Below are 274,584 nucleotides of genomic sequence, written 5' to 3' on the forward strand. Positions count from 1 at the left end.
GCCCCTCGTTTCCTGTCCGGTATTGTTCATCTTATGCAGTGCTACGTGTGCTTTCCTGGTGTTCTGTTCAATAGAGTTTTGTAATTATTGGAATCTCCGCGTCTCCTCGCTCCAGCACAGTAGGCATGCATGACAAACTACTTGTGAGTGTTTAAAAGGATAGTTCACCCAAAAATTAAAGGTTAGTTGGGTCCTAAACAATAACCAACTGACTTTCATTGAAAGGAAAAACACATGAAGAAGAAGGAAATATGAAGAAGAAGAAAAGACAGAGCATTTTTCAAATGATCTTTGTTTGTTTTCCTACGGATATAATATTTATGTTTCTATATTTACAGATAGAAAATTATGAAATATTGGATAAACTTTCCCTTTAAAAATGAATAAAAACTTCTGACTGGATGTAGATTCATTCAGTCAAACACATTATTAATAGCCATAACATCAACAGGAAGGAACCACTTATACAATACAGCAAAGCGGTCACATCCACCCAATTTGCACAAATATATTAAAAGGGGACCTATTATGCAAAAATCACTTTTGCATGGTGTTTGGACATAAATGTGTGTTGACACTGTGTGTACACAACCACCCTGTAATGCTAAAAATCCACCCATATTTTAACACAGAACCGCCCTGAGCGAGTTCACAGCGAGTGGTACACAGTCCGGCGTTGCTGCACTGATGAAAATGTCTCCCAAGCACTTTTGGTGTTCTGTAGGTGGATGTATAAATCCACATAGCTCTCTCATTACTCCAGAATTCTGAGCTGCTGAAGACAAGGTGGATTCATTTTGTTTTCAAAGAAAATGCTCCCTCAACTCTACCGAAATTAATTTATGTCTGTGCGAATCATTTTACACCGGACTGCTTTGTGAATGAGGGTCAGTATAACGCAGGTTTTTCACAAATGCTGCTCCTGGAGGATGGAGCAGTGTCAACTGTTCATGATCCAGCTACACCTCCAGAAGTATCACACGTTAGTTTTCCAAGCTGCCTTTCTGAAAGAGCTTCTTGGTACTATGTAAAGCTAATGTTGTTAAAGCTACCACTGTCTGTATGTTTTCACTGATGCTGCTTTCACGTGCTACCAGAATGATCATAAATAGGAATGTGGGAGTTAAAATTGCATCTGTGTAATTCATAAAGTGATTTTTTTTTTTTTTTATTCAAAATTTTTTATAAAATCAGATGACTGACTTTAAAAACCAAGTGCATTTTCTGTAAAGACAACAGGCTTGTACTAATAGTGGAGCATTTCTTTGCAAAGGCATTGCCGGTGCTTGAGCTCTTGAAGCTCCACCCTCTCCTCTGGGAGCAGCAGCTCATTTGCATTTAAAGGGAAAGATGAAAACGGCACGTTTTGGCTCATACATCTGTAAGGAATTTTGAGCTAAATCTTCATACACACACTCTGGGGACATCAGAGACTTCTTTTACATCTTGTAAAAAGGGGCATAATAGGTCATCTTTAAATGGTGTCTAATGTAAACAATGTGGTTTATATCTGAAGGTAGAGACAGTCTTCAACAAATAAAGGAGTTTTTAGAACATCGAATGTGATAGCACATGATTTCCAGCTATTTATTTGGAAAGGGTCTCATTATTAATCTTTCAAAACCCGAAAAGGTAACTTAGTTTAAGAAAGAATATGTCCAAAGGTGGGAATGTGGTGTCCTTTTTCAGATTTACTGCATTATTGGATCAAATACGTCTATCTTGCCTTCACAGGAACAATAGAGTCCTCTATTCTCCGCTATCGAGGACGGACGGAGTGCGGCACCAGGGAAATGAGATTCCAGAGCGGCTAAACTGAGAGGTGGGTATTTTCTCCCTGATCAGGTTCCTTCTGAAGTGCGGACCCTTGTTTGCTGCTAACCGGGCGAGAGGTAATTAGGCCCGGTTTTACAAAAGGCCCCACACTATGAGAGCAGACTGGATGACTCATTAGGAGATGAGAGATTAGATTAAGTTTAGGTATCCTCAGACCTCTTCTATACACCTGCCCGCTGGAGCACACAGCAAGGCAGGTGATCCTTTCCTCTATCTCTGTGGCCCTCTGGTTACCTGACCCACAAGAGAAGGTCAGACTCCCTTGGGGCGACTAATGGATGTTAAAGGAAGAGGAGGGCAGGCGTAGTTGAATTTCAATGCAGGCAGTCATATCCAGGGTGGATATTTCCAATTGTGTGAGCATGTAATAGTTTTTTTTGCATCAAAAAAGAAATAAAATAAATAAAAAAAATAAATACAAAAATCCAGCTTTTGTCATCAAAACTGGCATTGGGTTGCTTGGTTTATTTTGTGGAAGACTAGGGTTAAACAATGCGACCTCAATAAAAAGTTGCATCTACAGATTTTGTTTCAAGAGAATTTGACAGACAGACCAACACAGACAAGCACCGAGTGTCAACGTTTATCATCGACAGTATTGTTAGAGTGTGAAAACACTTTTTGTCTCTTAGAGAACAAAGCAATTCTTTGTCAGTGACAGAAAAGTGTTCACATCTAGACAATTAGCCACATTGTGTAAAGGCGTCTTGTACGACCACACGCATACAACACCTGAATGAGCAGAAAATAGTTTTTTTTTTTTTTTTTTTTTTTTTTTTTTTTTTTAGTTTTGAAAAGACCTTGACAGTTTGGTTCATTCTTGAAAGATAATACTTTTTCTACTTTTTCTAGATAATACTACAACATACACAGTTTCTGTTTAAAGGCATAATGATATACTTCACAGTGGGGACTGAATGTGAAAGACCACTAGTGGAAATCATTTTTTAAAATAAATAAATTAAGGGCAACACTTCAAAAAAGCTGAAAATAATTTAAAAATCTTATTACTATATATATATATATATATATATATATATATATATTTTTTTTTTTTTTATTTCTCTATGTTAATAGTTATTGTTATTAATGTTCTATTCTACAAACCAAACCATTCAACAGTTTAGGTCAGTACAATTTTTTAAACAAATTATTGTTATTATATTGTTTGTGAAAAAAGTCTCTTAAGCTCACCATGCCTGCATTTAGAAAATAATAAAAAATACAGTAAACAAAGTAATATTGCAAAGTATTATTACAATTTAAAACAATGGTTATCTATTTTAATACATTTTAAAATATAACTTTCAGTCTTCAGTGTCACATGATCCTTCAAAAAATCATTTTAATATGCTGATTTAGTGCTGAAGAAACATTTATTATCATCATTAATGTGGAAAACAGCGGATTAATATTTCTTGAGAAACCATGATACATTTTTTTTTTCCTGGATTATTTGAACTAATAGAAAAGGTCAAAAGAACAGCATTTATTTGAAAGACAAATATTGTGTAACATCTTAATAATTTTACTGTCACTTTTGATCAGTTTATTTCCTTAAAACTTGATCTCAAACTATTGAACAGTAGTGTTAAGATACATTTTTTACACAAGCTGTAGAACATTGAATGTATTATAAACAAACACAATTTAACAATATAATGTTAACCTATTTAAAAAATAAACTAGAAAATTAATTATACCTAATGCATTAGTTTAATACAAAAAAATTGTAAAGTGTCACCAAAAATAATTTAAAATTTAAAAATTACGTAACCAAAAACAAATGTGAGTTAAATAAATAAACAAACAAACAAATGGTTTATTTATTTATTTTATTAAAAATAGGTAAAAAAAAGGGAAAGAAAGGTTAGAAAGGTTCTTTGAACCTATTCTCCTTTATTATACATTCACTGATCTTGTGAATGAAACTAAGCCCTGAACTGACATCTAATTTGCACAGTGTTTGCTCAGCCCTAACCCTTTTGCACACAAAGCAAGCTTTGACATGTTAAAAGTCCTCTAAAAACCTGAGAACTCTTATCTTACGACACAACAGGCAATTGGTCACCACAATTACAGAGCATGATTTGCTTAGAGGATGAAATGAGATCTGTAGTTTTCTTTCATTCTCCCCCGAAACCCCCTTTCCCTTCCTCTCTCCCTCTCTCTCTGTGGCCTGCAGTCGGCACACTGCCCAGGTTTGACTCATTTAAACTGTCTTCACATTGGCAGATTTGACAAGCAAGCAAAATGGCCAGTTTCCTCTGTCTCACCCACTGTTTAGAGGAGATTAAATGAACCGGCGGCCGTCAAAAGCCAGTCAAACCAAACTGTCAGACCAGGCACAGAGCTTTAGCTTGCCACGTACGCTTGGGGTCCAGTGTATATCCGGTACCAAGTGGAAATAATGAGGGGAGAGGACTAATGAACACGCTGAATGAAAAGTACAAGGGGGGTTACGTTCAAATGCCGAAATGTCCTTTAGTTTTAAGGGTCTGCAGAAGATGGAAAATTGGTAGCAGTCTTTCACCATGCGCTGTGTGGAGAGCTCGAAAGGGAATGATGACACGTTGTTGCATTTCTTTCATTGTGGTATTTAACACATTAGTTTTGCAAGACATTGGTTAGTCTCTTCTGCTAACCAAGGGTGCATTTCTTTGATCAAAAATACAGTATAAACAGTGATGTATTTGATAAATATTATTAAAAGAACCATTTTCCATTTGTATATTTTTTGTAAATTTATTTTAAAATGTTTATTCCTGTGATGGCAAAGTTTAATTTTCAGCAGCCATTACCCCAGTCTTCAGTGACACGCGATCCCTCAGAAATCATTATAACATGCAGATTTGCTGCTCATGAAACATCTTGTATGTCAATGTTGAAAACAGTTTTTTTGCTGCTACTTATTTTGCTGCTATGTATATTCATGTAGACTGCCGCTGTTCTCCGGTACGTTGTTGTTGTCTGCTGTGTCTTCCGTAGGACTTCCTCTACATGACTACTTAGATGTTGTTGGATTATATTGGTGTCTTGGCTGTTGTCTGCTATCTGTCTGCTGTGTTTTCTGGGCCTTCCGTGGGTCTAATGCTGCACGATTACTTGGATGCCGTTTGGACTATGTGCTCACCTCGACTTGGACAAGTCCGCTGCATTGCTAAGTTTTGCGCTTGTCACAGACGTGTTGCTTTATTTTGAAACTACCCTCAGCCTTGTGGATGAGCCAGCTGAAACCTCACTACAACTCCAACCTGCGAGCCTCACTGCCTGGGCTTTCTGCTGATCAGAGCCGCTGGATTTACCATGAATTAGCTTACACTTCCTCTCCGGTTAAGTCCTTCAGCGATCAGTAGGTGGAGAGGGCTTGGTAGTCTTGAATCAAAGGTTGCCCAGTCCCGTTCCCACTATCTTCTGCTTCTCTGTGGTGATCCAGCTCCGCGGTGTGAGCCAGGTTGTGTAGATGGGTTGGTGCTGGCTATTTTTCCTTTTTATTGTTTTAACGAACTGGCCTTTTATCAGGAAAATCCCACATGTCTTGTTCACTCGTTTGTGCATCGGCACTAACAGGATGTATATTTATATTGCCTCTGAACTGTTAGGCCTGAATTCAGCCTCTTGTCTGTCTGCAGAAATGTACAAAGTCTGTACCTCTCTAGGAATTGCACGTCGTTCCTGATATATCCATCGGGGGTCTCGCTGTATTTACGAGAAGTCTCACACCATCTCTATGGTCATCTGCTCATCACCAGGCAAATAAGCCAGGGTCTGCAAGGGGCGGTATTAACCTTGACCACATTCGCTCTCTGGAATATTCATCTATAAAAACTATGTCAACTTAACCAAAAACTTTGGCCTCCTCTCCTGTTAAGTTTGCACTACTCAATGCCAGATCTCTTTCAAATATTTTTTTTTTTTTTTTTTTTCTGAATGACTTTGTTCTAGGGACTTGGACTTTTTATTTTTGACAGAGACCTGGCAAAATGCTGGGGATGTCATCCCTCTAGGACAGTGGTCTCAAACTCAATTCCTGGAGGGCCACAGCTCTGCAGAGTTTAGCTCCAACCAGGTTCAAATCACACCTGCTTGGAAGCTTCTAGTAATTGTGAAGACTTTGATTAGCTGGATCAGGTGTGTTTGATTAGGGTTGGAGCTAAACTGTGCAGAGCTGTGGCCCTCCAGGAATTGAGTTTGAGACCAATGCTCTAGGAGAACTAACTCTAGCAGACTGTACCTTTCATAATACTCCTGTTGGCCATGGTGGTGGTTTAGCTACTGGGTTTAGGAACCATTATCATTGCAAACTTTTGCCTGTTGATGCCTTTACAACCTTTGAAATGCAGCTCATGAAGATCAATCAAACTTGTCCCATACTTTGTGCACTCATCTATAGACCACCTAAATATAATAAGGACTTCATTGGTGAATGCTCAAGAGTTTTTGTTAACACTGGTACCTCGTTGTGACAAATTGTTAATATGTCAATATTCATATTTACTGTTAAACAACCTTTAGTCAAGGATTTTTTGTGTATGGTGGATTCCTTTAATTTGACATAGCTAGTTAGAGGTCCTACTCATATAAAAGGTCATATGCTTGATCTGGTGTTAACTTCTGGTTTTCATGTGAGCAATCTTGAGGTGTTAGAAGCTGGATGTTCTGATCATAGTTTTGTTTTATTTGAATCTCTACTGCCACATCCTATCTCTCCTCCCCCTGAGAGTCCGCATTTTACTCGTGTTATTACTTCTCCTACAGTTATAGCAATTTAAAGAGGGTTAAGCTTCCACATATCTCTCTCAAACTACAGACGTGTTAACTAGTACTATGGATTCATCACAGCTGATGGAAGTATTTAATACAACTTGTGCTGATATTCTGGACCAGGTAGCTTCACTCAAATCTCTGAGATTTAGAAAAAAAAAAAGACAGATATCCAGCCCTGGCTTAATGATCATACCCGCTATATTAGGCGGCAATGCAGGAATGCAGAGCGTGAGTGGAAGAAACATAAGCATAGGGTCTCATATGAAATTTTCTGTGAATCCTTAAAATCCTTTAAACATTTTTAAACTGCTATTAACGATGCTAAATCAAATTATTTCTCTAAAATAATTGCTAAGAATGCCCATAGGCCTAAGGTCATTTTTAGAACAATCAATTCTGTCCTGAACCCTACCACAGTAGGCTTCTCTGCTGCAACACCTGAGATTTGCGAACAGTTCCTTGAATTTTTTTTTGTGAACATAATTCAAGATATTAGAACACAAATATCACCACCATTCTTGGTTTGTTCTGAATCCCTGTTGCCTCCTAGTTCTTTTAGGCATTTTGACTCCATCTCGCTCATTCAGCTGCAAGATATAGTTTCTTTATTGAAACCTACATATGGAGACCATTCCATCATGTCTTCTTAAATATATTTTTAATTCGGTTGCTCCTGTCATATTGGCCATTATTCTCTGACCAGCGGAGTGGTTCCCACAAATTTCAAATGTGCTGTGGTACAGCGTCTCCTGAAAAAAAAAACTAATTTAGACCCTGATATCCTAAATAATTACAGGCCCATTTCAAAGTTGCCATTTCTATCAAAAAATCTGGAAAAGGTCATTTATTTACAGCTTTCTTCTTATCTGACTGACTGTAACATTTTTGATAAATTTAAATCAGGATTTAGGGCCTTTCATAGTACCGAGACTGCCTTGCTAAAAGTGATTTTATTTTATTAAATCATCTAGAAAGAGTGGTCGGCATTCAGGGGGTTGCATTAAGTCAGTTCTCCTCATATCTTAAAGGTCATACATTCGCAGTTAATATGGGTAAGCATAATTCCCCCTCAACATTGATCACATGGTGTCCCACACGGTACCATTTTGTGTCCTCTGCTTTTTTCTTTATACATGCTTCCTCTTGGCTCTGTCTAGCAATGGAAACTCTATCATAAATCTTATCTCCTTTCTTGGAAGGAAGTTAAAATATGGTTGTCAGAAAACTTCCTAAAATTAAATGAAGACAAAACTGAGGCCATTGCTTTTGGATCGTCATTGTGTGTCCCAAATATTGGAAACCAGCTAGGTTCTCTGTCTTTAACACTACACAACAGAGTCAAAAACCATGGCATGGTCTTTGATTCCGATTTATTATCTGAGAAGCAGATGATGAGTTTTTTATTTGTTGAGTTTTTTATTTGTTGTTGCTTTTGATATTATTTAATTATGTTTATAATTTGTGCAGCACTTTGGTACAACATTGTTTTTAAATGTGCTTTATAAATAAACGTGAACTTGAACTTAAAATTTACTGATTTACTGTATTTTTGATCAAATAAATCCAGAATTGATGAAAATAAGAGACTTTTGACTTTTATCTTTGACTGGTAGTGTAATTAAAGCAGAACATACCAGAAAAACAATATTTTGTAAAACAGATTTGTATAATAGATGCTAGTAGATGGCTGCATGCTTCCATTTAAAGCAAACAGAAATAGGCCTTTTACTATGACAACCCGCTTCAGTAAGGTCAGTGACTTTGTTTAAACCTCTTAAATAAGATTGTGATGACTTGAAATCTAATTAGAAATTTGAAAGGCACTTTGCTAAATGATCACACAGATGTTGACTATAGATATAGGTTCTACGTTAAGTGCTGTATGTTTGCTACATTGTGATAAGCAAATTTCTTCTTAAGGATCAATAGTTCTGTCAAAACATATTCTATTCTATTAATTTCTATTCTATTCTTAATGGCAACTTGTGGATATGCCATATGAAAATGGTTAGTGCCTTGGCAATATTAATATGTTCTGTCTACAAAAGCAGGGTTTTAGATAGAAATAGAACTATCAAATGAGACAGAATAATGAGGGTATAAAAATAATCACATCACTGCAAAAGAAAGTCATTGTACTGATAGTAACAGAGCATTTTCATTGCTTTGTGCGCTAAAATGGTGACATACATGATCAGAAGATGAGCTCCAAATCACCTTCTTATGATTTAGCTTGATGAACATATCTAGATCAGCCCTTGATGAACAAAAACCGTACGTTTTCAGATAATGCCCAATTGCCTTTGTTCAAAGGCTCCACCCATCCCTCTCCCTTCTGTCATCAACAGTCTCTAAATCGAGCAGAGCATTTGCAGAACTCTTATGCTTGTAGGCAATAAAACACATCGTTAAAGTGACATGTAATTACCCAGGCTCTTATAAATAATTAAGTCACTGCCTCTTATTATGTGCAAATGCATGAGGATGTCAGGTGATCAATAATGAGAGAGGATAGACATTACATACCAAGCACTTAACATGAGTCCTGTCCGGATCTCTGTGTGTGTGTGTGTCAGGGGCGGCGTTTCCGTATGGCAGTTGCCATACCCTAGTCCAGTCAGCTGTGCCATGAAAAATTTTCCAAACTTCATATTTCTATTATAATTTGTTATTATTATTTTAAATCAGAGGGTTTTACAAATATTTAACCAATGATAAGTACAAAGTGCTTGACACTAAAGCTCGTAACGTGATTAGTTTTTGAAGGTGTTTGTGGGAATTTGTAGTTTTACGCCTTTGTTCAGACTGACGCGCCGCACACAGCCTGGAGACAGATCTCCGCTTTTTCGAAATGCAAGGGTTAATAAATAACTAATGTTTGAAGCGTTTTCTTTACTCAAACACTATGTCTGTAAAGGCTAATGCTTTTGTGTGTTTGAAGAGCGGAGTAGGTTATTTGCCGTCCAGCCAACCTACTTTTGTAGCCTACGTTTTAAATATCCTGTGCATAAGCGCTTAATCGTTTATATCATGAGATTTTGGCCAAGTCTATTAAACAACAAGAAAAACTAAGCACTCATATAGCAACAATAAACGCTATATAACCTGTAATAGTTGATGAAAGCGTATAATGCTATGCTCTTGCCTCAGATGCGGCCATTCTGTTGTCAGACAAAACACAGATCTCCTCATTCGCCGGCCAAAAACCTTGTTAACTCCATTTGAGCTTGTTTTTCATTTAACGTTAGCATAATGTTAAGTGCAAGTGTCTGATACAATACCAACACTGATTACACAGTGTTGTTTAATTATTGACTTTCCCTATTCGTACGGGATTTAATATTACCTGGTGACCTCCAGTCATTTGTAATAATTGTGGAGGTTGTCTTTGATCTTAATCTTGTGCGAATGTCTGTAATTTTTAAACTAAAAATTCCCCCTCAAATGACCTACCATATTTTGCCGAAAACCGAGGTCCTGTGATAATATTAGTCCCGTGCGAATCGGCATCTCTGTGATTTGGCCAGCATTTGGCAGGTCGCATTTCATTTTTTGTTTCCTGTGCGCCTTTTTATCTTTGCGAAGAATGGCTGCGTTGGAGTGTTTTGATAGTATTTCGGGTGTTGTCATATCGCTATAGGCTACTACCCCATACAACTATACAATTTGCAGAAACAGCTGAAAAGGTTTAGAGATTAATGTGTTACAAATAAATCAAGCAAAAAGCTTGAGATATTATTTTAACCTGGTGAAATGTAAATGACACAGGCCACAAAACTACAGTTACATGTGTAGTTACACGAGTAAGTATGGTGACACAAAATAAAACGTGGCAATTTTATAAGCGATTTTCTAAAATGATAACTATAATGTATGGCGGAAGAGCACTTCAGAGCAACTTCGACCTAATTGGAGTTATGTGCAGTAATTTCATCACTCTTGAAAACTCTCAGGAGTGATGATATTACTGCGCCGAGGTCGAAGTGCTGTGAAGTGCTCTTCCGCCATACATCATAGTCATCATTTTTATCCGCTTAGGAAATCGCCAGTTTATTTTGTGTCACCATACTTACTCGTGTAACTACTCATGCAACCGTCTTTAAATGGGGAAAACATGGAAATGTTTGGTAGCTTCTAAATTCATCCCTGTTTGGATCCTAAGGAATGAATGGTGCTAAGCTAAACACTAGCATAGTGGGCGCTACAGCGATTGAGTGCACGCACTGAGACGGGAGAGGTACTGTACGTATCAACTCGTCTAAGCTGAGGGAAGAACATAGTGGAATATGGAAAAATGGTGGCGTTTTCCTTCAACGCGTATATGTTTATGTTCACACACGTTTAGTAAATGAACGGTGTGTATCTTGGAGCTACAACAGCTAAAAATGAATGATTTAAAGCACCTTTAGCAAAACTGAAAACCAAGTTTATGATGTTTTGCATGTGAAACATAAAAAAAAGATAAGATTTTAGGGACATGCTGTTTACGGTACAATCATATGGGTCTTGTATCCCAGAGGGCCTTTAGCTTTGTTGTATCCTACCCTCCAGTCAAAGTGAACAACACATTTTAAATGGCAGGTATCATATTTCTTTTCAGCCTGTTCAGTGTTTGTTTTCATGCCACTTCTGACTTGTTGAATGGACTGAATGGACTCATGAAATAAAGAGAGGAGCACCAGACATGGAAAGATGTAAGCAAAGGACAAAATGAGGCATGCTTAGAGAATGAGCACGAGAGACAGAATAAAAGAAGTGAGGAAACGTGTGTGATAGATGGAGACGGTGGCATAAACACAATGCGCTTGGCTCTTTTAAATGAAAATCCAATTTCGAAAAGGCTCACAGAGTTTATGGGGAAAAAAGCAAACAAAAAAGAGAGGCCAAAATTGGCCAGCGAGCTGAGAATACTCACACAGATGAGCTATGGTGAAAAAGCATTGCAAATCCTGAGGGCCCTGAGAGAGACAATGATCTTCAATTACCAGCTGCTCTGTTCCCAATTTCAGACAAGAGAAAAAACGGGATGGGAGTAAAGAGAACGAGGTTGAGCTGAGGAAGGCATCAGGAAAAAAAAAAATGGCAGGAGATTGTTAAATAGGAAATGAGACAGATGGAGAGATTGGATGATGGTGAAAAAAAGAAGAAAAAAAACGATGTGCAGAAAAAATTGTTGAAACGAGATAGAATTGTGGATGTGCAAATCAGAGTGGGAGAAAAGGGATGGATGGTATAATTTCTAATTCATTCTATTAGATGGTGAGGGACAAAGTACCGTCTCACTCTCTTTCGCATCCCCATCGGTTTTGAGTTGATTTGCAGCCGACACTTCATTTGCAGATCATATCATCTGTAAACACACTGTTACACTTGTCTACGTGTCCCTCATCTCTCCTCCATTTTAAAGAATGCAAATAAGTAAACAATCCATACAAGCAAGGGTAAGCAAGGCCTCTACAACAATAAAGATGCATGCCTACATCCTACACTCACTGGAGGGAGTGTCTGCAATCCCTTTAACTTAATGGAACCTCTAGAAAGAATGTCCTTTACTGGGTAAACTCTCTGAAGGAATGATTGCACAAGTTCGAAATACCTGAGTGACCACCTTTGTGAATGCTGCATGCATTTCTGGCATTGCTACACACATTTGTCATGTTGCAAAATGCTCGAAGGGGATTCAGTAAGAATGAATAACGCCCAATGAAAGCGATGTTTATTTTCATGCACTGCCTGCATTGTTTAAGCACCTGATTTTAAAACAGGATTGTGGGTGGTTAGTAAATGAAACAAAGGCTTTTGTGCTGAAACACTGTGTTAAAAATGTTATATGCCTCTATACTATATATATATATATATATATATATATATATATATATATATATATATATATATATATATATATATATTAGGGGTGTCACAATATACCGTGATATTCAAATCAACAATTATTGATATTGTGTTAATTTAGTGTATGCCAATATACCTGTATAAGCGATAACCTCAATATTTAAAATGAACAGTTCTCTTATGATAACACCACATGTAAATACTCCATTGCCAGTACCTGTTTGAGCTCCCAGGTGGCAGTATTGTACCTTAATGCTGACACCTGCCACTCAAGAAGACGCAGCGCTCGTAGCTACTCTGAGGAGAGCCGTGTTCATCAGAATAAGTTGCCATTATTTTAGTAGTCATAGAATGGGAAACGCTATATTAACCTGTTAACAGTGGTTTTCTGTGTTCATATATATATCAGTAAAGGGTGATTATTTTAAGAAGTACCACATTTTCTTTACTTGTCTTATTTTTGTATTTGCAATCAATACGGCCTGTGCGTAGTAACACTTTATTTATTTGTTCAAATCTATTATCAGTTACACGATTAAAACTGATCTTGAAAAACTGAGCGACCACATTGCAACATTAAACTCTGTAAAATATTAAGTTGGTCGCAGTGCCATGCACTTAATGCCTCATCCGCGGTTATTCTTCAATAAGGTTCATTAGTTAACATTAGTTTATTACATTAGTTAAGATATATAAATAACATGAATAATAATGAACAATATTTCCACAGCATTTATTAATCTTAGTTCATGTTAATTTCAGCATTTAATTATGCATTATTAAAATCACAAGTTGTGTTTGTAAACATTAATGCACTGTGAACTAACATGAACAATGAACGACTCTATTTTTATTAAAATTAACAAAGATGAATAAATTGTAGGGCTGAACGATGTGTCGTTTAACCATCGATATCGCGATGTACGAATCCACGATAGTCACATCGCAGGATGTGCGATGTAGGCTGTCGTAGTTGATCCGTTATTCATTAACCGTACGGGCCAGCTGCTCCCCGGCCCTTGACAAATGTGATTCGCGGAATAATTGCACAGCTTAACCATCATAGAGTGAAAGTTTATCATTTGCATGTGTTTTAAGTTCTGTCAGTGCGCATATAAGAACGAGCAGAGAGAGAGAGAGAGCGAGAGAGCCCCGGCCGCACGCGCGCGCGCGCTGAGATTGACCGTCTTCAAACAACACGAGCGCTGTCTTGCTCTCTCTCCCTCGCGCATATTAATCAAAATCAATTGACATGATGGTGTCGGAAAAAAAAACTATCCAGTGATGAAGTGTTTTCTGTGTTGTCAAATCTTGTCCGATATCCTAAACTGCCGAGATAATTACACAACGCGTGCCGTACACGTCTGATTCGCGAACTAATGATTCCTTTGAACCGATTCAATTTAATGAATGGTTTTAAACAACTGACCTGTCCAACACTGAACTCACGAGACGTCTGAATTGGTGTATAAAAAAAAATCTGCAACACTTTACTATAATGTTCTATTTATTAAATTATTTAACTACATTATTTAACATTTTACTATTACTAAACTGCACTTCTACAACATTGTTAATTTCAACATTTAGGCTATAGCCTTCATTGTTGAAATCAAAAGTCGTACAGTATTTGTTAACGTTAATGCACTGTGAAGTAACATTACCAAACAATGAACAGCTGTGTTTTTATAAACTAAGATAAACAAAGATTAATAAATATAGTAACAAAAGTATTGCTCGTGGTAAGTTCATGTTAGTTAATATGTTAACAATTCAAACCATATCCTAAAGTTACAAACAAATAATTTACTTTAATTTAAATAATACTCTGATGTTTAAATCATTTAAAATCAGAATGTAAGTGTGCTCACCCCATTTTTGTTTGGAAGAAAAAATTAGATTAGATTTCATATCGCAATATATATCGCAGAAAAATAAAATATCGCAATGTCATTTTTTCCCAATATCGTGCAGCCCTAATAAATTGTGTAATAAATGTATTGTTCAATGTTCATTCATGTTAGTTAATACATTAAAGTTAACAAATGACATCTTATTGTAAAGTGTTACCATTAATATTTATTAATCATACTGTTGAACTTGATAGTATTTTCTCTCTTGTTATTTTGTAGGAGTTTCAAAGAAGACAGAGAAAGCCTGAGTCTTGTGCCTTGCGTTTATCAGTATCATTATGTTTGTTGGATGAAAAAGAAAAACTCAATAAACAAAATAAAAATGTAATTTGACTGATACCCCCCCCCCCACCACCAAGGTTTCTATAGATATCACGATATATCAATATCATGAATTCTTATGGCCACAGTGACTGTGATATGAAAAATGTAATATCGTGACAGCCCTAATATATATATATATATATATATATATATATATATATATATATATATATATATATATATATATATATATATATATATATATATATATATATATATGTTTTCACAATTTTGCCTGCCTATCCAGTCTTGATGGTTAATGGTTAATGACCTTGGCTTGCTGTCCTCAATGGAAGCTCAAACCCGAGGCTTGGCTTGAGCTCTGAGCCCCTCCCAATTGCAGTACTACATACACAGAGGGAGAATAACAGAAATAAATAAAGGAGATGGGGAGGTGGAGGGATGCCGGAATAATTGTCACTGGGGCTGTGCAATGACTGCTTCTTATTAGACTTGTAATGATGATTGACAGGACTAAATAATTAGAACCTCCAGAACCTTTGTCTGGAACTTCATGAAATATATTAAAATAGAAAGCTTATGTTGAATTGTAATACTATTTCACAATATTAATGTTGTACTGTATTTTTTATCAAACAAACAAAAACTAAATAAATAAATGAAAAAAATGCATGCAGCTATAGTGAGCATAAGAGACTTTTTTCAAAAACGTCAACTTTTGAAGTTAAAAGTAAATATATTGAGTAAATATAATTTAAATACATTTTTAAGGAAATCTTTATATTTAAATTTACATAAATGTATTTATTTAGAAGGAAGAAAAAAAACAGTAATATAGTGAAAAATTAAGGCAAAATTTGTAACCAAAAGCAAAATATCTTTTTATATCAAAGCTCATACAAAATAACCACTTTAGCCAATGTTCCATTAATTAAACTTGAGTGCATATGTGACTAGCTAATCACAGTTTCATTAAATGTTTAGAGCAGCAGGCAGATGATTACTGAATCTTATTTTTTCTTTATATGGACTATAACTTATTTGTCAAGCATCCATGAAGTTTTTAGTAATTTAGTGTGTTGTATTATCGGAGCAAAGGTGGTTCTTTCCCCAGCATTGCAGCTGCCACAACACTAATTGCAGTTTCCTCACAGTTCACAAGGAATCGAACAGAGATATTTCCTTTCTTTTACATAGTAGCTCTATTTCCAAGCTTTTTTTATACCTGTGAGTATTATTGCCAGTGGATGGTCGGTTTTGCGTCAGAAGTCTAGCGAACAAAGGCATCAAATCTGAAGCCGAATTAAACCCTTTTCTAAGTGCCTTGGGTCATTATTGCCCTAATTAAATCCAAAAAAAAAAAAAAAAATTGAGAATCTGCATTTGATTACATGTCAGATGAAGTGCAGCATTTATTTATTTCTTTGTCTCGCCCACAAGGGAACAAACATTGCTTAAGATTCATCAGCAACTGTCATGTTCCAGGCGTTCTCACCGTGCCGGCTTGAAAGAGGTGCCGGAGGGCTTCCTTAACACAAGAGCCCCACTAGTAAAGCACTTTAATTACATGCACACTCACCACTCGTGTCTCTTTTCTCTCCTATTTTCATTCCCTCCCTCATGTTTCTCCTCTTTGTCCATAATGCACAGCATCCTCATGTTTACTAGAGGAAGAATGCTTATTTTCACTGCTTTTCACTTTCTCTTTCCTGTTAATTCTACTCTTGGCAGAGCTCCCAACATCTTACTCATCTCTCTCTCTCTCTCTCTCTCTCTCTCTCTCTCTCTCTCTCCCTCTCACTGTATGGAACAGGTGGGAACAGAGAATCATAGAAATCGATTCTTCTTCATTTGGGTAAATGAAATAGGAAACAATACCCTCTGTTTAGGCTTCAGAACCACTTCCCTTCTCCTACGCATACATCTGGAGACTGGCAGGCTGCTCTGCTTGTTGGCAGTGCCTCACAGCTGATGCCATTCTCTGGCCAGGCACATCCTCAGAGGAGCCCACCAATCAGAGCTCGGCTCACTCCACTCTGACATCAGACAACCCTCGACAGTAATGACAATGAGATTCTGCTCACTACGCTGACTAATAGGCTGCTTATTCTAATGTTCATTATTATTAGGGTGTTTTTGAGTTCCATTTCCCAGCAGTACCTGGGACATCAACATGTCAGAACCTCTGACATGATCAACAAGGGCTGTAGAAAACACATGAGAACTGTACAAAATTTTGCCAATGTCACCTCTCTGACTTCTTGTAAGGGAGAGGATTTAGATAACCATATGGCATGATATAATCAATAAAACCGTACATTTGCAAGCAGGTCGTGAATCATCACAGCACTCTATGTTCCCGTCTGTGTACAAAATGATACAAGTTACCGGGCTTCATAACTTACCTGAGTCATTTTGAGAGCGCCGTTCGACTGTAATGAAAAATAGAGACTACAAATAATCCATCTTGCAAATAAAATACACTCCGCTCGTTGTTCTAACATCAGGTCATACCTTACGCTGTTCAACAATATTGATTCACACCACTTCTAAAATGTATGTGCAGTGAAGCATTTAAGATGTAAGTTTAAAGTAATACTTACAAAATGTCTAGATCACTTCCATTATTTCCATGGCTGTAGACTGATCAATTGAAACTGTCAAAAGGCCAATTCTGTCTCTCTTTCCTTCTACAGCTGCTATCACAGTGATGGCATTTAGACTACATCTCCATGGTGATGCCTGAACAGGCACCCTAGACTGGCTGGCAGGGAAAGGGCGGCATGATGCTGTCTCTTTTATTACTGCTAAATGTCATTTTCTTAATCACTACTGGTTTTGTTTTTCCAGTAAAACAAAATATTTAAAAATATGTTTTTTTTTTAATAACTACTACTACTGTTATTACTATTGCTACTACAGAAACGATAAAGCAATTTTCCACTAGGTTAAAAACATTTAATAATAATAGTAATAAAAAAAAGAAGAAATAATAATAATAATAATAATAATAATAATCTATATTGTTTATATTTGTTGAATATTTTATTATTATTTGGAAAAAGACATAAAATGCTTATTGATTTATTTACTTATATATATATTTGCCTTGTGGTCATGGAATTGCAGAGATAGTAATAATGTTGGAGTAAAATATACCTATTCCTAATCCATTAATAAACTATCAATAGTAAGTCTTTCTATCGATGGCTAAAAGAAGAATTGTAAATGGATGCAGAGCCTTTAAAGAAACTGAGAATGTAAATAAATATCATTCTCTCTGCCTTTTTCACCATTACAGAGCTCCAAGAAATAGAGGCCTTGGGAGACTGACTCTAATGAAACAAGCAATAAGAGATGATGATATAATTGCAGACATTTATTATCCATGTCTATGATCCACAAAGATCTTATTTGCACAGCTCCTACTGAAAACATATAATTTCCAGTTCACAAGAGGCCGAGAACTAACCACCTCTTCATCTGATACCCAGAGATCAGTGCAACACTGAAGAAAAGCTTCACCCATATGTGACTCAGAAGTACTAAGCAGTGAATAACTGAGAGCAAGTTCCTAGCTCTCCATCTGTTTGCTCTGTCTTTGCTTAAAGTAATTGGTATGAATTTTTCTTTAAGTTGCAGTAACTAGAACTGCTGTAGAACTATCATGAACCATGTCGTCGCAAAGCAGGTTTAATTTAAATTGGCCAATATAGTCTGCAGTGGAAATATAGCACTGTTAGGTACAAATTGAATTTTGCCATGTTAAAATTGGATTTTGATATCCTAATTCACTTTTCGCAAATTATCATTTAAATCATTTTTGTACAAGCTTTCATTTAGGATATGGCAAATTTACTTTATACTATCGCACAATCAAATTTATGTGACCAGAAAAAAAAGCAATAAATGGCTTAAGAGCTTCCTACACTCTCTTCTTCTCTCTTCACGCCTCTCTTGCAGCTAGCAGACTGTGATACTGTGAAATTCCCGCATGAAACACATCTACCTCTCTCTAAAAACATGAAGGCCCACATAGCAGTGGGACCAACAGGCTTACCAACACCACAAAGATGCCAACAGCTCACCGCTAGTGTAAGGATGGCAGCGTGCAATTGTTATGTTTTCACTGCCTTTTCGGTTAATGCAGTTATGCAGCTGAAACATGCTCACCTTCCACCACACACACACACACACACACACACTCCCAACTGAGAGATGAGTCCCCGTTGATAGAGACAGCCCTTGTGATAACTGTGTGCTTCGACATCCAGCTTAATGAAACTCCTGAGATTTCCATCAATCTTCTTTCCTCCACTTTCTACTCCCCCTATTTCTCTATTTCCCTTTTCTATGCTAACTCTACCCGCCCATCTCCCTGACTCCATCTTTTTCTCTTTCTTGCCACAAATCTCTCTCTCTTCAAATAAGTCCTTGTCTTCCACTCCCACCTCTCTCGCTTACTTTTCTGCTTTTATTCTCCCTCTTTCCTTCTGTATAATGTCTTTGGCTCATGGTATGTTGGCAGTCTTGAGTTCCAGCGTTGATCAGCTTCATTCTGTTCTCGTGAAATGGTAGCGTGCTGTACCCTTGACCCTAGCCACAGTATTTGGATGCTTGCAAAATGAAAGAAGTCAGCTCACATGGCGTGAAATGAAAGAAAAGAATAAGCTGATGCATGCGAAAGAAAGAAAAGAGAAAGGCTGAACTGTTCTGCATGACGGAGAGGGATCGAGTGAGGAGGGGGAACAGGGCATTCTGCTAGAACCACAAAAATGGAAGATGATGCAATGATGCTAAAACGCATAAATAAATAAATACATTTTATTTTTGTGCTGTTTAAAAATAAAACAATTTCCCATAAAATCAAAATGATAAAAAAGTTAAGTTATAAAAAAGTTAAACTTTAAATTAAAAAAGTAAAAAATAACCTATCTATCTATCTATCTATCTATCTATCTATCTATCTATCTATCTATCTATCTATCTATCTATCTATCTATCTATATTATATATATATATATATATATATATATATATATATATTATTTTGTAAGTCAAATATGCAAGTCTGTAAGTCTATATATATATATATATATATATATATATATATATTATATATATATATATATATATATATATATATATATAGACAGCATCAGGTGCTGGGAACCCTATGTATCGAGCATAAAACATGGCTTTTCCTGTATATTAAATTTAGTACTAAAAATGATGTGTTGTTGAATTGTATTCATTCAGTACAACGGAATTTCATTATTTCTGCACATGACAACAGACTGGAGTTAGTTCATCTAAATGTAGCTATTGCACTCTTTCTCCCAGCAGGCTCTAAATGGCACGTTCGGCTTCCTGCTGCTAACTGCCAGATGTGTTTAGCCATGTGCTCGCTGTTGCTTATTTTCTCTTCCAACACTTATATTGGAAACAGACACGTGTCCATACATGAGGGATTGACATGTTACATCACACTTCGATAAATAAGTTACAAAAGAAATTACAAAAGCACATTATGAAAACTAAAACTAACTAAATAAATAATAATCATAAGTAAATAAATAAAATAAAATAAAAATTCAAAATATTCATAAATACCATGAATATATAAATACAACTGAAATAACACTGTACTGAAGGCTTTTTTTAGCAGAATGTAAACAGTAAAAATGTTATGTTTTTATGTACAAGGTCCGTGAAAACAATACTACAAAAAAAAAAAAAAAAAAAAAAAACTATAGAGAAAACAAGACTCAAAGCAATACAGCCTTTGTGACAACAAACCCCCAGCCTCCCTTCTATGTCACAGTAAATAAGGGATATGCCTGAGACCATGGACAACTAATATCCATTCAGATGACAGTTTTACTATGTTTAAACTCACTAAGCACTACATTTCCCTTCACTGATAACACCATTCATCATTCTATCATATTTTTCATTTCTTTCTTATGCTTTTTGTTTTATTTTATTTTATTTTTTTCAGAGTTAGGAGACGTCAACATTAAATTTAGTGCTTTATTTCCTTAATATCACAGCATAGTTGTGGTGATTTACAGCGTTAAGCCCATGATTGAGTTAAGAAGTTGGGAGCGCATGGGGCTTAGAACCGCTCTGCATTACTTTGCACAGGCTCATATATATCAATGCAGACTGGCTTTTAATGCAAATGGCCCAATGGTCGATATTGCTGTGCTTGCTTTCCTTGACATCTTCCAGTTTCCGCCCTCAGTAACAAAGTGAGTAGCATTTGAAATACAAATCACACAATACAGACACAGGTGAAGGTGTTCTCTAAGTGCACAAGCTGCCTGCAGGAATTCTCCTTCTTTTTTGCCCATTTATACTATTGATTTTCTAAATCAAAGCACTCTGCCTTGAGCAATGTTAAGACAGTGGAAATCAGTGAAACTGGGTATATTTTTGTGAGCAAGAAAGAAGTGTCTATACTGTATGTGAAACTAGAGGTCACAATTAGGACATTTCTAAGCACTTATGGCTAACTCCTTCATTTAGTGGTCAGGGGTCATATAAAGTGTATACAGTAAATACAGGTTTACTGAACCTTAAAATACTATACTGTATGCTGGAGAGCACTATGTAGTATGTAATGAAATGGATAAAGGCTTTGCCTCCAAAGCCAACAGATGAAATTATATTAATCTATAAAGTGTGGGTGTAATTTCCCAAGGGTAATACGATATTATTACATTCATCTTGAGTGCACAGATACACAATACATGATGATTTACCATGACCACAACCAAGGTAAGACACAGCTGTATATTTCAAAAGCTTCTCGTATCCTCGTTTTTCAATCTTATTTCCTATCTCTCATACTTTATTCATAACTTTTTTCGCTTTTGATTATCACATTACAAGTAAAGTGGGTTAAGTTATCAGATTACTTTTTTTTCCCTAAGTAATGAGTTAACTAGTGCATCATATTATTCTAATCATACAATTTGTTTTCTGTTGGCTGCACAAGAAATTATATAAAGGGAGGATCTGGGGTGGAATAAACGAAACAAACACTAACACACACACACACAAAAGGAAAATACCACAAAACAAAGCACACAAATACAAAACAAAGCATGCCAAGCATGCATGACATTGTGGAGATTAATCAACTAATGGCGAGGAGAAAAAATAATTAAAGATCTTTTAAATTATTTAATAAACCATTACAAATTAACATACTTATTGTAACAGGTTACGTTCAAAATCAACATTCCTGAACACTAATGCACACACAGTGTAGTCTGTATACACCTGTTGTATGGAAGCTTCACAGTCTAAGGGTGTCTCAAGCAGGAATACATCATGCCACTCCTGACCATAATGAATCACTGCTTAATGGATCGAAGTGCCAGAAATTGCTGACATTATGAAGCATGGCATGCTCCTGGCGAGTAAATCTCACAGAGCTTCAAAATAAATGACCAACCACAAATGACCAACCTACAAGAACAAACTCACTCCCTCACTCATCCTCATTCTCAATCAAACAGTCAGTCAATCATATGCACATTTAGAAACACATCTGTTTCTGGATGAAACCACCCAGATGTTTTGCATCTCGCCGTTTATTTCACAAGTTTTAGATGTTGCGCTGTGACTGTGAGGGTTTCTGTTTACAAGCTTTGAGGAAGATTTTCATCATAACACAAACATGAATTATGGCGCTCCCTCCTGAGAAGAAATTCATATAATAACAGAGAGATGTACACTGATTTATAATATATTATATATATATATATATATATATATATATATATATATATAATATAATATATATATATATATATATATATATATAGATATATATATATTTATTAGGGCTGTCAAATGATTAATCACGGATTAATCACATCCAAAATAAAAGTTTTGTTTACATAATATATGTATGTGTACAGGGTATATTTATTATGTATATATAAATACACACACATAAATTATATATTTAGAAAATATTTACATGTATATACATTTATATATTTATATTCTTATATTTTATATTATATATAAATATATTTAATATATAAACATAACATATTCTTCTTAAATATATACATGCATGCGTGTGTATTTATATATACATAATAAATATACACAGTATACACACATATATTATGTAAACAAAACTTTTATTTTGGATGTGATTAATCGTGATTAATCATTTGACAGCCCTAATATATATATATATATATATTATTTAATTTATGTTTTTTTGAACATGTGACTCTCCCTTGCTAAACTATATGACCAAGCAGGGGATTCAGACAAGATATAAACCTATGCAGAATAATAAGGCTTGTTTTCTTGAGAGGGAAAGGCACCATGGGATATTATACACTAGAATTCCTTAAAAGTTCTTTAATTAAACTAAAAATTATTAGAAAATGGATGCAGCTCCCATTAATGGTAACAGTGTAATAAATGACACTTTATTTGATCTTTTTAACAGCATTTTTGTCGTAAAATACACAAACCTTTCTGTGGGTGCCTGAATTCCTCTCTAGGTTTCTAACTCACTGTAACAGTATGGTAATGAGCCTTTATTTTAAGCATGATATGAGGTTATGAGACAGCAACTTGTATCTAGCATGATGGGCTTGAAAGTCAATGCCAAATCAAGTTATAAAATGTTATATTACAGCAATTAAAGAAGCCTGTTTTTACCTTGGATTCCATCATCATCATCATTTGAGCTCCAAACTGACTGGAGGCAAAATCTTAAATAACTGCCGACCTTAAAAATCAGAGTAATAGCTTTGTAACTGATAATGTCAAATGATCACGATTCACACTTTTTCCCTCCCTCCATTTGGGAGGACAACCATTTTGTGCATTCATTAGTGTGGAATGCTTTCCAGACTTTCAGAAGAATATCAAAGGTCACACTACATAATGTCAGCCAGAGTACAAGAGCTGTACAGAGAAAAAGCTTGAGAGAGGGAGCGTTTTAGAAGTGCTGTGTGAAAATCATTGGAGTGGAGTGAACTCAGGCAGGGCCGGGCTGGAACAGAATGTGGCTGATTGACTGTGATCTGCAGGTGATCTTTCATGTGCTTTAAAGGCAGGTGGAGGGGTCTTGCTACCTAGGCCGGCTGAAATTGATATGATGGGTTCCCCTTTCTAGACAAGCAGCTTTCTCTCTCCTTTTCTGTTTCTTTTCATGCTCTACCTTCGGCACATATCCCCATTTATCTCTCATCACAGTCAGACCCTTTTTTAATCTGCAGGCACTTGTGTTTATCTACTTTATTTAATATGTGCACATACAGAGGCTTTCAATTGAAAGGTCTGCCTCACTGCATGGGCTACTTCATACTCCACATAAAAAAAAAACAAAAAAAAAAAAAAACCTTTAACTCTGCTGTGGATCACATACTAATATAATATTTATTCTATACATAAAGGTCTCTTTTGCTCACCAATGTTGCATTTATTTGATAAAAAAAGAAAGAAAAAAGTAAAAATAAATATCTTTCTATCTGAATACTTTTTAAAATGTAACTTATTCCAGTGATGGCAAGCTGAATTTTTTGACAGCCATTACTTCAGTCTTCAGTGTCACATGATCTTTCAGAAATAATTCTAATATGCTGATTTGGAAGAAATATTTCTAATTATTATGAATGTTGAAAACAGCTGAAACATGTCCAATCTTTTCACGTCTCCCTTCATTATATCTAATGCGACCACACCCACGCACCGAGCGCGCTATTGATATTACAATCGTCTATGTGAAGCTCGCAGTGGGTAAACATCCACTTCACATCGAACAAAGCAGCAAGACTGTACTTCACGTTTTTTAAATAAGAGGTAAGAATGGGGGAACAGGGCCCTGTGGAGAGCCAGGTGCACAATTATTAACCTCTCTGTCGGATAGATGTCTATTTCACCACAGGCCTGCTGTGAAGAGCCAGCCAAGGTGGACATCCAGACGAAGAATGGGCCAGAAGGAGAGAGAGGAACATTATCCTTGTGGCTGTCTCGCCCTCTTTAGACACACACGTGCACACCTACACACACAGCATAAACACATGAGCAGCACCTGATAAAACGTCCTTCATACTTTTACTGCCGTTCTTCCCAAGAGTCTGTCAGGGTTTGTCAAAGTAAGTAGAGAAGCTGGCATCAGATAGCATTCAATATGTGTCAAGTTTAATTTAAATAAAGGCATATAACAACTAGCTAGTATGGATTTGCTTAATTATGTCGCGGATTATATAAAATATGAATTCGGAGAGGACTTTCACGTTTTGTCTTCCTGAGCTGAGGAGTCAAAAGGTTCTATTTGCCCTCTTCTTTACACTTCTTATCAACTTCCTAAACCAACTCTTCAGACATCGCTATAATTACTCTTGTGGGCTACACATTGGAAAACCATGTCCCTTCACAAAAGTCACTCAAACTATACTTCTTGTCTCCTTTTAATTAGGCTATTAATATGCAGTTAGCTCATAAAGGCCACGCCAAAAAGTATAAATGACATAATTGAGCGAGCCACATCCGTGAGTTCACTGGCAAGCTGGTAGCTGACAAGAAAATAAAATAAAAATCGAATGCCACCCTGAAAATAAAATGGGAGAGAACCTTAAGAAACACTGATTGTGATTGGCACAGAAGGTGATTTAAACTGAGTTCGTATAGACATGTTAAAAAAAAAGAATTGTGTTATTGTGAAACTGCTGAGCCACATTTAATGAGAAGCTTCAGTTTTCATACTGTGACTCCTTCTGGATCTTCAGTGTTGTGAGAAATAAATTTTACCAGAGATGTTTGCTGTTGAATCCTGCTCAGACGCAGAGCTTTAGTATGTTCTCAGAGATAATATATCAATAAAATATGACTCTGTGACCTTAAACTTAGAGATGGTTTTTAACCTTTATATTCAGTTTGGTTCTTAGAGACCCTAAGGCATTTTAACAGTTTAAAAACATACTAAACATTTCAGCATCACATTGATTCTTCATGACTTTTGCTGATCTTATGCTAATTGATTATACAAAAAATTTCCACTTGATCAAACATTCTCCATGGAAATGCTGCATTATGCTTTAAAACATGAATAAATGCAATTAATTTTCACATGCAAACAGATGAATTTTTGTTTTATATATTGTCTTTCTTTTCAGAGTAAAACATTACTAAAATGAATACAGTCCTATTTTTGAAAAGTGCATGCATAGTTAATAATATTTCCTTAATAGGTTTTATATAACACTTAAAATTAAGACTTTATAAATTAACCTTTAAAGTCATGAATGGAAGCATCAACAGATCTTTTCTTGTGTATTGTGTCGTATATCTGAGTGTGACCTATTATCAAAAAAATATGTCATATGTAACCAGTGAGAAGTTTGTTGTTTTCACTGGAAAATTGAGACTTTTGGAATAAAAAAAATAAAAAAATGATAATAATAATAATAATAATAATAATAATAATAATAATAATAATAATAATAAAAATAAATAAATAAGTAGGAAGTACGTAAATTAATTAATTAAATTAAACATGGATGATTTTTCATTTCACTTTGATGTAAAAGCAATAAGGCGGACATGAAATTACAGGCAACAATACTTTTACTGCATTTATTATTCTTGGGTTTTCTTTTTAATTTCAAGTTGTATAAATGAATGGAGATTAGTTTATTATCAACTAATGCAAATTAGCAACGAAAAATGAACAAAAATATGTTTAGAAAGATGCACTTATCTAGATTAACAAATGCTATAGAAAAAAAAAGTTAGAGAGAAGAAAAAAACTCAAGTCATTCTCACCAGAACATTAGGGTTAAATCAGAGAAAACTAAAGTTCCAGATTTGGAATGAACGTTTTTAGCAGCTACCAGCTTTTGACCAATCTGCGTGTTGCTGACTTTGCCTGTCGCTGTTCGCAGGTGTGTGTGATGTTGGGGTGTGGGCTGATGTATGGGCAGAGGCCTTGCTCAGGTGTGAGCTAATCGAGTGTCAAATAAGCCAGAGAGGAAGCTTGCGCTGAATGGTTCAGCGATGCAGCTGTGGCCTCCTCCAAACTTGCGCACACACACACACACACACACACACACACACACACACACATTTACTTTTCTGCAAACATGCACAATGGACAGCAAAAGAGTGGAGCTGAAAACATTCACCTGGATGCACACAGCAGTACCAGGCTGTTACCACACAAGTGTAAGTAGGACGGTCCATAAGCATGAGCCCTAGGGAATTGTGGTGAAGCGAGGCAATTTCGACTTTTTTAATTCATTTGAGTGGCTTGGTACTTACACTTGAAGGAAACTGCATTGTTTAAGATCTCTTTTGCCATCTTGTGCTCTGTCTGTTTGGACTGCTTGTGTTCGAGAGGTCAGGGCAGGTGAAGGTTTCTTCACCGGTGTGGAAGGACCATCTGTGTGAGGCTGGTGATCCAACTGGCGACCGTCTCCTTGGATGGTCGAGAAGGGACTTAGCAGAAACTTCCCCCCACCTTCCGCCTTCAATTTCCACCTCTCCCTCTATTGTCAGTCTACTTCTTTCGGCTCTTTCTTCTTCATTTCGCTCCCAGGAGACCGAGAGACGTGCAGCAGCTGTGCCCCAGCGAAAAGGGAAAGATTTTAAAAAAAGGACTGAAAAAAATAAAAAATAAAAATGAAAAGAGAAGGCAGGGTGGGAGATCGACCGTGACCCAATAAGTGCCGCAGCATTGAACCGTGCACAGCAATTCTTATTCCACACCTGTTTGTGTGGTCATTCGAGCGTCAGTGTAGATTTAAATGAGAGGCGTACGTTTGATACCTCTGTCACCCCCAGTTAATTGTGCCTCTTTCCTTCTTTAACTGTCTGCTCTCCACAGATTCACTTTTAATTAGCTGCCACACTGGTGTCTCAGTGCAACGGGGGAGTTGTGCCTGACACACTCTCAGTCAGAAGAGGACGATCTGCATCCTGTCACGAGAGGCAAATACAGGAAGTCTGAAATTACATGCATCCTGCTTCTCAAAAATGATTCCAGTTATGTCGTGTGGATTACATGCATGTGGAAGACAAAACTATAACCAAGGAATCAAAAAAAATATATATAAATAAATACATCCACAAGTGCAAATATGCATGTCAACATGGTTGTTTTCTTAGTGAGAACTGTCCTCTAGTCTAAGCATACACTTAAACAGCATTATGGAGAAATTAGTCATGTACCACAACCTAGCAAGCTGCCTCAACGCCTACATAAGAAGCAGCCTTCTAAGGTCATGGCACACAGGAACTCATACAAATAATGCTCATGTTAAACACACAATTTCAATACAAACAACATGAGGGGAACAATGAATAATCTGATAAGAATAAATGTAATTTCTGTATTAAACATTTTATAAAAATGCTTTGACAGATGAATGAAATGTTAACCCAATAAATAAGTAATTTTTCACATTTGTTGTTATAGTAATTTTTAGCAGTAGGAATAGATTTACTTGTGTAAATTGACATTTAACATTTGCCTTATCCTAAGCTAAACAGCTATTTATAGCCTGCTAAAGAGACAGGATTTAATTTTTATATATTTTATCAAGAAGATCAACATCAGATCGTTTAGTTTTTATTTTATTTTAAATACAGACTGCAAAAGGTAAATATACATACACATACAGTATTATTTATCTATCATATTAATGCATTCCACAATAGATAACAATTATACATTGTACAGTATATTCTGCTTCTAAACAACATTTCTACCACTCTGTACACATTCATGGTCTCTGAGCTTGAATACAATGAATTCTGGGATTGCCTTCTCAAAGAAAACATGCAAAGATTGCAAAATGCTAAAAAAAAAAAAAAAAAAAAAAAAATGTATTCTTTTTAGCATTTTGCTAACTTTGCATGTACTGTACTCTAAAGGATGGCAATCAAAGAATGCATTGCATTGAGCTTATGGCAAAACAAGGTGTCTTAAGAGGGAGCATAATTAAAGTCTCCCACCATTTGGAATGGCATTTATGATGTCTTAACATCCTGCCACCGCAGGCAGCTCACTAGGTTTTGGAACAAAGCAAAATAGGCTGTAAGACAGCAGGCTCAAGCACATACAGGCCTTCACACCTGACCTTCAAATCTCTTTGGTGTCTTAAAACCTTGTTGCCATTGTGATTATGTACCCTTAGCATTATGATGAGCTGTAGAAACAAGTCATGCATGGCTGCACCACAGGTGTCCCTGCACTGAAGGATGTTTTCCCCACACATTCTCTGAAGAGGGTCCTCTCCATTCCCCGCAATCACTTCACACACAAACACTCTGAATACTAATGAATGATGTTCCGCTCCTGTTGATCCAAATCTGCATGTAGTTTATGAAAATCAATGCGTGCAACTGACCCCTGTCTGGCATAGATGGTTTGTAATAGGTCTATTGGAATTGTTATTGATGGCACCTTAGTAATTAAGCCGTTAGATGCATACCCAGGATTTTATTTAGATGTCCTCACTCACCATCGTCTCAGAGGGGTTGGTTTTAGAGCTCTGACATTAATACATCCACAGTTCAATCAATGTGTAACAAATTATAGTTTATATACTGTAATTAGAAGTTTTCTCCGAGCTGCATCCTATTGAGTCTGTCTTGCTTCTTTTTTTTTTTTTCTTCTCTCCCACAATGCATACTATACAGCTTCAATTAAGAGTTTCTCTACTGGCAATTAGACAAGAGAGCCCGAAGTGCAGGACAGAACACGTTTTAATAGAGTTTCCAATTAAGCGGTGTCAAACAACCATGTCACTGGCTCCAGTGATGGTGGTGGTGTGGGTATGAAAGTGAGAGAAAGAGTGAAGATAGAGGGATGACGAGAGAGGGAGAGGGAATATTAAAGAGCGTAGACTAGGTAATTGCATTAGTGGCCCATACACGTTTCATCTGCAGAGGGATTTAGGTTGTATTTTCGGCGGTGACAGTTTGCTAATGCTTTGACAGTTGCTCAGCCTTGTGCCACTATGCCACACCGCAACTAAGCGCTAAGGGGTAATCAAACAAAATAAATTATGATCTAACTGCCCAAAGACTTTCATGTCTCCGTTGTTTCCGTGTGTTATACCAAACGAGCAGGGCAGATATATTAAGACAACATGACCTCAAAAATGACCCTATATGGTTTTTTTAATGTCTTTCTTACTGGGCATAAATCAAAAGTTCTCACTATTCTAAATAAGACTGTTAGATTTCATAATATTTTATCATTCTTTACTACTGACATAATCAATAAAACATCCTAACTACAGTAACTCCCATCTTTCACAACACAATCAAATCCTGCTATATTTTTTTTGCACTGAACATTTTACTCTTTACTTTGAAATGTTTCATATGCACATTTTGTGCAGATGAAATAATGTAGTTAATAAGTTGAAACTTGGAAGTTGTCAAAAAACATTAAGGCTAGCATTTATTCTAAACTAAAATGCTGATTTGTATTCCCTACAAGCAACCTTTTTTTTTTTTTAATGATTTTCAATATTTTATGATGCATTTACTAAGAAAACCCATGCAGATCAAGGGTTTTTTTTTTTTAAATTTTTTTTTTTTACCCCCTGTAGTAAAACATTTGCTACAAAAGAAAACACTGTAAGATACTCAATTCTTCTCTCATTTTTACACTCTCGAAAAATGTAAATGTTCAAAAAGGGTTTTGAGTTCTACAAAGAACCTTTCAGTGAGCGGCTCTGAAAATAACCCCCTTTTTTTGTCCCATAGTGGATAACCTTTTAATAATCTAAACTATAAAGAACCTTTTGTGCATTGAAATGTTCCATGGATGTTAAAGGTTCTTTATGGAACCACTGATGCCAATAAAGATACTTTACTTTTTAAAATAGTACTGGAAAACATGTGGATAAAAGACAAAAGGTACTCAGAAATTTAGACAATTTAGTAAAATGCTTTGCAAATGTCATATTTTAAACAGCTACATACAGGTATGTCCATTAGAAGCCATAAATGAACAACTAAATGAAGTGGAAAGTCTTAAGTGTCTTGACTGATAAAGGACTCAAACATCTCAAATGTTGTGTGCTAAATGTTGAGAAAATGGTGTACATTATAATAAAAATACTAATGCATATCAACAAGAGCTGCAGCTCAAAATCTTCATGGAAAATGAACATGTTTAACACTGACAGTAATCCATTTGTGCCATGCCAGATTTGAGGCCCACCTCCAACAGACATTACCTGGGTGGGCTCAGTAACACCACACCCTTTCTTGAGAGGAAGTGTTTTTCAACTTGAGCCCCCAATTGCAGTGGAAAACAGCACTTTTATTCTGCAGCCTAGTGGATCTGTTTAATACACTTGGCTGACTTTGATAAAGCATTGCACAGAAAGCCTGGCTCGCTACCCAGCTTTCTTCCCCCAGTTAAATTCATGATATGCCTATTCAGCGGAATTACAGCCAAAGAGAGACAGGAACACGGGCAGCAAAAGAGAGAGAGACCGAGGGAGAAGATACAGCAAGAGAGCCTTCGGCATAGTTCTCTGAACGTGACTTTAATGGTGTTGCAGCATGGCAAAATAAACCCAGGCCTCTTTTCCCCATGTTTTCCCATCATGCATTGCTCTGTAGCTACGAATGGCAAATTACAACACAGAACAGTGTAACAACACGCATAAATATAAATATAAATTCATATTTCTGCTGATTTTTAGATCTCATACTAGGTCTTGTAAGCAGGGATTCTCAATAAAGAGTTAATAAATACTGGTGCAACATTAACATTTCTTTTGTTAATTTATGTGTGTGTGACAAAGGTGCAGTACTGTAAGTGCAGTAGGTACTGTAAATGTAATGGCATTAAACATGATATACCTCAAACTTTTGAACAGTAGCGTATGAAAATATGCATAGGTATTATTCACTTTAAATTTAAAAAGCTTTAAAAATATAATACATGTAATAATAATTTATTATAAAAAAAAATTAAAAAATTAAAAACACCACTGCAAAATACTTATGAATACTGAATACTAATGAAGTATCAGTTTCAGTTGGTTTTATCATCTCATGGACATCTGCTACAACTATAAAACAATAACATAACTATTGTGAAAAGTGCTTTAGGAGGCCAGTCTACAAAGAAACAACATACTGAAAAAGCATGGTAGAGTAAATTGCCCAGTCTGTCTTTGCACAACTTGTAAAGCATATTTAGAAATTATTAATGATTCCTTAATGGTTGTGTGATCTGTAAAATACGAGCTTCTGGTACATATATGGGGCTGGACAATTATGCCAGAAATCAAAATGGATCAAGTTCCATTAAATCTATGAGATGTTATAATTTCCTATTTCAAAAACATAAGCTGCATTAAAACAGGTGAACACACACAAAAAAAGGTACATAAAAAATTAAGATATACAGCAGATAAAAACGATCAAACAATGGAATAAACATCATTCAATGTAAATTGTGATAATTGTAATTAATATTCGCAATTACAATTTCAAGGGAATAATCGACAATTATGATTTTTGTCATAATCGTGCAGCCCTAGCGCATCTGTAATAAAACATCCCTCAGATGGCTCCGGGGGTGAATAAAGGCCTCCTGTAACGAATTCATACGTTTTTATAAGATAAACTTCCAGATTTCAAATGTAATTATGGTCACGAATTAGAAGCACAAAACTAGGATTTGTAAAGAAAAACGGACGATTTCAATTTAAGCCAAGAGGAGACTGGTTTCCCTTGGCTGAGGAAACTTTGTTTCCTTTGCTCCTACATTTCCCAGAGGCGCGCAACACATACGTCTTCCACATCCCACAGTCAGCAGATGTGAGAAAAAAAGTGTTTATTACATTTGAAATCTGGATATTTATCTTACAAAAACACATGTATTTGCTAAAGGAGACCTTTATTCACCCCCTGGAGCCGTGTGAGGGACGTTTTATTACAGATGCGCTAACTTTATTTCATGTCTTCTGAACTGTTGACAACAAACACCCGCTTACCCCATTGAAAGGCTTGGAATTTTTTATATAACTCCGATTGGATTTGTCTGAAAGAAGAAAGTCACATACACCTAGGATGCTTCGAGTGTGAGTAAAACATGGACGAATTTTCATTTTTGGGTGAACTAAGAACAAGTTCATATATTCATATGTGCACAATAATACGTAACTCCACATTAATACATTAACGTCCATTTATTAGTATAATCATGCGCTGATTTGTGATATATATGTGATATATTGGTTTCTGGATCATGTCTGCTTTTACATAAGGAATAAGACTTGTACTTCTTGTACAAGATCTTTTATTCATCCCAAAGCTTTTCTAAAGCAACCTATAAATCCCATAAACTATGTACAGCAGTGAAAGTAAATAATAAATAATAATAATAATAAAAAATAATAATCAACATCAGTAAGTAAATGGCACAGAGTTAATTGTATAGTGTCAGGAATAATATTTTATTGTTATTTTAAAAAGTAATGTATGTTATTTAAAAAAAACTCTCTATTTTTTTTTTTTTTTTACTCAATATTCAGCCTTGATGTTTTACTAATAGTTGGTGATTACTAAAAGGAATTTATTTATAGATGTAGTTGGTCGGTCATGTAGTTTTGTCAGAGTAGGTCATTGAAACAAACTAACAAAATTTGAGAAAAATCTAATTTTTTCTATAAGACTGACAGCACTAAAGTCAAAGACTATCATAGCACTGGCCTTTTGCTTTGCACAATGCATTCATTTTAACTAATTTATTCGCCACACAGCAAGATCTTTATTTGCGTCACTCTGAAACCCCTTGACATTTGTAATGATTTCTCTCACTTTCTCCACTAACCTACATTTGAAAATTAAAAACCTATAATTATCTTCAATTAACGAGTCGAGAGTAATCAGTGATTAAGGGAATAAAGTAAAGGGGTGGGGGGACTATTTTCATTATAATTTCCCTCTCCTTTTCTTAACTTTCACCTTTTATCTTAGCTGGTGTCGGTATGGTACAGCATTTTTAATTAACCTTGTAAGTGCGTGTTTGAGTGTTTCCCCTCTCTGGTGGCCAGAGCTGTCTGTAAACCTCATTACAAAACGGGTCCTCTTCTGTGGTATGATGGGACTGGTGACAGTTGTGTCCACTGAGCATTCATTACATAGCCGCTGGGTGACCAGGAATCGACTATGCCAGCTCCAAGTAGAACAAGCTGAGCAGCAGTGTAGGAAGCAGTCCTTTGGTTTTTGAAAGAGGGTGTGCTGAGACACATGCAGGTTAAAAACTTGTCAAAAAAAAGTACTGGAAGTACTACTAAAAATATGTATATTTTTAATAATATTAAATACAATTTTTTGTGTTACTTAACCTGAATGTATCGTTAATGGAAATCTCTACTGAGATGCATTATTTGTGTTCCTAAAGCTACAAGAACAGCTGATTAGTAATTATAATAATCAAGTAAATATATTGTTATTTTATTTAAGTTACATATTCAATTATTATTATTGTACCGTACAAATAAACTACACATTTAAACATAGTCTCTTTTTTCAGTCCAGAGCACAGCATGTGATACAGAAGCCATTCTTCTGCAGGTGCTTCATGTGTGCTGAGGATTAGTGGAGGCTGAAAAGGTCATGCACCCCTCCTTGCATTTTTTGAATCAGCCCAGATCCAAGCTTAGATGCAATAACCTCCAGTGTTAAATGATCGTCCCCAAAGTCTTCTAAGAAAGAAGACCCCCCCCCCCCACATCACACACCACACACACACACACACACACACACACACACACACACACACACACACACACACACACACACACAAAGTGCCCACTGGAGTGCAATATTGTGACAATATCAGAATTTCTTCTCAGATCCCGACCAACACTGCAACAAAATAACTGACTTCCATTTGAGAGCACAAACTTCTTACAGACTCCCTCCTTAGCAATCTACCAGAGCCTTGTCAGATTTTGTTAGCGTTATTGACAAACAACATTTATATGGAGCAATGCCTTTCAGTGCAGGAGAAAAAGATCCATTTATTATTAAGCATGCGACTGTTTAACTCATGATCATAAATTATCTTGAATGAATGTTATATTGACCATAGGGCTTTAAAAATTGTATTTGGCTTGTGACAAAAAGACTTTAATCCATGTATTTTTATTGATATTAATTTGCAAGCTCAGAGCAAAGAACTGAATTTATGTGGTTCTGACATGAAAGCACAAACAAGAGACTAAGCAAGGGTGTTTTCGCTGAAGACTCAAAAAAAAAAAGAAAAAGATTGAATTCTAATTAATTAGGAAGACAGTGTCTGTAAAACCTAAAAAAAGTACTGTGTTATGTTAAAAATGCAGAAATTACTTAAAAAAAAATAAAAAATAAGAGGGTTTGCCTCATTCCACCACACACCAGTACAAAGATAAGTTTGAAATTCTAGCTGTGTGATCGCTGCATGTTCAAAAACATTGTGGTGTGTTGTGAATGCTGCTCCGCATAACGGTTGTTGGAAAGAACAACTGATTGAGTGAATCCTAGTCTATATGTCTTTACTAATATTTGTGTAGCATAATCAGAATCAGAATAATCAGAATTCTGGGTCACATAAACAGCTTATTTAGAATATAACTTAACGGAATAATCATTTATGTATGTGTGTTTGTGTGTATTCAAAGGAAAGAAAAAAATATATATATTTTGAAGTATATATTTAGACATTTGTAATACCTCAAGCATTAGACTAAAAACATTCCCAGTATACTTCTATAAGTGTATATAATCAAAAGAAGGTGCATGTTTTAGTTTATTGCACATTTGCTCTCTATTACACTATTATAACATTCTAATAGGTTCTGAAAACAGAAAATGTGCATTAGAACATGGTTCCTGAGTAGGCTCTTTAGAAAGATTAAAAAAAAAAATTGCCTGAATATGGCTGAACACCCATTGGAAAGTTTTACAAATCACGTGACAACTGATACATCACAGGCCTATGCTACTTAAGATGATATAATGTATAAAAGATTGTGCTTCCCTTAGTTCCGTAGCTCACTTTTAGGTCTGAAGGGAAAGTTTATCCCACGTGTGGCTGGCACAATGTCCCTAGTTATGCAAGTAAATAAGAATCATTCAAGGTTTAAGCCAAAGAGCCACAGCTCTGAAAACAGGAGCTGTGACATCAGTAATGAACCCAGCCACAACGATACACTCACTGTCACAGTTTTGATCGGTCTGGGTTTAGTTTTCTGTGTTTCCGCTATCCTGCCTTGTTTGTTTTCATGGTTTTTGATTGATTAGCCCCACACCTGTTTCTGTTTCTCCCTGATTAAGTTCCCAGTATTTAAAGCCTGTGTTCTCCATTGTTCCTTTGTCTGCTATTGATGTCTATTCATTTGGATTTGTGTTTGGTTGTGCCCATTCTCTCCTGTGGATTATTAAAATAACACTTTGATTATACTCCTTCGTCGTGTGGTTTGTTTTGCACACCACACGCGTAACACTCACAGAGACACAGCCATTGCTATCTTAAAATTAACACCATTTTATGCATTTACATGTTTGTTTGGGACTCTTGAAATGTATGTTCAATTGTGATATTTAGCAAAATGACAATGCGGATGATTCAGGTGGATATATGTGTAAATGTGTTTGCACTAGAAAACTAAATATTAAGCCTAGTGGCGATTGAAAAAAAAAATAGGACAAGAGCACACTAACTAAATAAATAAATATTCTTCTACATTTGAAATGGTATTATTATAAAAATAATAGCAAAAACAACGCATCAAAATTGTTTTTTTTTTAACGAAACACTTAAACCAAAATTGAAGTTTTAGTAATTACATTTGGGTAACTGAACTTGGTATGATGTTCAGGGTGTTGTGCACTCAGGTGATAAATTAAACCACTCCTAGTAAAGTTATTTGGCAACGAGCCTCTCACCTCTCAATATTGCAGACAAACATATTTTACAAATTACTATTCTAGCATCATTTTTGGTTACAGTGAAGTGTCCACACAGCTGACATGTTTACCTGTTGTAGCTTGTTCAGCTGTGTACACAAAATAGTTGCTGACACAGTCAAAACACGTCATCAGAATCAGGATTTTTGTGTGTGTGGTTTTTTTTTTTTTTTGGCCAAATATTTATGGTTGCCAAAATGATTGTACATCACAAAAAAATTATTTATTTTTAGTATTATTAGTTGTAATATTTTTATAATATATTTTTTTATTTTTTTTTTTTTTTTTTTTTTTTTTTTTTTTTTAATAATAAAATTTTAATTCTGTTAAGAGGTGCAGTGTTATTCATAAGAGTTTAGATGCACTGCCTGAAAACTGTACGTTAATCTTGATAGTCCTTACAGTTTTAAAAGTGTTGAAAAGATATTTATCACTAAAACATTTGGAGCAGAATGGCTTTCAGTCTCATCATTTAAGCTTGACAGAACCAGATTTGGCTCTATTTCTAGTCTATGAGCTTGAAACTACTTATGAGCCTAGAAAAAAGAAATTGAAATAAATTAAAAATACCATGCCAAAAATTCCAAAAGACATTGACTGATTCACTGCTGGTATAGGTTGATGTAATTCACTGCTGGTAAGATGGTAAAAGCTGTCTGTCTATGCATTTTAGACAAAACAAATAAGTGAGGAGGATATCTTGGTGTATGTAACAAGGAAAAATAACTAATTACTAATACTAATACTGTAATAATACAAAGCTGATTGCAAACTTATCCTTTAATAATCATAACTATGGCTGTTTTGGACGGATCCAGAGACTTCCACACATAAAGAAATTCCCACTATCAGAACTGTGAAACAGAGAGATAGTAGGAAAAAAGACATGGAGCTTCTGGGAGCTAACGCTGCAGGCAATGCCTGGAGGGCAAAAGGTTTGAAGACTGCAAGTTAGTCTCCTAGAAACAAATGCATACAAACACATGCACACACACAATTACACAACACACATACACAAAGGCACAGTGTACCCACATTAACTGAATGTATCTAACAGAAATAATGCATACACACTTACACTCCAACTTTTTAAAGTCTCAAAACTCCATTTTGCTACAATGAATAATGAAGCGCATATCCAAAATGCAGCAATTAGCTCGGTCTATTTGCACCACACATCTGCGACAGACATGCTCTCCTCGGATATAAAACACAGCTTTTAGAGACTTTTACACTTCATGAAAATCCAATGCTTCACCGTGAGCACACTTAGGGGCAGAGACTCACAGTCAGCACAGCATAGTGAGCACTTCCTCTTTGGAGAGAGAAACTGCATACGAGTGTGCATTTAATCTTTATAGCGATTGGCCAAAGCTCCACCTCTGCCTGTTTTCTGATGAACACTCACTTATTGTTTGAAATTTGTCTATGAGCTGAAAAAAAGATGCCATCTTGCATATTTTCATATATTTATTTCTTTATTTATGTTTGCTGTTGGAAATAGCTTCAGTGTTTAACAATGGCTCAGCATAATTGTGCTGATAATCAACTTGTTTAGTGGACTGTTATACTGAGTATTTGCAAAATACTGCATATGGAAAACAATAACATTAAAAGCAGCTCCGGACTCTGAGCATGTGCCATGAATCACATTGCGCTGAGTTGATGGGCACAGCAGCTTGTGTGCATATAAAGATGTTTTTTAAACAACAACAAGAAGAATAACTTTATATGTTCTCTGTACTTTTCATTTAAACTGGAAACAATGATTGTTGAGAGTTTGTAGCTATTATCAACATAGAATGTGCAGTATAAAGTATGTATGCACACAAAATGTCTTTAAAATGTTATGACTTGGGCATCAAAATGGAACTTCCATAATAATAATAATAATAATGATGATGATGGTGCAGAAATCGCTTAATTTTAAATTGTTTAAATGTTTAAACTTTGTCAGTATGATCAATTCACACCATATCTGCGTAAAGAACTACTTCCTAAATAAATATTTTCTTCATTTTATTTTCCCTATGGAACCAAGCAGGCCAAGACTGCCACTGGTGACCACTCAAAAAAAAAGAAAAAAAAAAAAAGAAAGAAACCGACACCGATGTTCCAACACATTGTGCTGTGGCAGTTATCTGGTCAATGTGAATTTGAGTCCAACTTTTTCTGTCCAAAACTAAAATAAGCTCAAAACACTACAGCAGTCTCTGCACTCAGTATCAGCAACTCAACAGCAAGTCTACAATATGTAAATATTACTGACACTTTGCATTATCTATAGCGATAAAAAAAAAAAAAAAAAAAAAAAAAATCTCTCAAATTTTTGTTTAAAAAAATCATTTAAAAACAATAAAGCAACTAATCATGACAGCAAGCAAAAAGAAACTGTGCCCAAAAAAAAAAAAAAAAAAAAAAAAAAATAAAATATATATATATATATATATATATATATATATATATTATATATATTATATATATATATATATAGATATATATATATATATATATATACATATAATTAAAAATATATAAATTTTATATTTTTATTATTATTATTATTATTATTTAATAATTTTACCAATGACAAAGAGCCCAAAAAAGACCCCTGATACTCAAGTACAAAAATAAGCCTAAAATATTACCAATAATATTTACCTAAACATAAAGTGACAAAAGTGAAAATGACATGACATGTGACCAAGTATGGTCTCGCATACTCGGAATTTGTGCTCTCCATTTAACCCATCCAAATGCACACACACAGCAGTGAGTAGTGAACACATTTTTGCTGTGGCACCCAGGGAGCAGTCGGGGCTCACCTCAGTTGTGGTATTGAGGGTGGAAGAGAGCGCTGTACATTCACTTGCTGGAGCAGCATAAAGGTGAAACCAAAGCACCACTTAACCTTTTGCCTAAAGGTAGCCAGACATGCAACAATCACTCCTTTAAAAAGCCTTGTGTGTTTATTTGAAACACATGCTATTATTAGAATTATTTATTATTTATCCATTCCTTTCATCAAAGTTTTTATTGTGTGTGTGAGACAAAGAGACTGAGACAGATTGAAAGGAGGAGCCATGTTAAAAGAAGTGTTTATTTGTTTTAGCAAGGACTCAGATCCGCCTCTAATCTTCTGCTATCCCACTGAATCTGCAGCTCTGAACTCTGGACAGAGTACAATCATCATATTCCCTACTGTCCACATAGTGACATTTTTATCAGACAGACAAACAAATGCATAAATACAGTTCCCTTTTCTCTGACAGCATCTTTAATTCCTATGGAAGGTATTTTAACCATGTGTATTTAGGTCAATGATGTGACACTCATGCAAGAACACACTAAAAATGCTATTTATACAGATATTGAATCTCATTTGTGATGAACATGTTTTCAATTTCTGAAAAAAAAAAAAAATAGTGAATGTTTGTTAGTCTTGCTTTAGACTGGTTATTCATTATTTGGCTATTCATTCATACAGTGATAACTCAAAAAAGGACATGTCAGTGTGGTGTAACCAACATACAGGATGCATTTGTTCAGTGTGACATGGAAATATATGGAAAAAGGTATTCATGTCAAATGGACTAAGACAATGTGATGATATTCATGATATATAAGAATTCATAAATCATTGGTGTCATATAAAAAAATAAAAACCTTTGGAAAATGTTTGAAAAGGCATTTGAATGTGCACACTCAACTGTTTTCAAAGTAAAATGTTATGTTTTCTTGATGGTTACACCAATTGACATTTTAGGAGTCATTAAATCAGAGCTTTTGATAAATGTTATAAAAGTTTTTGAAAGATATATGAAACCAACATAAATACAAATGACATTTCTAAGAGGCTGGCACTTTTATTTGGCATCCTAAGGCATCCTTATTTGTCATTTATCTATCCATCATCTGCTAGTAAATGCAAATAAACATAATCAGTTTATCTCAGGGCTGCTCACATGTTCTTGAGAATCAAAATTCTGTTGACTATAACGTTCACTCATCAGGGCACTATCGTAGTCAGTGATAGTAACACTGATGGCCAACCTACAGTATGGTGAATTATAACCTTGGACTCAGTATAACCACCAAAAACACCTATATTTCAAAACACATAAATTACAGCATATTATTATATTTAGTAAGCTGTCAAGTGTATGCTATATTTCATGAAGTATCTCTTGATATTGATTTTACACCGCCTGATCATGGTTTAAGGATGTCAGACACAGGCATTTTTCACCCGCTGGGTATGTCAGTGATCCATCAAATGTGTATGAATAATTTTCGCAATCTCAATCTGGAAATATGGTCCCACTGTATCACAAACATCTCCGCTCTGTGTTGGTTGCCATGACTGCATTGGTTACCTGAAATGGTCTATATATACATATATATATATATATATATAAAAAACTAAGAAACAGTCAATAGGTCAATTTCTTCGCTGAAATACAATTTACTTTCCCTCTGTTCTTCAGTCAACAATTGTTCCTGTTGTCAATTTGAGACTCTCTCTCCCTTTCTTGTACAACAAAAAGCAAAGTGAAAGCAATACTCACAAACTACACTTTGACTGGCTGCCCTCTTCACATATATTCAGATTAGAAGACATGAGCTGGTGTTACCACATTGGAAATTGCTACACTGTCTGGAAATATGACAAGAGTAAGCCGTTCAAGAAGCGTATCATACTTTTACATAAAAGTGAAAAATCACAGTTTGGCGTTGACATATTATAATATTCAAAACCTAAGATGCACTTTTGCGTGAAGGTGATACAACAAATGTTAAGTCGCATTTGTAAACGTTTTTCACCAGAAACAGATGCTGATAGATTGAGAAGTTCTATTTTATTCACTTTTTATGTCTAAGGTTTTTATTCCAACAGTGTCTGTCTGCTGAGACTCATTTACTCACTTAATGTGTCTCATTTGATCATTTAACTGGTTATTACAGACTGGTATTGAGCATATAAATGTAATGGAGATAATATCAATTACTTGCATTCTGACATATTATTAATGCTAATTATATTAAAAATAAAATCTGAAATATGTGAGACTTCCCACTGCTCCATCTGAGCTTGAACGGATTAAAATGCACATCCGAACACTAATTTTCATCAGTTGTTAATTAAATATAATATACATTCCACTACGTTAACAGGCCTCTGTGGCTTTCACTAGGTTCATAATAAAGCCCACATACACAAATGTGGCATAAACACACACACACTTCGCTTCCAGGTTCAGTGAGATTAAACAGGAGAGAGGCACACTTCAGCAGAATCCTGGGAGGAAGCGATATATTACTTCTCTCTGCTTCCTCAATATGAGACAATAAAAGCCTGGTGTGCTCTGCAGTTTCCAGAGCTTATTTCAACCCCGAGGAACTCTGGTTCCAGCCCCAGACTTTGGCTAAGATGAAGTACAGAACTTGCAGTGCACTCAAAGACATATTGTTATACAAAGGAAAGTATGAAACTCTTGAAGCAGCTTATATTATGTAGATGCTCAGACAGGGAGAAATATATAACATTTATTACTATCATTATCTACTCTATATCATAAAAAGTGCCTTAGCGTGTTGCTGTTACTTTCCAGACTAGGGAAGGCTGACCTTGTATTTTCCTCTTTGCATTCATGTACTAAGACTTAACTATACTGATCTTCTCATGCACTTAGTTGTACTATTTAAAGACACAAAATCCTACAGGAATCTGAGACATAATATATTTCCTTGGGATTAAGAAAAGGCTGCATTGCATAGTCTCCAATTAAATGGAATAATGCTGCAGTACACTCACTGACCAAAAGGGGTCAACACAAGACCCACAGCACAGAACAAGTTTTATAAACTGCCAAAACTGCTTCTGCTCCTCAGCAAGCCCTCATTACACAATAATAAATATTTCAAACAGCAGTATGCTTCATTGTCACGTGACCCTGCATGTGAAGGGCATCCGGTTATCTTAGAAAATAAAAAAGTTTTTTCTGTTTGAAATTCAAAAATTACTTTTGGCAGTACAATTGTAGTCAAACACACACACACACACACACACACACACACACACACACACACAATATATATATATGTATATATATATATATATATATATATATATGTATATACAGTTCATTCATCATACAAGATTAAGATTGACTATTCAAACTTTAGTCTAACGGTGATTAACAAGGTTTATTTCATTTAAATGTATGATTTTGAAAATAACAAGACTGTTACAATTGTTCTCATTTCATAATCCTGAAATTTCATGCTACTTAAGATATCTGTGAGGTGATATGAATTTAAAAAAAGTTCTGATCCATATCTTAAACTTCTAAATAGTTCACTTTGAAGACTATGCTAAATACATGACTGCATTAAAGGGGAAACATTTTAATTCATCTTTAGCAAAATTCACAAGTGATGAGGCTCAAATAGTCTCCTCCACCCTTTCTTTCTTTCTCTCCCGAAACTCATTTTCGGCCCATACATGAAAACCACAGTCTGGTTTCATTGCCCCCAGAGCTCCAAACCTGAGATGCTTTGGACCCTGCAAAGCACATTAAGTCTGTCACCATGCCAGCTTTAGTCAAACCGCAAAATTAAAGAGAGAGTCATATCTCCCGATACTCTTACATCCGAGACAAGATGGAACTCTAAGAGACATCTTTGTGCCAGTTTGTAAGGGTGGACCAAATGCAAGAACAGTGCCAACTGAAAGCAATACAGTGAAAGTGATTTGGTCCATGCTACTGGCAGTGTGGCTAATATGACACTCATTTAGCTAATAGCAAGGCCATATCACAAATGGCGTTTGTTTCTCTGTCCCAATTACCACACGGAGCCGCAAACTGATATACGTGGTGATCTCCAGGCAATATGCTGCCGCATGTTGGCCGTCAAATCCCCCTCTGCGTATGATTATTCACCAGCCTCGAACAGGTGCAGCCACGCTCTGGCAAATATCAACTGAGAAAGAGAGACTCGCGTTCCGCTGCCCTACCCCACGGCCCCTGCCTCGCTTTGCAGGCAGCCTGTCCAATGTAATAGAATCTGCTGACAGCAAATTGCTCACCTGCACATTTGAGGGGAAAAAGCACAGTTTCAAAATGTCCCCCATATGGCACAGACAGGTGTCGGTAAGTGGTGGACACTTGCACGAATGTTGGTGCAGATGCCACGGAGAAAAGTTTCTCTGGTTGAAGTTAAGGAGGGAAAAAGTTCAGAACAATCTGATGTTTTTATGACTATGCGCATTTAAAATGAATAGAAATTAAATATTCTGCTACACACTTTCTGTATAGAAATAAAAACCACACAGGCCTAACATTTCTGCCATTACTAGCAAGGGAAAAAAGATGATAGATCAGTTCATTGATGCCCCAATAGTGGAACAACTTAACCAGCCTTAAAATCTTTTCAGCCAAATTTAAATCAATTATAATATGCAAAACGCGAAATGTAAAGCTAGCTTTGTCCTTTAAATTTTTGTAAAAAATTAAAACCATTGTTTTTTGGTTAAGAAATGCTCTAATATTACATGTTATTTGACAATCCCGAACCTGGCATTTCTGTAATACCGGAGGACACAACAACCAGGGGCGTCGCACCCGTGGGGGATGTGGGTGTTTTAACACCCACACTTTTCCCGGTGAGAGGGTTCAACACCCACACTTTTTCTGCAGTTTTTGCGTAGTTTTGCACAAATGCCTAACTACAGTCGCTCCTCTGTTTCTCTGGGCGCTCTGTGTCTGCGCTCGCTGCGGCTGCCTCCTCTCCCCCTCCCTCTCAAACATGACACCGGCTTTGAGTGTGACCGGCTGATGATTGGCTGTTCTGCCTTAAGTCCCGCCTCTCTTGGTGTGTTAGATTTATGTGTCATCTCGTGCTGAGGAGGCGGGAACTTATGGTTATTTACGTCTCCCTTTTCCAGGTACTTTGAATGAGTGTTTATGCTTTCAAAGTTTTTAAATAAGTTTGATATGTGTTTGGGCAGATGTTCTGTTATTGTTTTGTTGACATGTTGAGTGTTTTCGGTATTATATTTTGATTTTTAGACTAATGCTAATTGCTATTATTGGGATATTGTTCAGCAGCTAGCTAAATTCGGTTATGTAACGTTATGTGGCATGCAATGTATAACATAACTGTGATGAAGAAGGCAGGGAATTGACGAGGGGGGCGGGGGGGCAAATTGCCATTGTTAAGCAGTGTATTTATGGGTTTATTGCCAGTGCAATTGATTTTGATATTTTTTAAGCATTGTTTGTTGATTAGCTGAATACTTTTGTGGATACTTACCTGTTGTGTTTGATTGTAACGTTACCTGTTGAGGAGAAAAAAGTGAGAAAGGATGACATTGTTTGCATACCTGTTGAAGAACTATGAAAGAAAAGTGTATATTAATTTTAATGTTTAAAAACAGTAAATTGTTACATTTTTTATTCGAAATTGGAAAATTGTTTGAATGGTCGTTATAGGTTTTTTTTTTGTCCATATCGCGTAGGCAAAATTTAGCAGTCTCAGTCACAGTCCTCTCAGACCCATGTCACTATCAAGCTTACACAGGGTAAACAGAAAAAAGATTGCTGAACAGTTTGTCTCCTGTAAGGAGGGCAGAAAGAGCACTTTTGGTTCTTTTAAATGAGAGGTAGATGGTCATTTGTTCATGGTTAGTTGGTTGTTGTTGTTGGTTGCATATATATATAGTTTGCATATATTTGTAACAAAAATAATTGCCCCCTGGGATTATTAAAGTATTTCTGATTCTGATTCTTTAGCAAGTCTACTGTTATGTATTTTCACAACAGAGTTTTGACTTTTCCATGTGTTTCGTGTGTGTTTTTATACTTATCTAGTATCACTCATTTAAATGGGAAGCTTTTTATATCTTGTATGTTATACATTTTGTACCCCTCTGTCACTGTATTCATCACTTTTATTGTTAATAAACAAACCACATCCATCCCCCGCACTTTTGAAAAGCTTGCTACGCCCCTGACTGCTATAACTTTTTAATAGTTTTATTAGTAATTGTATTAATAATAATAATAATAATAATAATAATAATACGTTCATAAACAGATGTCTAAAACCAAAAATAGTAGCTTTTTGTGCATTTGGACATCTGGCTCAAAAGTTAACAGTATTAGTTACGACTACAACTTGCCCCAGTCTTAACCGTTTAAAAGAAAGCAATCTAAAAAAAAAAAAAAAAAAAAAAAAAAAAAAAAAAATGACAACAAACCACTGATCTATATATGTCTCTATTAGGCTATAGATCAGTGCAGCAAACACAAAACAACGCCAATCCATCTGTTCTCTTTGTTTGCGTTCTCGCAATCCACTGCAGATCGTAAATGTATGAACACATAGGCTACCTGTCTGTGACGCTTAATTTGAAGAATTTGTTTGTAATCCGATTCTAAATTTACATAATCAGTGTCTGCTCGTCCGTATTTGATAATTAATATACATGAGAATGGCTACTTCAGTCCAATGAGTTTCCGATGTGGGCGGGGCCACCTTGCAAGACCTGCTACGTAAAACGCCGCAGGTGGAAGAGAAAGCATCCTTTGTCGCTTCGTCGCGTTTTCAATTAGCACTTTCCTACACCATTTTGAATTAAATTACTTTTGGGATTTCATAAAATCACTTTTTTTAAATGGATGAAATCAATGATGCCATAAACATAATGCTGCATATTTTTATTTTTTTTATTTATTTTTATTTATTTTTTTTACATTGTGATATTGAGGTTTGATATTGTAATTAATACAGCATACATTAGAGGCACTGTTGCCAAAAAACTTTCGATGGAACCTAAATCCTGCTCGCTTAATGTTGCTGACGTCAAACGTGCAAGTCTTGAAAGTCGCAAACTATTTAATTGATTGATTTATTTATTTATTTATTATATAATGATAGAAATTCACAAAAAGTTGCCGTCCAATTTTACTTCACCGATTAAAAGTTAGACACTTTCTGTAGATTCTAAAACCATGACGTTCAGTCCTGCTTCTGAGGATTTACAATTTCTGTCGACTTTAGTTTCAACTCTAATCAAACACACCTGAACCGACTAATCAAGGTCTTATAGTTCACTTGAAAAGTACAGGCAGGTGCCAGAGCAGAGAAGAAACTGAACTCTGCAGAATGCTAGATTTCCAGGAGCATGATTGAGCAGTCCTGTTCCAGAGCATATCATAAGAGTTGGCCCACAACTTTTTTTTTTTTTTTTTTTTTTAATGATCAGTCCATTCTCTGCAATCTTAAACTGAAACACTCCACTTGATTGACTCTAGTGGCGTTTTACATTAATTTCCATAGCAATTAAGATAGCGAGCGCAAACAGTGCTTAGCCGTAAGCTTTTTATTCTAAATAAATAAAAACATCAGTCACTTGATGGTAGGATGGACTGACTTGGAGATAACTCTCTCAGGAAGCACATCAAGGGAATGTATACATCTTCAGCATCTTCACTGGAGGATGCACTGCTACACTTCTAATTACACACTCCTCCATCCAACCTTAATTAGCTGTGCTTTGCACTGAACCCCAATCAATCAGCCACGTTTTATTAAAGTTTGGCAGGGTTTGGAACAGGCCTCATCATGGAAATGATAATTAAACTGCACAGAGACAACCAAACTTCCAATAAAAGTGTTTGATGGACACTGATGTGAGTCAAACCCTCATTTTTTGGTAAATAAATACTAATGAATAAAAACTGCTAATGTGCCTATAGGCTTCATGAATTTGCACTCTGCAGTCTGACCATTCATATATTTTAACACTGGTGACATGGTGGAAAATGACTATTTTGATTGCTTTTAATTGCATTTAATTGGTTCATATAAACAGAATCAAATTACTCATGTGGAATTGCGATGACTCATAATGTAGATTTCCCTTCAAAAACCTTATTGCAAACACCTAGCACTCCCGAATAACTAATGGAACAGACCAAAATAGAAAACACACACACACACACACACACACACACACGCACACGCACATATATATATATATTGCCCATTATGATGGCCTGATGAGAGGGCTTTTCCCAGGGTCCCTCTCACAATTCTGTAATAAATCCCAGATTTCAGCTGCTGCCAAAAATGTCCTGGCAATCTGCATATTGTTACTGTCACACTACTGCACAGCCATATCCCTGCTTCATTATTTCACTTAGCCAAATCTCCCCCCACCATTCAGCGCCAAAGTTACACGGACATTTTAATAAATTGTCAGCAGCTAATATTCATAAGATATTGAGCTTGCAGATTGCTCGTACAATAGGACTTAATTAACAACAGGTCCAATCTCTCGTGTAAATCCGTTGTCATCTCTGCAGCTTTCATTGAGTGCTTATGTGTGAGTAATGATTGATGGGCCGTCAAGTGGTGGACTTGGGGATTATTTGACTTCTAAATGGAATAGCCAGTGTACTTACCACTGCAAGGCTTGACCTCAGCCTTAACAACACTAATGAGATCACATTATAATAATACATGATAATGGAACATAAATTCTTACAGTATGTGAACTAATTTAATTTATATGTACAGTTACCATTACAGCTTCTAATCCACCTTATTGTTAATGAAAGACTGTGCAGCCATTTGGAACTTGACTTGTGCAAGGCTTCTAGCATCATCTGCTTCCATTTATTTTAGCTGTACAAGAACAGAAAATAGTTGTAAAAATATATTTAAAATATATATATATATATATATATATATATATATATATATATATATATATATATATATATATATATATATATATTTAAATATATATTTTTAAAACTATTTTCTGTTCTTGTACAGCTAAAATAAATATATATATATATATATATATATATATATATATATATATATATACGTGTGAGTATATAACACATTTGAATAAAAATCACCAACATACTTAACTTTAGTTTAAAATGTTCCAAAAAATAAAGATAAGGTGAATAACACACTGTAGATAAAACTAATTATCAAAAGAATGTACTATTTTTCTTAAAAAAAAGTCTCATTATTCTTTCCTTACATTTGCAAGGGCAAGATAGAATCATTGAAGATGACACTGAATGTTTTCATCTTCTGTTTTGTTAACATTTGTCCTATGTGGCTGCTAGAATTTTAGCTAAATATCACAAATTATGTCAGAAACAGATCGTTTAAAAAAGAATCCTTTTGTCATTCAGTGACATATTGAAGGATGTTAGTTACAGAGGTGATGGACTTGTTCGAGTCCATTATGTCAGATGATGTCTGAATAGTTAGATGGGTATGAAAGCTAGGCCAGGGTTGTAGGGGAAGGTCAGCCCATAAAAGGAGGAGTGCAGGCTTTAAATCACATCCCTCATTGTTGGCTGTCTTTTATCCAACATCCTTGGAGGTCATCATGAGAATGTGGACAGCTATCTCATAACTAATGAATATCCATTCCACTGTCCTCTTCTCTGACGAAGCACCTCCTCAAAGCTGGCTATGAATGGAAGGTCAAGCAGCATATCACTGAAGATAAGACTGTGTGACCACAAGTGGAAAACAGATAAAGAGAGAGTGGAGGATGGAACGGAATAAGAGAGAAAGATACCCAGGTTTGTACTGCTAATAAGTCTAGGTAACGCTTTTATTTGATATGGGTCAGGGTCACATTGCACTCCTTTTAAGATGAAATAAAGATGGCAGAACTATTCATTTAAAAGGAAAAGAGAGAAAATTAAATGTACTCTGACTTTTGCACTAATAGTCACCTGTGGATTCTTGGCCCAAATGAGAAATGCTGTGATTGTGGTTGCCTCTGAATTGGCTTCATGGTAAAATCCTCACATTACTGAATTAACTCCGGGATGTGCGACATTGTGTCTCCAGAAGGCAATTTAGCCCAATCCTGACCGCAATCAACTATAGAATTTTTATTCTTTTTACAAGAAGTCATTCAGCAAGTCATTCTTCAAAAAGGATACAATGTAATAATGGCTGGGGACATTCCAGTTTTCAGAGAGGTGAAAGGAATATATCCATTTAAGCATAAAATATGCTGAAGCATGCTGTAATTTTACCAACCTCCCTTATGTTGTACTGAGTGCAAGCTTGGTTGCTAATTGTTTTCTGTTAATGAACCTGCGGTTTAGAGTGGCAAGTCTGAACATGTCGGCAAACAACTGGTAGTGTGACTAATTTTTCCAATCAGCAAACTATAAACCCTTGAGAGAAGGACAAGAAAATACAAGTGACTGTGGAGAGATAAAACAAACAATGCGTTGTGTGGTGGAACAATAAATGCTCTTTTTATCTATGTTGCCCGTCTCCCTCTCTTCTTGACGCATTCATGTTTTTTCTCATATCGTTCTATCCTTTCCCGGCCGTTCTAAAATGCGTTTTATGGCTCTGGACCATGCCTAAAATGTAAAAAAAAAATTCAAATACTATATGTTTCCATATGAAGTTTTTCGTCACATGCTTTTTCATTACAGAGCAACCACACTTTTGTGATGTTATGCCGCTTTGACTGTCGGGTAGAAGTCTGCTGTATATCAAGGGGACATTGCGGCCTCAAAGGGGGCACTCACGAGCATGCTTCTGAAAGCTAAAATGATGAATGGGACACCCATCTATCTATCTATCACACTATTCAAGACAGTGTGATATTCACGTCACAAATACAATCAGCATCACTGACATCAACAAAACTGAAAGTAATTTATTAAATTGTTATTTATTAGTTTTAAACTGAATGCAACTACTGTAGCAAAATTCAGCCGGATAATAATTATAAATGTTAACTAGATGAAATCAGTACCTGTCTAGCGATTTGTGTTTATGTTGAAATATTATATATATAAAAAAAAATAATAATAAAATAAATAAAAAAAAGCTTTTTTTCTTTTCAAATCTTCTATCGCATTATATCCAGTTGGCTCGTGTGGTTTATGTTTCGCGCTTCAGAAATGTGACGTAATTTCCAGTAAGTGAGCACCAATGCTCCCTAGGTTTGCAGTGCATTGTGGGATTTTCCAGGGTGCGAATGTTCCAGTGCACTGGCAGGATTTTGTGATTGAGACAGCCCTTAAAATGTCTGACTCCCTGATCAGTGCCCTGACTACTGAACTAGGGAGCTGATTGAGACGCACCATGGTTTCTGAGTTGATTGTGTCATTCTGTTCAGATGTTTGTCATTAACCATGTTGGATCTGTGTATTTAAGTTTTCCTTGTTTCAGTTCAGTTTTTCCAGTCTCATCAGTGTTTTGGTTCAGTTTAGTTACATTCCTTGTTTGAATTCTCTTCTGAAACTTCATCTTCTTCGTGTGCATTGTGGCGAGCCAGCTAACGAGGGATTAGCGTCGCCCAGGAAACAGCGCTCACACTGCAATCACTGGGGAGAGCATGGTGATCAAAGACACCTGAACCTCATCAGCAGAACAGCTTTTTAAGCAGAGGAAAAGGAGAGGTAGTGGAGCTTCGACTCCAGAACTAGACTAACACTGTGTTCTGGCTCTCTTTCAGATTCAGGTGTCTGAGGAACAGCACGTCACGCCGCACCTACTGATACTTTGGGCTGCACAGCCAAGACTCCTACACCAGAGCACGCCAGCACTGCACAGTCTACTTTCACCCACTGCTCAATAAATCGCCCCTCTGGGGACTTCACTGCAGTACTGTCGTCCGTGTGATCACTCTCCCCGCCACAGCATTTAAAAACCAAGTTGTGACAAAGTGATTCTGACATCTATGAAATGTTTCATTTTAGGAGCCATTTTTTTTTGTTTGTAACCCTGACCTTAATTAAAGTCCCTTCTGAAGCCCACCACTCAAAACACTCTGTCTTTCATCCTCATGTCTGTAAACACCTTCACAGTCTATTTCCCAATGCACAACAATGGAGAGACAAATCGCATTACTCACACTGTGCTTTGCCAGAGACTCCCACTGTCAGGTTGAGGCTAATGGAACTCGATTTGCAGGGGTCTGGCAAAAGCCACAGAATGACAGCCAACAGAGGGTCAAGATTGAGATGGAATGAGCATGTTTGTAAGAAAGAGATCAGAGGGGGATGTTGTTTGGGGAGGTGGATGGTAGGAGTTTTTTTAATGCTCCAATCCTGAGTGGATGATGGCAGGCAGCAAGTCTGTCTTTAGCTCTCTGCCTGTGGAGTGATTGATATGAAAAGAACTACAGAAGCGCCATGGGGGTGACTCCCTCTGCCCTCGCTCACACGACATGCAACGTTTCCCCTCTGCAGTCATCCGAGCTGCCCCCTCTGGCCGACAGTGATGGAGAGGAAGGACTGGTGTGGGGAGCGGGGGATGATGGCGGGGCATTACAGCATTGCCCCACAGGACAGACCTCCCTCCAGCCTTCATCAAAGCAAGCTTTCTCTTCACCTCATCATTCTGTCTATACTCATCCGTCCATCTCTCTTTTCACCCAAGGCTTTACGGAGTGATGTGTTTGTTATTATGAGGTGGAAGTGAGAGGTGGACGCTCTCTCTGTCAAATCACAATCATTATTTTCATCATTAAGATGATTTACCATCTTTATAGTGTTTTTAAACAGTTACAGTCTTCTAATTTGACTGGACAAGAGTAGTTCCAAAATTGATGATATTTAGTAGGCTTATAACACAACTTTTTAGAATTTTTATATCATTAAGATTTATACTATTTAAACTGAGCTAAGTAGGACGATGACAACACCTTCAACTGAAAATTGAATGTTTTCTATTGTCCTTTTGCATTGACACACTATAACGTTCTTTGGCAGAGCAATACTTAACAATATGCAATAACATATAAAATATTTCTTATTTATTTTAAAATAATTGGTATTACCAAAAAAAAAAAAAAAAAAAAATCCACAATGAATGTTTGTCATAACTATGATGTATCTCAACTTCAAGTTTTTGTCATGGTTTCAATTTTTTTCTTCTTTTTGTGTCATAAGTTTGACTTATCTTGTAATTATGACTTTGGCAGAAATTATAGCAGAAATTGTTTTCCATCCATTAAAGTCAAACGATTATTTCACAGCTATGATTTTTTCTTTTTAATCTCTCTTTAATCTCTCAAAAAGTGCATAACTTATAGTGCATAACTTTCTACTTTTTATATCATAGAAATTCTATGACTGTATATGTACAGTGGGCATAGAAAAAATATATATATTGCAAAGTCTAGATGTGCAAAGTTAGTAGAGACAAATCCCAACAGACTAAAGGCTGTAATTAAAGCAAAAGGTGGTTCAAACAAAATACTGACATACGGGGGTGATCCTTTTTCCAACTCAGTGATTGTTTTTTTTTTATTATATATATATATATATATATATATATATATATATATATATATATATATATATATATATATATATATATATATATACATATATTAGTGTTATTTATTTCACTTGTAAATGCAGCTGGATAAGACAAAACCATCTTCATTTCAGGCTGCAAAGCAAAAAAAAAAAAAAAAGATTATTTTAAAGGGGGGTGATTCTTTTCTATACCCACTGTAAATATACACAATTGGCAAATGTGTGGCAATAACTGAAAAGTGTGCAACCGGATTTAGAGAATAAATGTTTTTCATACATATCACCTACACAAAGAATGCCCAAACACATCTTCAAATGCTCATGTTCTCCCACCATGTGTGGGATTCCTTCCATCAGCAAAAGGAACCTTGGAATAGCTGGAGACTGTAAGCACTGTTCCTAATCATCATACAGAGATGTGCACCAGTAAGCTAATCTCATTTTAACATTACATACAGTGCCTGGAGTCATGTGCCTTCCTTGTGCTGCAAAGTGAGAGAGGTGGAGTAAGCCTTGATGGAGAGATAGGAAAAGCAAGAGAGGGGGCAAATAAAAAGATGGTTTAGTCCTATAATATACACAAGCTTTGAGTGATTAGCATTAACATTTATGCACATGCCTCTCAAGTCAGCAAGTGACCTTCTGTCAGAGTCATTTTAACCACACATTGAGAAATGCAATAAGGCGCAAACAGATTGTCCTTTCAAAGAATATTCATGGCTTGGCATTTTCTTAGGAGGAAAATAAGGTGTATCTGGAAATTCCACACAGAAGTTCCCCAATGTCTAGGTCATGAATTAATATTTTTACTTATTCCAATGTGCCAGCAGATGTATAAATAGATCTTCATATTTATCCTCCCTGTGACACTCTTCCTTATTCAGGAACTGTGCTGTTTTTAATGTTTTTTCTCTCCTTTATATTTTCTCAGTATTTCAGTTTTTCTCTCTATCATCACATTTTCTGATACCTTCAGACTGTCTGGCTGGCAGCAGGTCAGAGCTTATTTCAAAACCCCGTCATTAGACACTTCATTTGCCTGCACGGAAGAGCCAATATTTACTGTTGGCGAGGGTGGCTCCTGAGCTGTGGAGTAAAACCTCTGCTCTATCGGCCTAGAGGCTGATAACACTGACCCTCAGTCAAGCACTGCCCTAAGGGAGCCACTCAGGGGCTCGGTAAATCCTCCTCATGCACACAGCAGCAGCTGAAGGAAATAAAGAACTCTTCAGAAGATAACCCTTGACAAAAAGTGCAGCAGATTTTGAACTGCTGTGATTTTTTTACTGAATGTTAGTACTGAAGTAGTTGTGCATAGCTTGTCATATATATATATATATACAGGGCCTTGCACAGGGGGGTGGCTAGAGCATCATTGTATATATATATATATATATATATATATATATATATATATATATATATATATATATATATATATATATATATATATATACAGGGCCTTGCATGGGGGGTGGCTAGAGCTCCTGCCCGCTCCGCAGCATCACTCACAATCTGTGTGCCGCTCTCTGGAGAGTGGAGACCACAGTCCCCGAAGGTCATTGCATTAACAGGTAGATGAATTATGATCCACATTAGTCAGTGGTTGATCCGCTGAATTAGTAATTAGTTGGTAGTTTGTTTGTTTTTGTCGCTAATGACGCGGCTTCTAAAAGAGTTGTACAAAATATCCATGTTCTTAGAATTAGAATGTCTATTGTCTTTGAAATATATCTCAAAAAATTAGCATATTTCAACCGACCAATAAAAGAAAAGTGTTTTTAATACAAAAAAAATCAACCTTCAAATAATTATGTTCAGTTATGCACTCAATACTTGGTCGGGAATCCTTTTGCAGAAATGACTGCTTCAATGCGGCGTGGCATGGAGGCAATCAGCCTGTGGCACTGCTGAGGTGTTATGGAGGCCCAGGATGCTTCGATAGCGGCCTTAAGCTTATCCAGAGTGTTGGGTCTTGCGTCTCTCAACTTTCTCTTCACAATATCCCACAGATTCTCTATGGGGTTCAGGTCAGGAGAGTTGGCAGGCCAATTGAGCACAGTAATACCATGGTCAGTAAACCATTTACCATTGATTTTGGCACTGTGAGCAGGTGCCAGGTCGTGCTGAAAAACGAAATCTTCATCTCCATAAAGCTTTTCAGCAGATGGAAGCATGAAGTGCTCCAAAATCTCCTGATAGCTAGCTGCATTGACCCTGCACTTGATAAAACACAGTGGACCAACACCAGCAGCTGACATGGCACCCCAGACCACCACTGACTGTGGGTACTTGACACTGGACTTCAGGCATTTTGGCATTTCATTCTCCCCAGTCTTCCTCCAGACTCTGGCACCTTGATTTCCGAATGACATGCAAAATTTGCTTTCATCCGAAAAAAGTACTTTGGACCACTGAGCAACAGTCCTGTGCTGCTTCTCTGTAGCAAAGGTCAGGCGCTTCTGCCGCTGTTTCTGGTTCAAAAGCACACGCCTGTGCACGGTGGCTCTGGATGTTTCTACTCCAGACTCAGTCCACTGCTTCCGCAGGTCCCCCAAGGTCTGGAATCGGTCCTTCTCCACAATCTTCCTCAGGGTCCGGTCACCTCTTCTCGTTGTGCAGCGTTTTTTTGCCACACTTTTTTCCTTCCCACAGACTTCCCACTGAGATGCCTTGATACAGCACTCTGGGAACAGCCTATTCGTTCAGAAATTTCTTTCTGTGTCTTACCCTCTCGCTTGAGGGTGTCAATGATGGCCTTCTGGACAGCAGTCAGGTCGGCAGTCTTACCCATGATTGCGGTTTTGAGTAATGAACCAGGGAGTTTTTAAAAGCCTCAGGAATCTTTTGCAGGTGTTTAGAGTTAATTAGTTGATTCAGATGATTAGGTTAATAGCTCGTTTAGTGAACCTTTTCATGATATGCTAATTTTTTGAGATAGGAATTTTGGGTTTTCATGAGCTGTATGCCAAAATCATCAGTATTAAAACAATAAAACACCTGAAATATTTCAGTTGGTGTGCAATGAATCTAAAATATATGAAAGTTTAATTTTTATCATTATTTTGTGGAAAGTTTAAGACGATTTCACAATATGCTAATTTTTTGAGAAGGACCTGTATGGTTGTAGCCTTCCTAAAGTTGTAGGCTTCCTAAAAAGAGACTAAACAGAGAGCTTGTTGGCCATTAGTGACTACAGGTGGAAAGATATTTTTATTTATTTATTTTTATATGTTTTCATAGCAATATCTGGCAACACTGCCAGAACTTAAACTGATAGTAATCAAAAGAGCCCACAGACATTGCTGACAGGATACCACATTCGTTAAAGGGGTCATATGATGCTGCTAAAAGGAACATTATTTTGTGTATTTGGTGTAATGAAATGTGTTTATGCGGTTTAAGGCTAAAAAAACACACTGTTTCTCCTCTATGCCCTGCCTTCTGAAACGCGTCGATTTTCACAAGGCTCATCTCTGTGAAAAGCGAGGTGTGCTCTGATTGGCCAACTATCCAGCGTGTTGTGATTGGCCGAATGCCTCACGCGTGAGACGGAAATGTTATGCCTCTTAACATATTGTGAAGCCTTGTCCGGCCAGTGTGACGAGATAAAAACAAAAAACATTATAAACATGATACATGATTTCTAGTTGTGTTTTCTTTTGGAAGGCAAAAACAAAGTAGTTTCGCTTTCTTAACGAAACAACGTCACACAGCGCGGCCTTGAGTGAGCAGAGGCCGGAAGCCTAGAGTGAGCTGCAGCTGGCTTGAGTGAGCAGAGGCGGGTGGCTTGAGAACGGTGCGGCAGGCGGATTCTAGAAAGGAGCGTACCTTGGTCTTGCAGCAACCACATGTGACGGCTCCGGCTGGATGCCGCTTCGTCCACGGTGAAAGCCGCTTCGGCGATCCATAGTGCAAAGTTGATGTATTTCCTCAGCGACCAGCACGGATCAGCTCCAGGCATGACGAAGCAGATATTGTCCTCTTTTGGAGGGCCAAACAAAGTAGTTTCGCTTTCACAGTAAAACACACAGTGTCTATACGACATGGCAGCAGCGGCAACAACAATACTACAATAAGAATAAAAGATACGCCTTCTTTCTTTGCGTGAACATCTGGGCGGCGTTATGCAAATCTCCCCACATACTTACGTAGATATGTGGGGGCATGTTAAAACAATCCGTTTCTTTGTAACTTCACAAATCTTCTTTATTCACCAAGAGCTTCTAACACTCCTAAGAGAAAGGAACATTTGAAATCATCATATGACCCCTTTAGGGCAAACGCAAACGCAAAAAAAAAAAAAACACATTATATTATTTGTCAGAAATTATCAACGCTATCAAAACAGTAGCATATAACACTACAGAGACATCTGTAGAACAAGTATGTTACATCTATTCTATTTCATATTGTAGTTATATTTTCAGTCGTGCCAACAACATTCCTAAGGGCACTAGGTAAAGTCATCATCTATATAGCAATGGTTATTAATGAAAACTATAACAGCAATAGGCCTATGTACTGCTAAATGAATAATAAACAACTGATAAAATTAAATACTCCTAACATAAAGATATAATTTAACAATGCGGATTCCTCCAAAACAGAGAAAACATATTTCACAAACATCTACGTCTCTTTTAAAGCGTTTAGTGTATATAATGAGTGGGTTATTATAGCACAATTCCCACCCAGACCACACTAATCTTCAAACCCTGGCTACGGCCGTGGTGCCTTCCATTCCCCCAATGTGTTTCTCCTTTTCACAGTCTGGCAGAAATTACGGGTGGTACCAAAACACATGGTCACATGACAGTAAAAGTATACAGTTGCCAAGATGCAGGGGGTGGGTCAATTTACACACTGGCTCAACTTACCCCACTCTCCCCTACTTCCATTGAAGATGAGACAGAAGCAGGTTCAGAGAGAGAGGGAGAGGCCACTCTTATCAAAACATCTACAATAAAGTGAACTATTACAGAGTGTGCTATCTTCTCTTTTAATTGTATGTTTGTAACAACTGGTTACAAATATAGGTCTCTATATTAGAGTTTGCCACTGTAGATTGGTTACACATTACAAAGTGAAAATAATTCTCTCAAAAATGAAATCCTGTCATAATTTTTGACATTCTCGCATCCATAGACCACAAAAGTGTTTCCATCATGGATATCAAACCTGTGGCAATGTGTTAATGTATTTAACCATATTCGAATATACACCATTGATCAAAGGTTTTGGGTCAGTAAGATTTATTTATTTATTTATTTTTCTTCTTCTTTTTCTTCTTCTTTTATTTATTTATTATTATTATTTTTTAAGTAATTATTATTTTGATGATAATGAACATTGGAGTAATGGCTAAAAATTCAGCTTTGCAACCGCAGGAAACTGCATATTACTATACAATTGTATATAATCAAATTAACATTTCACTATTTCACATATTACAATTTCGACTGTATTGATCAAATGAATATACAGTAGCCTTGGTGAGCATAAGACACTTCTTTCGAAAAACAAATTGTATGATCCCCAAACTTTTGAACTGTAGCATCCACAAATGTAGATCTATAAAACTTATATCTATGAAACAAATGTAGAGCTATAAAACATTAAGTACAAAGGTACTGAGTTCAGAAAAATATAGTGCAATGAGTCATATGAAACTTTTTGTGTGTGTATGTGTGTGTCTTTTCTGAAATACCCTGGTCATAACACACATTTAAAAAGAGCAGCAACACTCTTCCTCATTTCTTTCATTCGATTTGCAACAACATGGGGTAATGATGACAATTAGGAGTGAACAATCACTTGAAAATGCCGATATCTCTTTCAGTGTATAAACACAGGAAGATTTGTCACTTTGAGGCCCAAGGATAAATCGGGTTTAATATTGAGGAGTTTCCACAAATCTCTGGGGTCTAAAAGTATTTTGTGTGGTGTCACTGCACAGCAGGGCTGTGGCATATGAGAGACAGTTTGTTAGGGTGAGTGCCTGTGTGTGTGTTTGGACTCCAGGCCCCATTGTGTTTATGTCGATCGATGACACCCATGCTTGGCAGTGCCACTGGCACGTTAAGAAATCCAGTTGAGTTAACAGGGCTTTATTCTCCCAAGGAACAAATGCCACACATTACGAACAAGTTGAAGAACCTTAAGAGAATTTGAACTCTGCCAGGTTTCCTAAGACTGATGAAAGCAAAGCTTTTCAGTGCATGAGATGTGCTGAATCAGGAAGTTCACTTCTAGTTGTTTGCAAGATGGTACAATGTGGTACATGTGTTCCCCAAAGAATGGACTTGAAAGAGGGAACACATTTTTTTAAAGCACTTTTCCTGATGAAATAAAAAGAAACTGTGCTAACCAAAGCTATATATACAATTCACGAAGGACACAGTGTTTTACAGAACGTATTTTATTGTAAAGCTATAAGGAAGGAGTACTTACAAGATAATATTTCTTTGATTTGCTCAGCAAAAATAAAAGACAACATTTTTTCTTTTCTTTTTTCCCTCATTGTGTTTAACATGCGGATATTGATAAAAACATAATGGAACGAATAAGGGCTAAAACTCTTCAAAGCCACTGTTCCCACTGGTCACTGGAAATAACACAATACTGAGGAAAAAAATAAGACTTATAAGAAGAGACAGTAAAACTTTAAAATAGACTAGAAGCCAGTGAATGGTTACTGATGATATTTTAGACACAGGCACACCAACTGAGTGCCCCCAACCACTATCATCCTAACATATTCTACTTTTAAAAATATTTTACAATTTCACTTTATCTTTCAACATGTTCTTTTTTGTTATCTTTTTTAAAAAGCCACGTTATTATCATGTACATAAAACTGTACAAAGAAAACAAGGCATCACAAGCGTTTCGATATAAATATAACCAACACTTAGGCTACAAACTTGTATTTCCTGTAATTATCTATTTAAACGGTGGCTGTTCTTCAGTTACATAGTGTAGAGTTTTTAATATCGAAATCATGTGTAAGCAGATGCCCACAAACCGCTAAAGAGTTATCGGTTCATTTCAGAGCCAAAGTTATAGTAATGAAGCCGCTCAGCGACCGCATCACAAAATAAATTACTGATTTTGTTTTTAATCTTTTTCGAGGGGTAGAATGATGCTGTTTACTCTCTACTTCTATTATGCGCAAATATGCATGGTGAGCCTCATTATGCACGGTGACATTACAGCACGATGACATGTTCGTTCATAACTCCTAATACCTGGACAAATGCAGCGGGTGGCTTGGCTCCAAAATGAGTCCATGTGTCAGACAAAGAACTGATTCTTAAGTCACATTGGATTTGATTGATTTCCATGTAATCAAATACACGATTCAGCACAAATGAAATAGAGCTTACAGTAGGATAAAATTAAACATCAGTCATGAACAGGCCCACATGGAATCTGTGCCGGAGAAAGCTCCATAGATTTCCACAGAACTGGAATGGCCATTATTTAAAACGCCATACACATCCTCCACCCTTGCATGTTGGTTTATTAAATATTTGGCTAATTTGATAGTGCTTTCAGCAACTGATTAAGCTCTATTTAACCCATTTTACAATGTTCAAATCATTACACAGAATTTTTTATTTTTTTTTCTCAAATATAAATGCAAAAAAATGCAGATTCCATTTGGGCCTGCTCACAAAGTGAACAAAATCCTAAAGAAAACGAAGATCATGTGCCTTTATGTAGAAAAAAAGTCATTGTTTACATTATTTGCTCATCACTGTTCTGCAAAACAAACAGACAAAAAAACATATGTATAAGACATGAACAAAATAAGACATGGACTGTCTTTCCCCTTATATAATGTTTCTCTTGCTTGTTTTTCGCCCTACAACCAGTGTATAAGATGTTATTAATCCCTATTATTATTATTTTTATCAGATTCTTTGCACCACTGTTTCACACAGCAAGAGCCATTTTATTCAATGAGATGCCACAACACAATTTGGCAATTGAAAATCCAAGCAAAAAGAAAAAAAAAAAAAAAAGACGTGTAGAGCTTTAAAATTTCTTGCTTTAAAGGCAATGAGTAGATCCCCTTACTTGTATCTACACAGTTACACAGGTGTACGAAGATGCACACATTCACACACACACACACACACACACACACACACACCACACACACACACACACTCCGAGTGATTTGACCTATCAGTATCTGTGACAGTTGCTCTCCGGGGATAAACTCCAGGTTTTCCCAATGGGAGTGAGAGACTGTCTACCTGTCATGCAGCTTTTGGGTTCATGCAGCCTGGGCAGCTTCTGTTTGTTACTGCAGAAAACACATTTAAGGTCAGTAGTCACTGGGATGATTAAAAGAACAGGAAGTTAAATGTGTACAATGAAGCAAACAAACGAGTAAGAGTGTCAATGTTCTCAAATCAACACTTCGACCGAGTGAAGTATTTTGGTATCTCCTCCGGTCTGCCCCAAGGCTGCAACAAGCTCAGCAATGCTTGTCCAAAGTGGGCATCACAGGTCATGCAGAGACCAAAGACCCTGTCAAATTGGAAATACAACTTATTTACTTAGTCAAGTCCTTAGTCAAGTGTTCGGTTTGCCAGTGTTCAAATAAAGGGTCAGTCGTGAACTAAACATCCGTGACCTGACACACCAGCGTTTAGCATTGGATCACTTTGTCTGTTCTTTTAAAAAAGGAGACTTTATCAACTATTACACCCAAAGCACAGAGCTCTGTGAACATTTAATCAACACCTATAGAGTAAATGGCAAAATCATCCGAGGTGAAGAGTTGGATTTAAGTAGCTACTTAGCTATGTGACATGGTGTAAATTATAGTGCACTTATTCTGTGTAGCTCGGGCCTTGAATACACATAGCTTTTGCTGACCTGCATCCCATCTGATGCAATCCCTGTTACTGTCAGTAACCGTCAATGAACTTCCTGTAAACTCTTTCTGAAAGACCTCACTTTCATTTGGGGAAATTAGCATTTCCATCAAAAGTGCCCTGGTTAGGCGAGCAACAGTATGACTTTGTGGTAATAGGTTAGCAAGATTTAGGTGTTTCTAAGGTCGCTGCAGAAGTCTTATGTCATACATTCAAAGCACACTTCAAACAGAATCTCAGATGTTTTAAAATATACTGGATTTGTTGAATACAACTTTAATGTGGTCAAACACGAGAAAATGCCTGCTGGATGATTTTTGAACCTGTCTGCTTCTTGTGAGCATTAATTTTGACCGGGTCAGACCCAGTACAGAGCAGAGCCAAAATCTCTGACAATACCACACATCTACACAACAGAGTTTGACATGTCCGGAAACGAGTAGGCTATTGCACAGCACATGGACAGTTAATTTTTTGTCTGTTTGTTTTTTTGTACTGTGAAAGTTGTTTCTCCTCCTTACGGATGGGATGGATTGAACAAAGCTCTTCCAAATGGCAACTCACCTCAAGCCTCAGCTACATTTGGATAGTCTTTTGAAGAAGTAAGAGAGTATTACAGAGGAAAAGTCACTGGGAAAACTTCCTCTGGGAACTGATGAAGCCCATCAAATTTGTCCAAAATGACAAATGGCATCATGCAAACCTACTTCAATTCATTTGTTTCCCTTGGATTTTGCCCCAAATTCCGTGTTCGCTCAAGTCCTAAGTACTTAGACGGCAGAGGCTCATACTGTGGATTATCTTTAGCATTCCATGGTCCAAAACTGTTGTCCTTCTTTTACTGACAGGGAGGCAAATCCTTTGAGCAATGTCCCTTCTACTATCAACAGAAGGAAGCCGTGGCTTCGAGGGTCTGTACAGCTAAATCATAAATCAAAACTGTTCCATCAGACGTGTAATATTTACATCACTGTACATTTAGAAAAAAGTTTCCTATGAAAAAAAAGACAAATGTAAGAAACAGTTACCCTTCAGTGCTTAAAGAAAGGTGAATGTTTTCTCTTCAGTAAAGTATAAAGGTTGAGAATTTATGTCCCTCTTGGATTGCCAGAATTTGGTTCGCCAGTTATTCTGGCTCGAGTTCTTAGTAGTTACACACAGAATAATAATAATAATAAAAAAGTATTATTTGGATGTATATATGTTTTAGGTAAGCATAACTACTGTCTGATCATAAGTAATACTTATTATATATATAATAAAAAACAAACAAAAATCAGTGAACAAATCAGATTCAAATAGGAATATAACCTTGACATTAAATTATCACAAAGTTCACTTAAAAATTGTCCTTACATTCTTTCATTAGAAGTTTACATGGGGATTGTGTACTTCATTTCATATTCACAAAATGATTTTCTCTTTTTTTTCTTCTGATTATTCTCTTCATATCTATTTGGCTTCCAGAGCCTCTAACAATGTGCAGTGTTGTATAAAACCCAGAGGGTTTTAAAGAAGGTCTCTAGCTGTTTTGTGTCAACCATTAAGCTTATGGCTGAGGGGATTGGAGATGTCTGAGTAAATCGGGTCTGGTGGTGTGGTAGAATTAGCAGGTGTTTTGACAACGAGGCCTTTTATCCTCTCACAGGCATTGCTGATCACAAGTAAATTGGATCAAATGTGGAATCAAACATAGGCGGATGACAGGTGAATCACAGGTAGATTTCTCTTTTGGAGCCTTGGCTGGAGGGTGTAGTAGCAGGGGCGTAATCGGCTGTCTGACTCAGGGGGATCTCCTCCTTGGAGTCGCTGCCAGTAGAATAGGCACTAGTGTAGGGAGGCAAAAAGCGAATGCTGGCCACTTTGTTGCTCCCACCTCCACTCCGCTCCTCTCCGTGAGGCTTAGAGCTGCTGTCAGCCATCAGGCGCTCCTGACCCTCCCTCTCCTGGTAAGGCACGAAGGTGGAGAGTTTGGGCCCACTCTTGGTGCGGTTGGGTGAGGGCTGTCCAGGCATCCAGCAGGAATCTGAGTGGCCATATTCTGTACACTCGTGTGTGCATTTTCCCGTCATGGCCACGTCAGGTAGAGGCCTCAGATCTGGAAGAAAAGATAATATAATGGTGAGGTCATTTTAATAATAAATACATTTAAAGCAATTCGTGCAAAAGGCGTGTTTAGGTAAATGTTTTGTTTTCACACACACACACACACACACACACACACACACATATATATTATAATTATGTTAAGGGACAATTAAATTGACCTAAATAATACATAATTGACCTAAATAATACAATAAAAAAAAAAAAAAAAAAAATAAATAAAATAAAATACAGTCATTAATATTTATGAAATATGCTGACAAAATGTGTAATATGCATAATACCTATGATAATCTTTACACATTTTCAAATGAGCAACCAGTCTCTAACTATTTTAGTCTTAAAGTTAGCTCTAAGTTGTATGTGTTAGATTCACTAAAAAGAACCAAATATTTATAGTTTTTTTTTTTTATTTAATGTTTATTTATTTATTTATTTATTTTCGGTAATTGGGATACACTGACTGCACTATGTGATTTTAATTTGCAAAAAGAATCAAGTCAAAAGAGTCATTTATTCAAGAACTGGAATACACTGATCATGCACTGTTTTCGATTCATTAAAATAGAACCGACTCATAAGAGTAATTTGTTCAGGAATTGGGATACACTAGTTGCACTTTTAATTCACAAAAGAAACCTAGGCACAGAAGTCATTCGGGAACCGGAATACATTGGTTGTGCTATATACTTTAGACTCACTGAAATGAACTGGCTCATAGTACATTGGTCATGCTGTGTCTCTGTGTTGTGACACCACTGAATAAGTATTGAATAAGTAACTCTGTCACAGTATTTTTTTACAGTGGTGCTGCTTTTCCATCATAAAATAAGAACATTTAGGCCAGTATTACTATTATAATCCATTTTTATTTTATTTTTATTTTTTTCTCGGTTTCATCTGGTCAACGTTAAAGGAAATTCATTGACTAAACCTATTAAAATGATAAATTAAACAAATTACAGAGCACATTAAATGTAGCCCTACTACTGAAAAGCATAAATGAGTATTGATATCAAAATTTAATTGTGAAGCTTTACTTCTGCAGTCAGTCAAAGCTGCACAAACAACTCTACAGACTATTCTCACCCTTGTTCACTGTAACCAATCAATGGATGCTAATGTTCACTATAAAAGGTTGGTGAAGCTGGAGCATCACAAGAAGCGAACATTACGGTCTGATCTGCAAAGGTCAAACTCTCTGTCTGGAAAATATAAATGCAAAAGCGGAGCCTAACCTTTCCTCTGAAAGTAACATTAGATTAGCTTGATAGTGTGCATGTGGAAGGGGGGAGGGCAGAATGGCAAGTTCTTGAGGGTGAAACATTTATTTCCCTAAATATATAAAAGGCTCTTTAAAAGGCAGAGGAAAACATTAATTTGTCCCTGGTATTTGACCATCATAGAACACACTTTAAGTTTCATTATTATTATTATTATTATTATTATTTATTTATTTATTTATTTATTTATTTTTTTTTTTACTTTTTAGATAGATAGATAGATACTGTAGATAGATAGATAGATAGATAGACAGACAGACGGAGACAGAAAGACACACAGATGAACTAAGAAACAAAAATTGACACTGAGAGCCAAACTATTTGCTGCCTTTTAGCACTTATATTTCTCTTTCACTATCAATCAGGAAAGAATATTCAAAATTAAGGCTCTGACAGACCAACAGAGACCTTCCTCTCTCTGGCACACGGCACCTGAATCCCTCTCTCTCCTTTCCTTATCTCCTTCCTTCGAGTTGGAGTTAACCTCAGGAGTGTTCCCGCTGAGCCTTAAGGCTGGAGAGACGGTCCTGCACCACTGCCCCTATCACCAATCACTTCCAATCCGGCTCTCTAGCACTTTTTTTTTCAGCTAATTAGATTCTGCTGACCCCTTGTCACCATAATAGAATGGAAATTATTTCCAGATGAGTATCTGACATTTGGTGCTGTCTAAAGTAAAGAGGAAAGATATGTTAAGACTGGGGTCCTTGCATTTTTTTCTGCTCTTCTTTTCTGTGATGTAGGGCTGGTACAAGAGCTTTGCTTTGTGTCATTTTCATTCAACTGTCATGCCCCTGGGGTGATATGGAATGAAATATACATACAAGGTTCAAGCTGTTTTCTCATGAATTCTATGTCCAATTGTACAGCTGTCAAAATGTCAATTTGGCCATTTCATTGTAGGTAAGAATGCTTATTTGACATGCAGGCGGAGGATTTTCATATGAAAGAGTCATAATGATTTGATCAAAATGACAGTAATGAATAAGATTAAGCTTTTCGTGTGATGAAAAAAAAGAAGCCAACTATTATTCAGTATCCACCTCACTAAGCCCCTGCTATCAATCAGAATCAATTATTTCCGAATTATCTTCTGTTTTATGCAGTTTATGTATATTCAGAGTAGACACAGGGTTACACATTGAATAAAGATGAAGGAAAAGCAAAGGCAACAATAAACATTTACACATAATTAGATATTATAAAAATGCTTAAATGATTATATATATATATATATATATATATGTGTGTGTGTGTGTGTGTGTGTGTGTGTGTGTGTGTGTGTGTGTGTGTGTGTGTGTGTTGCATAAATTGGATTTCCAAAATAGACTTGACACCAGTTATATATAACATGAGAATTAATTATACACGTTTAAATGTATATGTATTGGTATAATAATGGTCTCCAGTCCATGTAAGTGCAGTCATTGTAAGATAGTAGTGTTGTAGTCAATAGCTCATTGTTCATTTACCACAGGGCCCTCTAAGCCAATCCCTAATATATGCAGGCTCTTCACTTCGTTCTATAACAGTTTTAGCCAACTGATTTTCAGCTTTGGCTATGCCTTAAAGCCACCCAAGGGAGCCTAACCGCTCAGGGCACAACACACAGGTTGCCCTGGGTGACAGGTGTGGAGGATAGCAGTGGCAAAACCAGCCTTTATTTGACAGTTAACACCAACACTCCAACTATTCCACAATCCCTTGTGTGTGAGAGCAGGCTGATCTTGAGCACGGATGGAAGCAGACAGGCAGAGTTGATGGAAACCCCCACCACCTCGCCTCTGCTCTACCCTTCCCAACCCTTCGTTCCATTGTCATTTGATGGGATGTCCCCCACCACCTCGCTTCTGCTCTACCCTTCATTCCATTTTCATTTGCTGGGATGTCCTGGGATGTCTCCCCGTCTGCTTGTATGCAAACCTCGCTGAGACCACTTAAACTTTGGCAGATTAGGACTTTGCCATGTCACTCTTTATTCGTGCTTAAACAAGTTATTACTTTTAGGAAAATTATATTAGCCAGCTATTAATCAATCGACACGCTGCTTTTGAGAGGATATAATAAGTGGGAAAAATTAAGTAAAACGTGAAGTAAGGGCTTGAAATTGAACAAAAAGTTAAAAGGTATGGGGAATGTATATATAATCCAAAAGGAAAAAGGTTTAATGTGTTATGTTGAAATGTGCAATGCTTTTGTTCTATAGTAACATTTATTTAAATGTATTTAAATTATATATTGCTAATATATTGTCATATTATATTATTAGGAATTATATTTCATAAGTATTGTGTAGTATTGATGTGTCGTCAAGTGCAATAGCAGCAACGTAACATGCAATCAAAGTGCCTAAACGCAGAGTGCAGTTACATTAGACAGATGGAGTGCAACAAAACAACAAGTCCATAAGCAGTGCTGTTTCTCCTGGCTGGGCTAACAGCAGCTCAGAATAACATGTGGTTGAACACAGCAGGAGGACAAAGAAGGAGCAGAGAAGATAGCCAGTAGCCACAGCACTAAAGAGTTACATAAGTGAGTAACCACAAGAGCAAGACACAAGTCAGATGTGCAGAAACACCTCTTTCACTGTTGCATACAGCATATACATTTTTGCTTTGATAATCTTCTCCTCATATGAAGTTCTTGTGTAAATTTGGTATTATGCAAATTAAGGGTTTAGTTGTGTACCACAAATACATCATGGGTATCAAGACAAGTCAAATTTATCAATTTGTCAATTTTATTTCAAATGATCTTAAATCAAACAAATAATCAAACAGTCTTACAACTTAACCCTGTTAAACTAGAATTTAACATTGAACACAGAGCAAGACTGATCCAATAGATATTCATTTGGGAATCTAATGATTGGGTCAGGCGTGCAAGTCCTGCTCCACATTCAAACATTCCCACTTAACTGGTGGTTTGCTTGTGGCGTCAATGTATTGATGAAGGTTTAAATTTAGACTTGTTCCATTGCCAGTTTCAATACAGGCTGTACTACACAACTAAAAAGACACTGGGTGAATTAATGCAGGCCACTCAACAGAAAATCTATTTCCAGAATACTTTTTGAAAAAAAAAAATTACATTTTACAACTTATATTACAAAGAGACTTACTGTATGCAATGCAATTAACGTCAAGCATGCAAAATGTGCAAAGAAGGTAGTTGTAGTTTCGCTTCATATAAATTCAGTTTAGAATTAATGCCACTATTATTTAAGTTTGTTTTATATATATATATATACATACAGTATATAATTTCACTCATATTATTTGACTGCAAGTGGATTTCAAACCTTAAATTCAACTCTATTTCATAGACACGGTCCCTTTTACATGACGCTGCGTACATTTCCACCATTCTCACTGGCACAGAGGAGCTGTTTTAACCTCTGCAACATTTTTCTGTGCTTACGTTCTGCATCTCTTTGCCAAAGCTTCACTTACGGCCTAAATGAGTTCTGAGCAGTGTCAGAGAGTGCCATCGTTTGGACCGTGTCCCATTGGCCTACATCTGTTAAACATGGAACTTATCTGATCCACAAAAATCAATGTCCTCGTCTGCTGACCAAATTTGCTTTCCTGACTCTGCCAGCCGAGGGAAGGGGGGAGCAGCGTGTGTCATTTTGCAAACCTCCACATGTTGGCACGCTGTGTTTCAGTATGCATCAGCTGCATAGAATCTCCTCCTGGCTTAGGAAGATAAGCACATGGAGAAAGGCTATAGCCTGCAGCTAAATCAACTAGGGTAAGCTGCATAACATCTTCGACTCATGAATGTTTTAAAGTTGAGTTTGTCTGTGCACAAGCTGAATCGTTGAAGATGAAGCAAGGGTGTAGAGTTTGATTGTGCTGAAGGCCTAAACAACTGCCTGTGAAGAAGAAAAGGGTGCACAAAAGCCTTCTGTAGTCTAGATACAGACAAATGGATAGATGAAAAAGGAGCAAATTCAACTGATCAGTGTCCATAGGCCACAAGTCTTCATTAAAATTGCACTTACATCAGTGTTGATTCAAGAATGCTTTGAAATTGTTTTGGTACATAGTCCATTCTTGGACTTGGTTCCACAACGAGAAGTGGTTCGCCATTCAAAATCTTGTTTTCAGCTAGAATAAGACTTAATCACTGTACAGGAATCCAGCTTGATTGGACAAACCTAATGAAATTAGCCAGTCCACTGACAAGTGCACCCAGACTTCAGTTTAATTTTGGAGATGTGATAGGGATTGGACTGAACAGTTGATTTGTATAACAAGAGCATTTCAATGAACAATGCTCTATTCCAAGTTTCATTGTGCCAAAGAAAATGAATAACTGTAATTATGGCTTAGGTAAATGACTTTTGACAGAGGGGGAGAGGAGCACAGCTATAAATATAAAAGTCTGCCATTAGCACAGCCTCCCACACTTTTCATTGTCTTTTCCTGCCCTCTTTCTTACCACTGTTTCCTTCTTGCTCATGTATGTACAAATACACAAAGTTAAACTGTATGCCAAACACTATTTACACTAGCACTCAGCTGTTTGGGGTAGGATCTTTTTTGGAATTAAATAAATACTTTTATTCAGCAATGCATTAAATTGATCAAAAGACATCCACAATGTTACAAAATATTTCAGTTTCAAATCGATGATGTTCTGAACTTTCAATTTATTAAAGAATCCTGAAAAAAAAATATATATATATATATATGTATCACTGATCCAAATAGAAATTTTAAACAGCACAACTGTTTTCCAAATTAATAATATAAGGAATGTTTCTTGAGCACGCAATCAGCATTGTTATCGTTGGATCATGAGATGTTACAAAAACTACATCCACTTGTTTCTTTGTTTATTATATAATTCTGAAGGGATTTAAAGTAAACATTCTTGCCAGGATCATGAGACCCTAGGGCCTTTTCCACCGCTTTAGTTCCAGAACTAAACTAAAAAGTAAGCACCGGATTAGTTCCAGAACTACAGTACTAAAGTACTGGGACAATTTTGTGCAAACTATTTCCAAGTACCATTTAAAGGGTTGCATTCGCACCAACAGTGTGTACTAGGAAGTGATGTAAGTTCCAGTGCGAAAACGCCCAAAAGAGTAGTTCCACAATTAGTTCTGGTACTGTGAAAAGGTTCCCATGGTGTGAAAGGCCCTCCTTAAGACTAGAAAAACAGTTCTTCAAAATCTTCAAAATATTTCACTGTATTGTTGTTACTGTATTTTTTATCAAATAAATACAGCCCCAGTAAGCATAAGAGACCTTTCAAAAACCTTAAAAACAATATTACTGACCTCACACTTTTGACCAATAGTGTAATTGGACATACAATGTATGATGAGCTGAAATAATACTTAAAAATGTGGCTGTAGAACTGTTAATCATGCAGAATTGAATTAGTCAGATATGCAGATAAATTAATCAATCACTGAATTGCTCCAATAGTGGGGAAATTCCATACTATGGAATTAACATGGGGTCATAGCATTAAATGTTTTAATCGTGGTATAATTAATCGGCCTAATTTATTACACTAAACTGACAGGCCTACTAAAAGGAAGAAAAATCTTTCAGCGAGATCCCTGTAAAATTAGATCAAAACATACTTTCAGGCAAATGTCATGCTGCACAAAATCATTTTCATTATTAATGAAGAAGAACTGAGGGACACAGAAGAAAGAAGGGAAAAATGAGAGAGAAAATATTTTTTTAAGAAGAGAATCCGTCTTCTCCCTCCAGAAATCAGTGGAGGGAAACTTCAATCATACTACAAAAGTGAATAAATGTATGGCTGGAGCGAGCTGCCCTCAGGCCTGTGCTCTCTCCCGTCTCAATAAGCTTTTAGGACCACAGTCGAGAGAGAACCGAATAACTGAGATGAGCTGAATTTTTGAGGACAGCAGCTGACTTTAATTTAGGAGAAACAAATGTGCACATGCACACGCTCACAAACTTGGGGGAGAGATATTCTTCCTGATCTGCCATCATTAGAGACCTTTGATTTCTCTTTGAAAAGAACAGCAATATTTATGGTTTGGGGTGATTCATATTATAACATGGAGAAAAGGCAGGATGATGGAGAATGTGGGATGAATATGGATATCCTCTTTCCAGCATTTTCCTTCCAACCAAACAAAACGATTGAGCTTATTCCTAGTAAATATCCTTGTTTGATACTAAACGAAAGTGGGCGAGAGAAAATCATTCCAAATTTTATAATATTACACCAAAAAAGGTCAAGAATAGCCAACAAAAATGGGGGGAAAACAAAACAACACAACAACAAAAGAGCAACTGAATAACACAATATTTTAAAAGGTGTCTCAACTGAATGATAATGGATCTCGTTATGTATTCAAAGCAGGATTTTAAAGACAATTAAGTCATATTTCGTGGTGAGCTGAACTCACAAATTACAGTGAAAACTTATTTATCAACACAATCTTTTACAATAAAGGTTTTTACTGAGCAAATAAATAAAATACTAGACAACTACCTACCTAATGTTTGAAAAAAAAAAATAAATAAATAATAATAATAATAATAATAATAAAATGTCGGGCTTGATGCCAGTATAAACACAGTGGCAGAAAAAAAATAAAAATGTAAATGTAAATGTAATTTTATAGTTTATGAAACAGGAGTTATAACACCAGCCATAAATTTTGGGTCAAAAATAAATTGCTCCTATTATGATAAAAGGGAGTCTACACTAGAAGTCTTCACTGAGGAGAGTTATAATGCTACTTCAGTTAAATAACACCTTGTTGTTGTTGTTATTGTTGCCTTTTTATTTATTTTTCAGAATATATATATATGTAGTTTATAGTGTAAAGTATAGTCATTCACTCATTTTATCATGTCTAGCATCACACTAGCAGCAGTGATGAATCTGTGTTAATGAAAATTCTGAGATTATGTGCAACTTTGACACTTCCAGTGCAAACAGACTAATGGCGTTGCGGTACGATGCATTGCAACACATTACCGATAGCTTCTAGTGTAGACACGGTGTTACACACCATGACAGATGAGAGAGGAAAAGAGAGGGGTTAGGAGGCGAGAGCTGACGAACGCATATTAAAAGTTGCTCATTTTCACATACCAGCAAACACCCATAGGGACTGAATCGAGTAGCTACTGTTGAGTGTCATATTGCTGAGTGTATTTTTGCAATGCTGTCTTTCTTTCTGTCGGCCAAGAGCCTCGAAGGATAAAGGGTCATGTATGAGGTCAGAGGAGGGGTCATTCAGAATGACAAAATGTCACGGCACTGCCTTCTCTGAGCCCTGGTGCCCTTGCTACCAAAAAATAAAAATAAATAAATAAAAGCATCTATGCGCGTCTGTGTGTTAAAAGTGTGTGCAAAAGAGTCCTGAAACCACAGGCAGCTTTGGGCGCACTTACAAAGAGTGTTGGTGTGTGAATATGAGATTAGATCACCAGAAGGGTGACGTGTTTGTGATGGTGTGTGTGTGTGTAACCTGCATGCAAACATATGGCTGTTGGACATCTTGTTTTGAGAGAGACCATATGCTGGTTTTGGACATGATGAGCCTTTTTCCTCTCTTTTTCTGCAGCACAGAACACATTATACACTCTTTCATACACACGTTCACAGAATTACTATTCTACATTATCAAGGGAGCCAACATCTATCCCTCCTCCAGAAAGAGTAAGCTACTCTTATCTTAGCAGGTCAGGGATGCACGGACTGCGATATATCCCTAACATTCACCTTATATTGATCTGCCAACCCAGCATCCTCCTCTTTCTTCACCTTTCCCAATGGAACACTCAAAAGCTCCAGAACACAAATGAGGAATCCATACAGTGGTAACCGTAGTTTCCACTGAAATACAGTAGCTGCTACAGCAAATGAAACTATGCAATATAAAACAAAGAGCAATGTAAAATAATAATAATAATAAATGGCTTCTTACAAGATCACATATAGATGGTACAGTAGTATCCGATATTTTGGAAAATATTAGCCTATAGATACCATAGTCAATTTTTTGAATATTATTAAGATGTTTTTTTTTTTTTTTTTTCTCAGGCTGCACATACAAACTATGTTCTTTAGGACTGACTATCCGTACTGTCATTCTGTGAAACCGGATCCGTTTGCTTAGCATAGTCAACATGTAGTATATCTACATTGGTTGCTATGGTAATGATTTACGCGTAAGCACAATGCCAAGAGACTTTCTCATAAAACAATTGAGAGTAGCTGTCACTGCTGTCAGTATGGAAAGAGGTCAGACAACTGGGAGTTTTTCCTGTGCTCACATATATGTTGACAACTTGCTGTGGTGGTGAACTCACAATGTGGATGAGAGAATCTCAGCAACAAAAGCATTTCACATCATTCATACATATTCTGTGTCCCAAACTGCTGACTTGCTTGTTCTTTCCTACACAGTGAATATCACATAGTTCACCATATGGGGAAGGAATGAGGGATAATGAGTGTATTTGAGCATATCTCCAAACAATAATTTACACGTTTACATAGGCAGCATGTTCTGAATGGCAAGAATGTTTACTTTAAATCCCTTCAGAATTATATAATAAACAAAGAAACAAGTGGATGTAGTTTTTGTAACATCAAACCACCCCCCCCTCCCACACACACACACACACACACACAAAAACGTATTAAACTTTTTAACTCACTTATTTCAATCCTGAATGAATCAGTTGTTTCAAATGATTCAGTTGAAAGAATGATTCAGTGAATCAGAATGAATCAGACAGTCACTTGTTTTATTCTTAAATGAATCAGAGGTTTTGAATGAATCGTTTAAAGTGTTAAAGTGCAATGAACAGAGGTTGTTTTATTCTTAAATGAATCAGATTTTTTTTTTTTTTTTTTTTTATTAAACAAAAAAACAATAACTAAAATAATGTTCTCACTAAATCTACATCCAGTGCTGAGAGAAAAAGAGTAACAAGCTATTCTCTCATTAATTTAATTGCCAGGAAGCTGGGCTGGAATGCTTATTGTTGTTGTTATTAAGGGGAACATATTAAAATAGTTGGCTTCCCATCCTGCCTATAAGAGTGCAGTCATGTGGATAAGTTTTGACCTTTTTGAACAATTCTTCCACTCAATGGGACACGTTCAGCTTTCAGAAATGCAATATGATTGTTTTGTTTGCTAGACTGTTGTGTGATGTCTCTGTTGTTGTCCTTCTCTTGTTGTTCATCTTATTCTCTCTCTCTCCCTCTCTCTGTCACTGTAGCATCATTTCATGCTCCAAATTCCAAATTTACCATCATTATCTGAGAAAATGGAAAGACAAAAAAGCAGCGTTGCTTTCATTTAGCATTTTCTCTCTCCACAGTGAACATGAAAAAGTTCTGCATTTGATCTGCGTGGTGATTAGCTCCTGAAGACACCAACTTCAGGAGATAAGTCAGATCTACCATAATTTCACATACTGTTCACGTAGTAAAATGGCTTGCTGTATTAAACAGAGTTAATACAAGCTAAATCTAATAACTCCTCGGGCAAGTATCTCTCAAGTTAGACTGCCTGTGTTTCTTTTTCTGTCTTGTCAGAGGCTGAAACGAGATAAGATAACTGAAAAAATACACTAAAATACTTTCAAAAGAAATCATAACACATTTTTTTTAGTGAATAAGATTAGAGTAAAAACTGAGCTGAATCAAAACTGAACTCAAAAGAATCACAGATTATCTTAAATGCCTGATTTATTGTTTTTCAATAAATAATGTGCTCTCTCTCGCTTACTCTTCTCATAGGGGCACATTAGTTATAAATCGATGTGCAGCATTGCTTACAATTCAACTTATCTTCCTTATTCTCATGCCTCTTGGGATGGTATGGAGGTACTGGATGGTAGGAGAGAGAGGAAATAGATTTGTGTCAGTATGTTATTGTTGTGAGTCAAACCCCACATTGGTCTAAATCGCTGGTTGCTGCTTCAAGACCCAGATTTCACACCGGGAATCAAGTGCTGACCCAACACAGTTACAAAGTATCTTATTGTACAAAACAGCATAAACATTGTAAATGTTTGAAATATAATGAAGAACTTAATTGGGCCAAAAATATGAACGATTACTAAAACAAAACAGTTTAAATAAGAAAATAAAATTTTAAAAGTTTTACTAAAAAAAAAAAAAAAAAAAAAAAAAAGATTTTGTTCTTATTTTTAGGTTTATAAGCCTAATTATTACTTTTTATAATAGCAGTGCATGATTGTATTTATTTTATTAGCATTTAGTATTTTCCTTCCTGTTTGTGACCCAGCTGGAACAGATCTGCAACATATTCTTTCAATTGGTTAAGAGACAAATCACTTATTTAAAAATAAAAATAATAATAATAAAATAAAATAATTGCAGGCTAGATTAAAACTTAATTTACAGCTATTGTATCAATCAGCACTACCTTTTAGAGTTTGGACGCCCACCTGAACTCACAGAATATGGAAACCAGTGTCTCTTCAAACGAAAACAACGTGAAGCAGTCAATGTGCTCTCAATCTCTTCCTTTTTTTGTTTTCTTTTTCTTCTCCTCCAGCAAGAAAAGGTGCACACAGAATCAAGGGCTTTCAATATTTAAGGTGAAATATAGCAAGTGTGTATTGCTTGTGTGTGTGCTGCCGAACTTGTTTGATTCATTATTAAACACAATCCATTTTTCTCTCTGCTACTGATAGTGGGCAAAGCTCCCAGCTTTAATTCCCTTGCATTGCAGATTAGAAGCTGAATAACAATAGAAACTAGTGAGAAAGGGGACAAGAAAGTGAGAGCACAATGTCATTATTACTTTTCTCTTTTTCTCTATACTTCACTTCCACTCTTTATCTCACCTGATAGGAAGTACGGTGCTAATGTTTGCTGCTGAAAGATGGGGAACATCCTCATCTTCTCTCAGCTAGACACAACCTGTGATGCTTTTTGGCTCTCCCTAGCAGACTGCCGAGGACGAGTCATTGGATGATTCCCTCAATTTGGCTTTGGGGTCTTATGAGGTAACACAGTAGAGTAGGAATGAACTAGGTATAGGAATGGTAGGAAGAGAAGAACAATAGCAGTGGATGTTATGAAACTTCCTCTCTGGACTTGCTGATTACAAAGTGATTCGGGGGAGAAAATAACTGAGATGGGCTCACAAAGCCACAGAAGCTCTAACAAGAAAATGCGTACAACATTGCACCTGGCCAAGTGACAGTTTGTCTGCAAGTTGCACAATAAGAAACAAACATAAATACAAGCTTTGTGTCTGACTGCTATCCCCCACTCTATAAAACTTAAGAAAAGAGCTTTGATTTTAAATGGAAATTAATGGCATTTTCCTCAGTAGCTCACATCCCTGCTAATAAATGCCAAGATGAGCATAAATATGCATTTCATAAGACCTTAAAGGGGACATATCATAAAAATCCTTGAGAATGTGAACAACACTGGTAGTTTTATATATAAGAGGTTAAATTATTATTATTATTACTAATATTGTTTTATTTATTTTTAACTGTATTTTTGATCAAATAAATGCAACTGTGGTCTTTCATAAATTCCAATGAAATATGAGACATGTGATGTGTGAAAATTATAATAGAATGATACCACTTGTAAACAGAATATTTGTATTGTGCAGCATTTTTTTTCATATTTAATTGTGTGTAATTATGATACATAATCAAGACAAACCTGATTTATTTCTACAATGTTTAACAAGTCATTTCACTCAAAGAATGTTATCAAACACAATGCATGATTTAAAATGTGATGGAAATGGGGCATTGCCTTCAATGCATGTGTCTACTGATGAACATTGTTACAGTTAGAAAAGTGAGCTTTGAAAAGTGTTTTAAGATAATCTACAGGGCTAAAAGTTGTAAATGGTTAAAAGAACAATCGAAAGCTGATGCCTTTAGAAAGAGTAGTTTCAGGGCGTGAAAGATGACAGAGAAGATGCACAGACAATACATGAGAGTAGTCTGAAGGACATGTCAGTATGACCGTGGTGTAAGTGTGTGAAACATCAACACAATGTACTCATGAGTGTGTGTTTTGTGTGTCAGAGCTCTGAAGGCCGATGTGTGCATCTGACCGCTGTGCTGCTAATTAACCAGGACAATACTTCTACTGGCTGCACACTGTGATCTCTCCACAGTACACATCTTTACACACGTAACACACACACACACACTGCGGGAAATCGCCCACAGAGAGATCCACCACAGAGGAGCAAAGTGTCCCCTGATAGCACTGCTAGCACTCTCTCCCCGCCACACACACACACACACTTAAAAACCTTGACTTCAAAGGGTAACAATCACACCTGTGAAGCCACTGGATATTCATTTTAGCCTCTGAAATAGCTGATAACTTAATATAAGTGCATATCTGAAATACATGTCAAGATTTTAATGTTTTTTGGGGGTGTTTGAATAGTTTGGTCTATCTGTTTAACTAACCAATGGCAACTGAAGGAGTGTTCATCTAGTTTCTTCTGACTGAAAAAATGTAATTTGTCAAACCATTTCATGGGTTCTTTAAGATACATCCAGGTGGATGCTGCACACTGGTGGTAGTTGAGGAGAGACCCCCTCATGATTGTAAAGCGGTTTGGGTGTAGCCTACAGCAATACTCAAAAAAGCGCTATATAAATGCTTTATCCATTCAGTCATACAGTTTGACAGTAGAGAAAAGAATAAAGGCCTTTGTTTCAACACTCTTCAGCTGAAAGCAATACTATTTTCAACTCAAATTGAATTTGTTCTTTTGACATTTAGGAATGAGCAAGACTTTGACACACAAACGCTGACCCGAGATCGGAACATAGAGGTGTCCGATGACTGGTGTTTGCAGGGCTTTCTTTAAAAGCATGCGCCCACGTCCTCTGTGCTCTAGAATAACAAGTGCCCACGGGTATCAGTGGCACACTCACGCCAGTTCAGGCCATGCCAGGCCAGGGTGGCCTAACTAGGGCAGAAACACATTCGCCCTGTGGCTCACCAAAAACCCCATCCAAAGAAAACACGCCCACACACAAAATGCTATACCCTGATCCAAAAGCACTAGGGGTGTGAAAAATAAACTAGTTGTGAGTACATGCGTGTGTGTTTGTGTCCCGGACTTCATTGTAAATTCAGCTGTACACCAATGCGTGCCTGTGTTAACCGCTGCACTGTTATTACAGGGCAGCTCAGTAATAGTCTCCCCTCTGACCCACATGAGGCTAGAACAACATAACACAGGAGGAGAGACAAACAACAGCTAATCCTCTGCACACAACAGCACTGCAATGGAGCCCATTAATAAGAGAGGATTAGCCACCGCTAACGCTAACGAGTGTCCTCGCCACAGGAGCACATTTCCTCTTTCCTCTTCAGATATCTGCTTATCTCTGCCTGTCCCTTACTCCCTCCTCTACTTGTCTGTCTATCACGTGTAGCCCTGTAAATCACAGGCACTGTGGAAAAAGGTTTGCCGAGACTGAAAACAATTAAGGGTATACGGAGCGGTGGGAGACAACAGAACAGAAGTGAAAGAAAAAAACAAATAGAGATGAACTATGACAAAAGACTGGCATCCTATACAAAAACACTGACTTCTTTTCTCCTAAATGTGACTTTATAACTGCACATTATGACTTTGTAGCTTACATTTGTTATTTTGTTTCTTACAATTTTTACAACTTAATATCTTACAAAGTGACTATTTTTTTTGCTTTAATTTGTTATTTTGTTTTTGTTTAAAATAATCTCCAACAATTTTTTTTGACTTTCCTCGTAATTTTGAATTTATATCTCACAAAGTGACTTTTTCTTGTAACTGCAACTTTACACCAGACACTGTGCCTTTATACTGTTTCTCATAATTGGACCTTTTTTTGTGACTTTCTTTATTGTAATTGTGACTTTGTACTGCACATTGTACCTTTATATCTCACTATTGTGATTTTATATCTCACAACAGGTTTTTTTTTTTTTTTTTTTTTTTTTGGTAAGTGCACGTTTAAACAGCACATTATGCCTGTATTTCTTAAGAGTATTTTATTTTATTTATTTATTTATTTATTTATTTTTGCATAACTGGGACTTTATCATACACGTTGTGTTAAATCTTGCAACTTTATATCTTACAATAGCATAATTACATCTCAAAATGTGACTTCTTATTTTAAACTAATGATCTAATAGTAAATTAATTAATTAATATGAATAAATAAGATCAATAAGATGCATTTAGAAAATAAATTTCCGTAAAAAGGTTTCCAAAAAAAAAAAAAACCAGAATATGTGAAGTGAAAAGCTGAACTGGAATATACACATTCCAAATGAAACGGATTGACTAGGAAACATCCAATTCCAATCGTTTCTTTCTTTGAAGATGGTTGAATGCCATTTTGGATCATTCAATTTAATCTTTGCTTAAAGTACAATATAAGGTCCATGGTATATGAATATACTAATCGAACAGTAGCATATTATTATCACCTGACACAATGCTATTACAAAAACATGACAAATTTGCATATGTAAAATAATGGTACAGGGCAAAAGAGGGATGGATGACAGTGTGTGGAGTGTGAGAGATGGAAGGTAATTTGGAAAACAGTGAGGATGGAGGTGGAGAGAGTGGATTATGCTGTGAGCTGGCACTGTCAGGCTTGGCTAGGCTGGCACAGAAGCGCAGCACTATAATAAGCACCCTCTGTTTGCCCAGCGTTAGGCCAGCATTTTGCCAGTTCGAGTGGATGGGCCAAAACTGACCCACAAAACACTAAAGACCTCGCTAATGGGATTCTCTTTACAGTCAGGCATGTCCTCAGCCAGCTCGAGCAGGGCACTGGGATATAGTTGTGTGAGGACCCCGGGGGTTACAGAGATCTGAGAATAGTGTGGCCATGTCCGTACAGCTGAAACTAGAACACATCTGCGCTTAGAGGTGTTGGAAATGCGCTGAGCGTGTGAGTTTGCCTGTACTGATTGATTGTGTGGTAACAGGTAAATGCCCTGTTTAGCCAAACACTGCCTCACACCATCTGTCTGAGCGCATACACAGCCTGTTCACGTAGGTAGTGCCCTTAAGACAAACATACAAATGCAGACACACATATACACACATGCCTCAAAGACTTAATGTTCACAGTGATGTGTGTACTGTATGTCTGCAGGTCTTTCATCAAAGGGCAGCACCTGGCATGCCAAACAGCATTTTAGAGGCACAAAGTCAAATTCTGCTGCTGTTTTGCTGCTTACAGTGCAGGTTGATATAAATATGAATTAACTTTACTCATGCTGAAGGGAATCAGAAAACAGGGATTTTTTATGGGGCTAGAAAAATGGCACAGGGATGTCATTTTATATTTGTAAATGTAACATTTAGTAATTATTAATTTTGAATTAGAATTTTAAAAATATGAAATATGACATTTAACAAAACTGCTAAATTTAACTGTTTTGTGGCATATTTTAGATTTGAATTTTAAACAGTATTATTTTAGTATTAGCATTATAATTTTCTAAAACACCATTATATTGAATCTGAATATTTACATAATTTCACCTCTTAAAAAACAAAACAAACAAACAAAAAAAAAAAACTATTTTAGCTTATCTGGAGGAGCTATACCTCTGGTGGACAATGGTATTTATCATGGTGTTAATTAGGCCTGCAAGTTATGTTTTAATTAAATTCAGTGGCGTCTTCCATTTAAAATGTATTCAGCTGCTTGCTGACATCACCGCTATCTCTCACAGCCCACTCGTACACACACATGCACATATATCCATGATGTGTTTGTGCAAGGTGTGAGTGGAAAAACAAAAAAGCAAGTCTTTCATCTTGTCATCTATCTCTGCCTGAATTAGAATGTGAAAATAGAGTTACAGTTTCCCTGGGATGTGTTTTGTGATTACTGCTACTACGCCCACTCAAGCAAAACACACACACACACACACACACACACACACACACACACACACACACACACACACACCACCACACTTGCACCTTCACCCTCCACTCCACCCTGATCCACTCAGTATTATTTTGGACCTTAAATATTTCTCAGATAGAGGCCTAGCTGTAACAATAACTGATTTTTCATACTGAATAAAAATGTCACATTCTGCTGTCTCTCTCCTTGACCACCTTGGGTACTAATATGTAAATGCTGAAGTGTTGTTCTTTTCTCTCTGAGAAATGAAATAAGACTGTTGATTGCTGCAGACTGTGAAGGGAAAAAGAAAACATAAGAGCTACCTACTTCAAAAACAAATTTACAGTGCACCTTAACAACAATTCACATGTGTTTTTGCATTATGCAGTTTGTCTTTTATCAGCTCTTGGCTTCCTTTGCAGTTGTCATTTTTGACATCCTCAGTTTTGTGAATGACAAAACAATGAAAACTAACCTTACTTTGTTTATGAGTGTGTGAAAGATATATACTTTATTTATTGAGTATATTATTACAATTTAAAATAACACAATTATGTTTTTTGAATTTAAAATAATATAATATTATTCTTAATATGTGATTTTTTATATCACTTTAATATAAAGATAATTTTGATACATTGATAATTGTTTTCGAAAAAAAATAAATAAATAAAAAAAAAAAAATATATATATATATATATATATATATATATATATATATATATATATATATATATATATATATATATATATATATATATATATTTATATATATATATATATATATATATATATATATATATATATATATATATATATATATATGCATTTCTATTTATATATATATATATATATATTATAAATACTCACACACACACACACACACCATGGTATCAATATCTAATTTCATCACATTTCTTGTTATGTAAGAGAAGTACTTAAATGTAATTAAATGGCAATATAAAATCAAAAAAAAAAAAAAAAACTACAACACTACAGACACAGCAAGCAGATGTTGATAAGTCCATTTATTGTACTAAAAATGGCTGAATACAAAGTACATTCACAAGAACAGCACTTTCTGCTAGACTGTCTGCAGAGCCGACAGAATCTCTATTACTGGCTTAATGTAAGTAAATGACTCATGACATTAATCTAGCTTCACCATCTACTGCTTTTGTAATCATTGTCTCAGACGCACAGAGAAGTAAAATCCCATACTGTATGTGATCATAAAAGAAGTTTTCACATTACGGACGTACTGTCAGGTGTACCATATTTTTATATATTTGATAAATATCATTCAGAGCTAGTTACATATTTACACACGTTCCCCAAGTAGACACTCTGGAATGTCAATTTCTCCAATATTCACATCAATAAGTGTTCTCAGTTCAAAGGCAAATGTGTATTTGGTGTCTGTGTTTTGTTACATTGTGGCACAGTCATTGGTGTGAGGCGAAGACGTCACTGCCTTCAGATCAAGAGAGAGAGAGAGAAAGAGAGAGACTGGAATGGAGTTTATGTTACAGTCACCCAATCTAATTAACAAACACAACTGGCTGACACTTTATGGCACTAAGCTCCATTTTGGTTTGCAAGTGCACATGTCTAAAGAAGCCAAAATGGAGATAATGTTCTCATCTAAGCATAATTTTTCATCTCACTTCTTTTAACTTTGGGCCTTTTGGAGGGGAGACAAGAATAAGAAGGAGGGGGGAAAATGAAACAAGGTGCAAAGTCTTTTTTTGATTCGGCTGCAAAGCAGTCTTTTCCCTTTCTTATAAAACATTCCCTCGTTTGGAGCAAAGTGAGAAAGACTGAGTTGTGGGAGAAAAATACTGTTGCTGTATTTGATAAGAGGTCAGAGTGCATTATAGAGGAGCTATTAAGTCCTCTTAGGTGAATTTTCAATGAATGTGAGTGGGTCTGGCTGTGGCAGAGAAAAGGAGACAGAGAGGAGAAAATAGATGAGAGCATATTAAAAATGAGAGAGAAGGACAGAGGTAAGACATACCTACCAAACCCCATGCGATTGCAATGATAGTAAGACTCCAAAGGGGTTCAAAGGGAACAGAAGAAGAAAGGAGGGGGGCAAGTCCATACAAAAGAGTTCATAGCAAAGGGAAGAAATGCACAGCGGAGGATAGGCAAAAATGGAGATATCACAAATCCATTAGTCCATATTTCCCGAAGTGTCCTTAGATGAGAAATATCCGCTCCCAAAAAGCTACGGAGAAAAAAAAAAAACATCAGGGTGGGGGTGACAAACATCAGCAGACAGACGCCCATTTTCAGTCTGCTTTTCATTTCCGAGTTTGTCCATTTGGTTTTTCTCATTGTTTATGTGCGGGAAAAAAAGGTAGTTATATGTATTTCAGAGATGAAGAGACATGTGTTATGGCAATCTGTGACAAGAGGCAAGCTCTGTCCTACTCCCGCAGACCAAAAAGAAAAACATTTTGGAAAAAGAAGAACGTTTAAGGCAGTCTTTTTTGGCCGGCCCCCTTCTCTTGGTCAACGCCCGTTACAGCACCTACAAGAGGATAGATACGACTTACTACTCACGTACTGGAACGCAATACATTCCATGCAAAATATTTATAGAAAAATGAATATATAAATATTAATAGTGCAATTGAAACATATCTTTGGACGAATATGTGTAAACAACATAAGGTGGTGAGAAGAGCAAGGGGGCAAGACCAAAAACCTGCTCTGTCCATTTAAAATGTGGAATTAGAGCTCCTTTACAGTTATTTTTCTGGCATTTTAACTGTTAATTATTACAATTATTTTGTGTTATAAACAGTTTTACATTGCAACTGTAAATTCAAGCCATTCATGTCACACTGAGAATGTACAAAACTTTTTAGAGGGTAAGTTGTCTTTGCAAAGTTAATTTGGAGACTGATTTGAACAAACCTGCCCCCCTTAGTCCAGGCTTGTACGACAGGGCTGCACAGATGGCCGTTCTCTCAGTTGTTTTTTTTTTTTCTCTCTCTCTTCGATATGTTGTCCATTACAATATATAGAATTCTAACAAGAGTATGTCCAGGAAAAGTACAAACTGTAAAAGTAAAAAGTCCCCCAAAAGTTTGCACACAACCGGCATTACTCATCACTAATATACAATGTTGAAATAGACTCGTTTGTTGCATGAAATATAGCAAGAGCAACTACGATATTTCCCATCTACAGTTCCTGCTGGCCCACGCTGCTTTTACAGCCAATGACTGATCCAGAGGTCTCGCAAAATGTTAGGACACAGACTCCTCACGCAGTAGGCACAGCTTGCCTACCGGGTGCAGATCAGCAGGAGAAATGCAACTGACATTTCATCGCATCAGTAGGCAATGAGGCACTGTAGAGTAACAGTTTCAGCCACTGCTTCACTGTACCCTGCTGACACAAACACCAGCTGCTGCAATCTGTCCAGAGACCAGTGTGCGCCTTACGAATCCCGCATGTCACTAATACAGACACAGAGTTTTTATCACTGCATTAAAGGCGACGCACTGGTTTGGTATGTAGGGCTGCCTGCTGCTGACCCATCGTTTTTGATGCACAGGTGTAAGGTGTGGACGTTACGTAAAGCAAAGTCTTTTCATTGATTTTGCGAGATTTATTTAGGATCATTTAAACTTCTCTTAAAGTGATAGTTCACCCCAAAATTTACTTACCCTTACTGTATGTTGTTCCAAACCTGTATGCATTTCTTTCCTCTCTTGAAAGATATTTTGAAGAATGTTGGTAATCAGTTGACGGTAGCCATACTTTTCCATAACAGGGAAATCAATGGCTGCCATCATCTGTTTGGTTACACACATTCTTCAATGTTTTCATTTTCATATATTTTCTTTTTTTTTCTCTCTCTAAATAGAACAATGAAACTTAGACAAGTTCTGAACAACTTGAGGTTGAGTAAATTATGACATAATTTTCATTTTTGTCTGAACTATCCCTTTAATGCAGGGCTCAACAATAAGGATGACACACAAACACACACACAGTTTAAAAGTTTTTGTGTGAAGAAAAAAAAATTGGAAAAAAACTAATGGAGTCAATTTGTTTTTTTTTTTTTTTCGTTTTTTTTACGGGTGCACATGCACAAATATACACACTGTCAGTGGCTTATGGCTTCAGGTGCACCCAACAGGGCTTTTAGTGGCCTTGTTCAAGCTGTTTTCTTGGATCTAATCACTGAGACAAGAGCCCTTCCCTAATCCTGGTCCTCACCTTTGCCACCTCGACATCTGTCGAAGTGTGTGTATGCAGGCCCGTGAGTGTGTCGGGCAGCATCTGGGCCTAATGAGGCTCACAGCCTGCCACTGCACCCGTTTAGCACCTTCTCATGAGCACCTGCATCAGAGGTAACCTCCTGACGAGATGTACCATTGTTGTTCTTGCCATCCAAACTCTTTCGTGTTTTTTAGTTGTTGTTGTTTTTATCCAAACTCTTTCCAGAGTTTACACTCCAGTCTTCAGAGATGTTTATATTTCATAATATAATTTATTTTTGTGACAGTAAAGCTGAATTTTCAGCAGCAATTACTCCAGTCTGGTGTCACATGATCCTTCAGAAATCACTCTAATTTGAAATCACCAGTGTGATTTGGTGCTGAAACATTTCCTATTATCAATGTTGAAAACAGTAGTGCTGCTTCATATTTTTTTTTTTTTTTTTTGGTGGAAACTGTGATAAATATTGGCAATATATTTATAGTACAGTTTAAAACAAAGTATGTTTTAATACTTTAATGAAAATCTTACTGACCTTTATTTACTTTTGGTGTTAGTTAATCTTAGAGTCATAAATCTAGAGTACAACATCCACAGCATAAGAAGACACCAGTGAAACTGCACACCTGAAATGCACCTTTAAATTCCCATTTGAAATAGGCACCACCCAGGGTGCAGAATTTACTTTTGGCCACAGTAGCCATTACTCTCTTTTGCCATCTTTATTGACAGAAGAGGAAATAGTGGAGAAATCCAATCCCCACAACATCCATCACCTTGATTTCCTGTCTCACTGTACTACTGCAATCAACATCAATTAAATTGAATTGTGACAGACGGTTTCTTTTGTAGATGGTCCTAAAATAAATCTAAAACATACAAACTGCTAACTGTTAACATCAGTTTCATCAATGACGTTCAGATCTTTCTTTCCATTCAATGCTAACCACGCTAAATTGCAGTTCTTGATGTTACCAGCCAACTGCATGGTAAGTTTTATTGACTTGGCAAGGCCATTTATTTTTATTTTTTTTTAACTTGCACTTGGCAGATGTTAAATTTAGACCCTGGCAACATTGCACACCTTGGTATAAATCAATTGGACAACATTATCACCTATTTTTCTATTATTGAAAGTATTGCAGTGATATAATCAACAGATAACCATCTGCTTACAGTGATCCCTGCACATCCCAGCCAGCTGGTTCAATAAATTATACATCCTAACAAATTTTAAAATAAATAAAATAAAATAAAATAAAATAAAATAAAATAAAATAAAATAAAATAAAATAAAATAAAATAAAATTAAATTAAATTAAATTAAATTAAATTAAATTAAATTAACAACTCTTCAAAAGCCCCAAATCAAGGAAAATTAGAGGCCTCCAACCTCATTCTGATTATTAACCATGATGACTCATGGGGATAATCAACACAGCCCCTCTTCAAAAAATATACTGAGCAACCTTTAACAGCAAAAGAGAGCAAAAAGTGTGTTCCACCACGGGCAGATGGCCACAGTAAGTGGGAGTGTGACTGCTGTCAGCCTGAGCGAGATGCATTTCTCTGTTGTTAGCACTTTAAATAATTGTGCTGAGGCTAGTGATTATTTGCATAAACACCATTTAAACACAGCTCAAGAGCTCTAATCCCACACCAAACAGCGTGAAAAGAGAGATAGGGAATACATCGAGACTCAGAGGGAGTGAAGAGAGATTGCAGTGTGATTTGCTTATTTTCAGGCATTCAAATAAGCATGCTGCAAAATAAAGAAAGGCAAATAAAAGGGATACATTCTCCCCTATATTTTAGTTTATTTAATTTTTTGCCCGAATACCATCGGGTAAAACAGCTAAGCCGCCTGTCAAAAATTGTAATAAAGACAATTTTGAATACGTGTCACCTTGCATTCTCCCTCCTGCTATCTGTCTTTCAGGAGAATAAATGTTGTACTGGCGTCTGCCCGGCAAATGTGATCATACTCGCAATGACGCCTCATTGTTTGTTGATGTCTTTATTTATTTCTTCCTCCATTTGTCTACTTTCTTAAAGCCATTATTCATGTCGTCTAACAATCACAACTGAGCCACTCATCAGACAGCTGTTAATAAAACCATCTCTGTATAACTGGTGCGAACAAAGTGCGGGTGCCTCACAACATCTCCATATCCTGCATTTCGTATCAAAAGCTGAATGATTAACTGTGATTTATGGCTGCGGAAGTGTCATAGCAGCAGATTTTATGAGGCGACTGTGAACTGATTCGAGTCTACAGACAATCTACTGTTCGAGAAATGTGCATTTTAACAGCAGCACAAGTCTATTCATTAGCTTTATGACTGGAGTCAGCACCAGGTATCGCTTTAGTGGCCTTCAGACAGTCAGCGGCCACTTGATTCGGCAAAGACTTCAGAAACTCTGAACTTCATAAAGAAGCTTAGAGACATTCAAGGTCCTTTTTTTGTCCAGGTATACGGCACATTTTTTTTTCTTTTTCTTTCCCATACTGTGAAACATACGGCTTTGTGAGAGACATGTTACGGGTAGTGTGGGGGAGGTTTGAGGGTCAACCGCATGAGCACCATTTGTTATTATCTGCACACAGTGAGAAGACGCAGCATGGATGCACGTAACACACGTGTGCATGCCACAGACCCAGCGTGGTACATTTAAGCGTAGTGAGGCTACCTTGTACCAGTGGGACACAGTATGTGTGTCAAAGCTAATATGTGTGTGTCTGGACTTGCCTGCCAGAACCCAGTGAGGGTGCCAAGGAAAGGGGATGCACCCTCAGCATCTCACAGGACAAGATTTATATAATTTGTGTTACAGTTATAAAAGGACATCTGTGATTTCATGTATTGCTTTGGATTAAATCTATGCAGTTACTAATATTACACCACGACTTTGTATGAAAGCCTGTTTTCACAGTATAAAAAGCAAAAAAAAAAAAAGGTAATTGCAACTTCTTATCTCAAAATTCTGAACTTATTTCATGCAATTCAGTTTTAAGTTAATATCTCACTTTTTTTTCAGAACTGCATGTATTTTTGTATTCTGTACACTTGGGATCTGCAGTTGCTAGTTCGAAAGATGTGTCGTTGGCTCAGTTCTTATTTCAAAATTGTCACAATAGTAATAATGCATGGGCTGTTTCTGAAATGTTATTGGAGTGATAAGAGGCAGCATAATTATGTAATATGACTTTTATACAACAGTTCAATAAAAAAAAATAAAAATAAAAATTATGTAATGTTATTGGAGTGATTGAGTAACATTGTTAGTTTTTCTTTTTCTGTTTCGGTGTACAAAATATTTTGAAATAATGGAAATATTTCCAAAAAGCTGCAGCATAATGTTGCAACTCACAGCATTGGTGTTTGGCTGGAATGAATCAGTGTGTTTGAACAAACTGGTTAAATGAACGAGTCAGTGACTCCTCATAGAGACAGTCCCTTGTTGCCACCTACTTGTGTAATGATGTAGAATGAATGAATGAATGAATGAATGAATGAATGAATGTGAGGAGAGGAACTCACTAAGGAAATGATCATACACTCAGAAAATAGGTACGAAGATGTCACTGGGGCAGTACCCTCTTAAAAGGTACTAATATGTACATACATTAGCACTTTTAAAGTTGGTATGTACTTTTTAAATTCTAATATGTACCATTTAGTGGTAAATAATGTACAAATATATACCTTTTGGCTTTCATACAAGGTACCATCCAAAGAAACATTTTTAAATTGGATGACAGCAATATTGGAACCCACAGCTAAAACTTTGCTTAGAAAATGGCTTAGTGCATTCAAGTGTTCTCAAAATAAATCAGGATAAAAAAAAAAAAATAAATAAATAAAAAAAAAAAACACAATGACACTCATACCTGATACTATAGTAAGGCTTTTTCTCTTCGACAAAAATAATAACACGCGTAGAAATGTAATTATTGAACTTGTCCTGCATTAATATGACTATAAACTTCAAGATAAAATAAAATCACTCTGATTCTCAATAGCATCATAAAATTGTGTGTGTACTGTATGTGTGGGCCTGGTTGAGATGGCGCACAGATAGTTCATCCATGAGCGCTCAGCTGTAACCGCAATGATGTCAAAGGATCTATCCAGCCCAGAGACAAAAAATAGTTTTGTGAGTGACTGTTTAGAGATCCAGGCGGCACTGACAATGACTCGGTGAAGGGAGGGGGAAAGATTCTGTAACTGTCGAAGCACCGGATCTGAAAGAGACGTGTCTGACTTCTTAGACTTCTCAGACCGCTGAAGTGTTTCATGCGTTCCTCTTTTATTCCTTCTGCACTTCCTGCCTTGGATTTTCTCAGATGACAGCTCACTCATCAGACTCTGTAAAGAAGTGGCTGATATAATAAAGGCAAGGTTGTCTAATCGTGTGGCCAACTTCGTCTCCATGCCAACGTATGACTATTAATCCTCTTAGCACTGGGCCTCTTCATCTCTCATGTTTTTATGTCTACCTCCCTCTCATCCTTTCGCCATCCTCCATTTTTATTTCCTATGGATTAAGCATTTACAATATGACACAGGGGTTGTTTAAGCTTTATGTTGAGCCTAATGTCAAAACTTTTTTACACTTCTTTCCAGAAAAGATGATTTTAAATGGCCAATTGTAGTGTTCTGCAGTACAATATTTTGCTGAACGTTGTCTGAGGAAACTGATTCCTACATAATATAATGTCGTACATATACCTCCACAGTCTCACCAATAAAAAATACACTGAAACATATTTATATTTAGTGTGGAACTCAATGTGTACTTGCTGTTTCTTTGTAATTATTAGTGAAATTTGCTAGCAATTTGTTTTACCACAAAATATTTCCAGTGTAATGTTTTAAGGTTGCCGAGAGATGCAGCAACTTATTGCATTAATATAAAATGTGTGATTTATCAGTATTTAAACTGACTCTGAACAGTGTCATTGAATAAGAATTTAGAACTATATTTTACAGTTTACAGTAATTATGACTGGCTGACTGTACATCCAGAATTCTTTGCAGTAGCTCTCTGGGGCTCTGTCAACTGTCATTTCTATCTTCTGTAGAAATACTTAACATACTTTTAAAATAGTTAAAAGCACACCAGCCCAGAAAAAAAACAAAAAAACAAAACAAAAAAACAAAAGAACAATCAATATAAATCTCACAAGGCCGAGGTTTTGGTGATCACACAAATCTGTGGAGTGGATGCTAAGTGACTGTTTACTTCTACCCATCAGATCACAGTCTTTAAAAACATTCTTTGATCACCAGAGACAAGAAAAAAATAAGAGAGAGGCAGCTAATTGCTTGTTGACGGAGATAAAATCCATGTTTTTCACATGAACTGGCATTGGTCATTAAACTGACATGCTTCGTTAACAACTCAGCCTTCTGTTGCTTCACGATGCTACAAATGTTTACGGTGAAGACCGCTGTCAGATACAGACTAAACACCTGGTTAGACCTCAGTTAGATCTTGAGAGCTCTGATCTATTTATTTATTTTGTTTCCTACGATTTTAGCTAGTTACTTGGTTTGTTGTGTGCTGAGATTGTTACTGTATAGGATGAGTCAATATATTCAGGTATTTTTTGTACAAAGGAATGCCAGAAACATACTAATAAGGTTTTACCCAGTGCCAAAAATTAACACTCATCAAGAAAAAAAATAAAAAATAAAAATCTAAATAAATATATATTTTTTTTAATTACAGGCAATTGGCAGGCATGCCAAAATGTTAGTTTAAGAACCTTGTTTTACTCTTTCTACAACACACCAACATGTATTCAGTGGTGGGTATCTCTCTCCCATCTCAGATTTGTTCTATTCCTCCAGATGAGTGGATGTGCTCTGATGACAGCAGCTGACCCGTGATGTGTATTTCCTCCCTCTAAGGAGTGTTAGTGTGGCAATATACACATGCGCGCATGCACTGTGCAGCCTCTGAGCACTATGGGACCTCTCTACAATCACTGGCTCCTTTCCACAGAGTGAGCACGACTCCCTGTGCCCTGGGCAAGATCAGACCCCACTGTTCCTCCAAGTGTATGAGTGTGTGTGTGTATAAAGAGGGGAAAAGAGGGAGACAGATGATAGAGACACCCCTCTGTTTTTAAATCTGCTGTATGCTTGCGTATAAATGTTACTCACTCATCCTTTGTGTGTGGTAACCACTTTGTTTCTCTGAAGCTTTATGCTTGTTTTGCAAAAAAAAGCCTATTATAACTACAGATTTGTATTGTGTCAGCGGCATGTAATCATTCTCTGGGAAAACAACTGGAGATGAAAATAAATAATTGATCTTTTTTTCTGACCTCTAAAAGAGAGGAGGTCTCTGGCTATTTAGCAAGTCAGTGTCCAATACTTTATGACAGATTCAACTGTGAAGTTCAAACTGAATGCAAGAGAGAGAGAGAGATAGAGGGAAATATAGAAGCAGAGGGAGAGAAAGAGAATAGTGTGAGACGGGCACGGCATGCCAGTGGGAAATACTGTAGGTAGCCAGACGCCACCCAGCATGACCCCTACTGACCACTAAGAAGCAGCCAACACAATGCCTCATAGACGGATGAGAGTTCAGTCCTGGATCAGGTTAAAAAGTAGTTATGGGGGAGTTTTATATCATGTGCCTCCCTGTGGACTGTACACCACAAAGTAATTATTATTATTTTTTTATCTCTCTCTCTTTCTTAATGCAACTAAGGTTTATATAACCCATTCTTGTACACATTTGGTATTAATGGTGCTCTCAGTTAGCTCTCATTTGTCTCAGTAATCTTGGTATATACTGACACCTACTGGCATGGATGAATGAAGTTTGGTGGTTCAACATCAAAATAAAAGGCTTTTGTTAGGTTTTTTTTTGTTTCTGTGTTCTTCGTGTGAACGAGAGGCTGCGTCGAGCGCTTTGGGGAACGCGTCTAGCGTGAGCGACTCTGAATATCGTGTGAAATCAGTCCAATGGAAGAGCGTGACGTCACGGGCGGGGTGACGTAAGCGACCAGGAAGCTATAAAAGCACATGCCGCGCAGCTGGCATCAGCTTCGAGTACCAGCAAGCGCCGGCAGGGGTGCCGGGGGGTATGGCTCCGAGACGCAGCGTCTCGTTCCCTCGAGGAACTAGGGTTACATACGTAACCTAGAGACGTTCCTCTTCAGGAACTCGAGCTGCGTCGAGCGCTTTGGGGAACGAGTACCAACGCTGCCAGACTCCCAAACCCCTGCCTAGTGTGTATCCGAAGAGCACAGCTTAGGACGAGAGGACGGATGCGCCTGGAGTGACCGGCATGTCTAGGCCGTAAAATTTTGCAAATGTAGAGGGCGTGGACCACCCCGCAGCGTTGCAGATGTCCAGCATGGATACACCTGCCAAAAAGGCCTTGGAGGCCGCCATACCCCCGTGTGGAGTGAGCCTTGGCTCCCAACAGCGGGGGACGACCAGAGGACTCATAGGTGGCGTTGATAGCCTCGACTATCCAACGACTAATAGACTGCTTAGAAGCAGGAGAACCCCTCTTGGGGGGACCATAGCATACAAGCAATTGGTCTGTTTTTCTCCACAGGGCAGCTCTGTGGACGTATGCGTCCAGTGCTCGAACTGGACACATACAGTTTAGCTTCTCTTGGTCGGGCTCCCGAAAGGGAGGAGGACAGAAAGCCTGCAGCACTACAGGTTGTGGTGTGACAGAGGGGACCTTAGGAACATATCCCGCTCGAGGGTATATGAACGCTTTGGTCATGCCAGGTGCAAAGTCCAGATATGTAGGGGCCACTGAGAGGGCCTGCAAATCTCCTACTCTCCTCAGAGAGGTAATGGCCAACAGAAAGGCGGTTTTAAGTGTCAGATGTCTGTCTGAGATATCTTGAATAGGCTCAAATGGAGGTCTGCACAAGGCCTCTAGCACCACAACCAAGTCCCACGGGGGAATACGGGACCGTACTGGAGGTCTCAGCCTCAGCGCACCGCGGAGGAAACGTGTAACTAATGGGTGTCTTCCCAAAGACTGACCATCGAGAAGGGCGTGGTAGGCCGCAATGGCCGCCACGTAGACCTTCAACGTGGAGTGGGTCAACCCTGCAGAGAACCTGGCCTGTAGGAACTCCAGAACTGTACCGACTGGGCAGTTTACTGGGTCTAGCTGGCGGTTTCTGCACCATGAGGTGAAGAGTTTCCACCTCAGGGCGTACAGTTTCCTCGTTGAGGGAGCTCTGGATTGGAGGAGGGTCTCAACAACCTCGGTTGAGAGACCGGATGCTATGAACTGCGCCCCCTCAGGGGCCACACCCACAGCTTCCACAGCTCCGGGCGAGGGTGAATTATCGTGCCCTGCGCCTGTGAGAGTAGGTCTGTCCTGATCGGTATCTCCCAAGGAGAGCCGTCGAGGAGCGAGACCAGATCTGCGAACCATACTCGGCCCGGCCAGAACGGGGCTACTAACAATAGACGGACCCCGTCCCGGCGTACTCTCGCCAGAACTCCCGGGAGCAGAGCAATAGGGGGAAATGCGTACAGATGAAGCCTCGGCCAGGTCTGTACCATAGCGTCCAGTCCCAGGGGAGCTGGATGAACTAGAGAGAACCAAAGGGGACATTGTGCTGTCTCCTGAGTTGCAAAGAGGTCTACTTGAGCTCTGCCAAAAATTCTCCATATCTGCTCCACCACCTCTGGGTGAAGCTTCCATTCCCCGGGCCTCGGCCCCTGCCTCGACAGTATGTCTGCTCCCACATTCAGTTTCCCAGGAATATATACTGCTCTGAGTGAGAGGAGTTTGCCCTGGGACCACACAAGGATCTGGTGCGCCAGCTTGTACAAGGGGCGCGAACGCAGACCTCCCTGGTGGTTGATGTAAGAGACCACCGATGTGTTGTCGGTGCGCACCAACACATGGTGATCCCTTAGGTCTGGGAGGAAGTGCTTCAGTGCACGATAAACTGCTAGCATTTCTAGACAATTGATATGCCATGTCAGATGGCGACCGCTCCACAGACCGCGGGCAGGGTGGCCACTCATGACCGCACCCCAACCAGTGAGGGAAGCATCCGTCGCTAGTGTTACACGGCGACCAGGAGCTCCCAGCACTGGGCCCTGATTCAAGAACCAAGGTTTCTTCCACATGTCTAAGGCACGGAGGCAGCGCCGCGTGACCTTGATAGTTCGAAGTGGATTGCCCCTTGGGGAAAATCCCTTGGTCTTGAGCCACCACTGTAGGGGTCTCATGTACAGCAGGCCAAAAGGTATCACGTTGGACGCAGCTGCCATCAGACCCAACAATCTCTGAAATTGTTTGACAGTGAGTGACTGGCCTTCTTTGACTCTCTCGACTGAGATGAGGATCGACTCGATACGAGCAGGGGACAATCGTGCCTGCATCGTGGTCGAATCCCATACTACGCCTAGATAGGTGGTTCTCTGAACTGGAGAAAGTACACTCTTCTTGGCGTTCAGTCTCAAACCCAGCTCCCCCATATGTGCGAGAACGACATCTCGATGCCGAGCCGCAGCCTGCTCTGACTGAGCTAAAATCAACCAATCGTCGATGTAGTTGAGAATGCGGATGCCCTGCATGCGCAGGGGGACCAGAGCCGCATCTACACATTTCGTGAACGTGCGGGGTGAGAGTGCGAGGCCAAAGGGAGGTACTCGATATTGGTAAGCTTCGCCCCCGAAAGCAAACCTCAGAAACTTCCTGTGTTGTGGAAGGATGGATATGTGGAAGTATGCATCTTTGAGATCTATTGTGACAAACCAGTCCTCGGACCTGATCTGCGCTACAACATGCTTGATCGTGAGCATCTTGAACTTCAGTCTCATAACTGATCGATTTAAGACCCGCAGGTCTATGATCGGACGCAACCCCCCATCCTTCTTTGGAACTATGAAAATACCGGCTGTAAAATCCGGATTCCCTGTCTTGAGGAGGGACCACCTCGATGGCCTCCTTCTCTAATAGGGCTTTCACTTCTTGTTCCATAACCAGACCCTGCTCGGGGCCGACTATCGTCGGAGTAACCCCGTTGAACATCGGCGGTGCAGAGCCGAACTGAATACGGTAACCTTTCTCTACCGTGTGCAGGACCCATTGAGATACATTTGGCAGTAGTTTCCACGCTGGCAAATAATCTACTAAGGGAATCAGTCTCTCGAGACTGACCTCTGGTGTAAGAGGCCCCCGCAGGGGGGGTCTCAGCCCCGCTACGCGCACGGGCGGAAGATACTGAGAATGATGCTCGCTGGGGACCGCTGCACCCTGGAACACTGGCAGGGTTGGCAGACCGGCCCCCAGAGGGCGCTGAGGCGAGACGGGCACCGTGTAATGCGGTGTGCACCGCTCTACCCCAGCAGAGGCTGCCCTCTGACGCCCTGGCTCTCTGGCGTCAGGGCTTCTTGGCCGAGGCCTTCTTAGCATCAATGACTGCCCTCAGATCTTGTTTGGGCCTCGAAGACCTCGGCCGAGAGCGTCGCTGAGGCTCCCGTTCCCTTTGCGGGGGAGCACGAGAGGCGACGCTCTGCTTTTGAGCCTCTCGGTATGAGGAGCTAGGGTGCGGCTGGGGCATCTCCCGCCCAGATGCCCCGAGGGAGCGACGAGGGAGGAATTTATGGAACGCCGCCGCCTGTTTGCGAGCCTCCTGAAACCTGTCGACGACAGTGTTGACTGCGTCGCCGAACAGGCCAGAAGGCTGGATCGGGGCGTCCATAAGGCAGACCCTGTCCCGCTCTTTCATTTCAGACAGGGTCAGCCACAAATGCCTCTCCGCAGCCACCATAGCTGCCATGGACCGCCCAATCGCTCGGGCGGTCTCCTTGGTGGCGCGGAGGGAGAGATCAGCGGTCCTTCTGAGCTCAGAGATGTCATCGGACTTGATCTCCTCTCCCTCGTCAAGCTCCTTCAGCAGGTCAGCCTGGTATGCCTGTAACACCGCCATGGTGTGCAGACACGCACCAGCCTGACCTGCTGCCGCATACCCTTTGCCCACCAAAGCCGATGTTGTTCTGAGCGGCTTGGAGGGCAATGCCGGGGCCTTCAGAGACGATGCCGTACCGGGGGACAGATAGCTCGCGAGCGTCTGTTCCACCCGGGGCATCGCTCTGTAGCCTCGCTCTGTAATCCCCACTACATTGCCGTAGTAATCTGAAGAAGGGATATACAGGCGGGCTGAGAATGGCCCTCTTCCACGATCTAGCGATCTCTTCATGTAGATCGGGAAAAAAAGGAAGGCCCCGGCAAGGAGGTGGCTGACTCGCCCGCAGAAAGCGTTCGTCGAGCTTGCTTTTCTGCGGTTCGGTTGTTTTTTCTCGGCGGGCCAGTCAAGACTCAACTTGGCCACCGCACGAGTCACCACCTCCAAGAGCTCCTCATACCTAGGCGAGTGGGGGGGGCGAATCCCTGTCGACAGACTCCACATCGACCTCCTCGGAGGAAGAGAGGCGGAGTGTCGATCCCTCTCCCTGGGTGGAAGGAACCGCAGAGCGTGCTTCCGACTCCAGAGATTGGGCGCCGGATCTGGCAGAAGTGGAAGGAGATAGGGACTCGCCCGTCTCCATTCCCTCTGTCAGATCCACTTGCGAACCCCACGAGTGCAGCTGCCGTTCTGCCTCGGCAGAAGCGGGGCCAGCACCGCGGGGAACGCTGGCGAAGGCTCCCTCCTCAAAGAGAGCCCTCCGGGAACGAAGCAGCCGCACCGACATCCTCTCACAATGCGGACAGTCGGCCCCCTCGAGAGCCGACTCGGCGTGCTTCGAACCCAGGCAGACCACGCACAGACTGTGTGTATCCCCGCTCGTAATGTAGCGCGGGCAGGGAGGGACACACAGTCTGAAACGCGATCCGGATTCGCCTTTAGAGTGTTTGGATTTCGCCTTGCACTTGGACATTGCTTGGAGCTCTACTGGACAGACAACAGTAAATAAGACTCACAAGACAAAATGACATGCACACACAGAGCGCTTGCTGAAGACGCGAAGCTGATGCCAGCTGCGCGGCATGTGCTTTTATAGCTTCCTGGTCGCTTACGTCCCCCCCGCCCGTGACGTCACGCTCTTCCATTGGACTGATTTCACACGATATTCAGAGTCGCTCACGCTAGACGCGTTCCCCAAAGCGCTCGACGCAGCTCGAGTTCCTGAAGAGGTCTTGGTATATACTGACACCTACTGGCATGGATGAATGAAGTTTGGTGGTTCAACATCAAAATAAAATTGTTTTCACTATATTATTATTATTATTATTATTATTATGTTTCACTATATTATTATTATTATTATTATTAGCACAATATTTGCACACATGCTCAAGATGGAATATGTGTAGTAGTGTAAATTGTAGTAAAACTTAAACTAAAAACAAAGGAAATGTAAAAAAAAAAAAAAAAAAAAAAAAAAAAAGTGCACCTTAAATACTGTATAAGACAAAGTCACATCTTAATCTCTCTGAGAGGGTCTGAGGTTACGGTTTTGTCTGAATTTGAATCTACCTGTCATGTGGGCTCAACGCTGACAAGGACATCCAGTTATATGTGAAGTGTGAATGCAGACACAGTAGCTTCAACTGCTGCAGAAATAGACATGAAGTGGTGAATTCATTCATCTGTCTGAAGACAGCAAACATGAATGACTTCATAGCAAATGTGAGATTTTACTCTTTTACTGTTTTTACTCAGTAATCTAGTCTCGGTGGCCAAATTAGCACCAAGAAAACACAGAACAACGTATGACCACAATTATTTCTGCTACCAGCCAGAGGTAACAGAACAGCAAAAAAAGAAAGGAAACCAAAGAAGAAAGACCACCAGAAAATTATGTGAGAATGAAGAGGTGATCAAAGACTAAAACTGTTTCGTCATGAATCTGCAGAGCAGACAGGCATTATTTCTAATAAGAGACATCTGGGTATTTGTGTTGCAGGGTGTTAAAGATAAATGTTCATTAAAATTTTGTGAGAGAAAGAGACAAACTTTTTTTTGTTTGCAGCAAGTCCGACAGTGTCTAAAGTTCTAGATTTTCTGTCTCATTGCGATGTTAGAAAGGACTGTAGAAACTGCAGGGCTCTTGCCCATTCTGACCTGTCTGTATCATGCAGCTACAGGCAGTGCTGTAATGGTGAAGCATGAAGCCTTCCAGTGTGACCTCTCATATGGCCTTCAGTGACAGCTTTGAATGACAACATGAGTGACTGTTCGACATGCTCCCCTCAAGAGGGAATGTCTCCAGAGCATGATGTGCTGGTAAACATACTTGCTGAGCAAAATACAAATGCATGAGGGTCTCATGATGCCAAACAAGGACGGATATGGATGCTAAAAGAAAGGGGAAATGAATACAAAATAAACAACCTTACCTAACTAGGCACTTAAAACAGTTCTCCTTATCTCTCTAAGTCTGACCTCAGGATTTGGGCCTGGGTCAGACTCTAAGCCCCCACCCCGCATGCTGCCAGAAGTCTTAGCCCCATGAATCTGAGCAGCTAGACTTAAATCAGATGGTCTAAAACTCAGGTGGAAACCAAGTCTTGCATTTAGAATTAAAGCCAGAAATGAATCATAAAACATTCTGGACAATTCACAAATTTGATCAGGTCTCTAAACGCACCACTTCCACTTTCATGCTTCAATGCACCTTTTTATTTACTCATTCTTATTCGTCTATATGATTATTTATTTATTTGTTTGAAAGGGGTTAGAGTCTTTCAATTGGTCTCAGTCTGTTGCCTGCATAATCCTAATCTTCTGTTCAATAATCAGTGGTCCTTCTGGTAGATACAGGGGTGGCTATGCTCTGCCTTTGATGGGATTATGTAGTGCTCACAGCAGGATCCAGACACACAGGAGCGGACAAACAAAAGATGAGCCCAGTAAGTCCCCTTATCCGCTCATTCGGTAAGTGGATTTTATGGGCGGCCATCACACCGTTGTGCCTTTTTCTCCATATGCTTCACTTCAATAAAGGAGAATGACGGCGACTTGCCACAGGTGCAATCGACCCTCTAAACATTGTTCCGTATCTGTGACTTCATCCAGCCAGACTGACTGGTTTAGTGAGATAGACTCTATGAAAGAGTTGTAGTCACATGAAAGAGCTCTTAAACGCTGCCAGTAGCTGGGGGCACGTAGATGATCTTTAATCTGTTTATATTGTAGTCTGTTTATTTCTTACCTAAAACCACAAAGGTGTGCCAAAACATACACCCTAATTCCAAAGGCTAAACCTTCTTTGACTTCACTTTGAACAAAGGCGTTTGAATACACAGTAATAAATTAATGTTAGCATTTACACTACAGAGAATTACTCAATAGGTGACATGTTTTACGTGTGATTTTGCACCTGTCTTGTGTACAGACAGTGTTGAACAATGCACACCGCTTCTATGCTTTGGCTAAATGCTAACAAGTGAAAACATGCTGCATCCAACACATTCTCATGCAACTATTTTATGCTTTGATGAATCACATGGCAATTCAAATAATCTTATTTGTACGGTTTCCACTAACAGTTAGATTTCTAACAGTTCTCCTACATGTTGTTCTTTGACCACACACAAGCTAAATGCCATATCTGATTGGTTGTTCAGACTGAATTTGTAAAACCACTGGATAAATAAAAACTCTTCGTTGTTCAGACAAACAGTAAGTAACAGGAAATTTCTCTGCCAAAAATAACATATATAAAAATCACATGAATAACATGTGATGTGTAAAAGTCACATGACTACTAAGCTATGCATATATGTGACCCTGGACCACAAAACTAGTCTTAAGTCACTGGGGTATATTTTTAAAAAAAAAATTAAAAAAACATTGTATGGGTCAAAATTTACGATTTTTCTTTTATGCCAAAAATCATTAAGATATTAAGTAAAGATCATGTTCCATGAAGATATTTTGTTAATTTTTTACTGTAAATATATAAAAACTTTTTTTTTTTTAATATTAATATGCATTGCTAAGAGTTCATTTGGACAACTTTAAAGGCGATTTTCTCAGTATTTAGAATTTTTTTTTTTTTTTTTGCACCCTAAGATTCCAGATATTCAAATAGTTGTACAGTATCTTGGCCAAATATTGTCTGATACTATATTGATATTGATTGCCTACTAAACCATACATTAATTGAAAGCTTATTTATTCAGCTTTCAGATGATGTTTAAATCTCAATTTTGAAAAATAGACACTTAAGACTGGTTTTGTGCTCCAGGGTCACATATAATGTTAGCCAGAGCAGATGGTAGCTACTGTATTCACCTTGTTTACAGAAGTGCCTTTGTTGGTTCTTTTAATTTGTTCAGTGGTTTCAATAAAACATTTTATAACCTCAATGTTTTTGAAAATGAACTTATGTAGACAATAATTTATTGTTGGCCAGTAACACACGACAGCTCTAAAATAGTTTTATATAAAATAGAACTATAAAATATATAAGACAAAATCGTGCACAATGTAGTACAGAAGCACTGCAAAACTAGGAACTCCCAGGCAACAGTGTAAGTATGGCACACATAGCCATAATAAATGTTAAGTTAAGATGAGCGTTAGACAGTACAGTGTTTGACAATGAGCTTAACAGTGAGCATAAAGATACTGCTGGGAAGAGCCAGATCTTTACATTTTAATGTGACATGGTAACTCAAGTGTTGTATTTGATTAATGCTGTGCATTTTTTGCTTGTTACTGTAAAAGTGTCTTCATTGATATTAGCTTCCTAAAATATTTAACTATTACTAAATATTTTACCTTCCCTAGGCAGAGTAAGACCACACCACACACTCTCTTTCTCCATTTCACTCTCTTTCACACACACATTAACAAACACTTACACACAAAAAAAAAAAAAACAACATAAAAAAAAAAAAACATTCAGAAGTAGGGACACAGTTAGCTAAATCGCCCAAGGTGAAAAATGGTTTAAAAAAACAGCACTCATCCTGAGGGGAAAAAAAGAAGAAATCAATAGCCACAGATGGTCTTACATCAGAATCAAATATCCCACTTCTTAAGATTCTGTCCCAACATTTCTCTCTCAACCCTTAAAATGCCCTAAGCTACAGAGCTGAGACAGAGGACGGGACACACACACACAAATACAAACAAACACACTTTCTCTAAGGCTACTTTAGCAAAAATCTGTTGGAATGCTAGACAAACGCAGAACTAGTTTCACTAGTTTCGAGAAGAACTTATGTTTTAATAAAAAAGGCCAAAGGTTAGCAGTAGATTCAGAGCACAACATGCTCTTTTAAAATATTACAATATTGAGCAAGACACAAAATCTTGAATGGAAAATTATTGTATGAAAAAGCTCAATCGACCTTGCTTGATTCTGATTGGTATCAGTAAGGGCTGAGCAAGCCTTCAGACTCATGATATGTTAGTATCATCTCTTTCATTTAACAACTAATTAATTCATTGAACACAGCAGGCACTAAATTGCAGCTCACGCACACACACACATACATATAAAACCACCGACAAATATTACTGGGACATGAAATCTAACTTGGCAATTTATAATCTGTTACCTCTCAGTGAGCCTGTCTGTGTGTCTGGTTAAACCTTGAACTGCTGCTTCTGCTACTGTAAGTCAGTGACATACAAAACCCCACAACCTGCAAGTCAACCCTACCTCAGGAAATGCTAAAACCTCAGCGAAAAATGCAGTCGGTGTGTAGCGTTGGTGTGCGTGGGAGTATGTGTGTGTCTACAGTATCTCAAGGAATAAGTGCTGGGAGTTATTCCAGGAAGTTTTTCTGCTCAGCTGGCACAGTTGCTCAATAAAAGCTCCTGTGTGCATAAGCTGCTTGTACAGCTGAGCGTATTTTAATGAGCTCTATCCCACTCTCCCTGACTGCTGCATGCTGGGATTACCTTTCGGGGTCACGTCCATCCTAATCCCATCAGCGCAACATGGCTCAAAAACCAACAAGCCACTGCTGACCTCCACAGGTAGACCTTATGCTGCAACCCCCATGACAACGATTCTCACCTATTTGTCACCTTCACTTTCGATTTTTTTTAAGCATTCAGTAGGTAGACGTGAAAAGAACCCAGAAGGACAGAACTCAAATCAATGCTCCTAACCTGAGAAGCCAAGTTTTGATTGTTTTGATGGAGATCGACCTAACTGAGGCTTTTCAAGAAGCTTGCGATCCTATAGTGCATTGCAGCAGGTGAATGTAGCACACATGCATGCATTATAGATGTAAACTGGGACTGCCTGATACAAGACAGAGGAGAATGTGAGAGTGAAGGGGTGAACTAAGATGGATTGCAGAGAGGAAGTACTGGTTCAAAAGTCTTTACCGTAACAGACTAGATGAAGATAACAGGAAGGAAAGAAATACACGGATATAGGATTTTCATATCTAATGCTTGTTTGTACACGAGTGCTTTTTAAAATGCATAGATTAAAGTGTGATTAAAATTATGTTTCACAGTTTCCTGGTGAGGCAACCTGAAAACACAGCTCCATGCGCACATACAAACACGCACACACATACACACAAGTACACACACACATTATCGCTCACAGCTCCACACGCTTTGACAGACAGTTGGTCCAATGTGTACTGTCATACACCCACCTATCAGTACATTCCTCTCTTGCACCTTCAGTTTCACACACTGTGAAAAACAAAGCTCATGATGATGCGGACCTATTGAAATGAACACACATCCATCCATCCATCCATCCATGTAATACATGTCTGAACAAATAGAGAATGCATATTCAAGCTTGTTTATCAGTTTTATGACAATATGAAACTACTGATTCATCCGTTCAGTCTTCTATATGTCCAATTATTATCTGAAAAGTGACTGGTGGTTTTTTAATGCATGTTAATCTCAGTTAAAAATAAAGCATGTCTCTATGACAATATCATATCTATTGAAATGGCTTTCCATCTATCCATCCATTCATATTTCTGTATGTATGCCCATCCATTTATTCAGTCTAATCCATTCATCCATTCAGTCTCTTTTCTAGCTAGAAAGTAAGCAATGCATTTTTGAATGTGTTAATCTCAGTTTCATGCACAGGAAAGTGCAAAAAAATAAATAAATAAATAAATAAATGTTTCCATGATAATGTGAAACTTATTTACATTTCTATTCAAATTCTGACCCATCCATTCTGTCCGTCAGTCCATCTGTCCATCTAGTCTAAAATATTTCAACAGTAGCTGAAAATTTAGCAGTACATTGTGTTAATTAAAATGGCCACCATTTTTATTTTATTTTTTTCATATATTTGTTCATCTAGTCTGAAATATCTCATCAGTAGCAGATCATATGTGTTTTTCATTACACTTTATTTCGATAGTCCACTTTAGACATTCATAACTTTGCAACTACATGTCAACTTACTCTCATTAAAGCATTTGTAGACTGTTAGGTTAGGGTTAGTAGAATAAATTGACGTACTTGAAAAGCTACTTATATTCAGTAGAATGTCTGTTGAGCAACCATTAAAATAAAGTATTATCAGATATTAAGCAGACAGTCTAATGACTACTAGTTGACCATAGTGGCAAAGTTACTTATAGGTAGTAGAATGTCTAAAGTGGACTATCAAAATAAAGTGTTACCATGTTTCAGTATTAATCAGCATTTGACATTCACTAGCTGTTGACGCCATGTTTAGACTTGTTTTATCTGCCAGATACACCATCTTCTTTTCTGAATGTGCAAACCTATTTCCTTTCATTACAGCGATGCTTGCTCTCAATGAAGTTCCTTGTTTTACAGTTACTTTACACACATACACACCACCAAGCACTAATCAATGCAGAAAAGGGAAAAAGAGGAAAACAGCACAAAGTCAAGCTGAGTAGGCTAATAATGCTGCCACTCCAATGCAAACTGTAAATCAACATTAAATCAATGCTTAATCAATGTGTTCCTCCCCCTTATTATCAACCTCTAAATGAATTACTAAACACTAGCTCCAGATAAATGCTGACCCCGCAAGTCTTCACTCTCTCTGAGCTACCAGCAGAGGGTCTCTGGTTTAACCTGAAAGAGATTATTACTATTGAACCTGCTGAACCAGTGGATTATGAGTCAGTTGAACCCAGTTAATATGCAACTAAGTGTCTAATAAATAAATACATTACATTTTGAAATGTATCTATAAAAAATAAAATATTTATTTTAAATTATAATGATATTTCATAATATTACTATTTTTTTTTAATCAAATAAATGCAGTCTCGTGAGCATATAAGACTTCTTATATGAAACCAAATAAAAAAGACTAAAACTGAAACCATCAGACTAAAACTGACTTAGACACTAAGAAATGTTATGCAATTGTAGTTGCGCTATTCAGCATGTAAGCCAGCCAATAAAGTATTGAGCAAAAATTTTATCAAGCTGAGTTTTGTGCTGTAGCTATTTATGCAAATTATGCTGATTGAATAATAAGTCAGGACAGAACTCCTCCTCTCTCTCCTCTGTTTCTGTCATAATTTCTCCCTCAGATAGATTTTTGTCTTCCTCTTTATTTCATTACTTCACATCCTGTTTATATATTCCTTTGTCTTTCTCTTATTATTTCCTGTCTCAATCAGCAATCAATCTTTGTTCCTCACCTCTCTCATTCTCTCTATCCTTTTATCATCAGAACTTGTAAGAACTTGTTTGTAACTGGCAACTACAGAAAACAGCAAGTATTTTGAAACTGTAATTTTCTATACAAGCTACTGATAATTTAATACTACAGTCAAGCTGCTCTTTTGAAAAAGTATTTATTCCTCAAGCTACTAAAAAAGCAGATTGCCACACTGAAGATTCTCTCTCTCTCTCTCTCTCTCTCTCTCTCTCTCTCTCTCTCTCTCTCTCTCTCTCTATATATATATATATATACATATATTAAAATAACTCTACATAAACTTCAGACAAAACAATGAAGGTTTTTGAATGAAATTAATGAGCAATTAGATCTGTTAAAGTTTAATGAATGAGCTCCACCATTATTTACAACAGAGTCACAAGCACAACTGCAGTATTTTACTATAAAAATAAGATCTAAAATGCAGAACACAGACTCAAATAAGCGAATGATTTTGTGAATCTGTTCATTGACATGAGTGTTCATAATGAACCTATTGACTAGAATGAGCTGTTGGAAAAAAAAAGAACACAGAAAAGAAACAGCTAAACTGTGTCACACTACTGAGGGGTGTAGTCAAAATAATTAGAAAATTTAGTTAATTACTTCACAGCACTGGTGTGTAATCTGATGCCGTTCGTCTTACTCGCCCCTTTGTGAGTCATAAAAAGAAAAAGCTGGCACTGGTTCATTATTATCTGCGATGAACCAGGACAGGAGTAATATCCCTGCTAGAGAGAATTCATATGTCCTCATGTCGACTGAAAGATGAGAAACAGAAAAGCAGGGAAACTGTGGGTATAGTGGTGGAGCACATTCTCAGTGCTATAAAGGAAATTGATTCTGGCCCCAGCGGTCACAAGGACCTTGTGTGAGAAGAGTGTGCTTGCTGGCGCCTGTATGTATTTTGGCAGTGGGCTGGTCAAACAGTCAAGCTTCGGACATGATAAAGCCAGATCTCTGTGGCACGCGACAACAGCAGGCTGCGTCACTAATGCGATAAGAGAGGATAGCTTACAAATACAAATGCTAGAACACAAGCACATTCAAACACATGCAGGAGTGGAGACACATGTATTGTTTTAGTTAACAGTCTGAAGTGAAAATTACTACTTTTTTTTTATTTATTTTTTATATATATATATATATATATATATATATATATATATATAAACTTTTCTTTATTTACAAATAGCATGTCTCATATTTCATCTCAAACATGCTTTTATTTATCTAATATGATGGATTTTCAAATTTGTATCTAGTAGTGCACCAAGAAAACCAAGTTTGATTGTCAGAAAATGCTTGCACTGATTTAATGTATATCTTATAAAAGCATCTGACAAATGCATAGATGTAAATGAATGTAAATGGACAAAAAAAAAATAATAATAATAATATGACAATATAATATGTGGCTGCAGTTAAAAACGTCTGGTTTCCATTCCTGTCTCTAACCTCCAAATGTGGCTTTCATAACTAAAAAGCACAATGTGTTCAGACAAAACATCCTGAGAATATTCAAAGATTACACATGTGGAAAATTATCCATTCCAGCCTTACCCTACTATGACTGTTTTGGCACTGTTTGCATCACAGCTTTTGTTTTTTTTTGATGACAATTAGCACTTAAATTTGGCCTCCCGTTTAGAGACTTACAAATGTCATCTCACGTTTAATCAACTGCCTCATTCATTTCGGATTCTATAACACAGAAAACATGAGTCCAGAAGCTAGCTAATTTAACTACTAATCCATTGATTAACACAGAGTTGTGTTAACTATAATGTAAATGATAGGGTGAGGCTTTTTAAGATGCAGCATAGAGGAGAAACACCTCAAGTCTGCTTTGAGATGAAGAAAGAGAGAGAGTAATTCAATTAAGGCAAACACACTTCTGCACGTGTTAAGTCTTTCTACTGGAGACTTAAAGCAGTATTCAATTACCTGCTTAATCAAGCCCAATTTACTGCTAGAGTGGAAGGAAAACATAGAGACTGTAGTAAGATTGAACTTTACTTTTCTCAAAGAGCAAAAAGAGAGGATGTGTGTGTGTGTGTTAGAGAGAGAGACAGAGTCAGGCTTCACACCAAGAGTCAGTATTGATCTTGGGACAGGTGAGGTGACATTGGTTAAAAACATAAGAGCTCTTCATATCTGGAAACAGCTTACCGCCTACTGAGACACTATGGCATGAAGTATAGACAGCATGAGGCATTTTATGAGTACACCTATCTTTACTGGTGCATGTGTGAGACACTTGGTTAGGTAAGTGGGCAGCGAAGCTTCAGGCACACCCCTGCAGCTCAATCAAACCCCCTCACCCACCAGGGCCCCGTTTCCATGACAACGCTAGCTGAGAGCCCCAGCAGGACAGGAGATAAACAAGAAGCCATATCCCTACCACTGGGATGGGAGGTGTGTGCGCTTGTGCGTATCAGGCTAGTCCTCTGAGAGGCACCTAGCTGGCTTCATCCTCTGAAGTTGATGGACAACAACAACAATATCCTTTAGATTAGAAGTAGCTGTCAGTCCCTCGGGAAACAGCAGGCCTGGCAACGGTAGCACACGCAGCGGGGGCTAACTCCCTAAGCTCCTCTCTGAACTGGCAGTGGCCGTGGTGGCTAATTCCCTGCGCTGGCCACGGACCTGGCAACAGTGCCTAACTCAGTGGACTAAACACAAAGGGGGCGATCTCAGTAGTCGCTAACTCTCAGAGCGAGGTGTAAAGCTGGCAAAAGTGGCAGCTGCAATTCCCTCTGCACTAGTAGGGACTAGCATGGACCCCTAAGGATTGCAAATACAGTATAAAGTAGCAAACCGGACATGTGAGGTGAATTGTTACAAAAACAAACTCCATCAAAATTTGAGCTGTGCACTAAGAACTTGCTTAGTGTCTATCTATCTATTTCCAAGTCTGTGAAATGTGAAAGTTCCTCAGAATTCGATTACAATGACAATCAAGATAAATGTACAGAAACATAAACAAATAGTAAGCCACAGTTGTGGGCGATGAAGTCACAATTCCACAGCTGTGAGGAATGAAGTGGACGTTATAAGACGTAAAGTCACATTTGTGAGATATAAAGTCATAATTGTGATAAATGCAGTCTAACTGTTAAATATAAAACTGCACTGGGAGATACAGTCATAATTGTGATAAATACAGTCAAAACTCTGAAGTATACAATTTTATTGTGAAATATAAAGTTATACTTGTGAGATATGAAGTCATAAATTTGAGATATTAAGTTATATTGCGAAATATATTGGCACAGTTGTGGGATATAAAGTCATATTGTGTGATATTGTAGTAATTGTTGTGTGTTATGTTGTTGCTTTTTTGATATGTGTTGTTATTTTGTGATGTGTATTGACAATTTTAAGATATACAGTCATATTGTGAGATATAAAATCATATTGTAGAATATAAAGTCACAATTTTGAGACATTGAGTCATATTGTGAGATAATATAAAGTCACGATTGTGAGATATTAAGTTTTTTTTTTTTTTTTTTACTCTGAGGCAGAAACCAGGTTCCATAAATAACCTCAGCATGTGCGAGAGAGTGGAATAAATCCACCTTATTCTTTCACTGTGAGAAGCTCTCAGATCCTGTGAAGTGAATAAATAATTCATACTTCATATTTGGTTAATCAAACAAATTAGATAAAAGGACTTCTCCTTTCCAATTCAAACACCAAGAAAGAGAAACTTTTAAAATGTATTTTTCTATGTGAGAGAGGACAGTGCATTTGCCATACCATCATAATCCATATACACTGCATATCCAGTTACATCCAGAGACCTTCACATACTCATCTCAAATACCTTCATTCGGACGGCCGGAACTCAAACTCGGAGAGCCTACAGTCCCATATATCAGAGCCACAGTGCTTCTAGTTACTTAAGCTAGGCCACAGATATTTAATACTTAAGATTTCCCTGATCAAATATGATTACGGCGGTTATTCTCTCGGAGGAGAAACCTGCCATCGGCTTCTAAACCGGAATGACAGAGCAGCACGGAAGCAGAGAGGAAAGGAGCCGAGTGTGGTTACAGGTCTGCGGAAGAGAGAAAGAGTATATGGGGTTGGAAAGTGAGAGAGAAAGAGACATAAAGACCACAGTAAAATCAATGCGTGCAGAGAATGGAGAGATAATTAAGGTAGGAAAGAAGAGAATGAGAGAAAGAAAGAGTGAATTCAATCCGTACTTAGATGAGTTCACATCACATTTGCTAATTAGATAAGTTACATCTTAATGTCAGTAGCCATTAAACACAATGGCAGCGTTCCCAGAATCCTTTGCTCTTAACAAACCCCCCATCTAGTTATCTGCGATTGTAAATTGTATAGCCTCAGTGTTTTGTCATTGTCGATAAAGGCATAGCATGGGATGTTAGTGATGTCCTGCTCACTGACTCGGAGGTGTGTGTGTGTGTGTGTGTGTTGTGTGTGTGTGTGCTTGTGTGTGTGTTTGGCAGGCCCTTTGCAGGCTGTGTGCTCAATTACACGCTGACATAACAGGGATGTACAATTACAGCGTGACACTGAGTTCACTGTACTGCACCTGTCAGACAGCCTGGCAAGGGACGACCCAGGGATCCTTAGATGATGAAGAGGCAGGGGTAGCAGCACACACACTGGTTGTATAGACTCCAACGATTTTATACTTCCACATTCACGGTCCTATTTTCCACGGCCACCTCTCTCTCTCTCTCTCTCTCTCTCTCTCTCTCTCTCTCTCTCTCTCCCTGTCGTTCTCTCGTTGCAGTAGAACTGCAGTGCTCAGCACTCTAGTCATTGTTGTGATTCAGTTGTGGAGCTCCTGTCTGCCAGCTTTGCTCCAATTTACAACAGCGGCCCACAATGCACTGCTCTGGGCGAAGCAAGAAAGCAACCACACCTCTCTCTTTCTCTCCTCTTAGGACTCAATCTCTTGCTTTCTACTGTAGAACAGCAGACCATCGTCAAATAAGCACAAATAAACAAGCTGCACTCCTGAAATAAACCCCTCCATGAATCTTCTCTTGCTGTCTGCTTTCTCTCCCTCCTCTCTATATCTGTCCCAGCTCTACAGCCGGTTCTACCCAGCATTAAAATGTAGAAGTGTGTTTGGTTTCTGCAGCACTAGTGAATCCAATAGAATTGATAAAATAATGAATGTTAATTATTTATTTATTTATTGTATCTAACTCACTCAACTGATTAAGCTAATGCTGCTAAGATGTGCAAAGAAAATGAATAAAGCAATAAAAATAAAACTTACAAACTTACAAAAATTCAAACAAACTGCTGTGTAATGGACCAGCATTTAATGTTCATAACTGATAAGATCCTGCCCTGCCCCTGCAGTCTTGATGGGCTGCTTTTTAGTAGAAAGGTTTGAGAGTGTATCTAGCAAAGGCACTAACAATCTCGTCGGCATCCATTGTTAGCTCTGAGACCAGGGACCACTACAGCGGCTGTAAAGAGAGAAAGAGAGCAGGGCTCTGTGGGGGAGATCACCCACTTTTCCTCTGCGCAAGCCTTTCATCTATCAGCTATAGCAAAGCAGCACAGCTAATTAAGAAGAACTAAGGAATGTCCAAAACAGACACACACACTTTTTCTTCCTCGTGGAGACGGGAGGATAAATTCAGTATGGAAACAAGTGCTCAGCATTACTTAAAAAATCTAAGGATATCTCTGTGTGTGTGTGTGTGTGTGTGTGTGTGTGTGTGTGTGTGTGTGTGTGTGTGTGTGTGTGTGTGTGTGTGTGTAATAGAGTGTGTGTGTGTTTTAGTGTGGTTGTGTTCACTTTATTATATAATTTGTGGAGGCATTAGATCTACTTCCATAGTCTACTGGGCTTTCACAAGCTTCCCACAATCCCAATTAAGTTGTGAGTGTGTACAGTATGTATGTGCCAGTATATGTTTCTGAGTACAGAAAATCAAAAAATAACTTTGACTTCATTTCTAATAATTGCAACTTTATATATCAAAATGTGACTTTATATCTCGCAATTGTGATTCTTCTCTTTTCATCTCTTAATAATTGTGACTTAATCTCAAAATTACTTTATCTCACAGCTGCATTTTTTTTCTACTAATTGCGACTTCATATTTCAAAATGTGATTATCTTTCACAATTGCATTTTTTTTTTTCATAATTGTGATCTCAAAATGTGAGATCTCTCATCATAGCAACGTTATGTATAATAATTGGGAATCAATACCTCAAAATCTGACTCATTTTTTTTCCTATCATAATTGTACATTTATATAACACAATGGGGTTCATACCTGATATAAAGTATACATACACTGTAACGCAAATACAACTTCATATCTCACAGTTATAACTTTATATGTCACAATTGTGATTTTATATCTCACAATGTGACTGTTTCAGATTTTAAACTTTATCTTACAATTATTCATTCATTCATTTCATTTCATTTATTTTTATTATATATATATATATATATATATATATATATATATATATATATATATATATATATATATATATATATATATATATATTTTTTTTTTTTTTTTTTTTTTTTTTTTTTTTTTTTAGTTTTTTTAAATTTTTTTTTTTTTTTATCATTCCCTCAGTATAAAACAATAGAAGTCAACAGAAAGTGCCCATCATGACAGAAAAACACAGCTGTGTATGTATGTGTGTTCTCCTCAGGGGTTGAGCAGGACGAGATGACCCAGTGCCTGGGTGCATTGTGGTTGCTCATTTTAGTGAAGACCCCAAGCTGCCCCACAAGCGCCTGTCAGAGTGGAGTCATGACTGATAATCACAGTCACACACATCACGATGAAGGGGAAACTCTAGAGAGAGAGATAAAGCACTGAGGAGGGGGTCAAGCGCAAAGAGAGAAAGTTTTAACAACAGATTTGTGTCACTTTGTGTTAAAGAAGAACGTCACGGTTGGAAAACTAGTGAGTGGGGACAGGAAGTAACAGAGACTGTGTGTGTGGGAAACACTTCCAGAACATCCAAGCACATCTGCTTTTGATTAACACACCCCCGATGAAGCTCTTTCAGTTCTGCTTTACTCTGTTTTCCCTTTAGTCTTAAGGTTCAACACTCAGGGGGCGGTCAGCGGGTTAAACCTCCAAGGAGACTGTTGCAGGCCTTCCCGAGAGGAACGAGGAGACAGTGGTAAACACTCAAGCATATTTCCTGACCAAACTGTGAATTCTCTTCCTCTGTGTCTATAACCTCCCCAGCCACTGCCTTAACTCCAGCTCCAGGTTTTAATTAGGGTTGCCATGGCGCCCTCTATGTACAAAGCTCTTTAAGTGCTTCAAGAGAAAGTGGCAAGGTGCATATTTCTCTCGGCATTAAATGATCTGATCAGTTAGTCACATTTTGAATCGTGGCGCAAGAGTACGCTAGCCTTTCTGTGCTTAGTTATGTTGATTTTTTTATGGTTTGATGTGCTGGATTAAATAAATATGAGTGGAATTGTGGGCAGAGGGAGGAGTGATACAGAATATTTGGTGTCTGCATGATTATTAAAGGAAAGCCACATAAAGTCTGTAATTAAAGGATGTGCATGACAGACATAATCATAAACGCATTACCCCAGTCTACACAAATAAAGCTTTGCGTTTAATATAAATGTTCTACATATTATTGCACATTTCTTTTTGAAGACTCTTGTTGAGACGTTGACTGGAGATGAAATTTCCTGTCTCTCGAATCATTTAAAATGGTTGCATTTCTGTGTAATTAATGTTTTCCATTGCAAAATCTCTGGACAAATTGTCAGCGGAATAAATGCTTTCTGTGATTAGTGAGAAGCATTAAAAACAACTCAGATCTCTCTTTTTTTTATGTTTGTGTGTACATGCGGTTCAGTGCATTAGAACGTCAAAACAATTTTCCTGTTTTCCAGCTTAAAGAAGTGGCCTGATTGAATGGTACGGGACAGATTGGATGTCGCCATTATGGGGATGGCTTGTTTGCTCATTTGAGACGAATGATTGCCTTCATTTCCCCTGATATGGGCGTGATGGCAGGAGAACGGCAGCCTATTTGCTCTCCTAAACGAGGGTGTAATGGACGCTTTGTGCGACGTTAGAGCGCTCTGCTGCTGCCTTTGAGAGGCTCTTGAGAAATGAACCCTGACAGCTGCACAGATGTTCAAAAGGCCTTTCTTCTGTTTAGATGTGTAGACTGTTCGTTTGTTTTTTGTTTATTTGTTTATTTGTTTGCTTGTTTGTGGAAGCCATTACCAGTCGGCTACTACGAACACTAGGTCTGTCTTTAGAGGAGAGATGAGAGAGAGAAATTCAAATAGATCCATAACTGCTCATGAATACTCTGGAACTCGCTCACACAGATGACATCAAACCACACGTCTGCCATTCCCGGCATTTACAGCATAATCACTTTCTGCTTTGAGCTCGTTTCATCTTTTCCATCTCGGCTCATTCCGTCAAATTATTCTCCAAAACAGTTCACCTCCATCCCCTATTCCTCCGTATCTCTTTCTCTCCATTGTCTCTCCCGCTTTTGCCCACTTTTCCCAGAGAAGACCCACAGACCCATCCATTTCTATTAGGCAGGGGAAATGAGAACATTAGGGAAGAGAAGGGGGTGTCGGCCGGAAATGCCCCCCCTTGGGACGCTGAGCTGGGGTAATGGAATTACACTCCATTATCAGACGGAGATGATTCCATTTAGCTGGAGAGCAGCACGCTACAGCGGAGAGATGGAGTAAGAGAGAGGGATGGAGAGAGGAAGAGAGCAAATTCAGTCAGTGGCTTAGCTAAACAACAACCACCGTGTTGGCTATCACGCCATTTCTCCAGAGCCAAACTTCCAAGGCAAAACTTAACAAAGCTGCTGATAGGAACTTTCACCCTGGCAACACACTTACTGGTTTACCAAACACTGGTTTCATAGTATTAGTGCAACATTATAGAAAATAATAATAATAATAATAATTTCAAAAGCTAGCAAAAGCACATTAAAATCCAGTCAAGCACTCTACGTGTTAGTTTTTTAATGATGAAACTGTATACTAGTGTGAATTTCCTCATGGAATATGAGCTATAAGTAGAACCATAGCAAAAGTGATGTTTTGCTGTTTCAGGAGTAACTCAGAGCCTATCAGAGAGACAACATCTACTTCAAGACAACCTGTTCCATGTCCATATCAAGCAAATGGATAGTTTTTAGACAGGTTTGGTAAGTCTCCAAGTCCTTCTCTTCTCAGAGCAATGAACAGAGAGAATAAAGAGGGAAAAACACTGAAACTGAGGCATTGTCTTTTTAGAAGGGGTCTCTGGAACAGAGTGGAACCAGGTACAACCTGTTCTGACTTCTAATGATCTTATACAAAAGACTGTATTTGGAAACATGACGATATATCTTATTTTTCTTTTTATCCTCAACCTTTCTTATTGGGATATAATAAAGGTGAATTTCTAAAACAGATCTGGCAAATTCAGGAACCATTTTTTCCCCTTGTAATACCATGGTTTAATCTGTCAATATTCGTATAATGAATTACTGAAAGGTAAACTGCACAATTTCTGTGATACTAGTGGAATTAAATGGAATGCAATAATAATACTAACAACAACAACAACAACAACAACAACAACAACAAACAAACAATGTGGATTCCCCAAACACTCCCCCAGTCTGCCATTGGTCAAACAAATAAATAGTTCTGCTCTAAATTGGGTTCATAGCTGATTAGCATAGTTTTTTGGTAGATGCAGCATTTCATTATATCATTGTAAATGTTTTGTTAGTGACCAGTAATTTATTAATGTATTTAATTGTTACACCAGTGGATATCTGACTCCAGATAATATGAATTATAGACATCTTTTGGCTGGTTAAGAACTTCATACAAACAAGACAATATATCAGCACAAAGTCACAGTTTTCACTTCTTTGGGGAAAACAGCCTGCTTTATTGAATGGTTTATTTTTAGTCGTCTCTGCACTATAAAGTGGAATTATAGAAAATATTTCAACATGGAAAAAGTTACACACAGCTTCAAATTATTCATGCTCACATCGTTGTAAAGTGACACACCGAACCTAATTAAATTTGATGTGCACAGTATTTTTCAATGTTAAAATGCGTTTTTAATTTGCAGAGACAACTATAAGTAAGCCATTCGTGGGTTGATTTCCCCAAAGAGTGTAAACACTGTAGTTTTATGGCATTTTGACAAAGAAATTGTTCTTTATCTGAGAAGTGCAGCATGTGGTGCCTCTCAACCAGTGGCTTGAAATCAGGTGCCGGTCTACCTGTTTGTCTAAATGCCAGATAGAGGATGCATTTAGAAAATCTGACTGGGAAGAATTACTTTATTCACAATTGCATTTTTCATGAAAATGTGTTTATTATTATTATTTATTATTTTCTTGTTTATGTTTTTATTTATTAATTTAAAATAAACAAATACATACATACATAAATAAATAAATAACAAAAAAATTACACTGAGATATAATGTCTTTTTTTGGAGATACATTGCCATATTCCCATATATAAAATCACTAATTCTGAGAAATAAAGATGCAGTTTTAAAATATAAAGTCACAATGTGACATATAATAATTAATTGCGAGATATTGTGACCATTCAATATTGATACCGTTCAAAAGTTTAGGGTCAGTCAGATTTTTATTTTAATTATTTATTTATTTGTATAAAATGATTCAGCAAGGATGCATTATATTGACCAAAAGTGACAGTAAAGTCATGTATAACATTACAAAAGTATCATGGTTTTCACAAAAATATTATTGAGCACCAAATCAGCATATTAGAATGATTTCTGAAGGATCATGTGACACTGAAGACTGGAGTAATGGCAGCTTCAACATCAAAGGAATAAATTCTATAAGAAAATATGATAAAACAGTTATTTTAAATCTTAATATTTCAAAATGCTGAGCATAAGATATTTCTTTCAAAAGTATTTTACAAAATTGTACCGACCCCAAACTTCTGAACAGTTATATAAAGTCACAAATGTGAGATAAGAAGGGCACTGCTGTCATGTGAACATCTACTTTAATGTTTCCAATGCAGTACTTCCAATGTGAAGTGAATGCTAGTAATTTCTGTGTCTCTAGTGGCACCAAATAGAACTGCAAACTGTTTGTCTGAGTCACTGACTGTGGTGAGTTTGGAACAAAACTTCCTGACCAATGGCAGATGGGGTGTTTGAAACTGGTTCACAATTATTTTTGCAGGTCTGTTTGGTGCCGCTAGTAGCGCATACATTACATGCTTCACCTTTAAGGAAGCAGAAGGTAACAGCTTTATTCCATGTACCATAAATATCTGAGAGACATTAGTCCTTGTCTTGCACGTTCCCTCATTTCTTATGTTTTGACTGTGTTCTTAAAAAAGGTGCATAAGGCAAATTACAGGTTGCCATGCAGAACTCATAATGGTGCATTTGTGCTAACTCAGTTGCCCCATCACCTTCATGCCTCAAAGTATCGTTCCACACTCACCGTGCCCTCTTTCACACATTACATTCATGCATTATCCATAGTGGCTATATGAAGCAGAGCTCATTTGAAGATCAGAGCTGTATTTATAGACTAGCACTGCTGCGTTTCACAGCTGCTAAAGTCATTTCGCTGGGACTATTTATTTTAAGATCTCCACTCTTTTATTAGCTCTATTGTGTTTTTTTTGCAATGTGAAGCAGTACAGTAAAACTCTCCCCTCAGCGCCAGAGATGTCGACCCCAGGAAGCTGGAAGGAATTCATGAAGACAAGCACCATTGTCAGGGTCAACAAGCACAAGTGGAGTCTGTCTCCAATGATAACATACGCAAACACACACCCATATATACACATCCCAAGGAAGTACTGGCGGGCAAATATGTTGAAAATCCTGACAAACGCCCCATCGCACCTGACCTCATTTCTGCATGCACAGAACGTCATACTGTACTTCTCTGCATGTGTGTGCGCTCTCGTGGTTGGTGGCACCTGCCACAGGCTTCGACGTGCAGCTGTGTGTGTACAGATGCCATAAGTGTGACCTGTCTAGGTGACCCTCCCTGCAGACACGCACAAACAGTCCTGGAGCTGCAGTAAAAGCACTGATGTAGGAAGACAGCCATGACATTTAGGCCTTAGTCCACCTCACTTTCTCAGTCATACTTCTTTTCTTTTTCTCTAAGATTCCTTCCTTCAGCTGATACTTCGGCTATTCTTAGTTTGTGTCTCTTTCCATGCATTCTGACCTCTTTAACAATATATTCCAGGTTAAAAACAAGCATTTGTGGGACACTGTGGCATAAATAATAATAATAATAATAATAATAATAATAAAATAAAAACAATTGAGGTTTTTGCAAGGCACTAACAAAGGAAGTATTTGACTCTAATTTGATTTAAAAGCAAAATTAAACATAATTTTAATTAAAAAAATTCCTGTCAATACCTGTTTATTATTTGTGCTGTAATGATGGTATTTTCATGTTAAGGTCATTTTAAAGTTTTATGTTTTGTGTATCATGACAATGAAGCTGTAAAATTGGATATGCATTATCAAAAGTTTGCGGTTGGTAGATTGTTTAATGTTTTTGATATGCTCACCAAAGCTGTATTTATTTGATTAAAATGATATATATGTATTTTAATACATTTTTAAAGGTAATTTATTCCAGCAATGGCAAAGCTGAATTTGCAGCAGCCATTACTTCAGTCTTCAGTGTCACATGATCCTTCAGAAATCATTCTAATATGCTGATTTGGTGTGCAGAAAATTTCTTATATTATCAATGAAAACAACTGTACTGTTTAATTATTATTATTATTTATGTAAACCATTGCACATTTTTGATAAATTGAAAGTTCAAAAGAACAGCATTTATTTGAAATAGAAATCTTTTTTTTAAGTTACTGTCAATTTTACTGTCAATTTTGATTAATTTAATGCATCTTGATTTGTAAGTAAAAAGTATTTTAAAACCCTTTTAGTGTAACAAGACAAGGAAAGACAAGTCTAAACTGATTTTTCTGGTAAATAACATCAAGTGCTGTTTACTGAGCTCAGCTTGAATTGAACCCAGCATATTATGCTGTATGTGTACACACATACACAGCACTAATGAATTCCACAGTAATTGAAATTCTAAATGCTTTCACTGCCAGCCTGCCTTTTGGCTATGACTTCCACCCTCTCAGAGTCTGGTGCCGAGGGTTTTTGGCCTGCTCGGGAGCACCTCCACCCGGGCAGAAAGGAGAGGCGGCCTCCCTCACTTCATGAGAAGTAGCTGCTCCCTACAGCTACATCGGAGGAGGATTATATCAGGTCTTCTTGGTGTGCGTGTGCTAATATGACTGGGTCATTTCAATATCTTGCCAGGAATTAATGGTGTTTGGTATATGTAGATGCATGCTGACAACGCTCACAAAGTTTTAATGGAAAAAATATTCAAATCAGTAGTTAATTTGCTTAAATTCTGACATTTAGGTCACATAAAAAAAACTTCTGCAATGCTCAAGAATTCCGATTGACCTTATTTTAGTAAAACTTTTTGTTTTAAAGCAAAGCGAGTGTGTGATGAAGGGTGTACAAGTAAACTGCTCAGTGCAGCTCATTACCAGCAATTTCTAAAAAAAAAAAAAAAAAAAATTAATAAAAAAAAAGTCTTCAATATGTAGAAGGTCTAAACAGATTGTTCTGAAAGAGAGTAGATGGAGTGACAATAACAAGGGAGGGGGGCACACCACCTCTTCTTACCATTCTCGGGGTGTTCCATCTCCCCAATGCTGCCATCTGGGGTGGTTCGTTCATAGTGGTCTTCAGGCAAGGCGAGGGGCCCGATACGGGGTCCTGAAGAACTCTTACTGCTGGGGGTCTCTGACTCTTCCAGACCGCTGTCATAGTAACTGTGCTGAGAGGGATCCTGCAGATCCTGTGCCTGATTGGCTGTGGAGAAGGTCACTCGGCGATGCGGGAGCTGTGATTGGACAGAGAAAGAGAGAGAGGTCAAAGGTCAGTATGCATGTTGATGACATCTTTCGATGTAATTCAAGGGAACAACTATGTAGAGTGAATAAAAAAAAAAAAATATCACAAAATATCAGTTTTAGCTCACATTCTAACCTTATGCTAAACTTTAGGTATTACACTTTATTCTGCACCATTTGTGCCACAGGCATGAATTATAATAAATTATGCATATTACTGAAACAAGGTGTGCTATTATTTTCTAAGCTATCAGGCTTTATTGATGTTAAAAACCTAAGGAGGAGCTCAATATATATTGAGGCACCGAAATACCATAGAGACTTGGCGGTGGGCTCTTTAAACTTTGGTCAGTAAGCAACTTTCAATCAATATTCCAGAACACCATTTAACAAGATCTTAAAAATACACACATTTTCCCCAGAAAATGTAAAAATATATACTCTATATTAGAATTGAGTCTAATATCAGTCAGCTTATTATTAATTTATACATTTTATAAATAAAATATTTTAAAGTTAAATTAAAATTATATAATTTTTGCTGTAAATACAAAAATAAAATAAATAAAATGATAAAAATGAATGTACGTAGAAATCATAAATCGAGTCATTACGATGATACACAGCCATTCAGTTGCACATACATTATTTCCCTTACGTCTAACTATGTATGCATCACCTCACAAGAGCAAATCCCTCGGCACATGCTGGCTGTACATCCCGGAGTAACACATACAGAGTCCCAAACTCTCTCTCTCTCTCTCTCTCTCTCACACACACACACACACACACACACACACACACACACACACCCCTAAGGCTCAGTGAGGAGTGTATTAAGCAAGTGTTAGCTAAATCCAGTGTGACTGCAGAAGCCAGGTTTGATAAGGATGATAGAAGCCAGAGCTCTCCCACAGGAGAAGCCCAGTTCACACCCCACCCCTCCCTCCAGCAGCACCGACGAGAGAATAGAACATTTCGTCAAGATGGAATGAGACAGCTCGCAAATTGGCATTTGGAGCTCGACAGAGACTACTGTCAGCCACCCAGCTCTCCGAAGCACTTCCACCCTCCACATACCAATCACAAACCACAAACCTTCAGAGAGAAAGAAAGAGGGAGTGAGAAAGTAAAAACAAGTAGAAGAACTCTACTCATCCTCTCACTGTTATCAATAATACAGAGATCTTCCTCAACCACATGTCTTTTTATTCAATCTCTCTCTCTCTCTCCTTCCTCGCACCATGCTGTGGAATTGCCACAGGGAAACACAACTGCTTCATTTCTGCCTCCCTTTCCACTTCTCAGCCTCCACTTCACCTCCACACATTCGGTTTGAAAGCTAAGCTGCGATTTGTTTGTTTTGTTTATTTTTACAAGGTAAATATGTTCTTGTGCAATACTCCGCTTTGAACACCCAAAGCTGCTTGTGTCGCATGTAAATTGTTTTGAGCGAGAGGAGAAACTCCTAAAGTAACACTAAGAAATAACTGACTGTACTTCTCTTATACTCACACTATCTGTTGGTGACAATGAAGGACTACTGGAGAACACAAAGCATTTCCCAAGACGGGTGAGATGACCTTGCCGTCCAGGCTTTAAGTGCCTCCATTGCTTAACTCTTTGTTGTCAGATCTAATAAACATTGTGTAGAGGATGTACTGTATGACTGCACTGCTGTGAATGTGATGCTTTTATGTTTGCTGAAGGAGATGACTATTGTTCGACAGGGGGTCATCACTCTAGGTCTGCTTTACTGTAATTGCAATTTTCTAAAGTGCAGTAAATTCTATGAATTTGTAATTGCTGTACAGAGTTCAGCACAATTTCGAGCCACAGCAGCTGCTCCGAGATGATTTTATGATGGTCTTACCTTCAAACAAATAGAATGACTCTTTATAAAACACAGCTGACTGATAATCTGACTGAATCAGTTACTTTTGTATGCACACCTGTGACTACACATGAAATGAAGTCTAAAAAAAAAACATATTTAAGCTAATTAACTAGCTATATTACTCAGTGAATAATTGTTTAATGTGACTGAGGTAAGTTATTTTCATACACACTACCATATAAAAGTCAAATTGTTTTTTAAAAAGATCTCCCATGAGACAGTAAAATAAAAACAATAAAACTTCGAAATATTATTGAAAAAATGTTTTCAATTTTAATATATTGTAAAATGCATTTTGTTGAGATGTGAGCCATTACTCCTTCATTAGTCTTCAGTGTCACATGATCCTTCAGAAATCATTATAATATATTCTGATTTCTGATTTACTTAATAAATATCGCTTATTACTTTCAATGTTGAAAACAATTGCGCTGCTCAATATTTTTGAGAAAAACATGATACCTTTTTTTCAGGATTCTTTGATAAATGGAAAATGTTTAAAAAACAACAACATATTTCAAATAGAATTTGTGTAACACTATATATTTCACATTTTATAAATTTAATGTGTCTTTGCTGAATAACAGTATTAATTTCTTATTAATTTACTTTCTTATTTATTTTGTTACAATTTATTTTACATACAGTATATAAATAATGGTTATATCTGTAATAAACTCAAAAATCTACAAAACAAAACAGTATAGCTTCTGAGCTTTGGTGATTTGTTGCTTTATTATGCAAGAGCAGTTCAACTAACACTGATTTTCAACTGAATACGTCTATGCTGCAACATATCACACATAATTTCAGCATGGGCGAACGGAAATTTGCACCACACAAACAAACAACAACAACAAAAAATATTCCGTAAAGTCCATTAATGAGGACACATCACCTTTATTGCATCTGTGTTGCAGTTGCTAAATATAATGAATGGAAAAGGAAGAGCTGGGGATAATTAGCCAAGCCTTAAGTGCATCTGATGTAATGGTAGATGGGCATTAGTGGAGCTTTCCACCATCTCGATCCACGCAAAGGCTCAAGAGAGGCTTCAAAACCTTCAGCTGCTGCCTGTAACACTTTGGCCTGTCTTTTTTAACACATTGCTCATCTTCTCTGCTCCAGATAAATTAAAGATAAGCCATACAGTGCACGTTTGTGTAAAGCACAACACTTCTATTCAGGGGTTTTTGCTGAGGGATTCATTTTAGACCACTCGCCGTATCTGCTATGAGGCTGGCCATCCTCTTACGCTGATAAACAGAAGTGTGCAAAGTCTCCAGTGGGTGCGTGTGGATGGATATACACACACGCTGCTCTATTGTTCTCCCTGTTCAATAAGAGAGGACGTGAATAAAACCAGATGAGCAGCTCTGAGCTTATTGGATCCGTGCATTTATATCTATGCGTGTGCGTTTCATTGTATTTTGTTCCTCATTAGTTTTCTCTGTCCATTAGGGATGATAAGACACTGAAGGGCTACTTTGTGAGACTATAATCCATCCTCTCGCACAAACACAGAGATAGAGAGTTGATACAGTGGATGTGCTCCTATGATAATATGATTCCTGTATCTCATTCTCAAACTGAGGTGAGTAAAAGAGAGAATGTAACAGAATATAGAGAAGGTTTCGAGAGCAGAGTGTGTGTGTGTGTGTGTGTGTGTGTGTGTGTGTGTGTGTGTGTGTGTGTGTGTGTGTGTGTGTGTGTGTGTGTGCAGAGAATTTCTTTCTCTGTACTTTCTGTAAAAGCTGCTTTTGTTCCCCTTCTTGGTGTACATCTACTATTTTAGCCCCCAGCTAAGACCACACTCACTAACAAACAAAACCAGCTCCCACTACTAACCTCCCTCCCCATTCTGTCGGTCTCACTCTCCCTCCCTCTGTTCCAAGTTAGAGGGCAAGTGCCAGGGTTGAGTTATGTAAGGAATGACAGCTATGCCGGAGGACGGGATTGGTTAACTGGGAAAAAGCACCTATGGGACTCAAGTACCTGCACCAGTCCTCAGACTGCAGGAAAGCTTTGATTCCTGTTCAGAGAGATGTGTAGAGAGAGATGAGTGCAGGGAGACGAAAGTGGGAGTGATTTCAGTGATTATGAGGGATGGAGATGCTGAGGCGCCGGAGTGAGATGAACAGATAAGGAGAAGAATAAATTATGAAGAGAGTGATTCATATGATCGGGTGGGAATGGCACACAACTGATTTTTAAAGTGAATGTGAAATTAAAACTTACCATATTTAATGTCTTTATACATGTTTTTATTTTAAAGCTGCAGTCCATAACTTTTGGGGCTCGCGTCTGGTAGAAGAACATTGTAGCCGGAGCTACTTCTCTCTGTTTACATCTATGGCATTGCCGACCCCAACCAGACTAAAATAGTCCAAATATAAACACTTATGATAGGTGTACCGTAGTGATTCAGGATAAGACAAAAACACGGTTTGGAAAATGGATTCATGATGTACTTGCTCATTATATATATTTTTTACATTTTCAACACAAAACAACACTGTGGCACAGCCCTGCGCTGATTGGACCAGAAGAGCCGGGAGCGGTGAATTTTGTTTATATTGGAGAGAAGTAGCTCCGGCTACAATGTTCTTCCGCCAGACACGAGCCCCAAAAGTTACCGATTGCAGCTTTAAGAAATAATGGACTTGAATGGATTCTATTCTATTCTATTCTATTCTATTCTATTCTATTCTATTCTAAATTTGTACATTTATATGAATCATATATAAATATATTACAGAATATGCAAAAGAATAGAATAGAATAGAATAGAATAGTATAGTATGTGATTATTGATTTTTTTTTGTTTGGGAATGTTGATATTTCGATGTTAAATGTTATTTATATTTCCATCATTTCTAATCGAGTGAAGACTCATTTGCACTCTTGGAGGCTTTCAGCAGATACATCCTCCCCTGAGGAGCAGGAAGACAACACTCTACTCTCTATAGCTCCATTGCACTCCATCCCTTTCTATCCACTGCCTCTTAATGCTACATTAGCATGTGTGTCGTATTCAGCTAGAAGCCAACGGCCCAGGTCTAAACCCTGCCTGTGGATTAGAGAGATGAGATGTGAGCAGACAGCAGCTGCCTCATCACCTGATTTAAGACTAACAACCTCTAACAGGCGGTCATAAAGACATGCTTTGTATGTGATTGATTAAGGAGGGAGGGAAGATTTCGGATGGTGCTGCTGTCTTAGTGATAGAGAGGCGGGCAGATTGTCATTTTTCCATGTCAAATTAGGTATCAAAATCCACAGGAATTTGTAGAGAACTTCATTTTATCATGCCTTCAAATGCATGTTTTCGTCACCGTCATGGATGGAGCCTATCTGTTTTGCAAAGTAAATGAGCATTATGTAAATTTCCAATGGAAATAAAGTGTGACCTACTAAACATAACTCAAATGGAAATGAGCGGTCAGACTAGAAGAGAAGATGACTAAAAATGAATTACAGAAATAACATTCAAAAAACTATAAATATCAAACGATGCCTTGTTTTGTCCACATGGTTAAACACACACAGAATATTCACCAATATTCGTTTGTGTTATCATTTGGATTCCTTTCACATGACCTGAGGAGCAGCTAAAAGCAACACAGGGTGACAGGTCTGAAGGTTTGCCATGGCAACAAAGGTCTGTGATGGATACACTACAGTACTAACTGAGGTAGAGCGATGCTCGCATATTCACACATACACACACACAGCCCCCAAATTTCACTTCAACACAACAAATCAACTTTAAAAACATCAAGACTGTCTGTGAATATATTTTTAATTTACTGCCTCAGTGCACCAAACATATCAGCTCTCAAACGCTCAGATATCGCTGGCAACACAACGGCAGCATGCCAATCACACACTTATCAGCTCAGTTTAGATTACTCTGGAAGTAACAGTGTCAAGGGTATTTCCGATCAGCGAGTATACACGCACGCACACACACAGGCATCTGGGGTACGATTGTGAACTGGTATTAAAACACCTGAGCTCTGCTACAATTGGTTCCTCCTAAGAATCAAACAGAATATGTTCATTCCAATATCCGTGTGAACTCAAATCCACCAAACAAAATGAAAGATACAGTCACAGTCGGTGATGGGTGAGAAGTCATGTGTAAATATTTTAGAAACATGCATTTCATTATAGAAATGTGCTAGCAGTAACATCATCATCAAAAAAAATAAAAAAATAATAATAATAATCATAAATAAATACAAATTAAATTTAAGGGATGGTTCACAGACACACACACACACACACAAATAAATAAATAAAAATACATAATAAATAAATAAATATTATATAAATACAACATAAACTTATCTGAAATTAATATTGATCTGAAACTGAAATTGATAGGCCTGTGTAATATAACAGTCATTTACATAATTACAAAAAGCTTCTATTTTCAATAAATGCTGTCTTTTCTGCTTTCTTTCGAACTATCAAAGAATTCTGAAATAAACACGTAACGCTTAAAAGCACAAAACGTAAAAAAAATTTGTACGTTTTGATTGATGCTGAAACGTACAATTAGGATATATTACAACGTTCTTAGTGTGTAATTTTTACAAGCACAAAACTTACATTTTTTACAACTTGGGTGTATTACTGTATGTTTTAGGTTATTTATATCAATGACTTTTTTTTTTTTCCATTTTATCGATAAGCGAAAAACATGACTTTCATTTTATCGAAAAACATGAGAGAAAGATAAGTGCTGACAGATAAGTGCAATCACAATAATTTATTCATTGCAAAAATGTCAAAAGCAGTACTAAAAGTAGTCCAATTAACGATGCGTTGCATTCGCAGTCCTCTCTGGCAGAATACAATAGTTTTGTGTGAGGTATAACTTAGAGCATTTAAGTTAATAATTAAATTTAAGTTGTTAATCGCTGAAAATATTATCCAGGTTATTATCCCAATCCACTCGTGAAGGTGCGCATTTCTTATTCAAACATAGATATTGTACATATACAAACACACCACACCAGAAACACGGCATGTCACAATCTGTGACGAAGCAGGCAAGAGCCAATGAACATGCTGTAAAACCTGTCGTAATTGGATTACAGCGCACAAATAAAATTGATTCCTTTTGTAATTATGTTTCGTTTTTGGTGTACTTTATCATTTGGGGAAATGTCTGTGGTGACATTTCTGCAAAATTACATTACTTTGTTTCTTGCATATTTTGTGACCCTTTTAAAGTGAGATATCCAGTAACTGGCATTAAAATCATGTTCAGTTCTACATGAATCAGATACAAATGATTCTGGCAATGTTTCATTATGTAGGTTGTTTAGTGTATAGTAGCACTTCAAATATGAAATGTCCTCTACCTCATTTGAATGTGACGCACCAACATACACTAAACCCTACCCTAAATCTAACCTATAGTGTTAACAAGCAAATGTGAGATAAAAATGCTTTTGCTGAAGCAACCATAGGCTTTTAGCTTGCTACTACAAGTTTTTGAGCTATCAGACTTGTACCCAAGAGCTTCACAAGCAACCCTGCTTATGCTGGTCCAAAAATATTTCTACCAACATGGTGACCCTTCAGTCTTCAGTAATTCCTTCACTCTCTTTCTGAATCAGTCATTCCTTTAGCCCGTCTCTTCATCTGATGAACAGAGAGGAAAATAAAGATGGAAGAAGAGTGAAAAAGACAGAGATAAAGTGATGAGCAGCAGTCAGTCACTGTGTCTCTTTGAAGGACATCGATTGAGTCATCTATTCCCGACGGTATATACAGCCCTCAGTATTTTCAGACAGGTTTGGTGTGGATATGTATGTGTGTGTGTGTTTGTATGTGTAAATGATTTTTATTTCAAGAGGGGAAGGGATGATAGAGTCTTGATGGAAGGACATCAGAGTCGCGGAGAAAACAAAAATAAAAAACACTCAACCAAACGACAGGCCTCTGACTAGCATTAGCGTGTTTAGCAACAAATTAACCAAATTTAGCCAATATTCCAAATGGATTTGGGCTGAAGTCTGTAGAAACAGAACTATAATGTGTGGAAACATTTTAGTTAACATTTTAGCAAAAAAAAAAAAATAATAATAATAATTACCATGATAACCATAGTTTCTACCAAAATACCATTAAAATTACTGTACAGAAAATGTTGTATCATGGGTCAGTACTTGTCAGTGCCTTCCAACAATGGCTACATTTGCAGCTGATAGAGCTTTATTTGTATTGAACACCAAAAATGACTGTGATTTATGGTTTCGCAGTAGTAACACTGAGTAGAATCTGTTGTAACCATAGTAACATCTTTCTGAGGGTTACTAAATGATGAACAGTAGGTCTAAATCATTCATTAGTGCTTAAATGCTTTGTTCTATCACATTGATCTCATGTGGGAATCGTAAGCGATTTCAGCTTTAGCTAGTTAGACTCTGTGGCTTCACCTTCACAGTGGCCACTGCTGTGTTAATGTGTATGACTTTCACAGAAAGCGGCATAGACCTGGGAGGCAGGTCACTTCCTCTGGTGCTCCTGTCTCCATCTCCCCATGGTCCTCTCATTCCCTGATTCCCTCTCTGCTTCAATTTTTCCTTCCCTCTCTTCGAGCAGGACATTAATCAGCCGGACACTCTTAGTATCTCTCTCTCTCTCTACACACACACAAACAACACTATAACCTCTTACTCCTCTAAAGGAAATCAGGAGATCATTTTAGAGAGAGAGAGAGAGAGAGAGAGAGAGAGGGTGTGTGTGTGTGTGGGTGGGTGTTGGTAAGTGTTTGTAAAAAGAGCTGAGTGGCGGTCTCTGTTAGCTAGACATCCTGCTATCAGATAGCTGCTGGCAATACACAGATAAAACCAGATTAACTCTCTCTCTCTCTCTCTCTCTCTCTCTCTCTCTCTCACACACACACACACACACACACACGCTCACACACACTCTCTCTCTCACACACACACACACACACACACACACACACACACACACACACAGTGTGAGTTTTAAAGCTAAATGACTGCTAGTCAATATATGGCCTAATAGATTGCGGCAAGAATGGATAATAATACAAATGGATCTTACCACCATTCTCTAATCTAGAGGTTAATCATGTTCATATACTGAAATGGTGAAAATGAACGTATCTAAAGATCAGGTTACATCCAAGGGTAATTTAAAGGCAAACTTAAACTAACACAGCTGTGCTTGAAGTTAATCTTAAAATTTCAGATTTAACTTTAGTGCTTGCTTTGATTCAAATTACTTTTAAATGTATGTCATGGGCAATGTCACTCAAGCAGAACTGAACACTGATGCTAGAAGTTTCAAGGTTTAATGGTTGAATTAGACTAAACACAGACCTCATGTCAGGAAATGTATTACAGGATAGTTGAGCAGATGCAGGTGAACATCCATAATTGCTTCTGTGGCCTCTACTGCAATGAGGCAATAGGCTTCAGGCAGTTTTGTAAAGGGCCATGTGTGTGTGTGTTCTGCTGCTGATGCCTGTAAATCAGCGGAACGACTTCATGGGCATCGCAAAAGACATTGGCAGGTCTTCAGCATCCACTTGTTATGGGAACTGTGCCATCGCTGGGACATTCACGGGTTGTTGTGATATTCAAAGCAGAAAGAAATATCAAGGAAAAAAGAGATGGGATATATATTAAATTTACTGTAATTTCAATATATAAGTGGAACCAACTGCTTAACCATAACCCCGTTGGTATTTTTCTTATTCCTTCAAATGTGCTGATATCAAACAAATGGAGAGGAAGATGAAAGGTGTTTGAAGGAAGGAGGAAATAAAAGGCAGATGAGTTGATGTGTACATGTGAAGAAGAGAGAGAAAAAGAGGAAGCATGTGTCTGTATGCCTTGCGTTCCCCTCTACTTCACTTTTCATTATTTTATGCTTGCTGTGTCTTTTTAAAGGTGCTTTTCTTCTTTGTCACTTTCTTGCCAGTGCCTCATTTTTTTTCTCCCGTTCTCTCTCTTTGTGGCCTCGGCAGGAAGGATGACGGGCGACTACTCCACCGCCTGCAGCGCTAGTCTTTATCACACTGTACACGCTAAATATAGCCCACTCTCTGCGTGCGGGACAGAGGGGAGCGAGCGCCTACAAATGATTAAGTGTGTGTGCATGTATGTTTGCATCAAGATGGGTTATAGAACCTGGGGAAAGCAAACCGTTAGCATTAGCATTCATCTCAAAGGCAGTTGCTGAGTTAGCGCAGGACTCCCTTGGAAGTACGCAATTTAAAGTCTGCCAAATATAGAAGTTTTTGAGTTCACACTGGAGTATGCAGCTAATTTGGAATCTGTGTTCAATGGAGAAAGATGTTTTTGGTAACCGAATGAGGCTCACTAGCCAGTGCTGACCAGTTTTTTAGCATGTGTTTCTCTCTGATCTTCTTAAGACCAAAGTATACTTTGGTTGTTATGCATATGCTGGTACAAGCAGAGCGTGTGTAATGTGAACTGCGCAAAAAGATTTTTTTTAACTGTGCATACTCTCTTTGCACTAATTAATTTCTCCACAAGGTGGCAACACTGCCTCAGAACGTTGTATCACAGTTACAAAAGAAACAGAGGAGACAACAACAACAATCTACTGAATATGGTAACACTAGTCTACAGTATATGCCTGTGTTTTGATGAGCATTGTGAGGGGCTTTAGATATACCCACAACTGAAGTTCACACAAGTACAAAGACTTTTTTTATCGCTCATAACTTTTGGAGAGAAAGAGCACAGACAATGGATGAGGATGAAACTGTTTAGTGTGCATGTGTCAACCACATGTGTTCACACATTCCTTCAAATGGTATACTTTGAAAGGCTATGTTTCGACTGTGCGTATACTGCATGCTACACTTTCAGACAAAAGGTACAATGCTGTCACTGGGGTGGTACCCTAAAGTACAAAAGATAAAAGTTACTTAAGTAGAAGTGCTTATCTAAGTCATCTAAGCCAGTGGTTTTCAAACCAGTCCTGCAAGCACCCCTAGCACCTCACATTTTGTCTGTCTCCCTTTATCTGACACACCTATTTCAGGTTTTGCAGTCTCTACTAATGAGCTGATGAGTTGAATCGGGTGTGATAGATGAGGGAGACAGAAAATGCACAGGACCGGTTTGAAAACCACTGATCTAAGCAATGCCAGGGGACAGAATACTTAATATCTCCCTCTGTTAGTCAACCCGCTCATTCTTCCTCCACAAATGCAAAATCTCTCAGTCTGTTTGTGAAGCTCAGCAGAACAGGGTTAGGAATATCTGATCTTAAAGAACCAGTTACTTTGCATACATATCTGACGTAGGTTTCAGTGGAGACTCCGAGTCTCTATCTCTCTTTCTCTGTGCACTTGCATGCAGAATGATGAATCTGTACACATGGTGCTGGTGTCAGAGTGAGTGGGGAACAGATGGTGCTCTATGCTCAGAGGAGAGGTTACGGACGCCAATAGGCAGGCGAATGCAGCCCAACACAATTACAGACATCCACTCTCTATTCCTCCAGCTGAAATATGAATACGGGACTGTGTTCTTCTGGATAGGCAAATGAGGAGGCGGTGAGGTCATGGCGAGTTACTGCTGACACAGTTTTTTTTTTTTTTTTTAATGCTTTACAAAACACACGGCAGACGTCACCTTTCATTATGACTGTTTATGTATTTAAGTGGACAGAATGCAAACTATGTTGTTTTGCATTTCAAAATGGCCACACAAAGATGCAAAGAAGCGATAGACACTGAACAAATGAAGCTCAAAGAGTTCATAAGAAATGAAAACTAATAAACATTCATTTGTGTCTGTAGCCTAAGGTATGTTTATACTGAAACACAGATTCTGTGAGGAGCAAAAATATCAAGTTTTCTTCACAGTCAAATAGATGGTTACATAATGTTAAATGGTTCATTTTTGGAATACTGTACCTGTCACAACATGTCTGACAGAGCCAAGGGTTTGGTGACGAGAGCGAGGGCGACATTGGCAGGGACTGAGAGATGACATGCTACTGTCAAAAAGAAACCAAAGCCAAAAAGTCATTTTCCATCCTCAGTTTTTTTTATTTGTATTTTTTTTTAATGCAAATTATGGGATATTGCATAAAAATTCTAGATGGAAACAAGATAAATAATAAATAAAACCATAAATAAATAATAACTCAAATTTCCAAAATGTGCATAAAAAAAAACATTCACAGCTGGAACAAACAGTGCAAACATTTGGGGATGGTAATATTTTTAAAAGAAGTCTCTTATTCTTATCAAAGCTGCATTACTTGATAAAAATGCAGTGAAACAATAAAATTGTGAAATATTATTACAATTTCTTATAATGTTTCTAATAATGTAAACACTAACTTTTGAACAACTGTATAGCTGAAGCCACAAAGAGAGAGAGAGCAACGAAATAAAGCAATGGGATGGGAAACTGTCTGCACAATGACAGATGTAATGATCCCAAAAGGAATTCTGACAAAAAAAATAAATAAAAAGAATGCTACATATGTGGGATTCTGTTCGGAATGCCTGACTTCGGCATGCAACACGGCTTCTTCACTAGCCTAACATACTGAAACCAAGAAACAGTAGAGAATTCCACAGAAACAGGAGACGACAAACAAACACACAGACAAACAAACATGTAAGCAATCTCACAAACACACACGGTATGAAAGCTGCTTATCATCTCTATATTGTGTGTGTTCACCAGAACTACTGCTGTAACTTCACAAACACACACTCATACTTCCTTATGCGCAAAAATAATCATTCTCGTGGGAGACCGACAGTTCAAAACAATACCCGCACTATTCAAAGCGCTTCATCAGCAGTGGCACTATCATTTCACTGTAATAAGGCTTCTGTTGAGCCTTATCTCAGCCCTCTGTAAACCCGATGGCACGCATACACACAACAGTATCTGTCATGCTTTAGCAGTCATCTTTGACCGCATCTCAGATCTACATCTAGATTGCTACAAAGTTTCAGCGGCATAATGCTTTCAGCTGAACATCATGTCAACAAATATAAAACTATTACTATGATCAAAGCTCTATGCTTCAGAATGGAGTAGAATTTAGTTTTTCCACAAACAGAAATGGTGCATGTCAAGATGCTTAGACCCATCTGTAAACTTCAGGCGTCCATGAACGTGTTGCTGCAAAACTCGATGCATGTTTAACAGAGGGATGTGTCATTTAATGGAATTATCTGAACTAGTGCTCTTGAACGGAAGATTATACAGTCTGTACACCCTGTGACAAACTGCTCTGGTCATAAAAGAAATGAAGTTTTTGTTTGTTTGCTTCACTTTTTCTTTCTCTCCCAGATGTCACCTTTGTGGCTAGTGAGCAAAGGTAGAAGCATATCTATGAGGCGGCAAAGAAATAAGAAATAAAAGGGAGAGAGAGAGAAAAAGAGTGTGAGACTTCTTTGTGTTCTTAGACAAGCATCTGAGTTGAACCCACAGTTCAGGACCTCTTTCCAGAATACAAAGCAGTCTTTTATGCACCTCAGACAAAGCAGCGGTCTCTTCCATGTGCACACAAAGCCTCCTCCACTCACACCGTACACCTTTTGTTTGTTTTAAGTGCTATATTTTCCAATGTTAGCACATTGGTATGAGATACTTATGTTTGCTGTGTCCACTCCTGCTTTCAGTGAGACCCTTTAATGTTGTGTTTTGTTTCAAAAGAATTAAAAGACTGAATTGCATTTAGATGGCATGGACAGGACAGTGTGTGTCTATGAAAAGCAATGTCACAGTAATGAAAAACACCCTTTTAAATACTTCTGTTGTGAAAAAGGAGAGAGTGGAAAGAGAAAGCGGAGCAAGAAAAACAACCTGCTACTGCAAACCCAACAATCAAAAGATATCGACCGCTCTTGCTAATCAAGTCAGACTGTGTTTCCACAGAAAACATGATGTGTGTGCGGGTTTGGATGTGTATTTAGCTTCTACTTCCTGATTAGGCACATTTGCTCATTTCCCGAAATGCCTTGAGATTAATGAACAAACAAGTGACCAGCGAAACCTCAATGATAATTAGCACAATTATGAAGCGACTCCCTACAGCTCTCATATGCCAGAGACTTACAGCCATGTTTATGTGCAAATTATGAGCTGTGTGATTTATTGGCTAGTGTTTCCAAAGCCTCCAGTGGGTTTACTGGAAGTGATGTTATTGGTTTCATATTTTGAAGAGGTTCTAATTTGTTAAAGGGAAATTATGGAACTCAGTCCTGTTCGTTTTAGAGCGTTTGGTTAAAAAACAAGACGCTGTCATTTGAGGTACAGATGGTAAACCAACTTGCCAGCATTCCAACTTCCTCCTAGAATCTGGCAAGCCCAGAACTTCAGAAAGTTACAGGGTCACCTTATCAGGAAAGAGGGTTATTTTTCATCTCAGTGAATGACAGGCTGACATAATGCACCACGTCCCAGAGTACAGACTGTAAGCCAAGAATTAAGAAGAGTTTTAATTGCAGATAAGTATAACTGCTGTGATAAACATCCTGCTGTTTGCTACTGTTCAGAAGTTTGGTTTGGGTTGGGGTTTATTTGATCAAAAATACGGTAAAAGCAGAAATATTGTGAAATATTATTACAATTTAAAATAACTATTTTCTATTTTAACATAACTTAAAATGTAATTTATCCCTGTGATGGCAAAGCTAAATTTTCTGCAGCCATGACTTCAGTTTTTAGTATCACAAGATCCTTCTGAAATGATTCTAATATGCTGATTTGTTGCTCAAGAGACATTTCTTATCAATGTTGAAAATAGCTGTGCTGCTTAATATTTTTTTGTGGAAATCGTGATACTTTTTTCATAACTATTTGACAAATACAAATTTCTACAGACGATCATTTATTTGAAATATAAATATATTGCATAAATATACAGTAAATGTCTTTTTTACTGTCACTTTTGATCAAAATAATGTGTCGTTAAGAAAAAAGAAAAGTGTTTATTTCTTCTTACTGACCACAAACTTCTGAACAGTAGTGCATTTCTGACTTCTGAGACCAAATTTTAGTCAAATCAAGCAGCTGCAGTTCTGGATGAACACAGGGTCCCACTAAAAAAACTATTTGATCTGATTCAACCAACAGGAATATTTCAGCTGTGAATGGATCATCAGGATAAACAAATCACCCCTAAGAAAATAACATATTTACGTCAATTAGAAGCACTTAAATGCGTCAAAACACCATGCTCATCCAAACACAAACACATATGCCTTTATTTATATTCAGCCAAAGTGATAGTGTGAATTCACACACTGAGGTGAGGCACCGTTGAGACTGTTTCTGACCAACCTATAAGAAAATAACTTACTGAATATTATTATTTCCCCCTTCTTTGTCAGTTTTTATGTCTGACGCATAAATGCTGGTCGGGACAATAGCCACAGCTGGCCAGGACATTGGCCATTGTCTGGTCTGTTTGGGCTATGACATTGTTTTATAAATCAGTATGACTTAACAGGAAAAGCATATGAATACAAACTAGACAGATTGAATTTCACCTTCCTCATACAAACAATGGCACAACCTTCTCATAGCTATCGTAATTAGCGATACAAATCAGTCAATAGTGAAAGAACCCTTGATATTAGCTGCCAGTGATGACAGCTATTTGTGCAAACGTTCAGATGAATGCTTTTCATGTTCATTTAGATGCAACAGTGTAAACATTTCTGATCTCTTTTAACTGCTATTTTATCATAATGTGATTGTTCTTCTCCCTACATGTTTATTTATTTCTTATTCATTTGCTTGTTTCATTAGAAAGGTAAGTACAAAGTTCCACATATTCAGAAATGCATTTTCATCACTTCAACTAATGCTTAAATAGGAAACTACTTAAAAAGACACTACATTTTGCCTTTCATGTGATCTTTCTGGATGTTCAATTTCAACAGTCAAATATCAGGGTTTCTGGAATAATATTTCAGCTATGGATTAGCATTTATGAGTGTTTGCCAGATTCAAAAGCTTGTCTTGTTCTAACAAAGATGGCCAAGTTATTGGTATTGTAGGAAAGATCTTTGATCTTGAATATGCAAGTAAAGGTCTATACACCTCTAAGGTGCGGATCAATACACCTCTCTTCCTGTTTCATCCTCCCTGCATCCCTCCTTCCCAGCCTCTCGTCGTTTTTCATTGAACAGCAAGCTCTTTCATACTGGTGCTGCCCATTAGGATTCAACTGTGGTGTTCAGGCAAGCTCTCCGACTTAAACAAATGACAGAGTCTCTCCATCATTTCCATGTCTTACTGTCAGACTCTATTTTTCTGCCAACCATGGAGGCTGTTACACATAAATGACTCAGGTTGGCCGAAGAACAGTTCACGACTGGTTGAACTTGTACAGGTGATGTCTGATGTTTGCTTATGGGTTTGTGCATGATTTGTGTTTACACACTCTGTATGCACTGGCTAGCACATATACACACGCAAACACTCAGAGTTCAGACAGCAAACTCCGGCATGCGAAGACAAAATAATGCAAATACACAGTGTCTATGCAAACGAACACATCACATGAGCCTTTGATTCCAAATTACAATATAACAAACGTACACATACGATGAGTCAATGACATAAAAGTGCTCACAATAAAGAAAAAGCTTTACAAAACGATTATATATATATATATATATATATATATATATATATATATATATATATATATACTTTAAGATTTTTTTTTTCCTTTAATGACACCCAAATGATTTTATTGTAAAAATGTTTTCATTTTAAATTTTAATTTAATTCATTAATTTTAATTTTAAGTAAAAAATTTATATTAATAATTTAACTGTATTGAAGTGATGATGAATGTGTCTGAATGAATTAATAGATACAAAAAAATACAAAATAAAAATCATGTCATTGACCCTAACCCTAATTATTTATAGTTGATGTCAGGAGCCAGGCAATGTCTGCAGCTTCTAAATGTTCACCAGAGGAACATCTACTTTAAAAAGAAAAAAACAGGAACTGGCCCAAGAACAATGGATGAGTTCTACCACCGAGCATCCTGGAAGGAAGACACAAATGTGTGTGTGTGCATCTGTTTGTATGCTTGCATATATGTTTTTTTTTTTTTTTTTTTTTTTTTTTTTTGATGTACATGCGTGCATATTATTATTGATAAGAGGAAGTTTAGTGAGGTCTGGCTTCTAACTGTGCTTGCAGCACTGGTTGACTGAAGATATGGAAAGACCATGTTGTAGTGCACTTCAAAGCCTGAGTTCTCATATCGGACTTGTGCATTAGTGCACGTTCCCACAGGGACTTGACTAGCTGTGCATATATATCTGAAATTACCGTAACTATGACTAAACAGTAAAGTGTTAAAGTGGCCGTAGTTGCTATAGAGCGAGTCCAACATCACATATGGCGTGGTACCCGAGTCTTCCTCCTGGGCTTATTGTTTGGCCTAGTTCTCTGTGGTCAGCGCAGATGGAATGATCTTTATTTTGGCTCTTTCAGTCGATTGCAGTACACAGTCGACTGGTCACTTTTTTTATGTTCTGTTAAAATGTTTCTTCACAAATAAGAGGCTCTGATCAGCCTGCCAGAAACAATAGAGGACAAATAAGCAAGATCATAGCAGCAATCCATTTTTGTCCTATTTTATGTTTGTGAGCGTTTGATTTTTAGCATTAGGCCACTGGCCCATTTTGAGTGTGAGCACTACAACAGCAATGTTAATGGTTACAGCACATGGCATGCAGAGTGGGATGGAGTTTATGGGCCGAGGGCTGTGCTGTATAATCAAAACTCATCCAAAGAGATAGAAATCGAGGGAGAGAGAGAGAAAGGACACAAAAAGAGGGAGAGACAGAATAAAACTGAGTGAGTGATGACCGCCAATCAAAATGGAGCACCGCAGCTGTATCTTTCCAAGCAAGCATTACGTTTCTGGCACGAAGGCCAGAAGAGATGGAAACATAAGAGGGATGGGACAGGGGAAATTGGAGACTTTAGCCCATTATCATGCTGTGGCAGGGCTGAATGTTTTTTTTTTTTTTTTTTTTTTTCAAAAAAAATAATTACATAATAAATAAAGACAAACAAATAAGAATGCTGGAAATGGAAAGCAAGCAGAACTGGCAGGGGCAAACTTGGCTCTCTCTAGAACCCATCTGCATTTCTTTACAATCATAAAACTCTAGGGCAGCATTTATCAGCCTGATACAGCCTCTGGAAAGAGGGGAATTAAAGAGCCAAAATGAGATATGGGGAGATAAAGACGCTATGTGCGCAACGGCTGCCATTTGCTGCAAGATGCCCCCAAGGGAAGCAGGTTGTGATGGAGAGCCACAAATTTACACTTCAAATGTTTTCTGAGTAAGTAAAACAACAGCCGTGTCTTGTATGAGACAAGTTCAACCAGCCGTTCTTGTCACGATGCATGCTGAGAGTGAAGTTGAATGGGAATGATTCAAGCTCTGGACCCGTGCCAGCACTGATACCTCGGCTGTTTCCTGCAGCGCAGGCTCTGGGTGACCCCTGTGGCGGGCGTGTTACAACATGCATGGAGATGGTTTCAGATAGGTTAGTGTCGGAAAAGAATGATATTGTCAATACTGGTTGTCATGGCTTTTAAATGACAATAAGCTGAAAACACACTGGGTTAATGGGTCAAACAGGGAGAGGGTGTGCCTATGTGTTTAGCACCAGTTTCTTGCATGCCACGGTCCATTACAAATGTCAATCAAATCAACTATTCAAACCAAGTTTGTGCACCATTCAGAATTCAATAGAAAATGTCCTTTAAATTCCAATGAAATTTGAAATGAGGTAGCAAACAGGCTGCAGAATTGCTATTTGTATTTGAACTATTGCTGTCAATCAATAAAAAAATAAAAAAAATAACCACATTTTTTTCTGAAATTAATTGTGATTAATCCCACCTAACATTTAAGTTTTTAAATATACTTTTATATTGTAGTAATTTCACATTTAATCTTCAAATTAACATGGAAACATAATAAAGACAGTTTTAATATTTGTTAAATATCATATTTTGTATGACTGAAGGCATGTATCACTGAAACCAATACTAATGATGTCTCGAGGAAATACTTTTCCATTTCCTACATTCAACCAATGACTATAGCCATTCAACAGAATAATTGAGAGCTATCAATTTGAACATTTATTAGACTTTAATAATTTAAGTGTACGTAAAACAATCTTCACATAAACCCATTATATTAAATGTCATAATTTACCTGTGCCAAGTAAGTAGAAAATATACAGAAATCCAGAAAGTTATCAAACACTAAATTCTAAATTAAACACAGATGAATCCTTAAAGCTACAAAGGTTATGATTTTCTCTTTTAAATTATTATTATTATTATTATTATTATTATTATTATTATTATTTTGTTCTTAGGTTATTAGGTTATTTTGGCTGCTTTAAGAGCTGCCGCTGCTGAACATGACACGGATCTGACACACATATTATATATATATACATATTATTATAACATCCACATATTGTATTATGTGGATATTTTATCAACTCTCTTTACCTTTTCTGACCCACTTCAGGTCTTAATATCTACTAATGAGCTAACAAGTTTAATCGGGTGATCCAGGACAGTTTTGAAAACCACTGCATTTCAGAGACATGTTCTTAAATGTGATTCATATATAACAAATACTTACATGCACAGTTTTAAGGCAGCTTTAACCACCTTTTTTGATAACTTCATGACTTAACAACATAACTATGACACTGCATGCTCGTAGTTTCTTTTGCACTTCAATATGAAATTATATACAGTGTGCGCTATCTATCTAACTATCAGACAAACAGACAGATGACATTTATTTGAATTACAAATCAGGAAATTCATTTTCCTGTAATTTTAGTTCAACTTCCTGTGTTTGTGGGCAATTCAATTCAAATTCCTTCTCATGAAAGGGAGCCAATTCAAATGGACTCAATTCAGAATTTTGCACAACCCTGATTCAAACAAACAGCAAAAAGCCACGAAGCAAAATTGACAGCGTGGGAGTGTCTTTCTTCCTCTCCCAGGCTCCTGTCAGCCTGTGGGAGAGGAGCATGTTGACAAGCGCAACCCCTGTTTTTGTCCCTGTTTGTTTGTGTGTAAACAGCAGCAAGGGCAGAGGCAACAAAACACCAGGAACTCCAAACAAATGACCCAAATGAAGAGCTCACTTGCCAGCGTTAAAGGGACAGAGTTCACTACACACCCTACTGGAGAGCCTTCTGTGCTCCATTTGTGACTTCACTGGCCTGAGAATGAAGAGAGGGGACCAACTCAGGGTCATTTACAATCAAGCAACTGCCAGATCAGGAAACAACCGGATTGATGCAACCATTTGCTTGTTTCAGACTTAATTAAAAAGGATGGAGACCACAGTCTCTTTAAGATGTGTTCAGAAGCATTGGTAAACTTCAGCTACCACTACATTACGATACCCAGGGGCTCCTCCATATCAAAGCAGCAATTTAAGAGTGCATTTATCCACACAAGCCCTTACGGTTCTATTTCTCAAGGCAGCTTCTCTGTCTGAGCAGGACAAATATTTCTGCATAAAGTATTTTCTATTGTATTTAGTACACATTTGCAAATCGATAATTCCACTGTGGCCAATCTGACACATTCAACTGACAATATAGTCTGTATTTTCCATATCAGAGGACCAAAAAAAAAAAAAAAGAGAGAGAGATTAACATCAGTCTTTCTGAGTGGGTCAGTCATTTGCCTTGTCTTTATTATTCAGTTTGCATATCAAATGTGTTTATGAATAAGAATAACAGACTTGTGGGAACAAACACAATTCCCTTGTCAACACAGATATTTTCTTGCTGACGTCTGGCCTTCGCTAAACGGGCCGTTCAATCTCAATACATCTCCTAAATGTGGCGTGACAATTTAGGCATAATTACATGACTAATATGTTATTAACAGAGACATGGTAATGTCTTTGGACGCCGTGAGGTGTTATCTCCAATTACCTTCAGTTGGGCTTTGTAAAAAACAATCAAATAAAGTGTGAAATAAGAGAGTCAGATAAGAGGGAGGGTTTGCAGGTGGAAATGTAAATATGCATTCGATTGAGGTCGTAATGTCGAGGATATTTCATTAAGCTCGCCTGCTGCCTGCTCTGATAGCCAGGATTGGATGAGAAGGGAGGGAGGAGAGGCTGGGATTGGATGGGTGGAGCAGATAGAAAGAACAAAATCATGAGAATTCCCTAAAATGAATTGATTTAAATCTTAATAAGAATGATTTCAATTTGAATTAAAATGGCCACAACCCACAGGAAGTTGAACTGGAACATAAATTGTAATCTATCTATCTATCTATCTATCTATCTATCTATCTATCTATCTATCTATCTATCTATCTATCTATCTATCTATCTATCTATCTATCTAATAAACTTCAAGATTTATGCTTATCTTGACACTCTTTGCCTTTCTACTTTAAAATGACAGTAACATGAAGTTCAATTAATTTTAATTCTACTTCACATTCAATTTTAAAATGCTATTCTACATTCATGTTTCATACCTCAATTCAAATGTAAGTATTTAGGCACCCAAAATGTCTGTTTAAATATAGAAAAAAAAACACTTTTTGGAGGCTTTTTGTCACTTTAACCAATAGGGAAAGGATTACATTAAAATAGTTTGTAAGATGGGATGAGGACAAGCTGATTTAAAACCTAAATTTTTAAGCACCAATGCTCTAACCACTATGTCACAGCTCTGTTTACCTCTTGCTTTCTGAGGGCATTAATAAGCAATAAAGCACAACTGTTTAGTCAGTTTGCACTATGACACATGCACAAACACACATACACTATCTGTACGATGGAACAAAGTGACCAGCATTGTTAATACGGATATCAGCTTGATTAAAACATGCCAGGGACACTTTCACATTTGTCATAGTAAGATTAAATTCACTTTGAGGCTTTTATGTTTGTCTCCTTGATTTTCTCTCTTCCATAGACACACACACACACACACACACACACACACACACACACACAGTTTGTCAGGCACCAGTGGCCAGCGGTCAGGGAGAGAGGATGCATTGCGGACATCATCTCGTTCATCATGAGTTGGACAGGGGGCAGTAGAGTTGACAGAGCTGTTCCATCAGTCACAGCAAAGATACGCTCACTCACACACACACACACACGTACACACACACATACTCACTGGAGATAGATCGGGTTGAGGTCCAGTGAACACTGTTTATCCACTTTCAACACGCACATACACACTTGCATCTTTTACAGGGAGATATTTCTTTCACCATAAATTTGTAGGGGATAATGCACATGCAGCATCGGGGTCCTGATCACCCTGTTGGGGTTTATTCTGAGAGAACAACCGGCTGGATGTACATTATCCCGCTTATTACATGGCTACTTGCCACATAAGTAAATAATCAGACGCAAAATTTGATTTAAGTTGAAATATTTGAACGCAAAGATTCCATGAAGACAGCAGTTGCGCAAGCGGCAAATTCAAACTAAACCGACATTTAAGGGAAACGGTGCAATCAAACCACTTATTGCACAACATTTCACCACAAAAATAATTAAGGCAATAAAATAATTAAGACAAAAATGTTTTAAAACCTTACCAATTTGTTAGTTCTCTTATAATTCATTACAGCGTTCAAAACAATCTTAGCAAAAAAAATGCGGCAGCAGCTGCGTTTGTATGAAACGAGAGCGAGTCTGTGATACCAGGATGACATAATTAAACAATTGTACACCATTTTGAATCAAGTTTTAATATTTTATTAGCTAAACAAATGCAACGCTTCCACCAAGAAAAAAAAAATAGTTCAAGCAAGAGTACGGCGCCGACTGCTGTTACCTGGATGAGCCTGTGTTATTAGCTTTTACCGGTTGTTATCTAGGGATAACATACCTCAAATGTCGCGACTGACCAATCAGAATCAAGTATTCCACAGAGCCGTGTAATAATGTGCAATAAGTCACACATGCTAACAAACACACATCCCCAGTGTGCTTCCTGAGACATACACTGGAGACAACCACACACCTACAATTGTTTCAGGAACAGTTGTATTGTTGGCTCAAACGGGACTTGTTTCTGGAGGAGATGGTTACCTTGGCATTGGGTGACAGTGGATCAATCTGTAATGTGTGTCTGTTATTGATGACGGAGTGTTAAAGAGAGATAGCTCAATTCCACCACCTTTCATCTCACTGTTGTTTCCAAGCTGATCATACTTGATTCCTAACATATGACACATTCTGCATAGAATCTCACAGCACATTAGATAGTTGAATGAGATATTAACCTGGTGGAAAAACCAGTAAAGGTGGTCAGATTTCTCTGCTCAGCCAGCTTTACCAGAACACCGATAGGACTTAGAAGTTCTGCAAAAAAATAATACTAAAACTCACTTTAAGCGAAAGAGATTTCTGAGAAAAACATTTAAGGAGAACTCAACTCCCCCACTGTTCAGTAAGGCTCTCTGATGAACACTGCCAGTAAACGCAGAAGAAAGAATGAGGGTGGAGGCCTTGCACATATAATAATATTAGACAGAGACACAGTGGCTATAAGGCCAGCCAGTACTCCGTCTCTCAGTTTCTGTTGCCTTTTATCATTTAAAGGAATTTTCTAGTTTATATAGAAATTATGGACAGTTTATGGACAGTATCTATGGCATGCTGTGAATGCACCTGAATGCACTTAGCTAAGCAATTTAGCAGGCTTGCACACAGCACCTCAGTCCAGATCACATATCACCCTCAATGAAATAAATAAATTAAAATAAATAAATCAATCAATTGAAGCCTATCTTAATACCATTAAACACATTTCTCCCAAATTGTCATTATCCATTATGTGTTCTGGATGTTTGTGAGTTTTTTGTAATTATTATTTTCAGCGATAACTGTCATTGAATTCACAGTATAGATTCAAGGGGGGTTACCCACTGTATATATTTATTTTGAAAAGAAATGTGACATTTCATTACATGATTCACCTTGCAGTAATCACTTTCAAACGCTGTGTGTGAAAAGTGCAGCTGTTTCATCATGCTATTCTGCCTTGTACAATGTTCATTCTTTCTACTATGCTAAAGCAAGTTAAGACGCCATGAGTATGTATATGTGTGTGCGTAATGGTTTGTGCCTGCAGCGGTGATTGACAGCTCAGTGCCCTGATTAATGTTACTGGGCTCTGTGCTGGAGAGAAAAGGAGAGAGAGAGATCTCCCATTCCAGCTCTCAGCCACGTATCACTCTGAGAGCAAGATAGAGAGGAGAGATCATGAAAGCAGCGAAAGAGGGACTGAGGGACAGAGAGACTGGGGAATTCTCTCTCCTATTCATCAAAAACACTTTTAATTATACCATATTGCCTCCTCTAGATTACTCCCATTTACTCCCTAGATTTAGACGCAAGGCAGCACGGAGTGGCTCTGAATCTAAAATAGCAATCTGCTTCTCTCTTCCTCTCATTTTCATTTTATCTCTGTCTTTCTTTCTCTTTCCCTCTTGATGACACTTCAGTATGTCTGTCTTTAGCATTCTGGTGTTAGAGGTGTCAGGAGCAGGTCGAAATCATTATTCAGGATAGAAATGTGATGTGGCCTCTCTCACTCTTTCTCGCTCTTTCATCTTACTGTGTGCTGTGGTGGAATTGAAACAGAGCAGACAAAATACGCTAATCAAATGTCAGCATTAAACATACATGATGGCTACCTTTATATATATATAAAAAGGAGGAACTTATCTACAGTCAGGATGGCAACAGGAGCAGACTGGAATATTGATCATATTTGCAGAGTGTATGTGTAAGTCACATTTACATGGGTCAAGTAGTTAAAGTTGAACTTGAATTAACTTTACATAGCTGTGCATTGCATCATTACTAAGTGGGAATTTAGCTGGTTGATGATTGCCGAAGCACCCAGCCTTCCACACACATCCTAACACAGAAACAAAGGGATTTTTTTTCCTCACAAAGTTAGGCTCACACATTCCAGCTGCCTTTATACTAGGAACAAAGATGAAGAAGGAAAATACAAAGCTGCAAAGAATTCTCCTTAATTAAAGTTTCCAATCTGTAAATCAATTAAATTAAATTCTGTAACAAAAGAGGGGATAGACTGCGCCATGCACAAGCCCACACAAACAGCCAGCAGGTGCACTGTGTGTGTGTGTGTGTACTGGCTCCTGCTTTTAAAAGATGTGTGTTTGGTTGAGATTAAACACTAGGTTTAGCAGGGTAGGATATTAACTTGCTTTAGGCCTGCTTTCTGAATGCAGTGGGAGGACAGGAGACTTCCAGACACAAACAAAATGACAACATTTCACTGCTGGACCTTCATTAAATTATTAACTAGGGTGTCACATATTTACTTTTCTGCGGAAACTAGTCTCTGTGGAATACTAAAATATGTGGAAAGTGATGTGACAGTAGGCATGTGACAACACACTCTTTGTCTGTTTTGATATGAGGTGCTGGGAAGTCTGAATAATTGTAGTCAATTGGTTAATTTAGTTTACTTTTACTTAAAGACAAGAGGATAAAAATAGACACTCATGTCAAGTTTGATGAGGATTTAGTCCAAGCTTTGGAAGGTAAACTAAAAACAGTTAAATAAATTATAATGCATATTCATGCAAATTATAATACGTATAATATTCAAAAACCACTGATTAATTATTTCCTCTTTCACAGACCCTGTGACGAAGCAGTTTTCAAATACCACAGTGTCTGAATTGCAAGCCCTCAGATGCAGATAATGCAACAATGTTCTGTTTCTTTGTTTGGTTCAGCCATTTGCAGGCTTAAGTTTGATGGAATATTCATAGTGTACTTAACAGTTATACGGGTATAACTGAAATGTTCTACAGATTGATTGAAGTATGTCTGTTATAGCATTTCACTTATCTTTATTTTTATTTATTATAATTTATGCAAATTATTTTGGTCAAGAGTTTGTATATGCTGCTGTACTATTTTAAATGTACTCAATGAATGTGTTGTCATAATGTACATAGGATACTGTATAGTATAAATAGTATACATTTCATTTCAAGTGCATTAATATTAGTACAACTTCTTTTTTACCTGGGTAAGAACTTTTCTTAAAAGGTTTGTTGCAACTCCTTCCAGGTTAAATATTTTAATTTAAAAATGAATGACCACCTGACATTTAGACCTATATTCAAAAAGATACTGCCTCATTAAATAGCATTAATATAATTGGCTATTTAGTAAAGTAACCTAATAACCTTTTCAAAACATAGTTCATCTATTTAAATTATGATTAGCCTTTTTAACTTGACGAGTTAGAATTTCAAAACAGCTTTCCCAGCACTGGTGGGAATATTTCTGTGTGTGTTTATTCACATAAGCATAGGCAAGGGGGGGAATCTGTGTGTTTATAATAGCATGCATAACTCGTCACATCTGTCTATATAGTTTGTAAATACAGAATAACAATAGCGATGTTGTAAGTAAACATCCATTATCATGTGATACACTTCTTTAAAGCATACAAGTCTTCTCGCTGTCTGTTGAAGGCCTGTTTTATCTTTGAATCACGGACAAAGATGAACTCTAGCCAAGACTGTGCTGTATTCCAGAATCAATATTTCCAAGTATGAGGGCTGCCAGTGTGTTTTTGTTTGTTTAAGCAAAAAACCTACTTTATCAATATTATTCATCAGCGACAGCACTGTGAGCTCACGGGCCTGGAATGATGGAGGAGTGTATAGATGAGCTAGTGAAAAGGGAAAGAGAGGAGGAAAGTGAAAAAAATAAAATAATGATAAGCTAGTGGGTAAGGTATGTTTTTGTGCAAGAGTGTGTTTGTCCGAGCACATGTCGAATCTGATCAGCTTCCAAAAAAAAAAAAAAAATAGTATGAAAGGACATAAAGAGAGTAAACAGTGGTGATATTAAACACCTGGTCCACATTTTCAACATCAAACACACACTCATTTCACTCTGGTGGTTATATAGTCATGTCATGAGTGAATTGGGCTGTAATGGTTCACATATTTTACACATATAAAGCGTAGTCTGCCTCTACAAAATATATACACACCCACCACCCACTTGCGCACAAACTCTGAAAACCATCAGAGCAACTTGTGCAAAATGTTTTTTTATTATTAATCTTCCTGTGTAGCTTCTGTCTCACGCTATAAATGGTCAGATCTCAAGATAAGGTATTACTCTTAGGCCTACTTGATGCCAAACGCCTTCTCAGAAACTTAGATCTTACATCTGCCTTCACCTGGACTTACATGAAAAGATACAGCAATCTGATCAGACCGTTCTTTTAGTTTACTGAGCCTGTTCTGAGAACTTTGAGATAATAGCAAATCTCCACAGACTACTCCACAGTATAAATCCTATCACACAATGTCAAAAAAAAAAGTAAATGTAGCTTTACTTATAACTCTAAATCCTGTCTTACGAGAGTATCACAAAAAATGTCTTTGTTTACACTGATGTACACTACTGTTCAGTATTTTTTTCTTTCAAATAAATGAATACTTTTATTCCGCTAGCACACAGTAAATGGATCAAAAGTGACAGTAAAGACATTTTAAATATTGCAAAATATATTACATTATATATTTCAAATAAATGCTGTTCTTTTGAACTTTCTATTCATCAAAGAATCTGCAAATTGGCATATTAGAATGAGTTCTGAAAAATTATGTGATACTGATGACTAGAGTAATGGCTGCTAGACTAGAATAAATTCAGCTTTGCTATCACAGGAATAAACTACATTTTTAAAAATAATAAATAGAAAACAGTTATTTTAAATAGTTATAATATTTCACAATGTTACTGCTTTACTGTATTTTTTAATCTAATAAATGTAGCCTTGGTGAGCATGCAAGACTTCTTTCAAAACAGTAGCATAGTTTAAAACTTTCTGACATATGGTAAAGGTGTTAATAAGGGTGTTAAAGCTCTAAAATTGCAAAAAAAAAAAAAAAAAAAAAAAACTATAACAGCATCGTTAAAATAGGCTTCCTTTTTTTTTTTTTTTTTTTTTTTGAAGCTTGACAGTTTCAGTCCCCATTCATTGTAATTCCATGGAAAAAAAGCAACCAAATACATTACTCAATAATCTTCTCTTGTATTTCACAGAAAGTGCATTTGCATGTGTCCGTGTTAATTCATGAGGTTAGAGGCCAGCAAATGAAAACCTCTAGTGTTCATCTTGTCCAGTGAGGTGTGAGTGAGTGTGATATTGTACAGCTGGGTAAGAAACAGGGAGTCTTTGTTTCAGGTAGTGTGCTGAACACTTGTTAGCCTAATTAGCACAGTGCCATGCTACTTTGCTTACAGAGCAGCCCTCAGTAATGAGGCCACAACCTCATTTCCTGTGGTGACGTCACACAAAGAAGGGACAACACACTTGTGTTTCACCAGTCTTAGCTTTCACACAAATCCAAGACAGACACACACACATTCATAGCCACCATTCCAGTGCCTATGGACAGGCTTTTGGCTAGCCGAGTCATATTTGGTACGCTCTGGTTGTTTCTTCATGCAAACACACACATATACACACACAGGCCTGAAAGGAATATATCTTAAGAATAGCATTAGATGACTCAACATTTGCTGTTCAAAGACCCAGAAAAAAAAAAAAAGTCAAAGAGTCACCTTACCGGACAGGAAAGTAGACACTTCCACGAGATACTTCCCCACAGATTCAGTTACCAAACTTTAAATAACACCGAGACACAAATCCAGCCTGTGTGGGCATATTTGCAGGCAGATTACAAAACGGAAATGGTGTGCTCACATCCTCTGGGCATTTACATTTATTTTAGAGCTCAGTCTCTTATGGTAAAAGCCAAGATTTTTTTGTGCTCAAATGAAAAGTCTGTCGACTTTGGCTAATTTCCATCTTTTAATTTTCAACCTATTTTCTCTGATCATTTCTGCCTAAAAAAAAGAAAAGCATAACATTTCTCCAGAGTGTGATGATGACACAGCCGGCAGAGCCTTTCAAGAACATCTGCAGACGGGATCAATAAATCAAAGACTTATTTTGTGTCTGATTGCCTTTGAACCAATTTAAACCAGACCAATGGTCAGAGTCCTATTCGAGAGACAAAAGCTCAGAGGCCTTTGAGTGGCTCTAGAGGCTCGTAGCTGTGGTATCACGGCTTGTGTCAATCAGAGAAAGGCATCAGGGACATCCCATGAATAATGCCTGCGCGCCTGTCTGTCCTGTATAAAGCTTTTATGAGGTGGCTGGTCACTGAACCACTAAAATTTGACCCAATCTTACCGACTTTGCTTTTCAATGGTAGTGTAAATCTTCTGAATCCATAATAGTTTTGTGTGGGAAAAAGGCCAAAATTATGTCACTGAAATCACCTTTAGTTAGCTGTTAACCACTGCAACTGGATCACTGAATCAGAGGGTTAAACTTGAGAAACAGATCGGTCAGATTCATGAATGAATCATTCAGACCAGTTTTGTGAACCCTGACAAGATCTGACTCCAAAGTTTAAATGATTCATTCAGGATACCACAAATCATGAACTTGCATGCAAAATATGTTCGTCACACAAAGCTATTTGACTTCAGAAGACTTGGAATATGTGAAAGCCTCACTACCATAGAAAACATCTTGGGTGAGCTATTCATTTAATAACTATTTCTAATAAGTATAGGCTACACCTTAGATGATCTCATGTTCTTGATTGTCCTTCCCTGACAACAGGCCTTTATGGAGCATAAACATACAGGAGGAAAGTAAATAGAAAAATAAAAATAAAACTCCTTCAAAAGATCTGTGCATCTGACTCCTGGGGTAATTTGAGGTTATTTTATAATCAGTGACTAAAATAGTCACTTTGCTCTTGCAAACACAGGGAAGGTGACACCCTCAGATCCTCCATGATGATCTACATGTCTAGCCCAAGGGACTTGTAGCTACAAAAACTCTTCGAAGTGCTATGAAAGCTGTGAGTGCACAGATACACATACTCTCGTCCCACGAGGACCTCTCTGCAGTATGTGTATGTGTGTGTGTGTGTGTGTGTGTGTGTGTGTGTGAGAGAGAGAGAGAGAGAGAGAGAGAGAGAGAGAGAGAGAGAGAGAGAGAGATTTTCCCTCTCATTTATTCTAAAAATGCACAGATGAAAGGCCGGAGAAGTGTGTATGCTGCTGCATGAGAACATTAGTGTGTTTATGTGCGTGTACGTGAGTACAGGTGTGTGTTTCCAGAGCTTTTAAACTGAGGTAAATTCTAAAGTTGCTTTGTGTGTGTAAATGTGTGTGGTACAAGATGTTATCTGTGTGCACTCGTGTGTGAGTGGTGAGAAAGAAAATTTTTGGGCTGAATGGACCTCGCCGTCCCCTGTGCCCGACAGAGAGATAGATGTTTTGAATGGGGTCCAGGTAAGAGATATGAAATCTCCTCACATACAATACAAGATAGATAGATGTTACTAAATCATATGTACAGTGTTACATATGGAGCGTGCAGTTAACTGTGGTGCGCTATAAATAGTGCAGAAAGAAAGAGAAGGAACTGTGAGCACGATACTCACTGGTTTATTTTGAATGTAGGGCACCTCATATCGCAGGCCGTTATAAAAAATTCCAGAGTCAGCGAATCCTGCTGTGAACAGAGATGATGTTTTATGTGGGCTGTAAAGGCTCAATGAAAGTTATTCCATAACTGGAAGAGGTGATTGGGAAAAAAAAGCAGCCGTTTAATGAGCCTGTTTAATTTGTCCATGAAAAACATAAAGCAAATAGGCAGCTTAATTTGCCATAAAATCTTTTATGGTAATGTTCTCCACAACAGGAGTCAGAAAGAAAAAAAAAGAAAACAACAATTGACAATATCCAATTGCAAGAACTGACAATATCCATTCCAGAGTGTCAACAATTCTGACCTTCTTCCTAAAACATTCTAAAGGCTTCAAGTGGAAATGAAAAGTATGTCACTATTGGCACTTTTCCACTGCATGGTACTTGGTACCACGTTTGGGGGGTTTTCCACTGGCTACAGTACCTGGTACCTGATATTTTTTTAGTACCACCTCGGTTGAGGTTCCAAGTGAACCGCACCATTACCAAAACGTGACATGTAAACTCTGGTGATCACGGATTGGCTGGAGAGAATCGTCACTACCTGCGTCACTGAACTTGCGACACAAACACAACAGAACCGCTAGATTTAAATCAGCACAGCCAGTGAAGGATCGAACACAACTGTTTTCGATGAGCACACCTTTTTTAAACAACCAAAAAGTTGCTGTTTCGTTGTCTGTTGAGGAAGTACAGACGTTCCTCTCACTGATAGCAGAGGAGCGGATCCAGCCAGAGCTTAATGGGGCAACGCAAAAAAAAATAAAAATAATTCAGGAGTCGCGGCAGTATAGGCAGCGCAACTATAACAACATGTGAATAATCCCGCCCACTCTAAAGTGGTGCTTAACTGCAGTGGAAATGCAAACCGAGCAGAGCTGTGCTGTGCCATACTGTACTGAGCCATGCCGAGCCGAATCGTACCATGCAGTGGAAAAGTGCCATATGACAACCAGAGAAAGACGTGCCCCCACAGACAACAACCCTACCTAACAATAAGAGAGTGATTGAGGGTAAGCAATAAGAGGGTACTTGAAATATGATCAAAAGGGTATTTGAAATATGATCAATTATAAATATCAGATGAAAAAAACTTAACCCTAAATTTTATTAATAAGTTGCCGGGGTAACATTTCAAATTTTCAAGTTAAAGTATTAAAATAATGTAATATTATGTATCTGCACTGCACAGACTGACATAAACGTCCTGTGAGAGTGATTGACGAGCTGACGACTCTGCAAACTTTTGAATCACCTTTGCGGTACATTGATGTCATTGATTTGTCTGCGCAGTGTGGATGCATCTCGAACAAGCCTAGTTACTCTACGACCCTTCCTAACAATAAGAGAGTGCTGTAATACATGAGTAAGGTCTGGATTATATATTAAAAACCGTGCACTGTGGCAGCTTTCCTCCAGAGGACACTGCACTTTAAATGTCCTACTAGAGAATTGAATGTGGAACGACCCTCTACCTTGGCCTGTTCAAATATCCGACCACTCATGCCTGCACTATCCAATCAATGCTTAAATGCCAACAATAAATTGCCTATTCATAGACCACCAATTTATTTATTTATCTTTTTTCATTTAGAGATGTTACTATGGTAGAGGCACACGCACATTATTGTAGTTATGAATGACCCGGGTTGTCTTTCTTCCACTGTTTACTGTTATGCAATGAGGGACCCAGTGTGATTTAACAGCAGAAGCCTTCTTCATCCTTTATTCAGAAGGGTGGTCACTTCTCTCTCACTTTTCTCCCTTTCTCTTTATTTATTTATACTGTTCTTTTTTATTATTATTTCTTATGGTCTTTATTTCACCCTTCATATTTCATAATCCCAAGTGGAGTGAAATGTATAATTTGATGACATTTTTATGGTTTGGCATGACAGGTACCACCATGCTACCATGCTACCTTGCCACCATGCTAACCCCTTAGACTGAAAAACAACAACAACAACAACAACAACAAAAAAAAAAAAAAAAAAAAAAAAGCTGGCCTTTGCTGGTTTAGGCTGGTCTCCCAGTCTGTCTTGATGAGTTCCCACATCCCACAAAACCCAGCAATTTAAACTTAAGTCAGATGGCCAGAATCTGATCTCCCTGGCTGACAAGGTTGACAATTGATTTAAGATAGTAAAGCTGATCTCCCAGTCTGGCTAAGCTCTTATAAGTGTGTACAACTTGATTAGCCTAATAGGTGAGGAGACCAGGGAATTCTATAAACTGTGCTAAGAATCATCTTAAACCAGTCAAAGCTAGTTTATAGTCAAACTGGTCTTTAAGCCCAACAAGTGCTCATACCCTTTCTAAGAAACGTTCTAGCATAGTTTCCCAGCCTTGCCAAGTTTACAAATGCCCACAACCTCTTAAAAATGCCTAGTAAACTAGACAAACCTAGTGAGGTTTGGAGACCACATAAGGCCACAAACTGTGTTAGTTTGTGGTCGATTTGGTCTTCCAGCCTGAATATAAATTAGCTGGTCTCCAAGACTGAAAAACACTCAAAAAGGTTTTTTTTTTTTTTTTTTCAACCAGCAAACACGACCAAAAAAAAAACAAAAAAAAAACTTTTCATACTTTTCAGACTGGGGCAACAGGTAACAGCCTAACTCTACTCTCACAGTTCAATGGGTCATTGGAGATGGTCTTTTCACCTTTAACTCAATCTTTATAGTGTTTTATACATATAGAGTTAAGAAGAGTGAAAATAAGGAGGATACACCTCCTGACTCATTTTTTTTTTTTTTTTTTTGTATCCTGTTCATCTTGCAGGTCTTCTGGAGAGCCACTGAGGGGGCTAAAATACGTTTCTGCCCAAACAAAACTAAAGATTCACAGCTGCTGAGCCAGAAAAAAGGGCCTCTATATACAGTTGTTCTGTTCTGTTCTGTTCTGTTCCAGAGAGACTTCAGGCCAGTACAGAGCCCAAACTTGTTAAAGAGAAAGAGAGAAGGAATGTTGCACTTTTAGGGTGAAATGGTGTTGTTTTAAACTGGCACAGTGGCAATAAGAACAGGTATGGCACAAAAATAAAAAATAAAAAATAAAAAAAAAAACCTGCAGATGGTTTGCCTCCCTGTAAAGAGACAAAGCGTGCAAGCGTGAGAAAAAGCGAACCGGAGACTTTCAGCCACATGGAGAATGAAAAAAGAAAAAAAAAGAAGAAAAATGAGCAACAGTTGACACCCCTTTGACTCCTTTTTAAATGAAAACTGAGTACAGAAGTCGTGCGCTGTGCTGAGATTTGGTACGGATCCTGACAGCTAAGCATTCACTAAAAGGTTTTCAAGCTTGCCGAGGAAGGTTTCCCTCACCTTCATTGTGCCACCTCAGGGACGTACCCTCTTCAAACATAAAAAAGCTGCCAGAACAATGCAGTAAACTAAATTGCTTGACATCACAGGGTCCTATTGATGGCATAAACTCTCTCTAGCGCTTTCCTTCACCCTCTGCTCTGTCACTATTTATTCTGCAATTTATTTAACTTGTGCGCATACTCCGTGTGCCTAGTCATGCCTGAATTATTCCTTACATCACGGAATCTTCCCAACAAGTACAACAAACAGCTTCTTGACACTTTACCTCATTAATCAGTGACAAATTTCATTCATTCAGTCAAAAAAAAAAAAAAAGAAAGCCACAGGGGACTTCAGTGTGCCGCCTTGGAATAGCAAGGATTCAATTGCCCAGCCAGCTGCACTAAATTTTGAGCTTCCCATTTGGGGATATGAACAGGAAGGAACGGGATACTAACAGCGGACAAGACAAGCCAGGATTAAATACATTTATTTTCTTCCTCGAGAAATGAGTATTGACACAGGCAAGGAGACAGGCAGGCAAGTAGGCAGACAGGCAGCAGCCCCTTTTCCCTCTCACACACGCACCACTCGTCGACAGCCAGGGTGAAAATTAATTACTCAAGAGGGGGTGTGTGTGAGCAACTATCCAGGCAGAAGCAGGAGAGGATGTACGCCTGTGTGAGCATGTGTGTGTGTGTGTGTGTGTGTGTGTGTGTGTGTGTGTGTGTGTGTGTGTGTGTGTGTGTGTGTGTGTGTGTGTGTGTGGAGAAGATAGATGTGTAATATAGCACTTGCATTTAAAGCAAACCACTTTACCTGACTTAAGATTTCACACATGAATATTTATCGGACTACAGTATTAGTATTTACACCACATACTTCAGCTTGCACTGGGCTATGTGCCATTTTAAGAGTCTCAAACACTTTTTATGAAATACGTTTTCTATATCTTGGTGTGTTTATCTCAGTGTCACTCGTGAAGTGTGTTTAAAGCATATGTCCAATAGCCGCCCATTAGCCCAGAGCAACTGTGCAATTATCTGCTGTCTCGATATTTACACCAATCACTCGCATCCTGTTCAATTATGCATGATTTTTAGCCTGGATGCTTTATCCTTGTCTTTTTGTTGTCATAGACATGCTCCAAAATGGATACTCTACCCTACATGGTCCCTGAGTGTTGATGTTGAATCAAATTCCCATTAATTTGAATCAATACCAAGAAAAAAGAAGAAGAAGAAAAAAAAAAAGATCTTGGTTTAGAGGTGCAAATCTCCATGTTCACAAGTATCCATTGTCCAAAACAGACAAAGTATGCTTTCGTTGGCCACTAGCTGTGGAGTTTAATCCCCTTAGGTGGGATGTCACAGGGTCGAGGGTGAAGGGAAGGGAACACAATGGACAGACAAGACTGCTGCTGTGCTGGAGAGATGAGAATATCCATCACCCAATTTCAGCTCTAACCTTGTCATGACCCCAAATATGACAAAGTACTTTTAATGTATACAGTATGTGTACAGTATGTAGGCATAGCATCAACACCAGTGCTAATGAATGGAACTTAGCACTAGCAGATGGGGTCATTTAGCTTAGACATGATGATATGGCTTCCAATAAATAAATACATGAATACAATATTAGTAGTCATAGTAGTAGTAATATTTTATGTATACTTTTATTCATTATTATAAATGTATTATATTGTATACTCTAATTTTACCAAGTAAGCATTACTGTGAAGGTCAGACTTTTTTTTTTTTTCTTTAAATCAAGCCCTAGTTTATTTTTGGCACCAGTTCAATAAAGCAGAATAAATTTAATTAGGTTATCTTTAGGATGGGTACCCAAAGGTAACACCTTTTCCTGTCAACAAGACCAGCAGTAACCATGGGATCTCAAGGGATGGAGAGAGAGAGAGAGAGAGTTCTACATAGTGATCCATTCCCAATAGGCAGAGATAGGCTGGGTCTGGCTTCTATCCTCTACTAAACTATAAATCTCAATGCCTTTTTGTGGCTTTACTGAAGCTAACCTCATTTATCTCCCGTTACATTTTTGTTTGTTTAGAATGAATGCAATGAATAGAATTACCTCTAACCATATCAGACCATCAAAGACTCTGCAGTTGAAGCAGATACAGTGAGCATAGTATCTTTTTATCCCTGCCGACTGGCCTCTTCTTGTTTGTCCTTGCTGTTTTTAAATGGCAGCCATTAAATCAGGCCAAAAGCAGGTTTGGTTCTTCAGAGGAACCACAGGGGGCAGTTTGCAGTTCACAGCCCACTGACGGAGCTGCAAGTCCCCCACAGATCGCTTGCATTCAACCAGGCTTCCTGCCGGGGTGGGTCTTCTTAAGACACAAAGCTGTCTCAATCCCCTCCTTGCACATACAAGCAATGGTCTGGAGCAAAGCTTTTATCATTCTAAGCAGAGACACTGTTGACTATCAACAGCTGATTCTGCAGACGAGGTCCCCCGCATGTCTAGGCTTTACATCTTAAAAGCCTCAGACGTCTACTGGAATCTGAATAGCATTAACATTTTAACAGACTGGAATATTGAAACAAGCCAGCTCTGATGGACAATTTTTGTCTGAAAGATACACAGGCAACGAGATGTCAAAATACCTGTTGCCACCTTCTCACGAAGAACAGGCTGATGTAAACAAGGTCAAATGGATTGATCAAAAAGGAACATGTTACAGCATGTGAAAGGAGATGGGATACTGCAAATATGTAAATGGGTAGTTGACACATTGTAGGTCTACTTCCACATCAAGATGTTAGGATAAATAATAATAATAATTATATATATAATGAGGCCTAATGAGAGTTTGACTCCTAACCATAAGGTTGTGGGTTTGATTCTTGGGACAGCAATACCATGACTGAGGTGCCCTTGAGCAAGGCACCAAACCCCCAACTGCTCCACGGGCGCCGCAGCATAAATGGCTGCTCACTGCTCCGGGTGTGTGTTTCATGGTGTGTGTGTGTGTGTGTTCACTGCTGTATGTGTGCACTTTGGATGGGTTAAATGCAAAGCACGAATTCTGTGTATGGGTCACCATACTTGGCTATATGTCACTTCACTTTCACTTAAAAAAAAAAGAATAGCATGTAACAGCACAGGACAAGTTAATATTCCCAAATGTATTTCATATTAACTACCCAAATACTTTAAATATCTTGTGTTTCATTCAGCGTGTTGCAGTATGAATTACAGGTACTTGAAGCTGAACAGCATGATGCAGTCGCATGACCTGTTCGGTCTATGTTGCCTTAATGTGTGTTTAATTTAGGGTTCCACAAAACAATAGGACGATCTAAATATAGCTGTGAAATGACAAAAGTGAAGGACTACTGGGTGGTTCATGACTACCGCAGATGGGCTTCCTGCTGAGGCTGAGTATGGAGTTCCACGGACTTATAATGTACTTACACTATTTGGTATGTAAAGACATTTTAACCTGGACATGCTATTGTGCCATTTACTCATCTAGGTAATGCAAAAAAGGTTTCAATGGATAAGCAGGTAAGATGAGAACTATAAAGGGAGTTAAAACATTTCTGGTAACCTGTAACCAATGCCATTTCACTATTTATCATCAGCCATGACTGAAACTATTCCACAAGCAAAAATGTCCAATAATAGGGGTAACCATGATAAAATAAGTAGTACTGGGCTGATCATGTGATCTAACCCACTTCATGTAAAATAAATGAGCTTTTTTTTAAGATACTGGTATGTCTAAAGTCTATATCTCAAATGAGTGTACATCACTTTGAACATATTTGCCTAAAGTACAGTACTTTATGCATATACCTTTTTAAGGAGAATAAAAAAAAAAAATTGGTGTGCCTTTAAAAATACATGGAAACATCTTATGTGCACACATGCCCATTCAGACACACATTTGCATGGATCCACACACACACTTATAGAAAATGGTGAGAACATCATCCATCACCCTCTAAATGTGCAATTCAGTCCCGTCAGATAAATGCCTCATTATTGCTGAATCCAGAAAACTGAACACACACACACACACTCAGACTGGTAAAGGCAGTTTACTCATCCAAATGTCCATTTATTGGCTTTGATGAATCAAATAAGGATAAATAAAGATGGGGAAACAGATCACCATGGCTTCCTTCCGTCTGCTGTTGCTCTGCCTCTTTTATCTCCTGGCATAATGGCTAATGATATGCAGATGACGGGCACTTCAGGAGCAGGCTGGAAAGAGAGGGCACGCCAACGGGAGAGAGGATGGAATGAAGCAGGAAGAAAAAAATGGGAGCGAGGGGGAGGGTGTGTTTACCTGGCCCCTGATCTCGATTTCAGAGGCCTTTCACAAGCAAATCAAGCCATCTACAATTGTGCGACCTTTTGAAGAGGGCCATGTGTGTGTGTGTGTGTGTAGGGACACTTCAGTCAAAGCGCTGCCAAGCCCTTTAAACAAATATCCACAGCGAGAGTCCACTGACTTAACTGGGAAAAACCTCAAGTCCTCTTCAGCGAGAATTACACATGTCCCGTGCCCATGACTTGTCATTTAGGATGTGTGTAAAGCTGTTGGTTGTTTCCAAATGATTGGGTGCAGGTGTATGAGTGCAATTTTTCTTTCCTTTGTCACCTGTATGCAAAAAAAATACTGAGTCAAAGTGCAAGTGCGCATGCAAAGAAACTAGCCCCGTTCCACACTGCAGTGAGACATTAGTATGGATGAGAGGGAAGATGCATGTGCAGCTCTAACTACACTGAATACCAGAGCAGTCTCTTGCTCTCTCTTTCTCTCGGCAGTTCGCCCAGTCCTTTATCTGCCCTTTAAGAGTTGCATTAAAACGAGAAACCCCTAATTTCTCTGTGGATCCTCAAGTGTTTGCTTGTCTTTGTGTGCGGTGAACGAGGAGAAAACGCAATCAGCTGTCTCCTGCCTCTCTCATCTCATTTGGGTTCTGATACTCCAAAAGTCCATTATAGAAACATGAGAATAATTAAACCAAAGCACAAGTCACTCTGATAAGAACAGATCCGCCCTGTCATATGCTTGCCCAATAAAGCAACAGAGCCGTCCTGTCATCCGTTCCCAGTGCTCGGTTTCCCCGCTGGGGACCAACTTCAACAGCGGCCCATGTTGTAGAAGTGACTCTCATGAGCGTGGAAATGCAAGCTCAGCATTTAATTAGGAAAACTCAGTCTTATATGCTCTATAAATGAGTAAGCAAGAGTGAAAAAAGAGAAAAGGTAAGAGAAAGTACAAGCCAGATTTATTAGGAGAGCCGAGAGGGGTTGGGAGGGAGAACGACAAAGGGATGGCTAGGAGAACAAGGAGAGAACAAGCGACCGGAGGGGGAAGAGAAGAGGCAGAAGAGAAGAGAGATGAGAAAGGAGGGAAAAATGGAGGGAATGCAGATTTATGGAGTGATATTTTTCTCTCAGGCGGTAGGGATGTCAGTTCGCTGTGCTCTCATCTCATATAAGTAAGTGGAGCTGAGCCAATCGCAAGGGTTTAGCTGAAGTACTGTGGTGACATTATAACCTCAGTTTGACCTTTGATCTCTCACTGTGTTCTCTCAACCTGCGTCATTTAACATGGAGGTATATCGCAGAAATATTATGGCACCATTAAGCATCCATATGTGCTTCTATGGCTGATGACTACACTTTTGGATCAATAGATCAATCTGTGCAGGACAATCAAAGGACATTCTTGACAACCATGCATGTCGTTTGTTACGAACGTCCTTTGATTGACGTCAAAATTATCTGAGTTGTGAAAAATGAATGAACTGAAACATGAAATCAATGAGATGTAATTTTAGGCCTTTCAACAAGGAAAACACTTGACGAGAAACAAATTGTCGCCTTGCTCATGCACTTCTCATTCACTTTCTGGAGACTCCATCGACTAATTAATTCATTTGTGGGGTTCAAGTTTCAATCTAATCAGGAGAAATAGGATAATTAAGACAAAACATTGCGGGGGAACCCTGGAACAACCCCCTAACTTGTTTACTTGACTTAAGGTAATTAATTTCACACAAGTGGGAATTAAAGGCAATTGAGTCCAGGGTCCACCCAAAGCATTAGCGTAATCAGTCTCGAGTGATTGGCTTCGATATGAGTGACAGCTTATTCAGCCAAGCATATGTTGTGTGCTCAACCCAACTGAAGGCCATAAAATAGAACTAATTTTATTCAACACACTTTCTGAATACTCTAACAAAGAGAGACTTGTTGAGCTAAACCCACCTGCTGAGATGGATACACAATGAAGCCTTTTTATATCTGCAATGGTAAATGGTCTTTATAACAAAGAGTAAGCTGTGGGAAATTTGTCATTGAACAAATTTTCACTCATATATTGATAACACTCATGGCTTAATGATTACAGAGTCAATGATTACATGCCAAAGGTTGCGGTGGGAAGGAAGTTTTGGTATCAGCAGGGATTGAACAGTAGTTGGGGGAGTGAATGCACAGCACTCTCTTCCACCTTTAATACCACGTCTGAGGTGAGAACCTTGAGCAAAGCACCGAACCCCCAAAGGCTCCCTGGGCACTGCAGAAAAAATGGCAGTTCCCCGCTCTGGGTGTGTGTGTATATACATAGATATATTTATATATGCAATGGTGACTGATGGGTCTTTATTAAAGAACAAGCTGTGAGAAGTGCATGAACGAAGTCCAGATTTTTCCTTATTGCATGGACACAAAATGCTCACCCACATATTAAAAGCATAGAGTTTTAAAGCCTGATGAGGTCAAAGGCCACTGGTGGTCATTTCCTGTCAATTAAGAGCTGAGAGCCAGTCATCAATCAGTGCTTTCTCAATGAAACACACACATATGTTTGAAAAAAAAAAAAAAAAAAAAAACACTAAGGGTTTCTTTTATGTGAAAATATTTTGTTGATTTTCATTCACAAGACCATAACAAGATGTTATAACAGTCAGGCACAGGCAATTTCATTTAGCGAAGGCTGATAATATACACTCATATTTTAAAGTTCAAATACCTAAATATGTTGACATTCAGCGTCTTCAGCATTCTCTCAGTTCCCAATGGGAAAATGGAGTCATGTCACTGATCAAGTTATACAGTTCACTGTGTTAGCGCTTCCACTTCAGTGTGTCCTTGGGGTCAGGCTTGATACCTTACACCTCCGTCACAATCAACACATTCAGTAGCATGACTTCAAGACAACATCGCCGAGACCTTCAAACAAAGGCCCTGTCTATCTCTCACCAACTAGCCTTCGCTAAACAGACACTGGAGTGAAAACAGGAGGCTTCTGCAGACTGATGGATGAATGGGGAGATGGACAGATGGATGGATGGATGGATGGATGGATGGATGGATGGATGAAGAGATGGATAGTCAGATAGATTGCCAACCAGCGTTGTCAATATCCAAGGGATGCACGTGGGAGGGGGAAAGAAGCTGTTTACATTCGCTCTAAGGCACTGTCAGTCCTAATCAATCAATCACTGTGCATGCAATAAATCACCATTCTCTTCAAAGCGTCAGTGTGGGAGCAGATTCACAGAGTCTGGTGAAACACACGGCAGTCACAGGGACACATACTACCTTGCGAAAGAGAGAGAAGTCCAGATGGAGGGGTGACTGGGGGGATAAACATGGTAGGATGGAGGACTGTTTGAGACTTTGACAATTTGTCAATCTGGTAGACTTAATGCCAAGAAATGTGCTGCCATATAAATGTGCTTTACATTTCAGAGACATATAATGTACTGAATGTACGGCTGCTAAATCTGCCATGTTGACCTTTGACCCATACGTTCTTTGACCAATGTCTTACTAACAATTACCATAAAAAGAATAAAAATAAATAAATAAATAAAAAACTTTTTAATTATTGTCTTTTGGTTTAATGATGCTTGAATGAAAAGTATTGATTTAGAGCTTGATTTGTGGCAGTGTAGCATGAGGCTGGTGGTGCAGAGGTTGCTCTTGAAGAACCTTAGAGGTACTCTCGTAATCTCTAGGGCAGTGACTGCAACCTAGATATGTCGACAGGTTGAGCTCAGATATTACCCTAAAGACCTCCACACAGAATAAGGTTATCACGATGCAGTGTGTGTGTGTGTGTGTGAATGAGAGATGGTCATGGCTGGGGAAAAAATGGAGAATTATGCATTTGTCACTGTCAGATGTGCTTACCTCTAGTACGTAAGTACAGTGCTTCCTTCTCCTCTGTCTCCTTTACAGTCCTTCCTCATGTCTGTTTATAGAAAAATATCACCCATACTTTCAGCAAAAATACCTGAGACTTGCTTGTCAAGTCTCAAAGGCATGCTCACAAATGCAATACACAGTTTGTGGGTGGGAATAGCATCAATATTTAACACACACACAAGCTTCTTTCTAAAGAACAAAAAATACCTGTTAACCTGGATCTGTGATCCTACAATGATAAAATGTTTGTGTGTAGGTGGGTGTATCCATTACAAATAATAGATTTCTCTCAATTTGCCCAGTGAAGAAAAAAATAAATAAATAAATAAAATAAATAAATAAATAAAAAAATCACTGATTTATACACAAGAACCTTTGTAGGTTTTATTATGACTAGGTTTTATAGCATTTATACTGACCTGAAACACACTCATTCATATTTGCAAAAAAGAATCACATATGCATAAACCCATCTGCCTGTGAATGTCTTTGCCAACGGCATCATGCTTTTCTTTTGGTCTAGGTGAGATCGTCTCTTCATTCTTCCCCACATGAATCTCTTCAACACAAACCATATTTCCCTTCGTTCTCTTTTTTTCCTTCCTTTGGTCATGAAATCAGAAAATGTGACAAGCTATATGTACATAACTGTGGCAGTACAAAGAAGGAATTCCACCAGTTTTAATAGCAATGTTAATTTTTTTGTCAATTAGCATTGTTTATATATTTTTTTAAATTGTTAAATGCACATGCTGTCTGTGCTGTTTTATCACCAAATTCATTAAATAAGTTACGCAAATCATGTAATACTCAAATACGGACACAAAATCTACGCTGAATGCACAACTAAGATTATACTGCTGTTTGGCATATTTACTAGGATTGTGCAGCACTTTTCCACCCAAAAGCACCTAAATACCTCTTTAAACTGCAGAAAGTACTCTTACTACATTGTATACTTGATACAAAGGTTTTTTTTGTTGTTGTTGTTGTTGTTTTTTGTTTGTTTTTTTCAAGAAAAGTCAGTTTACTAACTGATTTCTTGCAGGTGCACAATGTACAGTTGTGAGTTATATAATAATTTATATAAATTATTATATAACAAGCCTAATTTGAAAACAAAGGAAATGTGTTTGCATTTAAAAATTGACATTGACAATTTAAGCACGGTGCAATGTTATTTCAGCTCATTTAGTGCTTGGTTATGCAAGATTTTGCGCTGTACTAAAGTGACATAACCTAGGTGTGCAGTTTCACCTTCTCATTCCTGAACCATCTTTCCAACACAAGAGCTTTATGCACTTCTGATACAATAACAAGCGATATAATTACTCCAAATGCTCTGTGACATAGTCAATTTAAAACAAATCATCTGTTATATTTACAGAGTGCACAAACGTATTTAGATTTTGAGATCCTGTGTTTAAAAGAAATAAAAAGGGAAATTGAACGTGGGCGTTTGTAGATCTCTTCTCCTTAGACTCGATGATAGTGAGGTTCGTCACAGCAGTTAGCATGTGCAATAAAGCCCATCATTAAATAATACAAATGACAACACAAAGCAACGCTCTGTGTATACAAAACGGATGCTGTAATCTTTATTACTGTTATTCTATTATTATCATCATAATATTAATTCAAACACAGGGGATAATGAAGAAGCTATTCTCTCTCTCTGTCTCTCTCTCTCTCTTCCCTTCTTTATTTCTTGCTTGTTAAAGATGAAGAGAAAGACAGAGATTTGGCAGGCAGCCACGGCTCAATATACTCAATATACTTTTTTAAAGTGTGAAAAAGTGACGTGACATTCAGCCAAGTATGGTGACCCATACTCAGAATTAGTGCTCTGCATTTAACCCATCCGAAGTGCACACACACAGAGCAGTGAACACACACACACACTGTGAACACACACCCGGAGCAGTGGGCAGCCATTTTATGGTGCGGCGCCCGGGGAGCAGTTGGGGGTTCGATGCCTTGCTCAAGGGCACCTAAGTCGTGGTATTGAAGGTGGAGAGAGAACTGTACATGCACTCCCCCCACCCACAATTCCTGCCGGCCCGAGACTCGAACTCACAACCCTTCGATTGGGAGTCCGACTCTCTAACCATTAGGCCACGACTCCCCCAAACTTGGTGTTACCAAGTTGTGTTACTTGGTAACACAACCTGTTCTGTTTGGCTTAGGAAAGTGCGCTAAGCTATTCAAATTAAATACGACTGTCCTAAACATATACACTAATGGGACAGATGCTTAGACACACGTGCATATGAACACTCCCGTCCTCCTCAACCCACACACATACACAATAACTGTCTCCTCTGCCTCAAAACTAGCACTAAATAGGCCTTGCAGTGTTTACACAAGCACTCCAACAAACCAATTTACATTTTGATTTCTTACACCCCAGACTCACAAATCCAGACAGATTCATACAGCGCAATATCTGCCTCTGGGCACCAAACTAAATCAATTTCACCATCAAAAGAGCTCAGAAAACATATACTGTACGAAGTGTGAAACTGATAGCAAAACTTGACTTGATACATATTACAGAAGAGGTTCAGATTACCTAATGGCTAATAGTTTTCATACATGGAATGTACATGACAAACTGAGAGTCAGATTTGTTTTCAGTTGTAAGTTGATATGTGTAGCAGATTTGTTAGCCGACACCGTAATGGGAGGGCAGAAGCCAGACAGTTGGAATCTACACGGGACACCTACAGGTAGTTTTTGAAGGGCTGAGGTAGCCTACGGGTTACCCTCAGGAACTGAAGACATGAATCAGCACACACCGAGACACAGATAACTAAGTAAATAAATAAATAAACAAAAAACATATTGCAGGTCCCCTCTGAAAACACACGGTATGTCATTTTTTGAGGTTGGGCACTGAAAAACAATAGTTTGTATGCACAGATGGAGGGAATGGGATTATTGATGCATATACAGACATTCTTAAGGACACTGACACAGGAAATTACAGTACCTAAACGCATATGAAACAACTCACAACCCCCCAATGTGCACAAAAGACAACTACAAAAGCATATGTACATCACAGTGTGACACAAGCGCGGCTTTCGTTCTGCCTCCTTTCATGCAGCACTCATTTCCTTCGTAACAGTTATGATTTGACTCCCTCCCCTGCCTTCACAAAAAGCTCTCTTCCACCCTGAGCACTCCGACCTGCAGCCACGATACAGTCTTCCCGCCTTCCTTAAGTTATTCTCATTCTTTTTCTTTCTGTTCTGCGTGGCCCGGCATATGAAGCGCGGCACCGTGTATCTCTCTTTGGGGAAAGGCAAAGTTATTGGATTGTGAAATTACAAAATAATGAGGCAAAAATGAAAGTGCCACACTCTTTGTTTTCTTTCGCGTGCACATCTGATAAGAAGAACTGTGGAAGGCTGGGGGGACAAGAGACAGTGAGAAGGGAGAGGGAAAGTGCAAAAAAAATAGGGAATGACAAACTGACAGGGGAAATGACAAGAGTATTGTTTGAAAAAAAAAAAAAGATTCTCTTCTCTCCGTATTTGCAGACATGGCGTGGCTGTAAGAGAATAGAACAGGTTACCACACAGAAGGATCAATGCTCAGCTCTGTACACAGAGTGGAAGCATATGTGTGTGTGCCTGAGGCATGTGAGCATGCATACCAATAACACTACCCACAAAGAGCACACAAACACACACGCTAACAACCAAACAGTGTAAACACTCTTGCTTCCAAGCACAAAAAGGTCATAAGTAACTACACCTCCAATGCCCAGTCATAAAATCTCTGCTCTGAAATCTAGTGAACTACGCTGGGAGTTTAAATGAATCAAAACTAAAGTAGAATTTCATAATTGATTTAATGCTCTACTAATAATGTCAGAGACAATATGAGAAGGAGGAGATGGACCACTTGTATGTAAATGTATGAAACCATTATGCTCAATATGGCAGTCATAGAAATGGAAGTCCCACTTTTCACTTAAAACAAGATCACTGTAGTCTGTTTACTCTGGTTTCCTGTCTGAAATTACAGTTATTTAGTGTGATTTAAATTGTTGATGCTATTGAAATGTAATCAGAGCAAACCATTTTGGAGATTTTGGTAAATAGCTGCTGGTAGAATTAACTAGATGGCTGCTGAGAGAACTTGACTAAAAATACTTAGGCTAAGAAGTACTACATACTTCTCTATTATATACTAGATAAAAAAGAGTAGTTTGTCCATTACATTACATTTATTAATTTAGCAGACAGTTTTATCCGAAGCCACTTACATTGCACTCAAGGTATACAAATTTGCATTCTATCAGTTCTTGCTTTAGCCGGTGATCAAACCCATGACCTTAAATTTGCTAGTGCCAAGCTATACTGTTTGAGCTACAGGAATGCAGAATCGTCCAAATTCACAGTATTCACAAAACAGTAGGCGAAAAGTACCTGGAAAACCTATTACTTGAGAGAGAATCCGAAATGTGCATCTGAAAAAATGTTTTACCATCCCATGAGGAGGAAAGCAACGCAACTGATGCAATTGTCACATGACAATATCAGCATAACGAATTTAGTATGTCCGTATTACATTTATACTACACATATTCACCCTATAGAACATACTTTTTAACAGCTGTAAAGTAAATACCTACTATAAAGAATTATTTAGAATGGGATTTTGGACGCAGCCTTAGATTGCACTACTCATGCAAAGTATACAGAATACGTGGTTTGTAATTGATTCCATTAGTTTGCATGATTAGCATGTCGATTAACTAATACACAATAAAAAAATAAAAAATAAATAAGGTTGCATTAGTAAAGTAGCCTGTTCTTCTTTTCAACAGGGTGTACCCTGAAACCTTCTTTCTCTTTCTCAGGTCTGTCCACTCAGAAACACACTCATTCCTCTAACCCAAGTAGGCACTGATTGATATTTTTTGCATGTGCAGCCATTGATTGTCTGTGGAGACGGCTGGCGTGTTACCCGAAGTGTTCTTCTCCATAAACATCGTCTAATCATGCGCAGCTACGGCCAAAAGAAAGTAATTACAGCCCAAGAACAAAGGGATCAATGAAGAATACAAGCACAGACGCAGGAGATTATTGGGAAATGGATTGGCTTAGATCTTGGCTAAAGGAAACTTAATGAAGAGCAATCATACATTAAAACAGCTGAGTATCCGCATTATCCATTGTTTCATCCAGAAAGATGCTAGAGGAAGTCCAAAAATAGGAAGGTTTAGAAGACGGGTGTCTTTGCATTGTTCTTGCCAATGTTTTTTTTCCTGTGTTTTTCTAGTGTCTTTGTCTGTCTCGGTCTTGTGCTTTTTTACAGATAATTCAGAACTTGTGCTTAATAACTATATTAAACGCACTTCCTGTCTGTCTGTTATAAAATAAATTATTGGAAAATCTATTCATAATGATTACAAGCCTTCTGGAAAACATAACATTGACAATAGTCAAAACTGCATAGGCTTAAAAATTATGTTCATGTTGCATTAACCCTAGTTGGACGGGCAAATGGAGAGGACATACAAAACCTTTCTGACATACGGCTTCACTTAAGAGTGGAAACAGGGAATCATTGATTTCATGACCTTCTGGCAGCTCTTCAAATGACCATAATATAACGGCCTGGAGGCGTGACCTAATTCCTGTTCCAGCTGTGGCTTTCAGGGAAATGTCTCCCTTGAAGTTTAGATGATATTGAAAAAAAAAAAAAAATACAAAAATAGTATTGTTTCTACATTTTATTGTGTAATTATCATAACTTCTTGTTCAAACTTCACTGACAGTCTTGAGGGAAGTCACGTGACTCTTTAAACACTGTGAATGATTCATTTCTTAATCTGAGGAAATGATCAGCTTTGGGGCCTGTAGGTCAAGCAGGGACTCAGATTCAGGCAAATCTGTCAGTCATCGGAGAGCCAGGAGGGGCCTTGGGTCCCAGCCCTGGGCAGAGACTCTGGGGAGGCCCTTGGGGACATACCAGTGTGCAGAAACCCTACTGTGACCACCGACAGCAAGAAAGTAGGAGAGCCAGGGAACTATTACACTAGGAGACCTGAGCACAGTGAGTCACCATAGAATACTATCAACATTTTGTACCCTGATTGCATAGTCGGAAATCCCCCTACAAGTCAAACACCGCCGAAAAACGTGTATTCTACCCCCCGGAATGTGATTTTGTTTGGGTGGGGGACCCACTTGAAACACGATAGGGCTAGTTTTGGGCTAGTTTTGAGTAGCAACTGAGTGAGTTTCGTTGCGAAAACCTGGCAACCCTGTATCACCTACACACACAAGTCCGATGAGCGAGAACAAAGTCAATAGATGTGGAACGCCAAGGCTGTCAAGGCTATTTTATTCACTTAAACATCGGATGAAGTGAATATTCTCTTTGATACAGATGATGCCAATGTATTTTTCAATGAGTCCTCTATTTTAGCAATAATAACGCTACCTGCTTGACGGATAGTAATGACTACAACGGACACGACTGCTGTCGCGGTGCACCCACAACAGCTTAAAGTTGTCTACTTCGTCTCCCTGTTACACTAATAGTAGTAAGGCTTTCTTCTGTGTAAACTTTTCCTTACAAGTACAATTTTAGCTGTATTATTTGTGTCCCCTTCAAAAATAGCTTTCGAGAAATGTTATGTTCATTGTCCCCCCCTACTGTTAGACGAAATTTATGCCCCTGCATGATTGCCTGGAAGGACATACCTAAGCCCTAACAGATGGAGAGAACGGAAGCCAGGGTGTTTGAAAATACAGAATGAAGAAAGATGTTCTCTGGGTCAGCAGGGAGATGTGTGGTCGAACGGCCCAGGTTTAATAGCTAGAGCGTTTCTTACTGAAGCAGCGGTGACACCTGTGCTTCCAGTGGACTAGGATTGTGTTTGAGAGGAAGCAGAGAGAGAGTGAGAGTGATATATGACAGCAAATGGAGTGTGACCACAGAGGACGAAGACAACATTGAGAGAAAGAGCGAGAACGAGAGAGGGGGAAAAGAGAGAGAGTGGGAGAGTTGGACGGTAAAGCAGTTTTCTCAAAACCCATCCAGACTCTATCAGGACTCAATTACTGCACCTGCTGGGCTCTCAAAAACCACAAGCCACAGAGATGGCCACACCAGAGACAGATGTCATCCACCAATGCACACTTGGACTTTTGAAAGATACTTGTTGCCTCAAAAAGGTGTACTTACAGCATCTACCAACAGGGACTAAATGGATTAAATATACATACAAAATATACATAACAGTCAATATAAAATGTAAAATAATAAAAATAATAAAACATTTCATATTGTTAAAAATGTTTAAATAAATAATATAATACTGGGTTAAAGGTCGGTATGGATATGATTAGTTTGGCAAATAGTTAGCTAGTAATTAAACTGGCCAAGCAGTTAGCATAACAATGAGGTTTGCCCGGCCAAGGCAGTGAAATTAGTTTGGCATAGGGTTTGCACAGGACAAGAGAACAGCTATGCACACGGATGATAGGGGATATTTGTCAGATATCTTTTGAAATACATACAGGATTAAACTGCAAAAGACCGGGTTCAAAGCTAGCATTAGCATATTCACTGCCGATTAAAATTATCTCCGTCTCTAATACATTTTTGTATCCGTGCACAAAGCCACTGTGATGTCATTAAATGTCACCGGTGGGTAAAGAGTTTTTGCTGAAATAGATTGGCCCTCAGAATAAAATTACTTACTGATGTCAAGAGTTATATTTTCATAGAGCACCATCCCCTCTTACTGTCATAAATGGAGGGACGGGAGAATTAAATATCATTAAATATCACACTTCTCATTACACCATGCAATTACACTGGGATCTGGGTTTCAAAGTCCTCACCAGCTGCCTAGCAGTCAAATTATGCCTCAGACAACCGTGTCGATCAAATAAAGAGACGGAGGGTAGAAGGAGAGGAGACCTCTGGGTGAATGAAAATGGCTTATGACTCACCTCTATCTTTCTGTCTCTGTATCCCTGTCTCTTTCTATCGCTCTCTAAAGGAACTGCTTTTTTAATAAGAGGAAAAGTCATTCGATCTAACCATTGATTTTATCAGTGTTTAAAGTTGACATCTTTAATAAATGTGTGTGATGGGATCCAAAAGGGAAGGTGGAATCAATTTAAAACATGGATACTACTTACACTCATTTGCCAGACATGCACCCCTTCCCTTTGTCAGGATGTGAATCCAGCGACACAGAATGATTGATCGTGGGCATGGTTAACAGAGATGTGCATTAAACTGCTGATCACAGAGAGTGGATATTTGCAATACTACCATGGTTTATTCTCATATTTCAAATTCATCTGGAGACGGGGAGTTTGTTCGAGTTATCGAGCGTAATGAGCCATGGGGGCAACCGAGTTTACACAAGAAAAGCAGTTGACTGCTGCACCATTCAATATTCACTATACTACTCCGGATCAGAGCATATGTGCGTGTACGACTTGAAGCAGTTCAATAAAAAAAAGAGCAAAGAGCATAATTACTTAAGTTGTAAACTGAGGCCGTCCAGCCACTTAGAGTTACGCAATTCAGTCTTTCCCACTTTACACAACAGCTACGGTCAATAAACACCTCAAGCCCTATAAATGGAATGAAATGGGAATTCTTACAGGAAAGAAACCAAATTAGGAGACGGGATGAAGGAAATAATACTGCATCTGTAAAAAGTATGACCGTTTTAAAGTCATCGCATTGAGTTGCTGCACAATAGCTAAATGTGAGTTCTTTCTCATTAGTGCTCTCATGCTTCCCTCAGGACTAAGTTGAGCGCTAATGCCATTGTGTGACAGAGACAAACGAGTAATGTGTTTTAAAAGACAGTCGGCAGAGGATATTGCCCAAGGCTTTGAGGAAAATAGCAGTGAGACCATGTGTTTGGCAAGGGAGTGAAGTCACTAGTTGACTCAGGTGAGACAGGACACACGTATCGAGTTACTGGTGAGTATAGCAGGTGAAACCAGTACGTGACTCAAGGAAACTTCATTGGAAAGCACAACATTCGGGTCAGCTGATCTACGGAAGTGTGCATGTGGAGGTGTGAGGGTGTGTGTAAAGTTGAGTTGGAGTGTGAGGGTTGAAAGAAAATTTCCTGGCAAGGACATCTGTCACTCAGTGTGTGTGTGTGTGTGTGTGTGTGTGTGTGTGTGTGTTGATGGCTGTTTGTATTGAAATGTGGGAGGGAAAAGTAAATATGTATGATGATGTGGTAACAGAAGTGACGTGAAAAGCAGCAGGAAAAACTATACTTCCATTTAATGAATTTAAGAGGCCAAAACTAATCAGTGACTAGAGTAGTAAAACTTCTGCTAAAGGACGGCTGCTAAAAATTTTTATTTTTTATTTTTTGCCAAAATAAATGGCTACTTTGGCTGTATGATGTAGTCATGTCATCTACCAGCAGATAAATATATTTATTTATTTATACAAATATTTATTATTACACTGTAAATGATGTTTTGGAAAAAGTTTTATGTTCACAAAGGCATTTATTTGATCAAAACTACAGCTTAAACAGTATTAATGTGAAATATTACTTCTAATATTATTTTGTATTAGTTAGGTTAGGTATAGGTTTATAACAACAGTCAGTCGTTATGCTGCTTGGTGTTGAAAAGTCATTTTGTTATCATATTTTAATTTATTATTATGTTGATGAAGATTACTGCACTTTTGATACAGTTGGCACAGTTTACTGCACTTTTTTATTCTTTTAGTTATTTAACTATAACAGCTAATGAACTGTAAATCTAGAACATTCAGGAAATAGCTTATGCATGCATTTTTAAAAGGGGGCTATAAATTATATATATATATATATATATATATATATATATATATATATATATATATATATATATATATATATATATATATATATATATATATATAAGTATTATTTTAAGAAAATGCTCAAAACACATTTTAATTGTCACGATCTCTAGCTGGAGTGCCTGTGAGCTTCAGTAGAGGGCACTCCACTCAGGACTCATTCAGAACTCCATTTCCCATCCTGCCTCATTCCTGGGACTGATTGCACACACACACCTGCATCTAATTACACACACAAATCTGCAGCTAATTCACACACACACATATAAGCAACCCAATCACTCTCAGTCTGGGCGAAGTCTTGTTTAGCCCTGTCTAGCATTTCCGAGCGTTTCCCCTGTGTTTGTTCTTCCCGTGTCTGATCTTGTATTGTTTATACTGACTCTGATTCTCTGCTGCCTGCCCTGACCTCTGCTTGTTACGGTTTATGATTCTGGATATCCCTGACATACCTGACTCCGTTCCTGATTTCTGCCTGTCTGACCACTCTTAAATAAATACTGCAATTGGATCCGAACGTCTCTGACTCTCCATCGTAACATTAATATTAGCATATTTAAGCATATTTAATATTAAATTGTTGTTATCATGGTTACTTTCCGTGATGCATTATTATTATTATTTTTTTTTTATTTTTATTTTTTTTGGTATGCAAGTATAAGAGCATAATACATAAAATGCATTATAATTATTATTAATTATTTATACAATGTTCAATAATAATTATAATAACAGTAACAAGAACAATATATTATATAAATAAAACTGTATAACTGATTTGTATTACTCCTCTGTTTCCGCCTCTCTTTTGCAGTGTGTCCCTTCAGCGTACAGAAGTGTTTGCCATGTCCCCATAGCCACTCATGGGCTGTCAGACTGTAATCTGGAGTGATTGAATGTGATTGGATGTGGCTGACTTTAACCAACACACACATAAACCGACACACCCTCACACACACATTTCCTGAAGCTACCGTTGATGTATTCCACGCTACACTTTCCAAAAACAGACAGCCAATCTGCCTCAGGGAGATCACACGTTAACCAACCAATTTACAGTGGCACCTCGTACACCGCAGCAAATGCAAACTCATTAGGATTCAACTACACACAACACGAATGCACACACAAATAGAATCTTATTAAAAACAAGAGAATCATTTGAAAAAGTTCCACTCAAGTCACTCATGCATCTTACATGGCCATTAATGCTCTGTTAGCTAAGTACAACAAGTTGTGTATTTTCCTTATTAAGACGCATTATCATCAAATGTGAATGTAAGAGCACGGTTAGCCACACACACTGGGGTCTTTCACACCCCTCTCCCTCTCGTTCTTTCTCCAGATGTGACATGAAAGTTTGAAAGAAGGCTGAGTGAAAGGAAAGAGCGTGGACAGGAATGAATTTCATGGTTATAACTCAGGAAAGAGCCGGTATTGTGCGGCTTTGCTGTCCCTGATGCCATGACTTTTTTTTTTTCATGTGTATGAGGGACTATGTTGAGTTTTTGATCTAAAACACTGAGAATATTTCAGTGGCAGGTGGATGGCAGGGGACACAGAGCTTGACAGATCTGGCTCAAGCTGAATTTGAGGAGGATTTATGTTTTAGGGCCGGTTCCTGGGGCTGTTTTGGTTTGTGGCATTTAATGAAAGAACACTCAGGGCAAATTCACTGAGCTGTATTGCTTTCGCAGGATTTTTTTTTTTTTTTTTTTCCAACACAAACACCTCCATCTTAATAACTGATTTAACTGGCTGATATCTGTGTTGATATCGAGTTGAAATTAATGAATCAATAATTAAACAAATAAATGATTTAATTTATAAAATACAAATATATATATATATATATATATATATATATATATATATATATATATATATATATATTATATATATATATATATATATATAGATATATATAGATATATATAGATATATACTTATTTCATTTCAGCTATTTCTTCTTTTTCAATTAGTTTAACTTGATATACTAAATAACTATATCAAAATAAAAAAAAAAAACATTATATATATATATATATATATATATATATATAATATATATATATATATATATATAAACATGGCATGCACACACAGTTTTCTGTGTTTCATTAACATTTGGCTTGTCTTCACTGTGTGCTTCTTGTTGCTCTGACAATGGAAACGCATTGCGATCCCCCTGATTACTGTCCCACTGACTTGTGTATCATTACATGTGTGTATGTGTGTGCGTGTGTTGTGCACATTGTCCTTAGTTAGGTTGGTGGGAGGTCCAAATTAATGTCTTAATGGCACTCGTACCTGTTTGCAGAGCTGATGAGTAAAAGCACTTGTCTGAGCAGGTCAGGCCTGGGTCAGTGTTTATTGTGCAATAGCCCATCAAGAGAATGGATCCTTCCCCCAGCCCTGTTCATTTAGACCCAGTTAACGGCTTCAGTGAACACCTGCTGACTTGTGTCTGCAGATAACAGCCATTTAGCATGAGGCAGTGATCGTGCATTAAATGCACCAAAAGGCAAGAAATTTACATCACGCCCATTTGCCGGCAAAAATAAAAGCACAAAAACCTATTACCGGTCGGTTTGTTTATGCACCTGACAAGGGGGAAAATAACTGTTATATTGGATAAAATCATCTTCGAATGGGAGATTTAATTTAGCAAAAACTTCTTGTTGGTTATGTGCACATCCTTAACCCACGTACATTATACACACACTCACAGATACACATGCATCCACAGCGTAACCTTTGTCATCTTTGATTGCATGTAGAAACAACATCCTGTTTCCATCATTCTGACAGTCTGTGAATCAAGCCTTGGCAAACAGCCCCCCCCCCCCCCCCACACACACACACACACACCACCAATTAGACTAACACCCATCAGTATGGAGGTCTTCATATGACGCCCATGGAGCAGACTCACAGAGCTTGTTGCACTGAGGTGGAATCAGCCATCACCTATTCATAGCTTTGATTATTTGCTGTTTTAGCACACAGTTTACTACAAGAATGCAATATGGGTAACTGCACAAACATGGCCATAACATTCCCATAAATTCACGGCTATTTGTAGGTATCATTGCATGTAATATTATATATATATACTTTATAAATGTATGTCGATTACATTTCAATTATTATATTTTTCAAAGTGAACACTACTTATAAAAAAAAAAGAATGCATCGAATTTTGGAGATGTATGTGAAATTGGATGTACAACTATATATATATATATATATATATATATATATATATATATATATATATATATATATATATATATATATATATATATATGTACTATATATATGTACAATATATATATGTATATATGTACAATATATGTACAATATATAATGGACAGGAAGATAGAGTACTAATTGTGTTTCTATAGTGAGAACAACTTTATACAAGTCGATGTCTTCTTTTCCTAAGTAGGCAAACACTTACCGAGACAATATCAGTTCTGCTAACAGTAGCTCATCCAAACACACACGTGCACAGCACACAAACAAATACCCTGCCTGCTTTAGATCGGTTTTGTCTGAAATTGCCTCCTCCTTTGTCCTAACGTCCATCGTTCTGTTCAGCTCGCGTTGCCTTTTATTTACCTCGCTCTCTGTCTCACACACAAAGAAAGGCCATGGTTGAGGAGTTCCCCTCCCCGAATCTCTCCAATACGATGCCATTGTCACCATGCATCCTGCTGCTGCAGAGTGTGTGTGTGTGTGTGTGTGTGTGTGTGTGTGTGTGTGTGTGTGTGTGTGTGTGTGTGTGTGTGTGTGTGTGTGTGTGTGTGTGTGTGTTTTAGTGTGATCGACAGAGGTTTACGGCTAAATGAGGGGTGTGAAAAAGACAAAGACAGAGAGGAGAGTGGGAGGCAGACAGAGCAGCACCACAAAAGCACTTAACAACTTCACACACACCCTCTCTCCCTCTCTCTTTCTCTCTCTCTCTCCCTCTCTTTAAGTGGTGACAGAGTGGCAGCTCCTCTCCGTGAAGTTAAATGTCAGACGCAGTACTCGGCTTCTCCCTGTCTTCACTCCTCTCTTTTCACCATGTCTTGACAGATGCCACTGCCGCGTTTTTATGTTCCGCAAAAAAATAAGCCCAAACTCAGCCGCTCGCCAACTCACTTACAACTTCCTTTCTGACCTCTGTCCACTCCATCTCCACTTTATCGCATCATTTGCTCCAACCCAGTTTCACTCACTGGATTTTCCTACTTGTGTACTATTTTTTTTTTTGGGGGGGGGGGCCTGCAGGGCAATCACACAATTGTTACTAAGTTTCAAACTTCCTAAAACAGCAGATATCCAGCACCCTATGACCACACGTCAGCAAGATAAGTTAATTTTTTTGTATAATGTTCCTTGAGATTTGGAGAAAGCATATCACAGGTCAACAATCCATAAGAACTTGATTATGAATCTCTTTTGTGTTTCGCTTTGGTGCCAAATGCACATCTTGCAAAATTTCAGGGCATCCGGAACCCATTTTTTTTGTTCAACCAGGCATTGTTTCTGTACTATGACACGTTTGTCATCACACATTTCCATTTCTCCAAGGTTCGCATGTAAATATGAATTACCCTCAGCATATACAACATCGCAGTCAGATATCAAAAAAAGAAAAACAGAAGATTGAATAGAAATAACTTCCATTTCATGTGATGAACGTAGACATTAAACAAACCTGTATTATGAAGGAAACGAAACGTCCATCTCAACATTAGAGCATAAGAAATATCTGAGAATAAAGTGAGTCATCCTGTCATTCTGAATGAAGAAAGTGAGAATTTTTAAGAGAATTGTTAAGAATACTAAACTCTTCTGACAGAGGCTGACAGGTCTCCACTGCTGAGAAGAAACTCAAAGACCAGCAATAGCACAACAGTAGATGTAAGTGGAAGCCAGTCTCTGCTGTTTACCCAACTCTATACTTTTCTCCTTTTTTTTCATTTTCTATCATTTTTTCTTCATGTTTTTGAAATAAGTCGCTTATGCTCAAAGCTGCATTTATTTAATCAAAAAAACAAAAATACAGTTAAAAAACGATTCTTGTCATGGCAAAGATGATTTTTTAGCAGTTTTTCCATTTTTAATGTCACATGATCCTTCAGAAATTATTTACTATGCCAATTTAGCACTCAAGAAACATTTTTTATTATTATCAGTGTTGAAAACATATGCTTAATTTTTTTTTTTTTTTTTTTTTTTGTGGAAACGCAAACGCAAACACTTTGTTTTTCAGTATTCTTTGATTAAAGTTCAAAAGAACAGATTTTATTTAAAATAGAAAAAGTTGTGGAATTTTACGGTAAATAGACACAATCCTGTTAGTCCTTGCATGTTATTCTGTTTCCTCATTTGCATAAAGCCTTTATTGAACGTGCATGTGCAGTTCATTTAGTGAATTCCCCTCTGATTGTAGCGCATGTTTTACACACTTGTGTAAAACAGAACAAGAACTAAATTGTGGAGCCTTAGCGACAGTCCAGTGGTGTTACATCCATACCTGGGATTAGTCCATGGGACAGTGAGATTAGGTGCATGCTCGGCTGGATTGTGCCACCTGGTATTACTTAGAAGGCAAAAAGTCTGGCAAAGACCATAACAGCAGAAGTAAGAGTTTAGGGCTAAAATATGCTTTAGAAAAGAAGATCTAAATTTGCATTTCCAAAATACCTGTGCCTGAAATCCAGCAAACCTGTAAAATGTATGTTTTAGAATAAGATATTAAATAAATAACAGATAAATAAATAAATAAAAATCATAAATAACAAATAAATTTAAAGAGATAGTTCACCCAAAAATACAAAGCCATACAGGTTTGGAAAAAAATAAAAATAAAAAATAAATAAAATCAGTTTTGGGTGAACTCTCTTTTTAAGAAGGACATTCTCTGACATTTTTTAATGCTTATTTTTATTATTGTTTTTATTATTTTTCTTTTTTCCCCAAAATTCATTCATAAATTCCTTAAAAACTGATTAAAAATAGACTCAGTTATCTACAAAATCAAAATAAATAAATAAATAAATAAAAGGAGAACAAAAAATAGAAAGCAAAAGAACATCAATACAAAGCTGCCATTGGCGTGACAGTTTTGACTAAAACGTTCAGCGCTTTCAGGAGGAGTCTGTGGGATCAAGTGTCTCTGAACTTCAGTCCTCTTACCTTAAAAACCAAGAAGGATCGTCAAAGAGCATACGCTCCCATTATCACTTTTACACATGTACAGAAGAAATATCTCCCCTTTGGGCTTATCTTCAGCTCTGAGCAGTGAATTAGGCACCGGTATGGGAGTGGCACTGGGGTGGATGTTGGTATAAATCACCTCAAGGTTCGATTTGGCACTTTAAGTAGAAAGAAAATCAAACCCTCAACCTCCTCCCTGCTGTCTTTTTTGCTTTCTTCCCCTGTTTCACTGCACAAATCACCTCTACTCTGTCCGTGTTTCCCTCGGGTCATATGAGGCTGAAGATGCAGCTGGAGAATGGAGGGATTAGGAACACACTCCTACATGAATACGTCACATATTGCATGGCATTCAGAGAGAGAGTCTCTCTCTCTCTCTCTCTCTCTCTGTGTGTGTGTGTGTGTGTGTGTGTGTGTGTGTGTGTGTGTGTGTGTGTGTGTGTGTGTGTGTGTGTGTGTGTGTGTGTGTGTCACAGCCAAAGCTGGCACTGACACACATCCATGCTCTCTGACGATCCTGGATTAGAGACTGCTGATGTGTTTTGGGAGCACGAGTGTCTGTCTGTGCATGTGTGTGAGAGAGAGTGCATAATGCTACATTTGTCTGAGACCGGCCTGTTCTGAATCTGCTCTCAAAGGCTTATTTGGGTTCCATTAATGATGGCCTCACCCAGTAATCTCTCTAAATTGGAAATCTGATGAGAAGTTAAAAAAAAGAAAAAAAAGAAACACTTTTAGTTGGGAGAGTGAGTATGCTGTGGTTCCACCCCTTAGGAGAACGAGGAGAGGATGTAGGGCACGATAGGAAGAGAGAGTCGTAATCGTGTCTACGATTTAGCCTGCTTTGCATTTAGTGGAGTCAGGACCAGGATGCTCACTGCTCTTCTGTCGTCATTTAAGATGAAAAAGACGCCGCTCAGGAAAGTACACACAGTTCCACAGCTTTTCCCGAATCTTTTTACAGCTTCCAGACTGCATCACAGTATACGAATATCTCTGCAAATCTTTCATTTTACCATCATGACGTACGGTGGGGATTAGCAACCCCTTTTTGGACTGCTGAACCTCTATGACCTAAATTATTTACTGAAGCACCCAATGAGATTTTAAATAATGTTCTAGACATTCTATCAATTTATAATATGACTCTCTGGAATATTTCACTCTGACTGGTCAATCATGGCAGTGGTCAAATCGTTTTATATAATGACTGCTAAACTGTATATTAGTTTGTCATCGCTGTTTCCTGTCTCTCGTACTGCTTTTTCAACTTCAAATTCAAATTCAAATTATATTTCTTGTATTATTCTTCTTACATATTCGGTTAGCAGTAAAAATATCTGGTGTACGCAGAGTAATGCACAGTCAAGCCAGCGGCCATTATTGCAAAATACTGTAATATAATAAAATAAAATACAATGTAAATGTAATTGTATAAGCTAATATATATATATATATATATATATATATATACACACACACACACACACACACACACACATATATAAAGTGTTATATTTTGACCAAATTTTACATAATTTATTTGAACTAATAAACCCTTTAGCAATCTCATGAACCTGCAATTCATACATGAACCACTAGGGTTGGAAATTATACTGAGGTATGAAGTATGAATGCTGACATCAGAAAGGAGCATGTAACTTCACATGTAACTTTTTTTATACATACATATCCAGGTTTTTCCATGACGGTGGGAACCTTGCAGCATGCCAGTTCAAAGTCTGGAAATACACATTGTTAACTAATATTAATTATTTACTACACAGTTCTGCTTCCCGGTCTCATCTCTTTATTCTTGTCAGATACTATGTAATAGCTTTCATGTACTGTCACACTGAAAACAAAAGACATCAATATATTTTTCCAGCTGAAATGCTAAAACACTGGAGATGTGTGTTGTCTTGTAGCTGACAAACATGTTCTGTAAGAAACAAGCATCATGGGAAGCCCAGCCCAGCCACCAGGCCCATGGAGACCAACCCATAACTTCCCAAAGTCTTTTTCCCATTCATAGGCCACGGTAAATGTATGGGATTTACAAACATAGCAGAGAGGCAGGCAGCGAAAGGCGAAAAAAAGTTAGATGGAATGACAGAGCAGAAGGGGAGGAGAGGAGGAGGGCAGCGAGAAATGAGGATCAGAGGAGGTCAAGCAGAGGATTGGAAATGGAAGAGAAGAGAAGAGAAGAGAAGAGAAGAGAAGAGAAGAGAAGAGAAGAGAAGAGAAGAGAAGAGAAGAGAAGAGAAGAGAAGAGAAGAGAAGAGAAGAGAAGAGAAGACAGAAGTGACCCAACCGTTTTATCTTATCATGTGTGTAATATCCGCTCTTATCCCCTTATCACTGTTAAATGGACTTTGCCCAATGACATGGAAATCATCATTTAGGGGCGAAACGGAGACTCTCCCACACAGACCAACAGAGAATATCCAGCACATTTACATACGGTCACTCTCCTTCTCTCTCTTTCTCTCTCTCACGCACACACATACTGAGACAGAGTGAAGAACAGAGGGCCCAGAGTTAACAGGCATAAAAAGCAGTGCTTCACCGAGAGTGCAGATAAATGTCACACACAGCGGCATTTCATTGAGCCTTCGGAGCGTTCTAAAGGTGCCTCTCACTAGATAAACCAAAAGAGACCTCGCCGTGTGTGTGTATGCGTGCACTCTTTCCCTAACACACATCTTATCTACTTCAAAATCTACATCTCTTTCACCCTGAGACCCTGTGCTTTTTCCCACAGCACGAGACTTTGGTGGAAGTCAATGGCTGTTTGTGAGAAAAGAGAGAGAAAGAAGGGAGGAAAACAAAAGCTGGCCATGAATAACTCTGACTCCAACAGTTTTGTGGGGTTTGAGAGAGTCGCATGAATAATGGACTGCCTTTCCCCAACAAAGGCGACAAGCCTCAGACAAACTTATTTATAAACACGAGAACAATGGACAGGCAAAGAAAAGAAACACACTTCTAATGGAGGAAATATTCACGGGGCGACGTCGTGCAGACCGATGTGGGTGTTGACATCCCAGGCTTATTTCACAGCAACGATGAAACAAATAATAAACACAAGGACACTACCTGTCACCGTGATGTGGCTGTTTACTTGGGAGGGGGGATTCCCTTCCATGCATGATACATTAAACTTATGCTCCTTACACTCCAGCATTAGCTCCTGAGAGGCAGAATAGGTCAATCTGTCACTCATACAAATAAGCCGACCCTCTTTCAAGGAAATATGTTCTCGTTCTTTCTCCCTGTCATCCTTCTTTCCTTGCTCGTTTGCTCATTCATATGCAGCTGATAAAGGCATGCTGGTTATTTCACATATTGACTTCTGCCGTGTGACAAAAAGGGCCTACATTTAATTAGCCTTTACTCATTGAAGACATGTTGATCAAGGGTGATAAAGTGTGCAAGAGAGAAATACAAACGACTTGAGAACCTTACATTTATTCTGACTTCACACAATGCAGTGGATCTTTCGTTTACCTCATCGTCTAAAGGGGGTTCGCACATACATCGATCCGGAAGTCGAGTTTATCGATTGACAGCGGGAGCGAAGACATTGACCCACACATGATCAATCTACTGTGAGATATTGCGGAGTGTGGATAGGATATTAATGTTATTGTCAGTGATTTTATTATTTTATATGATTTGTCTGTTACCGTGTGCGTACACATGACCATTCAAAAGGTTGGAGCCACTTTACGCTGAAGACTGGAGTAACAACTGCTGAAAATCAGCTTTGCCATCACAGGAATAAATTACATTTATAATACAATTATAATAATTTTTAGGGCTGTCAAATGATTAATCACGATTAATCACATCCAAAATAAAAGTTTTGTTTACATAATATATGTATGTGTACAGGGTATATTTATTATGTATATATAAATACACACACATAAATTATATATTTAGAAAATATTTACATGTATATACATTTATATATTTATATTCTTATATTTTATATTATATATAAAATATATTTAATATATAAACATAACATATTCTTCTTAAATATATACATGCATGTGTGTGTATTTATATATACATAATAAATATACACAGTTTACACACATATATTATGTAAACAAAACTTTTATTTTGGATGTGATTAATCGTGATTAATCATTTGACAGCCCTAATAATTTTACAATATCATTATTTTCACTCTATTTTTGGTCAAATAAATGCAGCATTTAGATACATATTTCAAAACAATAAAAACATCTTACCGACACCAGACTTTTGAACAGTGCTAGATAATAGTGCTATAATATATAATAGTGCTATAATAATATAATATAATCTAATTAACATAACATAACATAATATATAATTCCTAGAACTAGTTTAACTAATTCTACTGAAATATATGAATCTATCAAGAAGTTACTGAATCAACATTCAGTTATCATTGCTTCATATGCCTCTTTCATATGTTGATAAAATGAATATAACTGAAATACCCAAATGGCAACCAATAACTTTAGGAAATACCCACCAGCGACCACCAATACTGCAACTTGGTGACCTCCAGCTATAAAATCAGTGCATGTGTGTACAGGGCATAAACCACATTGCAACCAGGCCAGAACTAATTTCTTCATTTATTTCCTGGGTCATGCAATCAGACTGGCACACTTCTTGTTCCCAGACCTCTGCCCTTGCCCTCCAAAAAGAGGGAAAGAGAAAGAACAAAAACAGTGCTTACAAGTAAAAGCTCTAGATTTTTTGTGGAAATTAGATTTCCTGTTTTGAAGTCTGCATGACTCACACTTTGAAGTTGTTGGTGTATTTAAATTGTTTGTTGGTTCAATTTTCTTTAGGCTATGATTATTTCCCTTAGTGCTTTGGTGTTTTTTTCCCCTCATCTCTCTCTCTTCTGTTCTTGTCCTTTTTTCTGCCTTCTCGTTTTTACGAGAGTGTTCACGAGTATCTCAGGGGAAACAGAGGCTGCCTGCTGGGGAGCGAGGACGAAGATGGAAAGAACGGTGAGCTTAGCCACGACGCATTCATCTGTCACACCAATCCCACGGCTGTGTGGACACACTCCTTTATGAAGTGCAGACGGAAAGAGCAAGGCACGGGAGAGAAAGATGGACGAGGAGACGAATGCAGCACTCTCTTAATTAAAGGATGTTGCCGAAGTGTCTTCTGAAGCAGGGAAAATAGCCATAAGCTCTCTGTCCTGTCTAATCTCCTGAGTTACTACATTAAAGACAGCTTTAATTAAGCCCCTTAGGAACCCTGTCGTAGAGCTTATAGAAAATAGTCACTGTCCGTTCGCCTCCCAGAAAACACACAATGAGGCCTAGCATGCAGCCTCCATTAACACGCACATTAGAAGCCATGTAATTGTATATCTGTATCCCACAACTGCATGACGCCCCCTCGAACTCCCGTCCAGAGTGATCAAACGTAACAAGGGTGGGAGCTACACTAGGATGCTTCTCCCTCCCTCTGTTTTAATGCAACGATTAGACTGGCTAAATATCGAAAAGAGGATCTTGTATGCCTTAATCTCCTGCTAAGCTCCATTTGCGAGATGGGTGTGTACCGGTGGCTAAGACGATCAGGCAGTAAATAAGGGCTTTAGTACCTGGTTTGGCCTGATATCTGATTGTAATCCAGCAAACAGCAGCTGCCACTCATTCCAGCACATCTAGCTTGAATTCAGACCTAAATGTGACTCAACACTGCTCAGTTTCTGCAGAAAAGATATTCCAATCCATGTTTGTGTAGGCTAGATCTACATATCTGATCATTTTGGGTTAATTTGATCATTCCTGTAATGATTTCAGGAGAATTTTGTACATTATGTAGACTAGGGTGCAATTTGTATGACCAGTTGAGAGCTAAGCTAAGGGTTCAGCCCTCCTTTAACTCTTTTTTTCTGTTTCTTTATGTCGTGCTCAGGCCCTTTGGCAGATATCTGGCAGAAAGGAATAGACAGACCAGTGATTAAGACCAAGGCACACATTTAGCCTTCAACCCTGCCTAATGCTGAGAGATTAAAGCCAAGGGATCGAGAAGAGAGGGAGAGAAAGATATGCCTCAGTGCCCTGCTTTCTGCATGGCTCTGATTAAAGGATGACCAGGTCAGTGAGGCTGCAAATCGCCCACAAAGGAGGCAAGGGTCAGCACAAACAGGCTGTTGTCACCAGTAGGTCTTCTCTCAGGGTGAAAAAAGATGCCCTTGTCACAGTTTTACATTGTAGGGTTCACAAAAGAATATGTGAACCAATGGAACCAGGCCACAGCTGTAAATTAAGGATATTTTATACAGTACACATTATAGTTTACATTATGAATGGAACTTCAGCTCAGGACAGAGACGGGTTTTGCCAGCAAGAAAAACAATATTAATTTTAAATAAATAAATAATAATAATAATAAATTAATTAATTAATTAATCCCACCATTTGATCAAAAAGTACAATTTGCAAAATTAAATCTTTATCTTAACCACTAGCGACCATTTATTTCAAGGCAAGATTTTTATGTACAAGACTCCAAAATAGTGACGTTTTTACCATTTTGTTACCTTTCTCTCAATAAATACGAAACTAAGAAAACTGAAAACAAATACTCAGTTTTTTTTCAAGGCAATATATGGCTGGTTTATAACTGGATCAGGGATGTACATACAGAAAGTGGACATCCCATGCTAAAGCCTCATTGAAGTGCACCCTGACCTTGAGACGGAGAGTGTAGATTACTCAAAGCCAGGATGGGAAAAACACTAGCGTAGGACAGCTCAGAGACACCCTGCGTTCTTCACTACACCTCTCACTATCGCTCTTTCTTTATCCACAGAACAGATTACACCTCCCTACTAACGGCTGACTGACATATCACCACGCATAAGCAAGCAGTCTGCTGCCTTCGAGACAGAGGAAAAGAAGAAGAAAATTGAGGGAGAGAAGAAAGAGTAAAAAGGATGGTAGAACAGAAGTGTCAAAATGATTCAGCTTTACAGGAAGACACATCGTGCCCTGTTGAAAAAAGACTAATGTGCCTAATGATTACGTGTGAGGAGACGCTGTGAAGAAACCTTACTAAATAATGTCACGTGTTCTCTCTCTCCTTCTCTTCCTCTCTCTCTCTTTTTCTTTCTTTCTTTCTTTTTCTCTCTGTAAGATTGCGTTATCTCAGACAAACAGTTTGCAGCTGAGGGGAGAAAGCTCAAGGTGAGACTAGCGGTGGTGATATTAAATAAAGTGAGGAGAGCAGAGATAGATGGGATGTGTGTGTTTGGGGTGAGAACTGACCACAGCTCTGGGCCAAAGGAAGCAGAAAACCAATGCGTGTCCCTGAAGACCCAACCAAACACAATATCAAACCATAACTACCATTACTACCATTACTAAACTGCAACCAATACTCTAAAATATGCTACACTATGCCACAATATTCTGCTGTCACGGTAAAAGTCAGTTTTCCCACAGTTTTGCTTGTACACATGTATATAATAAATAAATAAATACCCAGTTGGTGGGGTGTTCAAATGAGTTAAAACTTGGATTTTTAAAGTTTTTGAAAGACGTCTCTTACACTCACCAAGCAAGCATTTATTTGATCAAAAATACTGTAAAAACAGATATATTGTAAACTATTATTAAAATTTAACTGTTTTCTATTTTAATATATTTTAAAATGTAATTTATTCCTGTGTTGGCAAAGCGTATTTTCTGCAGCCGTTGCTCCAGTCTTCAGTGTCACATGATCCTTCAGAAATCATTCTGATTTGCTGCTCCAGAAACATTTCTCATTATTATCAATGTTCAAAAAAGTGCTGATTGATTTTTTTTTCTTTTTTTTTTTTTTTTTTTTTTTTTTTTTGGGAAACAGTTATAATTATTGAACAGCAAATTCAAAATAATAGAATTTAATGAAATTTAAAAAAAAAAGTATAACATTATAAATGTCTTTACTGAAAGATGACAAAAGAGGCAAAAAGGTTGGACTTGAGTACGAATATTGGAGCTAATCTGACACACTCATAGCCTCACACACACACACACACACACACCCACACACATGAATGCAGCATGAGCTGAGAGGATCTGTTGTGGATAAACAGATGGACAGTGTCTTCTTCCTCTTTCTGTTATGGTGGGCAGGTGTATGCTCAAGTGATCTGCAGAGGCCCGGGGCAGACACGACACACACATACACAAGTGTAGCTGTGGGCGCACACACACGCAAACACAAATTTAAATACACTTGGCTATTCATTATACAAGATGTGAAACGGAAAAAGGGGAATATTAATGAAGGGTAGCAGAGTGTTTATAATGGTAAAACATCTACATTCATCCTGCGCCTTATTTACACACTCACAACTTATTTCCTCCTACTCGTCAGCCTAAAACCTCAAGCCAACCTGTCAGTGCCAAGTGATTCATAACCACTGTAGTCTTACTCAGAACGACCCAAGGCTATACCCACTCTTCTGTCCTGTCTCCTATCCTCTCCTGTGGCTGGCCGCATCTGGTGAAAAGTGGTCTGTTTTAGAAAGTCGACAGTCCCAGAGTTGTGGGAGGGGGTGTGGACAAAAGGAGCTGGCCAAAAGCCAGGAATGGTGTAATGGCAGGAAAGAGGGATAAAACGGAGCCCACACAGAGCAAATTGAGAAGGTATGCTGCGAAAGTGACTTTTAGCAGTACACCAGTTCTGAGTACTTGAAAAGAAACTGAGAGACAGAGCAAACGGTGAGACAGCGAGTGGCCTCTGAGTGTGGCATCCAGTCAAGCAAAAGGACGAGCGGATTGACCATGACCCGCACAGACCTGCGCTGCTGCTGTCCCTCTATCCCTCACTTCACACACATGCACAGCGACTCACGGCCGGGATAAGAGGTTATGACCCTGTGTTTATCTCCCCCTGAGGTATTCAATCACTCACTCAAACTGCAAACTGTTGTTGGCACAAGTCACATCTGAAAAGGCGTGTATACCTCTAAAGGTACATCCACATTCATTTTTAATGTATATGATAAATGTATTCACACAGGATTTTCAACATTGTGACAAAATGAGTCACAAGTTGATTGTTGACTCTTTACACAGCTGACTGAAAACAAGACGCAGAATGACTGTCAAGACAACGATAGAAAGTGGAGTAACAATGCTAGACTCAACCTACAGCTTTTTCTGAAAGAATTTAATATTCATATTCAGTAAGGCTATATTTAATTGATCAAAAGTGATTGTAAACACATACATTTACACAAGATTCTGTTTCAAATAAATGCTGTTCTTTTGAACGTTCTATTCATCAAAGCATTCTATTCATCAAAAAACTAAAATAAAAAATCACTGTTTCCACTAAAATGTTTAGCATCACAACTGTTTTCAACTTAGATAACAATATTGATAATATTGATTATGTTTCTTGAGCACCAAATCCGCATTTCAGAAGGATTTCAGAAGGATCATGTGACACTGATGACTGGAGTAATGGCTGCTGATAATTCAGCTTTGACATCACAGGAATAAATTACATTTAAATTGTACATTTATTTAATTATTTTAAGTTGTAATAATATTTCACAATTTAATGTATTTTGATCAAATAAATGCTTTCTTGGTGAACATAAGAGAGGTCTAACATTTAAACAGTAGTGCATTGCATTCTAACCTCAAATAATAATAATTTTGGCTGTAGCAAAACATGAAAAGTCTGACTATGTGTGTGTATGGCGAGTATAGATTGAAGGTTCGCTTTCTCACAGTCGATCTGTGCTGCCATGCGGCTGAAAAAGACCCCCACAGGGACTGGTAAAGATTGACCGATAGATTGAGAGATCGATAGACGAGTGAGAGATACTTCCTCTTGTGTTCAGTGAAACCCCAACTTAATTTTCCCTTCCTTTACTCATCTCACCGTCTCTCTTACACCTTATGGGAATAGTTCACAAAATATCACCAATTGTCCTAATTTACGCAATCTCGTAATTGTTCTATATCTGAATGACCTTGTTATATGGAACACAAAAGTTGATATTAATTGAAAAACATGCTGGCCATTTTGTCAATACAATACATGTCAGTGACGACTGCGACTGTCAAGCTCCAAAATGACAAAAAAAGCACCATAAAGTATCATAATGTCACATTGTTATACAGTTCATGAAGACAAAGTGACATGCTAAAGAATTGACTTTAATAACTATAATACGGGATACAGAAATAAACAATGTGTTTACATCAACGAGAACCGACAAGCACTGAGAGAGCACTAAGGACTATTAAGCATGACCAAACCAAGGAACTAATGAGATAATTAATTAGAACACAGGTAAAAAGAATGACATAATTAGGACAACTCATGAAATCTAGGTGGCAGTGAATCAAAAATACAAAGAAACAGAAAACAGCAGACACATTACACATGATCCATAGGACCCATGCACTACATTCCAAGTCTTCTAAAGCAATAAGGTAGCTTTGTATAAGAAACCGAACAAAATTTAATTTGCTTTTCCACTGAAAATCAAAACCATTTTCTTTTGCAAGTTCATAAAAGCTGTAGCAATGTCTAACTTGTGGGAAAAAAAAAAAAAAAAAATGGAAGAACAGGTTAATTTAATTCACACAAATGCTGAACAACTGACTGCTCTGGTTCTCAAGAGACTGATACTGTCACAATACTAAGCATAATAGATTATCAATGAAAAAAGACTTTATTTTGGAGGGGTGGGTGGGAGTACTGATATTAAGATACTCACTGAGCTCTTCCAGTTTTATAAATCATTCTTTCTTAATCATCCCCTTCTCCTTTCTCTTGCCCACTTTCTTTCATTCACTCACCAAATGCATTTTCCTGTGTGAAAAAAAATAAAATAAAAAATCAACCCTCCCATCAGGGTCCCACCTCTCTCTGATTCCCTTCCCGTTGCCTCATTCCTCTAACAAACCCCCCGTTGACTGCAATCACACACCAGTATGCAGCGATGCCTGCCTCTCACGGCAGCCGACCACAAGACCAATTCTCACCCTGCTGATGAAGGCAGTAGTGCTGATGGCTGTTGAACACTCTACATCCTATCTATGAGACTTTATATCTTCAGTCTCTCGCTCGCTCGCTCTCTCTCTCTCTGACTCTTTTTCTCCAATCTCTTCTCTTTTCTCTGCCAAGTTGGCATATGAGAGGTGGGCACCAGTGCTGAGCTAGGTTAAATATAGACATGACTAATGGCTTCTCTAAGGTACACCAAATAAATCACATGCCCGGATGCCCCAGTCCAGCCATTTGTCACTCAAAAGTTGATCCGAGATGAAGGGAGTTGAAGTGAGTGTCTACTGAGTCTGCAACAGAATTTAAGTCAGAGATGAGCTGTACAGTTTCATCTTGTGGGGAAATGTGGGGTGGGATGGGAAAGAAAGTGTCTGTCTTTGGCCAGTTTACTATATCCTTTAAACCACATCCTGACTAGGCGTAATGTGATACTTTTTACATCTTTCCACAATCAAAAAAAAAAAAAAAAAAAAAAAAAGTAAAAGTGAAAACAAAATTAAGGCCAATAATTTGAAATATTTGATTTGAAAAGGAATTTTGAATCAATGAGGACTGAATGTATGTTGAGCTAAAAAAACAAAAACAAAAAAAAAAAACATTATTTACTCAATTTTAGCAGACAAAAAAATACAGATTTAAGAAAATATTTGTAAGTTTGCCGAGCAAAATGCAAAATGCAAAAAAAAAAAATTGGATAATCAAATGTCTTGTTGCAAGCTGTGGTTTTAATATATATATTTTTTTTATCAAATAATTTATTTAACTGATAAATATAGAAACAACATAGTGCTTAGTGCCTTATCGGAATGAAAACACAGACAGGAGGACAAAAAGGATATAGTACCTAATGGAAAAAGTATGGAGCCCACAAGTATCATGTATCTAAGTAGTCATATCCTGTAAGCATTACTATGCTTCCTGCTGTAGAGTTTGCCTGATTTCATCCACATGCTAGAGACAGTAGTAGAATTTCTCTCCGACATCAATCACATAGCTTCCTGTGATAAAGACCTGAAAAAAATCATTATGAGGAGCACAAAAGGGCAGCAGATTCTTTGTGTATCAGTCTCGCATAAACACCCACACACAGACGGTGAGTGTTGGGGGTTATAGCACAGGTCAGTGAGCACACGCCTTGGCAGATCCGTGCCACCTGCTAACAGCCTGGCACAGACACGAGAGATGTCTGCAACATGTACTGGAGACCATTGCGCAGGTCAAAGGTCATTAAGGCCCCACCCTGTGCTCAGAGGACCAAGCAACAAAGCAATTCACTTTACACACATTTACATTCACCACTGCGAAATCGATTAACCTGTCGGCAACATGTTTACGCCTTTCTATGCGGGTCCAGATTGTAAGAGTGAAGGTATGTAAGTGTGTGTGCTGTTATGCTAAAAAACAACTGTTCTGTCACTGCCATTTACTAGAGATATAAGCCAAATCACCTACGGCCATTTTAGCTCTGTTCATATTTATCCAGCAAGGACGAATTCAACTGATCAAAAGTGACATTTATTATGTTACAAAACAGCTTGGACTGGCCTTTTTCAGTGGGTGACCAAGCAACAGCTTAGTAAGGTATAGACAAATGTAAAGATGTGCACACTGCACTGCTGCCTCTTTCTCTCTGTATCCTCACTGTGAAATTAAAAACAGATCTGTAGACAGCGAACAGCAAGTGCCTTATGAGGCAGAAGAGCAGAGCAGTGAGGCAGAACGCTAAATGTGCCATAAACACACACCATGCAAATCTCTGTAACATCATTGGACTAAAATTCTCTTAATGGCTAAGCAAAGTGAAGGCCGGTTTTTTTTTTTTTTTTTTTTTTTTTTTTTAGAGCTAGCAAATGCATAAATAAAGGGATTAAACTCTGTTGACTATACACATGAAGGGTTTGATTGGATTTCATGTTCGTTTTTACGATTATGAGGCTAATTTCTGTCCACGCAGCCGAGCACATCTGCGTGTGTGTATTTGTCTGAGCGAGTGGTTTAGCGTGCACAAGCGAGTTTATTCATCTGTTGTCAGGACCTATAAAGATGGACTCTATCAACGTCTGTGCGGAGAGCGAGTATGTATGTGCGTGCAGGAGGGGGACAGCCAGGCGTAATTTCAGCAGATGTTGCCTGACAATGCCAGGGTGTGTGAATGGGCCTCCTGGGAGGAGAGAAGTGGAGTAGCAATCGGATTTTGCAGTTGCACAGGCAAAGAGTGCAGTCACCACACAGCACACGACACCTCGCCCAGAAACAATGACAGCCCACAAGAGTAAAGTGACAGGGGAGAGAACAAGAGAAAGGGAGATAAAGAGAAACATTTTATGCACTGCTTGGGCCTTTATCGGCCTGAGAAGACCCCAGAGGACAACTTTAAATGCTCAGTTCATAGCTCAGGAGACCTGATGGACGTCAGCTTTGTCTCAAATTTAACTTAATCCATATATGTCCTAAGTAGGAATAAAACCTGAAGCATTTCACACAGTAGGTTACAAACTATGCTGGGAAAAAGAAATATATATTTTATTTTAAATATATATTTACAATAATTAAATAAATAATGTAATTTACACCCACTACTCCAGTCTTCAGTGTCACATAATCATTTAGAAATCATTCTAATATGCTCATTTGATGCTCAAGAAACATTTCATAGCTTTTGGTCAACTACTATTCAAAAGCTTGATTTAATATAAAGTAATACATATGCATTAAATTAAAAGTGACAATAAAACTTTTCTATTTCAAATAAATGCTGTTCTTTCGAAACAAAGAATTATATTTAGCAATGTTTTCAGAAATTATAAAAATAAAAACCTGTATTAATAATTGAGCACCAATAATAATTGGACACCAAATCAGCATGATTTCTAAAGGATAATGTGAAACTTAAGACTGTAATAATTTCTGCCTCAAATTCAGTATTGTATATATAATGATATCTGCATATTGTTTAAATCAGCTTAAACTGCTTTGATGGTCTTAACTAGTTTATTATGGTCTTCCAGCCTTTTTTGCAGGCCAGACCAACTGAAAAGTGCCCAAAACCCCTTTAAAACTGGCCAAAAGACAAGCTTAGGCTGGTTTAGGTATAGGGAAGTAAGAGTATCCACATTAATTATATAGTTCTACAGAATAGCTAAGACTTTTGAGTATATGACGAGAAATGTTTGAGTTCAGATTGAGACTTGCCAAATCTGATGAAAGTTCGAAACATTTATAAGACATTTTCTCTAGAAGATATACATGTGTGAATATGGGGTTTTCTGTCTCTAAGGAAAAAAAAAACACTGAATTTGCAAAAAGCTATGTTTCTAACTTTTGGTTAGAAATCTAGCATCTCTATTGTGCTCCATCCAGCTGCCCTGAAGGCTAACCGGAAATATTTCCCAATTAGCATGTCCTAACACACTAATCAGAGACCATTAAAATAATTGTACACATATGCCCCAAGAGAGCCATATGGCTGCATATGAGGCCTCATCAAAACCAAGCAACAACTGACACTCAGCTAGTTCTTTAACATTGACCACAAAGTTGAACCTTGCTAATACTTATCATTAGATCAGCTCAGATAATCTAGATAATGGAGCTAAATGAGAGCTAATGTGTTCGACCTTGATGTCGGGTTGTAGTGTGAGCCCAGAGACAGGCTCCTTAATGAGAGAGGCTCTGACAGGGAACATCAGAGTTCCACACAGAGGAACCTTTGTGTTCCTGCTTACCTTTGTGCATGCATGTCTCCTTATCTTTCCCCCGAGAACTGGAAGGGCTTGCACACATGCCTTCACTGTGACTCACAAACACACTAGCAAGGCTATAGTAATTTTCCTTCGCTGAGTGATTTGTACTCTTAGGAATTCACTGATTACAGAGAGGTAAAAACACTCCTTTGTGCGTGCGTCAAAATGGCCATCTACCTGTCTGCCACTGTTGTCCCAGATTTAAGCCCACAGGACGGGTGACGCATTTTGTGAAACAAGTACAGCAGTAACATAGAGGCGCTAAGGGGCCAGAATTTTAAGCAATGTAATAAGTGACATCTTCATGGTATTACGCCATTTAAAATTTAGTAGTAGGGCACAACAAGCCTGAAAAAAAAAAAAAAAAAAAAAAAAAAAAAAAACCTTGTTATGAAAGGCCCTGACAGCTAATTAAAATATTACAACAGTGTGTCATGGGCCAACACAAACAAAAAGACAAGCTTAGTTATGTGTCTCATTAAGTTCACATCTCAAACACTATTGAGAAGTGAAATAACAGGGCTATCCACAACTCATTCCTTTCTTTCCTCAAAAAAACTTTCAAACCTCAAATGGCAGTGTCCTTTCTTTCTTTCCTTCCTTCCATTTCATTCATTTCCTCTCAGTAAAACTCAGGGAATGGCAATGCCTTCCACACCTCAACAAAACCTGAAGGAAAGCTCAAAACACAAGAAATGTCATAGTCACTTCCTTCCTTTCTTCCATCCTTCCTTCTTCCCTTCCTACAACAAAACTCAAACGATTGGCCGTAGTGACAGGAATGGCCAGTTCCACAATGGTTATGAAAGCCAATTTCTGCCACATATGGACAAAAAAAAAACAAAAAAAACAAAAAACATACTTTGGTAAATCTTATTTATGAGATGAAAAGTCAGAATTGAGGTAATAAGTCATAATTATGATATAAAATAATTGACAGTGAGGAGTCAAATATTTTTTTCATAATTATGACTTTTATCTCATAACTGACTTACATAATCTCATTGACTTATTATCTCATGTGACTTAGTATTTCATAACTTCGACTTAACGCTATAACATTCAGCATAACATTTATCTTAGTTTCCACATTCATCCATAAATCTCTATTTATGTCCATTTGGATTTGTCATCTTGTAATTGACCTATTGGTAAGCCCCGCCCCTCGAATGCAGATTAGCCAATGGCAGTCGAGAATTAGTTGCACAGGGAGCGGAACTCTGTAGGTTTCAGCGCCATAGAGAAACACTGGAAGACCCAAAGCTTGCATCATTTTTATGGGGATTGTGCTTCAAAAATGGAAAAAAAATGATGTACCTGGGGTACTTGTAACAGTGATTCTGGGTATCCAGAGAGGATAGGCAATGGAAATTATTTTATTCTATTTCCTAAACCCAAACAAAACTGAGCAAAATGTCCCAAAGCATTCACCCCCAATCCAAAATGAAGACAAAAACATTTGTTTTCTGGTTGTCATACTCTCATTAAGTTACAATTTTCATCTGCTCAAGAAGAACGTTAATGTCATCTTGTGTTTTAGCAAGGTATCTCTGGCTAAAACTAGCAAATGTTAAAGTTAGTGAGTCCATAATAACCTAAATAGCGGACTGTTCTTGCATCTTGTACAGTGTAGGGAAAAAACACCTAAACGAAGGTCTACATTTCACTGTCTCTTTATATTAAACTGGTTAAATGTAAATTACTTTAATCGTACCCTGCAATACATGAACAGTGTTGATCCGGGATGTTGTTATCTGCCATCATGACTAACGTAACATGAGGCATCTCCCGCTTAAATTGTGATCTGTAAACACTCGCTTTATTTTAAAATATTTTATATATCCCTCCATGGCATATTTAAGTCCCACTTGAATGCTGATCCTTCTGTGTCCAAAATGTATCAAAAAGATATAGGGACAAGGTTTTCACACTGACAGCTGTCATTGTAAGACAGCAACTGCGTTTGTTTGTCTGAAGGAGTAACAGTAACTAAGGGGGGCGGGGCTTACCGATAGGTCAATTATGACTTAGTACCTCAATTTCAACTTTCTACATCATGATTATGATTACCAAATGATGACTTTTTCTTATGTGGCAGAAATAGTATTAAAAATCATGTAAAATAGTTGGTGTGCAAAGAGCATGTGCAATTTAGTAGCATCACACCAATCTGTATAATCCCCCCCGTAAAATTCACACAAAAGATGCTATCAGTCTGGGGCTTTTTGCAGGTGTTAGAGACAGCAAAGCTAATGATTCTCCATCTTATCTATGTGTCAACAAAGTCAAGTCAAGGTGGGAGAAGGGAGGGAAAAGGGCCATCATCACAATTAACAAGCTCTTTATTTTAATTAGCCTTGCATTGTCAAAGACAACACCTGAATAATGCAAATGAAGCTGGTTGTTTAATATTCCTTCAGAGGTCCTTTGAAACAATTTTGTTTTCCTCTTTCTCCCCTCAGCTATATTCTCTCCTGATGAGTCACGATTATTACTGGCGAGTTTGTTCCACCTGATTAACCACTAAGCAATGGTAGGCACTTATTTGCTTATTTAAAGGAGAGAAAGGTGGACAGACTGCTGAGATAAAGATACTATTATAGCCACAGACTGCTAAAGGGTGACTTGAAGCTGCTGTACCGCAGCCTGGACCACAGAACTGTTTTGCCTAATTGACTTTACACTTTACAAAATAGATTCTCACTCTGTAACAGTTACAGTCACAAGACCACACCACATGAGACAGAGAAAAAGGGACACAACTTAGAAATGGGCAGCTTCTTGTTTTATCTACCAGCTCTTGTTTTTTTCCTAAACCATGGAAACATAAAAGGACGGACATCAAGCCGATATTCGCTTATTCACAATCACGCTCCGACTGAAGTTTCTACGACCAGGAGAAACGAGTGGAGGCTAAACAAGCACACTAAGCTGAAACTCTCATGAAGGTATGCTAGAATTTACAAATATGTAGGCTATAGATAACTTTGCTTCCTTGTTAGATATTCCATTCCAGACAATGTATAAAAATAAAATCCTATGCATACACATATAGGAACTGGTTTAAGGCTGCATTATCCCCTTCTTTGGATTTCTGTTGTTCAGAGAAAATCACAGGGACAATGACAAACTTAAGGTACAGTAGAGTGTAATATTCAATACAAGTAGATTTTCATGAAAAGGATGATAAAGTGGACAGTACTAACCAATGACAGGAGGGAATGTGACCAAATGAACAAATAAATGCCCTGTTTCTTCCATTAACATGAAGCACCATGAGTACATGAAATAATGGTGTAAAATGACAGTTTTGTTTTTTCGACCACATTTATCTTTTTTTTCTCTTTATCATGCCCTCTTTCTATTCATCCCTCTATGATCCCTCATATTCTCTCTTTTTTCTTTGTCTCCCCCCACCTGCACTCAGAACAATCTGTGAGTCAGCATACAACATACACTGGTCAGTCCGTTGCCATGGTGACGGTGCAAGCTGAGGGCAAAATCGACAGCTTTTAAGAAGCACGGACACTGCTAGAATTTAAATGGTCGGCAGTGGCAGGAAAGGCTGTGTGTGTGTGTGTGTGTGTGTGTGTGCGTGTCTTTTTGAGGGGGTCCAGATTAGCTGCGGGCATACAAGAAGCCAATCGAATAGTACAAAAAACCTAACAAGACCTCTGACAACCATCCCTTGATCCTATTCCTCAAATCTAAAGATGGGACCCAAAAAAAGGCATTTGCTTGACAGGACCTGTACAACACACCTCACTTTTCTCTAGGGTCATTTGGATACGCTAAGTCTGCACTGCTCAAATCCACTTAGAACATGATTTTGTTCTTGTGATGTGCAGCATGAATGAGAAAAACAAAAACTCTATGTATTCATATACTCATATGAATGCATTTGTAAAGCTCAGTAACTTTGAGTAGTGTTAGGCTCGATCCCAGAGGAGCAGTGCTGTAAATGTGTCATTAATTGTGTTAAGATGTGGATCACATAAGCCTTTTTTTGCATTTTATGAATACTATAAAACTAAACTAGCTGAATAGTAAACCAAAATCAATCCATTTGTCTAGCTATTGACATAGGGAGCTTAAAATAACAGCTGCAGTAATGCAAGCGCATCAACCTGGCACCAAGAGAATTTTAAATAGTTTTTGAAGTAGACATTTTTATGGTGTCGGTTAGTAAGTAAAAAGTGAATGTTTACTGGTAAAATGTATAAAAATGGCAATGTCATACATAAAAATGGGAATATGGAAATTAAATACTGTACCTTAAGAATTCATGTCCCCTGGTGAGTAATTTCAATGCACTGTTTCTGTTTAACATTAAATCCACAATGTAACACCTTCTCAAAAGTTTTATTGAACGCCAACTTGCTTTACTTGTAAAAAATACAAATTGCAAATCAACAGAAACAAACAACAAAATTAAACAGAAATGGGGATGTCTGCAGCTTTAAATACAGTTCCAAAGATGATACACACTCATCACAGAATGCAAAGAGTCCTATTGAACTTGTCTGTGTGCTGTGTTATGTGTAAACTAGCTGCTCCTGCAGGACATCCTTTCAACATTGCATCTTTCCAGAATAACATCACAAGCGATTATTGCTTTAAATATAGACACATATCACTTAGAACCAGATTTCAAATGTACAAAATGGAGGATTGAACCACTATAAAAGCAGCTGAGATCTAATATCTATCTGGTTGGTTCTATTTACACATCTGGTATTAAGAAAAGTGTGGTGTGTTAACAATGAATTAAGCAAATTCTTCTATATAAAGCTATTTAAGCTGTCCATCGCCATTTTTCAACACACACGCGCGCACACAGACACACACACCACCACACATATAGTTGGTTATTAACATTTACAATATACAACTTGCATGACCAAAAAAAAAAAAGAAAAAAACTTTCAATGATTGTCTCCAAAGGTTTGCTAATACAGTCCAAGACAAATGGTACTCATTTTTGGTTTTCTTGTTCAGTACTACAGAAAAGTACCAGAGAAAGGTGATTAAGTTTTGATGTCAAGTAGTTTTCTATTTACAGTGAACGTGACATTATTCACAGCCTGGTAGAAAATTCCACAGTTAATAATTTAACAATGTTCAATGGCACACTCTGACGTTTATAGCTGATTATTAATCTACAATAAGCCATTCCACTTAGTTGTATACGTAACAAAAATAAGGCACTCTTTGCGTGTGCAATCAATGAAGCTTGAGAAAGAACTGGGGTATTACCGTCATTAATCTGTAAAAATAACCCACTTCAACTCCAACTAAACAAGGTCTAAATAATTAAAGAAATGTTATAATGCCCGCCAAAATGTGCCATGGAAACGTTCAAATATGTTCAGCTTACTTTGCCAACCTTCCTTTTTATGTTAAATTATGCAGTGCACAGAGTTTTTTTTTGTTTGTTTGTTTTTTTTTTAATACAAAAAATAATGTTAATGTTTTACTTTCTAGAATCATTTTGACACTAACAATTGTGCAATTACCTAAAGCTAGCCTAACAAAAAATATGAAAACAATAATGGCTATTATTTGTTGTCTTTTAGAGCAAAGCTAAAAAAAAATAAGGCACATCCCTCTGGTCAGAAGGTTATTATATCCAAAAATGTGTTGCAAAGGATATTGAAAGCAGGTCTATTCATCTATTAACACTGTCCAAATGAAAATGACCCTCTCAAATAAAATAAAAAGGGAAATAAGACTGTGTAGGATTGTCTCCTTCATCTAAATGAGTATTAATTAAATTAAGTCAAAATGACAAATAAAACAATCAGATCTTTCAATGATGTGCATGGTTTGTGATCAGTGCAGCTTTGTTTTGACATTCATTCAGTTCCAGCCCATAATACATGCCATCAGTCCACTCAATGTTGCTGCGATACTCGTTGCTGTGATACCCTGTGCTGTGGTACCCTGGGCTTTGGTACCCTGTGCTGTGGTACGGTGCCATGCTTTCGAAGTCGTCTCCTACCTGTTTGGTGCTATATTTTGAAGAGTTGGCCTTGTAGCTGTAATCCGAATACTGGTCTGAGCCTGTTGAGTTGTTGTCCCCGGTTCCTACAAAGGTGTTGGTTGCTGGCAGGTCCTGCACTGCCTGGTGTTTCTTTGAGGCAGAAGGTGACTGAGGTTGGAGCTGAATGGATGGCAGAGGAGAATTAGACCGATAGTGTCTCCCTAGGTCTGGGCTCCCAGGGGGGTAGTTAAGCGGCAGGTGAATCCTAGGGCTATCGTTGACACTTTCATTTATGAGGTTGAACTTTAGGCCTTTTTGAAGACTCCCCCCCTCATCCTCTTCAGATGGGTTGGCAGGCTTTGGAGCTTTGCTTTTCTTTGCCTTCTTGTTCTTGTTGCTCTTAGGTCCAGGTTTGGGGGCATATAGGTCTTTGGTCTCCTTCTTGCCTGCCTGGTAGCCACTTTTATTCTCCTTTAGTACGACATGCCTGATGATCATAGCCACTGCAATGATTAGAATGACCACACAAAAGCCACCCAAGACTGCAAAAATAATGTTACTATGCTGGTCTCGAGAATAATCAGGATCTCCTGCAATGTCCATTTCAAGTGGCGTATAAAGACTGTGTCCAACAAGTCCTTCGACGTGGGAGACATTGCCGATGGTCTCATTGACATAGACGTGAACCAGTGCAGTCGTATGGCGTGCGGGCGTGCCTTTGTCCTTAACTTTTACCACCAGACGGTGGAGACCAATGTGTTTGGATGTGAACTCTTTAGCCAACGTAATCTCACCTTCTGAAGAGATGCGGAACAATCCATGCGGGTTGCCCCCTACTATAATGAAATCCAGCTCTGAATTTAAACCAATGTCCATGTCCTCTGCCTCAACACTTTCTACGTGGGTTTCTGGGCTGGTGCGGGGATCCAAGAACTTGTATGAAGAGTTTGAGGGCTTGGTGACATATGGAGCATTGTCATTCTCATCAAGAACATTAATGGTAATGCCAACATATGAAGAACGTGGTGGATCACCTCCGTCAACAGCTTTAAGTCGGAAACTGTAGGTGCTCTCCTTTTCCCTGTCAAAGGAAATAGTTGAAAGTATAGTGTACGTTCCATTTTGGATCATAAACTTGCCATTGTCTGGTTCTACAGAAAGTTGAACTCGAGCATTCTCGCCCTCGTCTTGATCGTTGACTGTTACCATTCCAACAGGACTAAGGGGTGGCATGTTTTCTTGGACTGAAAAGCTGTAACCATTAAGCATAAATTTAGGGTCATTGTCGTTCCTGTCGAGAACCTTAACAACAACAGTGGCAGTTCCTCTCAAGCTTGGTACACCTTTATCAGCTGCTGCAACTAGAAATTGATAGTGATCTAATTGTTCACGGTCCAACTGGCTCATGACACGCACTTCTCCTGTGTTAGGGTTAATTTCAAAGAGTCCCTCGGGGACTGATCCCCCAGTGATCCTGTATGTCAGCTCTGCATTAGTCCCGCTGTCGGCATCTGTGGCTACCACATCCAGAAGCTTGTCACCTGGCTGGTTCTCCTCAGCAAATTCTACCTCGTACAAAGAAGGCGAGAAGACTGGGGAGTTGTCATTCATGTCAGTCACTTGCACCTTCAGGGAATTTGTGCTGGATAGTGCGGGGTTGCCAGAGTCCACTGCCACAATTTCAATCCTGTAGTCTTTGATCCGTTCATAGTCCAGTAGCATGGTTGTCTGAAGAAAGTACTTCCTCTTTCGGTCATTGCCTGTTTCGCTAGCTGAACGAAGCTGGAATGGGACATCCCCTGCGACCACACAGGTCACAACTGCATTTTCACCTTCATCACGATCTGATACCTCCACCAGGGCCACAGCTGTGCCTACAGGCATGTCCTCCGATATGTTAGCGACACCATCTTCGTGCGTCACAAGGCCAATGCCCCGGATCCTGATGGAGGGTGCATTGTCATTCTGGTCCTTCACTGTAATAGTCACAAGGGCTTTGGAGCTCTTCGGTTGTGGACCATTGTCTTTAGCTTGGACGTAGAACTTGAGCATGCTAATATCTTCACGATCCACCAAGCCTTTGACGAAAATGGTGCCCGTGTTGCGGTCAATGCTGAGGAGCCTCTGGACAACTGGTGATGCCTGGTGGAGGCTGTAGGATACCTCTCCATTGGGTCCCATGTCAGAGTCATTGGCCTTCACCTAAATCAATACAACACAAAATGAAACTAAGCAAAGCACTGAAAATTTCATTTACAAAAACAGATTATATAATCACAGGTTTACATATCAGTGTCAATACAGGGATTACAATGCTTGGTCATATTGCCAACAATATGTTTTACACACTTAAAAAGACCCAAAGATCATCCAAGAACTACATCAGACTAATTAATAAATTAACTGAATTTTCCTGGAATTTAAAACAAAGCACACCTCATTTGATTCTAGAAAACAGCTTGTGTTTTCACTAATTAGTAATACCATAATGAATGGGAATTGATTGCTATTCAATTTTCAATATATAAGAAGAGAAATGAGAAATGCACTTACTCAGGGGGGTAAATATGATTAGGTTGTGTTTTGTGTTCAGTTAAATTCTACAAAATTAGCTGTAGTTTGCTTTATGAAGTTAATTTGATACATCACTTAAGTTACTCAGTCTTGGCAAAGATTTTGACATATTTTTTCTCTGGTCTATCTTGAACCTGGGAATAATTTTAAACAGTTCTAAGTCGAAGTGTGGCTTGATTAAGGCATTCAAACAATCAAGATTTCCTTGTTCCTAATACATCCTCTCCTCGTTCTGTCCTTGGCTGTGTATGAAACATGCATGGTGTTTCAGTCCATGTATTACATAGAACAGCCTTTATCTGAAGCAGTCATAAGATTATTCATGGTGCTTAAATTATTATTACTCTATATGAGTCACTCCATTTCATCCTCCATACTAACTGGGAATTCATTTCATTTAATGTATTTGAAGAGCATTTCTCTGAGCAAGCTGAAACACTCCATCAACATTTACAACATTTTAAGTTAAGCTTTTTTAATACCACTACTGCTTATTTACTTTGGCTCTAAAGGATGCTTATGAGGACTGAGAGGAAAATAAAGTCTTCTGACATCCTCTTTGAATACAACTTGGTTGCATGGATTAATTTTTGACTGAGAGATTAACGGTCATAAATAAAAAAAAAAACAAAATTGCCTGGACATTTGCCTCAGATTGATATTGGAAAGCTTCCAGCCTTCACAGCTATCCTAACCTTAGCAGTGCTTTCGTTTCCGCAACAATTCAACATGTAATTCTCACCGCCAGTCAATACTTCTCTCCTGTTTTGTAAAGCTTGTGTTTAAAGGGACCGTGAGGGATCAATCGATTGCCTGTGAAAATATGATTTGGCTTTCCCATTTCTTCCGCTTTAACCCTGTTGTGTGGGAACCGAGGCTAAAGCCCATCGGGATAACTGAGACTTCCATTTACAAGCGCTTGTCAGCCTCTGTATGTGGGGCTTGAGTGCACTTCTATTGCCAAGCTGTCAAATCAGCTCCTCTATTACTTAGTGCTCAGTTTAAAGGTTTAGCATAATACTTGCTTACAGGTGAGTTTCCTGAGACACTTGTGTCACAACCTTATAAGAGAGGAAAGTGTACATGTGCAGTCTAATAATATTTATTTGATGTATTGAATTTTAATTGAATTTACCCTTTAATCAGAGCTCATAGTTTATATTCACTAAAAACATTATATTGATATATCTTTTTACTTTATTCATGTTTTATATAATAAACATTACATATACATACATAGTCACTGTATAAAAGTATTAAATTAAAATATAATAAGAAGAAGATTTTATGATGAATCCAACAGGCATTTTCATGCAACATGACTTACAATGCATTCAAAGTATATATAATTTTCCTGTATATGACATAACCTTAGCATTGCTAGCATCATGTTATTACTTTTGTTTAGTTTTAGATAGAAAGTATGACTAAAAAAAACGAATTACTTACTTGTAGAACAGAATGACCCACTGGGCTGTTTTCTGGGAGCTCACCCTCATAGTGTGACTTCTCAAATTTGGGCACGTTGTCATTGGCATCTGTAATGGTTATCCTGAGAAGGGCACTACTCTGGCGGAGTGGAGAGCCACCATCAAGCACTTTTATGTTGAGGTCATATGAATCTCGCTGCTCTCTATCCAGGTTTCCCAATACAATGAGTTGTGGCAATTTCTCATCTGAGTCTTGTGCCACCTGCAGGCTGAAAAGGTTGGCAGCTTCAGGGCCAGTCGTTAGCGTATAATCGGCGATGCCATTGCTTCCAGAATCCCTGTCGGTGGCCACAGGAATTGCAAAAAGCGCACCCACATGCGTGTTCTCCGGGATCGACAATGTCAAGACAGGTGAAGAGAACTGTGGAGTGTTGTCGTTCTCATCCAAGATCTCGATGCGGCCTTCGATGAGCCGAGGTCCTGTGCCTTTTATCAGGTCTGTAATAGACACCTCAAATTCTAGGAAACAAGGATCGCCCTCAAAAAGATTGCGACAGTCCTTGAGAGTCTCCCGATCAATCGGTGTCTCTGTAGTGTAGATATCCCCTGTTTTCCCATCCACACGGAGGAAAGGGGCACCCACCTCGAGCTTGTAAAGGTGACCTGTGTCTGGCAAGCCCTGGTCAGATGCCAGGCTGCCAATCAGTGTGTTGGGCGGCTGCTCCTCGGACACCTTGTAGATGATGGTGCTGACTACATCTGCAGAGCAACAGAGAAGAAGGAAAATCCACACTAGCATGGCACTCCACCGTGACCACATTGCATTGGCACTCTGGCACATCATCAGTCTGTTGCTGCAAAAGATCAAGCAAACAAATAAATAAGATTAGAGAAACATTCATTCTTCAGACACAATCCTTCAAAGTCTCTGACAGTGCCAAGAAGCCTGTAAAGCGATGGCAGCCACAGTTTTATGGTACTGATTCCTGGGGATTTATGATTGATTTTCCCTTCATGTGTTGTAAACCTCTCCTCTTTAGAGGCAATAAATGTGTCACAAACAGTTACTTGTGTTTGACCTTCATTCTGCAAACTTCATGTCATGTCTAATTCATAAAGACAACATATGTCCGTATTCCTGAGAGATGCACTAGCAGACAAGTGATGTCCATTCAAATAATGCTGTAACTCTGCTTGATCTACCTTCCCTATGCTATTGATAAACTGTCTCAGCTCTCATTTCCAGAATCATGCCTGGGGTCAATGAAAGGGTGAAAAAAAAAAAAAAACACCAAAAATCAACCAAACATGATTCTTTTTCCTCATCTCCCAGAGCCTTATGCATTACTTCAGCCAAAACAACAACATTTATATATCTAAATTCATATCTTTAAATAATAAATAAATAAATAAAAACAAATTTAAAAATATATATATATTGTATTTATAATTTATGTTACTGTCAGCTTATAGAAATAAATCTGATCATTTTTTCTTTCTTTTTTTTATTAAAGTCCGCATGAACCGTAAGTTGCGACCGACTTTACTTCCGCATTGTGATGTACTTCCGAGAGAAACTGAATATTGAATGAGAAAAACAGAGGGTGTGGCTTATTTTGTTGTTGTTGTTGTTTTTTCTACCGTGAACTGATTGAATGTAGTAAAGTAGGTGTTTTTTTCATCTTTATTGTTTATTGTTGCTGTTTGTTTGTTAAATTAACACTGACAGTTGGAGGGGCATGATTATGGATGTCAATCAAAGGTCCGTCACATCAGAGGGGAGGTGCATTTTCTGAATTTTTATTATTTTTTTTTTTTTTTTGTGGATTGACTTGCACGGATGAATTGTTCACCACAAAAATAGCAGTGTGCTCTAACAAAATAAATATAGCCAATTTTGATTTCATGTGTACTTTAATTGTTAGTTATTTTGTTTGCTTTATGTAAATTATTATTGTTTTTTTTGGTTTGTTATTTATTTTGTAGTATTATTAAATCCAAAACACAGTGAAAACTAAAAACTGAACTAAAATAAATGATTAATAATTATTATTTATTTTAATAATAAATATAAAAAAAAATGTTACAAGTGTTACAAAAAGTAGGGGAAAAAAAACAAAAGCATGGTTTCTTGAACACAGTGTCACATGTGAATCTTCCATTTCTTGTTTGAGTCTTTAAGTTACTGAACACATGTTAGAAGTGTGTGGCTTTCTAATCTTCCAATGCCACTTCAGCTGATAGCTATTCACAGCAAATGGCTCCCAATTTGTGGTAACATCACACAACCACGGGGAGGTAAAAGACAGGCCCCTCCTGCCACTTCACCAAACATTAACAACCTCAGCGTGACAGACTGCAAAAGAACACGAAAAAGAAAAAACAAATAAATAAATCAGATTCTGTGTATTCCATCACATTTAAGGTCATGTTTCCCGCTGTGGTAATCGCAGACCCCTGTAACATATGTGGAATGTTATCCCACCATGCTCCCCATGGCTAATGAGGCAGGGCTGCTAGATTACTGTGCATAGCAGACAGACATCTCAACTCAACCCAGCGGTGAACCAATGGGGGATGTGAGAGCGCTGCCACCAGTCACATTCTGCCTGTGAATACCAAGCCTAAAGAATCCAAATCAGTCTTTAAATGTCACCTTCCATGAGGTTAAAAAAAAAAATATAATTGTATAACTTTGTTAAAGACCACAAATATACAAAGAAAAATGATTGTCAGCCTATTGGAGCAGCCATTTGGGGACTAAAAGGAAGTGACTTCTGCCATACACTCATCAGTACTGATTAGTTGTAATAGTTTAGTGCATGTACCATTCAATATTTTACCATTACCAGACACATGAGATAGCGAGCCTTTCAAAAAAAGTGTGGTTAGAGCAATGAAAAATGGCTACGGTTACTGCAACAAGCAAACACCTCCTCACACACTCCCCTATACATGGGAAAGGCCGTTTTAATATACACAAATTAGACACCAGTGACTACAAACAAACTCATACAACTGCAGCCACAAAGCTGTAGGGAGAACAGCGCACTAATGAGGCAGAAATGAAGGGTGGGTTGTGTGACCCTGATCACACACATGATGAGAGTTTGACTCGTTTCTTACTAATTTCACAGTCTAATTCTGAATCTGTCGAGACACAAGACTCTGGCACACTTTCATGTGGCTAATTAAACAGCGCAGACTGCAAAGGGGGCTGGAGAGGTGAAAAATACCTCACCTTTAAAGCAATGTACCTCTCATTGTGGTTTTGAACGACCATCTTATGGAGTTGGCATTTCACAGTGATGTGTCAGAGTCTCTGCTGAAGGTGTGTGTTGAATTTTTTACCATGTGTTGATGAAAAAAGGTCAACATGAAAAAGCGGGGCAGGGACCTCAAACGCACTGGGTCAAGGATTAACCAGGCTGAAAAAATGGCACTAAACTGCTATTTGTTTAAATAAAAAAGGACAAGATCTATATATAAACTAAACCAAAACATCCCATCTTCATCGTGCACTGGAAAAGTCAACAAAGCTCAAAAACATTCTCGCAACATGAAAAGCATGTGAATCTGTTTCGCTCTCAAAGGCCCAGCGTAAAGAGTCGGTGTTAAGGGTCACTGTACACTGGTAACCCTAATGTGGGCTGTAGACATCCTTTCCCACACTAAATATAAACGCACGCGTGCGCACAAATGTAATAATTCATCAGTGGGTGTGTAAAACTTACACACAAGATCTAAAAACAACCACAGCAAAAGGAATGTCAGTTGGAAAATGGCAAATGGAAAACCTTAGAGAAAAACATGAAGGTCGTAAAAAAAAGAAAAACAGCAGAACCTGTTTGAGTATATGAAGTTTAAGGGTGGCAACGACTCGGGCTTTTGGCTAAGAACTCTCCTTTGTAATGGAAATGCGTAAGTGCATGTAAGTGGCATGCCTTAATGGCAGCAACATTTACATGACAGAGGAGGCCCTAACAGAGTCAAATCAAGCAATGCTACCTAGCAGACAGTTTTCCTTTCAGTTGCAGAGAGTTAGCACTTAGCCTTTACACAGGTAAACAAAAAGCGTAGCCATTACAATGACAATAGGCTGTCGGTGGGGCTTTTCTTCACCTACGAGCTTTGATCGTCATCATTACATGGTCAGAGATGCCATTTATGACAGGCCCTAAATCAGTACGCACCATCCACCTCTCTAATAATGTCTTCAAATTCACCACCGTCGAGCCGCAGCTAAGATCTACTCGCAGGGAGACAGGCGTCGCCAGAGTGCGGTATTTATGACTACTGTCATAATCCTGTGAGAATTTATGCTCGGCTCTCAGGCAGTGTAGACTAATTCATCTTTTACTGCTGTGTATAAGCTGGATGTCATTAATATAATCAATAGCTCTGAGCACAAAGGAAGACGTGAATCAGCGTTCCCCCTATGGAGTCTCACCATTGGCTCTTTACAGATTATTCACAGTACATTTGGCCAGAATTTTCACATCAGCCTTTGGGAGTAAGCGGTTCCTTTCTCATTTCCCGTCCGCAAAAACCACATTGTTCATTTCACACCTAGTCTCTTGTAACAAAACCGCACACCATCCTTTTATGCCCTCCCATGCCCTTTCAGATATGCGCTCATATATATACTGTTGAGAAGGCCATTGTGTTGATGCGCAGGGGGAGGTTAACAGATTTAACGGGCTAATTACTATTCTAAAGCCTCCCCCGCTGACATGCTTTAAAATTGCTGTATGATTTTCTCTCTCCCTCACTTTCACCGTCTCGCTCTCCTTCTTTCCTCTTTAGAGACTTCTAATGAGGAATTCATCATTGTACCAATGCTCACCCTTCCTCTGCCAGCAAAAAACCCATGAGAATATGAGGATGGCATACCTCTGCCAAGACACCCCCCCCCCCCCCCCCCTCACCAGGTGGCATCCAGCTCAGCATGAAACAGCTAGGTGATTCTGCGCAAAATAAAGCAATAAAAGCATTTATGTAACCGCCGTGGCAGGAGCAGGAGTCGGATTCATGGACGAGGCACAGCAGTGGCACTGCGTCATGGTAACACACTCAGTCAATGATTGTTCTAACCCCTCCCCATTCCGGTTTCAATGCGATAATTAAAGAATTAAATTAAAGCGGTGACATTTATGAGGGTTCAGGAGTCAGCTCTTGTCTGAAGCCAGGGAAATGATTGACTCAGAAGGAAGTGTGAGTGCAGCATCTGTCCTAGGTTAATGGTTAACTCATCCGGCTCAGTCGACATTTTAGTGCGCACCTGAAGTGCGTATTCGAGAAATATAGCATAAAAGCCGAAGATTTGTTTGCTTACTGTTACACGAGGTAAGCCAATAGACTCACCAATTGAATAATGCTGCCGATTAATCAGCAAGGAGATCGAAAAAGTGTGTACTGACCTGTGAATAAAATGCATTTATATTCACTTATTCTCATGGAGACCACGTAAATGAATCCTCCTGAAACCACATAAATGAGCTAAAATGTAGTTCAGTAGGTGATAAACACTAACCGACCACATCCTAAATACTGAGTGCGTCAATTTCTTCGAAGCCAGCGCCCACAGCCAATGAGTTGAGCTCATGTGAGCTTTTGTCCTTGGCTGCAGCCATCGAGGCTCTACAGGCCACCAGCTCCACAGCGTTCAGTGACCCATTTTAGATGGGTGGTCCAAGGCCCCCCTCCCCAGCCAAGTGTGAGGCACAGAGGATTACTTTAATTATTTAATTCAGCCATTGTGGGGCTAGATTAGTCTGCACCCGCTTTCAGATGAGATGAACTGCTGCCCCGTTGCTGTCTACCAGGCTGTTACACAGAGAGAGCTGGCCAGTCACGGGGCTGGCACGCAAACTCTTACACACCATTACACATGGCTAAACACAAACACTGATAGCATAGACAAAGACAGGATGACTGCTGCTAATATTATGGATTAAACAGACCGAGAGGTTGCAATAAAATCAGTGAAATAGGTTTTATTTTACTTTATATATAGTGATATATATATATATATATATATATATATATATATATATGTATGTGTGTGTGTGTGTGTGTGTGTGTGTGTGTGTGTGTGTGTGTGTGTGTGTGTGTGTGTGTGTGTGTGTGTGTGTGTGTGTGTTACTTTTGTAATGCTATCAAAATGGGAAGGAAGTAGTAAAGCTCAACACTGGTCGACTTGTCACTTGATAAATGCACATTATATTAACTGTCTTTATATATAGTTGAAGGATTCTAGATGTTGCCTTACAAGAAATGAAACTGAATATATATATATATATATATATATATATATATATATATATATATTTTTTTTTTTTTTTTTTTTTTTTTTTTTTTTGCATTATTTCCTACAGTAAAACAAACCCATAAGCAAAGAAATGCTGAAATGTGTCATTTTAGGTTGGTTTTGTCAGCTGGAAATTGTCATTACACAATAAGTGGAAAAATTAGCTAATTAAACTAATAATTTATACATGGACATATTGATCAAAAAGGGAAAAAAAGCCTGTCTAAAGACTAGAAACAACTTCAAGGAAACAACTCATAGCCTTTGAGTCTGCTCAGTTGAGCACTGTACTGTGTATTTCATTTACAGTCAAATCTACATATGATTTCTATCCCATTAAAAAAAAAAATAATAATAATAAAAAAAAACACTTAACTTACACGCGGTTACCTGGAATACCATCGATAAAAGCGCATTTTAACCTCAAAGAAGACCTCTCTATTCTCTACTTTCCACATTGAACGTTGAAGTCTCGGTCCAATTCAAACGGTCAGCTTAAATTTGGCTCTCTGTGTGTTCGAGAGAAGTCTCATTCCCTCCCGTTTCGCTGGACTCTCATACTCGGTGTGGAGCGTTTACGCCCATCAAGTTTACAAATGCTGGTTATAATGAGGAGACACGTTGTATCACGATCAGCTGCCTGAAATGTGCTAATTCTTCAGCGTTTTTAACTTTTAAAAGGAATCTCCATAGAAGAAGACTATGGGTGATATGGTTGATATGGATGCCAGAGAACATATGTTAACTATAACAAAAGTAAAGGTGTTATATAGACCATTTTTAAACGTAAATCTATAATAAACTGATAAAACATGATAGCATTTATGTTTTGCCAACGTACCGTCCCGAAAGGCTCAGCGGTCTGCTGTTGCTATGGTTTCCTTCTCAGACAACACGATTTCTGTTCGTGAGCGTCTATGGCTGAAAATACAAGCCCTGACTAACTTGTAACTTTTATGGTTACTTAAAATCTCAATGAAACGTTGATAGTTACATATAAAACATGCATTACGAGCACAAAACTTTGGTTTTAACTTCCTTAGAAAGTACAAGTCTTTATAGGGGGTCAGCCACCCCCATCCGCCCATTCCATAATGGGGGAGTGGACATTTAATCAAATCGTATTTGCCTATAACTGCCCAGGCTGAGGGACGAATATAGTTTCAGTAGCCTACATTAAAGAAAGGGGGGAGAAGGGTAAAATAACGCGTTTATAAGATCCACAGATCAATAATCTACTGGAACGGCAAGAGAATATCACTCAAGTGCCTGTGCGCGCTTGTGCTGATGCCTACAGAACACGATCTCGATGAGAGCGGAAGGGAAATGACTTTTACCTGCGGATGAATGCGCTCCGAGTTAGACCAGGTCATTTGCAAGCCATTGCGGGCTTCTGTACAATTTTACATCCGTCTGAACGCTTTGCCTACAAATTAACCACAGAAAGAATCGAGATGTCCGATCACAGCTGGGCGGAATGAAGCCCAAGCATTCCCGTGTTTTTACACCTGTTTCTCTCAGCCGAGCCAGACGAACAGGTTTAAAAGCAACCCGACGACGGGAGCGGCCGGAAAAACCGGATTCCGCTGTTATGACAGGCAATGCTTTGTTCATTAACGATTACTGGAGACTGAGTACCAAGGAAAGGCTAAAAGTGCGTCTCGTGAAATGTTGACTAGCCAACATTCTGCGGGTAAAGTTAACCGCAAAATTTTTACACGCACTGAGATGGAAAAACAGGGCTATATGAGAAATGCTCAAAACGAGAGCAACAGGTGTTGTGGGAGAGAGGAATAACCAAATAAGATAGCAAACTTAAGGGTTTATACATAAAAGATCACAAAATATATACAGTTTCATTATTCTGTCTACTATGAAGAGTGCTTACAAGCCTCAAACAAGTTTGCATGCAATAAGCGCAGTTCCTGTGAGGGTTTCCTGTTAGAGGTTTTTTTTTTCCTTCTTCTTTTCATCTAGATAATGCGCTCGTTCTCGGGCGCACGGAAAGAGTTTAATATTTTATATTAGAGCGAGGAATCGATTAAAATCTACGCGAAGATGCACTGACCGGCACTTGAGCTAGATGAAGATGTTAGGCTATATCTGTGGATCCATGGGGTCAAGGGCTCATTTTCTATATGTGGAAAAGTAATAGCAAGCGTGGATTGGCGATCCACTCGAGCGCTCGGTTTCATGTAGAAACATCGATAGCAGTAGTGTAGGGAAAACATGTCATATGTGAGCTAATCAGCTATGAGGACAACCGAGGGCGATGTTAACTTGAGATATCGATAAATTCGTGATATTTAATTAAACTGAGGCGTGCAGCCATTCACAGTAATTTGCTCAGCGTTTATTATAATGAAAACTCAAATAGGCTAATCACGCAACCTTGTGACAGATCTGTCGAGCTGATATTATATGTCTGTCGTAATTATGATTTATTTAAATGCACAGAAACACACACATAGGCTACCTCTCTATAAAGAAAAGTATCTCTACATGGCTCCTATTGTAACCTCACTAACGGACAACACGAGAGCGCATACATTGATAAGACGAACACATGTGCAAATGTATAAATATCAATAGAAAAACATAAAAATAAGAATATCATATACCTTAATGGATAGTTACTCCGCCGCTTTCCCTTTGCACGCCACAAATCAAGCGCTTTGGATATCCAAAATTCAGCACCACCGCAATCCTGTCGATACAAAAACAGCACCCTTTTCAACTATCAGCTCTCTTGGTTTTCCTTAAAATTCCTCTTTAACACTAAGGGTCCGCTAGAACTGTAGCAAAAAGTGTCACGTCAGAAAATAAGAGCGCGCAACTTGGCTGATGGTGGTTACGCACATCAGAGAGAAGTGTCCTCTCTTTGCGCACGAAAGGAAACCCCGAACCAGCGCTACTCCGGACCGGGCTCACAGCATCCCGACACCTCCAATTCCACACGACAGCATCCTTCAAAACGTAGACCTCAGTCAACAACTGTCTGTGTATAAAAGTGAAAACAGAAAAATCTTCCAAGGCTATGTCCGGTAGCGTCCAATGCGCGTGCTCTCATCATCAGTTCACTATTCAGTGGTACTCCGGAGCTTGCGCTCTTGCCGCAGCTCACCGCGCGCTTGTATACTGTGGATAGCCTATGTGAGAGTGAAGTGATTTCTGACCGATTGCGCTCTCGCTCTCCCCCTCTCTCGCCTACTCGCTCGCTCGCTCAGTCCCTCATACAAGAACATCATTTTGTACCGTCGAGGGCGGAGCTTAGGGATACGTGCTTCTGTGGACTCCACAACAAAACCTCATTCGTACCCAAACATTACCAAGTGCCAGTGTTGCCATATCCGCTTATTATAAGCGAATATCCTTGTTTGGTCATTTGCAGTCGCAAGTTGGGGCTCCAGAACAAAATGTGGCGTTTTGGCTAAAGTGTGACCAACTACTAATTGAAGCTGTCAAGAATCTACATTTACAGTTTGAGCCATGCTCTTTATAGGTTCCATATCCAAATATAGATTCTTCCCTACTTTCGTATGCAAATGAGCATGATGTACAAAAAAGTAGTCTAATACTGAAATAGTGAATAATACTCAAATGACAGCTGTGGAAAACTATGAAAGTGCTAACGTTACTAAGAAAGTTGTTCCACAAGCTTAAATTGAACTTGTCTAACAACACCGCAGTGTTTGTGACTGTTGTTAGTACACACTAGGTCAAAGAACATACAGGTCAAAGGACAATGACAACATGGTGAATGTATTATGGCAATGTTTTTATACTACAAACGAAATGTGTTTAACAGTCAACAAGTATAAACCACTGACGAACCATTGGGATTCAAGCATTTTTTTAAATTGTATATGCAAAATTCTTTCTCTCTTTATTTATTTATATATTTATTTATTAATTATTGTTATTATTATTATTATTATTATTATTATTATTCTTTGTAAATGGTTTTAATTAGAAACACACATTTTGGTGAGGGATGTAACTTGTAGGCTACTTGCCTGTTCCTCTTCTGTGATCTGGCAGCACTGCCAAGAGGGATATCTCCTAAACTTAGCATGCAGAATAACTTCGGGATGCGTCTCACACCCACACACACACACACAAATCCTTCCCCTTTTCAACCCGTGTCACGCTGCACGCGCACCCATCGTGCAGGTGCTAGCTTCCTCATACATACCCCTTATCTGAAAGACATTTTTATGAAGAATACAAATGATATTAACAAAACGTCTAACTTTAAAAGATGCTTATCATTAATAAACATGGAGACGTCAATGTACTGTAAGTGTACTATTAAAGGACATTATATGCTTTCGCCCGAAACTCAAACACAATCGTCACGCATGACAGTTGCGATAGCAAACACAACGGAGTCATTTACGACGAAATGGTCCAACTCAGCGCGGTTTTCAATCATTTTTATACTTTATTTAAAAGGGATCATCTGCATCAACACACCATGTGAAATGATATTTTACAATTTATCACGCTGTCATGAGGGCACTATGTAGGAGGGAGAAATCCCAGATCCTTAAACGCCACAGTACTAGAGCTCAGCAGGATATGTTCATTGTGCTCTTAGCGGCATCTAGAGGTCACAAGAGGAATAATTATTACACACTGTGATCCAAACTAATACATGTACACATAACTGTATACACGGTGGATATCTCCTATAAGTTGAATTGAGTGTGCTTACCATTGTCCTTTTGGTTCTTTCACAGACAGCTAAGCAGTTTCACCACCTGGTTACATCATCAATGTAAGTTTCTTACGCAGACGCTGAAATGCAGGAACCAGATCTAGACTGTTCAGAATTGTTTAGTGGGTTAATATGGTTTAAAGGGGACAAAAATATTCTCACATTCAATATAGTATATATTATACCCTTGCTACATGTTCTGCGTTAAGCTAACTGAGACTTGTAATAGCTCTTGTATATCATTGCTCTTTTGTTGATTTTGATTGCTTCCATTGTCCTCATATGATTTCATTGATTTCATTGATTTAATTTTATATATACGATACAGTACAGGTCAAAAGTTTGGAAACATTACTATTTTTAATGTTTTTGAAAGAAGTCTCTTCTGCTCATCAAGCCTGCATTTATTTGATCAAAAATACAGAAAAAACTGTGATATTGTGAAATATTATTACAACTTAAAATAATAGTTTTCTATTTGAATATACTTTAAAAAATATATTTATTCCTGTGATGCAAAGCTGAATTTTCAGCATCATTACTCCAGCCTTCAGTGTCACATGTAACATCCAGTCTATCACATGATCATTTAGAAATCATTCTAATATTCTGATTTATTATGAGTGTTGGAAACAGTTCTGCTGTCTAATATATTTGATGAATAAAAGGTTACAAAGAACCGCATTTATTCAAAATAAAAATAAAAATTCTAATAATATATATTCTAATAATACATTTTCTTTACTATCACTTTTTATCAAACACATCCTTGCTGAATAAAAGTATTGATTTTATTTAAAAAAGAAAGAAAAAAAATTACTGACCCCAAATTACTGACCAGTAGTGTATATTGTTATTACAAAATATTTATATTTTAAAAACATAGCTTTTTTTTCTTTTTTTTTTTTTTTATTCATCAAAGTATCCTAAAAAAAGTATCACATGTTCTGAAAAAATATTAAGCAGCAGAACTGTTTCCAACTTTGATAATGAATCATCATATTAGAATGATTTCTAAAGGATCATGTGATAATGATCCTAAAAATTCAGCTTTGCATCACAGAAATAAATGATAATTTAAAGTATAATAAATTTTAAAAACAATTATTTTAAATTGTAATAATATATCACATTATTACATTTTTTTTTCTGTATTTTTGATCAAATAAATGCAGGCTTGATGAGCAGAAGAAACTTCTTTCAAAAACATTAAAAATAGTAATGTTTCCAAACTTTTGACCTGTACTGTATATATATTGGTAATCAGAAACATTCAAACCTCAGATTATGAAACATTTAAGTGTATATCAAACTTAGCAGGGAAGCAAATTTTACTTCAGTGTGTCTTTAACTCATATTTATATGCTTCAAATATAGATATATTGTCTGTAAACTGTTTCAAGTACAAAGAACTGAACCCACTACAGAATGGGTTGTGTCACTAGAAAGCATGTTTGTTTTAAATTTTGTGAATTGACTGTTGGTGTTATAAAAAGACCCAGTGTTGCAACACTCCCTAGTCTTACGTAATGTAAAATTAATATTCTTAAAAAGTATATTGAAGGCATACACTGTCAGACCTGTGCCCCAATACACACTATTTGCAGTATAGCTAATACCGACTCAAAGCAGTATAGAGATATTTGACATTTTGTTCAGTTTATTCAGTACAAGACTTTCTGCTAACCCACAGTCAGAGGTTAGCAATTAGTGAGTCAGGCTTTCAAACCTTGGTCACTTCATCTTAAGCTAAAGGCTGTGAAAATTCTAGAAACTTTAGAGGGTATTGGAGTTATATGGCCTTGAACTCCAGTTGTTTGTAGCCTTTGACTGAAAACAACTCCATATGAATTTTATTTAAGAAATGCAAAGTATTACTCTTTTTTTTTTCATTTACATCGTTACAGTATTTTAACACTGTTCATTTGAGGACACGAGCAAAGACTAGTCTCTGAATTTAAAAATGTTTTTGAATAAAAAAATAATCTATCAGCCACACTGATTTTCAACCAGCTTTGTATTATGTAAATCAACAAATGTTTATGATTTCTGCACCGAGATATCCCTGTTTATTTGTTGGCTAAAGTTCACCGCATGATGTAAAACAAGAAAAACTCATTGCTCATTAACTCATTGCATTGAAGGGGTTCTGAATCGTGATATGATTCAGTCTCTCTTCAAAGCCACATGATTCAGTCCCCCTTCAATGCAACTCGACTCTGAGTGTGTTAAACTGGCTGATGGATTATTCATTTGAAAAGCACGGATTGGTCCTTTTGTCTCAAGATGTAGATTATTTAAATTCAGAGACTCAACTTTCCTTATTTCCTCAGAAGAATTACAGGTACAGCACTCTGAAATTAGTTCACCTGCACAGCTGAGCTCAGAGAATGGAAGCCTCACACTTTTCCATAAAAAAGGATTCTTTCCTCTCTGTGTAACCAGGAACAAGAGATTTAGTTGCCACCATTAAAAGCATGAAAATGAGCCCTTTGTCATTCAGTGAGATTGTTTCACAATGAAGTTCGATGTTTTCTTGTCCGGACAGTAATCTAAGAGGTAGGTGAGGCCTACCATCCCTTTGTCTTTCAGGTGTTAAGAAGTCTGTAATTAATGCATGTCACTTTGAAGCACAGAAGACTTTGGAATTAAGGGTTTCGCCTTGTGGTCTGACAGTGACAGGACAAACAGACACACATGCATTGAGAGAGAAAAAAGCAGACGTACAGGAGACACAGTTGTGGATGAAGTAACAGGCAGCAGGAAGTGCTTTGAGTAATCCGTACTAATGAGACGGTGTACCTGCTTACTGTCAGAAAAATTGAGACGGGCACACACAAACGCGCACATACACACACATTTCTGGGCTTAAGTTTGCAGCTACAAACCTTGCTGTCTCATTTTGATGTACCGCACAGCCACCCGCATACATTTTTGCCCTTTGACTTTAATTTCAGCCTCATTTCGATTCCGGTCCACGGTGAGTTTTGACTCTTTGGTATGGGGAGAAGGCAAAGCAGGCATTAGAGATTTGAATCAGGAAAAAAAAAAAAACAGCTTAATTTAGTACTGGCCCATGAGATAAGAGCTCCGTCAGCTTATCATAGAACAAACAACCATCAGACCCGATCCCCCTGATCCGTCATTGTTATTAACTCCAACAAGAGGATGAATAATTCAACATGTTGATCTTTCTCTCAACACACACACTCCCACACACATTAACATTTAATTGCAAACGCATGTGAATGCACGGACACAGGCAGGCTTATCTAATGATAATGTATATCTCTATGTACCTTTGTGTTGTTTATATATTATGTTCATGTATATTTGTGTGTGCCATTGTGATCCAGCTGAGAGGGACTATAATTATGAAAGTGACGAGTAGCAAAGTATGGTGTCACATACTTGGAATTTGCGTTCTGTATTTAACCCATTCAGGTGCAAACACACACACTCTTCCCACCTACAATCCCTGCCAGTACCAAGACTCAAACCAACAACATTTGGGTTACTAGTCCGACTCTTAGGCCACGAGCGCCTCATAATTATGTGTGCTGGAAAGATCTTACTGAAGGTGAAGTGTTTCTGGTGCCACTAATGGCACTGAAATAACACGCTTTGTCTTCTTTTAAGCAAACTAGGCAAAAAATAATGACTGTTTCCAAGTACATTTCAAACACTCCGCCCGTCTTTCGTTGTTTGGACAATGCAAATGTCCACACCCAGTTGGGTCAATCAAACAACCTGAGATTACTGAGTTGCAGTGAGGTACATTCAGTCTACAAGTACTGCAGAAGTGGAAGCATGTGTTCGCAAACTAGTAGGAGATGCTTTAAAGTCTGCTAAATTAGTTTGCCACTTTAAGTTTGAGCTGACAAAGACATATTAGTATCCATTTCTCAATATAGAGATTGATTTTGTAGTTCATCAATAGCCTATTATACATGTACTTGTTCTGTTATTGTAATTTGCAGTAATTTCATTCTTGTCATCACATACTGATTATCTTTCAGACAATTTTATAAGGTATATTTTGTTATGTTGTGAATGTATATACATGTGATAATATTACCACCAGATTCCTTCCTCTACGCATATGAAAATTGACTTTTAACTTTTCTTTAAGTATTCTGTCAGAACGCACTTAATTTTTACAGTTCAATGTGCTGGTTTTACAAATGCGCTTTTAGTAAGTCCCCTTAAACAATCCCACCTTAACAGCTGTTGTCTGTCATCTGCCTTTATCTCAGACAAGCTTTGCACTTTTTTTTAACAAGTCTATTGAGGATCTGCATGCATGTTAACTAAATGTTATGCAAAAAACATCCTAATCCAAAATCCTAATCCAAAACCTTAAAATCCATTAAAGTACATTACCATTCAAATGTTTTGGATAGGTAGGAATTGTAAAATGTTTTTGAAAGAAGTCTCTTTTGCTTACCAAGGCTGCATTTATTTGATAAAAATTAGTATCAACTTTTAATCAATGTTGAAAACTGTCAAATTTTTTTCAGGATCCCTTGATGAACAGAATTTTTAAATAAAAATATGCTGTAACAATGTAAAAGTCTTTTGTGTCACTTTGATCAATTAAATACATCCAGAGTAAAAAAAAAAAAAAAAAAAAAAAAACCTTTTGAGTCATTGACATTTTTTAAATTAACATCATCAGTTAAAACATCTACATTTGCTTCAAGGCAAGTTAACGTTAACATCACTTAGGTCATTGTAGTGTTGACAGTAACAAAAGAATTCCCAGTACCACATTGTCACAATTATGGAATTTTTGTTGTGTTGTGTTTCTCTCTGTTCCTGTTCTCCTGGCTTGTTTAGTTTCATTGCCCTATTTTCTGATCAGTCCTGATTTTTCTTTCTATAGCTACTTATTATTTGCAGCAGTCACTCATTCATAAGTCTCCTTATTTATACTCCCTGTTCTGTTCAGTCATTGACAGTTATTTTGCTTTACCATTGTGTTGTGCTACGTTTGCTCCTGCGACACTCCTGTGTGTATTTCTTGTGGATTTATAATTAAAATATTATTTTTGGATAATACTCCTTTGTTGTGCGCATTAAATAGCACTACACGTTGCACACAGTAAATGTGTTGCATAAACTATAGGAACAGTTGTGTTCATCTACACTAGTGTTATCAATAATCACTTTCAAATGTTGCTTTTTCTCTTTTCAGATGATGGTGAAAAGCATTTGCATAGACTCTGATTTATGGTATTTACAGATTTGAATCACTATACTGCATAACTGAACATAACAATGCTTTGCAATGTCACAATTCATTCAAATCTTCCGTCTATGTCTAAAATTTTTGAAATAGTTGTGTCTGCTCAATTGTGCTCCTTTTTGCAAAAAAAAAAAAAAAAATATATATATATATATATATATATATATATATATATATATATATATATATATATATATATATATATCTTTGTAAAGATTTTCAGTCAGGTTTCAGGCCCCACCATAGTACTGAAACTGCACTTGTTAAAATTTCAAATGACTTGCTTCTTGCGTCAGGCCAAGGCTGCATCTCATTGCCAGTTTTACTTGATCTTAGTGCTGCGTTCGACAATATTGATCATGGCATACTCATAGATCGTTTACAAAACTATATGGGTATTCAAGGGCAGGCTTTAAAATGGTTTAGATCCTACCTGTCCAATCGCTACCACTTTTTTATTTAAAGAGTCATCTCAATTATCAGCAGTAAAGTATGGCGTGCCACAAGGATCTCTCCTAGGTCCTATGAAATTTTCAGTATACATGTTACCCCTTGGTAATATTATTAGAAAATACAGAATTAGTTTCCATTGTTATGCTAATTATTCTCAACTATATATCTCAACGAGACCAGATGAAATTTCTAAATTATCTAAGCTAACAGAGTGTATTAAAAATGTAAAAGATTGGATGACCAATAATATTCCCCTATTGAATTCAGATAAGACAGAGATATTACTTGTTGGACCAAAAAGCAGTACACAGAATCTATTGGATTACAATTTGCAACTAGATGGATGTACTGTTACTTCCTCTACAGTCAAAAATCTGGGTGTTATATTAGACAGCAACTAGTCTTTTGAACTCTTATTTCCCATGTAAGAAAAATAGTATTCTTCCATCATAGAATAACTGGCAAGTTACAAAACATGTTACCTGTTTCTGATGCAGAAAAGATTGACTTCCCGTGGTAACTAGAAATTACACAAGCTTCAGCCTGGATCCAGCCCTTACAAAGACCTGAGATGACCGAACACCTGAGAAGAGATGATGCAACCAAAAACTAACCTGGACATTTAGCTAGGTGTTGGGGAAGTCATGGCCTAATGGTTAGAGAGCTTGACTCCTTACCCTAAGGTTGTGGGTTCGAGTTTCAGGCCAGCAATACCACGACTGGGGTGCCCTTGAGCAAGGCACCGAACCCCCTACTGCTCCCCGGGCGCCGCAGCATAAATGGCTTCCCACTGCTCCAGGTGTGTGTTCACAGTGTGCGTGTGTTCACTGTTGTGTGTGTGCACTTTGGATGGGTTAAATGCAGAGCACTAATTTTGAGTATGGGTCACCATACTTGGCTATATGTCACGTCACTCAGAGGCCATGGGTAATGCAGATGAGCACTTATTTTCACAGGCACCGAGCAGGTCAGACCAAAACACGTCTACCGTGAACACTGTTAATTCAGTTATTCACGAGCCCATGAGACTTGGAGCAGTCAAAGTTACAAAGCACTCAAACGATCAAAAAGCACCCCGGGCTCACTTAAAGCGATCCTCCACAAAGTTTTCAAGAGAATGGTGACCTGTGTTTAATCAGCGAGAAAGTTCATCTCAGAGGATGCTCTATGGGTGTAATTTTGTTCGTTTTTTTTTTTTTTTTGGTATGAAACCCAGCTCGTTCATCAACAAAACCCCTTTAGTCAGTGAATGTGGGAACCAACCACCCATATCCTCAATCTCAGCATGGTCGCCTCTTCTCTGCTGATTCCTGACTGACATTTAGATAAAGGTGAGAAAGAAAGGTCCAGCTGAGCTGATGCCTGTCGTCAGGGCAAATTCACTGCGCCCTTTCAACGACTCGGAAGTCAAATTATAGCTTGTGGTCTGACATTTCCATTGTATTGGTAGAGTGCTGTTTTATTCTCCTAATTAGGCCATTAGGTACATCACTGATCTTGTGCCTAGAGATGGCCAGCACTAATAAAGAACAGAGAAACCCTAGGATAAAAGAGAAGCGACAGAGAGAAACCGAGAGGAGAGATGAAGGAAGAAAGCCAGGTAGACAGGGAACCAGAAAAGAGAGGGAGGAAGCCCTTGTGACAATGGCCCTGGCAAACCAAAGTAGAGACAGAGCTGGGAACTGAAAGAGATAAATAGATAAAAGACAGAGAGAGAAATAGAGGAACAGAGATATGAGGGAAAATCATGGAGGTGGAAGGATTTAAAGATGAATACGGTGGACGTTGCTCAAAGGATTTAGAGATTGAATCAGAGAGAGAGAGCGAGATCCAGTTATGAGTTCACAGTGGCACAGGTGACAGAACAGAGTGTGCTGTGCTCTACTGTATATCCACAATGGGATATTTATACATACTCACTCAAATATCACTCTCTCTGGATAATTGGACACAGCTTGTGATGAAATATCAAACCAGATCCTGAGGTTGGACTTTTTAGGCCTTCCTGAATACGGCAAGATCCTGTAAACAGTCAGAAATCAAGTTGAGAAAGACTATTCACCCCTACAATCTCATATGCCCCCAGCTTTTGTCAGATTTAAGCATATGGAAACTTATATGTAAACATGTTAAATAAGGTTAGCTGTGGTGAAACTCACAGTTATGGACTGAGTCAGGTGCCGTTGCCATGGATAGGTGTAGGATCTAGGAAGATGGAAAGATCATTATCTACATCAGAGGTTTTCAAACGTCAAACCCTCAAATAGTCCCCCTTCCTGAAAGATAAAATCAGGTAAATATATGTATTTTATTTTATTTAGAAAATATTACATATTACAATAATACAATAATAACAATAATACATATTGTTCAAAAATAAGTTTTGTTTGAAGACTTTCTGCTTGTTAGATGTTTGGCAAAAATTGAGGGAAACTATACTTTCATAAACTAAAATTTTTTAATTTTTGTTAAAAATATTTGCAAAAATGGCTCAGAAAAGTTAGGTTAGTTATAAGGGGAAAAAAGAACTTGCATCATATGTTTGTTGAGATTTTGTTGTCCAATGCAATTAAATATGTATGTTTTTAGATGTCTATATACATTTGGAGTCATAGTGAGCATACATTGTTTTAATAATTATGTTTGTTTAAAGTGTCTTATTTCCACCAAGAATGCATTTATTTGATCACAAAATACAATAAAAATACTTTAAAATGTAATTTATTTCTGCGATGGCAAAGCTGAATTTTTAGCATTAATCCAGTTTTCAGTGTCACGTGATTCTTTAGAAATCAATCATATGTTTATACACACATCTATATATTAAATAAATCTGTAAGACTTAAAATACTATTTTTAATATTTTTTAAAATGTAGTTAATCAAATTTTCAACCTGTAAAACATATTTAGTCAACTTTGACAGTGCTAAAAATGCTTTTTATGATTTTTTCTCCTCACATTTTTAACAGATCTCCATAATTTTGAACAGCTCTACTTGCAGTTCCCTAAAGTAAACTGCATGGAAGGACCTCTATATTTCCTCTATATTCTTAGTTTCAGTCATCATCAGTTTTCCAACTATAATGTTCAAAGCTTGCAGTGAAAGTTTTATATTATATGAAAACAGTGTCTGTATATGACAGCGTAATTGATTTATGAAACACTATGATCATTCTCGACTATGGTAGAGTTCTTTTTATGTCAGGGGGTGTGTTTAATGACTTAAATAATGATTTAAATATGGCTTTCCTCATCTAACCAAGTCATTAGAAGTTTGCCCATGTAAACATTATTAATGGGAAAAGGCGATGTTTAATTAAGAAGTGTTTGAAAGGGCTTGACCTTTCTGCAGACAGTCTGTAAATCTTAACTGCAGGGTTAAATATGACATTAATTTTCTCTTGTACCTGCTAATAAACTAATGAAAGTGTGATGTTGGCAGGAAAGGTGGGAAACCAAGATATATATTTAATAAGTGAACGTTCAAGACACCACCCCTGTTTATACTTTGAGTGAAACGATAAGGGTGAATTTTAGATTTCTTTTAATCAACCTGCAACGCATTTAAAAAACAAAATAATAATAATAATAATAATAATTTCAAGGTTCATTTTGAAAGTAGCCACTAAATTGGTCTTACCCCAATAAAATAGCTGCATTTACACAAGCAAAACAAATATTAACAAATGATATGTACCTTACATCAGCTTAGTCTCCATGGCAACCACTGGCTTTCAGACACCGTTGAAAGGAAAGGATGCAAAGAAGGTGCAATTGAGTATGCAAATGAGCATTAATTGTCATATGAAACTGTCAGAGTGCTTTAATTGTGTTGAGCCTGGCCAGGGAGGCAGATGGAGCGGTGTGCAAAAAGTAGTCACTCTGTTTGTTTGACACCTGCCCTTATTCTGTTTGATATATATGTGCTGCCTGTCAGCCCATTATCCTTGTAAACTATGACAAACAAACAATTTTTATCTATGATCGATTCTGTTCATATGTGCCAGTCTAATTTTCACGCTCTGACTTTCACTCCTGCTCTCCAGTTAACATTCATTCATAGCTGAAACACACACACAAGCATACTGAAAATGCATTTTTGTTGTGATCCATCCAGATTGAGGCCAATAGTGAAATCACTCTCCATGTGTAAAACATCTTTCATCCATTCATGTAGACAGTAATTCCTCCCTTGGTTTTCCTGCCAAAGAGCTTCATATAAATGCGCCTGTGCAATCCTAACTGCATGATCTCATTCCAGATATACTATCAACATTTCCATGTGTCTTATTTGCATATAATTGGCCTGTAGGTACTTCAATTCCAATAGCTGCCATGCTTATGCACTGGCTAATGACACACCATACATGTGTGAACAGCAGTGATGGTAGTGATGAACAAGAAGGAGAATATACACCAAAGTTTAGGATCAATACAATTTTGTTTATAAATAAAGCAATGAAAACTTTCATTCAGCAGGGAGGCATTAAATTGATCAAAACTTGCAGTAAAGACACAAAATATTCCTGTTTCAGATAAATGTTCATTGGAATACATTACATTTAGAAATATATATAAAAAAAAAATGAGAAGGTATTATATAATGTATTGATATTTTACAATATTACTGTTTTTACTCTATTTTTAATCAAATAAAATGCAGCCCATTGATTATAAGACTTGTTTCAAAACATTAAACAAATAAATAAAAAATAATTTGAACGATAATGTACAATGGTCCCAAAGTAGATTTAGACACATATTTTTATTGTATTTGACATGCAACAGTGATATCTGCAAACAAATGATGCAAAAACCTTTTTCTTCCTCATAACTAATTTCACTCTTCTGAGCCATTTTTGCAATTATTTTAACAAAAAGATGACTTTTAGTAATTGGTGCCAGTTTCCCTCAAGTAAATGTTTTGCTAACGTATGACTTATTCCTAAAATCAGTGGGAAATGATAGCTGATTAACAAGGGTGTAGAAGCACCTAACCCTGTTTGTAAGCCTAAAACAGATATTTCCTGAAAAGTTATATCTCAGTTCTGATTGGTTGATTGGAATGTTGTTCCAGGATCGACAAGGATGTTGATCCAGGAACATGTTGTACTTGGTGAAAACACGCTCACCGTATGGGTCAGCATGTGATGGCCCCCTCCTCTTGTTAGAAATGGCCAGTGGCCCAGCTGGGCTAGCATAGATGCTTTGCAGGTGTGCAGAGAAGTGATAGACACACACCAGTGTCTCCAACTTAGTGTTGCAGAACTCGAGAGGAATGAGAAAACAGGACAAAACGGTAACTCTTCACGCCGAACACCACCCTGAAAATACTCACAGCATCATGTATTTTCACCATTCATCATACCTAAGCAAACGTTGTAAAAAACAGCTCTGAAAACTACACTTACTCCAAGCGGCATCCAGCTACTATGGGTTGGGATGATAAATTGAACATACGTATTGCAATAAATCTGCTCAAATGACTTTTTCTGGTCTGATTTTCTGTCTAATGTAGATCGAAATGGAAAGTGAATCGATTGTGCTTCGTTTCCTGAATACTGAATGGTTGTCATTTAGTTTGTATGCTAACATTTGCCTAACCAGATAGTCCTTAATCTGACAGTTCACCCAAAATCAAAAATGATGTTATTATATTATGATACGTCAACAATAGCATTTCACTTCCATAGTTTATTAAGGTTGTGTTCACATTAGAAACGAATCATACCCTAGTTTGCATAAATTGTAACCCAGGCCATCTTTTTCAGCCAGACTCCAGTACAGTTTATGGATGTTCACCCAAGTTCAGAAAACATTATCCAAACAAATTGAAGCAAGACGAATCCAGGCACACACAAAATGTGCTAGCATGAAAGAACGTTGGTTCCAGCAAGACTGGACCCCACTGACTTTCGTTGTATTTTCCACAGACGAAATGAAGTCATATAGGTTTAGACAGTATTTTTTTTTTTTTTTTTTGATAACTATCCCTATGCCTATGTGATTTAATAATGGCAAAACATTCACATACACACTTTGTGGGCAGATAAATGTTACGTAATGAAGCATGGCTCATCTGCTTACTCCCTGCATGGCCACATTAGATTAGGCAAAAAAGCTTGTTCCGGTGCCTTGGTGGTAGTTACAGTAAAAAATATTTGAAATGTCTTTTTTTCCCCAGCATTCTATTCCACTGTAATGTGACTGATGACATTGGCAAAAACAGCAGGCTCGAGATAGAGAGTGCACAGAATGTAGATGAATGTGAATGGGAAATGTGTGCAGTGCATGTGTGTGTGGGAGAGAGAGAGAGAGAGAGAGAGAGAATGGCATAGAGTCGCTGCATGGATTTAATGCTAGTATCCATCACCCTCTACACAAAGTATGTGGGGGAGTGTATGGGGCTTTAAGAGGTTATTACACACGCTTTTTCCTACTGTAGGGACCAAACACACTTGGAGCCTAACCTCCAGCAAAGATGAATCACACCGACTTATCTCGTCTGAAATAAAAACCAAACAAGCACTTCATCTTCCAACATAACACCAAAATCATGCTGTGCACAGTAAAATCTAATGCCGGTCACCATGTGGTGCAGAAAGCAATACATCTGCTCTGCTGTAAATACAGTAGCTGTATCTAAACTCAATGTGTGATCGTGGTATAGAGAGATGTATGAAATGTGTGGGTTGATGTATCTTGATGCTTTTTATGCAAATAACCATCTTTATTGTTGAGATGCACAACATATTAGTATCATATCAGCTATCACACAACTTTTTTCAGTACTGGCAGATAGTAGATATTTAATTGTGCATGCTAATTTCCCTATTAATAATAATAAAAAAAAAAAAATAATAATAACAATTTAATAACACTGTTATATGTAATCTCTATCCAATCTCAGAATGAATATCCATTTTTTTCCATACTGCACATAATTTTGTCATATTGCCTAAATTAAATTTTACCATACAACATTCTAAATTGTATTTTTAATGTACTGAATGAATACCCATTTTTCATATGGACGTTATGTTTTGATGACTACCAGTGTTACTTTAGTGTTACTGAGATTTAAGTTTTTATGTTGGTATTTGGTATTTTTTGTTTATTTATTTTTGTTAGCTAAACTATTTTTTGTTTATTTTAAAATTATTTATTTATTGTGAATATTTATTAATGGTTTTCATTTTAGTTTCAGTTTAACTGAAATATCATAGTGCGACATATATGTCGCACGTGCTACGAAAAAACTGGTCTGTGCAATGAATAAATTTACTACTGTAGCACGTGTGCATACAGTTTTGCATGTTCATAACACAGCCGCTTAATAGTGTGAAGTGATTTCGTTGTGCTGGTTTGTGTGTGTGAGATTGATTATACTTGGTAGTAAGCAGTGTGCGATATGACGATTTTTGATCGTGTTAGGTTTTATTGTATGGACGATTTGATTTTGTAGAAGTTTTTATTTTAGTGTTTCTGAGAACATTCTATCAGCTGCAGTTCTGGCACCTCCCTCCATCTCAATATAATATACAACGCCACATGCATTCATATCAGTGTTAGCTCAGCAGTAGAGTTACTCTCACGGGACACTGCACTTATGCACAATAACAAAACTACATTATTTCTATTGCTTTAAAGCAATACCGGTTAAACGTTTAATTCACTTGCTGTTCTGCATGTGCTTTTTCTGAGCGCGTACTCATAAAGCGCGCTCACACTTAGAGACTGTTAAAAAGCGCCTGATTACTGGACTAAGTTGTATTTCGCGTCTGATTTATTTCACATCTAATACTGTCAAAAACACACAAGGTTTACATATAAACACAGTTTGTCTAAATTGAAAGTAAACAGTTTAGAGAGAAACGCATGCAGCTCTTAAAGGGACAGTAGCTACTAAACATGCTGCCGACTATCATTAAATGGATAGTTCCCCCTAAAAAATAATTTCTGTTATTTTTTATTTAATGTAATTTTGTCGTTTAACTGTTTTATTTTCTCTTATTTTCTCACTCACATTTTGTATATTTTGTGTGTTGTTTTTTTTCTTGTGGTGGATGGTCCACAGCTACTGTTTTTACAGTAGAAAAAAATACCATGGAAGTCACTATGGACCAGCAACTGCTTGGTTACCCACATTCTTCAAAAATAACTTTTATGTTCAAAAGATAAATTAACTAATTCATGTTTAAAACAACTTGAGTAAATGATGGTATAAAATGAAACACTAGGACAGAATTAAAAGACAGATGACAATTTTAATTTTTGGTGAAAATTTTGGTGAAAATCATGTTAATAAAACAACAAAACACAGAAAAAAATCACCCGCTGCTCTTGACCGATAAACTTATCATCAGTCAGTTGCTTTAAAAAAAAAAAAAAAAAGTATAATTGATGTATATAGTGTAAATAGTGTTTTATTTTAATATTTGTTCATTCAATTTCTTGAATGTTACTGCTAAATACTGTACCTGAAAAAATAAATAAAGTTTGTTTTATTTGTATATTATGTGTATTTGCAATGTATATTTTTGTTCTTATTTTCTAATAACAAAGATAAAATAATGACAAAGATTTTTATCTTTGCTCACTTAAATGTCTGCCATTGTTTTTTATTCTATATTTTGTTAAGGTGTAAGAGGTGTTATGTTTCTGCACTCTTTTCATTTTAAGCAAATTAAGATTACGTTGTCTAAAATCTATTTTTGTGATGGTTTGTATTTTTTTGTGCTCTGTATGGAAAATCAGTATCTGTTTAAGTGACTCCATTACTTGTGTTTGTTTTCAGACATGATAACAGACGTTTTGTACTTGTGCTACAAGTTTTTGGCCTGTGCTACAAAACTTTCAACCTCTGTAGCACCAGTGCTATGTGAAAAAAAAGTTAACGTACAGCCCTCCCTCTTATATCCCTGATCCCTACATTCACTTGTTGCATGTAAAACTATTCATTTTCCATACCAAAACTACATACATAAACATATGTTTATCCACTTATCGTTATTGGCGACAATCTAAAAAATAAAGGTTTCCTTTATTGTAATAGCACTTAGTGAATTGTGTAGTCAGTGTGATATTTATTTAATATGAAGAGTTGCAATTTGTGTAGGCTTAATATGTTAGTATTTGAATTGTGCACCAGCAAAGTAGCATAAAACCACATATATGCACCTGGAGAGCAATAGGGAGTGAGTGAGTGTTAAAGTCTGTTTGAGAGAGAAGCTTTCCTCTTTCCTCTGGCCAGTTCTCTCCCATGAGCAAGGCGAGTCAACAGAGCTGTTGCTATGGCAGCAAAGGTGAAACACAGTGGTGCTCGTTGTTGGTGATGCTTGTGTGTGTGTGTGTGAGAGAGAGAGATCGATGGCTCACTGCTCTCTGACTCTCAAATTCTCCTTTGGCTGATCTCTCAGCCTGTAAATCCCATGCGTGCATGCTGGCTTTACACACGGCCTTATCCACACACGCACACCAAGATGAGTGCTGGTTGGAAGACAAGATTATAGAGATTTATCAGCCATTTGTAACATTTTTTTTTTTTTTTTTAGATTCCTTGTGTGCAAATTTATTAGCAATTTACATTTAAATGCAAATAAATTAAACATAAATGCAGCAGTCATAAATTAACATTTGGTAGTTGTTTTTTTTTTTTCTTCCCTATACACATTTATCAAAAAGATTTGATGTTTCTTCAAGTGCTTTTGAATTCTGATCAAAAATCTGTGATATTATAACTCTCGCTTATACTGATAAACAAATAATTAGGTGCATGTTATAAGCAATACACCGATTAATGAGTATTACAATTTTATATTATTTTGTCTGAATAATAATAATAATAATAATAATAATAATAAAAATAAAAATAAAAGAGAAAGAATGTTTCACTTAAATGTTTTCACTTTAATGCTAAGTAAATTCAGACACCACAACATATGTACAGTATAAAAACTAATATTCGTTTTGAGATTTCCTAAAGATTAGATTTAACAGTGTTATTAAATTATTAATAACACCTCTTGCAACTCGCCCTGAACACCTCTCCAAACTCTTCAGTTTGTCTACAGAGCAAACAGGTCTGTGGACGATGCAGTAAACATTGGACTGCATTATGTTCTAAAAACACCTAGACAGACCAGGGACTTATGTGAGGATCCTGTTTGTGGACTTCAGCTCGGCCTTTAACACTAACATCCAAAACCTTCTCCTGCCCAAACTAACTCAGATCTCCGTGCCCACCTCCGTCTGTCAGTGGATCAACAGCTTCCTGACAGACAGGCAGCAGCTAGTGAGACTGGGAAAATACACATCCAGTACCCATATAACCAGCACTGGAGCTCCTCATGGCTGCATTCTCTCCCCACTGCTCTTCTCCTTGTACACCAACGACTACACATCTACTAACCCCTCTGTCAAGCTCCTGAAGTTTGCTGACGACATCACACTTGTAGGGCTCATTCAGGATGGTGACGAGTCTGCTTACAGACAGGAGGTTAAAGAGCTGGCTGTCTGGTGAAGTCTCAACAACCTGGAGCTCAACACACTCAAAACAGTGGAGATGATAGTGGACTTCAGGAGAAACCCCCCTGCTCTCCCCCCACTCACCATCATGAACAGCACTGTGACTGCAGTGGAGTCATTCAGGTTCCTGGGCACCACAATCTCTCAGGACCTGAAGTGGGACATTCACATTGACATTGAAAAAGGCCCAGCAGGGGTTGTACTTCCTTCGCCAGGTGAGGAAATTCAACTTACCACAAGAGCTGCTGAAACAGTTCTACTCTGCCATCATTGAATCCGTGCTCTGCACTTCAGTAACTGTCTGGTTCAGCTCAGCTACCAAATCTGACCTCAGAAGACTACAGAGGGTAGTCTGGACTGCTGAGCGAATCATCGGTACAACCCTCCCTTCTATTCAAGAACTGTACTTATCCAGAGTGAGCAAAAGGGCTTGCAAAATCACTCAGGACTCCTCACATCCAACACACTCCCTCTTTGAACTGTTGCCATCTGGTCAACGCTACAGAGCTCTGAGCACCAGAACGACCAGACACAGGAACAGTTTCTTCCCCCAGGCAATCCATCTCATGAACACTTGACAATAACTGTGGAACACACAACACTATTTATACACACATACACATATTTATCTAACACACATACTTAGTCTACACTTCAAATTTTCACATAATATACCTGTACATACAAAACTGCCTATTGTAATATACCTGCACATACAATTGTAAATTTGTATATTGTTATTCCTTACCTACTTATTTGTATTTTTTATTATTTTATTATGTGTTTTTTGTTCTGTCGCTGTCATTCTGTTGCACTGCAGAAGTTTCTCACATGAAAACAAATTCCTTGTATGTGTAAACATACCTGGCAATAAAGCTCATTCTGATTCTGATTCTGATTAATGTTTTAAAAGATTATTTTTAAGAGAGCACTAGGGCAAAGATACCACAAAATGGTAAACTGAAGGAAATGAACATGAACAATTAAATATCCAATACTGAACGATACAAGCAAACAAATAAATATCATCAGATTACCAATATGGCAAACAAACCAAATCCATGAAGAGTAAAAGAACTGGAGGAGGACTTTGAACACATTATCCTATGGCAAAAATTAATAGAACAAGAGTCCATATCAGCATTCATAAATACATGTGTGATGTCTGACGCTGTGTTTATATGCATTTCCGGTGTTGTCAATACACAGTAATGGACTCACAGAGATATATATAGAGATATATATATATATATATATATATATATATATATTTAAATACTGGGCATATGAGATGGCAATCCATTGGATGATGTACCTCAAAGCAAAGGATAATCAAATGCAATTAACTTCTTCCTGTCATGTCTTTCCTCTTAGAAAAACAATCAGTGCTGCTTCCATTCCTCAACCTATTCTTCATCAGAGGAGACAGCTTGCAAAAGCGACCAGAAATCACACAATCTAGTGACAGTAAACACTCGAATAATATGCCACACTTTTAAAATGCTTTCCTGCACCCTTGAGATAAAGATCCTAAGGAACCTGTAATTTTGTTTTCTGTCTCCCCTTCCGTATGTGATTTGGTTTGTTAAAAAAAAAAAAAAAAAAAAAAAAAAAAACATCTTTAGAAACTGTTCTGTTGAAATAAATAAATAAATGACTAGCTATATGGATGTATACATGGATGAATAAGTGCTACAGGTATTTACAGGTATAGACACTGAATGTTTTGATTGGAGGCCACACGGAACATAATAACTGATGCCAATCTTCTATTTGTTGGATCTGTCTTCTCTCTATTTCTCTACACAAACACAAGTTAAGTGAATAATAATGAAATCTAAATGGTCTCTCAATATGCAGCCAACAATCAAACTCAATCACTTTAGCAAACATTTTCTCAGTGTGTGTCTTATATACTAACTACCAGCATTTCAACTTAACCAAGCACAAAATGCAATAAAAATATGTGCTGTTACTGTATTTAAATTAATCCACTATGTACGGTATATTATATTATAATATATTATATTATATTACATTACATTACATTGTATTATATTGTATTTGCTGTTTAATGTGTTGAAATAATTCAAATTCAAAAAACAAGTTATTAATACTTGTGATATTGATGTTGTATTGAGATGACTGATACTCACATATTAAAAAAAAAAAAAAAAAAAAAAAAAACATTTATTGTAATTGGTTTATGTGAATATTTTAAGGTTAACAACATCATAAGTTATACAATATTATAATTCTGAATAATCTTTAAAACAAATAAATGTAATAAAACCAATTAACTGTAATTTATTAATTAAACTTATAACAAGTTTAACACTTTAACAATTTAATTAAAAGTTGTTATTTAATGTAATGTTAAATGGCTATAATTACTCATTTATCCACAGAAATGGGTGGGGGGATCCATTTAATAGAGGCATCATTATCAGTATTGCCCCCCCCCCCCCCAGGCACCAATAATCAATTGCAAGGGTTTAAGGCACTTACTTATTCCATTCCCAGCTTATGTATTTTTAAAGCAATGCCCTCCACAGTAACCACTATATCTTTTTTCACTTCCCTTGGCTCTTTGCCATTCATGTGTCCTCCCAGTCCCTTGGACCTTTCTCACTCCATACTTAAGAGCAAATTCCCACTAGTGCAACACTCACAATAGCGAGCCATCTATTTGATGAAAGAGACCCATCCAGACAGCGATACCCAGCTGTGTCTGAATGTCTAATCCCACTGTGAGTGATCCCTCCTGGGCGCTTGGGCACTCCCTTGCCTTCCATTCTTCAGTGTCCTCCAACACCCAATCTCTCTTTGTCTGGTGCATCCCGTGCTGCATAAGAGGAATCTGTCAGAATGACAAACAACAGGGTTTTTTCATTCTCAGGTGTGAGTGAAGACCATGGAGCAGAGTAGAAGCAGCGAAACAGAAATAAAATGTGAGACTGAACAGGTGAGCGATACAGGCTTGATTTAAGATTGGCTCCCTGCTTCTGTTGAATTATTTATTTATTTACTTCCTGTGGCACTGATCTGCATTCTTCACTGAGGGCCGAGACACTTTTCAGACAGTGCTGCCGTGTTTTCTGCTGTGACTGAAAGATGAAAAGCACGCTGTTTCCTAAGCTATCCATGGCCTTTTTCTTCAAGAAAACTACATTGGACCTGAACCCATTCCATCATTTTATGCACCTAAACTGATTTCAACTTTTCAGAGCCACATGAGGCTTTGGAGACGTGATAAAGGGCTCATTGAAACACCATGTATTTGTTTATCCTCTTGCCAAGTGCACCAGCAAGAACACTGACCTTGGCCAGAAATAATGACTACAAACCAACACGCATCAGTCTCGCGTGTGCTTACAGGTACTAAGCTGGAAAATTGAAACCGATCGTAACAATAAGTGCAACTTGCAGCATGGAGATTGTCAGCTTGCCTGCTTCGCTTTTAGCTCTCTTGCACTTGATTCGGGTCTTGCCAAACCTTCTGGAGACCTGATATTTTCCTTGCTTGCTTGTTTTGTGTGCTATTGTATTAATATTTTCTCTGGAGGTTTTCACAGTGACCCGTAATGCTGTAACTGAGCGCCGATTGTCTCCTTGGCTCTCGTTATGGATCCGCCGCACACTATTTAAGCAGATAGTGTGCCAACTTGTTCACCCATTACAGAGCCTGCCCACACACGCATGCAAACATTCACAAACCCCACGAACCTTCGAATGGCAGGCTGGGAAATGCTCCTGGGTTTGCATTTGAGCTCTGCCCACTGCTGAGCACGACCCGACCTCCTGAAGCAGCGGAGGATTAGTATCTTGATATTCCTTCCAATGTTCCTTCCTGCCAGGCATCGGCAGTGGGTCAGCCTGGCCCTCAATTCTGTTCTTTTCCACTGTCCATCAGAAAAGTATAAAAGCTTTGAAGGGATATCGTGGGGAAAAGGTAACAAAAGAGTGAAGGAAAAGGAGGAATAAAGCCTGCTGAGCTAATAGTGTGAGGGTAAATAAGAGTGCAAGATCACAGTTTGAAAGTGCAATTAAAAGGAGATCTATAACTAGTGAACAATTCTTAAATAGACATTTAGTAATGCCCTTATGTTTCATTAATTAGATGTTTTCTTCTGGTATCGATTGGTGGCTATTATGCTTGTATGTACAATAACTGTAATAGCTACCTTCCTGCGATTGTGTTACAGAAATCTATTGCAAATTAAAGCTGTGTGGGAAAAATCAGTACTCAAGCATATGATCTGAAAACCGCTTTTTAGTCTGATAAAAGTGCTAGTTAACCTGGTACTGATTGAGGCCAGGGGAAAGTTTTATAAGATCAAGCATATGGAAATATGGAACCCGAGGAAGTCTGATCTCAATCCTAAATGATGCTTTGAGCAAACAGGAGGCAGACCATCTGTATGTATATATTACGTAAAAAAATAAATAAAATAATAATAATAATAATAATTCTGATTCTAAATTACTAAAGTTGCTATTCAGCCAAAGCTTTTTATGAAAGTTATTTAATAATTACATAAGTGTTAAATGGTGGAAAGATGATCTAAGTATTAATAAAAAAGGGAATTGAGCCTGCACAATTTAATATTCAATATCAATTCAAAGATATACAAAACAAAAGCAATATCAGCTGATAATGTTAGCATAGGACATGCACGTATAAATATAAATACTAGGGCTGTCAAATGATTAATCACGATTAATCACATCCAAAATAAAAGTTTTGTTTACATAATATATGTGTGTATACTGTGTATATTTTATTATGTATATATAAATACACACACATGCATGTATATATTTAAGAAGAATATGTTATGTTTATATATTAAATATATTTATATATAATATAAAATATAAGAATATAAATATATAAATGTATATACATGTAAATATTTTCTAAATATATAATTTATGTGTGTGTATTTATATATAAATAATAAATATACCCTGTACACATACATATATTATGTAAACAAAACTTTTATTTTGGATGTGATTAATCGTGATTAATCATTTGACAGCCCTAATAAATGCTGAATATTTTACACAAATATTTACTAAATATTAACTTAAATATATATCCTTCTTCAAAATGGGTGTAGTATAAAGTATCCAGGGAAGAGGGGGTGAAATGTAGAGTGATGTGTCTAGGAAAAATGGAGCAACAAACAAACACAGGGAAGACATGATTCCAAGAGGACAAAAGGGACGCCAAAAGAGATGAAATGTAGCAATTGAGAGTAAGACTCTGTTTGAAAGACCCAGAGATAGCGACTAACAGACATAGAGAGAAAGAAAGGGAGATGGAGAAAGTGTTGGGAGAGAGGTAGCTTTCATCCAGACAAACCTGGCCAGACAGGAACTGGAGTGGTGAGCGCTAGAAGCTCCAGCAACCTGGCCCTTTTCATCTCTTCATCAGGAGGGTTCAAAGCCACAGGCGAGCCTTTGATTCCATCACTGCCACAGCTCCCTTGAAGTGGAAATCTAAATTTCAGTGAATTGAAAAAGGAGGGGGAAAAGGGGGTGACACATTACACCATATGAAGAAATAAATGTGGTCTTCGCCGCCCCAGAGCTGGTGCTAATGACACGGCACAGAAAAGAGGAAGGTGGGGGACAAAAAAGAGCCAGAGGAACAATCTATAAATGATATGTCTTCAAATGTTGAATATGAATCTCTACCATGGCATAGTCGGTACTGTACATGTCCACACAGCATCACATTGTGGTTTCCTGAGTCCTGTTTCCTGCTAAATATAATATATCTCATACACAGTTTAGCTTTAAAAGAGAATAAAAACTGAATCTATAACCAAAATGACTCCCTTACATTTAAAGTAGTCCAGACTGAAATTAGAGAATAAATTTGGATGACACACACACACACACACACACACACACACACACACACACACACACACACACATGTAGAAATTACTTAGAAACATTTTTCATTCAGAAATAATTAATACATTTCACAAATAATTACAAAGAAGCAGCAAGTAACACAGTGAATTAAACATGAAATTCTGAGATGTAAAGACTCAAATAGTCTTTTCTTATAAACCATACTCCAATAATATTTGTTTTATTTAAAACTTAAAATAATAATAATAATAATAAATAAAAATAAAAATAAAAATGCTATAGCAAGTCATGAACAGAATAGTACAGCATGACTTTAGTAACATCAAAGTTATATGATTCCCATTTATATGAATGCATGAACTGATATTGAAAGCAAAGGTGTTTTGGATAAAAGTGTTTTCCAAATGCATAAATGTAAATCAGCATGAGTCACTAATAATAGGACTTTAATCTTATTTCAGGTTATAAAAAACAGCAGCAAATTGTTGCATGATTTGGACAAAGAAAAAAAAAACCCTGCAGCAAGCTTGAGTTCTTGGCCAAGCAGGAATGACTCTCATTACTTCAGATTTAATATATATATATATATATATATATATATATATATATATATATATATATATATATATATATATATATATATATATATATATATATATATATATATATAATATATATATATATATATATATATATATAAAGCCTTAAAAATTGTCTTAATATTTACATTATCACTATGGTTACAGGCATTCCTCAAGGCTATGTGTTTTGATCTAATTCTGTTTTATGAACCACAATTTGACATATGAATGAAGCTTATACTGTTTTGACACCATATTTTAATTAATATTATCAATCAGCATTGTTTCTGCTTTATTTATTTAGTTTCAGCCTGCTCTCTCATACGATGCTCTATCACTATAAAAATAGATTATAGAAGCTCTTTATAACATGCCTCTCTCCCCATCTGATAAAAGATGAAGGTTTTATTGGCAAAAGATAGATCCCATCTGTCTTTAACTGCTTAATCATACCCCCTCTAGCCTCTGAAATGTCTATAAATGAAAGCATCATTTTACAGTGACCTTAGACTCCGTTCTGGCTTTTCTGAAGGTCAGCAATATTTCTCCAACTCTTAAAGTCAAATATTTCCAGTTATATCCTTAGCCTTTAGAAAGGTTACATAAATGCATGCTACTTTTATAGTCTAAACATTTTTAATAGAGCAGGAAGCTGGTGTAGTCATATGTCATTCAGTCTCTTACCTGCATTTTACTCTTAAACCAGAGTCGATAAACATTAATGACCACCACTGGTCAAAGAAGACAGTTTGAAATGGTTAGGTTAGAACTGAGCTGAGATAATCAAATGATGAGAGGAGGATGATGGTATTGTAGGTGTTCTTACAAGTGGTGTTGTTTTTTTGAGATGATTGATGAAGAATCACTTGAAAACCACAGCAAAGTGCTTAGAAACTATTGGAAAATCACTAACGCCTTTCAACAAGCAGATGTGTCTTATAGTCAGGTTATGGGACTGTAGCTGTGAATTCCAAACAATGTAATGATGAGGAGATCTATAAAGTACAATAAAAAAGTTTTGAAACTTCATCCTGCACAAGAGCATTGCAATAATCAAAGAGGCAATTACTGAAACTGGCTTGGAAAAACAAAACAAAATGAAACAGGTGTGTGTGTGCTTTTTCTCAAGGCTAGGACAGTGACTGAAAAGAGGATTTGTGTAGTAAACTAATTAACGACGAATATTCCACCCACCTTCAAGCGACACTTACTTTTTAATGCATTGTATGTGATTTCTTTTTTCACCCTGTCGCATTTACTGTAAAAATAGCCTCTGTTCTATATGTGTGAAAAAAAAAAAAAAAAAAAAAAAAAACAGACACATGGATAGTCTGTGTTAATTACTGAGGAACAGTGACAAATTTCATAATGCTTTATCTGCCATGACTGCATACTTAAATCCATAAAATGAAAATAGTCAATAGTCAAATAGTCATGTGTAGATAAATATAGATAACCCATTTATAATATAGATCTACATACTTTAGGTTTCAGTGATTTATTTTCAATTTATTTGCTTGTTGCCAGTAACATTATAAATAATTATGGTTTTATAGGTATCAATAAGAATCTGTGCATCTCTAAAAGAGTTTATAAAAAGCAAGAGAGTAAAAGACCAATAAACCCTCAGCAGCAGACGTAAAGGTACAGACCAACTCAAAAAACTGCCCATTGCAGCAAAGTACCAGAACAAAAGAAATACAATCCCCAAGATCACTGTAACTGTAGAGCGCATCAGGCTTTGGTTTACTGCAACCTAACCAAATTTCAGAGCCATCTGTGATACTGGATCTCATCACTGACACTTCTTAATGTGACTTGTCCTCTGCTGCACCAGAGGTAATATATCATCACGATTGTCTATGTCTACAGATAGCAGAAGAGATTTTTTTCTGCTTTAAACTACAACACCCAATTTCCTCTTTAAATGGCTGTGCTGTAAGGTGAATCCTCATGTGCTCCTCACAGGGAATAAAACGCTCTGAGTGAAAGTTACACCTATTCATGTCACAACAAAGAATTGAACCTCACATATGGGGGAATCAATTAACTCTTAATTAAGCTTCGCTTATAGAATTCATTAAGTCATTCTGTTGTAGTACAAGAGGATATTTAGTGTAATGTTCAATGAATGGCTGACATTTTTCAAATGACCGTTTAAGATTAGTCAGACTCATACCTGTCTGTAACAGCATGAGGCAGCATGAAATATAGACCGACCAAGTTTTACTGTGAATGGGCTCATGCTTCACTAACTTTATGTGAACCTAGATAAAATCGCAGTGCTGCCTATTTCAAGTCACTCTTATCATCATTCCCAAGGAAGGTTCCCATCTCCTTGAAATCTGCTTTGGTAAATGAATGCATAGCACCTGACTGAAAAAGCTCATTAACTGACCTTTAAAACTGATTTCTCACTGCTGCCTTTAAAAAAAGTACTGAATCATACCAGCATTTTGATTTTGAGGGTAAAAGTCAGCTTTCTCACTGTCAAAGCAGACCACCAGTATGTAGACCTAAAGCAGATACTGTGCATTCTGACTATTTAGTGGTAGAGATGACCTGGCCAGTTGTCACAATATCAGTAACTATAAGGTTTTGAAACAAAAGTCCAATTACACAAATGTGTATTTTTTTTCTAGCAGTGGTTTTGCATGTCGGTTTCAAAAATCTAGTTACAGCAGTCAGAATTTTGTACTAAATAAACTGATTTCTAATTTTATCATATTTTTTTCTGTAGCTGTCGGGTAAATAAGTGAATACAACCACACCTGTATAAATTCAGACAAGGGTCAACTATAATAATATAGGTAATTTTCAACCTGTTAAACTGTTCTCAGGACTTTTTGTTGTTGTTGTTGTTGTGTTGTTTATATTAATCAATGCAAGTTGTAACGTGTTTACAATTTTCAAGTTTGATTCATTATTATTTGGTGTTTATAAAATTTTGTTTGTGACCTTTACTATTTTTGTTTTACTTTTTAAACTCTTCTGGTAAAAAATAAAATATATGTAAAAAAAAAAATATAATTAATATAATAACTTTTTTGTGAAATATATTATAAGATATTTTTTTTTTTTTATGAGGAAAAAGTGTGGATGTGCAATATATTTTTATCAGCCAAGACTTTAAGGAACATTATATACCTATACAGAAACAGATTTTCAAATTTACCTTGACATACTGTATATTCACTGGAGTAAAGAACCTGCATGGGTCTTTTTATTTTTTTTTTATTTATTTATTTTTTCATAAATGCTCTGTATACTATAGAAAACTTTTAAAATTTTCAGTGAGCACATTTTTGTCATTGATTTTAATTGTTCTAAATTCATAACACATCCTCTCACAGCAAGAACATCTTCTTTTTGTCCAAAAAGCTTGATAATACTGAGAAGAAAAAAAAATGTCCAGATTGCTTGTTAACTCCTCTCTTGGCTTCAATTGTGAACTCTGCTGGTGGCAAAGCTATGTTCCAACAAGCAATCCCAAATGTGTTTCAATTACAGCTCAGGAAATCTCTTTAGCATAACTGAAAACTTTAGGTGTTGATAAACAGTTTCAGAGGAACCTCATGGCTCTTCTTACTGCTCAGAAGTGCCAGCCCGATCTCACGGCAATTCGTACATATTTTACGAGGTGGCTAATTCGTACGAATTCGTACGACCACACTCGTACAAATTCATACGATTTTGCCAAATCGTACGTATTTTACGAGTTGCACATTCGTATGAATTTGTACGAATGACCTACACCTTAACCCCGCCCCTAAACTTAACCGTTACTGGGGTCTAGCCAAATCGTATGAAATCGTACGAGTGAGGTCGTACGAATTCGTACGAATTAGCCACCTCGTAAAATATGTACGAATTGGCGTGAGATAGCGTTGGAAGTGCCAATCATAACAGTGTGACTAATGATGCTGTGAATTGAAACAATGGGAGGGGAAAACCCATGCTGACCTCCTACCAGAAATGAATGAATTACCTGCCTAAGTCATCTTCTTATCTGAACACAAACAATTGATTTGTTGTTATGCGTGAAGATAGCAGATTTTATACAACAATCATAGCTTAACAGTATAAAGCACCCACTGGAAACACAAGGCCTTGTCAAAATCAATCATATAGACGCTTGTCTAGTGAAGCTTGAACAGTAGGCCATTCTAATGACTGCAAGACTTTTCCTGTTTCTGCACTGTTTTTTTTTTTTTTTTTTACCTAATCTCTCTCACTTTTGAGAACATTACATTAAAAGAAAAGTTTGCTCTGTGCAAATTTTCCAGATTTCCTCAAGTTAACATGCTTTGGAATGGTAAGGCTACAAAATTTATTATTATCTTGTGTGTATGAAATACAGTAATGTAGTGTAGTCAAGCATCAAACAGCTGCAAATATGAATGATATCATATCTTATGCTGTAAGGGTGAAAATATTTGGTATGTTTAGAGCCAAAAACCTTCCATTCATCAAGACAAAACAAGCTCACTGAGGTCAAAGTCAACAGAAAATAACATCCCATTTTATTTCCATAACCATTATTCATAACCATTATATCAGCGAAAAAGACGCATATAATGTTATATTATATTTAGAACAAGAAGGAAAACAATATGTATTTTAATATATTAATAATAATACAAAATATTTTTCAGCAAGGATGAATTAAACTCATCAAGCACTCACAATAGTAGACTGTTTTCAACTCTGATAATAATAATGAATTGGAATTTGGAATTACATGCATAAATAACTAATAATAATAAGACTGAGGTCTTTGCTCAAAGTAAACAGGGTCCATTTTGATTCCATGTTGACTTTAAGGGAATCAGAATAGGAATTTGACATGGACAAGCACACAGCTGGCTTCAACAGTGAAGAAGTGAACCAACACTTTGTTGTAGCAAATGATGTGAAATTGTTCTGTACACACAGCATATGGTCTCTAGCCTTTACAGCAATGAACACATGCCACAGTGGACTAATTTGACATACAACACTAAATCCATAATGCATGTTCTGTTTGTACAGAAGCAGTCGAGAAATATAGAACATAAATGCTGTTATGTATTTTTAGATGGACACTTTTGTTGACGGCTGTAGCTGTCTCTAATGAGACTGTAGGGTCCTGTGTACTGAGGTTGATGGGAAGAGAGCACAGCCCAAGCCACACAGGGTGTGGGCGAATAATGCAGCCACACATTAGTCCTGATAATGGAGGCTTGTGGGCTGCTGCTAGCACATTACTGCAATTGACTTCTGACCTTCAGAGAGGAGCAACAAGCCCAGCATGCTCATCTGAGAGAGGGCAGGCCAATGCAACTGCAGTTTTCTCACATCATTTCCATTTGTTTTATTAAATGTGCTGAATACATAGTAGCAAAATACTAACATTTATAAAAGAACTCATAAATACTGTAAAACTGGGCCCATATTCACAAAACATTTTAAGGCTAAAAGTCGCTCATGACTTGCCGATTCAGGAGAAAATCTTAAAAATAATAGGCGTGTCAGTCCTAAATTTAAGAATCTTACATTTTTGCTCTAAGAGTATTTCACAAAGCGTTTTAGAGCTAAAACTAGCTCCTAAATCTGTGAAACTTTAGGAGTAGTGAAGAGGACTCCTAAGTCACTTAGACCAAGTCACAAACTACCCTAAAATGGCTGTTGCCGGAACAGAAACATTTTAGAAACGTTTGACAGTAATGAGCTTTTAAAAAGGTGTCGTCTTAATTGCAAGGGTATTACTAACTGTTGTTTTCATTAACAAGTTGGGCATAGTAACAGCTGTTCTTGCATCCAGTTTGGTTTTCTTTTACGTTTACATGCCATACTATCAGCCATGATTATTCTACTCTGTTAATTAAAAGGCTTTTTATATGCATATCCACTAATTGTTTACGAAGAGCACACATGTAAGAGGATGACAATTAACTCAACATATACAGTACTTGTTTAATTAGTGACACTTAGCCTGCATTTAAAATCTTTATTTGATTGTGCGTTTTTTTAAACCTTTATCTGAATATGGCAACATAATACTCCGCTCTACAATATTTCTATGAATACATCTCTGACAGAGACTATCAGCCAATCACTGTGTGCGTTGTTATTGTTTTTTGCTGTTTTTCACTCTTTTTTTTTTTTGTTGTTTTTGTGTTTTTTTTTTTTTTGTTTTGGTGTTCTTCTCGTTTTCTTTACTATTTAAGTTCTGTTCAGTTTGCGTTCAGTGTTGGGTCTTAAGTTAATGTAGAGAACTGGTTTTCTTTGTGGATTCTGCCTTGTGGATTATTAAAGTCTGTTGGAACTTCATCTTCGTTGTGTGTTTGATAACCCAACACACTTTTAACAGTAATTTATTGCTTGATATTGATGATAAGATATTGATGGAAAAATAATAATAATAATAAAATAAACATAGCAGCAAATCCACATATCAGAATGCTTTCTGAAGGATCACGTGACACTGAAGACTGGAGTAATGACTGTTTAAAATTCAGCTTTACCATGCAATAATAAATTGTATAACTTATAAATATATTTATATATATATATATATATATATATATATATATATATATATATATGATATATATATTATATATATATATATATATATATATAATTATTCCAAACAGGCAGGCAGATATAATGGGCAATTAATCATATTTTGTGTTAAATTTTGTCTTTCAACAATTATGGAGGCAAAATAAAATAAAATTCACAATAATGCTCGTTTGTTTTAAATCCAGAGCACCCTTTTCTTTTACAGAACATGATTAGATAGACAGACAATAGAAAGAAAGATGAAGTGATATAAACAGGCAGATAGATACAGACAGACAGATGGATAGGTAGATGGCTTGATAGATTAAGTGAAGCATGCCAAATTAATTTATGAGCTCTCACAAGTCCTGAGATCATGGTGTTAGTTTAAAGAGCAGCCATTAGTTTATCTAAAATTGTGCAAATCAATACCTCAACTCAAGCTTCAGATGTGTGCATCTGGAAACTAGCTATGTCTGAAGCAGTGAAGGCATATAACATTAAAGATTCAATACCATGTCTATGAAATGCATCACAACTCACATTGTGTGTTGTAAAATATACATATCGCTATCCCTGCTCTTTCACCCTCTCTGTGGAGTATGCCCATGTGAATGCCACATTATGATGGAGAATGTAAGGCAACCCACTCACACATACACACTGAGTAAGTACAGGGATGACCCATTCTGAAGCCCTCTGCTACATTTAAATGAATCACACTGAGATGGGTTAGTGCCAGACTTACTCAGGCAGAGAGACTTAACAGATGTTTTCAGAACCCTGCTTATGCTGCCAGGCCTACACAACACCTCTCTCTCAGCTTCTTTTGAACTGTATGCTTTGTGAGCAGATTTTTGACCTATTTAGATGTATAATGGAATTTTTTTTTCAGAACAAACCTATCAAACAATATGTGCAAGTTAATTATCAGTGATTAAATTTATTAGGCCCATATTAATATTTCAGGTACTGTTGTTGTACACTCCTAAAAATAATGATTTTTTATTGGGTTCAATGGTTCCATGAAAATTCAATCAATTTTATAAAAGTTTATTTATTTTTTATTTGTTTTTATTTAAAAAAAAATTTAAGGTGACATTTTTTTATTTATTTCATTTTTTAGATTATATTTTCTAGGTTCTTCTATGGCATCACTGTGAAAACCCCCTTTTGGAACCTTTTTTTAGAGTGTACCCGTGAGCTATATTTCAAAAAACCAAGAAAGAAAAAACAAAAAACTTTTATTCAGTTTAAAACCAAAAATATCTCATATCTCACTTCCATGGATGTGGAATCCATCCATACTAATTTTGCAATAATAACTGAGGGTTCCTGGATTCTGGTTGAACATTTTGTGTCTTGTGCTTTGCTTGTGAGCCCCAACCAGTTACTTTCTTCATCTTGTCACAGAGGGCTTTGCAACAATTTTCACAAAGCTATGATCTAGCTAAAGCAACCATCACTATATCAAGTTCACTGCGGTGAAGCTCAGAATCAAAGTAGTGTTAATTTTGTCAGCCATTTTTAATTTAGTCTTTTAAATTTGTCTTAGTCCTGTGTAAAATGTACTTTTTAGTTATTATCATATTTAGTCAACCTTGTCCTGTTTTTGTTTAGTCAAGATTTAGTTGACTAAGGCTGCATTTACACTTGACATTAACATGTGACCTGTATCCGGATGTTGTCCACATACACATTGAAAAGTGTAAACGCACTTCTGATCGGAATGTTATCTGATCATTGTGTCCTCGTCCAGAGGTAGTCGAGGACACATTGTGATCGGATCTCAGTGTAATGTAAACACAATCTAGCCATCGTATCTGCGTTCGCAGGTCGACATCATGAAAAACGTTGAAAGTTGATGTGGTCAAGTGTTAATGCGCAATGTTCTGATTGACTGATGATCAGATCTGCTTGATCGGATCACAATGATCGCATGTTAATGCCAAGTGTAAATGCAGCCTAAATGTCTGAGCATTTTAGTCTAGTTTAGTCAATGAAAACATTTCGTCACATTTTTTTTTCATGCTGTATAATGGTTAAACTGATAAGACAATATATATTTTTTGCTCAAAATTATAATCACAATGATTGTTTTCATTTGAGACATGTATTTTTAAATTTCAAGTATTACACTTTCACCAATAATCCCAAATCATGTGGACACATACACATGGATTATTTTACCTCATATAGTTCACTGATTTATTATAGGCTATTTATTATAAAAAATATTATCAAAGACGTAGATATGCACTCTATCTACATTATGAAAACTGTTAAAAACAATATATATATATATATATATATATATATATATATATATATATATATATATATATATATATATATATATATATTAACAGTGAAATTCCTGAATAAATATATATATATATATATATATATATATATATATAGCTATATATATATATATATATATATATATATATATATATATATATATATAAACAGTGGAATTCCTGATAGTAATTCCAATAATTACTATTGAACACAGACTGGCAAAATGACACTTTAATTTAAGTTGAACATCTCACATGGAGATCGCTACACTTCAGCTTACTTGTTTGATGGTGTTTTCAGACTATGATTGGCACTTCCGTAATGTAGAGCAAGCATGTGTGAATGTGCTCAAGGTGACCCATCAATCCATTAGGGCAGGAGGAGTGGAGGACTCAACTCTCAGAAATGAGAGGGGGACTCAGACGCTTATTCTGGAACCGGCGTGCTCATAAGTGGCCCTCTAGAGTGTGGGGAGCACTGCCAAGCCTGAACACAGGAGCAGTCTAACAGGGAAGCAAAACGATGGCATAACAACCTGGTATGACAACAAGGCTCATAGATAACCCTACCGCAGTGAAGGGATCACTGCCAAGCCCAACTAGAAAAGGCAGTCTAGCAGGGCAGCAGAAAGAAAGCCTCTCATAACTGCACATAGGGCAGCATATAGGCTCGAAGGTGCCTGCTAAAGAAGTTTGTGGGAGTGGCAGGCTCTTGCACTATCCTTTTTTTTCAAGGGAAGCAATGCCAGCTCGACCACAGAATGGAACCAGAAGCCATTCATGCACATGATAGAGGTCACACTCATACTTCAGGGAAAGCAATGCAAACAAGAACACTCCAAAGAGGATAGAGATTCACTGGATCATCCATAAGGACAGGGGGACAGGGTGGTCCACAGTGGGCCTGACAAACTATCAAAACTGCAGATAGAAATTCAAAGAGTGGAGTTGTAACTCAGCGACAGAAGAACTCAAGCTCAGTACATGTGCAGAATGGTCGCGGGGAGCTCAAATGTGAAGGATGCCTTCAGGTTGAGATATAAACTAGCTCACCTCATGAGTGGTCTGGCCAGGGTGGCTTCTCGAAGCCAAAACACTCAGCGAAGTCATCAGGGAGCAGGGCATGCAATATCACTCGGGAGTGGGAGGGGTACTGCCATGCTCAACCTGAAAGCTACCACCTCAAGTAGACCCAGGGGCCTCTGAGGTTGCAGCGCTATTCTGGGATCCTGATGACCAAGGAGGCTCCTAGAAGAAGCCTAACGACTCGGTGTCAAGGTTCTCCAGTGATTGAATAAGCAGGTAGACCCAATAACACAGGCCTAGCAACCTGCTAAGAAGGGAAACAGGATTCTGTACTAGAGACATATCCCCAAGTAGCCCTCAGGAGTGTGAGGAGGGTAGAGTCAAGCTCCTGTCCTCAGCTAACAGAATGCTCAAATGCACCTACTGTACTTGTAAGTGAGGAGCATCTGCACAACCTAGAGATGCGAGAGGATCCAAGAGGCTGTAGAAGCCTACAAGCTGGTCTGACGAGAACCTAACTGAGGAGGTCAAATAGACCACAGACTCCAAAAGGTCACCAGAGTGAGGGGAGTGAGATCCAGATATGGCCCTCATCTCCTGACGATCATCAGAGGAGGTGCCCAGGGGGCCCTATTACCCTTTATAGAAAGTCATTGGTACAGAGTATTAGGCCCCAGAAGAGCTGGAAGAAATAGGCTAGTTTACATACACACAATAAACTAGTGATAACATAAGAAATGAAATGGATCTTACTCACCCACTGTGGTTCCCATGCACACCTCAGATATGAGAACACAGCTTGCAGATATCCTCTGAAAACAAGGCCGGAAGCCACCTCAAAGCCAACCTAGATTTGGACCATCAGTAGGCAGTTCTATGTGAAACTGAAGCAGCCAAACACATCATTGGTCCAACATAGGAGACTGTAGTGCAAGTGCATGGAAGCTCCCACCTAACCTTGATTGGGGGGGGGGGGATTAGAGAAATTCGGAAGGTGTTAAAACCCTCAGAGGAAAGTGAGTAGATGTTCAAGTTGTACTCTTGTCAGGACAGAAGCGCTTAGAGCACCTCATCTGGATCACCTCCCTTGGGTCTTGCCTCTTAACTTCTGACTCATGCCTCCTCCTCCTAGCCCTACTCGCAGGCAGGGAGGGGCATGAGTAGCGATACTATCCTTCTGAACCTGTCTTAGGTTCTTAGATTGGGATGGGCCAGGCCCCCCTTGTTGTTGGGACTCAGACCTGGATCTTCGAGGAATGAAGGATTTAAAGGCAGCCGAGAGCGTCTTTGTCTCCTTAAACTTCTTAACCACCATCTAGATCGAAGTGACAAAAAGTTCAGAAGGCGACACCAGCACATTGAGGAGAAAGCCCTTCTCTTTCACCCTGATATCAGCCAGGTTCACCCACAGATGCCTCTCTGTTACCACTGTGGCCACTATGGACCTGACAATGGCAGTAGTGGCCTGTTTCATGGAATGGAGGGTGAGTTCTGTAGTGAGACGCATCTCAGCTACCTCATCAGGGGAAAGACCCTTACCCATTATCCATCTCTTTCAGCAGATCAGCCTGGCAAGCTTGGAACACCGCCATTGTATGCAGTGCAGCTGCAGCCTGACCCGCTCCTGCATACGTTCTGCCAATCAAACAGTATCTTGAAGGAATTAAAATGGCAAAGAGGGAGTCTTAAGAAAAGATGTTTCTACCATTGAGAGATAGCAAGCTAGCGTCCTTTCAACAGGGGGCATCATTTCATATCTAAATTCACTAATCTCTTCAATATTAGCATATCTAGTATGCTGGAATCTATTTTGCCCTACAAAGACAAAAGACCTTAACTCGCTAGAGTGTGAAACTAAGAAAAAATACATTAAACATTATTATTTGTCCAGACAAATCAATTATACGTAGGACACTGGAAATCTGGCAATTAGATGTTTTAGTAATGAAAATTATCTACATAAAAAATATATATATATATATATATATATATATATATATATATATATATATATATATATATATACCACCACAGTACCACCACAGTAACTTCATAATGATGCAAGGCTAAACAAAGGCAGAGCACCGTAACGCAATTTTGTTATTACGCCATTATGTGAAAGAAAGAACAGTGTTCTTATCAAAATGCTCGCTTCAAACAAAACAGCTCCTGAAGACAAAGAAGAGGATGAAGTGTGGCATTCCCCATAGCAACCACTAATGGACTTGGTCCAAGTTACCTCAGAAGGGAAGCTCTGATTTGGGGATTTGAATTATTGATATCTGGCAACTGCACACATGAAAGCTCACGTAGTAGAGGTGTACAGCATGTACAGTCAAGTCAAGTCAAGTCATCTTTATTTATATAGCGCTTTTAACAAAAAAGATTGCGTCAAAGCAACTGAACAACATTAATTAGGAAAACAGTGTGTCAATAATGCAAAATGACAGTTTAAAGGCAGTTCATCATTGAATTCAGTGATGTCTTCATGCAGCTCAGTTCAGTTTAAATGGTATCTGTGCAATAATTTGCAATCAAGTCAACAATATCGCTGTAAATGAAGTGTCCCCAGCTAAGCAGCCAGAGGCGACAGCGGCAAGGAACCAAAACTCCATCAGTGACAGAATGGAGAAAAAAACCTTGGGAGAAACCAGGCTCAGTCGGGGGGCCAGTTCTCCTCTGACCAGACGAAACCAGCAGTTCAATTCCAGGCTGCAGCAAAGTCAGATTGTGCAGAAGAGTCATCTGTTTCCTGTGGTCTTGTCCCGGTGGTCGTCTGAGACAAGGTCTTTACAGGGGATCTGTATCTGGGGCTGTAGTCCTGGTCTCCGCTGTCTTTCAGGGCTGTAGAGGTCCTTTCTAGGTGCTAATCCACCATCTGGGCTGGATACATACTGGACAGCAGTCCACAACAATGTTTTGTCTCCTTTTTTTTATGATACATAAAATGTTTTTTTTTTTTTTTTATACATTTGAGTCTAATCTATTATTGTCAATAATATTGCATGTCGATATAGTCACAGTTATCATTTATCGACCTTATTGTCGTCTCATCATCATCTCATTTCAGTCATGGAAAAAACATGACAAACATTTTTCGTCATAGTTTTGTTAACAAAATAAACACTAAATCAAATATGTAAGCAATTCCAGATAAACGATCAAAATTCATACACTTATTTACTTTCATAATTTAATAATCAGTTAATTATTTAGCTCTACTAAAATAATGTTCAATCAAGCTGGCGAGTACATAAAAGTAAATCCCTCAAAAATCACTGAAAGAAAAAGTACATCATTTAAATTCATGATCTAAATTTACTCAAAAACAGTCGACTAAAAAAAAAAAAAGGAAAAAAAAATGGTTGTCCAAAAAGAATAAATGCAGAAGAAAAGATTAATATGCCACAGGAAAAAAATAAATAAATAAATAAATAAATAAATAAATAAATAAATAAATATATATATATATATATATATATATATATATATATATATATATAAAGAAAATTTAATAAATGAAAAAGATGTCAAAGAGTACAGCTTTCCACCATTTTGCTGCTAACACTAATTGGCAGTTAATGGTAATGTGATTCACTAGATGAGTGTTTAATCTAATCTTCAATTTGTCACTTTGTTTTTGAAGAACAGAATACAGACAGTTTACATCAGTCTATTTTTATAACATTCTGTCAGAGTTTGCACTATGTTTAACTATATGACATTAACTCCCACCTTAGACACTCAACTTAAGATAAAGCCTTTTTCCTCATTTAACATCATATATAAGTTAACATGTAATCATTGTGAGTCATTATGAAGGAAAACAGATTTGGCAGAATGAGGGCTCAAGCTTCTTAGACTCCCAGGGTCCTTTCCCACAAAACTTTAAGTATCAAGTAGATCAGCTTTTGAGACTGATGCAATTAAATTAACACCCTCCTGTGCTTACATGTATAACTCCTTTGGGATATAGTCGGTCCATCCAAAGATCTCTTTAATATCTGACAAAATTCATGTACAAGACCTGGATTTAAATCTGACAACATTTCTCCACTTATATTTAAGATTCGTAGTTAGCTGACAGTGAGAAGTCTCTGACATTTAAACCTGTTCATACATGGAGTGAGTGCTATGGGAGTCACAAACGTAACAGTGTTCAGGTGTCATTATGACAGCGCTTAAGGTAGCAGGAGATTTTTCCAGATGTCTGCATTGGTTTAGCACCCAATAATTTACTAAAGGAGTTATGCAAATGTGGTAATGGTGCAACATGCTGGCAAAAATGGGGCTTTTGCGGTCCCGATCTGAATGCATTTTGCATGTGCAAGGCAATAGATGGATGCAAGGCCACATTTATATATACAGTATATATATATATATATATATATATATATATTTATATATATATATATATATATATATATATATATATATATATATATATATATATATATATATATATATATATTATCATATACAATCCCCACTGAGCAAAATGTTGTATCACAAACAAGGTATATTTATTAATTAAATTTTATTTATTTATTTATTTATTTATTTATTTTATTTTATTTCTAGTAAAGGAATAAAAAAATACTATAATCATGTAATAAATGGTAACTTATGGTTAATTATTATACATCTGAATATCTGTCAAGCATCTAACAAATTTGCATATGGCCCACACTACACAGACATTCAGTTGGGGTACAAATTCTACTTCAATGATCAAAAATGCCTCCTTTTGAATAAACTTTCATTTACCTCCTGCCTTTTGAGCTCAGTAATACCACCACATTCTATAATGAGTCTCAATTAATTGGAAAAGAGGCATGTTTGCATGGAAGACTGTTGGTGACTAGTGTTTACATGCCAATAGGATTTTTTTCCAGCTCTTTTAAAAAAAGACCATATATCAGGGATAACATGCTGTTTTTAGCATAAACACTTGGAACTTACCCCACTACATATTATTTCTGAATCCTTTTTTTTTATTTTGTTAGTGTACAAGCAAAAACATTAGAAAGCACCTGTAAGACATATGGCAGCTAACATGAGGTATTAAACACTACTACGCCAGTCATTAAGTATTCATGTTTCTATTTCAGAGAAATAACGCAGAATTACTCTCACTTAATTAGAACTGTTTCCTCGTTAAGAGGACATGCATTTTTAATTCCTGACATCTTGAGTGCTGTAAGTGAAATCGACGCCCCGCAGTACCTCATTATGCTGCAGTCAGAGAACATGTGCATCTGCGCTTCTTACCGTACTTCCGCTCAAGATGCTTACTTCTGCTGCTTTTTCTAGAGTCAATTTGCAGTTTGTGTGTGTGCATGTTTGTGTTAGCACTCCTCTCTTCATTTTGGCAAGATAGTGATTCACTTCGTTTAGCATCCAAAAACACAGGTTTTAACAACTAACATCGCTTTTTTGCAAAAAGGTGCAAAATGGCTTTAGCCTCATCAGTGCCTTTAAAAGACTTTAAATAACACAGCTTCTCATCTGCACTTGCTTTACCCGCTTTCTACCAACAGTATATATGGCACATCTTGTCTCTTTCATAACATTTGTATGGTGCCCTTTTTAATATTTACATGTGTTCAGCAGACAAACTGCCGTCTGCTCATGCCACAGTGACAAATGACACACATTAATATGACGGAACAGAGGACTCACAGACCAGATTGTGTTATTAAAACCTGGAGAGAGTTCCAGTAGTAGAGATGTCCCTACTGACAATAAGGCCTTTAATTGGTGGCTGTCAGGCTTTTTAAAAATACACACTGATTTGAAAATTGTCAGCTGACTTGCTGAATTGTGTGACTTTTTCAAACTATAACAGTTAATATGCACATTTTTATTTAGAATATATTTCGGAGTGTCAGCTACTGTTTACCCATATTTAGTGAAAATTAGTTATTAATTACTTGTTTCAAACAAACCTAATTCTGTTACACTGGGTCTCTGAAGGATAAAAGACACTCATTACTTTCTTATAAAAGTTCTCTCTTTCAATCATACACACAAACATATGCAGTCTTTTTGTCTTTCCATCCTCCCCAGCAGTTTTCCACCACTTCAAAAGAAACCAGAAAAGAACAGGTTAAGAGAGCTACATCTGTCAGCCAAGCTATCTATAATCATTGGCAAGTGGTGACTCACTACACATAATCCACACACAAACACACACACACACACAAACACACACACACACACACACACACACACACACACACACACACACACACACACACACACACACACACAGACACACACAATAGCCATCAAGGATTTTCATTTCAGGTAATTTGACTAATATGAAAAGACAGGCATAGCTGCAAGGTGTGCATGCTTATTTAAGAAAGACCTTCATGACCAAGGTCAACAAAGGCCCTTTTATTTGCATGATGCTGACTTTAAACTTTAATCTAGATGCAAAATGTTAAGGGCCACCCTCTGCGGGTAGTTGATTGAGAAAGAATGCAAGAAAGAAAAGTCGAAAGAAAAGCGTATTGCATTTGAATAAGAGCTGAGGTCTGGTATTTAGCCACTGGTTGTAACTTAACTCAAGGTGAGATTCATGTAATTGGTTGCATGGAGGATTTCACAGCATCTACTTTGCAAAGGAATGAAAAATGAAGTAAGACTGGCTATAGCCTATAGCTGGAAAGTAAAGAGCTCTTGCAGATGCAACTGATGTAGGGCTCAAACTTTACACAAATGCATTTTGGATTATCAGCTAGTCAGATCAATATTGCAGTCCTGACCATTTCGTGCCTGAGGAGAATAAACCATGATGTGTAATATCTCACTCACCCTCAGCTAAACTTAATTATTGATAGCTTCCTCTTCCATCCAAGTCAATCAAAACATAGTGGACTAGTAGCGACTCTGTGTTACGCAGGAAATAGTGGGAGTCACGCCAAAGGAAATCATGTGTCATTGTTCCGCACATGGCCACCTCAATATCGCACCCGCCATATTCTGCTTGATATTCTACTGATCACATCGCTCGTAGAGCCGAGCTCTGTGATGGCTTCTATTAAGTGTTCTGGATCCAATTTACACTCTGCCTGAGCCCCTCACGTAGTAGTAGCACTGCACCCAGAAGCGTGGCTATACTAGCACAGATTTTAAGATTACATGAACACACCTGTGAATGCTAAACATGAATTCACACAATAGAAAGCAAAAATATCATTAAGAAAATCTCCTGTGAAGTACAGATGTGAAAAGCTGCCATAAATAAAAGCGGAGCATGCCGAATGGCTCCTTGATGTGGTGACGTGGTTTTGTTTAGAGTATCACTTGTACACAGTATTAGCTTATAAAAAAAAAATCACACTTTAATTGGCTTAGGCCTCAAAATGGTTACATGTAATTTTTCTGATTTTCTTCCCTTTTGCCTTTTTCTTTATTTTCTTTTACTTTAATCTTACCATTCCCCTTTTCTCTGTTTTTACTTATGTTTGTTCCTTTCCATTATCCTTTTTTAGCGGTCTTTCCCCATTTTCCCCCTTGTCTTCTTTGTTTTTTTATTTTAGCATTACTGTTTTCTTTTTGCTCTTTCTTTCTTTCATCTTCCTTTTCTCTTCCTATTCTGTTTTTCTTTTTTTTTTCTTTCCCTTGCCCTTTCTTTCTATTTCTTTCAACCTGTGAAACTAGTACAACTGAAGTTTTAAGTCTCTTTTTTGGGCCAAAGTCAGTCAAACATGTTTGGAATTAAATGAGGATGAATGAATAATAACATCATTTTCATTTTTGGCTAACTATCCTGCTGTATGGTGTATCAGAGGAGAGCCGTACAAAATGACTGATGGGCCAGATTTGGCCAGTTAAAGAGTATAGAGAGCAACCTGGGGCAAAGTACCTTGGATGAGGGCACATTGGTAAAAGGGCAGTAGATACATTTAAGATGTGTCACCCCACCCCTGGATTGGAACCAAGAATGTTTACATTTCCAGCCCAGACCTCCAGAAACCAAATGTGCATAAGTCCAAAAGTACACAGAGAAAAGTACAAAAGCACACCTTTAGAAAAAGGTCCTAGAGGAACACTCATGCACACACAAGCCTATACACCACCTGTCCTGCATTTTCATATATTATCCCTGAATGTATGAAAAAGCATCTACTTCCATGCCTCATGAGAGAAGTAAAGCGAGACAGCAGGAAACACAGGGGAGTGCACCGAACAGAAGCCAGGCATAAGAAATGAGAAACTCTGACTACAGTACGGAGGAGGGGCTCAGAAGGGAGGATTCAGATGTATGAGAGAGAGATTGATGTGAGTGGGCCCATGTAATATCTTTAAAGTGGCAGGCGGGGGGCTTTCTTCATTTGTCTTTCTGAGAAATGCTCTGTCAGGGCAGCCAAAAGGAATTGGAAATGAATGTCAGTTCCTTTTCCTTTCAGACACGCTTGTGTTTTGACATCCCGTCATACCGTATTTTATTATTATTATTTAGGATTTAGACTGCTTTGGTTTACTGAGAGTAGTCAGGGCTGCCGAGAAGGGGCATTCCTTTTAGTTCACAACTAAGTGGTACTGAGAACGATAAAAAGGGAGGAGAAAAAACAAACAGGATGAAGTGGGGCCATTGAGCGATATTGCCGAGCAGCTCCCTGATTGGTACTTGAATGAGGCTGAAGATATTGTAGGCGGTGCTGAGAGAATAAAAGGTAAAGGAACAGATATTACACTTCACTTCATCTCCCCAGACTTCATCTTGACACATCATGAAAGTGTGATGTTTATCTCCTCTCCATAAATTCACATTTCTCTACACCTTTTGGTTTATTGTCTGAACACAGGTGTTTGAAATCTGCGTTTAGGGCTCCCGCTAAGCATGGGATTATGGTTTCTTGAAGAGGCAGGCAGTTTGACACCACTAGAGATTAAAGGTACGCGTCGTATTCCTCCCTCTCCCCAGGAGCCAACTCTGTCAATCGGAGCCGTTTGAGATGTCTGTGTTTACAATACAGGGACAAGAGCATTGCTCAGTCACGGCGACGCCGTCACTCACACTTTACAGCCAAATAAATCTCCACCGTGCGGCCTGGGGTGGCTCCTCCGAACCTATTATACAAAGTACCTCCAGAATGCTGTAGTCGGTGCCATTGTTTGATTGATTCTCTAATCAAAAGCTGATTATGATGAAGCCCTCCCACAGAGAGCCATTAAATGAATGAAGAAAAGCACCTATGATGAGAATCAATAAAACCGAGCTGAACATAATGCACTGTTAGGGATGTTAGATGACGCTCTCCTTTCCTTCAGCTAAGATCGGATAAAACTGGGGTTTAAAGGTAATAAATATGGATTCGCGCTTAATAGTCTGTGTGTTTCTCGTGGACTTGGGATAGACTCTGTAGTGATGGTTTGCATCAGGACGACTTGTACTTTTGTCGAGAAGATATGCTGAGATATGTGACGGCAGCACTGGGGTTACCCAAATAAAAGGCAGAAGTGGGGGCAATTGATGATGTACCCAAAACCCATTACCGCCATACCATTACCATGTCTGAAGGTTATAATATCAGCTGGCTGTTTCTAATAAGTGTTTGCAGTTACCTTTCTGGTTGTTGACTGATTAGCAGCGGAGGTGGTGGTCAGATGGATGCTGATGGCTGCAGTTCTGTCACTGTCTGTCGTTTCTGGGCCGTCTCTGTCTACTCAGAGTAGGGAATTGGGAGGAATGAGCTGGGTATAGCAGGTGAGATGTGGCCCTGCGGTTTTGGCATTTTGTCTATGTTTATCGTGTTCCCACGCTGTTCCTCCTCATTGCCTCTCTGTAAGGCCCTCCCTGGTGGCCTTGTCACTCTAATTAGGTGACAGACGGCAGCAAACAATATCCCTCATTACTGCTGACATGGGCGACTCTCATAGTCACACACAATTGTTATCCCTTCTTATATACACAAACACAGACACGCATACACATACACAGAAGAGGCTAAAACAAATATATGCACTATGACAAGCATCAATCTTGTGTAATGTCTCACTTGTTCTCATCCTCAAACAATTGCTGCAGAAGCCGAGACATGTCCTTAGTCAGGGTTAAGCAAATGTTGGAATAGCTGCCTATTATTTTGGTACGCACCTCAAAATAAATGTGATAGTAATGCTGGTTGTTCTTCAGTCACTATGGTGATTGGCAGTATCGCAGGTATTGTGGTGTCTGTGGAATTTCAGGAAGCTATTTTTTTTTCGTCACACACATTGAAGGAATAGGTCAACCAAAAATAAAAATCTGAACTTTTATTCATCCTCATGTTCTTCTAAACCTGTAGGATTTCTTTTTATCATATGACATGTAAAAGAAGATGATTGTCCAGGCTGCTCTTTTACATGCAATGAAACTCGGTTGTAACTTATTAAGTGATAGTAACAGTCAAACCCCAAAAAAGTAAATAAATAAAAAAATAATAATAATAAAAAAAAACATTTAATATATATATATATATATATACATATATATATATATATATATATATATATATACACACACACACACACACACACACACACACACACACATATATAAACTATATTAAGTATTTTAAAGACACAAAATAACTTGTGATAAATATGAGCCATTAAGTGTTGAAAATCTCACCCTTCGCTACAGCTATCAAATCTTATTTGTACCTGCATTAAGTTAAATACATTCAAGCATCCTAAATCACGTCACAAGATATGTGTCACAATGATGTTGTGTGAAGCATGACAATTTTTAATGCGTCATGATTAAATTACCACAAGTGTGAATCAAAGGGTTATTTGAGGGTGCATGAGTATAAAGTAAATAAGTGAACTAAGTAAACTAAACTAAAATATTATTAGCCTTGGCCTTGACATTGCACAGTCTGTCAGAAAAAAATAGGAAATACCATAATAACAGCAATAACAACAATAACCAAAACCAATTAAATGTTAAATCATTTGTTATTATTAACATAATAACAGCAATAATAAGGTGTTTTATTTATTTATTTATATTTAACAATGGCATGCAGTGGCTGTTTCTTCCTTTGTCTGTCACACTTGTGTAATATGCTCTGACAGGCAATGCTTTTTCCAGTCAATCTGTCTGCAATACACACACACATATCAAACATGATAATGATCACCATTCTCTGCTTCCATGCAATTTGCAACTAGTAGTGACAGAGAAGTGCTGTTTATGAAATGTGGTATAATTATAACCTATGCAAACGATCCTTTCCTGTTGTTGCTGCCAACACAGACAGACCCTCAAGGACTCCTTAACATGGTATATAGGGCATCCAGCATCGATGGCTATTTTGTCACTTTGATGTTTCCAATTTTTGTTCTGTGACAGACTGTACAATGTCAAAGACATTTGTTTTGCTGTTTTACATGCGACAGACATACATTTTTCAGTTTATTAAAGTAAATTGGCAATTGCTTCATAACACCTGGGTTTCTAAAGTCCACAGTCGATTTGAGAAAAAAATAGTGTTGTTTTGTTTTCTTGTTATCTTTAAAAAAAAAAAAAAAAAAAAAAAAAAATACAATTATAAAACAAAATATTATAAGGACCCCAGACTTAAGAATGGTAATGTACAGTTTAAGTAATGTTTTGGTAATGTACTACTTGATGTGAGATGATGCACATTATACACAAACTAACATAAAAACTTCCAGGCGGCTTCCTAGTAATGCTCCAAAGCTACTTATTCAATTGCCAGACCATACAAATCTTAATCTGGAAACTCTTATCCACCGGCATTATGAGTAAACCTAGTCCTGTTAGTCAAAACAAGGACTTATCATCAAAAAAATATAATTCTTTTTGATCTATTCTTCCTTCATAATACTTTCCCTCAGCAGTTTGATGTAAATCAAGGAGCGTAATGCTTTTCTTATTGACTGAACATGTTCAAGCAGATGGGAGGATGTGTGCTCTCTTGTGTGTGTGAGCGTGCACACTTGTTCTCCAGACGGCTGTTCTGGTGGCATACGGGCCCTCGGGCCGTGTGTGTGACCTTAATGGCTGCAGCATATGTCATCAGTAATCTGATTTGGAGATTGTGAAAGAAGAAATGGAAGGAAAAGCCGAAAGAGAGAGGAAGGGATAGAATGAGAGCTATTACTCTGAATCCTTCTCTAAAGGGACTTCCACATGTAATATTCAGATCTAGGTCATGCTGAAGTATAAAGTAAACATGATGATGGTATGCAGAAGGGCCTTTTTTGATATCAATATTAGTTCAAATAAATGGAAACCATCCTAATATATGCGTTAGCTCAATAATTGAGGACTTCTCCATCATTTTGAGCCTTTTTGATCAAATCTCACATTTTGCATTCTAAAAGTGTGCCGCAAGTTAAAATAAGTTCAACCTCAAAAAATATGCCAAAAGGTTTTATATATACACAATACCATGCAAAAAGCTGAGTGGTGAATGCAGTGTTTGAATCACAGCATCATGCCTTTAATTTTTCACTTTTCTTGCCCGCCAGCTTGTTTTTGTCACTCTCTTTTTAACACTTACTATACAAATGTAGTATGTGGATTCTGATCAGCATGGCTCTGCCATCATGCAGCTTTGAATCCCACAGTGGAGAAGAAAAATGTAGACTTTGCATTGAAGTCTTAGATTAAAGATTATAAATAAAACATTGGGAAATAAAAATCTATTATTGCAAATTTTCAGAGTTGTATAGTGCAACAGTTTAACTTTTTTGTGAAAATAATTTTGAAAAACAAGAAGGTATGGTACGGTACATTTGGTTATTTAGTTATTAAACCTAGTTCAGTCATAGAATATAATTTACCACAAGAATCAATCATTATCAGCTGCTTGTTTTGATAAATCCCTGTTTTTGAAAACCAAAGCAAAAGGTCTATAAGCACTTATACAAGCACGCATAAATACACATACAGCTTTGTATCACCAGCTCAAGCCACCTGTTGTCCCAGCAAAAGCAGGATTAAGCTCTCATATGTACAAACAGTTAATCTAAAGAAAATCCCGCACATTAGATAGCATTCACCACCCCTTTCCCTTCAGATGGCTTTCAGCCATCATACATAATGGCATCCTGTGGATTAAGTAGGCTAGCATTAAGCCATTGCTTTCTTTAAGACCATGTGACTGAAAAACAGCAAGTAAAGACCTATAAAAACACATACAGTATGCAAGTTTAATCCAACTGAACAAAAATAAAGATATAAACAGCGAATAAACAAGAGATGGAGCACACCAATGTTATTGCCGTTATCTTTTAAAAGCAGAATGTGAAAAGGAAGAAAGTGGCTAAGTGTTAAAACAACTTTTATCAAAGCACATATACAACGTCAAAGCAATGTTTCTCACAGCAAACTGACCTTTTGAGTGACATCTATGACTCTGAAAACTTCTACAATCATCACAATCACAGAGGTCATGAAGACAGGCACCTCAATACCGTGGTGTTGCTCTGTGCATGCCTTCCGACACAAACACAGCTGAGGCTGCTGGCACTGGAGTCGGGGGCAAGGCCAACTGCAGACAATCAGCAGATGCCTTAAGTCCACTCCAGGCAATTTCCATCTGGGTACTGTAGTCGTAACAACTTGACCTCTGTAGTCCCTGGATAGGAAGAGAAGTAAATGCATCTCATTAGTCGATCTGGATTGCTGGATTTCAATCCTGTTTCTTAGGGTGCCCCTAACAGAATGTTTTTGTTCCTATCCTGGCCTTCCATGCCACACTCAATTAATCAAGTGCTGACTGAAGACTACAGATTGAACCAATTGATTTAGCTCTGTTAGTTTAACATCGGAGCTAAAAGCGATCTGTCGTGGTGGGCTTTCAATTTAAAAACCACAAAAAGCACTTCCTTCAAACGCAAACAACTGGGTATGTAAGAGTATTCTTAGGTCGACGTGAAATCAAAACTGATCCAATTTACTTGCTTAATGTGAGTTCCTGTAGCTCAGGCAGTACAGAATGGTGCTAGCCAAGGTCATGGGTTCTTTAGATAAAGTTTAGCCAAATGCATAAACATTTTTGAATAAAACATTATTATTATTATTATTATTATTATTATTATTGTTGTTGTTGTTAAATGAAGTCTTTCATATTAAGTTTGTATTTATTTGATTAAACGTATTAAAACAGTAATTTTGTGAAATATTACTACAATTTAAAATATCTGTTTTCTATTTTAATATATTTAAATAATAATAAAAAAAAATATTCCTGTGATGGTACAGTTGAATTTTCAGCACCCATTACTCTAGTTTTCAGTGTCACATGATAATAAAAGTTTTGGAGGTCAATTTAACACACGTTTCCAATCCACTCAATTGCAGATGGATAAATCAACCCAGCTCTATATTCTCATCAAACAACCTATCCTGTTTCATAGGGAAATTACATAAATAAGATAGAATGTGAAAAGCAATTTACCTTGACTTTAAAAAGGGAAGTTTCGTCATGATGGCCTTGATTTTAAATGTGACTACGCATTCATGGTGCAACAGCTATGTCTGCTTTCAGAACATGAGTTGGCAACCCACAGTGCAACTCACTGACACTGTAAACACTTGCGGCAACTCATTTAAATCTCGGAGAAGTTTGTTTATGTCATGCCTTGTGCTCAACTTGTCTAGAATGTAACATGCACTGAAAGCAGATCGTCGAGGTCAGACATTGATGCTTTAAGGACATCTCCATTTCCTCTCTTTCACTTTCTCTAAATCCATCTGTCTCTCCAACTCACTTGATCTTGTTCTTTCTCCCTTTCTGTCTTCGTATGTCTTGGACCCAAATATATATTGACAGCCTACAAATTGCTTCAGGACTAGGCAGTGAGGTGTTTTAAGAGAAAGTCCTTTTAAAAGGACCTCTGAAATTACTGCTGTATGCAGATAACTGGTTTAGACAGTATTAAGACATTCAAAGGGGGGGGGGGTGTCTTATTGTCATAATTGGCTTATTTACATGCAATTTGCAGTTTTATTACTTGAATAGGTTGGTGGGAAACACACATTCTATACCTCTGGATTTCACCAGCTTTATTTGAAATTCAGCATTTGGGAGTTTAAAATTGCAGCTTACTCAAGGCTACAGTTCAATAGGCACTACTGATTTGATTTTATTGAAATCACAGATGTATCTGCTGCTCAATTATGACAACGTGGCATAGTTAGACCGTTAATTTTCATCATTCTCTGAAGACAAAATTGGATACCTAGACGACAGCCTTTCCCCCCACAGCATTCAAACAATTAAAACATTAACCTAACTTGAAAAATAATGAACAGATCAGGACAATACAATGTTGCAGTATTGCAGAGATGCATGGTTTAGTTTTAGTAACCTGCCATGCATGATTTTTAAGCTGAAAATTCAGACATTGTGTGTGAACAAATATTTATCCTGTGGAAATGTGGGCAGTTTGAGGTGCTGTTGAGGATCGTTCTACATAAAAAAATACAAGTTAAACTCAACTGACAGGGTTTGTAAAATAACGGTAATTTCCAAAGTATACAGTTATTATTATTATTATTATTATTATTATTATTATTATACAACTTTTCATAAGTGCATTAGCTTGTATAGCCAGACTTACACTGGTTTAAATGTGACTATAGTGACTGTAGTGTGATATAATCACTTACTAAATAAAGTTATTTAAATAAATAAATAAATAAATAATAGATTCACATTATGCAGCCACTGTTTACCTCTAGTTTAAGTGCCTTACTGTATTTATCAAATAAAATGAAAAAATAAATAAATAAATAAAAGAGAGATGGAAATTAAATTATCTTCTGTGTATACATTATTTAACAAATGCTGGTGATTGATCTAAACTTGTATTGAACCTAGAAAGTTTTGATACTCCAGATTATGGGAAGAAAATATTGAAACAAATAATAGAAAATATATAGGTAACGGATTAGTTGTTTACTGAATCATCTTCATACAGGTGTATTTTGAAGTCTTCTGTCTGTTAAGAACCACTATGCTCTCAGTACTACTTTAAAAAAATAGATTTAGAATATATAAGATTATTTTAAGTGAGAATGTGCACTAATCATGTACATTAATTCAGAGTATGCTTACTCTGTGTTCTCAGTAGTGTAAAGCTGATATGTCACTGACACTGTCTCTCTCTCCTTTGTCTTTAATCTTTACAACATGCCAGTTACTGGAACTGAGGTGAGGATCAAATTAGTCACTGAAAATCCTTTTGAAGTAGCTCTATCAAATATAAGAAGATTAAAGGAAAACAATGGTGTTTTTTTTATTATTATTTCTTTCTTTTTTCTCTCTTGTGACATTGCACACTGCCATGAGCCATTTATAGGAAAATGGACAAGAGAGCCAACAGAGATACTCCATCTAATATCACACAAGCCTGGACTGAATAGACAGAATAATGTGAAAAACTAAGAGGTAGAGAGATAAGGGGTGGGATGGATGGGCAGAATGGACAAATTACAATAAATGGGAATATCTCATTTCCTGTGTTAAACTGAATTAGTGTGCCTGAGGTGTACACATTGCCAGACCACCTATTTATGTATGATGTTTTACAAAGTTGGTTTACTCTTGGCAATTATTAGACAAAAACATATTTTGATAAGGCTGTGATAAGGACGTTATCTTAGTGTGTAATTAGTTAATTGTGATTAATCTTTGCCACGCTGTTTATAGAGCTTACAGCACTTAAGAGGAGAGGTTTTCAATCTTGACAGACTCTTAGTCAATCCAAAATAGCAAAATTGTCATCTAATAATAACCTACATATACACCTACAACCTACATATACATATATATATATATATATATATATATATATATATATATACATATATATATATATACATATATATATATATATATATATATATATATATACATATATACATATACATACATATACATATACATACATACATATACATATACATACATATACATACATATACATATATACATATATATACACATATATACACACATATACATATATACACATATACATATATACACATATACATATATATATATATATATATATATATTATGGCAAGCCGTTCAGGAAATAATTATATTTATAATATGAAGTCTGAATATATATGGAATGAAAGTCTGAATATATATAGAATGAAAGTCTGAATATATATAGAATGAAAGTCTGAATATATATAGAATGAAAGTCTGAATATAAGGAATGAAAGTCTGAATATATATATAATGAAAGTCTGAATATATAGAATGAAAGTCTGAATATATATGGAATGAAAGTCTGAATATATATGGAATGAAAGTCTGAATATATATGGAATGAAAGTCTGAATATATATGGAATGAAAGTCTGAATATATATGGAATGAAAGTCTGAATATATATATAGAATGAAAGTCTGAATATATATAGAATGAAAGTCTGAATATATATATAGAATGAAAGTCTGAATATATATAGAATGAAAGTCTGAATATATATAGAATGAAAGTCTGAATATATATGGAATGAAAGTCTGAATATATGTGGAATGAAAGTCTGAATATATATGGAATGAAAGTCTGATATATATATAGAATGAAAGTCTGACTATATATAGAATGAAAGTCTGAATATATATATAGAATGAAAGTCTGAATATATATAGAATGAAAGTCTGAATATATATGGAATGAAAGTCTGAATATATATGGAATGAAAGTCTGAATATATATATAGAATGAAAGTCTGAATATATATATAGAATGAAAGTCTGAATATATATAGAATGAAAGTCTGAATATATATAGAATGAAAGTCTGAATATATATATAGAATGAAAGTCTGAATATATATGGAATGAAAGTCTGAATATATATGGAATGAAAGTCTGAATATATATGGAATGAAAGTCTGAATATATATAGAATGAAAGTCTGAATATATATGGAATGAAAGTCTGAATATATATAGAATGAAAGTCTGAAAATACATAGAATGAAAGTCTGAATATATATGAAAGTCTAAATGTATGTGAAAGTGTGAATATGTGAAAAGAAAGTGTACCATTGACAATTCTCACTGAATAATGTGTAGCTTGTTTTAGCCTTTTGAATTGTGATTCATTTAAAAATGTCATTCTCTGAAATTTTCCAATACTTTGGTGAGCTACAAGACTTTTTTGCAACAGTTGGTCATACTCCAAACAACATAAACAATTTGGAGTCTACATAACGTCATCTCGAGGATCATATTTCCATTCTTGCAACATTCTTAGCGCTTATGGGCAGTCATGTTCAACAAAATGTTGCTGAGAGAACATTATGCATCATTCTCGAAGGAATTTATGAATCTCTTAGGGAAATGTTGGCTGAAATAGTGCTCCAGGTAGAAGCTGATACACAAGTGCATGGTAGAGGTGCACATTCTGCATCACAGAGAGGAAGGCTGAGGTGAGTGGTGATAATTTATTGTACTTTAACCTCTTTGCAAGTTGCAAACAAAATAATTAATACAAGTTATGCATTAACACTTTGTGAATTAGCACATTTTTGTTATTTTGTTTTTTCTCGTTTGATGTACAACATATCAGCTGCTCTGTTGATTCACATGCGGGACTTAGGATTTAGCTGGATGGCCATATCACGAATGTTGTCTGTAAACATTCGAACACTGTACAACCACAGGAGACAGCTTGGTTTAGTGGACTATGGGAGCTTCACAAACATTTCAAATGATGATCTAGATCGTCATATTACTGAGGTTCTTCAACAAACCCCTGGATCGGGAGAGACCTACATCACTGGTAGTTTGAGAGGAAGAGGGATCAGAGTTCCGCGATGGCGAGTGCGAGAGCGTTTAAGAATCATAGATCCAGTGGGAAGAGCCTTAAGAGGACGAAGGGCTATTCAACGGAGGGTCTACAATGTCTCTGTCCCAAATCAACTGTGGTATGTGTTTTGTAAATTTGTAATTACTCTCTAGCTGGTTAATGAAGCAAGATTGCTGTTGTTGTAAAATCTTAATGAAAAAGTGAGATAATGCAACATAAATAAAAAGTATAAGCATGAAAAAAAGAGAGATTTAGATTAATTAATTATATTATTATTATTATTTTTTATTTTTTTTAACAGTTTTTTGGCAAGAAAAAGACAACAAAGCCAAAGAGTTTAACTTTGATGTGGTTTATAAGAATAAGAATAATGATGATAATAATAACTATAATAATAAGGAATTCCAGAATCCTTAGTCTGAATCCAACCCTTAAATGAAGAACCAAATACCTGAGAAGAGAAGATGCCAGCCATCAGAAAACATACAGAATTACAAAAAATTGCCATATGTTAAATATATTCAGTTTCTACAATATATAAATGTAATGTAGAAACTTGATTTACTGTTCTTCAAGAGGTATGACAGAATACATTAGTTATTGATTAGCTGTTACTTCAATAATTACTTATTAGTTATACAGTAAGTAACAGTATTTTAGTGTTACTATTATGGTTGTTGCTTTTGTAAAATCATCATGAAAATGTGAGATAACGATACATTTAAAAAAAAAAGTAAAAGTATAAATAGGAAGGGGGAAAAAACAATATTGAGAATTTTTTTTTCACAAAAGCTTTTTGGCAAGAAAAAGCCTAAAAAGTTACACTTTGATGTATATCCAATGTGGTTAATAATAATATAAATAATTCTTATTTCAGGCATATTGACACAAACCACAAAAGTTAAATCCATGGGGATTTGTGTTTCACGGTGGAGTTGATGGCTATAGCCGCTGTATTACCTACCTGAGATGTTGCACAGACAACAGAGCATCAACTGCCTTGCAACTTTTCCAAAATGCAGTGGATCTGTTTGGACTCCCACATCATGTCAGGGGTGATGCAGGTAGTGAGAATATTGATGTTGCAAGGTTTATGATTGAGAATCGAGGGGCAAACAGAGTAAGCTTTATGGTTGGTTGTAGTGTTCATAATCAACGCATTGAAAGATTGTGGGCAGAACTTAACAGGGTGGTGTCAGCCTATTTTAAAGATCTTTTCCTTTTCATGGAAAATGTTGGCATTTTAGATAGCAACAACCCACTTCACATTACGGCTCTTCATCATGTTTACCTTCCAAGAATAAACAGATCTGTTGATGAGTTTGTAAGCCAGTGGAACCACCATAGTTTAAGGACAATGGAAAGCAACTCCCCACTGCAACTTTGGACAGCTGGAATGCTCCAACTTCCTGAAAATCAAGGACCACTCAATCTTGCGCATGTGCAAAGACCTTATGATCATCGCCAGTGTCATCCTGAGTTAATCCCAGTTAATCCCTTGACTGACGATGGAAATCATGGAATAGAACTTTTTTTCGCTGCATGTAACTTGCTTGAAATAAATACTTAGTCTGCTAAGTAATTTTGGTAATGTTTATCATATTGAAGTTATTGTGGTGTCAGAAATAAGGGCATTAGCATGTATAATTATGATTTAAACACAAAATACACTTTTCTTTCACGATGAACCATTGAACATTATCACAATATAAATAGTGTATATTATATGATGTATCCTTGTAAACGTTGTAACTTAACCCTGTTGTTCAAGGTGAAACCTGTATTTAAAGTTATTAAATACATTCATTTTATGTAGTTTTGTGTAGTGTAATTTTGTAACTACAGTATATTATATAAAATTAGAATAAATGTTACCCTTAAAGTCTTGGATGCACAAGTCCCACCACTGTAGACACTAAAAAAAAAATAAGCCAGTGCATAAAAAGTAGGAACAGAAAAACATTTATTTAAAAGAAAGCCATACACAGCCTATAACGAAATAACAATTCTGTCATAGCAATGAAACTGGGGAACATGGTTGTTCAGGTTAGAAGACTGGAACATATAGCTTGAAATACATCTTAAAATGTAATGAAGAACTTTTTTTTGTTGTTTTTGTTTTTTTTTATGTGTTGTTACAGTAAATACAGAATTTTTGTATCAATGAATAACAAAGTGAAATAACAGCAATAGCATAAACAATCTAACATAACTCAAGCGCTACATGCCTTGAAAATATTACCTCTCACGCTCTTCCAAATCCTGGTGAATTGCGTATTGCAAAATCCATGTCAGATCTGAAAGAAGTGTACACTGCATGAACTGGTATGCGTAGAATATTTTCACAAGTATTGGCCACTGGAAATCGGGAGCAGGTAATGAACTCAAGACTTGGCTTTGGAGAGAAACCCAGTGCTGGAATGCTGTCACATCCAGTGAAGAAAACAAGAACATCCTCGAGAGAGACATTGTTTTCAACTGTAAAACATAAAAAGAGAGTACCACAATTAAATTATGACTATGTTAAATGATACCACTGGAGTAATGCAAAAGTGTTATAAGAGCAGTTATATTCGAAAGGGTTGCTCATAATGTCACATGCAACACTAACAACAGTCTGATGAGTATAAAGAGCCATTTAGCAGAATAAAAGATAGGAGTTGGTGAAGACTGTAGCAAATAATCTTTCTCCAAGTCTCTGTGTATAAGGCAAGGTTCAAAAAGAAATGATTGATTGAGTCAGTGTGGAAGAACTTGACTGATCTGCATAAAGCTAACTCCAAATCCCAGCTGAACACCTCTGGTGTGACTTTAAATGAAGACCTTGAGCCAAAAACTCATCACCAAACACTAATGACATGTACATTCACTATATGGACAAACGTATTGGGACACCCCCTTCTGTAGAACAGAAAAAGGCACTTCCAAAACTGTGTCAACAAAGATGGAAACATAATTTGTGTATTTAAAAATTGATTTCCATCTCTGTTGCAGCAGTTTTGGAAGTGTCTGAATGAATGTACCCATATATACAAGTCACTGGTGTTTGGTGATGAGTTTTTAGCTCAAGGTCTGCATTTAAAGTCACTCCAGAGGTGTTCAGCTAGGATTAGGAGTTGGACCAGTCAAGTTCTTCCACACTGACTCAATCAATCATTTCTTTTTTAACCTTGCCTTATACACAGAAGCATTGCCATGTTAGAATAGAAAAGGGTCCTGTCCAAACTGTTGCTTTAAAATTAGAAGCACACAATTTCCTAGAATATCATTATATACTTTAATATTAAGATTTGCACTCATGGATATTACTAAAGAAGTCATACCTGTTCATTGGAAGGGGATGACCCAATACCTTTGGCAAAATTAGCTATAAATGTTATATTAATGTATTTATAGTACATAAACACAATTCAAACATTGCAATATAAATATATATTTTTCCACCATTGTCATGTACCACTATGATGGAGCCAAAAACAATTTAGAAAATAACGTCTTGCGTTGAAAACTGTGTGAAATACTAAACTTACTTTCAGCATCCTGAAGATAGTCTTGCCAGAAAGCCATGGTCCGGCACTCTGCTTGAAATGCATTACTCCCTCTTTCAGAATGAATGATTTGGAAGAGATTCTCCACATCATTTGCAGTTAAGGCCTTTTCAGCCTTCACAAAAAGGCACTTTGACTGAACAGGATAGTTTTGGAGAGCATCTAGGACACCCAGAGACGTTAAGCCATCTCTGAACCTAATAAAAAGGAAACACGCTGTAATGTGTAGTTTATGTGATTTGAAACATGTACCACTAGTATTTTTCATTTTTAATTAGATGAGGTTCCAAAATGAATTATTATGTCCACCTGTACTGGTGCACTATAACATGGAAGTTGAGGTCAATCATTAAATTTTCTTATACTGTAGACACACTTTGTTAGCAACTCAAAAACTTTTTTTGTACATGCTTTCCTCTTCTATCTCTTGTATTTCTGGCAGTTTACAGCCATAAAACTATATTAAATTTTTCTGACAAAGTACAATTACATTATGTGTTCAGATATAAACATACCTTTCAAATGGAGCACGGGTCCGCTGAAGGACATACCAATGAGCCAGATCCAAAGCAGTCTCCTGTTTGTTCTCCAGTGTTATGCGAACATTGTGACCAGCAAGACTGATTAAGCTAGCTGCCTGTGCAACTGCATCTTGTAGTTGTGAATCAGTCTGGGCCTGTAAGATCTAAAAATATATACAAAAAAACATTGTTTGAATGAAGATATACAACTATTAGCTGTAACTTCAATGTTAATGAGTGCATGCAAAAATAATAATTTATATCAAAATACAATATAATTTAAGTAAAATATGCCTACCAACTGCAACTGTGACCTTGTTTCTTCATCAGTAATATCTTCAGTTTTGACCTTTACATTGTCAGGGCCCTTTTGAAGACACTCATACATAAGTTCAGACAGGAAACATGGACTCTGCCCCCCATGGGCAATTGACATTGCCATGATCTGGCCAGCATAGAAGTATGCATTGTCTTTCATCGCTATTATCAAATGAAACGAAAACATCATGTCACAATGCCACCTATCTGTGTGAGGCTGTAAAACCTTTTTTTTTTATCAAGGAGTGAACTTTTAAATGTCCTTTCTCAAATAAGCATTGTAAGTACAACATTTGAAGATTCTTACATTTCCTACTAAATCATTTCAGGTACAACATATTTAGAAATCCAAAAGAAATCCTTTACTTGACATCAATATGAATTTATAAGTAGTGTACCTTTGGAGTTGCATGTGAGAACTTTAGCATTAGATGGTCCTTCAAAGATGCCAATTTTGTCCTTGATTTCATGTAGACAGAGTCGGAAAAACTCCTGAGTAGGTCCTCCATTGTCCACAGCACCCTCAGATGTTCCATAGTCATCAGTAAACTTAACATCCACCTTCTTCTCGGGTGAAAAATTGGACCTGCCCATTGCTCTGGATGTTCCATCCCACACATTTCTTCTTATGATATTGAAGCGTACAGTGCTGTCATTATTTACTCTAGAACCAATCTGCTCCATTATTCTCTCTAAAGTCATCCTTGAATCACTGAAACAATAATAAACAATAAAACAATACAACAATCTCACCCATAATGTAATATACAAAAAATTATATATTTTTATTTTATATATTTTATACACTTTTACACCATGATTTAAATAAAAATTTATTAAATGAAAACAAAATTATAAATATTGTTGAAACAATAACCACAGAAAAGATTTGATATGTGATAAAGAAAAAAACAATATTGTGCACACATAAATATATTTCTGAACCATTTAGGTGGTAGCCTGTTTATTGCTACGAGTCTAGAAAATTAAGCTATTGCTATGATGCATTAGAATTAAACATTTCTACATAATATCTTCTACTGACCTCTCATTTGTGCTGGACTCTAAGGACCTTGAAATGGCTTCCTGGAGATCAGTGTCATCAGAGAGGTATTCTTCCTCAAATAGGTCAAGGTATGTACTAAAAAAATTTATATATCAGTATTTTATAATGGACAATGTTTAAGTACATATATGATGTTAACAGAAATAGCTGCATTACTACAGGACAAATAACATCCTAGATGTAATAATAACATTGTCTACTGCTGAGTGACTATTCTAACACAAAATTGTACTGTAAACAAGGCCTATTGACATTAAACCCTGACCATGACAATCCTGTATAAAAAGAACATGTACCTGTAGGTTGTGCTGTGTGCATTGGTTTGGGTGGGACTATGGGATGGCCCAGAGTTGTTGCTAGCAGAGAAGCATGGTGTGTGTCCAGTGCCACTGATAGTGGGACCAATCGAAAAGCTGTGGGTGTAGCCACTAGAGATGGCAGATGTTCCACTAGACAAGGTAGGAGTCTCATCAATAGTAATGGCAGCAGAAACAGAAGACATGGTGAGGTTGTCAGCTGAGATGGGTGGTGCATTGGTGCAAATATCTTTAGTCTCAATACACCAAATAACTTCATCTCCACCAGAGATGGAAGGGGTATTACTGGAGAGACACTGGACCTCAACAGTGGAGATGGCTGAAACCACATCTTTGGAAATGTCAGGCACACTATCAGTGACTGTATAAACCAAGGAAAAATAGCTGGTTAATTTTTCTATTAGGATTTCACTTATATGAGAGTGTAAGCAACAGAACACATTTATATCTTCAACATTACATTATGTAGTAGATTTAAAATGAAAAAAAAAAATTATATGGATGTAAATAAAAGTATTTACCACATTTGTCAGGATCCGATGTTTCTTTGAAATCATTCTTGTTTGTGTTGCTACTGTCTTCATCAGAACATGACTGTCAATTGAAGCAAATAAATACATTTATAATTTTAGTAAATGTATGCTTCCAATATACTATGCTAACAACAATACAAACATTTGTTTTAATTGTCACAACATACTAGTACCAAAGTAAAATACAGTATTGCCATTGTCACCTGTAATATACAGTACTGTGCAAAAGTCAAATATAGTACCTTATTTTATGCTAAAAAAATATATTTAATCTTAATTTTTGCTTTTGTGAGTCTATAGGGAAAATCATTTTATATAGGAAGTATTGTTCACATTTCTTTTGACATTAATTGTAATAATCCATTGTGATTTATGTACAACATCCGGTGCACCACAAAGGGATGTGATCTCACATCACCAAGTCTATGTGCGATTGGAGAAAAAGAAGAAACCCAGACTAAATCCAGAAGAACTGTGGCAACATCTCCAATATGCTTGAAGAAAGATCTAACAAAAATGCTGTAAATTTTGGATGCTTGCAAAAATGATGAATGGATGAAATTTAAAAAGTAACTACTGTTAACTAAATTATATGAAAGTTTGTGTTTCAACAGCTTTTGTCCTTTGGTACACTTGCAAGTAGTTTTGCAGGGGAGTTTCTTCAAGCATCTTCAAGGTGTTGTCACAGTTCTTCTGGATTTAATCTGTCTCAGTTCATTCATGTAATCACAGATGCACTTGATGATGGTGAGTTCAGATCTCTGTGTGGTGCAGACCAACTGTTGTCCTTGTGCAAACAAAAATCTAATTTGATTATTACACTTAATGTAAAAAAAAAGATGTTTTGAAATATGAATTGATATTTCCTATATACACAACACAGCAAAATATATTAATAACTGGCTTATAGCAATTTTTGGAGGCTGAAAATACTAGGGTGCCTAATAATTTTGACAATACTGTAATTTAAAATAAAAAAAAATCTTCTGCACTACTTACAGATTCTTTCTTTTCACTTAAAATGACTTTGTCAGGCCTGACATAAATGGACTTCTGAAGAAAAAGTTTTTTCAGAAGGTCTCCACCTAAAGTCTGTTTAGAAGTCTGTAATATACAGTACTGTGCAAAATTCAAATATAGTAGTACCTTCATTCCCCCCCCAAATAGTACCCCCCCCCCATATTAAGATTAAAATATATTTAATCTTAATTTTTGCTTTTGTAGGAAGTATTTGTTTACATTTCTTTTGACATTAATTGTAATAATCCATTGTGATTTGAATGTACAACATCCGGGTGCACCACAAAGGGATGTGATCTCACATCACCAAGTCTATGTGCGATTGGAGAAAAAGAAGAAACCCAGACTAAATCCAGAAGAACTGTGGCAACATCTCCATATGCTTGAAGAAAGATCTAACAAAAATGCTGTAATTTTGGATGCTTGCAAAAATAATGAATAGATGAAATTTAACAATTAACTACTGTTAACTAATCATATGAAAGTTGTGTTTCAACAGCTTTTGTCCTTTGGTACACTTGCAAGTAGTTTTGCAGGTGAGTTTCTTCAAGCATCTTCAAGGTGTTGTCACAGTTCTTCTGGATTTTGTCTGTCTCAGTTCATTCATGTAATCACAGATGCACTTGATGATGGTGAGTTCAGATCTCTGTGTGGTGCAGACCAACTGTTGTCCTTGTGCAAACAAAAATCTAATTTGATTATTACACAATGTAAAAAAAAAAAATGTTTTGAAATATGAATTGATATTTCCTATATACACACCACAGCAAAATATATTAATAACTGGCTTATAGCAATTTTTGGAGGCTGAAAATACTAGGGTGCCTAATAATTTTGACAATACTGTAATTTAAAATAAAAAAAAATCTTCTGCACTACTTACAGATTCTTTCTCTTCACTTAAAATGACCTTGTCAGGCCTGACATAAATTTTGACTATGGAAAGAAAAAGTTTTTTCAGAAGGTCTCCACCTAAAGTCTGTTTAGAAGTCAGGGATGGCTCCACTAATTTGTTGTAGCACGACATCAAGATTTGTAATCTGACGAAATAAAAAGCACACTGTATATGAAACTTATTTTGAAGCTAGAAGACTACACAACAGTACATGGAAAGGTATGGTTTCAATACACCATTTGTCTACACATACAAATTTTGATACTGTCAGTATATCAGTTGGTCAGTTAATTCAGTTCAATTCAGATAAATGAATATAAATTTAAAAGAATTAGATATTTACAACCATAATGTATAAATCCAATATTTTTAATTTTGTTACATATCACAACAAGGGATATTTATCAAAGCACAAACACTCCAAATTAACCTATAATACTACTAGTATTACTGCAAAAATATAAAATAAGTAATAAATGTGATTAAACGCAGCTAACGTTTACCTGCATCCCTCCACAACTGGCTGGAAGGCTGCTGTTATAGTCTGCATAACTTTGTCAGCATCCCAGTCACACCCAAATTCTAAGGCAGATTTTATACGTCCATTTTCAAAAAGCCAAGCTTTCTTGGCACGCCTTGGCACATGTGTAGATGTATGGTCTGGCAGGAGGATAACTTCTTTGGTGAAAGACTGAGCCACCGGACGTAAACTGCCTTGTGCCTGAAACTTAACATGAAATAAAATCAACATATTCAATTCAATTAAATATGTATGTACTTTATATTAAGTTATCTTTTCTGTTTATAAATTGGAAGCTGTGTTAAATTAATTTATTGTAAAATGTAGTTGATATTAAGAATTCATTTTTTTTTTCTCTAGTTATAGACAGCATTTGTGCACAACCATTTGTCATTACTACAGCAGTGCAAAACCCAAAACTACTAATTCCAAAGTTAACTACTTAAGCCTCATGAATGTATTTTAAATTTAAAGATTTACAATTGTCTACATCTGAAATCATACTTAACACATTTCACCGATATTTCTGAATTTTGCTATGACAAAAACTCTTATCACCCGCAATTAATTTTGTTCTTACCTCTTATGTCTAGGGCCCTTTCGAGTGAACGGGCGAAGATTGTAGATAGCTGTGGGTGGTCCCTGTGAAGTAGAAGGCATGTTTCTTTCTGTAATGTTTGCTTGATAAGCAGGAACTTCCTGGGCTGTGAAGTTCACCGCATTCGCTCTTCCGCGATGAAATAACGAATAAATTTCTTCATCAGTAGAATGATGTTGTGTACGGTTGCCAGTATTTTGGCCCGTACACGCATTCGCCAGGGTGTTAATTAGATGATCGTTACTTAAAATTGCTTTTACTAAATTTCGTGCGGACTCGCTCATTGCTCAAAATGTGAATAAAAAATAGTAGACGAATAACACAAGATGGCGCTGATAACATCAGATTTTCATTCCATGTATTCAGACTTTCGTTTTATATATTCGGAATTTTATTCTATATATATTCAGACTTTCATTCTATATATATTCAGACTTTCATTCTATATATATTCAGACTTTCATTCTATATATATTCAGACTTTCATTCTATATATATTCAGACTTTCATTCTATATATATATATTCAGACTTTCATTCCATATATTCAGACTTTCATTCTATATATATTCAGACTTTCATTCTATGTATATTCAGACTTTCATTCTATATATATTCAGACTTTCATTCTATATATATTCAGACTTTCGTTCTATATATTCAGACTTTCATTCTATATATATTCAGACTTTCATTCTATATATATTCAGACTTCATATTATAAATATAATTATTTCCTGAACGGCTTGCCATAATATACATATATACATATATATATATACATATATATATACACATACACGTGTATATACATACATATATATACATACATATATATATATATATATACA

The 274,584-nt window shown here is 37.4% G+C and overlaps 3 protein-coding genes across 6 annotated transcripts; all 3 read right to left on the reverse strand.

The window, feature by feature from the left end:
* Positions 1-60,494: 60,494 nt before the first annotated feature.
* On the reverse strand, positions 60,495-211,516 carry pcdh1b (protocadherin 1b). Of its 4 annotated transcripts, XM_042770165.1 has the most exons (6): positions 211,148-211,516; positions 210,910-210,995; positions 201,998-202,832; positions 197,993-200,176; positions 118,802-119,021; positions 60,495-63,964 (listed from the first exon to the last, which is right to left on the reverse strand). In XM_042770165.1, exons 3-6 carry the CDS (start codon positions 202,820-202,822, stop codon positions 63,579-63,581), a joined length of 3,615 nt encoding a protein of 1,204 aa, XP_042626099.1. In that variant the 5' UTR covers positions 202,823-202,832; positions 210,910-210,995; positions 211,148-211,516; the 3' UTR covers positions 60,495-63,578. The 4 variants fall into 4 exon arrangements, with proteins under 4 accessions (XP_042626099.1, XP_042626101.1, XP_042626102.1 ...); XM_042770167.1 differs by lacking the exons at positions 210,910-210,995; positions 211,148-211,516 and adding an exon at positions 209,626-210,831; XM_042770168.1 differs by lacking the exons at positions 210,910-210,995; positions 211,148-211,516 and adding an exon at positions 209,130-209,619.
* Positions 211,517-263,922: 52,406 nt separating this feature from the next.
* On the reverse strand, positions 263,923-268,943 carry LOC122147455 (G2/M phase-specific E3 ubiquitin-protein ligase-like). Its single transcript, XM_042770170.1, has 4 exons — positions 268,766-268,943; positions 268,462-268,631; positions 267,929-268,143; positions 263,923-266,876 (listed from the first exon to the last, which is right to left on the reverse strand). Exons 1-4 carry the CDS (start codon positions 268,907-268,909, stop codon positions 266,644-266,646), a joined length of 762 nt encoding a protein of 253 aa, XP_042626104.1. The 5' UTR covers positions 268,910-268,943; the 3' UTR covers positions 263,923-266,643.
* Positions 268,944-269,068: 125 nt separating this feature from the next.
* Positions 269,069-272,639, reverse strand: LOC109072225. The gene is made up of 5 exons (XM_042770698.1): positions 272,605-272,639; positions 270,690-270,762; positions 270,148-270,487; positions 269,831-269,926; positions 269,069-269,497 (listed from the first exon to the last, which is right to left on the reverse strand). The coding sequence occupies exons 3-5, from the start codon at positions 270,351-270,353 to the stop codon at positions 269,158-269,160; spliced, it is 642 nt and encodes a 213-aa protein (XP_042626632.1). The 5' UTR covers positions 270,354-270,487; positions 270,690-270,762; positions 272,605-272,639; the 3' UTR covers positions 269,069-269,157.
* Between the last annotated feature and the right edge of the window lie 1,945 nt (positions 272,640-274,584).

This window comes from Cyprinus carpio, chromosome A14 (genome assembly GCF_018340385.1).
Source record: "Cyprinus carpio isolate SPL01 chromosome A14, ASM1834038v1, whole genome shotgun sequence".
NCBI classification, from domain to species: domain Eukaryota; kingdom Metazoa; phylum Chordata; class Actinopteri; order Cypriniformes; family Cyprinidae; genus Cyprinus; species Cyprinus carpio.

What these genes read in the sequence shown, in the direction of transcription:
- LOC122147455 (XM_042770170.1), bottom strand. Translation starts at nt 268,909, where the DNA reads ATGGCAATGTCAATTGCCCATGGGGGGCAGAGTCCATGTTTCCTGTCT. An exon ending in CAAGGTCACAGTTGCAGTTG is followed by an intron (nt 268,632 to 268,765) that starts GTAGGCATATTT and finishes ATATATTTTTAG; the next exon opens with ATCTTACAGGCCCAGACTGA. An exon ending in ACCCGTGCTCCATTTGAAAG is followed by an intron (nt 268,144 to 268,461) that starts GTATGTTTATAT and finishes CCTTTTTATTAG; the next exon opens with GTTCAGAGATGGCTTAACGT.
- pcdh1b (XM_042770165.1), bottom strand. Translation starts at nt 202,822, where the DNA reads ATGATGTGCCAGAGTGCCAATGCAATGTGGTCACGGTGGAGTGCCATG. An exon ending in TGGGTCATTCTGTTCTACAA is followed by an intron (nt 200,177 to 201,997) that starts GTAAGTAATTCG and finishes GTATTGATTTAG; the next exon opens with GTGAAGGCCAATGACTCTGA. An exon ending in CAAAATATAGCACCAAACAG is followed by an intron (nt 119,022 to 197,992) that starts GTAGGAGACGAC and finishes GTCCAATCACAG; the next exon opens with CTCCCGCATCGCCGAGTGAC.
- LOC109072225 (XM_042770698.1), bottom strand. Translation starts at nt 270,353, where the DNA reads ATGTCTTCTGTTTCTGCTGCCATTACTATTGATGAGACTCCTACCTTG. An exon ending in GCACACAGCACAACCTACAG is followed by an intron (nt 269,927 to 270,147) that starts GTACATGTTCTT and finishes AAATTTTTTTAG; the next exon opens with TACATACCTTGACCTATTTG. An exon ending in GAGTCCAGCACAAATGAGAG is followed by an intron (nt 269,498 to 269,830) that starts GTCAGTAGAAGA and finishes TTATTGTTTCAG; the next exon opens with TGATTCAAGGATGACTTTAG.